We start from the raw sequence: 288,358 nt of genomic DNA, 5'->3' as shown, positions 1-288,358 counted from the left end.
AGAAAAGTTCTCATTTTCATTTATTTGAAGGGCTACTATTGATTCAGTTGTTTCCAAAATAGAAATGAAACAATAAGTGGAAAATTTCTCACATCGTCTTTCAATCCGTCAGTATTTTTTCCAAGAATGCTTTATTTTAATGCTGCTCTTCTGCTCAATCTCAGGGTTGTATGTGGTGACATGCATGTACTCTGAAAATAAATTTTACAATGACTTTGAGTTTGAAATACTGAGGGAGCAACATCAGGTACAGGAGCTTGCTGGTCAATGATATGATACATGGTACACCTGGTAATGTCTGAATCATGTTAGCAAAAATAATAGCTTGTTAGATTCTAACATTTATCACAGATATCTCTGCAATCTTGTAGTTCACCTCAAATTTGCAATTACAAATCTCAAATAAAATATTAACATTTTCATGGTAATGACCTAGATCAGATTTCTGCAGGAAGAGCAGATTTGTTACACCAATATCTTGTGAAATTAATAATTAAGTAGTACAATTTTCATTTATTGACAGTCCAATAAATTCAAAGGAAATAGTATCGAGGGATTTTTGTGTTTCTAGGAAGAAAATTCCTTTGGCAAATTTTTAACCTTGCTATTTTGTATTTGGTTAAGATGGGATTTTGTTTCAATGTTTATACTACAGTTTTTTTGGAAATTGCTTCCTAGAAGGATATACGTATATAGAACTTAGAAGAAAAAGTTGTTTCCTGCGTCTGTTTTTATTTGATATTTTTTCAAGGTCTGGGCATCGATGGAAGGGTACTTCCTGAATGCCTTTGAACTGAATGACTTGATGGGTCTTCAGCATTATTCACATAGGTGAGTCTGAAGCCACATATAAGAAAACAGACCTCTTTCCCACAAACAAGATGACCTTTTTACTACATCATTTGTTTTCATCATTACTAATCACTAGTTTTTTTTATTTTAATTATGCATTTGAACTGAATGTAAATTCCTTTAGCGCAGGTCTTAGGAATACTGTACTAGAGTTCCAATTCAACTTCCATACCCCATTCCTCCTTACATCTTTACCAACACCGCAAGTATCAATAATTAAGTAAAATTGTGCACTAAAGTAAAAAGTTGTTTCCAGTTTTTGTCTGAATTTTGCAGAATACATGATAAACTACAGATGATTATGAATTGCGTGTAATCAGTCAGTTTGAAGTCATTTCTAAAAGGTTAATATAAACACACTCACAGTGGAAACCTATTCGTCTCATTACATCCCACAATGATCAAGGAGTTCTTGAAAGTGATGATGACTTGCGTGAATAATACATCCTCTCAGTTTTAAAACCATTATATTGTCTAAATTGTAATTACTGCTCCTGTAATTCTCTCATTTGTTAGATACAATTTCAAACTTAAAGAAGTAAAGATATAAAAGTTAGTTAAGCAAAAGTCTAGTGTGCAATGTGTGCATTTAGATATATCTCATGTTTGTCCTTTTCTGTGTTCAAATTCAGAATAGGTTACAGAAGAGTGTTCCATTATATGAAGAATAGACCTGTGAGTCTGACTGGCCTCATGATAATAAAAATATAAAAATATCCCATATACTGCTCCCGTTGGTCTTATTCCTATGAAAGTAGATGAGATCTGAATCACAAGGGATCAACATTATAGTCTCTCCCAAATGAAAAGCAGCTTTTGCAGTATTAAAAATAATTGCTATAAAAAATTGCTCATATTTTTCCTTTGTCTGTAGATTGCAAACATAATGTAACTTGGTTTAGGAAATCCATGATAATATATTTCTGGGCTACACCCTCAGGAATCAGTCCTATGATTTCAAAGTTAGGCACCTGACTTTACTTACTTATAATGCATCAGTTGACATATCCCTAATGAATTAGATACTAATAAGTCTTCATATTATGCAGTAATTGAATCTAAATTACAGCTGCAGGAACATTCAATATACCGTGCTTGGCTTTCAGCAAATGCAAGCAGGAAATGCAGCTCTATATGCATCATTGTGGGCTGAAGGGCCTGTACTGTGCTGTAACTACGATGGCCTGCTGTTGTCCTGCAGTGGACATAATTAGCTATGTGAGTTCTTTTGCACTGAAGTACATTTATTTACATCTGGTACAATTAGAGTTTCACATGCTGATCTGAGAAGCACCATGTCTGGTGTCTGAGACAGCAGGTGAAATGGACACCACTGTCATGTACTCTGTAAGGTACAGGTATATGGTGAGGCACTGACAACCCAACTTGCATTACAGCCTGTGCCGACTTCCGGCCTTCCAGGGTGGTCTCATTAAAGAGAGGTATAAGAAAGATGTTGCAGCACCTTTCAAGACTTCATTGTGCCCCAAGGAAACTCACAGCCAAAAGAGCACTTCAGTCACTTCAACCTGTTGAAAATGCTTTTGTCTAATGCTAAGCAGTAAAGCCCCACAAGCAATTTTGCTCCATTGTTTTTGGATGAGATTGAAATGCAAAGCTGGTATGGAGAATTTCCTGCTCCATTTCAAATGGTCTGCCTGCTATATGAATGTGGAGCAATTTTATTTTAATGACTCATCTAGCATATTGCAGATGTTTCAGTCTAGATAAGCGAATCTGACTCATTCCACTATCATTAGCATGTAATGGCCAATGGCCACTGGTTATCCCACAAATAACCTGCTGGGCGAACTTAGCGGGTCAATAAGAATCTGTGAGTGGGGGCAGGGAGGAATTGTTGGTGTTTTGGGTTATAACCCTGCATCAGCACTGCAGGTACATTGACAATTCCTTTCCCACACTCAGATCGTGTTCAACCCACTGAGTTCCTCCAGCATATTGTGTGTAATCCAAATTGCAGTATCTGCTGTGTCTTGCTTGGTTACTGATGGATTTTGGAAGGTGGAAGGTGGAAGGAGGTCGTACCTTTTCTGCTAGAGATGTCACTTCACAACTCAGTGCATTCATGCCCTTGTACATAAATGCAATGGTTGGAATGGTTGGCTGGAAAGGAGTTAAGTTAAATGAATCAGAATTGCAATTTATGTCCCATTCATGCACTCCACTCTGCCATCAATCATTAACCCATTGGAGGTTCCGTTGCTTGGAAACAGTTGAATAGGAATTCTTGTACAATCCAAGACTGGGTCTCTATTCAGTTTACATAGGCTGAGACTTTAATTAATATGCATCATTTTTTCCTCTGGATTAAACACATTTTCTGATTGTACAACTGTTGATAGAAGGTGCAGAAAAGAAAGATAATCATGACTCAATCAGTGCAATCTCACTTCTGAAGAAGTCTCTTACAAATGGGGCTAAACAGAAAGCAACGATGTGAGTCTGCAGTAATGACAAGTGTTTTCAGGCATCAGGAACCAGCTTATTTTTTAACCTCCTGCAGTAAGTGTTGTCATATTGGAAGGTGGAAATTCCACCCGGCAGCATCCATCTTAGAAACTGTTTATAGCATCAACTTAGAGATGTGCCACAAATTCACTCTTGAGGTATGTACTGTGCTGGATGATTGTACTGGTGAGAGTATTAGCATGTCTGCCCTCACTGCCTACCAAAAGAGCAAAGACCTATCAAATAATGATGTTAATTAGAAGAGACCATTCCAGTTACTGCCATTTTTAATGTCATACGACAAAATACATGTTAAGCAGTTGGGAGAACTCTCCCAACATTATCTAAAGGGATCTTGCCTCTCCCTGTGATAAGTTACTAGTTGATTCTTCAGACTGTTGCTACTATATTACAAGTACAGTATTTGATGCTTTCTATGGAATTTTTCCAGTTTCTGAAGCATGTTCTGCCTGTTAACGTTTCTGCACAAGCTAGCTGCTGGTTCTGAAATGGAAGTTCTTAGTACCACACCCTGGATTATGGCTGATTCCACAAGGGTTGCTGTATCCAGGGCTCCCAGATATTTCTTAGCATCACAAAGTGAACCAAATTCAAAGTCAAAGTTAGTGTATTATCAAAGTATACTACCCTCAGATTCATTTTCTTGTGAGCATTCACTGTAGATACAAAGAAACACAACAGAATAAACGGAAAGCTACACATAAAGATGGACAACCAATGAGCAAAAAATGACAAGCTGTGCAAATACAAAAATAAAAATGAATCACAATAAAATTAATAAGTAATATGTAATTAATAATAATAAACAAGTACATAATATTGTCTGAAGACTGCCTCCTGTGAGGGCGAGATCACTGGAGGACGTTGAAATAGATCATTCACTCAGCAATTCTGGTAGAACATGATTGTATATGCTTCAGCCTTGTCTTTAGCACTCACATGCTAATCACGGAGGATGGGAATGTACTGGGAACCTCATCCTCTCATTAAACTGGTTAATTTTCTAGCACCATTCAGTTGAGTATTTATCTGATTGTTGATTCGAGGGTTACTTAACTCTCTGTTTCACTGTGTCTGGACCTCATTTTTAGGTATCCCTATCCCTGATACTAATCCCAGCATGTTGTTTGGTACATCTCACTAAACCAAGGCTGTTCCATGAATGTAATGCTAGAGCGAGGAATGTGCTGTACTGAGACTTGAGAGTATATTGTGTATTGTCAGCACCTCATGGATCTAGAGTTATTAGGTCTGAATCTATCTCATTTAGTATGATTTTGCCTCTGCACATCACGGAGGGGTGTGTCCTTGAGATGAAGAAGGGACTTCATCTCCAAATGAACTTTACCAATGCACTCATGGATGGAAGTGACAGGTGGATTGATGAGAATGAGATCAGGTGGTGATCTATCTCCTTGGTGCTGCAGTCCTTTCAGGAAAAGAATACCCACAATGCTGTTGGATGGGAAGTTCCAGAATTCAGACACAACCGTGATCAAGGAACAGTAATATACAGTGGATTCTGGTGAATTGGTTCATTGGTGAATTGGAATAGCCACTTATTTAAGATAGCCCCTAAAGAACAAAAACTGATCAGGAAAATAGCTGTGATTCTCTTTGTTTATTTGGGACACTATGCCACTTAATTGGGACAGGAAACTGTCGCTGAACAGTTTCTAAATAGTGCCAGTCATGTGCACTTGCGTGGCTGTTAGGTACAACACTGTGCTTTGAGTTAACAGTTTTTAAATATCGTTAGTTGCATGACAACTATTGGCAGAATTTCATGTGGTGACAAGGTGTACAAGAGCAAAATGTATCAGCCGGTTGAGAGGTAGCGTAAGACCATAAGACCTAGGAGCAGAAGTAGGCCATCTGGCCCATCGAGTCTGTTCCGCCATTCAATCATGGCTGATCCTTTTTTTTCACCTCCTCAACCCTAGTTCCAGGCCTTCTCCCCGTAACCTTTGATGCCTTGTCCAATCAAGAACCTATCAATCTCTGCCTTAAATACACCCAAATGACCTGGCCTCCACAGCTGCATGTGGCAACAAATTCACCACCCTTTGGCTAAAGAAATTTCTCCACATCTCTGTTTTGAAAGGGTGCCCCTGTATCCTGAGGCTGTGCCCTCATGTCCTAGACTCTCCCACCATGGGAAACATCATTTCTACATCTACTCTGTCTGGGCCTTTCAACATTTGAAAAGTTTCAATGAGATCCCCTCTCATCCTTCTGAATTCCAGTGAGTACAGACCCAGAGCCATCAAACGTTCCTTTCCTTCCTAGAATCATTCTTGTGAACATCCTCTGGACCCTCTCCAATGCCAGCACATCTTTTCTACGATGAGGGGCCCAAAACTGTTCACAATACTCAAGGTGAGGCCTCACCATTGCCTTATAAAAACTCAGCATCACATCTTTGCTCTTGTATTCTAGACCTCTGGAAATGAATGCTAACATGGCATTTGCCTTCCTCACCACCGACTAAACCTGCAAGTTAACCTTTAGGGTGTTCTGCACAAGGACTCCCAAGTCCCTTTGCATCTCAGATTTTTGGATTTTCTCCCTGCTTAGAAAATAGTCCACACATTTATTTCTATTTCTCCCAATCTGTCTAAGTCCTTCTTCATCCCACCTGTTTCCTCAGCACTACCTGCCCCTCCACCAATCTTTGTATCATCTGCAAACTTGGCAACAAAGCCATCTATTCCATCATCTAAATCATTTATATACAGTATAAGAAGAAGTGGTCCCAACACTGACTCCGGCGGAACACCACTAGTCACTGGTAGCCAACCAGAAAAGGATCCTTTTATTCCCACTCACTGCCTCCTACCAATCAGCCAATGCTCTAACCATGTTAGTAACTCCATAGCAACAACCTTGCATTCATTATCAGTATGACCAAAGACCTGTTTGTGCAATTCAGAAAGGGTAAGAGGAGGGAAAACAACCAGTCCTCATGGAGGAATCAGAAGTGGAAAAGGTGAGCACTTACAAGTACTTGAGCGTCAACATCATTGAGGATCTATCCTGTGCCCAACATATCAATGTAGTTACAAAGAAGGCACAGCCATAGCTATATTTCATTAGGAGTTTGAGGGGTTCTGGTATGTCACCAAAGACACTTGCAAATTTCTACAGATGTATGGTGGAGACCATTCTAACTGTCTGCATCACTGTCTGGTATGGTGGAGGCCAATATACAGGATTGAAATAAGCTGCAGAAGTTCTGAACTCAGTCAGCTCCAACATGAGCACGAGCCTCCCCAGAATCCAGGACATCTTCAAGGAGCAATGTCTCAAAAAGGCGACATCCATCATTAAGGACCCTCTTCACCCAGGGCATGTTCTCTTTTCATTGCTATCATCAGGGAGGAGGTACAGGAGCTTGAAGGCACACACTCAGTGATTCAGGAAGAGCTTCTTCCCCTCTGATTTCTAAATGGACATTGAACCCATGAAGACTACCTCACTACTTTTTATTTCTGTTTTGGTTTACACTACTTCTTTTAACCTAACTATTTATTAGACATATATATAGTTACTGTATTTCAGATTTTTTCTCTATATTTATTTATCATATATTTCGTTGTACTACTGCCAAAAAGTTAACAAATTTCCTGACATATACAAGTGGTATTAAACCTGACTCTGATTCTGATAATAAGAAATAGGAGCAGGAGTTGGCCATCTGGCCCATCGAGCCTGCTCTGCCATTCAATAAGATCATGGCTAATCTGGCCATGGGCTCATCTCCATCTACCTGCCTTTTCCCTGTAGCCCTTAATTCCCCTAAGATGCAAAAATCTATCCAACCTTGTCTTAAGTGTATACACTGAGGTTTCCTCCACTGCGTCATCGGGCAGAGCATTCCAGAGATTCACCACTTTCTGGGAAAAGCAGTTCCTCTTCATTTCTGTCCTAGATCTACTCCCCTGAATTTTGAGGCTATATCCCTTAGTTCTAGTCTCATCTATCAGTGGAAACAACTTTCCTGCCTCTAACTTATTCATCCCTTTCATAATTTTATATGTTTCTATAAGATCTCCTCTCATTCTTTCGAATTCCAGCGAGTATAGTCCCAGGTTATCCAATTTCTCGTCATAGTCCAACCCCCTCATCTCTGGAATCAACCTGGTGAAACTCCTCTGCACCACCTCCAAAGCCAGTAAATCCTTCCTCAGGTAAGGAGACCAGTACTCCAGGTGCAGCATAACCTCCCTGCTCTTAAATTCAATCCCTCTAGCAATGAAGGCCAATATTTCATTTACCTTCTTGATAGCCTGCTGCACTTGCAAACAAACCTTCTGATTCATGCACAAGCACTCCCAAGTCCCTCTGCACAGCAGACATGCTGCAATTTTTTGCCATTTAAACAATAATATGATCTTCCATTTTTCCTTCCAAAGTGGATGACCTCGCATTTACCAACATTGTTCTCCATTTGCCAGACCCTTACCACACACTTAACCTAACTATATCTCTCTGCAGATTCTCTGTATCTTTTGCACAATTTGCTTTTCCACTCAATTTAGTGTCATCAGCAAAGTTAGATACACTGTACTCAGTCTCCTCTTCCAGATCGTTAATGTATATCATGAACAGTTGCGGACCCAGCACCGACTCCTGCTGCACTCCACTTACTACTGATTGCCAACCAGAGTAACACCCATGTATCCCAACTCTCTGCTTTCTATTAGTTAACCAATCCTCTATCCATGCTAATACATCACCCCCAACTCAATGCATCCTTATCTTATGGATAAGTCTTTTATTCAGCACTTATTGAATGCCTTTTGGAAATCCAAGTAAGTAACGTCCATCTGCACTTGTTATATCTTCAACAAACTCCAGTAAGTTTGTCAAACAGGACCTACCTTTGCTGAATCCATGCTGCATTTGCCTGGTGGATCCATTTCTTTCCAGATGCCTATTTCTTCTTTAAACTTCAAGCATTTTCCCAACTACAGATGTTAAACTAACTGGATTATAGTTACCTGCCTTTTGCCTACATTCTTTTTATTTTGAACAGTTGCGTGACATTTGCTATCTTTCAATCCGCCGGGACCTGCCCAGAGTCCAGAGAATTTTGGTAAATTATCACCAAATCCTCTACTATAACTTCTGCCATTTCTTTTAGTACCCTGGGATGCATTCCATCAGAACCAGGGGACTTAACTATCTTCAGGCACACAAGTTTGCTCAGCACTACCTCTTTAGTGATCTCTATTGTATTGAGGATCCATAACATCTCTCTTTGGCATGTTAGACATGTCCTCCATGGTGAAGACTGACACAGAATAGTCATTTAAAGACTCAGCCATTTCGAACCTTACCCAATATCAATACCCCCTTCTCATCGTTCAAGGAACCTTCGTTCACTTTAGCCACCCTTTTCAACTTCATATAATTATAAAAACTTTTTCTATCCGTTTTTATATTTTGTGCTAGTTTATTTTTATAAACTACCTTTACTTTCTTTATTGCTCGCTTCATTCTGATATAAAACCCGATTCTGAATCTTATGAATACACCCTTTTATAGTAGTGTAGTAGTATTGGTAGTGTTCTAATTTGTTCTGTGTTTTATTTAAGTATATAATTTGTTACTTAGTTTGTCTTTTTTATACCATTTTAGGTATTCCTATGAAACTTCAGCTGATTGGGGCAGCACTTAATTGGACCTAAATGTACTGGTCCCAATGTGTCCCAATTAACTGGAATCTACCCTATTCACTTTTGACATGGCATTGACCCAGTATGGCAGTCCTGTCCTTTAGGAGTTGACCCACATGGCCAGCACTGTTTCCTAGCCATATGTTAATACTTCAATATTGTACCAGAGAAGTCAGCTCTGCATTATGTACTAATTGACATTACAGTTTAATGTTACTTGGTCCTCAGCTCAGCAAGTAAATAAAGCACATGATTAAAAGTTATTTTATACAGGATGTTTGCAAGAAAGTAAATGCGACAGATTTTACTCCCCATAAAAGCCATGCACGACATGAATGAATTCCCATCCCACAATCATTAAACATTTCCCGCAGAGGTTGCTCATTAAGAAATAGCATCGGCATCATTAAATCAAAGAGCTTTTGCAGTGTCTGTAGTTGGTTCCCCTTTCATCTTGCATTATTCTAATAGTGCTTGTAATACTGGCTTTAAAATAAATCAAATGGCTGGGTGCAGAAATTGACACCCATAATAAATATGATACTCACTAATGAAATAAGTACAGGAAAACTGCAGAGTTTTATTTCACTGCTTCAGCCATTCCTGAGTCAGAAAGTCATGTGGCCAATTCCCAATCCAGACACTTGATCACTTGGTCCAGATTCCAAAGTGAGAGAATGCAGTATTGCTTCATTCTCTACCCTTTAGATGAGACAATAAGTCAGTGCCTGGGCTGCTGTCACAGATTTACGGATACATTTCAAGGAGAAACAATGATTTGTCCTGAATTTTTCACACAATTAAACACCAGCAAATGATCATTATCAACTTACTTTTATGTGTGAGCATGCTCTGCGGCTTTCTATTACCTCTCAACAGTGAGTACATTGAAAGAAGGCTGCATTCTCTACTCCCTATACACTCATGACCTAATGGCATAATCCCCCCCTCCCCTTCCTGTCTTCTCCTATCATTTTGGATCTACCTCCCCCTCCCACTTTCAAATCTTTTACTAGCTCTTCTTTCAGTTAGTCCTGAGGAAGGGTCTCGGCCTGAGACGTCAACTGTACCTCTTCCTGGTGATGCTGCCTGGACTGCTGCATTCACCAGCAACCTTTATGTGTGTTGCTTGAAATTCCAGCATCTGCAGATTTCCTCGTATCTGCCCTAATTCCATTTATGTTTGCAGTTGTACCACCAAAGTAGGCCATATCTCATAAAAACGAGTCAGAGTATAGGAAGGAGATAAAGAACCAGTGACATGGTAATATGACAGCAACTTTCTCTCTATATCAGCAAAGCAAAAGAGCTGGATCATTGACTTCAGGAAGCAAAGCGGTGCACATGTTCCTGTTTATATCAACAGTATTGAGGCTGAGAGGATTGAGAGTTTCAGATTCCTAGGAGTCACCATCACCAAAAGCCTGTCCCAGTCCAGCTATATTGCCACCACAATCAAGAAAGTTCACAGCACCTCTATGTACTTCCTCAGGAGGTGAAAGAAATTTGGCAATATGGTTCCCTTTGAACCTTATCTATTTTGATTGGTGTACTATAGAAAGTATCCTATTTGGATGCTTCATGGTATGGAAACTGCTCCGCCTATGACTGCAAAAAATTCCAGAGAGTTGTGGATGCAGCTTATCACAGAAGCCAACATCCCTTCCATGGACTCTGTCTACACTTCTTGCTGCTTCAGTAAAGCAATCAACAAAATCGAAGATCCTACCCACTGCAGACATTCTCTATTCTTTCCCTCCTCCCACTGGGCAGAAGATGCAAAAGCCCGCAACCATGTAGAACGAAAGTCAAGGACAACTTTTATGCTATTGTTATAAGACCATAGAACATGCTATGTTCATACCATACATGGTATGACAAAATGGACTTTTGATTTCACAATCTACGTCATTATGATTTTACAACTTATAAACTACCTTCAGTGCACTTTCTCTATACTGTTATCGCTTTGTCTTGTGCCACCTCAATGCACTGTTTCAATAAGTTCATCTGCAGGTATGTTTTGCAAGATAACTTTTTCCCCTCTGCCTCACTATATGTGACAATATGAACCAATTTACCAATTTATATATTTTCAGAGATGGAGACCAGTTCAGAGGATCCTCTGGCTGCCATTTCAGATGAGAGCTTTCCAATGCTACTCATCTTTCCTGAACATTGTTTGTAATTTCATCACCTGAGTTTTAAAATCCAATCCGGCTGTAATTTCATGGGTCCCAACAGTGATGAGCATCTCCAGGTGGTGAGCAGAGACTCGACAACTACCACATCTTGTTGAAATAGGTAAAGTCTTGTAAGTTGAATGTTCCTTCAACTTTGTCAAAAGTGATCAAGACCTATGATGTTATTTGTCATTAGCATAGGTTACATTTTTCATGAATATCAGTCATTATGATGAAAGCAAAATGGAGGACTATGTGGCAGGGTAGGGTTAGATTGATATTGGAGTAGGTTAAAATATCAGAACAACATTGTGGACTGAAAGGACTGTACAGTTCCATGTTCTATTTTCTATGGTTCAGTTTAATTTAATTACCAAACATGTATACAAATCACCCATTTTCTTTAGAAGAAATGACTGACGAAGGATGGAAACAGCAAGTCAGAACACAATAGCAAAACACATAGTGATATCTGGTGGAGAAGAGAGTATGGAGTTTCGACTGATCTGACTGAAATTAAGATCCCAATCTGGAACCTTAGTGAAAATGGGATAGCGTGAGGATTGGGAAAATGATATAAGCTATGTCATAGGTGAGGAATACATTAGAAGATAAATTGCAGTTACTAATACTGAAAAATACTACTTAAAGGTCTTGTGGTTGTCAGTTGTACCATAAAAGTCCAGAGTACTAAATTGAGCTGCATTATGTTTTTTTAAAATTATATTTTTCTCCTCCATGTACAGTATGTTTGTTTTGATAAAGTGCTAGGGCTGGGATTGAGTGGGGTATGCTCCTTATGATACAACCTGAAACCTCTGCCTGACAATCCTCCACAGAGTAACCCAGATGCCACTAAATCATCTATTATTGCAAATGAAATATCTCTTCCACTAATCACCTTCCTTCATCTGTTTTCCAGTGAACAACTTGTTACATAATCATCTATCTGATTGGTCGGCTGGTGGCGCAGTGAGATCAGCGCCGGGCTTGAGAACAGAGCTTCCCGAGTTCTATCCAGTGACAGACCGCCCCCATGCGCACTCTCTATCCGCGCCGGGTTGATGTCGAGCTCACAACTCGGCCTTGTAAAATAATACTGTGAAATGTCTATGCGAGAAGTGGCGCCCCACACAGCTTTTTGAACTGCACCTTGTAAGGCTTGAAAATGCCCGAGGCTGGCCTCTCAGGTCTGAGTTGATGTCATCATCATCGATGGGTGATATAATACAGTCACTGGGCATGTTAGGTACACATTTTCGATTAGTACACAGAATCATAGGATCATCAACAAAAGGCAATAAAACATAGTCTAAGTTTCTGCTTAATAGGATTGAATAAATCCCCATTTGCATTTCATTTTGGATGCTCCACCTCTCCCGTAGTCTCTTTGCAGCAGTTTAACCTCATGTTTTTGATACTGAGTATTTCAGTTAAAACTCATACATTTGCAAGCAACTGAATTTTTTTCCAATTTTGAAATCTGTGTTTCCCACAATCTTTGGCTACTGTACCCTCTTCCTTCTGCTCATTGCATCTTGTCAGAACCTTTCCCCATTTGTTGTCTCTGGCTCCCTCAAATGCGATTTTCTTTTGCCCGTCAAGATAAATGGAAGTCATCACTTTCGTATTAACCACCATCAATTGAGTGCTCTCAGTTGGCTGTGAGTTGGCGCAGATAAAGGAGAGGCTTGTGTTGAATTGCCCGAGCCTTTTGCAACAAAATAAGAGAAGTGCCTTATTTAGAAAAAATCAATAACATTTGTTTCATTGTAGTTTGTGTGTAGTGTTAATTGGAACATGAAACCTAGGTTTTATAGTGCTGCAGATCTTGCTCTTACTTAGTAGGGATAGAATTAATCTAATTTTAACTCCAAAACTAATTATCCATAATAAAGATGCACCTCCCAAACCATCACACTGAGCAGAATTTAAAGAACAAATTAAATATTCTGTCAATTCTCTACTTGTGTCAAGGTCAATTCCTGTTTACTTATCCATGCTTTGAGATTTTATTTCCCTAACAACCTAAGAAAGAGAACTCAGGGGCGTGGTTGGGGGTTGCAGAGGGTGAATCAGAATCGGGTTTATTATCACCGGCATATGTCGTGAAATTTGTTAACTTAGCAGCAGCAGTTCAATGCAATACATAATATAGAAGAAGAAATCAATTAATCAATCAATCAATCAGTTACAGTATATGTATATTGAATAGATTAAAAATCTTGCAAAAATAGAAATAATATATATGAAAAATTGAGGTAGTGTTCAGGGGTTCAATGTTCATTTTGGAATTGGGTGGCGAAGGGGAAGAAGCTGTTCCTGAATTGCTGAGTGTGCGCCTTCAGAATTCTGTACCTCCTCCCTGATGGTAACAGTGAGAAAAGGGCATGCCCTGGGTGCTGGAGGTCCTTAATAATGGATGCTGCCTTTCTGAGGCAACGCTCCTCGAAGGTGTCCTGGGTACTTAGTAGGTTAATACCCAAGATGGAGCCGACATGCTGGTAGGAGAGATCTAGCCCTTTGTGCCTCATCCTCTATTCAATACAATCACGGCTGTTCTTTTGCCTCAGTGCCACTGGCCTTATAGTTGATTCCGTTAATAACCATTAACCAATCATTCAATGTCCTCATTATACTCAGCAAGTAAATTCCCACAGCTTCTTCGGTCAAAGAATTCCAAAGACTCACCTAACACTGAGTGAATATACTTCATCTCCTGAATGGCCAAGCCCCTTACTTTAAGCCCTTTTTCCAGTTTTGCAAAGTTGCTTCCATTTTCCTTGCCATCTTATGAGCTGTTACACTTTTTATATTATTATTTCTTGCAAGTTTATCTTTTGTTCCCGTCTTCCTCCTGTTTCCCATTGCTTGCATCAATATACAAAATGTTCATTTCTCAATCCTCTTAGCTCAGAGTCTGTACTCTTCCATATGCAGGCTCATTCATAATTATATTATGATTTCCAGAGACATTCAGCCTTGGCATAAAGACTACACACCTCATTTCTCAATTTCCTTATCTCTGTAGAGTTACACAGTTTAGTTGCAGACTATTGTCATCTACATTATCCAAGATATTTTTCCTTCCTTATTGCATGGAGACATTCTGTGTTGTTTTTCTTAAAGGTCTAACAAATACTGAGCAAGTTTTGTGGAGTCTTGATTAGAAAGATTGCATACTCCAAACCAAATCCCAAAGGAGGAATCTTACGTTGATTCCCATGTCCATTTCTACTACTGCAGTCTCATATGGATCCCTGCTGAGTTTCACAAGGAAGGCAAGAAGTTGCTTTGTAGCAAAGATAATAATTGCGATTCAAGTTTAAATTAAAAGGTGTGGCAATTGAATGTGATCCCATGCAAGATATCATGAGTATAAATAGAATTAAGAATCCAATACAAAAAATAAACACACATACAAATATATTTTAATGGGTAAAACAAATAGAAAGAGGAACAGCTATGGCAAACAACAAATTAGGGATGAAGTAGTTTTTTTATACAAAAAGGCATTTTTTTGTATTAAAGATAATTCTAATTTAAGTTAGAAGTTAATGTGCTGATATGTTAATGATGCTATTCCCTGTTCTTCATGCTGTTGAACTTCAGAAGTCATTTGTTCAGAGCTTAGCTTGGTATGCCCACATTTAGTACCTTCATGCTCCATACCAATGTCTCCAACAAGCAGTGCCACTGCCACTCAAACCTATTAACAAACCCCCACTTTAGCTGAAGTGCACTGATAGAGTCTGTGAATTTTGACCACAAGGCGGTCAGTTCTATTGTCAGCAATACAAAAGTCTGTGGAAACATCTTCCACACATGAAGGTAAGCTAGCCAATAATATTAAAGAGGATACCAAAAGTTTCTTCAGATGAATAAAGTGCAAAAGAGAGGCGAGTGTAGGTATTGGACTACTGGAAAATGATTGCTGGATAGGTAGTAATCAGGGACCAGGAAATGGTGGACAAACTGAATATGTATTTTGCATCAGTCGTCACTGTGGAAGACACTAGAAGTATGCCAGAAGCTCAAGAGTGTCAGGGGGAAGAAGTGTGTGAAGTTGCCACTACTAGGGAGAAGGTGCTTGGGAAATTGGAAGTTCTGAAGGTAGATAAGTTACCTGAAAGAGATGGTATACACACCAGGATCCTGAAAGAGGTGGCTGAAGAGATTATGGAGGCATTAGTTATAATCTTTCAAGAATCAATCTATTCTGGCATGGTTCCGGAGGAGTAGAAAATTGCAAATGTCACTCCACTCTTCGAGAAGGTAGAAGGGCAGAAAAACAGAAATTAGTCTGGCCTCAGTGGTTGGGAATATGTGGGAGTCGATTGTTAAGAATGTGGTTTTGGGGTACTTGGAGCACATAATAAAATAAACCCTAGTCAGCATGGTTTCCTTAAGGGAAATTCTTACCTGACAAATATGTTAGAATTCTCTGAAGAAATAACAAGAAGAGTAGACAAAAAGAAAACTGTTGGATGTTGTGCACTTGGATTTTCAGAAGGCCTTTGACATGGCGCCACACATGAGGCTGTTTACAACTGTTTAACAGCCCATGGTGTTACAGGAAAGATACTAACATGGATAGAGCATTGGCTGATTGGTAGGTGGCAAAGAGTGGGCATAAAAGGAGCCTTTTCTGGTTGGCTGTCAGTGACCAGTGGAGCTCCACAGGGGTCTGTGTTGGGACCACTTATTTTATGTTATATGCCAATGATTTGGATGATGAAATTGATGGCTTTGTGGCCAAGCTTGCAGACGATGCCAAGATAGGTGGAGGGGCAGATAGTTTTGAGAAGTAGAGAGGCAACAGAAGTGTTTAGACAGATTAGAACAATGAACAAAGAAATGGCAGATGGAATACAGTGTCAGGAAGTGTATGGTCATACACTTCGGTAGAAGAAATAAAAGCATAGAATATTTTTGAAATGGAGAGAAAATTAAAAAATCTGAGGCGCAACGGGAATCGGGAATCTTCGTGCCGGATTCCCTCATGGTTATTTTGCAGGTTGAGTCAGTGGCAAGGAAGGCAAATGCAACGTTAACATTCATTTTGAGAGGACTAGAATATAAAAGCAAGGATGGAACACTGAGCCTTTATAATCCTTTGGCGAGGCCTCACAACATATTGTGAGCAGTTTTGGGCTCCTTATCTAAGAAAATATGTGCTGACATTGGAGGGGGTTCAAAGGAGATTCACGAAAATGATTCCAGGATTGAAAAGCTTGTCATATGAAGAACGTTTGATGGCTCTGGGCCTCTACTCACTGGAATTCAGATGGATGAGGGGCGATCGCGTTGAAACTTATTGAATGTTGAAAAGTCTTGATAAAGTGGATGTGGAAAGGAAGTTTTCTGTGGTGGGGTGTCCAAAAACAGAGGACACAGCCTCAGAATAGAGGGGCGACCTTTTAGAACAGAGATGAGAAGGTATTTTGTGACCCAGAGGGTGGTGAATCTGTGGAATTTGTTGCCACACACGGCTGTGGAGGCCAAGTCATTCAGTATATTTAAAGCAGAGGCTGATAGATTCTTGATTAGTCAAGGCATGAAGGATTATATGGAGAAGGTGTGAGACTGGAGCTGAGAGGGAAAAAGGACATGATGAAATGGCAGTGTGGACTTGATAGGCCAAGTGGCCAAATTCTGCCTCAATATCTTAGGGTTTCATGTATCTTCCCTATATAGATATCTTGATATTGGTTTTAAAGAATTATGACAAAAATCAAGGCTATTAACATATGCATGGATAAAATTGCATTATAGTTTCCATTAATGTTGAACAGAACTGTTTTTATTATGTTTCTCTTTAATTCTACCTCATGGAAAATAAAGTGTTCAGTAATTTTTCTGATGTGTATTCTTTATAGCTTCTGGTGTGAATGAACTTTACTGTTCAACACTGAAAGAAGTAGAAAGCAACTGGAAGCACAGACGATAATTATTTAATTTGGAGATACAGCATGGAACAGATCCTTCCGACCCAGTGAGCTGCACCACCCAGCATCCCACCTGTTTAACTCTAGCCTAATCACAGGACAATTTACAATGAGCAATTAAACTACTGACAGTACACCTTTGGAATGCGGGAGGAAACTGGAGCACCTGGAGGAAAACTATACACTCTCAGGAAAGACATACAAGCTTCATACAGACAACATCAGAATTGAGCTCCAAACTCCGATGGTCCGAGCTGTGATGGCGTCACGTTAACCACTGTGATACCATAGAGTCCCAACGTATGGTAGGTTGGTAGTAAGTATTTTAGGCAACACATAGAATTCAGAAATGTGTTAAATTTGTATGGCTACAGTTGGTTGCAGTATTTTACTGTGGCTTTGTGTGCTGGATTTGATGCATTCTCTGTAGGTCTGAAAGCAGCAGGAAATAATAAGCCACTAGTTTGCAACTTTTGTCAGAACAGATGAGAGAGCAGAGCATGATATTCCAAGTACTAGTGAAACCCTGGAATCAGACAGAATTTCAGAAAATCAGTCACCATAAACCAATCGTTCTAATTATAAATATATCAAATTGTGACATGATCTGATAAACACTGATTATTTCATCTAATAAAAACATAGTTTGACATATTCACCATAGGTGTGCAGCCAACTGTGGGTACAGCGTAAAAATACTCAGCTTCCAGAAGTATTGAAATTCAGGAAGGAATGCATAAAAGAAGGAAAGACCTATAATTATATAATCACCTTTTATAACTTCAATATATCCCTATGCACCTCGCAGCCAAGAGACTATTTTTAGAGTTGGAAATAAGGAAATTTCTACCCAATGATATCCTACAGACAACAAATATTAATAGCCAGTTGATTTGTTTCAGATATGTTGGTTGAGGGATGAACATTGGCTGAGATATTAGGGACCTTTTAATTCACTGAAAGGAAATAAAGGGCTTTATTTTAACATCCCTTATGAAAAGTGAACATCTCCAACAGTATAGCACCCCTTTGTCAGTCCACTGAAGCGACAACCTAGTCAAATCTCAGGAATAGGATTCACTTTCTTCTGACCTTGATGGAATAAACAATTGTTCTCCCAAGAGTTGATGCTATTGGTTCAGTAGATAATGGTTCGTGAATGCTCTGTTCACAGAGGTAGTGTGCCTTTACAGTTATGGCCACCTTGTCCATCACCTCGCGATACGCTCATTTTTAATGCAATACTTCTTTTTTGTTTGGAGCAAAGAGAAATTTCCCAGAAACTCCCTGATTCTTGAGACATAAATATGGGGAGTAATAAAGAGCAGAAGATAAGTTGATAGAGGATGAGAAGGAAACACGAGTATGGGAATGGCTCCACCTCTTACACCCTGCCTTAATTCAACACTTTAAAGGGAAAGAGAAAACTTGATGATGAAAGCCTCTTGGATATGGTCAACAAGGAGTAGTACTCAAAGTTCAAGTTCAAAATAAATTTATTATCAAAGTACATATACTACCTTGAAAATCATTTTCTTGTAGGAGTTTACAAGAAAATAAATAAATGCAATAGAATTTAAGAAAATAAACTATAAATAACAAAGATTGGCAAACCAATGTGCAAAAAAATCAGTTGTGCAAATAATTTTAAAATAAGTAATACTGAGATCATGAGTTGTAGAGTTCTTGAAAGAGAGTCTATGGGCTGTAGAATCAGTTCAGCATTAAGTTGAGTGAAGTTATTCATGCTCATTTAGGAGCCTGATGGTTGTAGGATAATAACTGTTCTTGAACTGGTGATGTGGGACCTAAGGCTTCTGTATTTCCTTTCCAATGGTAGTAGCGAGAAGAGGGTGTTGCCTGGATGATGGGGGTCCTTGATGATGGATGTTGCTTTCTTGTGGTAACACCCCTTGTAAGTGTTCTCAATGATGGGGATGGTTTTCCTGCAATAAACTGGGCTGTATTCACAACATTTTGCAGAATTTTCTGTTTCTGGGCGTTGGTATTGCCATACCAGGCTGTGATGCAACCAGGACTTCACCTCGTTCCCATGCTGTCGTTACTGCGTGTTCGGGAGTCTTCCGGCGGGGAGGCCTCAAAATCCCCAGCTTTGCCTGCTGTTGGCAACCGAGATTGAGGTTGAATCGTTCGGACAGAGATGGCGCTCAGTACTCAGTGTCGGAGAGCTGATTCGGAGGCTCGAAGTTTTCGGATGACTCAGAGACGGATTGTGGTCGGGCATGGCAAGGAGAGTTTTTCTTCCTTCTCCCGTCTGCGTGAGATGTGGGACATTTGAGAGACTTTGAACTTTTACTGTGCTCATGGACTTCCTCATCAAGTTATGGTATTGTTGCACTGTTGTAACTATATGTTATAATTATGCGGTTTTGTCAGTTTTTTCAGTCTTGGTCTGCCCTGTGTTTTGTGATATCACACTGGAGGAAATAATGTATCATTTCTTAATGCATGCATTACTGAATGACAATAAAAGAGGACTGCGTGTCTTCATACTCTAATCTAAAAAAAAATAATTAGACCACAATGGTGGACCTGGACAAGCTAAGTCCCATCTGCTAAACTTTCAAGAAAACCTTTTACGGATGGAAACACCACATCCCACAGCATTTTCATTTGCAAAGCCACCAGGTTTCTCTAAGCCTCAAGTGTCCCTTATTGTTACTTCTCTTTTTGGTCATCAGGAAGTAAATAAGCTCAAAGATCCTGTGTCAGGTCAGGCCTTGAACTGGGGATTCAAGACCCATAAAAATCATGAGGAAGTTTTGGACAAAGGATCAGGAGGCAAAAGGAAAGTTAAGTTACTTTTTTGACAAAGGATTTTGCTTTAGCCCAATGAGTATATTTATTCAACCAACACACACAAAATGCTGGTGGAACGCAGCAGGCCAGGCAGCATCTATTGGAAGAGGTACAGTTGACGTTTCGGGCCGAGTCCCTTCGTCAGGACTAACTGAAAGAAGAGATAGTAAGAGATTTGAAAGTGGGAGGGGGAAGGGGAGATCCAAAATGATAGGAGAAGACAGGAGGGGGAGGGATGAGCTAAGAGCTAGAACGTTGATTGGCAAAAGGGATACAAGGCTGGAGAAGGGAGAGGATCATGGGACGGGAAGCCTAGGGAGAAAGAAACGGAGAAGGGAGTCCAGAAGAAGATGGGGAGCAGGCAAGGAGTTATAGTAAGAGGGACAGAGGGAGAAAAAAGAGGGGAAAAAGGTGAAAATAAACAAACAAACAAACAAACAAACAAATAAATAAATAAAGGCTGGAGTAAGAAGGGGAGAAGGGGCATTAACGGAAGTTAGAGAAGTCAATGTTCATGCCATCAGGTTGGAGGCTACCCAGACGGACTATAAGGTGTTGTTCTTCCAACCTGAGTGTGGCTTCATCTTGACAGTAGAGGAGGCAGTGGATAGACATATCAGAATGGGAAAGAGAAGTGGAATTAGAATGTGTGGCCACTGGGAGATCTTGCTTCCTCTGGCAGACAGAGAAAGGTAGACAGAGGTAGGTGTTCAGCGAAACGGTCTCCCAGCCTGCGTCGAGTCTCGCCAATATATAGAAGGCCGCATCGGGAGCACTGGACGCAGTATATCACCCCAGCCGACTCACAGGTGAAGTGTCGCCTCACCTGGAAGGACTGTCTGGGGCCCTGAATGTTGGTGAGGGAGGAAGTGTAAGGGCATATGTAGCACTTGTTCCGCTTACAAGGATAAGTGCTGGGAGGGAGATCGGTGGGAAGGGATGGAGGGGGACGAATGGACAAGAGAGTCAAGTAGGGAGTGATCCCTGTGGAAAGCAGAAAGGCGGGGGAGAGAAAGATGTGCTTAGTGGTGGGATCCCGTTGGAGGTGGCGGAAGTTACGGAGAATAATATGTTGGACCTGGAGGCTGGTGGTGTGGTAGGTGAGGACAAGGGGAACCCTATTCCTAGTGGGGTGGCGGGAGGATGAGGTGAGAGCAGATGTGTGTGAATGTTTATTTATTTGTGTTTTAAAAATCCAATTAATATTTTAGTTTCAAAAAGCAATTTTCAATTATCTAAATTATTTAATTCAATATAAATGATTTTTAAAATAATTTTGAATATTGGAAGCATTCATAAATAATAAAATAACTGACTATTTATACAGTGACAGAGCTGGTACAGTGTTTTGCCAGCTGTGAAAGGCTATCTGGGGTATTAGAATTTGTTGTTTCCTTGGAATCGTTAAAAAGCAAATATCATAGGCAGAACTGCTGAAAATAAATCTCTTAATGAAAATGGTCAACTCAGCCTGCAGCAGTGGCAGCTACAACAATGAATCAAACATTATATTAAATGATTCATTAATTCTTAAAGTACGCTCACTCTCTTAAACACTGCAATTGTAAAACAAAATTTCAGGTGCTAGAGGCACACATCTAAAATAACATTTGCAAACACGGCAAATATTATCTTATCAACTGTTCATTTGAATCCATTTCATATGGGCAATATCAAATAATTAAAGGCTATGTGACCAAATGTATTATGATTTGAATAGAATTTTAACCCTGTTTTGGGGGGGGACTTGTACACACAACCTTCTGACCCAGAACAGGAGGCCTAATTACTACAAATGATTTAAAACCAATAGCAAATTGCTAAAAATGGGCACCAGAGATAAAAACCTTAATTACAATGCAAATTGAATAATTTGTAATGAAAATGAAGTTACATCTCAAAGGATGTGCCCCCATACTGGAGAAATGTCCCTCATTGGGTGGTCGGGTGTGTGTGAGATAGTCCAAGGGTAATTTAGCCCTGAAGGGAAGCCAGAATTTATTGAAGTAAATTGAAAAATTCCTGAGAGAGGGAAGGTTTCATCAGAGCTCTAGGGTACAATAATGGTATAATCCATTCATTAACAAGGAGCATGCATATTTCAGGGGCTGGTTTAATTGGAGTGTCTTAGAAGGCAAATATGTATTTTCCCAATGTTCTTTCATATAATTTCTATAAGCACCTCCAGGTTGTAAGTATCATATTCAGTTAATAAGCAAACAAAACAGTAAGATAAAAACTATCGGAAGAGACAGGTTCATATAGATACAGGTGGCATGGGATTCTATGAATGAGCTGCAGCTGATCTAGGACCCAGATAGGAATATCAAAATATCCCTAAAGTAGTCCTACACACTGTTGGGGGCTGAGTAATGATCATTTGACATTTGCTATGCATTTGTGCCCTACATTAATTGATCCATCGCTCAATAGATTATAACACGGTTATTTCCTATTTATTCCCAGCATATTTATAAATAAATTTATATTTTTACTACAGAGAATCAGCATAATCTTTCTCCATAGAGAGCTTTGGACCTGCATATTTGATCATGAGATATTAGCAGAAATACTAGTCCCATGAGATTAACCATTCCATTGCCTAACTGATGGATGTGGACATTTCATTATTGTTCAGGCTACAACACCTGCTCACTGCTCCCAGTTGCCCTTATGAATTGTGAGACTTCTCCCACACTACCGAGTAAAGCATCATTGGATTCTTTGCCCAGCAATGGAAAATGACTGTATGACGGCTATATAAAAATGCATGTTTTGAAAAAATATTGTGAAGGAACTGGTTTCATGTACGATCAGACTACACATCTGGGATTATAAATACTTGACAGTATATAAATAGAATGGGTCTGATGGTAGGATATTACATTTCCATGTAATTACAGGCTTTTTGTATCCTGAATGTCTCAAAAAGTGTTGTTACTCTTGACCGTTGAATGGTTAACTTTGGAATCTTTAAAGGTTTTCTCTTTAGTCTTCTACTCCTCACTTTTCTGCTGCCCTCTTATAAGAATATCCAAGCATATGGCATTTATACTCAGTGGCCACTTTATCACGTACAGGGGATACCTAATAAAGAGGCTACTTACTGTATTTCTGGATGTTCATGGTCTTCTGCTGTTGTAGCCTTTCTACTTCAGGGTTTTTGACGTGTTATGCATTCAAAGATGCTCTTCCGCCCACCACTATTGTAATGCATAGTTATTTGAGCTGCTGCTGCCTTCCTGTCAGCTTACACCAGTCTGCATTTATACATTGTGTTGCTGCCACATGATTGGCTGATTCGGATATTTGCATTAAGAAGAAGATGTATAAGAGTGGCTTCTGAGTGTACATATCCAAGCATATGTAACTTTACACTGAACCTGTCTGCCCCTTTTTGTTTGTTTTCATGCTGTCAACCTATTTATCTCATATTTAGAACTAGCTAATACTCCACTTCTTCCCATTAATTATTAAGATGACCAAAGCCAGCATTTTCAATCAAGCCATAAATTGTACCCCTCTCTCTGTCATTGTTGCGGTCTACAGTAAGTTGCTGTCAGCCTTGGTGGCATTGCAGTGGACCATGAATTGAGTTCTTTGCCCTGTATCCTTTCAAGCAGAAAGTCACTACTTCCAGTATGATAACATTGGTTATCTTAGCCCAACCTTCAGCTCTGTTGAATCACATCCAGAATTTTACCTTCTCCACACTTAAATATTCAAAACTTTTCTGGCAGTCCTCACATCTTCCGAATCCATCAGCTGACATTTATCCAAACCCCTGCAGAACAGGCATGGGCAGCTGAATAGTCTGCTCCTGCTTCTCTTGTTCATGTTTGGGTTTTAAACTTTTTCTGTGCTAGTCATATCTTCTGTACCAAGTAATGCCCGATCCTGTGCTCCCAAGGCTCCTGGTCTCTTGATAGCTTCAATTTAAAATTGTCACACTTCTGTTCTATCCACTTTACCGTCCCATCAAACCCCCTGTTCAGCAACTCTGGGAAGTCCTGAAGTCTTCAAAGTCTGGACCCTTTCTGTAGCATTGCCTGTACACCTCCAGACGTATGGATCCCATGCTCTGGATTCTCCTTTCTAAATCTATTTGTATCTCCTATTATCCTCTCTTTTGTTTCAGTGCCAATATTTGACTAATTATTTCTGAGAGGCATATTGGGATATTTTTCAACATTTATAGGGACAATCTAATTGAAATATATCTGATCGCTCTGTTGGTTTTGATGCAGATGAGTCAACTGCTTTTTTCTCTCCTGTTTTCTTTTGTCTTCTGTAAAGATTCAAAATCTGCAATTGTAAACATAGAATAAAAACTTCTTTTAATGCCATCATCTAAGTTACTGGACTACATGTGCAGATAAGTGCACATGAACAGGCATGACACAGAATACAGAAATATGTTTCAGTATAACAGGCTTGATGCAGATTACTTAGATTGAGTTAAAACAGTAACAATAAGAGAAAAGATAAATGCCCAGTGTAGTATAGATGCAGCTACCGTAGAACATAGAACAGTACAGCAAAGGACAGGCCCTTTTGTCTCATGATGTTGTGCCAAACTAATTAAACTGCTAGCTAACAACTAACTAAACGAATCCCTTCTTCCCATGCAATGTCCAGACTCTTCACTTTCTGTATACCCATGCTGGCATGGTAGCACAGTGGTTAGCACAATGTTTTACAGTACAGGCGATCCAGATTCAATTCCCGCCGCTGTTTGTACATTCTCCCCGTGACCGCGTGGGTTTCCTCCAGGTGCTCCGGTTTCCTCCCACACCAGTCCAAAGACCGACGACTGGTAGAGGTAGGTTAATTACCTGGTTAATATTAATTAATTAAGTTAATTAGTCATTGTACATTGTCCCATGATTAGGCTAGAATTAAATTGGGGGATTGCTGGTCAGGGTGACTTGAAGCACCTACTGAACAAAAAAAATAGGCCTATCTAAGAGCCTCTTAAACACCTCTGTCATATTTACCTCCACTCCACCCCTATCACTACATTCTAGGCACCCTGTTCTTTGTGTAAAAATACTTGCCCTGCCCCACACATCTCCTTTGAACTTATTCACCTTAAATGCATGCCCTCTAGTATTAAATGTTATGACTAATTAGAAGGTAAAAGCCGTCTACTACATCTATGCCTCTCATACTCTGATAAACTTTCCTCTGCGGAGCAAAGCTGCTGACTGTCACATTCCAGGTTGCAGGGGTATGTGCTCAGGTTCACACTGAAGCTTGGTGCAGCCTCTGCGAGGGCTTGGTGGCGAATGACCACAGCAGAGGGTTCTTCCATCACTGGAGAGAGAGGGGCTGGGTTGTGTGAGGAATTATCGTAGTGGGGTGTCACCCAAGGCAGCCACATGGGTGCAAACAGTCCTATTGGCTTTAAGAAATGTAATAATGTAATAAAACAGTACTAAAGGCATAGAACATAAATGTAAGAATGTAAAGGTATTTCTGTAATTATATTCATTATGAATAAAATTTATTTTGATGTAAAAATAAACTTCTGTCAGGTCTCTCTGTAACTGCTGCTTCAAAGAAAACAACCTAAGCTTGATCAACTTCTCACAGCACATGAACACTAATCAAGGCAGCATCCTGATAAAGCTTTTCTGCACCCTTTGTAAAGATTCTACAACCTCCCTGCACTGGGGCAACAGAACTGAATGCGGCCTAACCAAAGTTTTATAAAGAGCAGTTAAATCTTTAATTCTATTTAATTTATTGCATAAGGAAGAGGCACTTGGAACAAAATTTATTGCACATTCAAAACCAACACCTTAGCTTTGGAAATTATTGGTGTATATTTTGGAAAATGACATGAAGTTAAGGCAGGGTTGAATAATTAAATTACTTGACGTACATTGTATATTTTACAATCTTTGAGATGCAATATACCTCCATTATTAATTTTCTTTAAAGAAAAACGAGGTCAAATTTGAGAACTGTGATAGGTCTTTAGTTCGTTTATCTGATCATTCTGCTGCTTTGGACTTCTTCGTTACCATTATTAACATTTTACTGGGTAGATGTGTGAGGGTGAGGCAATAACGTCAACAGATTAACTTTAAGATCTCTGGAACAAAACATGAGCTCCTGTAATTTCTTTTCCCAGTAGATTTTCTTAAAACTGATTATAAACAACCATCTAACAATGCACAAAACAAGGCCAACTAATAAATAACCATCTGTCCCAAAGTGACTGGTAAGGAACAATTGGCACAGAATAGAAGGATCATGCTGAGATTCTGGAACATTAGCAAATATATAGCTGGTAATATTCTGAGGGCCATTGATGATTTTCATGCTTGCAGGATGTAGTGCAGAGTTTTACTGTACTTTGGATATTTCTGTATATTTCAAATTGCAAGCATTATCTATTCAACAGACTTTAAATAAAACAGATGTGGTATGAAACTGCATATTTTTAATATTTTGAGAAGGTGATCTGCCACCCTCAGCAAAGCATCTGTCATCTGATTTAGAATGTGATACTGTATATAATAGATTAGCTGAGCTTGGCAATATTATCTTCAGGGGTGTGAAATATGCTCGAAACTTGGAAGGCAGGAACAGCTGTTACATTTTCTAAAGTAAGGCAAGCTTCACTGGCTGCAGAATTAGTTTTGAAATCAGCTCCCAGTAGCTAACAGAGACCTTGAGAGAAGCTTTACTGTACACAACCTGTGCATTAAAATCCTCAACAAATTATTTATCAATCACCTTCTCACTTTGCTCCATCATATTTGATTTTATATCCTAAATACTGTATATATAAGCGTTGATAATTTGAGAGGTTTAATTTGATACATGCTTTATGGATGGTGATTCTAGGTCAATTTTATTTACTTCCTCTACAAACCTATCATTTCAGAAGAGATAAGCTCGGCACTTCTCTTTTACTGAAGCAATCTACATAGTGGATTAATCATGACCTATTTCAATGAAGTGAATATGTATTTATAAATGGCACATAAATCCGGACTGAAAATGTTAATCGAGATATGAAAGGCTTGCTAACACTTTAAATGATCACATTTTGGCCCTAAACTGCTGATTCACTCTATCCTTAAAATTGATCCTAAAACTAATTTTCTTTGATTCTGTGTTTCAATAACTATTGTAATATTATCTGATGAGATTTTGTGTCAAAATGTCTCTGATAACGTGCTTGTGACCTTGAGGGGTAATCATTTGTTAAGGTCACTATACGATTGTAAGATGCTGTAATTCTTCACTGGAAATGTAATGCTATTTTTTCAAGGATCAAGGATGAAGGATCAGCGTTATTCTGCATATTCATTTACATGTACTGGGAAGTGTTTTGTTAGTGCTTTTCCCTTTGTACTATCTCAAAGTCATTATATTTCTGAATGGAATTGACTTTATTACTTACATCCTTCATGTACCTGAGGAGTAAAAATCTTTACATTATGTCTCCATCTAAATGTGCAATGTGCAATTTATAGTAATTTGTAATAAATAGTATGTACAAAAGGACAGTCACTATAACCTGGAAATACAATTGTATCGGCATGAATTAATCAGTCTGATGGCCTGGTGGAAGAAGCTGTCCATGCTTTTATGCTGCGGTACCATTTCCCGAATGGTAGCAGCTGGAACAGTTTGTGGTTGGGGTGACTCAGATATCCATTGATCCTTCGGGCTGTTTTTACATACCTGTCACAGTAAATGTCCAGAACAGCGGGAAGTTCACATCTACAGATGCGCTGGGCTGTCCGCACCACTTTCTGCAGAGTCCTGCGACTGAGGGAAGTACAGTTCCCATACCAGGCAGTGATGCAGCCGGTCAGGATACTCTCAATTGTGCCCCTGTAGAAAATCCTTAGGAATTTGGGACTCATACCAAACTTCTTCAACCATCTGAGTTGAAAGAGGCATTGTTACCATTTTCCACCACATAGCCACAGCCAGTGTATAACGACCATGGGAGATCCTCAGTGATGTGGATGCCAAGGAAGTTAAAGCTGTTCACCCTCTCAACCCCAGATCCATTGATGTCAATAGGGGTTAGCCTGCCTCCATTTCATAAGACCATAAGATATAGGAGCAGAATTAGTCCATTTGGCCCATCGAGTCTGCTCTGCCATTCAATCATGGCTGATCCTTTTTCACTACTCCTCAAACCCAGTTCCCGGCCTTCTCCCCGTAATCTTTGATGCCATGTCCAATTAAGAAACTATCAATCTCTGCCTAAAATACACACAACGACCTGGACTCCACAGCTGCATATGGCAACAAATTCCACAAATTCGCTCTTTGGCTAAAGAAATTTCTCCACCTCTGTTTCGAAAGGGCGCCCCTCTATCCTGAGCTGTGCCCACTTGTCCTAGACTCTCCCACCATGGAAAACATCCTTACCACATCTACTCTGCCTAGGCCTTTCAGCATTCGAAAGCTTTTAAAGAAATCCCCCCTCATCCTTTCAAATTTCAGCAAGTGCAGACCCAGAGCTATCAAACATTCTTCGTATGATAACCCTTTCATTCCTAGAATCATCTTTTTGAACCTCCTCTGGACCCTCTCCAATGCCAGCACATCGTTTCTAAGATGAGAGACTCAAAAGTATTCACAGTACTCAATATGAGGTCTCACCAATGCCTCATAAAGCCTCAGCATCATATCCTTGCTCGTGGATTCTAGACCACTTGAAATGAATGCTAACATGGCATTTGCCTTCCTCATCACGGACTTGACCTGCAAGCCAAACTTTAGGGTGTTCTGCACAAGGACTCCCAAGTCCCTTTGCATCTCAGATTTTTGGGTTTTCTCCCTGTTTAGAAAATAGTCTGCACATTTATTTCTATTGTCAAAGTACATGACCATGCATTTTCCAACATTGAATTTCATTTGCCACTTTCTTGCTCATTCTCCTAATCTGTCTAAGTCCTTCTGCATCCTACCTGTTTCCTCAACACTACCTGCCCCTCCACCAGTCTTTGTATCGTCTGCAAACTTGGCAACAAAGCCATCTATTCCATCATCTAAATCGTTCACATGCAGCATAGGAAGAAGTGGTCCCAACACTGACCACTGCGGAACACCACTAGTCACTGGCAACCAACCAGAAAAGGATCCTATCATTCCCACATGCTGCCTCCTACCAATCAGTCAATGATCTAACCATGTTAGTAACTTTCCTGTAATACCATGGGCTCTTAACCTGGTAAGCAGCCTCAGGTGTGGCACCTTGTCAAAGGCCTTCTGAAAGTCCAAATATACAATATCTACTGCATCTCCTTTATCAATCCTACTTGTAATCTCCTCAAAGGATTCCAACAGGTTCATCAGGCAGGATTTTCCCTGAAGGAAACCATGCTGACTTTGTACTGTCTTCATTAGGAGTTATACTTCGTCAGGAGTTTGAGGAGATTTGGCATGTCAACAAATACATTCAAAAACTTCTATAGATATACCGTGGAGAGCATTCTGACAGGCTGCATCACTGTCTGGTATGGAGGGGCTACTGCACGGGACCGAAAGAAGCTGTAGAGGATTGTAAATCTAGTCAGCTCCATCTTGGGTACTAGCCTACTAAGTACCCAGGACATCTTCAGGGAGTGGTGTCTCAGAAAGACAGCGTCCATTATTAACGACCTCCAGCACCCAGTGCATGCTTTTTCCTCACTGTTATCATTAGGTAGGAGATATAGAAGCCTGAAGGCACACACTCAGCAGGAGATACAGGAATAGCTTCTTCCCCTCTGTCATTCGATTCCTAAATGGACATTGAACCCTTGGACATTACCTCACTTTTTTTAATATACAGTATTTCTGTTTTTTTGCACATTTTTAATCTATGCAATATACATATACTGTAATTGATTTACTTATTTATTATTATTATTTTTATTTTATTTATGTTTTCTCTTCTAAATTATGCATTGCATTGAACTGCTGCTGCTAAGTTAACAAATTTCACGTCACATGCTGGTGATAATAAACCTGATTCAGATTCTGATTCTTGTCCTGTGTCACCAAATACGCCATCACCTCACCCTTAACAACCGACTCCAGCATCTTCCCAACCACTGAGGTCAGGCTAACTGGTCTATAATTCGCTTTCTGCTGCCTTCCTCCTTTCCTAAAGAGTGGAGTGACACTTGCAATTTTTCAGTCCTCTGGAACCATGCCAGAGTCCAATGATTTTTGAAAGACCATTTCTAATGCCACCACAGTCTCTACCACTACCTCTTTCGGAACCCTAGGGTACAGTTCATCTGGTCTGGGATTACGTCTTTCAGCTTTTTGAGCTCCTTTTCTCTTCCAATAGTTACTGCACCAACTTCTCTTCCTTCACACACTTCCACAGTGAAGACGGATGCAAAATATTCATTTAATTTATCAGCTATCTCCTTGTCCCCTGTTACTATTTCTCCTGCCTCATTTCTCTCTCCACTCCGTTGCTGCTGTTGTGACTCCCGTCTCCCCTTCCCCCATCACCACTTTGCAACCCCGTCTCCCTCAGATCCCACCGTCAGCTCCTGGGCCCTCAGAGGCTCCATCTTCCTCACACCCCAACCCTCCCTTCTCCATTGACACCCCCAGCCTCCCCCTCCCCCCTCTGATCCCAGCTGTCATCCGTGCCAGGTCTTTACCATCCCCTCCGACCTTCAACTGTTGGAGGCGGAACGCTCTGTCCTCAGTAAGGGCCTCACCTTTGTCCCCCTTCGCCTACACCTCAGCGAGTTCCGTGTTCGCCATGATGCGGAACTGTTCTTCCGCCGTCTCCGTCTCTGAGCCTACTTCTTCGGCAAGGACTCTTCCACCCCCACCGATGACCCCTTCTCCCGTCTTCAACCCTCCTCTTCTTCATGGACACCCCGCTCTGGTCTTCTGCCTGCTCTGGATCTCTTTATTGCTAACTGCCAACAGGACATCATCCGTCTCGACTTCACTGCACCTTGTCCCCATTCCAACCGGAATGCTCTGCTCTCCACTCCCTCCGCACTAATCCTAACCTTATTATTAAACCCGCCGATAAGGGGGGTGCTGTTGTAGTCTGGCGTACTGACCTCTACCTTGCCGAGGCACAGCGACAACTCGCGGATACCTCCTCTTATTTACCCCTCGATCGTGACCCCACTAAGGAGCACCAGGCCATTGTCTCCCACACCATCACTGACTCTATCCGCTCAGGGGATCTCCCATCCACTGCTACCAACCTTATAGTTCCCACACCTCGCACTTCCCGTTTCTACCTCCTACCCAAGATCCACAAACCTGCCTGTCCTGGCTGACCTATTGTCTCAGCTTGCTCCTGCCCCACCGAACTCGTTTCTGCATACCTCGACACGGTTTTATCCCCCCTTGTTCAATCCCTTCCTACCTATGTTCATGACACTTCTCATGCTCTTAAACTTTTCGATGATTTTAAGTTCCCTGGCCCCCACCGCTTTATTTTCACCATGGATGTCCAGTCCCTATATACTTCCATCCCCCATCAGGAAGGTCTCAAAGCTCTATGCTTCTTTTTGGATCCCAGACCTAATCAGTTCCCTTCTACCACCACTCTGCTCCGTCTAGCAGAATTAGTCCTTACTCTTAATAATTTCTCCCTTGGCTCCTCCCACTTCCTCCAAACTAAAGGTGTAGCTATGGGCACCCGTATGGGTCCTAGCTATGCCTGCCTTTTTGTTAGCTTTGTGGAACAATCTATGTTCCGTGCCTATTCTGGTATCTGTCCCCCACTTTTCCTTCGCTACATCGGCGACTGCATTGGCGCTGCTTCCTGCACGCATGCTGAGCTCGTTGACTTTATTAACTTTGTCTCCAACTTTCACCCTGCCCTCAAGTTTACCTGGTCCATTTCTGACACCTCCCTCCCCTTTCTAGATCTTTCTGTCTCTGTCTCTGGAGACAGCTTATCCACTGATGTCTACTAGAAGCCTACTGACTCTCACAGCTATCTGGACTATTCCTCTTCTCACCCTGTCTCTTGCAAAAATGCCATCCCCTTCTCGCAATTCCTCCGTCTCCGCCGCATCTGCTCTCAGGATGAGGCTTTTCATTCTAAGACGAGGGAGATGTGTTCCTTTTTTAAAGAAAGGGGCTTCCCTTCCTCCACTATCAACTCTGCTCTCAAACGCATCTCCCCCATTTCACGTACATCTGCTCTCACTCCATCCTCCCGCCACCCCACTAGGAATAGGGTTCCCCGGTCCTCATCTACCACCTCACCAGCCTCCGGGTCCAACATATTATTCTCCGTAACTTCCGCCACCTCCAACTGGATCCCACCACTAAGCACATCTTTCCCTCCCCCACTCTCTCTGCATTCCGCAGGGATCGCTCCCTACGCAACTCCCTTGTCCATTCGTCCTCCCCATCCCTCCCGACTGATCTCCCTCCTGGCACTTATCCATGTAAGCGGAACAAGTGCTACACATGCCCTTACACTTCCTCCCTTACCACCATTCAGGGCCCCAAACAGTCCTTCCAGGTGAGGCAACACTTCACCTGTGAGTCGACTGGGGTGATATACTGCGTCCGGTGTTCCCGATGTGGCCTTTTATATATTGGCGAAACCCGACGCAGATTGGGAGACGGCTTTGCTGAACACCTACGCTCTGTCCGCCAGAGAAAGCAGGATCTCCCAGAGGCCACGCATTTTAATTCCACATCCCATTCCCATTCTGACATGTCTATCCATGGCCTTCTCTACTGTAAAGATGAAGCCACACTCAGGTTGGAGGAAAAACACCTTATATTCCGTCTGGGCAGCCTCCAACCTGATGGCATGAACATCAACTTCTCTAACTTCCGCTAATGCCCCACCTCCCCCTCGTACCCCATCTGTTACTTATTTTTATGCACACATTCTTTCTCTCACTCTCCTTTTTCTCCCTCTGTCCCTCTGAATATACCCCTTACCCATCCTCTGGGTCCCCCTCCCCCTCGTCTTTCTTCCCGGTCCTCCTGTCCCATGATCCTCTCATATCCCTTTTGCCAATCACCTGTCCAGCTCTTGGCTCCATCCCTCCCCCTCCTGTCTTCTCCTATCATTTTGGATCTCCCCCTCCCCCTCCAACTTTCAAATCCCTTACTCACTCTTCCTTCAGTTAGTCCTGACGAAGGGTCTCGGCCTGAAACGTCGACTGTACCTCTTCCTAGAGATGCTGCCTGGCCTGCTGCATTCACCAGCAACTTTTATGTGTGTTGCTTGAATTTCCAGCATCTACAGAATTCCTGTTGTTTGAGTCATTTCCACTCCCCTGCTTTCACCACATACCCTTTGATGCCCTGGCTAATCAAGAACCTATCTATTTCTGCCTTTAATACACCCAAATATTTGGTCTCCACAATCACTCGTGGCAACAAATTTCACAGATTTACCACCCTCTGTCTAAAGTAATTTCTCCACATCCCAGTTCAAAAAGTACGTCCTTCAATCCTGAAGTCATGCCCTCTTGTCCTAAAATTCCCTACCATGGGAAATAGCTTCGCCATATCTAATCTGTTCAGGCCTTTTAACATTCTGAATGTTTCTATGAGAGCCCCCTCATTCTCCTGAGCTCCAGGGAATACAGCCCAAGAACTGCCAGATGTTCCTCATACGGTAACCCTTTATCATTCCTGGAATCATTCACGTGAATCTTCTCTGAACCGTCTCCAATGCCAATATATTCTTTCTAAAATAAAGAGCCCAAAACTGCACACAACACTACAAGTGTGGTCTCACGAATGCCTTATAGAGCCTCAACATCACAACCCTGCTCTTATATTCTATACCTCTAGAAATGAATGCCAACATTGCATTCACCCTCTTCACAACCGGCTCAACCTGGAGGTTAACCTTTAGGGTATCTTGCACAAGGACTCCCAAGTCCCTTTGCACCTCCGCATTTTGAATTCTCTCCCCATCTAAATAATAGTCTATCCGTTTATTTCTTCCACCAAAGTGCATGACCATACACTTCCCAAAATTATGTTTCGTTTGCCACTTCTTTGCCTATTCCCCTAAGCTATCTACAGTGGCACGCAAAAGTTTGGGCACCCTTGGTCAAAATTTCTGTTACTGTAAATATCTAAGTGAGTAGAAGATGAACTGATCTCCAAAAGTCATAAAGTTAAAGATGAAAAACTCTTTTCAACATTTTCAGCAAGATTAGTGTATTACTTTTTGTTTTGTACAATTTTAGAGTGAAAAGAAGGAAAGGAGCACCATGCAAAAGTTTGGGTACCCCAAGAGATTTGAGCTCTCAGATAACTTTTACCAAGGTCTCAAACCTTAATTAGCTTGTTAGGGCTATGGCTTGTTCACAATCATCGTTAAGAAAGACCAAGTGATGCAAATTTCAAAGCTTTATAAATACCCTGACTCCTCAAACCTTGTCCCAACAATCAGCAGCCATGGGCTCCTCTAAGCAGCTGCCTAGCACTCTGAAAATTAAAATAAATGATGCCCACAAAGCAGGAGAAGGCTATAAGAAGATCGCAAAGCATTTTCAGGTAGCCATTTCCTCAGTTCATAACGTAATTAAGAAATGGCAGTTAACAGGAACGGTGTAGGTCAAGTTGAGGTCTGGAAGACCAAGAAAACTTTCCGAGAGAACTGCTTGTAGGATTGCTAGAAAGGCAAATCAAAACTCCCGTTTGACTGCAAAAGACCTTCAGGAAGATTTAGCAGACTCTGGAGTGGTGGTGCACTGTTCTACTATGCAGCGACACCTGCATAGATATGACCTTCAAGGAAGAGTCATCAGAAGAAAAGCTTTCCTGTGTCCTCACCACAAAATTCAGCATCAGAAGTTTGCAAAGGAACTTTAAACAAGCCTGATGAATTTTGGAAACAAGTCTTGTGGACTGATGAAGTTAAAATAGGACTTTTTGACCGCAATGAGCAAAGGTATGTTTGGAGAAAAAAGGGTGCAGAATTTCATGAAAAGAATACCTCTCCAACTGTTAAGCACGGGGGTGGATCGATCATGCTTTGGGTTTGTGTTGCAGCCAGTGGCATGGGGAACATTTCACTGGTAGATGGAAGAATGAATTCAATTAAATACCGGCAAATTCTGGAAACAAATATCACACTGTCTGTAAAACAGCTGAAGATGAAAAGAGGATGGCTTCTACAACAGGATAATGATCCTAAACACACCTCAAAATCCACAATGGACTACCTCAAAAGGTGCAAGCTGAAGGTTTTGCCATGGCCCTCACAGTCCCCCGACCCAAACTTTATTGAAAATCTGTGGATAGACCTCAAAAGAGCAGTGCATGCAAGATAGCCCAAGAACCTCACAGAACCAGAAGCCTCTTGCAAGGAAAAATGGGCTAGAATTCCTCAAACAAGAATTGAAAGACTCTTAGCTGGCTACAGAAAGCGTTTACAAGCTGTGATACTTGCCAAAGGGGGTGTTACTAAGTACTGACCATGCAGGGTGCCCAAACTTTTGCTTCAGGTCCTTTTCCTTTTTTGCTATTTTGAAACTGTAAAAGATGGAAATAAAAAAGTAATCTTGCTTAAAATATTAAAGAAATGTGTCTTCTTTAACTTTATGCCTTTTGGAAATCAGGTCATCTTTTGCTTGCTTAGCTATTCATAGTAACAGAAATTTTGACCAGGGGTGCCCAAACTTTTGCATGCTGCTGTAAGTCTCTTTGCAAGCTCTTTGTTTCCTCAATACTACCTGCAACTCTTTGTATCATCGACAAAATTAGCCACAAATCCATTAATACCGTAGTCCAAATCATTTACATACGTCATAAAAACAGCGGTCCCAACACCAACCTCTTTGGAACCCCACAGGTAACTGGCAGCCAGCCAGAATAGGATCCCTTTATTCCCATTCTCTGTTTTCTGCTGACCAGCCAATGCTCCACCCACGCTAGTAACTTCCCTGTAATTCCATGGGCTCTTATCTTGCTAAACAGCCTCATGTGCAGCACCTTGTCAAAGGTCTTCTGAAAATCCAAGTACACCATGTCTACTGCATTTTTGGAATACATATGTCCTGCACCTTTCTTAATTTTCCTAGAAACACATGACATTGCTGCTCTGCTGAGATCCCTGCCAGTGCCTCCTTCCAATTTACTTTGGCCAACTCCTCTCTCATACCACTATAATTTCCCTTTCTCTACTGAAATACTGCTACATCAGACTTCACTTTCTCCCTATCAAATTTCAAGTTGAACTCAATCATATTGGGACCACTGGTTCCTAAGGCTTCTTCTACCTTAAGCTCCCCAATTCCTCCCGCAGTCCACAACCAGCTCCTTTGTTTTTGTGACGTTGAGGGAGAGGTTGTTTCCCTGACACCACTGTGTCAGGGTGATGTCTTTTTCTCTGTCAGCTGCCTCGTTATTACAAATGTATTTGAGATTAGACAATGTAGTATTGTCAGCAAATTTAATTAAAATATAAAATGATCTGTTTGGAAGATTTGTGAAAGTCTTCTACTCCATCTCAGTAAATGTAACAACAATGAACCAATACCAAAAGTATATGGAAAATTTAAACACAAAGCATACCATCTATTAAGCGCATTGATGGTCAAAGGAGTATTAGAAAATGTCTTCAGGAACATTGTTTAACAACCAGTACTTTCCTATAGTGAGAGTCTTCAAGTGCGAGTTTAGTTCATGCAAATACAGCAGCTTCTGACCATGTGAAGCTACAGGAACTGATTGCATTTCTGATTAGTAAATAACACAAAAGACGTAGTTGTCACTTTGGGGCATGTAATTTCAATATTCAAGTTAATTATTTTCTGTACATTTTATAGGCAATGCATAGTAGAGTACCAGAGTTCTTTAAGGGTGTTTTGCTTCCTGACTACTGAACAGTTATAGATGATTGTCAGGCAAATATATTAATCTACAATAAATTTATTTAGACTCCATGTCTGACACATTCTCCATCAAAATAATGCATTTGACTGAAATGGTATGAACTAATCATACCCCACTTCTGTATCAGAAGACCTATTTGACAATAGGACCATAACCTATACGCTGTGTCATTATTGCAAAAACAATATCTGAAAATTTGAGAAATAAGCATTATTATTTTATGTTCTTGACACTCGGGCAATGCAGCTACCTTCCTAACTCAGAGCACAGAGTAGTTAAATTGGTATCCAGCAACCTGCTGGCTTGTAAATATGGACAATGAACCTGGCACTTTGCAAAATTCCATGTCAATCAATGACTTACAGTGTAAACTACTGAGATATCTCTCACTCCAGCAATCTAAGGTATTTACCTGCTACAGGCAGGCTTCAATTATATCTGTGCCTAAGAGGAACATGGTAGCCTGCCTCAAAGACAATCAACCAGTAGTACTTAACATCCAGTAGTCCTTAACGTCCACTGTGAGAGAGCGTTTTGACAGGTTGGTGATGAAACATGTCAACTTCTGTCTGAGAAGTGACTTGGATGTGCTCCACTTTGCCTACCGATGCAACAAGTCAACATCAGATGTCATTTCATTGGTTCTTCACTCAACCCTGGAACATCTGGACAGCAAAGATGTTCTCCATTCACTACGACTCAACACTCATTACAATCATCCCCTCAAAACTAATCAATAAGCTTAAAGATCAATACCATCTTGTGCAACTGGATCCCCGATTTCCTCACTTGCAGACCCTAGTCAGTTCGGATTGGCATCGATATCTCTATTACAATCTCCATCAGCACAGGTGCACCACAAGGCTATGTGCTTAGTCCCTTGCTCTACGCTCTTTACACTTATAACCGTGCTGCTAAGCACAACTCCAATGCTATATTCAAGTTTGCTGTCATCGACTGAATCAAAGTAGTGATGAATTGGCATATAGGAGGGAGAATGATAATCCAGCTGAGTAGTGCAACAACAGCCTCTCACTCAATGTCAGCAAGACCAAGGAGGTGGAAGCTGGAGGTCCATGAGCCAGTCTTCAGTGGGGAATCAGAGATGGAGAGGGTTACAAACTTAATATTCCCCAGTTCTAGCATTTCAGAGGATCTGTCCTGGGTCCAACATGTATGAAGAAAGCACGGCAGCACCTCTACTTTCTTAGAAAGTTATGAAGATTTGGCAAGTCATCTAAAACTCTGACAAATTTCTACAGATCTGTGGTGGAGAGTATATTGACTGGTTGCATCATGACCTGGTGTGGAAACGCCAATCCCCTCAAATGGAAAAGCCTACCAAAAATAGTGGATACAGCCCAATCCATCATCAGTAAAGCTTTCCCCATCATAGAGCACATCTGCATGGAGCACTGTCACAGGAAAGCAGCATCCATCATCAGGGAACCCCACCATCCAGGCCATGCTCCTTTCTCACTGATGCCATCAAGAAGAAGGTACAGAAGCTTCAGCACCCACACCATCAGATTCAGAAATTGTTATTGTCCCTTAAACATCAGGCTCGTGACCCTGTGGGCATAGCTTCACTCAACTTCATTTGCCCCATCACTGAACAGTTCCCACATCCCATGGACTCAATTTCAAGGACTCTTCATCTCATAGAAACCATAGAAACCATAGAAACTACAGCACAGAAACAGGCCTTTTGGCCCTTCTTGGCTGTGCTGAACCATTTTCTGCCTAGTCCCACTGACCTGCACACAGACCATATCCCTCCATACACCTCCCATCCACGTATCTGTCCAATTTATTCTTAAATGTTAAAAAAGAACCTGCATTTACCACCTCGTCTGGCAGCTCATTCCATACTCCCACCACTCTCTGTGTGAAGAAGCCCCCCCTAATGTTCCCTTTAAATTTTCCCCCCTCACCCTTAACCCATGTCCTCTGGTTTTTTTCTCCCCTTGCCTCAGTGGAAAAAGCCTGCTTGCATTCACTCTATCTATACCCATCATAATTTTATATACCTCTATCAAATCTCCCCTCATTCTTCTACGGTCCAGGGAATAAAGTCCCAACCTATTCAACCTTTCTCTGTAACTGAGTTTCTCAAGTCCCGGCAACATCCTTGTAAACCTTTTCTGCACTCTTTCAACCTTATTTATATCCTTCCTGTAATTTAGTGACCAAAACTGAACACAATACTCCAGATTCGGCCTCACCAATGCCTTATACAACCTCATCATAACATTCCAGCTCTTATACTCAGTAGTTTGATTAATAAAGGCCAATGTACCAAAAGCTCTCTTTATGACCCTATCTACCTGTGACGCCACTTTTAGAGAATTTTGTATCTGTATTCCCAGATCCCTCTGTTCCACTGCACTCCTCAGTGCCTTCCCATTAACCCTGTATGTTCTACGTTGGTTTGTCCTTTCAATGTGCAATACCTCACACTTGTCGGTATTAAACTCCATCTGCCATTTTTTAGCCCATTTTTCCAGCTGGTCCAAGTCCCTCTGCAGGCTCTGAAAACCTTCCTCACTGTCTACTACACCTCCAATCTTTGTATCATCAGCAAACTTGCTGATCCAATTTACCACATTATCATCCAGATCATTGATATAGATGACAAATAACAATGGACCCAGCACTGATCCCTGTGGCACACCACTAGTCACAGGCCTCCACTCAGATAAGCAATTCTCTACCACCACTCTTTGGCTTCTTCCATCGAGCCAATGTCTAATCCAATTTACCACCTCTCCATGTATACCTAGCGACTGAATTTTCCTAACTAACCTCCCATACGGGACCTTGTCAAAGGCCTTACTGAAGTCCATATAGACAATATCCACTGCCTTCCCTTCATCCACTTTCCTGGTAACCTCCTCGAAAAATTCCAATAGATTGGTCAAACATGACCTACCATGCACAAAGCCATGTTGACTCTCCCTAATAAGCCCCAGTCTTTCCAAATGTTTGTAGATTCTGTCTCTTAGTACTCCCTCCAATAACTTACCTACTACCGACGTTAAACTTACTGGCCTATAATTTCCCGGATTACTTTTCGATCCTTTTTTAAACAACGGAACAACATGAGCCACTCTCCAATCCTCCGGCACCTCACCTGTAGACAGTGACATTTTAAATATTTCAGCCAGGGCCCCTGCAATTTCAACACTAGTCTCCTTCAAGGTCCGAGGGAACACCCTGTCAGGTCCCGGGGATTTATCCACTTTAATTTTCCTCAAGACAGCAAGGACCTCCTCCTTTTCAATCTGTACAGTTGCCATGGTCTCACTACTTGTTTCCCTTAGACTTCATGCCAGTTTCCTTAGTAAACATAGACGCAAAAAACCTATTTAAGATCTCCCCCATTTCCTTTGGTTCCGCACATAGCCGACACTCTGATCTTCAAGAGGACCAATTTTATCCCTTACAATCCTTTTGCTCTTAATATACCTGTAAAAGCTCTTTGGATTATCCTTCACTTTGACTGCCAAGGCAACCTTATGTCTTCTTTTAGCCCTCCTGATTTCTTTCTTAAGTATTTTCTTGCACTTCTTATACTCCTCAAGCACCTTATTTACTCCCTGCTTCCTATACACGTCATACAACTCCTTCTTCTTCTTTATCAGAGTTGCAATATCCCTTGAGAACCAAGGTTCCTTATTCCTATTCACCTTGCCTTTAATCCTGACAGGAACATACAAATTCTGCACTCTCAAAATTTCTGCTTTGAAGGCTTCCCACCTACCAATCACATCCATGCCAGAGAACAACCTGTCCCAATCCATGCTTTTTAGATCCTTTCTCATTTCTTCAAATTTTGCCTTCTTCCAGTTAAGAACCTCAACCCTTGGACCAGATCTATCCTTGTCCATGATCAAGTTGAACCTAATGGTGTTATGATCACTGGAACCAAAGTGCTCCCCTACACAGACTTCCGTCACTTGTCCTAACTCGTTTCCTAACAGGAGATCCAATATTGCATCCCCTCTAGTTGGTCCCTCTATATATTGATTTAGAAAACTGTTTTCAATATTTATAGTTTTTCTTTCTTCTTGTATTTGCACAGTTTGTTGTCTGTCCTATTGGGTGGGGCCTTTCATTGATTCTATTGTGTTTTTTTTAAATTATCTGTGATTGTCCACATGAAAATGAATCACAGGGTTGTACGTGGTGACATATATGTACTTTGATTATAAATTTACTTTGAACTTTGAACAAGATATGGGAAGTAAAGTCAACCTTTCACAACACAAGCCATGGATAAAGTAGTTTGGCAGCTGAGAAAGTGATTCATGAAAGAAACTAGGGAACAGGTAGATAAGGGAAACTCTGTGGAAGAGAATTTACTTTCTCTCTCTTGAAATGCTGACACTGAAATGAAATTGAGAGAAAAAAGAAGACATTTGAAACTGAAAAGATAGTGATGGTATAATGATTAAATGAAACTGACAGAAATTTGGAGTATGGAATGGACAAAGATTTGCTCTGGGCACAATCAGTGATTTATATAAGTTGTCCTCAACGTAGTACTAATTTTGCAAAGGGTATTTACGAACCGCTCCATGTAAAATGGAGCAGTACGGGAATTCTTTTAATAAAATTACTCAGTCTGAGAAGCTGGTGTTGGGAGTTTGGGATGGGAGTGGTGGTTAGGCTTTTTAGCCATTTCTGAGGCTGCATCAACATCCCTCAAAATTCTTCTACATTAGATTGCAGAAACTTGATTCACACAAGATGTGACATTTACCTGAAATACATCTATGTTTGTATCAGTGTGCGGTAGATTTAGGAATTGGAAGCTTTTATCATTTATTTTAAAGTCACCTGCTCACTGATCCTGAAACATGTTAGACACTATTATAGAATGGCTTAAATAATCAACATATATATCTAAAATGTGCTATAAAAGGAACTGGTGAGCATAAATTGGTAAAACAAGCTGGTTAACTGGATTTCTATTCCACTAAGGGCAGAGTAATTACACTCTGTTGTTCAGACCGCAAGGTTGTGGAGAAATTGGGATTTAGATATTGATAATGGAAGTGGGAGACCCATGGAAAATTAATTGAGAATAGAAGTAATGGTGAAACTGAGGGAGGTGAAATGCAAAACAACATTTTTAACAGATGGCAGTGTTGTGTTGAGAGAGCAGCAGTTTGAGATTCTGTCACTGGATCAGTGGAGTAAATCTGGCAATGATCAATGTTACAAATCTGTCTTCAGCTTTGTTTAATCATGTATGCAGTTACTTCTCTCTCCATAGCATAAATGAAGAAACCTGTTTGCAATTTCCATTTTCTTTGTTGTCAAGTTCAACTTAGAGTTAAGAATCTTGTATACGTGCTACAAGATTCAAGATTGTTTAATGTCTTTTCCAGTACACAAGTGTAAAGAAGAGCTAAATAATGTTACTTCTAATCTAGTCCAGCACAAAAAAAGACAATAAGATAAAGAATGCAGTAACTAAAATTTACAAATATAACTACATAAGATGACATATACTTTCATTGTGTGTACATGAAGTGACACTAGGTACAGGAGTTTGTACATAAGGTGACTCTGACAGGAAGTGATAAAGTAGTAGTCGTGGGGGGATGGTTTGATGGGGTGGGTTAGTAGGTGGAGGTCTTGATCAGTCTTACTGCATGGGGAAAGTAACTGCTTTTGAGTCTGGTAGTCTTGGCATAGATGCTATGTAGCCTCCTCATTGATGGCAGTGGAACCAACAGTCCATGAGCAAGGTGAGTGGGATCATTCATGACATTGCTGGCCTTTTTCTGGACCTTTCTATATATTTGTCCTCACTGGTGTGTAGTCTGGTGCCAGTGATGCACTGGGCAGTTTTGACTACCCTTTGTGGAGCCAACCTTTCCATTGCAGTGCAGTTTCCGTACCATGCAGTGATGCAGCACGTTATGATACGCTCTACTGCACATCTGTAGAAGATTTTGAGTACTGATGTGGATAGTCCAGATCTCTTAAGCCTCCTCAGAAAGTAGAGGTGTTTTTCCAATATTTTAAGCAGTGGTTTGGAAATATTCTTTGGCCTTGAATGAGTCATAAGAAGGAAGCTAACGTTATTTTGGTTTGACTGAATGAGTGTTCGCCTCATATGTTTGACTGATGAAATATACATTGGCAAAAAGAGTCAGAGTACCATTTGTTTATATAGCACCATTCATGACCTTAGGACATTCCAAAGAACTTCACTTCCATTGAAGTGCTTTTATAGTGTAGCCACTGTTGAATTGAATTGACTTTATTTCTTACATCCTTCACATATATGAGGAGTAAAACTCTTTTCGTTCCATCTTTGTCTAAATGTGTAATGTGCAATCATAGTGATATATAATAATTTATAATAAATAGAACAGTTAATGTAACACAGAAATACACTCAAATCAGCGTGAGTTGATCAGTCTGATGGTTCGGTGGAAGAAGCTGTCCCGGAGGTCCTGGCTTTCATGGGAAGTTCACAACTACAGAGGTTAGCCTGTCTTCATTCCCCTGTAATCCACAACCAGCTCCTTTGTTTTTGTGACATTGAGGGAGGGGTTGTTTTCTTGACACCACAGTGTCAGAGAGATGACTTCTTCCCTGTAGGCCACCTTGTTATCGTTTGAGATTAGGTCAATCAATGTAGTGTCGTCATTGGAACTAATAAAAAAAGTAGCTAAAATTTTCACACAGCAAGATCTCACAAGGAGCAATGAACTAATGACAGATAACAGCAGCTTTTATTCAGAAAGAATTGCCACAGTGTAACATAGGTTTTGACTTAAAAGTTAATAGTAGCACAGTGCAGAATGTATTAGAAGCAGTTGGAAAGGCAAGTTGTATCAGGAAATATTTTCCAAAAATAGAAAAAAATCCCCTCTGGTAAGCAAAGGAATGAAGCCGACATTAAAAAAATAAAGCAATAGATATTCTAGATTTACATTTCTATGCGTTACCATGCTATTACATCCTGGTAAATATGCACACACAAATCACAGAAAAGAAAGGGCACAACACACATCAATAGCTTCCTTGGCAGAGCAGTTGGATTAGTCTTGTTCCTCATTTTGGCATTCTGGAGTCTGATTTGTATAGAAGCCAAGAAGCTACTGTCCTGGTTTCTTTCAGTTCTATTATTACAAGAAGAAAACTGAATATTTCTTTAATCCTTTGAGTTTTATTTTCTGAGGTATAGATGCTTGGAAGTTGGAGTTCTCCATTTTTGTTGCAAACTTTACATGGTTGTGTGATATAAATCTACCCCAAATTCCAACATCATGTCCAAGCAAACGTATTAAGGTTTCAATGCTGTTAAACCCAGACAACAATGTTCAGTTGTGACCGTCATGGTTCCCAGTTTATTACAGCACTCCCAATTTATTACAGCACTTCATTCATCAGCAAAGGATGTCAGTCTTTATAAGCACACTACCCATGGTGGCCGTACAGCAAAACATATACTATGTCTCTTATGGAGGAGAGAAAGCAGGGAGAAAGCACTGAGATTTTTAAAGCTAACCAACATAGAAGTGAACAATACTACAAAAAAGGACATCATTAGATATATCAAAGGGATCCAAAAGCTCTATAAATACTGCACTTCAATACATACACACCTCTATCCTGTCCCTCTTACATGCATACCTCCATCCTATCTCACACAGCCCAACACAGAAGTTCTCCCCTATACAATCCAACGCAAATATGCAGTTAATCAGTGGTTAATCAGTGAACAGGAGCTTAAGAAGTGGTGACTTCACACTGGTCCACGATTGAAGGTTAAAAAAGCAGAACTTTCTGGCAGTTTTTGGAGTTTGAACTGTGATCAATCAGTGAAAGGGATTCATTATCAAGGGTAAATAAAAATAAGACAGGGACATGTGGAGCGGACATTGTTGGAGTGGGCCAGTGTCAGAGTGGGGAGCTTTTGGCTTTAGTTCATCAGGCTTGGATGTGGTAAGTATCTGTAAGTTTCTACATATTCTTTATTTATCATTCTTTGTCAGTTAGGACAAAGTTAGAGCAGTGAGAATGACTCCAGGGCAGTGTTAAGCTGTTAGTGTAAATGTGAGAATTCTGGGAGGCCTACAGCCTCCCAGATAACCACATCTGCACTAGGTGCACCAAACTGTAGCTCCTCAGAGAAACTGTTAAGGAACTAGAGCTGAAGCTTGATGACACTCGGCTCTTACAGGAGACGAGGAAGTGATAGATAGGAGCTACAGGGAGGTAGTTGCCTCTAGGTTGCAGGAGCCAGGTAACTGGGTGACTGTCAGGAGAAGGAAGGGAAAGGGGCAGCCAGTACACATACCCTGTGGCCATTCTCCTCAATAATAAGTATAGTTTTTGGAAACTGTTGAGGGGGACAAAATAACAGTGGGAGCCACAGTGACCGGGTCTCTGCCCTGTGTTTCAGAAGAGAAGAGAGGTGAAGAGGATTACAGTAGTGATAGGAGATTCCATAGTTAGAGAAATAGAGACAAGAACCTGTGGGCATGATGGAGATCCAAGATGGTAGGTTGCCTCTGAAGTGCCAGGGTCTCGGATCGGGTCCACGGTATTCTAAAGGGGAATGGGGAGCAACCAGAAGTCTTGGTATATAGTGGCACCAATGACATAGGTAGGAAAGGTGAGGAGGTCTTGACGAGCAATTTTAGTGAGTTAGACAGAAAGCTGAAAAGCAGGATCACCAGGGTAGTAATCTTTGGATTGCTGCCTGTGCCAGGCACCAGTGAGAGAAAGAATAGGAGTATATGGCAGATAAACGTGTGGCTGAGGAACTGGTGCAGGGGGCAGGGTTTCATATTTCTGGATCATTGGGGTTTTGTTTGCGGAATGTATGACCTGTGTAAAAGCAATGGGGTACACCAGAACCTGAGGGCAATGAATATCCCTGTGGGCAGGTTTTCTAGAGCTGTTTGGGAGGGTTTAAACTAATTTGGCTGGGGGATGAGAACTGGAGTGATAGGGCTGATGATGGGGCAGTTGCAGTCGGCAGGATGAGTTGCAATGTAAAAGGGAGACAACACCGAAAATGGTAATGAATACAGGACTGAAGGTGTTATATTTGAAAGCACGCTGTATACAGAATAAGGTCGATGAACTTGTAGTACAGTTACAGATTAGCAGGTATGACAGTGTGGGCATCACCGAGTTGTGGCTGAGGGAAGATTACAGGTGAGTGCTTAACATTCAAGGATACACTTTGCATCAAAAGGACAAACAAGTAGGCAGAGGGGGTCGGGTTGCTCTATTAGTAAAAAAATGAAATCAAATCCTTAGAAGGAGGTGACATAGGATTGGAAGGTGTAGAACCCTTGTAGGTGGGTGGAAACTGTAAAGGAGAAAAGACCTAGATAGGAATTATATACAAGCCTCTGAAGAGTAGCAAAGACGTAGGCTACAAATTACAACAGGAGATTAAAAAAAGCATGTCAAAAGGGCAACACACATCAAAGTTGCTGGTGAACGCAGCAGGCCAAGCAGCATCTATAGGAAGAGGTGCAGTCGACGTTTCAGGCCGAGACCCTTCGTCAGGACTAACTGAAGGAAGAGTGAGTAAAGGATTCGAAAGTTGGAGGGCGAGGGGGAGATCCAAAATGATAGGAGAAGACAGGAGGGGGAGGGATAGAGCCAAGAGCTGGACAGGTGATTGGCAAAAGGGGATACGAGAGGATCATGGGACAGGAGGTCCGGGAAGAAAGACAAGGGGGGGGGGGACCCAGAGGACGAGCAAGAGGTATATTCAGAGGGACAGAGGGAGAAAAAGGAGAGTGAGAGAAAGAATGTGTGCATAAAAATAAGTAACAGATGGGGTACGAAGGGGAGGTGGGGCCTTAGCAGAAGTTAGAGAAGTCGATGTTCATGCCATCAGGTTGGAGGCTACCCAGACGGAATCTAGGGTGTTGTTCCTCCAACCTGAGTGTGGCTTCATCTTTACAGTAGAGGAGGCCATGGATAGACATGTCAGAATGGGAATGGGAATGGGATGTGGAATTAAAATGTGTAGCCACTGGGAGATCCTGCTTTCTCTGGCGTATACTCCATCCTCCCGCCACCCCACTAGGAATAGGGTTCCCCTGGTCCTCACCTACCACCCCACCAGCCCCCGGGTCCAACATATTATTCTCCGTAACTTCCGCCACCTCCAATGGGATCCCCCCACTAAGCACATCTTTCCCTCCCCCCCCCCCTGCATTCCGCAGGGATTGCTCCCTATGCAACTCCCTTGTCCATTCGTCCCCCCCATCCCTCCCCACTGATCTCCCTCCTGGCACTTATCCGTGTAAGCGGAACAAGTGCTACACATGCCCTTACACTTCCTCCCTTACCGCCATTCAGGGCCCCAAACAGTCCTTCCAGGTGAGGCAACGCCTCACCTGTGAGTCGACTGGGGTGATATACTGCGTCCGGTGCTCCCGATGTGGCCTTTTATATATTGGCGAGAGCCGACGCAGACTGGGAGACCGCTTTGCTGAACATCTACGCTCTATCCGCCAGAGAAAGCAGGATCTCCCAGTAGCCACACATTTTAATTCCACATCCCATTCCCATTCTGACATGTCTATCCACGGTCTCCTCTACTGTAAAGATGAAGCCACACCTCAGGTTGAAGGAACAACACCTTATATTCCGTCTGGGTAGCCTCCAACCTGATGGCATGAACATCGACTTCTCTAACTTCCGCTAGGCCCCACCTCCCCCCCGTACCCCATCTGTTACTTATTTTTATGCACACATTCTTTCTCTCACTCTCCTTTTTCTCCCTCTGTCCCTCTGAATATACCTCTTGCCCGTCCCCTGGGTCCCCCCTCTTGTCTTTCTTCCCGGACCTCCTGTCCCATGATCCTCTCGTATCCCCTTTTGCCTATCACCTGCCCAGCTCTTGGCTCTATCCCTCCCCCTCCTGTCTTCTCCTATCATTTTGGATCTCCCCCTCCCCCTCCAACTTTCAAATCCCTTACTCACTCTTCCTTCAGTTAGTCCTGACGAAGGGTCTCAGCCTGAAACGTCGACTGCACCTCTTCCTACAGATGCTGCTTGGCCTGCTGCGTTCACCAGCAACTTTGATGTGTGTTGCTTGAATTTCCAGCATCTGCAGAATTCCTGTTGTTTGATGTCAAAAGGGCAATGTTACGATAGTAATGGGGGATTTCAATGTGACGGTAGATTGAGAAAGTAGGTTGGTGCTGTATCCCAAGAGGGGAAATTTGTTGAATGCATAGAAGATGGCATTTTAGAGCAATTCATGGTTAAGCGCACTAGGGGATCAGCAATTCTGGATTGATTGTTGTGCAATGAACCAGAATGGATTAAAGATCTTAAAGTTAAGGGACATTTAGGGTTAGTGATCATAATATGATAGAGTTCACACTGCCATTTGAAAGGGAAAAATTAAAATCAGATGGATCAGTGTTATAGTGGAATAAAGGGAATTACAGGAGCATGAGGGAGGAGATGGCTCGGAAGTTGATTGGAAGGCGACACTAGCAGCATGATAACAGAGCAGCAATAGCTGGAATTTCTGGGAGCAATTTGGAGGCACAAAATAGATACATCCCAAGGAAGATGTATTCTAAAGGTACTATGTTGCAACTGTGGCTGACAAGGGAAGTCAAAGCCAACATAATGCATATAACAAAGCAAAAATTAGTGGAAAGTTAGCTTGGGAAGTGTTTAAAAACCAACAGAAGGCAAGTAAAAAAGTCATAAAGAGGGAAAAGATGGAATATAAAGGTAAGATAGTCAATAATACTAATGAGGATACCAAAAGTTTCTTCAGAAATATTATGAGTATAAGAGAGATGAGAGTAGATATCAGACTGCTAGAAAATAATGCTGGAGGGGTAGTAATGGTGTCAAGGAAATGGTGGATGAAATGAATAAGTATTTTACATCAGGTTTCATGGTGGAAGACACTAGCATAATTCTGGAATTTCAGAAGTCCTGGGGGTAGAAGTGAGTAAAGTTGCTATTAATAGGGAGAAGGTGCTTGGGAAAATGAATGGCCTGAAGGTAAATAAATCACCTGGACCAGATGGTGTACACCCCAGGGCTCTAAAAGAGGTGGCTGAAGAGACTGTGGAGACATTAGTAATGATCTTTCAAGAATTAATAGATTCTGACATAGTTTTGGAGGACTGGATCATGGAAAATTTCACCCCACTCTTCTAGCAGGGAGAGAGGCAGAAGAAAGGAAACCATAGGCCAGCTAGTCTGACCTCAGTAGTTGGGAAGATGTTGGAGTTGATTGCTAAGAATATGGTTTTGGGGTACTTGGTAGCACATGAAAAAATAGACCTTAGTCAGCATGGTTATCTCAAGGGAAAAGCTTGCCTGGCATATTTGTTGGAATTCTTTAAAGAAATATCAAGGATGATAGAAAGGGAGGAAGCAGTGGATGTTGTGTAATGGATTTTCAGGAGGCTTCTGATAAGATGCCACACATGAAGCTGTAAAACAAGTTAAGAGCCCATAGTATTAGAAAACAGATACTGGCATGGATAGAGCATTGGCTGATTGGCAGGAGGCAAAGAAAGAGAATAAATGGAGGCTTTTCTGGTTAGCTGTCAGAGACTAGTGGTGTTCCACAGGGATCTGTGTTCGAACTGCTTCCTTTTAAGATATATGTCAATGATTTGAATGACAGAATTGACAGCATTGTGGCCATGTTTGCAGACATTACAAAGATAGGTGCAGGTGTAGGTAACGTTGAGGTAGCAGGGAGGCTGCTGAATGACTTAGACAGATTAGGAGAATGGGCAAACCAGTGACAAATGGAATACAGTGCCTGGAAGTATATCGTCATGCACTGTTGTAGGAGAAATAAAAGCATAGGTTATTTTCTGAATGGAGAGAATATTTAAAAATCTGAGGTGCAAAAGGACTTGGGAGCCCACATACAAGATTTCTTAAAGGTTCATTTGCAGGTTGAGACAGTGATGAGGAAGGCAAATGCAAAGTTAACATTCATTTTGAGAAGACTAGAATATAAAAGCAAGGATGTAAAGTTGAGGTTTTATTGAGCACTGATGGGGACCTCACTTGGAGTATTGTGAGCTGTTTTGGACCTCTTTTCCGAGAAAGGAGAGGGTTCAGAGGAGGTTCATGGGAATGAATGGTTTGTCATATGAGAAGCCTTTGATGGCTCTGGGCCTCTACTCACTGGAATTCAGAAGAATGAGGAGGGTGGGTGGAGCTCATTGAGACCTGTTGAATGTTAAAAGGCCTTGCAAGAGTGGATGTGGAGAGTATATTTTCTATGGTGGGGCGGGGGGGGGGGGGCGTACTAGGACCAGAGGGCACAGCTTCAGAATAGAAATTCTAACAGAATTCAGAATGAAGATGAGGAGGAATTTCTTGAGCCTGAGAGTGGTGAATCTGTGGAATTTGTTCCCACAGGCAGCTGTTCAGGCCAGATCATTGGATATATTTAAGGCAGAGGTTGATAGGTTCTTGATTAGTCAGAGCATGAAGTGTTACGGGGAGAAGACCGGAGATTGGAGCGGAGAGGGGATTGAATCAGCCATGATGAAATAGCAGAGTAGACTCACAGGGCCAAGTAGCCAAATTCTGCTCCTATATCTTATGATTCTTATGGTAATATGGTCTCCCATGCTCTGAATCAAAAAATAAAAGAGAATCTACTCCAATGGGATTGAAATTGTCAGAAATAGGACGACAGCCATTTAGGGGCAGCATCTCACCATCTTAGGGGAGAGGATCTTTTAATGTGGCTATTAAAATGAGCTCTTTACTAGTTAACTTGTCCAAAGCACAGTCTTTGTTAGTTTGAGCAGTCTGCAGTGAGTTTTGGATTTGCTCCGTGAATTGTGAGGAGGCAGCCCTTTAGTAGGTAATGTTGAATTCATTTGGTTTAGTCATTTTTGTGTATCTGCTGTTACGTACCCCGTAACTGGGTTGCCAAACCAGCAGAAATGGATCACTCAGTTGGAGTCTGGATTACTAGAACTAAGAAGGTTTTATTAAAGAAACAAGCAACACAGTACTCTAATCAAAAGGATAATAAATGCAACAGTTCAGCAATGATAAACACACATGTACACAGAATTAAGATAACAGGATTAATCAAGCTCTATCATTGTCTAGGGGTAAATGACCAGTTTCAAAGTGATGCAAAGTTCAGTTCAATTTAGTTCAGTTCAGTTCGCAGTAATTGCTGCCGTGGCGATGGACAGTGGGGGAAGGAGAGAGAGAGCAAAACGAATGAATATTCAAGGCTTCCACACAGACCTTCGCAGTCAGCTTTCGGGCGAGTCCTTTGTGATGTCATCTGAGGTCACCAACCGTGACCCCTCCATTTCCAGATACGATCGTTTCCCTGCGGTGAACCTGGCACCCAGGCAAGGGTGGACACACACCAGGTTCCCGCCGATCGTGCCTTTCCACCCTGTGCGTCTATGGCCCGATACTTCCCACCGACCTCTGAGAGACGCATCGCTTCCAGGGTCTTGTTACCTCGGGTGTCGTGTGTGTCCTGCCTTAGCGAACCTGTCCCTTTTTATCCCCCTGCTGGGGTATCGCCTGTCCATCACTTCAAACAGTTCAGGGTTCAAAGGGGAAGCCGATCTTACCAGCTCTCCTTCCCCTTCATTAACATCTCCAAGTGCTGCTCCATTGTTTTCCTTATCTCTCTCCTGAAGACAGGTGGGTGGCAGACCAACTGCTGATCCCACTGGTGCCAGCACAGGACAGCTACATCTTAATCTATGTGTATTCTCGTCACACTGCCAAAATGATTGTAATTTTCTGGATACAGAAGCTCAAGTTAAGATCTCAGTATCACCTAGCTAACTAGTTTCAGTTCCTTCCTTGCCAGTATCACCTCCTGACCAATCCTCACCCAAGTATCCAGTACTTTTTTGTTCAACATTGAACACCCTTAACGTACCACTACCCCAGCCCAATGTTTCCCCTGCTAAAATGTAGGCTAATCTTCTCCTGGTTCACAATCCTTCTCAACTCTCTCGATACCATCAATATTCTTTATCAGCTGAAACACCCTAGCCCTCATCCAATCCTCTCTAAATCTATAAACCTGACCCTCTCAACCACAACCCCCTCTACCATTCAAACATTTCTCTTGATATAGCTCTTCAAACTGCTGCTCGCCTGATCTTCTCTGGTAATTCTCTACCATGGGAGCTTGTAGCAAGTGGACAAAACAAGTTCTATTCAACACTATTTTAGTGTTCCTCATAAATTCAAAGTGGACCCCCTTCACCTTGGTCTGCCATTTTTCAGGCTGAGAACTTTCTCTAGCCCAATGGTCCATCTTACAATGTCAGGATTAGATGAAGTAAAATAACTACCGATCTCCTTTCTTATTTCTATGTACCATGGGAGGGTATGAAGACTGAATGAAGTCACCGACAATCCAGATATGCCATAATATACCCTTCCACAATCCTGAAAACTGTTCAGTATGTTGTCAGCAGTGTTTATATGCATGCATCAAGAGTCATAATTAACATGGAATTACCTGCAGAAGAGGCAGGTTTTTTTGGATTAATACTTGGAGGTATCTGCTATTAGTTTCATGCAGATCATACTCAAGGAATTATGTACGTTTGGTCTGATTCTACATGAGAACTTGCAAGCCCAATTCTGAATCCTTCATGATATGGGTTACTAAGAACCCAAATGCAAAATGGAAATGGCACACTTGAATCTTCTCTCATTTTCTGAGTTTGTGGGTGTTATACCTAATGAATTGTTGTAACACTCCATTTTTATGAACAAAGCAATCAATATAGTCACATGGACTTATACTTGCTATATCTGATCTCATGCAAAGATCACGACAGGAGCGCTCAGATTGTTGCCTTATTATTTCCTTTTAACTCTAATTCTTCTGTCATTATTCAGTAGCAAGCCTGTAACATATGACCAAGCCTGAAAAGGTGTCTAAAGTCACACAGAAACTTCCTCATGACCATAGGTGTAGCCAATAGTACCATAGGTACAACCACCCAGAAGGCACAATTTGGACATCTTAACAAGTGTTGACATGGCCAATTAGATGACTAAGCAGCGTCCTGGATGTTCAGTGACAGAAAAAAAGACCACCTGGAAGATCCTTAACCTCCTCTGTATTTTCCACTGTGTTTGTAGTTTATACCATTAGACTCATAATTAATATGCTGTTCATGGACTCTGTAATTAATTGACTGCGATGGAAAGGGAAATTGAATGACCTTCAGAACCAACATGATGAAGTGGGCTGCACTATATCCCTGAAACCTGTGACGGCTGCAAAGGCAATCGTGTCAAAGGAAAGATCTGTGACTTTGGCAAGTGGATAGGGAAGAAAATAAGGAAGATAAATGGTCAGGGAGTAAAGTGAGGAAACTAAGTACATATTCCCCTTATTTTAAAATAAGCATTATCCTCCTGAAGCACAATGACTTTTACTTATCCCTCCAGCTGAGAAAATGCAAACCAGTTAATTTCCCAATGATTCCAACACCTGCAAAGCTGTGAGCTCATGAACTGGAATTGATCAGAGAGGATGACTGACAATTGAAACTCAATCATTCTGCATAATGTTTTAATTCTCAAAGCAAATGAACTTCCCTTTTATTCAATTGTGTCTTCCATAAGAATGCTGGGACCAAAAGATCAATGATTAACATTACTCTTGCAATTGTTTTTTGTGAGGGAAAAAGCATGTAGTAATCACCATTCTTGAGAGTTCTTGGAGGTACACATGCACTTCAAGACATAAACGATGTGTTCCCACTCTGTGCTGCTGCTTGTGGGATGTGTCATTTTTCAATTAGATTTATCTTTCTTTCCTGGGGAAGCCAGATCACCATATCAAATCCAGCTGCATACAAGGCACAAAACCCTTAAGGCAAATTGAATCAGTAAGACAGGTTGTAGCATTAGAACCACCTTGTCATAGTGGAAAGTCCTAGAGGTGGTCTTGTCTATGAACTTACTACATAGCTTATGCATACAAGGCGTCAACTGGCCTAGTTGGGTGGTCTTTCATTGATTATGTTATGGTTTTTATTCTATAGGTTTATTGAGTATGCCCCCAAGAAAATGAATCAGGGTTGCAGATGGTGTCATATATGTACTTTGATAATAAAATTTACTTTAAACTTTGAACTGCCATTGTGTTGATAGATTAAATGGTTACTGTAGTTGCCCTGTAGACAGGTAAAAGGAGAACAATGGAGAGCTGATGGTCATGTGGGAGAGGATTGTTTACAGGGACTGATGGGAATGTTCTGAGAGCTGGCCCTGGCTAAAAACGTCACATCAAAATTTATAATAATGCTAATGTCACTGTACAGATCGTGTGCATTGCCTCCGGACATCATGCATAAAACTGTCAGAGATTCTGCTTCAGCAAAGGTTGTCACAGCTTCCCTTCAGGCCAGCTTGGCCAGGTGTACTGTCAATTTCTTGATGGAGTACCCGACTCCAGAATCAATCCCTCAAACCTTTTGTTGTCAGCCATTTCAAACAGCACTTGTTCATGATTCATCACATAATATGAAGAATATGTATCCTGAAGTAGAAAAAAATGCTTACAGTTGCAATTAGCAATCAATGTTAATAAATTAACATCATTTGTAAATCAGCACTAATTACAGCATGACTTTTTGTTTTTTTTTCCAACTGTGAATTTGCTGCCAAAATATGATTATCCTCTTCTTACTTCCTCTTCATCATGACTGGCTTCCCTAACTCCTTTTTATTACCTTATCTCATTGAAAGTGATTATGCTGGCCATGGTTCAAAATTACCTCTTCTACTTTCAATTTATATAGCATCTGCTTCTGTATTCATCACTAAACTAAATACAATTATCAGAGAAAGTCAGCTATTTTATATGCATGCTGGCGTTTCATAGGCTGATTGGTATCAGTCAGTGATAAATTATTCCATACATATTTCATTTGAAAGCCCAAACAAGAAGGATTTTCACAGTCTCAAGTATAGAAAATCAGTTAATTGCAGAGAAAGGTGTCCTGTTCTTTCCTTTGGGGTTAGACTATGAAATCTATGACAACAAAATTGATTTTTAGATTCACAAGTCATATGTACATACAACTTCTTCCTGTTCTAAATCAGACCATTAGGTAGATGTATTATTACAATAACACAGTTAATCTGCTGCCCAGCTTTTGTTTAGAATTCTGATAATTTGGCACCCTCCTTAAATTCAATGGAGCCCTTTTCCCTTTGAACACACTGGGACTTCTTTCCTGTGCTCTCCTTCAATTCAGCAGTTCCTAAAACTTGTCAAGACTTGTTCCTGTGCTTAAAGTTCTCTGGTTCACTGGAGAGTTTATTATGCTACTCTACAATAACAAAAACACCTGAATTAAATGTGTGTTTGTATATCAATTGAAGTAACATATAATTGTCCCAAAAATCTGCAAGTCTGTTTCTACCAGAGGGTGTCATATTATCAAAGTTTTTCTGTATCATGTTTTATTCTGTTCTTTCCTGAGTGTGTTATATTAGATTTTTGTAGAACATTGGATGAATGTCTGGAAGGAAAAAAAATGATAATTTAGCTCTTTCTGATCTTCTTACATGTGGGATCTGTTAGTGGGTAATATTTGTTAAGTGTCTGTACAGAGTAAATATTGTAGGCCTGTTAATGTCTGTTTGTCATTTTGAGAAGTAGGTTGATGGATTCTTTCTTAGTGTCTGCTTATTGTTTCTTTTGAAACATCTGAGGAATATTGTGTCCAAAACATTGGGGTACTAATGGATGAGGAGTAATCATTACAATGTCTAATTGATTCATGAGGGTAATGCTGAATGCTGTATTAATTGACACTGAGTGTGTTTGGAAAAAAGACAGGCTGTGTTGAGACAAAAAAAATCAAAGTGTTTGTCCCCTTGTGAAATTCATATTTATGGGGTTCTCCTTTCACAGATTTGTATGACTTCAAACAAGGACCAGAAATTGCGATCAGTGCCTAGGACCTAATGGCGGTTTCTTGAGCAAATTGAAATTCAGAGTTCTCCCAGCAACAGCAACAATCAAGTGGTGACTATGAATTGAGAGCCCTGAAATATTTGTGCCTTGAAGAAACCTTTGTAGAGATCTTTGTGGCTTGCTGTGTGGTGTTTTGTATAGATTATTTGTGCTTTCTATTTTATGAAAATAAATTAGGCTTAAGTTAGATTGCTGTGCTTGTACCCTTATTACAACATTTCCTAGACACTCAAATCATTTGGAACAGATTTATCCAGCTCTGTTGCGCTGCGAGCAGGGTCCAGGAAAATATGGAGGTGGACAAGCAAGGGGAGTGATAACCTACCTGAGACTTATCATTTCTCCCGATGGACGGATAATTCTGGGGTTTTGGTTTGCCGGTTAATGCACTGAGTAAATGAGGTCCTCCCAATGTTGGGAGAAAGCATTTTATGTGTAGTATTGCAATGCATTAAGCACGTAGCTTTATAGCTTTTCCTTCTGAGAAGGATTCTCTGCCTCAAGTTAGGTGAATTTTTATGATTGCATTGTGATGGTTGAGGATCGAAGCAGCTGAGCTCTCTGAGGAAAACGAGCAGTGTGAGTTGGCCTCCTTGAGTTCTCAGAACATGCCACATGCGGGGTGGGAGCATGCTAAACGCTCAGAATCTAAACCCGACTGCTGTAGCTGATGGTGGTATCCAGTATGATGATGATGATTCAGATGGAGATGAAAACAATGTAATCAAGACTCGCCCCCTCTGTCACATAAAAGTTAAACAGGAACACAGCGCTGATGAACAAAATCAAGCTCCAGCAGCTGTCCCAACCACCATTGAGATCACTGTCTATAATTACACTACTACTAAGTTACAGGAGTTAGCCCAGCGACTGTGTCAGGAGCCAGGGTAAACCTGCCCAGCTGGTTCACCTGCTTATGGATTTAGGAGTCTCTCAACTGTTTTGAAATGTGCACATATTCATTCAGTTAGAGTAATTAATGATGGACCCATTGGTCCTGCTGGGATTGCAGGCTCATCAGACTGACGGAGCTGAACACTCGCTGTGGGCCGCGGCCGTATGAGCTGTAGGTGCTCGCTATCCTGCTCCTTTGGACTGGGATGCGTCCTTGTCTCCGGAAAACTCGTCTGGAGGCTATTTCACATCTTCCTGATACGGCAACACAATCTGCCCCGCGACAGTTGGAGTGGGTGTCCCTCATGGTGGAGAGGTGTCTTACTGGTTCTGTTAGGGCCAGCTGAGGATTGGGCTGTTGCAGAGACTATCAATATATAGGCCCAACTTGAAGGGTGAGATGTAGATCGGGAATGCGTATAGGTTAAGGCTGCTTTTGAATTACAGCAGCAACCGCGGCAATCTGAGCACATAATGAATGGAACTAGGAATGCCCTGGTTCACATCTTTACTGTGATGATGTAGGTGTTTCTTTTAGCAGCTCTGTAAGAGCTGCTGTCCTGCTTTCAGCCTGTTTGGGTTATTGTTGAAGATAAGGGATAATGTGGAATGTGTGTTATCCAATTAACCGGAGGTTTTCTTGGTGAGGGACAATAAGGTTGGGCTTGAGGTTTTCTTTTGTTTGAGTGGAGATGAAGAAAGAAGACACTGGGGAGAACCGGTCGTAGCATACGATCGGTGGGAGACCTGTTTGTTCAAGGTAAATTGCGAGTGACATTCGGAAGGTGGTGTGTGCTTTCACGTTGACCGAGGGCCCAGCGTGTGAGTGACAGAGAAGTTCGAGATGAGCTCCAACCTGTGCACATTTGACTGTTTAATTAGAATGGGCCCTTTTCTTTTTGTTATTCTTTGCTAACCCTTTAGTTAAGATTCATAAATATAATTCCTTTAATCAGATGCAGTGTTCTGTCTGTTATTTCATGGCATTAGTTTGTAACAGGGTAACAAATTACACAGCATCCACACAAACCAGGGTTTGAGGTGGGATCGAGCATGCCTGATTCTCATGAGTTTGGTGGGGCTGGAGGTTGTCTTCCCTCAATTCATGCAGCCGAGGAAACTGGGGCATTTTACTCGAAAGCAGCTGACGACTGCCTCCGCTGTTGGTATCAAAGAGCCCCTCTTCCCATCTTAGTAGAAAGGAAGTGTTTCTGTCCCTGCCAAAGGCAGGGATGGAAAAGGAAAAAAATGAGTGTGTACCTACTAGTGTTCTTCATGTATTACACCATCAGCATTGTGATCCTGGTGGGTTGCATTCTACAACCCAGTCTAATGGACTGGCCGCCCTTCCGGCCCCTGCATCAGAATGTAACATTAATCCCAAAAAGTAGGTTGTTCCCTGGTTATAAATGGACTTAGGTGGGCTTGTTCCTGGATGGCGGGTTACTCAAGCGTTGCCTAGGTGAACAGCCATAGCTCCAGTTTTCCACTGTTGCTATAAGAGTAATTCATATTCCTGGCATCCCAGAGGAAGATCTGAGGCCACGCGTATGTATTACCCTTTGGAGATTACATGGCATTAAGCAGTGGTGAATCGTCCTGGGGGACACTGTGGCTGAGGTCACCTTATTACATAGGAAGCCAGATCTATATACAAGGGAGCAAATGTGCATTCAGTGATATGGGGGTTCAGTTACTGATGCTGTATGAACAAAGCTCCATCCTGCTATTATCGAGAGAACCCCTCCCCCCTCATTGGTCTGTCCCCGTGGTCATTTCCCAGTCACCTGAAAACATTTTGGGAATTGATTTGATAATGGGAATAATGTGCACTCAATATTTCAGTAATATTTGAGTAATATTGCAAATATATAGTTTTATTAAGCATTCCTTGTTTGTTTAAAGAATTAATTACAGGTTGTATGTAAAAGATGTGAATGGCAAATCTCAATATGTCACCACATCATATGTGTGTGCCTCATTAAAGTAAAGCAAAACTAAGACATGCATCTCCCAGTTCTGTGCTTTTCTTTCAATTAGTTTTATGCTTTGGAGTTAACAAGAACCTCTATCACAGCACCCTTTGGCAAATTTGCTTTTGGTATTAGGCAGGTGACCATTCTGGTTGGAAAGACAAAAATGGGAACCTATCTTTATATCCTTGTCATCACAAAAGTAATTGCCAAGCAATATCATTCATATCCCAGGAGGGCATAGGAAATTAATGAAACATTTGAATCCATTTTAAGTCTGGGGGTGGGGGGGTTTCCTTTGTACCCCTATAACAGCCCTGCTTGGCTATTGTGACCAGTTCCTGGGACCCAGAGGTGTTCTCACAAGCGAGTCGGAATTTGGAATTGCCCTGCCAACAGCAACAATCAGGTGGTGACTAAGAACTGTGAGCTTTGAAATCTTTGTGCTTCGCAGAAATCTTTGTGACTTGCTACATAGTACTTTGTATGGTTTCTTTGTGTTTTCTATTCTATGGTAATAAATTAGGCTTAAGTTCCTTTGTTGTGCTTGTATGCTTATTGCCTCATTTCCTAGACAATTATTGGAACATTAGAACATTAGAAAGTTTTTGACAAGAACAGGCCATTCGGCCCAACAAAGCTTGCCAAATTCCTATTCACATAGTGTTGAAATAATTATCGAATTTAGATTTGAAAGTCTCTAAGGTAATACTCTCAGCTACTATTGGCTACACAACAGGTTGTTCTATGTGTCCACAACTCACTGTGTAAAGAAATGTTTCTTGGTGTTAGTTTGAAATCTCCCCTTAACCAATCTCCACCTGTGGCCCAGGTCCTTGATGATGCATTAATTTTGAAGTAGCAGTTGGCAACTACTTTACTTATACCCGAAGTGATTTTGAACAATTCTATTATGTCTTCTCTCATTCTACGTCTACTTAGACTAAAAAGATATTATTCTTTCAATCTTTCTTCATAGCTCATACCCTTCAGAACTGGAATGAGTTTAGTTACCCTTCTCTAGGCTCTCTCCAGTGCCTTCACATCCCTCACACAATATGGAGACCAGAATTGTACACATTATTCAAGGTGAGGCCTCACAAGTGCATTAAGGAGAATGTCTCTTTACTTGAACTCCACCGAGCACATTGTATAAACCAACATTCTATAAGCCTTCCTAATCACTTCTATGCATCATCTAAATGTTGATAGTGATGAGACTACTAGGATGCCCAAATCCTTCTCATACAGTGCACTATGTAACTCAAGATCCCTGACTGTATATCAAATATTTCCACTTCCTATATGTAATATTTTACATTTACTTACATTAAATTTCATTAGCTATTTATCTGTTCACATTTGGATTTTGTTTAGATCTAATTGTATTGATTCTGCTGCCTGAGTATTATCAGCCAGTCCTGCTAATTTTGTTTCATCTACAAACTTTACTTCTTTATTTCTTATGTGCTTATCCAAATCATTAGCCTAAATTAAAAACGGCAGCAGTTTCAAAACAGATTTCTGCAAAACCCCACTTTTAACATCTACTAGGTGTGAAAATGATCTTCTCACCATAACTCATTGTGTTCTGTATTTGAGTCAATTCTGCACCCATTAGCACAGTTTACCCTGAATCCCTACCTCCTGTAATTTGATTATTAACTTCCAATGGGATGCCTTGTCAAAAGCCTTCTGAAAGTCCAAGTAAATGATATCAACTGCTCTATTGTTGACATAAATTTTAATTGCCTAGAGCATAATAGTAAAACATGCTTTCCCCTTTCTGAACTCATGCTGGCTTTCTGCTAGCATACCTGTTCTTATCAGCTGCTTTTCCATTTCATTCTTTATTATTGTTTCCATTATCTTGCATGTTAGACTTACTGGTCTATAGTTACCAGGGTCAGTGCAGTAACCCTTCTTATATACTGGAACAATGTTAGCCCATTCACAGACCTCAGGGGTTTCAGCAGTCTTCAAATAACTTCTGAAAAATACATGTTAGGGGTTTTCAGCTGAAGCAAGACTTCACTTTCTAAGATCTTAAGTCACTTAAAACAACCTTATTTTTAATGTCTCAGCATATTGCTAACATTTTGTTAACAACTTGAATATTTTGAGACTGATAAAATCCAACTCATTACAGTGAGGCATATTGCTTCAAGCATTGTAACATAATAACCATTTCAATGAACTTTGATGTCAACCATATGGGATAGATCTTTTCTCATCAGCTGTTCTTTGTCATTGAAGCCTTTTTCACATTGAGAAAGAAAAAAGAACACACCCTTTTATGGTGCCTTTTATAACCAAAAGGGCTGTGACCATTGAAGTACTTTGAGGTATAGCATGATTGTTGCAGTCAGATAGGAAAATACATTAGCCAACTTACCCATGGCAAGGTCCCGTGGGGATGAGGATATCTGGATGGATAGTGAAGTTGGGGGGGTGGGTAGAGTAGAGCAAAGTCGTATCTATATGTTAAATTTAAAATGGCTTCTTTGTTATGTTATACTTGGGAATGCTTCTTTGTTATGTTAAATGCTGAGAAAGTCTCTAGCTAGACATTTGCTTGGGTTAATACAGACAGCAGGGTGCTATTAGCCAATGGCTATTCATGTTATGTGATAATGCTGTCTCATATGACTGGGAACGGGGGGTTTTTGGCGGGGAGTCGGAGGAGAGATGGGGAGGACGGTGGACGTGCGAAAGTCTCCGGTTGATCACTTCGGGTGGTCCCAAGCCATGAGTCGACAGGATCCGGGTGGTCGTCGGGAATTTATTGAGCTCCAACGGTTGTGCATGAAGAACTTAGACTTTGATAAGTCTGGCGCCTTTTTTTCCCATTACTTCCTTTTCTGTATCAAATTTATATTAATTTCATAGACTTAGTAATATCTATAAAGTGTGCTTGGTAAAACGTACTGAGTGTGCTGGCTGGTGATTGATGTTTGGGATTGATTCGGGTGGCAGTGATGCAGCGACCGATTCAGTGGAAAGCGTTCAGGCAGGTGCTGGGCGGAATTTCCCCTAGACATATACGAGCCAATGTAACTGAGCGTTACATATGATTATCCCTTGAGGTGATTGTCCTTGCTCCTATGCACCCAAGGCAGTGCAGGGCAGATCAGTGACCACACAGTCCCATCACTGGAATAGGGGGGTGAGGCTTCGGCCTCTGGCCTCCCTGACCTTCACAGGACAGGAAGAGGACAAGGGATGTGGGGAGCGGGAGTACAATAGGCCCCTCTGATACGATAGAGATCAGGAAGTTCTTCACTAAGGAACTGATGGGTTTGGGGGAGAGGTAGAGGCAGAAGCTAGGGGAACCTCTGGCCACATGGTTGTTGAGGATATGAGATAAGAGGGTACCAGAGTGAGCTTATCTAGTGAAGAGGTGGGTGTCCTGGGGGGACATCATCCCAACACATGGTCAATAATGCCTTGAGGATGCAACTCGCTCTCCATGAAGGCAATAAATCTTTATGGGATCAGGTAGCAGAGAGGGTCAAGGTCAGGTACCTTTTCCTTCTTGAGTGGGATTTAAACCCCGAGTGGAATGAAGCACAGTGGAGGAAGAGAGCAGAGCCCTTCTCCAGTGGGCTCCAATTACATGTTTATATGGTGAAAATGATAGCCCACTCGAGGATCCAGAACCAACACCTGCTATGATAGGGCATTTGGTTACGACAGCGACTCCCACATGAAAGGTGTGGCACTGCCTTGAATGGGATCAGCAATCGGGCGTACTGTAAATGCAGCCATTCATTTGCTGGAAGGATTGGAGTACGTTAGAGAAGGTATGCGTGGCCAGGTACAGAAGTTGGATAAGCAGACGGGGAATGGAGGATCCTGCGTGAACTGTAAGGGAATATTTTTGACGTTGTTCAGAGCCGGAGTCCCAAAGGAGCAAGTAAATGGGATGCCCACTCCCACTTCTGTGCCATGTGGTCACAGCACTCCCAGCGGAAGAGACGTCAAGAGGCCGTTTAGGGAGAAGGGTCCTTCTCCAAGCCCTCTCCTAATAAGGAAGGGAGCAGAGCCCTTCACCAGTGGCCACCATGTTTATATGGCCATAGTGATAGCCCGCCAGAGGTTCCTGTACTCACCCTTGCTAACTTCTGCACTCCGCAGGATTCCTCACATTCCACTCAGGGTTCCTTATATCCCTTGCTGGAGGCTCTGAAAAAGCGTTGGACCTTCCGAAGCTGGAGGAGAAATCAGGGAAGCTTTGGGTGCAGCAACCACAGGGGCTTCTGGAACAGGGGATGCGGGGAGATTGGAGCGCGCTGTGCAGGGAATATGTGGCGGGTAACGTAACCAGGGGATCTGGGAATGACACGTCTAAATGCCCATCAACTAACTAGGAGGGAGAGTGTTTGTGTCTCCCTACATTACAGATTGGTAACTGGTGGATACTGATGGCAGTGGTGATGACGGTGGCCGATCTGAGATCCTACAACATAACCTACAGGTGGCAAACCACACGAATGCTTGAGACTGCTGAGTCAGCACGAGGGCGCCACCCCACGATGCAGAAGGCATGCTGCTGATCCCCTTTAATGATGAAGAGCAAGGCTGTTGGGTTTTCTGTTTTGGGGGAAGCCTGGAGTGAAGAGCCCATTTCAGCCAGCTAATTGTTTAGGAATGGCCTCAGGGAATTCAAGTTTCAGTAACCTCAGTGGAGTAAGTGTTTTAAGGGCTGGTACATCCCCGCATATGATTTGTTTAATCCTAAAGTCCCGACTCAGAGAGTAGTCCTTCTGCCAACAGTGAAGTGGAGGGAGTGTTAGTGCAGGTGGTATGATGAACACAGGTCCAACTAGTCAGTGGGGCACGGTGAGTGTGAGCGGGAGCAGCACCTTGGGATGACTGTGTCAATCCAAATGGTGCCACGAAGGATGATGCAGCACCCGGGCCCACCCGTGGCTTCCTGTGAGATGGTACAGCTGCTGCTATCTGTGGTACGTGGTAGCGAACATACAACACCACAATAACCTGTATGACCTCCCCATCCATGAGGGTCAGCACTTTAGGAGGCATATCATCAAGGCAAAAAGGTTCTGGATGATAGCCTTTACCCTGTATGATATGGCCAGACTCGCCTGGCAACTGATACTACCTGCTCTTGGAGAAAGGTGGCATCTGTGCTGTGACTGGTCAGGAGTGCTACACCAACATCTCCGACGAGTCTGGGAGCATCACTCACCTGGCTGATCACATTCCACAGTCAGTGGATAAGATTAAAAAAGTGGGGGATCAATTCCATAGCTATCACACTCCAGGGGCGGGGGATGGGGGAAGCTGGTGGCTTTTTGGGGCACTTGGAGGCTGCTGGACTACTATACACACTGGGTAGTGACTAGTAGGTTGATAATTCTGGGTATTAACCATATAACCATATAACAATTACAGCACGGAAACAGGCTATCTCAGCCCTTCTAGTCTGTGCTGAACTCTTACTCTCACCTAATCCCACCGACTTGCACTCAGCCCATAACCCTCCATTCCTTTCCCGTCCATATAGCTACCCAATTTAACTTTAAATGACAACATCAAACCTGCCTCAACCACTTCTGCTGGAAGCTCGTTCCACACAGCTACCACTCTCTGAGTAAAGAAGTTCCCCCTCATGTTACCCCTAAACTTTTGCCCTTTAACTCTCAACTCATGTCCTCTTGTTTGAATCTTCCCCACTCTCAATGGAAAAAGCCTATCCATGTCAACTCTATCTATCCCCCTCATAATTTTAAATACCTCTATCAAATCCCCCCTCAACCTTCTACGCTCCAAAGAATAAAGACCCGACCTGTTCAACCTTTCTCTGTAATTTAGGAGATGAAAACCAGCTAACATTATGGTAAATCTTCTCTGTACTCTCTCAATTTTGTTGACATCTTTCCTAAAATTTGGTGACCAGAACTATACACAATACCCAAATTGTGAGTATTATTGTGATATGTTTTGTGTGTAGTATAGCAGGGTGTCTGTGGGGATTACACTAACCTGCATGTTGGGTGTTACAGTGTTGTGTCTTTTGAAGGGTTGGTTGTTGCAGTAACTGTACAGTCCTTCCCACTAACTTCTGTTTAGCTGATGATGTCACAGCATTGGTGGGGTTTAAAATCTAGTGCGTGGTAAACATGCGCTCGTCTTTTCCTCTTGAGTCGCCATGGAGCAGGTAGATGAGGGTGCTGCAGAAATGGTGAACAGTGGGGGTACGTTGTAGAGTGGAAGGCCTGGAAACACACTTCAGTTAAATATTTGTCATTGGGTTTATGTTCAGTGTCTGCTTTGTCCTGCCACTTTGGGTGCCCAGTTTGATTGAGTATCTCTAACCGAGTTTAGCTTGAAGAGTTATTGAATGTTTAGTGTCGTAGTCTTGCAACTTAAGGAGCTTATATAAGCACTTGTTTGACTTAAATGTTTGGTTGAGTGTTTTACTGTTTGTCTTTTAAGTAAATAGTGAACATCCAATTATTGAATCTGTGAAACTCCTTCCCAATAACACATGTCCATTGGACTTACTTATGTAACGTTCCATTATATTGGCTCGTGTATGTCTAGGGGAAATCCCGCCCAGCACCTGCTTCAACACTCCCCTCAGGGTTCAAGTATCCTCCTACCTCCGGCCCTCGGTCTCCCTTCCTCTTCCTCCCCACAGGTGGATAGCCACACAGCAGCTGGTTCAGTGGATGACTCACTTTAAAGTAAAACAAACTGCTAGCGCAAACTCTCTTCAACGTTTAACACAACAAAGCCGCATTCCCCAGATTAACATAACAAAGTCGCCATTTTAACTCTAACAAAAAGAAAGACCCCGTACACTTATATTAGTTTAATTTACACCCATTTGGTGTGTAACCTCCGATGCAAGAATTGCTTCAAAATGCACAGGGTCTTGAAGAGACTTTACAGTCAACTTGGTATTGAATGCTTTTTAGATAGATAGATAGATACTTTATTGATTCCAAAGGAAATTATAGTGTCACAGTAGCATTACAAGTGCACATATATAAATATTAGAAGAGAAGTGGAAAGAATAAAAAATAAGTTACCTCAAACGGTTTAACAGGTCATCACTTCCCTGGCTATAGTTGACTGATTATAGAGCCTAATGGCAGAGATTAGGAATGACCTCATATAGCACTCTTTGGAGCACTGTCATTTACGGCATACTTCAGGAAAGTGCAGCATGGATGATTTCCTCTGTGATGTATCTACAGTTGGATGCCAATGAACGTTCTGCACTGAGTCAATGTCAAACTGCTAGGAGTGCATTATTGTGAGCATGCACTCTAAGCTCATAATCATGGGATCTATTCAATCTCTTGATGACGATGAGGAATTTTGGAATGCACTATTTTAAAACTAATGTTTCTCTTCAGTTTTTACTATGGAGAAAGTTATGAAAGTGAAGAAGATGGGGAAAATTAGTGGTGTTGTTTTAGACCACATATGAATTAGCAGAGAGGTGATACTGGAGGCCTTAAAATACGTTAAGGTGGATAAATACCCAGGGCTTGACCTAAGAAGAACTTGCAGAGGCCCTTTGCAGAGATGTTTGTTTTGTCTCTGCTAACAAGTGAGGCTCTGGAGGACTGAACAGTGGCTAATGTTTAGAGGCTGTTGCTTAAAAAGGGTGGGAAATTCAAGTCTGGAAACTACAAGCTGGTGAGTGAGACATCATGGTGGTTAATTTACTAGAGGGGATTTTGAGGGACAGAATCTTCTAACATTTGGAGAGACAGGTAGAGCTGTGGATGTTGTCTGTATGGATTTTAGCAAAGTCTCTCATGGCAGGCTAGTCTGGAAAGTTAGATCACATGTGATCCAGGGAGATAGCGATTGGACTATCTACTGTATAACATCTCAGTTGGCATCTGTAAATTCGCCGATGACACCACTGTTGGCAAAATTTCAGATGGTGACAAAGAGGTGTATAGGAGTGAGATAGATCAGCTGGTTGAGGAGTGCCACAACAATAATCTTGCACTCAACATCATCGAGACCAAGGAATTAATATGGAGTTCAGGAAGGGGAAGTCGGAAGAACACACACCAATCCTCATTGAGGGATCAGCAGTGAAATGGGCCAACTTCAGCTTCCTGGATGTCAACATCTCAAAGGATCTATCTTGGACCCAACATATTGATGCAATCACAAAGAAGGCACAATGAATATACATAATTTGGAGTCTGAGGAGCTTTGGTATGTCACCGTAGACCCTTGTAAATTTGTACAGATGTAGAGAACATTCTGACTGGTTACATCACTGCCTGGTATAGAGTCTCCAAAACACTGGATTGAAAGAAGCTGCAGGAGGTTGTAGATTCCCCCAGCTTCATCACAGGCACAATCCGCCTCATCATTGAGGACATCTTCAAACAACTGTGCCTTGAGAAGGCAGCATCCATTTTTCAGGACCCTCACCATCCAAGACATGCCCTCTTCTCATTACTACCACCAGGAAGGAGGTACAAGGGCCTGAAGATCCATATATGCTCAATGTATTAGGTATAGCTTCTTTCATGAAACAGTCCATGAACCCATAAACAATACTTCGCAATTTCTCTTCTGCACTATTTATTTATTTATGTATTTATGTATTTATGTATTTATGTATGTATTTATTTATTTATTTATTTACTTACTTACTTACTTACTTATTCATTCATTTTTTAACTTACAGTAATTTTTAAGGTCTTACATTGTCCTGCTACCACAAAACAACACATTTTGTGACATATATCAGTGATAATAAATACAATTTTGATTTAGAATTGACTCAGTGCTAAGAAGCAGCAGATGATGGTGGACGGTTGTTCCTTACACTGAAGCTTGTATCTAATGGTGGACCTCCTTACACTGAAACTTGTATCTAGTGCTTGTGCTGGGACCTTTGTTATTTATATCTTATGTACACATTTTGGAAGTGAATATACAAGGCATGATTAGTAAGTTTGCAGATGATACTAAAATAGGTGTATTGTAGACAGGTGGATGGTTATGAAAAGTTACAGGATAGATCTTGATCAACTTGGAATGTAGGCTGAGGATTGGAAAATGGCTTTCAATCAGATAGCTGTGAGCTGTGAGATTTTTGGAGTTAAACCAGGATAGGGCCTGTACAGTAAATGATAGGGTCCTGGTTAATGCAAGTACATCATTCACTGAAAATGGTATTACATTGATATTCACTAAAAATGGTATTACAGCTGGATTTGGTGGCAAGGAAGGCATTTGGCACACTAGTGGTCATTGACCAAACAATTCAGTATGTGAGTTGGGAAGTTATGTTGCAGTTGTAGAAGACATTAATGAGGCTGCAGATGGAATACTGTGTACAATTTTGGTCACTCTGTTATGGGAAATAGGTTATTAAACTAGAAAGAGTGGAAAAATGATTTATTAGAATGTTGCCTGGACTTAGGGCCTGAGTTACAAGGAGAGATTGCAGAGGCCAGGACTGTATTCACAGGAATTTTGAACGTGGCCTGAAATAGGAAGGTATGGTCATGAGGACCACAGGCAGGGTGAAAGCCTATGGTCTTTTTCCCAAGAAGGCAGCGTTAAAGCAAGAGGGCATAGGTTTAAGATCAGAGGTGAGAGTTAAAACTTCAGTGGCGGCTTCTTCACACAATGGCTGTGCATACTTGGAATGAGATGCCAGAAGTAGTACAGAAGCAGACATAGTAACAATATTTAAAAGTACATAGATAAGTACAGTTACTGTGCAAAAGTCTCAGGCACATATAAAAATATTCTGAAAGTCAAAGATGCTTTCAAAAATAATGAAATGAAAATTTCTAAATATCAAAAAAAATTACTATTAAGAACAGTAAGCAGTAAGAAACTAAATCAAATAAATATTTGGCATGATCATCCTTTGCCTTTAAAATTGTAACAATTCTCTTAAGTACGCTGTCGTGCAGTTTTATAAGAAAATTGGCTAGTAGGCTGTTCCAAACATCTTGGAGAACTTGCCATAGTTCTTCTGCAGACTTTGGCTGTCTCGCTTGCTTCTATCTCTCCAATAATCATAGACAACCTCAGTGATGTTGAAATCAGGGCTCTGTGGAGGCCATACCATCTGTTGCAGAATTCCTTGCTGCACTTAGTTTCCACAGTCAACCTCTGCGTTTCTGGTCCTCAACCTTGCCTGTGTTTCTTTGTGCTTCTTCAGAAGAGTTTGGACAGTACACCTTGAAACTCCTGTATGCCACAAAATTTTTGCTTGGGAGAGACCTTGCTGATGCAGGATGACCACCTTGTGTTGTTGCTAAGCTCACTCTTGCCATGGTGTAAGAATTGATGATCTGAAGGTTAAACTGTTATATCTGCCATGCCCTTGTCTGTTAGCTTGGTTATCCTTCACCCAATTTGACTCCTCTTACACCAATTCCTGTTTCAGTTAATTAGTTCATTCAGCTTATTATGTCATTGATCATAAGACCTGTTGAAAAGTGGTCTATCACTTAATATGTTACTTTCAAAGGTTTCAAAGGTACATTTAACATCAGAGAAATGTATACAATATACATTCTCAACTGCTTTTTCTTTGCAACCAACCATAAAAAACAGAGGAGTGCCCCCAAAGAATGAATGACAGTTAAATGTTAGAATCCCAAAGTTCCCCCCACAGCTCCCCTACCCCCGCGCATAAGCGGCAGCAAGCAATGATTCCCCCCTCCCCCACTGGCAAAAAAATCATTGGCACCCGCCACCAAGCACTCAAGCCTGAGCAAGCAATAGCGAAGACACAGACTTGCAGTACTCCAAAAACGACTCGTTCACCCGGTATTTGACAAACCAAAGGCTCTCTCTCTCCCTGATAAGGGAGAAAGAGTTGTCTCTGTTTCACAGTAAGAAGGGAGATATGACAAACAACTCGCTAATTTACGAGGTCAAAAGTCCCTTGCGTCGCTTTTTCTGAGCTCTGTGCCCAAAGATCTTAGGTCTGTGGCACACAGCCTTAGATCGTCCATTTCCCAGGACACGCCAACCTCCTGCCCAGACACCGACCTGCCACAAAATCTCGGATCTCCGAAGGCGAGCAAAACTGTTAGGCCGCGCCCTTGGCATGCTGAATAACGGCCAGTCGTGAAACCCCAAGGGCACGTCTCATTCTCGCAAAGAACTGTAGTCAGCATGTAACTCAGGTCAAGGTCTTCAAAAGAAACTTGAAAGGGAAAAATAGAGATATTAAAGATGTAAATAGAGCTGTTTCCGAAGATGCAAACAAAGGAGTTGCCACTAGTTTGCCTGGACATTGTTTTGTATTGACAAAATATAAAAAAATTCTCTGCACTATTTTTTTTGGAAAATGAATGTTTGAAATCTAAAACTTGCTCTTTTCTACTGACATAATAATGCAGAAAACAAAAAAAAAAAATCAAAATTTATAAAAAAGACTAGGGTACCTAAGATTTCTGCACAGTACTGTACATGTTTAAGATAGGGTTAAAGGGCTAAGGGCCAAATGCAGGCAGATGGAATGAGCTTGATGGGCAACATGTTCAGCATGATTGAGTTGGGCTGTAGGGACTGTTTTCATGCTGTATAACTCCTTGATAAGTACAAGCAACGTTAGTCTAAATAGCAGGAACAGAACTTCATTTGAAAAGTTAATCATTTCATACTGGATGTTTTTGATGTCATCCTGGACCTTGAAGCTTTTATTACTGGAGCCCCTAACTACCACGGTTCCTCTCCATCTGCAATGACAGGATTCCTTCAGTCATTAGAACTTACCATGACTATCCCCGATGTGCAATCTGAGAGCAAGTATGTCCCAGAGTGCTCTGCTAATTGAAGCAGCAGTTGATTTTTTTGACCTACTGCTTTGTATAGTGGCATGAGGTAAACGACTGTTCAGGCCTCTTGCATGACTTCACTTCCAACAGTCCTTTTATGTGTGCTCACATGCAGAAGATCCAGTTTGTATGATCCTAACATGTGTATTGGGCACATTAAAATGTGCAGAAACATTTCTACAGTATGCTTTTTTTTATATAATGCCCAGACTTAATTGAAAAAAGAACTCTGCCTTTCAGAATTCTTTCTCATTAACTTTTAATAACTTTTTCTCCTTGAACTGTAATCACTAGATATTTCCATATAGTGCAGAAGTTGACAATTTTGTGAAAATTTGTCGGGGAGCAGCAGTAACTTTGACAAGATTGTTCTGCCTTTTAAATGAAGCTCCCTGAGCTTTGCAATATATGGTAATTCCCTTTATCTGTACCAGAAAGTTGCTGCAGTCATGTTATTGCAACTTCTTACATGAAGCCTCATGCTTGCTGTGAAGCGGGACAATACTTTGTACACAGGGGAGAAATACAGCACTTTACTAGGGCTAATACAGACTCCATTCTGATTTCTCAGTTCCTACAGGTACAGGGGATTTCACGAGGGCCTAATCCATTATTTTAAACTGACCATGAGCAGGGAAGCAACGATGGTTTCCACACCTATTGGATCAGCTGGACAAAGCAGACCAAGTTTCTGCATTTTTATTTCTTTAGCCATGGGCCAGTAGATCAGAAATGTGTTCCACTGAGTTCTCTAGGAAAAACTGGGGCTCCTTTACTCAAGGATCCCTTTCTGCTGTGATTTCACTGACAAACCCGATCATTCATTTGCTTATGTTACAGACATCCCACCTCTCCCAGAAGTTCTGGGAGTCTCTAGCATATCGATAGTGGCTCCCTGACACCTGGAAATTATATACAATATCCCTGAAATAGATTTTTTTTGAGAGGGAGAGGGGGAGGGAGAGCGAGCATCCTGATTGGTCTCTCTTCGTGCTAAGAATGGTCCCCATCCACCAGGCCGTGAGGAAACAATATTATTTGGTGATATGATTTGGCGATATGAGTCAGCTGCACATTTCCTCATTCCCTGTCATGCACTGTTGAATTTTAACGCACGCGAGGTCATCACTGACCCAAGACGTACAAAGGAAAGGGTCCGTGACCCATTTGTGAATGTCCCCGTTGAATCATCCATGTCAGCGTGGAAAAAAGATCAACTCCTTGAGCTTGCAAATGACTGTGGGCTAAAAAGTATGTTTGACATAACACCTTTGTTGGCATTCTGGATCAAAGTCAAGGCTGAATATCCTGAGATAGCCACGAAAGCAGTGAAAGCGTTCCTTCCATTTCCATCACCATATTCGGTGGGAGGAGAAGATGGCAGCGTGATGCAATGCGCGCGGCTCTCTGGTGAAATGATATCCTATCTGTTAAATAGGGGCCGTGGGCAATTCTGATTTGATGAAGACAGATGTGAGAAGAAGGGGAACATCTGGAGAAATTTCTGAAATGCCCGGTTCGCTGCCGCTGCTACTGTGTGATCGAGAATCTCCAGAGGGAAGGCCCCAAAATCCCCGGCTTAGCCTGCTGCTGGTGACCGAGGCTGAAGTCGAAGCGTTCAGTGGAGATGGTGCTCAGTACTCCGTGTTGGAGGGCTGATCAGAGCTCGAAGTTTTCGGACGACGCAGAGTCGGACTGTGGTCGGGCATGGCACGGAGAGTTTTCTTCCTTCTCCCGTCTGCGTGAGATGTGGGGTTTTCGAAAGACTTTGAACTTTTTTACTGTACCATGGCCTGTTCTTCATCAAATTATGGTATTGTTGCACTGTTGTAACTATATGATATAATTATGTGGTTTTTGTTAGTTTTTCAGTCTTGGTCTGTCCTGTGTTTCTGTGATATCGCACCGGAGGAATATTGTATCATTTCTTAATGCATGCATTACTAAATGGCAATAAAAGAGGACTGCGTGTCCTCATAATCTAATAATCTAATCTAAGTATCTCTGCGAAGCGGAGTTTTCTGCAACAAATGCAACGAAAACTAAATTGCGGAATAGACTGGACATAGGGAATCCCTTTTGAGTATCGCTGTCTTCCATCACCCCTCGATAGGACCATGTTGTTGCAGGAAAACAAGCCCAGGACTCCCACTGATTCAGCGATAATGGTGCGTTGCAATGATTTTATATGTTCATATGAGGAAAATATGCGCTGTGTGTTTAATGTCCAAACGTTACTTAAAATGTTATGATGCTATTGACTTATAATTCAGTGGTCCCCGACCTCCGGGCCACGAAGAATACAATGGTGGCTGGAACACACCCAGCACATCTTTAAGAAAAAAAGCCGAAATAAACAAGCTAATTAATTAGGTGCCACCCAACACGTAAATGTTGACCCAGATCAGAGGCGATTGCCTGCGTCGTCTCTGATTTGGGCCGACATTTACATGCTGGGCAGCACCTAATCAATTAGCTTGTTTATTTCAGCTTTTTTCTTAAAGATGTGCTGGGTGTGTTCTGGCTACCACTGCATTCCTCGCGGCCCGGAGGTTTGGGACCGCTGTTATAATTGGCTTATCACTACATTCATGTGAGGAAAATATGCGCTGTGTGTTTAATATTAAATTCGTTAGATAAACCCCTTTAGAAACAAAATTGAGTGTATTAGCCACTTAGAAGCGACTTATAGTTGACTTATTACCTATATTCTGGAGCCGTTTAACACCCCCCCCCCCACCCTCCAGGTCGGCCGGTCCAAAGAATATTGTCAATATTAAACCGGTCCGCGGTGCAAAAAAGGTCGGGGACCCCTGACTTAAACTAGTTGGCTAGCTGCCAATGAGCTACTCTATTGTTGTCCTACCTGTTGAGGCCAAACTCTCTGTAGACTTGCTTAAAGTTGTAATAGAATAAACATGATAATATAATATAAGTACATATTTTAATGTCACATTTGCTGCATATACCCAACTTGGTTTGCAGGTTAGACAAAACCACTAAACAAAGTATTATATGCACCCTTGGAGGTCGGGGTGGGGTGGTGGAATATGGGGTTGTGGAGGGGGGGTGCAGGGGTGCTACCTCCCTGAAATGGTGGTGCTACCTCCCTGAAATGAGTTTTTGCAGGGTGGGATCACTGATGTTGGAAATATGGCAGTTGACAGGTCAGACATTTTTTGATAAGGACATAAGAAATAGGAGCAGGAGCAGGCCTATTGGCCTATTGAGCCTGTTCCACCATTCAATAAGATCATGTCTGATCTGACTGTGGATTTAGGTCTACCTAGCTGCATTTTCCCCATCACCCTTAATTCCCCGGCTATCTACATAACCACATGTTAAATCTATTTAATGACGTAGCCTCCACAGTTTCCTTGGGCAGAAAATTAAATTTACTAGGAAAAGCAGTTTCTCCTCAACCCATTCTAAATCTATTCCCCCAAATCTTGAGGCTATGTCTCCTGATTCTGGTCTCACTTCCCATGAAATAACTCTCCTGATCCTATCTATTCCTTTCATAATTTTATTGGTTTCTATAAAGTCCCCTCTCATACAACTGAATTCCAACAAGTACAGCTCCATGCAGCTCAATCTCTCCTGGTAAGCTAACTCTCTCATCTCCAGATTCAACCTCGGGAGCCTCCTCTGCACTGCCTCCAAAGCCTGTATATCTAGCCGCAAGTAAGGAGACCAGAAATGCACATAGAATTCCAGTACCTGGAATAGTGGCAGCTTAATCTCCCTGCTCTTATATTCAATCCTTTTAGCAATGAACGTTCACATTCATATTTGCCTTCTTGATAACCTGTTGCACCTGCACGGTAACATGCTGTAATCTTTCACTATTTAAATAATAATCCTCTGGAGTCTGTGGAGGTTCAGCTTATCATCAAAAACTTTGGCAAACTTCTCTAGATGTGTGGTGGAAACTGTGATGGCTGGCTGCACTGCAAGCCTGGTATGGGGGCACGACAGCCTATGAGTGGAAAATCCTACAAAAGGTAGTGGATTCAGCCCCTCCCAACCATTGAGCACATCTACATGAAAAGTTTTGAATGAAAAGCAGCATCCACCATCAACGATCCTCACCCTCGAGGCCATGCTCTTTTCTCACTTTCAAGGACACTTCATCTCATGTTCTCGATATTTATTGCTTATTAATATATTATTATTCTTTCTTTCTTTGTATATTTGCACAGAGGCCGAATGCCCAAGTTGGTGCAGACTTTCACTGATTCTATTATGATTAATATTCTATTATTGATTTATTGAGAATGTCCACAAGAAAATGAATCTCAGGGTTCATATTTGTACTTGATAATAAATTTACTTTGAACTTCTTGAACTTTGAAAGACTGCCTTGATCAACTTGATTTGCCAAATATATATGCAAGTTAATGTCCGCCATGACAACTGCAATTCCATTTCTTATGCCTCAGAAATTGCTTGGGTTATTGCCTGTGCCACTGCAATATGATTATTCGGCGACCTGTAGACAACATCCAGTAGGTTATTTTTCTTCTTTACTATTTCTCTTTCCAATATTTTTATTAATTTATATACAAGAATACAGAGTACAGGAAAAAATATATATGTCAATACATTAAACTAAATCACATATAAAGACACCTTACCCTATATTCGTACAAATCAGTTAGTTTGTAACATTGAAAAATAATATTTTTTTAATATTAAAAAAACCTAACCCACTACCAAGACCGAAGCTGATTAATAGTAAAAAAGAAAAAAGATTGTTAGTCATCATCTGTCCTTTAACAGCAAATCAAAGGTTTTGAAGATAATTCAGAAAGGGTCCCCACAATGTTTGGAAGTCTTGATTAAATTCAAAGATTGAACATCGAATCTTCTCTAAATTTAAACATGACATCACATCACGTAGCCATTGGGTGTGAATAGGAGGGGCCACATCTTTCTATTTAGGCAAAAGCGTCCTTCTGGCCATAAGAGACATAAAAGCCAAAATGTGCAAATCAGATGGCTCCAAAATAATATCCTTTCCTCCAACAATACCAAATAAAGCAGTCAAAGGATTAGGCTTGAAATTTACTTTAAACGTATCAAAAAGGTTTGAAATACTTCTTCCCAATATTTTCCAAGACTCGGACATGTCCAAAACATATGAATGAGTGAAGCTTCTCCATTGTTACATTTATCACAACACGGAGATATATTTAAATAAAAATGAGACAACTTATCCTTAGTCATATGGGCCCTTTGGACCACTTTAAATTGAAGGAGAGAGTGACGGGCACATAACTATTTCTTATCTCTATCCAGATGGACTCAACTTTCTGTGCAATAGATCTTCTATCATCTTTCACTATCATCCTGATATCATACTTAATTAAGGGTGCTACCCCACCTCCCTTACCTTCCTGTTTATCCCTCCATATTAACTAATACCCTTGAGCATTTAAATCCCAATTATCTCCAGTCTGAAACCACATTTATATAATGGCTACTAAATCATACCCTTGTACTGATCAGTGCCACAAGAGCACATGCTTTGCTTCGAATACTATGGGCCTCCAGATAAAGTGCCCTTACACACATTGTCCTTTTAGAATCCAGTAACTTACTGTGTACCTTACTGTTCATCTCTGTTCATCATTCTGAGTTTTGTCTTTTCTTTCTCTTGCTTTGGTCTCTTCATTGTTTCTCTCTGTCTTTCTGCCTGAAATGCCACTCCCTGCAATATAGTTTAAACCCTCCCCAAAAGCATGAGCAAACAATGCCCCTAGGATATTGATCCCATTTGTACTGTCTGATTTGTACTGGTCTTACTTACCCCTGAGATCAAGTTCTAATGTCTCAGGAATCTGAAACCCTCTCTCCTGCACCACTGCTCAAGCTACATGTTCATCCTGAATATGTTTCTGTTCCTACTCTGACTATCACTGACCACAACAATCTTGACCCTTATTCTTACTTCCTAATTTATCTCCTACTGTAGCTCCCTAAATTCTTGTAGGACCTCCTTCCACTGTTTCTCCATCATTGATGCACCATGGCATCAGGTTGTTCAGTCATCCTTTCCAGAATGCCCAGAGACCACTCTAATTCAGCATGACCTGTGCACCTGGGAGGCAACACGTCAACCGGGAGTCCTGTTCTATCCCCCTTACCATGGAATCCCCTACCACAATACCTCTGTTACCTTTTTCCTGTCACTCACCCTCCCCCCACCCGTGTATTAGAGCCTCTCATGGTGCCATGATCCTGGCTACTGCTGCCTTCCCCTGATAAACCATCTTCATAAGACTTAGGAGCAGAATTAGGCCATTCAGCCCATCAGGTCTGCTCCACCATTCCATCATGGCTGTTTTATTATCCCTCCCCATAACCTTTGACACTCTTATTAATCAAGAACCTATCAACCTCCACCTAACTACACCCAATGAATTGCCTGCATAGCCATCTGTGGCAAAAAATTCCACAGATTCACCACCCTCTGGCTAAAAACGATTTACTTAGCTCTGTTGTAAATAGATATCCCTCAGTTTGGAGGCTGTGCCTTCAGTGTTGTGTATTTAATATTTTGGTAATATTAGAATAATATTGTAAATATATTGTTTGATTAAGCATATTCTGCTGTTTACATAATGCATTGTGGATTATTTGTAGAAGTATATAATGGCAAACATCATCACACCATCACATGGTACACGTGTGCCTAAAGTACACATGAAGTTAGACTCGCGTCTCTCGGCTCTTTTGTTTTTCTTTGAATTAATTTAATGTATTGGAGTTACAAAGTATGACAGTGGTGATGAGGTATTTTGAAAATGAATCTGAGATGAGTGCCTACCTGTGGAAGCACAGAGAGATGTTCAGAGTTAAAAATAGCAGTGTAACACATGTTCTTCAGAAGGGAAGACACAATAGAGTTTAAAAAAGGCAAAAAATAAATGCAGAATACAGTGAGTACTGGGTGATAATAATCATTAAATAAAGAGCAGAAAAGTCTGGTTATATCAGAAAGATTGATGTGTTCCATTACTCAACAGATAACTGGATATTGTATATGGAGCAAATTGAGAATTATTTTAAAGCAAACAGAATAGCCAATGAGAAAAAAAGTACCAGTTTTGCTGAGTGCATTGGATTTAAATGTGTACAGTTTGTTTAGGAGTTTGACTGCTCTAACCAAACCATCATAAATTAGCTTTGATGATATCATGAAAGTAATGCAAGAATACTTAGAAGCAAAACCATTGTTGATTACAGAACACTTTAGATTTCATAAGTGGAATCTAAAGGAAGAGGAATCCATTTCAGCATACATGGCTGAACTGAAGAGATTGTCTGAGCGGTAATGGCATTGAGAGATCACTTAGTTTGTGGAACCTTACAAGAAAGCATTCAAAATTGCTTCTAACTGAAGCACAACAGATATTAAAAGGAGCGGTTGAAATAGCTATGTCAATGGAAACAGCAGACAGAGATGCAATTAATTTGCAGTCTGGAATGAAAGTAAGCAGGAACAAAATTGCAATGACTAAACAGAACCCAGCCTGGCTGAGGAAATTGTGCTACTGTTGTGGCAGGGACTTACATACACCGGACCAATGCAGATTTAAAGGTGAAACTTACAGAAAATACAACAAAGTAGGACACAATCAAAGAACATGTTGGACAGAAAAAATAAACGGGTGCACAAGGAAGAGAAAAACCTAAAATGTCAAGTGGTAATTTTGAAAAGAACTTGGGATTCACAGTGTGAAAACTAACAACAGATAAGTAATGTAGCCTACACCAGGTGAACAGCAAATCAATAAAAATGGAATTTTATGTTGGTTCAGCTGTTTTGGTTGTTCCATAAAATGAGTTTGAATGGCATTTCAAAGATACTAAACTGAAGGCCACAGATATTCAACTAGGAACTTATACTGGAGACAAGATACCACCTGTGGGAATGACATTTGTAACAGTGAAATGCAACAACCAACTGCCACATTGGACTGATATGTGGCAAAAACAAGAGGGCCAACATTATGGGGTGAGAGTGGATGAGACAACTACAACTTGACTGGAGATCATTCCACATTCCCTATCATAGAGTCAACTGAAAGCGAATTAAGAGGTACTAGATGATGCCACAACTGTATCTATGCTGTACACCATGAAGCATTGCCCAACAGAGAGCAAACAGCTATTGGTAGCAACATCTAAGCCTCTGTTTGGAAAGAATATTGGACCAAGGAAGGACCATGTTGCTCAGAGGAATCATGATAGTGATTATGGCAGTTGTAGGTGCCATATCTGAGAAAGTTTCTGATATGCTAATCAGGCAGTTACTTGCAAAATTTAGCTTGGTTATAAGCTAGAAGAGAATTCAAGGAGCTCAGGAAAGTAGGAAGCATCCAGATTTTGTGAGTATTGACAACAAGGATTAAATCTGCACCTATTAAGCTTATTGCATGAACTTTAAGTGGGAGACAAAAAGTAGCTTGTTAAAGTAGATGCAAATTCTAAAGCCGAGCTGGATGAATGGAAAGACAAAAAGAAAGGAGTCAATGGAGATACAAAAACAGAGGGTTTGTCAGATGATGTTGTGAAGGAGGAAACCAATAGGAGAGTACAGATCATAGAGGGGGTCAAAGATGGATAAATAAGAGAATACTCCAGTGAGCTCCAAGATCAAGATGCACGTCCTAGACAGAAAAAAAAGTGAGGAAAAGAAAGACAAAAAGTTGAAAAGGAGAGAAGAGGGGAGAGAGAAAGAACATAAGCAAGAAAGAGAAAGGGGTGAAAGAGAACGAATGTGAGGAAGAAAAAGATTGGAATAAAAGAGAGAGAAAAAGGAGGCAGGATTGGTAGAGCAAGGATCGAAGTAGATCCAGAGAGAAAAGCCTAGAAAAGGAGAAGAAAGATGTCCAGAGCTGTCAGACCAATTCCTGCAGTTTCTGAGTCAATTCCTACAACCATCATGGAGGAAGCCCCCAAAACTTGAGATTATTTCACAGCCACAATCCTTACCTGCCAAGCAGAGTGATCTTCATTGTCAGGAAAGACATTATTCCACAACAGTAGGAAAGCCTCCGCGGCGATTAAATCATGAGCTGAATGGGATAATTTAAACTTCGCTGTGCTGTGGAAGTCTATATCGTTATTGTATAATATAACGTACTATATTATACAGAGCCATCAAACACTCCTAATATGTTAACCCTTTCATTCCTGGCATTGTGTCTTCTACAGTGAAAACTGTTGCAAAATACCTATTAAGTTCCTCTGCTATTTTTTTGTCCCCTATTAACACATCTCCAGCTTTATTTTCTAGCAGTCCAATATCCACTCTCGCCTTTCTTTTACTCTCTCTCTATTACATGCCATTGCTTTTGCTTTTATGCTGCATTTGACTCCCTTGTCAGCTACGATTGCCCTTTAGAATACATAGAATATTTAGAGTATTTAGAATACTAAAGGTTCATTTTATCAAAGTGCATATGCAGAATACAACTCTGAGATTTGTCTTCTCTAGGTAGCCATGAAATACAGAAAAAACATGGAAGTAATTGAAAGAAAAGATATCACCCCCCCAACACAAAAAAGATAAAGAGACAAAACTTGCAAACTCAAATCCGCCACCACCCTCCAAACTCTCCCTTGCACAAACACTAACAGATTGCCCACCCGGACATGGCAGCTAAAACATCAAACCCTTGACCCCAAAGCCCCTCCCAAGTAAAAAAATAACAATGATAACATCAAACTCCCAACCCAACCCTCACACAAAAACAGCAACATATCTCTCACCCACCAATTGGCAACAAAAAAGAAAACACAGAAATACTGCAGGAGACCAAAGCAAACTTTAGTCACCACCGATAATCGCATATATCTTGGAATTTCAAAAACATTCTCTGTCAATACTGAGGAGAAAAACAGCTCAAACTCAGTCAATCTGTGGGGCCTTCATCTGCCAAGACACAGTCTCCCAACCTCTGGCCTAATGCTGCCTCCCATAGGGAGTGACCTCTAGTCTGATGTGATCTTCTGACCTCCAGCCAACCTGTGAATAGCAATCCCCAACCCAACCTCCTCTGCATTCACCTGGATGTTTCAATCTTCTTCGACTCTTTGATTGGCAAGAAATGCAGTCGATCATGGTCTCTGATCTCCTGTTCGGGAGAGCTCATGTTTGTGGTTTTCTCCTGAAATTTTCTTGTGGACAACAATGTGCTAGATCACTCAATAGAAGTCTGAACTATAAGCCTCGATCTCCAACAATTTCTGGAACACAATGAAGGTAAAAAGAATAAGTAAAAGATAATAGAAAATGTGAAATAATTGACTAAGTGGAAGACATTGCCTAAGGAATCTGTGTTTGCTGACGCCATCTTGACTGGAAGAAGAGGTTATACTTATTTACCTTTGGGATGTATCTCTCCGTGTCTTCTGAATTGCTCTCAGAAACTCCAGCCATTGCTATTCTGTCAACATCCTTGCTAGTGTTCCCTTTCAATCAACTTTGCTCAGTTCCTTTCTCAAGCCTCTGTAATTACCTTTACTCCACTGTAACACTGATACATCTGGTTTTAGCTTCTCCTTCTCAAACAGCAAGGTAAATTCTATCATATTATGGTCACTGTCTCCTAAGAGTTCCTTTACTTAATCTTCCTAATCAAATCCAGTTTATTACACAACATCCAATCCAGAATTACCATCCCCTAATGGACTCACTCACAAGCTGCTCTCTCTAAAAAAGCATCTTAGGTATTCTACAAATTCCTTCTCTTGGGATGCAGCACCAACCTGATTTTCGCAATCTATCTGCATATTGAAAACTCCCATGACTATCCTAACATTGCCCTTATTACATGTCTTTTCTATGTCCCACTGTAACTTGTATCCTATATCCTGGCTACTGTTCGGAGGGTTGTATATAATTCCCATCAGGTTCTTTTTACCCTTGAGGTTTCTTAATTCTGCCCCAAAGATTCTACATCTTCTGATCCTATGTCACCTCTTTCTAAAGATTTGATTTCTTTTTACCCTCCAACAGAGCCACTCCACCCACTCTGCCTATCTGTCTGTCCTTTCAATGCGTTGTTTATCCTTCGATTTTAAGCTCCTAACCATAATCTTATTCCAGCCACTACTCAGCAATGTCCTTAACATACCTGCCAATCTCTAACTGCACGACAAAATCATCTACCTTATTCTGTATACTGCGTAAATTCAAATATAACACTTTCAATCCTGTATTCATCAGCCTTTTGATTTTGTCTACATGTTACACTGCAACTCATCTCACTGACTGCAATTTTGCTCCATCACCTGCCTGTCCTTCCTCACAGTCTCACTACCCACTGCATATACTTTTATACTGCTTTTCCTATCACTCCAGTTCCCACCACCTGCCAAATTAGCTTAAACCCTCCCCAACAGCTCAAACAAACCTGCCCACAAGGATAATGGTACCCCTTGGGTTCAGGTATAACCCATACCTTTTGTACAGGTCATACCTTCTCCAGAAGTGATCCCAATGATCTAGAAATCTGAAACCCTACTCCCTGCACCAATTCCTCAGCCATGAAATTCATCTGCCAAATCACCCTACTCTTGCCCTCACTGGCATATGGCACAGGCATGTCCAAAGATTACTATCCTGGAGGTCCTACCTTTCAGCTTTCTACTTAACTGCTCATATGGTCTCTTCAGGACCACCTCCCTTTTCCTACCTATGTTGCTGGTACCAAAATATACCATGAGTTCCAGCCATTCAATGCAGTGGACCCAATCTGAAACATCTTTGACCATGGGACCTAGAAGGTAACATTCCAAACTGGTGTCTCTTTCATGTCCACAGAATCTGCTTTCTGCTTCTCTAATTATGGAATCCTCCATCACTACTGCACCCCTCTTCCCTCCATTTCCCTTCTGAGCCACAGAGTCAGACTTAGTGCCAGAGACATGGTCACTGTGGCTTCCCCCGGCAGATCATTCCACCCCCCCCCCCCCCCGCAACAACAGTATCCAAAATGGTATACTTATTATTGAGGAGAACAGATAGAAGGGTAGTCAAGGGAATAGGCATTGGCTGCCTATTCCCTTTCCCTCTCCTGACTGTCACCCAGGGACCTGCCTCCTGCAACTCAGGGGCAACTACTCCCTGTAGCTCCCATATATCATCTTGTCATTCTTCCACATGAGCCAAAAATCAGCCAGCTGCAGCTCCAGCTCCTTAACATGGTCTTTAAAGAGCTGCAGCTCAATCCCCTTTGTGCAGGAGTAGTTATCAGGAGACCAGAGGTCTCCCAGATTTCTGACATCTCACACAAGGAACATACCACTACCTCCAGATCCATTTCCAGTGCACTAGCTATGTATTCACAGAGAAAAAAAACTTACTGGAAACTTTCTTATTTACTTACTTTGACCTTCCACGAGTGCTTGCCCAACCTTGGTCGTGCCTAAGCCTGTTGAGCCAAAGCTGGACCAATTTAACAATGGCCACTCCGGTTACACCTCCCTTCCTTTTATTGGCTCCACACTGATTGCCGCCCACCGAGAAAAAAAGGTGAAAAGCACTCGAATACTTTAGACCTCGCGCTGCATCTCCAATGAACAACCTCTCGTGCCTGAAACAGCACACTGAGAAAAATGCTGAAAAGCACCCGAGGTCTTTTTCAATGTCGCCAACGAATGACCTCCCCCAACTGTATCCAAAGTGGTATAGGTATTTTGGGACATGACCACAAGGCTCTTCTTGCTACTGCTCTGTCTGTTGGTCTCCCATTACCTATATTTCTCTAGGTCCTTAAACTATGGTGTGACCACATCACTAAATGATGGATTCTTGTTGATCTTTGTCGAGAAGTAAGTAAACAGTATGCTAATAAAGTGAAATATTAAAGTTAGGCTTTATAGCTTTCCTATATTCCTGGCCAGGAGCCGAAATTGAACCCATACAGTATGCCTGATAGATTTTCCAAATATAATCCTTACACCTGTGAATCAATTCAACTGTGATAGAGAAAGTGGTGCTCCATCTCCTTTGGGATAATCATCACCAATGATAGCAGTCATCTGCGATGTTGTCTTTGCCAGTCTTTTCAGACATGAATGAATCATTGGCTTTTGAAGCTGTACACCTGCCAGCAGTGTGGATTCCTTCCAGTACAGACAAACCAAGCAGCCGTGAGCATCACATGTTTGTAAGTGTTATTTAAGTGTGTCCACAAAGGGGAATAAGCAAGAATTTATCGTTAAATTTCATATTTAACTTCTGTGCATAAGGGAAATATATGGATGAGTTACCAAAGACAATACACCCAAGACTTCTTGCTTTATTATCTGTAATTTTGAAACAATGAATTTAGCATTAATATTTCAAAGCAATGAAGATCCACTTTCCATCAATATTTTTAAGCACCAGAGACTTGAGTGATAGGCAGCAAATGTTCTTTCCATTACTGATTCCACGTCAGTGAGGATTCTTTCTCTCCAGGACAAAGAGCTGACATTGTTTACAGAGCAACTAACTCATTATCAGAGTATTCCAGATGCAATCTGTGAGGTCACAGGGACATTGCCTCCCACAGAAAGAAGGACATGTAGCCTCATTAATTTGTTGGAGATGACATAACATTGAGTTTAGTGTAGTGCAGGGCAGCAGGGAGATGATTGAGGTAGCTTGTTGAAAAATGCATTTAAAAGCATGACATTTACTAGTGGGTGTTAACACAACTTCTTGTTAAAGTCCTTTCATGATACTGCAGTAATATTCCTAAAATAAAGGTCAGGCCATCTTTGAAACTGTGAATGATTGGTCCTACGTAATTGTCTTGTAATTCTACAGAATATACTGTATGTTGCAGGTTCTTCCTGATGACGATCCCCATGGATCCCCAAGATACAATGAATTGATGTCAGTGGATCGTTCTAATTATATGACAATGATCAAAAGAATCACTAGATTTGTTCTCCCAAATGCCAAGATATAACATGATTAAAATATCTCAGCATAACTCTCTCTCCTAACATGCCCTCTTCTCATCAAGGAGGAGCTACAGGAGCCTGAAGACACACACTCAGTGCTTTAGGAACAGCTTCTTCCCCTCCGCTATCAGATTTCTGAATGGTCAATGAGCCCATCTACACCAACTCAATATTGTTCTTGCTCTCTTTTTGCACTACTGAATTAATTTAAAATTTTTAAAGTTCAAAGTACATTTATTATTAAAGTACGTATACCAAATGTAACCTTGCGATTTGTTTTCTTCTAGGTAATCAAAAAACAAAAAAAAAGAATCAGAATCAGGTTTAATATCACTGGGTTACATTGTGGAATTTCTGAACTTTGTGGCAGCAGTACAATGAAATACATGATAATACAGAAAAAAAATCCTGTGAATTACAGTAACTATATAAAAGAGAGAGAGGGACCACTCAAATGCAGAAGCCTACCTGCTAACAACAATGAGCGATAGGACCCACAAACTCCTTCTCCAGCAGCAGAGAGATCTGTCCTAACAGCAATTCAAAAGGCGGGTATTTGACACTGATCCTTGCTCACCTTCCACATTTGTCTCTGTGTTTCAATCTTCTTTGACACTTTAATTGCTGATTAATGGACACTTTAATCAACAAAATGGAGTCGATGATCAGCTCACAACGCATCTCTAAGCTTCTTTGCCATGAGGCTGCTCGAGCTCGCCCTCACTTTCTGGAATCTTCTTGAAGACAGTGAAGTAATAGATCGTTCAGTCTGGCTTCAAGCTGCATATCACAGGCTCTGATAGTTCCAGAAACACAATTAGCATGAAAAAGAGACGTAAAAGAAGCAAAATAAACAGTTTTGTGGACTGTCTGGAGATGTTGACCGAGGGAGAGTTGTATGCTGGCACCATCTTGACTGGAATTCCGGTGATTGTAGTCCAGAAAATATACTGTAGTTCTGATTTCAGTCTGCAGGATGTCGCCATGTCTCACCAGCGCCATATTGGCCAAAATATATTTATTACTATAAATAAGAGTTTTTTATTATTATGTATTGCAATGTACTACTACTATAAAACAACAAATTTCATGATATATGCCAGTGATGTTAATCCTGATTCTATTTCTGATTCTGACACTGTTTCCTCTGTTCTTTGTATAAACCCAAAATTTTCATTTGCATATAAAACTTGAACATGGATGTTAATAATCAAAAGTTTGCAGGTTAAGGAGTGCATTTACTGTAAAAAATTAATAACAATAGCTGGACTGTTTAATGATATAGATGCATCATCATTATGAAGTTAAGTGTCAACTGTCATCAGTGATGGTTTCCTTATAAAAGAGTTACATTTGACATTTTGAGGAGCTTCAGATGTGAAGTTCACTTTAAATCAATTCTGACACCCAGATTAAGGCACAGAATATAGTGCAATACCCAAAGAGTTGCCTTATTGAAATTGTTTACCTCCATAAACTATCCTTCAAAACCACAAAGTGATGTATCATTGGGACATGTGCAATAATTTTCCTTATTAGAGGGATATTTAAAGACCAATGCATTTTACAGGTTTATTGTAACTTATGAACATTGGGTTTTGTATTATTTATATTATCTGCTCTGAGATCCCAGTTGGTTATTTCGCTAAATATTAATTAATATGGCAGCCATAACCTCTATTTGCAGCTGACAAGACAAATGAAAACAGATGAATTTGAAGATAATTTCAGCACTGACATCATCTATTTCTTTTGTTCCAGGCAGCTATTAATTTCAGCCCAAGGAGATAACACGAAAGGGATGCTTTCTTTTTAATTGTATCCAGTGTCTGAGCATTGGTTTGGCTGTGCTAAACAGCTGTAAAATCTATTGTTCAGTTGCTGTTTAAAGTGACAATGTTAGCTTTCACTCCTACTCACATCCCCCCCCCCCCGATGTTATCTCATCAACTGCCACAGAACAGATTACACTTCCCAGCAAACAATCCACCTTCCCATTTGCAGATTTTCTCTTGTTTGTGAAACAATCTAGTTTGCACAGAGTAGTGAATGATGCACAAAGTGGCTCCACTGATGATAAACTGATGGCAATTTATGCAAATACCAATATTTGATCACCTCAGCTGCAGGATAAACGCAGATTGAAGCAACAGCACAAACAGCTTCTTCTAAATTGCTGTATTAAACTTGTTCCCACATGAACAACTGATGTACATACAAAGTAAATTCTTACTTATCTTTTGTAGGACCCATTGCTCAGCAAGACTCAAGTTAAGGTATTAGATACACTAATAAAAAAATAACTTTGAAAGGTCAGTTCACTAAAATGTTTAAATCACAGTATAGGATACCTTCATTTAAGTGAAATATATTACATATTTAGTTCAATTTGTTTAGCATCCAAACATTCTTTCATAAACTTATCAACACTCTAAAATTATGTCTCTAAATAGGCAGAAATTGCAATAAGGTGTTTACCAAAGTGAAGATTTCATACAGAAACAACAGACCCACTGAAGTCAAAGACAATAGTTGCTGGGAATTATTTCCTGAAATATTGCCTTTAATTCTGCAGAGGGGGAGAAAGTATATATTATCAAAGGATACACTTTCTCTGTGGGTAACTCTTCGGTCTATTGTCTATGGCATTTAAACTAATGCTGGGAGGATTACATTGAAATCTAATGCATGTTCAGAGAAATCAGACTTGTATTTGTTAACCAAAGATAAAACGCTATGGGCCAAAAATGATTTGCTGCAGCACCTATTTTTCCTGTTTTTTTCAGAAACCACTTAACTGATTCACTGCGCTAATGTGTTTGCGTTCTGCGAACAGTGTATTTCACACTTAATGGAAAACACTTGCTGATCCTTCCGCTTGGGAGGCACTGCTAGTGCATGGAGTGCAAAGAGTCCACTTGGGTAACCTAAATCCCTCTTCAACCCTGCATTGTGGATTTCCTGGTGAAATTCTATCATGGCTATTTGATTCACACACATTTTGAAAAATACACAGGAAAGTGCTTTTTTCCCCTCCAGTAGGAACAAGGTTTGCCATGATATTTTTTTAGAGGATCATCAGACACTGGTAGATCTGCTGTGAAGTCAGTGAATTTGTGCAAGACACCAAGGAAAGGGTGTGATAGATACAGGTGATTGCCGAAGTATATGTGTGCTTAAAATGTTTTTTTTCTTGAACTGTAGAATGCCCAGGAGCAATAGGCAAAGTCTTCCTTGTTTTCAAAACAAGCAGCACACACAAAACACTAGAGGATCAGGCAGCGTCCGTGGAGGGAAATGAATGGTTGATGTTTTGGGGTGAAATCCTTCATCGAGACTAGAAAGAAACAGGGTAAAAAGGTAGGAAGAAGGGAAGGAGCACAAGCTAGTTGGTGATTGGTGAATCCAGGAGTGAGGGGGTAATTAGGAAGGTGGGAGATGGGGAATAATGTGGGAAGCTGAGAGGCGACAAGTGAAAGAGGCAAAGGGTTGACAAAGAAGGAATCTGATAGGCACAGACAGTAGACAATGGAATAAAGGGAAGGAGATAGGTAACCAGAAGGAGAACGATGCAACTGATGAGCAGGTCATGAGGATGGAGGAGAGGAAAGAGAAGGAATAAAGGAGCCTGAGGGATAAGGAAAAACAGAGGTGTGGCGAACAGAAGGAAATGGCTTCCATAAATTAGAGATATCAGTGTTGATGCCATCAGGTTGGAGATTACCAAGATGGCATATGAGGTGTTGCTCCTCCATTTTGTATCTGACAGCAACCGGTCAGTAGGAGGCCATGGACTGACAAGTCAGTGTGGGAAAGAGAAATAGAATTGAAATGAATAGCCACTGGGAGACTCTGTGGAACTATTTTTAGTTTACTAGTACTAGATTGCATTTGGTGCTGCAATAGAAACATAGAAAATAGGTGCAGGAGAAGGTCATTCAGCCCTTCGAGTCTGCACCACCTTTCAGTATGATCATGGCTGATCATCCAACTCAGAATTCTTTACCTGTCTTCTTTCCATATCCTCGATCCCTTTAGCCACAAGAGCCATATCTCATTCCCTCATAAATATAACCAATGAACTGTCCTCAACTGTTTTCTGTGACAGAGAGTTCCACAGATTCACCACTCTCTGTGTGAAGAAGATTTTCCTCATCTCAGTCCTACAAGGCTTCCCCTTTATCCTTAAACTGTGACCCCTTGTTCTGGACTTCCCCAACATCGGGAACAATCTTCCTGCATCTAGCCTGTCCAATCCATTTAAAATTTTGTATGTTTCAATAAGATCCCCCCTCAATCTTCTAAATTGCAGCAAGTATAAGCATAGTCGATCCTGTCTTTCATCATATGAAAGTCCTGCCATCCCAGGAATCAATCTGGTGAACCTTCTTTATACTCCCTCTATGGCAAGAATGTCTTTCCTCAGATTAGGGGACCAAAACTGCACGCAATACTCCAGGTCTGGTCTCACCAAGGCTTTGTACAACTGCAGTAGTACCTCTCTGCTCCTGTACTCGAATCCTCTTGCTATGAATACCAGCATACCAATCGCCTTTTGCACTGCCTGCTGTACCTGCATGCCCACTTTCAATGACTGGTGTACAATGACACCCAGGTCTCATTGCACCGCCCCTTTTCCTAATTGGCCACCATTTAGATAATAATCTGTTTTCCTGTTTTTGCCGCCAAAGTGGATAACCTCACATTTATCCACATTAAGTTGCATCTGCCACGAATTTGCCCACTCACTTAACCTATCCGAGTCACCCTGCATCCTCTTAGCATCCTCCTCACAGCTAACACTGCCATCCAGCTTTGTGTCATCTGCAAACTTGGAGATGCTGCATTTAATTCCCTCATCTAAGTCATTAATATATATTGTAAACAACTGGGGTCCCAACACTGAGCCTTGCGGTACTCCACTAGTCACTGCCTGCCATTCTGAAAAGGTCCCATTTATTCTCACTCTTTGCTTCCTGTCTGCCAACCAATTCTCTATCCACATCAATACCATGCCCCTAATACCGTGTGCTTTAAGTTTGCACACTAATTTCCTGTGGGGGACCTTGTCAAAAGCCTTTTGAAAATCCAAATATACCACATCCACTGGTTCTCCCCTATCCACTCTACTAGTTACATCCTCAAAAAATTCTATGAGATTCGTCAGACATGATTTTCCTTTCACAAATCCATGCTGACTTTGTCCGATGATTTCACCGCTTTCCAAATGTGCTATTATCTAAATGACTCTAGCATTTTCCCCACCACCGACGTTAGGCTAACCGGTCTATAATTCCCCGGTTTCTCTCTCCCTCCTTCTTTAAAAAGCGGGGTTACATTAGCCACCCTCCAATCCTCAGGAACTAGTCCAGAATCTAAAGAGTTTTGAAAAATTATCACTAATGCATCCACTATTTCTTGGGCTACTTCCTCAAGCACTCTGGGATGCAGACCATCTGGCCTTGGGGATTTATCTGCCTCTAATTCCTTCAACTTACCTAACACCACTTCCCTACTAAAGTGTATTTCCCTCAGTTCCTCCATCTCACTGGACCCTCTGTCCCCTACTATTTCCGGAAGATTATTTATGTCCTCCTTGGTGAAGATAGAACCAAAGTAGTTATTCAATTGGTCTGCCATGTCTTTGTTCCCCATGATCAATTCACCTGTTTCTGACTGTAAGGGACCTACATTTGTCTTAACCAATCTTTTTCTTTTCACATTTCTGTAAAAGCTTTTACAGTCAGTTTTTATGTTCCCTGCCAGCTTGCTCTCATAATCTTTTTTCCCTTTCCTAATTTAATGCATAGTTTGCATTTTGTTGTTTGATTGTTTGTGTTTTTTTTATTGCTATATTTATGCTGTATTCTTGGTTGGTGCGGCTATATCATAGAAACATAGAAAATAGGTGCAGGAGTAGGCCATTCGGCCCTTCGAGCCTGCACCGCCATTTATTATGATCAGGGCTGATCATCCAACTCAGAACACCGCCCCAGCCTTCCCTCCATACCCCCTGACTCCCGTAGCCACAAGGGCCATATCTAACTCAGATATCGAAACCCAATTTCCCTCGGGATCAATAAAGTATTTCTATCTATCTATCTAAGCCCTTTGCCGGACTCTGAATTTCTCCCAGTCCTCAGGTGTGCGGCTTTTTCTGGCTAATTCGTATGTTTCTTCTTTGGAATTGATACTATCCCTAATTTGCCTTGTCAGTCATGGGTGCACTACCTTCCCTGGTTTATTCTTTTGCCAAACTGGGTTGAACAATTGTTGTAGTTCATCCATGCGATCTTTAAATGCTTCCCGTTGCATATCCACCGTCAACCCTTTAAGTATCATTTTCTAGTCTATCTTAGCTAATTCACATCTCATACCTTCAAAGTTACCCTTCTTTAAGTTCAGAACCTTTGTTTCTGAATTAACTATGTCACTTTCCATCTTAATGAAGAATTCCACCACATTATGGTCATTCTTACCCAAGAGGCCTCGCACGACAAGATTGCTAACCAACCCTTCCTCATTGCTCAAAACCCAGTCTAGAATAGCCTGCTCTCTAGTTGGTTCCTCAACATGTTGGTTCAGAAAACCATCCCGCATACATTTCAAGAAATCCTCTTCCTCAGCACCCTTACCAATTTGGTTCACCCAATCTATATGTAGATTGAAGTCACCCATTATAACTGCTGTTCCTTTATTGCACGCATTTCTAATTTCCTGTTTAATGCCATCCCCAACCTCACTACTACTGTTAGGTGGCCTGTACACAAATCCCACCAGCGTTTTCTGCCACTTAGTGTTATGCATCTGTACCCATATCGATTCCACATCCTCCCGGCTAATGTCCTTCCTTTCTATTGCGTTAATCTCCTCTCTAACCAGCAATGCTACCCCACCTCCTTTTCTTTCATGTCTATCCCTCCTGAATAATGAATATCCCTGAATGTTGAGCTCCCATCCTTGGTCACCCTGGAGCCATATCTCTGTGATCCCAACTATATCCCAGTTTCCCAATACGGTGCTGTTTGCTCTCTGTTTCACTGCTTGCCCTGTTTACTGTGTCCGAGAGATGTCAGAACGGGTAAAAGGTTTATTAACAAGACTTCGTTAGTCTCAGTCTCAGTGGCAGGAGAGTTCATGTCCACAAGGCTCCTTCCTGCTTCCTCAGACTGAAACCTTGAGACTGGAAGGGACCTGTCTTGCTTAATGATTTAGGCAGCAATTGTTGACAACCTTCTCCTGGCTGAGAGATAGAAGAGCGGAACTGTTAGATATGATATGACTGAGTGAGCTGTCTGAATGAAAGTACAGGTATTGTCAGGGAGGGCTATACGGGGGAAATCCACTAACATTATGATATTTCAGGAAGGGCTTTGTGCAGGAAATCCACTAACTTTGACCAACTAAGTAGGATCATTGGCTTTCAGCACCGGGTTTAGTCCAATGTCACTTAATTCCTGACACTTATTTCTTTTACCACCTCTACCAATGATACTTAAGAAAACTGGCATAAAATACTCTTCATCAAACCCTCAATGAACCCCAGGGACCAATCCTTGTGGCAGCTCCCCTGAAGGCATTCTTGCGATCTGTCGTTACTGAGAAGGTTTCAAGCAGTGATCAGTGGTCAACTACTGTTGATGGTCATTTACTGCTGACTGGTATCCATGTGTGTACATGGCAGGCTGAAATGACAAACACTTAATGCACGTTAATAAGAAAATTAATGCAGGCATGCTTCAGTCATGCACATATTTGAGGAAGCAAACAGTGCTATTTCCATCTAACAACCAGTAGTCTTTAATTTATGTTATGAAAGGAGAAAAAAAATTCAGCTCTTTTTGTTTTTTTTTTGCAGTGCTTCTGTAGACCATGTGCTTGAATAAGACAATTTTAGGACAGTGAGTTATAGTTTCCTTCACTCTTTGATATCAATGGAAAGATTTCCTTACTAATCTTTGCCAAAGTACATAGAATGCTTTGGACCCTTCCTGCTTAATAATGGACATGATAGATTGAGGAGTTCCAAGCAAGGGCGGTAATGAAAAGTCATTACAAGCATTAGTTGCTGGCCCTGTATCTATTCTCTCATCTTTTTCTCATTAGCAACCTATACTAGTACTATCGCACACAGAAAACATGTAACCATGCTTTGTGACCTCGGGGCAGTTTGCAAGGTTGCTGATCTTTGTAAAGTGATAGTAGTTTGGCAGGAACTCAGAGGGTTTGGTGGTATATATGTAGAGAAATAAGCAGTCAACATTTTGGGTAGAGACCATTCATCAGGACTGGAAAGGAGTGGAGGAAAAGCCAGAATAAGAAGCTGGGGGAAGGGAAGGATGAAAATCTGACTGGTAGTAGGTGAAACCAGGTGAGGGGGAAGAAAGATTGGTGGAGGGGCCAAGAAGTAAGAAGCTAGAAGATGATAGGTGGAAGATTTAAAAGGCTGATGAAGAAAGAATCCGGTGGGAAAGGAGAGTGGACAATGGGAGAAAGGGAAGGAGAAGGAGTGAGGTAATAGGCAGTTGAAGAGAAGGGGAAATCAAATTAAAATGGATCATTAAGGACTGTGGGCTCCCAGCAGCAGGGGACCTGAATTCCATACAACACACAAAAATGCTGGAGAAACCTCGTGGCCTGTATGTCCCTCCCTCTTTTACTGTTATCAAGTCAGCAGTTCGATGAGTATAGAACAATATGATGAGGGCAGCATTGTGCAATTAAAAAATGAGGTGCCAATCAGCTACAACTCAGACATGGTAACTAATCAAAGAAACTTGCAACGAACAGGACTTTGTGACTCTGCAACCGACTAGCCAAAACAATACTCTGCATTCATGTAATATATTTAATCAGTGATGGTGGACAGTTAAGAAGCCAATGAAGGAAAAGGCTGCGTTAATATTCTCTCCTTGAAAGGTAGTAAAACCCCATACTTGAGTTCCAAAGGCATGGCTGAAGCACTCACCCATCAGATGTGCCAAATGAATGGTGCATGGTAGCCTTCTCCTTAGGTTCCTACCACTACAGGTATTAGCCCTCAGTCAAATTACTTTGTGTGATGTCAAGAAGGAACTGACTGGAGCGGATTCAATAAAGGTGCTCCAGAATAAATAATAATCTGAGTCGTGTTAACCTGGTGCAGCTACAGTGCCGGCATTGAACTGATAAACTGGAAAGTATTGTCAACAATGGTAGCAAAGGCACCTAGCAATAACCTGCTCATACATGCACCGTCTAGGTTCCTTTTGGATCCAGACCTTGTGAAACCCTTGGCCCAGAAGGAGCAGCTGAATTTAGAAGTGAGATGTCAGAAATAGCCAGCAAAATCAAGACTGCATTTCATGTGCCATCAGGAAGCCCTGGAATATTGGAACTAGAGGAATCAAAGGGAAGTCTTTCCTTTGGCTATAGTCATACCAAGCACAAAGCAAGATGGTTGTTTGATGGGGGCCAATCATCTTACGTTATCACCATCGCAGCTCCTTAGGACAAGGTTCTTGTTCCAACTATTTTTAAATGTTTTATCAATGACTGTCCCCCTAACCCTTCTCCCCCCACTCCCATAATCATGGGTGAGAAATGTGAATTCAGTGATAAGTACACGGTCTGCAGCTCCTTCTGAAACTCCTCAGGTCTTGAAGGAGTAGATGCCCATATGTTGTAGCGTGGATGAAATTACCGGAGAGACAGAGTCACTGGTAGATACAAAGCAGCTTCTTTATTCGACACAACAAGGTACAGCAGGCATCTTACGCATGGAGACGCTTTCCGCAGAAAGGTCTGCTAGCTAAATGTGTGCTCAATATCTATATGCTAAACACAAAGGCAATCGCTACTTAAAAAGTTATAGACAATGCTTCCTATTGAAGCTACATACAAAATCTCACACCATCCTTTCCTCCTGACGCCAACATGTCTGAGTTGGTATCTACAGCCTTTAGGAATGTAAGTTAAGTCTACAATACATTTATTTGGCATTTCCCGTGCTAACATAGAAGACAATTCATACAATTAATATTTATAATGTATAGGTGATACTGCCTTCAAAACTACAGCATCAGGCACCAGAAGCATCCGGTATTTACACCTTTTAGGAAGCCCATTGTGGTGTACTCAATCCACAATCCTTTGTCAAACAGTTGAAATAGAAGTCTGGTGGCCAAAGTCATTTAAATGTTAACAAATCATCTACCCCAAAAGAATCCACTCTAACAGTCCCTCCCCTTGGCCCTCCTGGACAAATTAAATTTGTATCAGGAAAGGCCAACCTAGGAGGATCTGCTCAAATAGGGCAGCAAAAATGCCCTGTCTCAAAAATCCCCCCCAAATTTTATGTACCTCGATATCTATCCTAGCATTACCTACCAAATGTTAAGCAGAGGGGCTGTTCCAAGTCTTTAGGAATGCAGCTCCTTTCGTGTGCCTGCAGGCTGACTGCATCTTAATCACATTCCTTTGTCTTCAGCCCTTTATCCTCTGGTCGCTGAAACTCTCCTTCCAGGAGCACCCATGGGCTCTCTCATCCATGTACAGGAAGGGGTTGGGATGGTCCCTATGTAAACGTCTGCAAGGACCTCTCCCCGGTGGTACCCCCTTCCGAACTGTTCCATTGATCACTGGTTCAACTGCCGAAAAGGGCTCAGCTCCTCAGACTCGGGGTGACTGCTTCCAGATGCCGTGTGCAGTCTGAAATGCTATTGAAGTGGTGGAACTTGCCATCTCTGCTTTAACTCAAAAATCCCCCCCATCTATTTCCCAAATAACTATGCTATAAAATTAATCATCTACCTTCAGCAACCAGCCTTCTTTACAGAGTACCATCGTCATCACACTTTAGCAGGCTATTCATGGTTTTCCAACACGTTCTCAGTGTCTTCTGCCACGCTCTCAGCGTTTTCTGCCTTTGCGTTTTCTCCGGGTATGTTTTCATCAGCTGTGGTCAGGTCTGTCATGGCCGGCTGGTGTTCCTCTCTTAGGTTCTCTGTAATTACATGGTTACTGGGTACATTTGGTTCCCCACTCTGTCTGTGGGAGCAACAAGAGGGTGAGTTGTATGCTTTAACCTGAGTCCAGTGTTTCCACTGGCTGCCTCGCCGAGTCTGTACACAGACGCACGTATCATTGGTTAAGAGTACCGTCTGTGGTCCTATTCACCTGGGGGCAAACCCTGGCCTTTTTGGCAGCACCCTCACCATAACTTGGTCGCCGGGCTGTGGAAGAACTATCCCCTTTCCCTCTGGCTCTTTCTGATCAGCGATTCGCTGCTGTTTCACTCAGTCCTTTAATACTTTAAGTTGACAGTAGCTTTTCCTGCTGCTTTTCGGCCGGGGCCCAGTGCAGACTATCTGGATGTTTTCCCAGGGTCCCCTCGGCCGAGGCTGATTCGCCAGCTGTACCTTTCTGCCCTTACCAGGGTTATGCTGGGCACAAGTGATACAACGGCGGCAGAATTTCTCAACATCCCCATGTGTCCAGCACCCATCTGGTCCCTTCTTTGCTCCTTTTCTCCTCCATTTTCCCTTCTCTTCTGCCTCTGCCTCTTCATATAATTTTACTAAGCTGGCTTCTGTCGTTTCCTCCTGCACACTGGCAATTTCAATTGCCTCTTGTTCCCCTGCTGTCTTATTCGCAGCAATGTCTGCTCTCGGAGGATCCGGGAAACTTTATGTTCTGGAGTGGCCGCAGTCTCTCTGAGTATCCCCTGGTGTTTTTGTTCCTTCGCTATATCCCGAACAGCAGTCAGTGTGTCAGTTTGTATAGGGTCTTGCTTAGGGGGTTTATACAGACCCTCCTCTATTTTAACTGGGTCTATCTCTACCCGCTCACAATCTTGCTTGTCTCTAGCCCACACAGCTGGAAACTGCTCACAAGGTAACCGATAGACACCATCCTGGCTGCAGTCTCGAATGATCGGGGCAGCTGCGCCTATGCTAGCCAGGCTGTGAATTCTGTTGGTCGTGCGCGTTCGCTGCCCCTGACTCGTCCATATTATTTCTCCTTTTCCTGAATCTATAACAGCTCCTGCTTCCCTTAGGATATCTATTCCAATGATCGTGCCTTCATTATTTGGACATACCCAGAAATACACTGGAAGCTGCACTCCTCCGATTTCTAGTATTTGCTTCTCGCTTCTTTCTGCTTTTACTGTTTTCCCTCCTACATCCCTGATATAACTGGCCTGTCCAGTTGTTGGTAAGGGCAAGTCTGTTATCGATACAGATGCCCCTGTGTCCACTAACATACTGCATTTCCGTCCCCCTAACGATGCCGTTATGTACATCTGTGAGTCATCAGAGCTGGCCGTGGAGCCCGCTGCCACATCCTTTTCTGCCTTAAGAGGCGCTGTCACTAACTCTTTGACCTGATCGACAGTCAGACTGGTTGCTAATGGGTTGAGTGGCTGGGTGTTTGTCGTGACCTTCACCTGGGTTTTTCCCCTCCCTTTTGGACACTGTCTCCGGCTATGTCCCGATAGGCCACAGCTGCAGCATATCAACTCCTTCACTGCCTTATACCTGGTCCGGCAGTCCTTTGCAAAGTGCCCTGGCTGCTGGCAAGCAAAGCAAGCCCTCCGGGACATCACAGCAGCTGCGTCCACTATACCCACTTTACGATTTCTCTTGCCTTTTCTTTGGTCTATCTCACTGGCCCACGAAACTATCTCAGAGTAGTTGGACCCTACCGTTATGCCTAAATCTAAAACTTCTTGGTGGGCTGAACTCAGGCCTTCCTTCAGCATTTTTAGGAAGACTGGGTCATCCCTTCCTGGGTTATCCAACCCGGAATACTCCTCATACGCTCGGTATTTACGTTCTGCGTAATCCATGGCTGTCTCATCAGCTTTTTGAATCACTGCCATTATCGTTCCCCAGCTACTCTCGCCTTCCCCCAGGCGCTGCCTCACTTCCCTTTTAAAGGAGCGATATCTTTCTTCAGTACTGGCGCTCCCGATAGTTGCCCATGTACCATCCCGCACCCCCTGGGCCATCCTGTCCCACATATTCCTCGGACACTTGGCTTTCATTAACACATGTATACCTTTAGGGTGCATCTGGTGAATTTCAACCATTCTCGATATTTATATGCTAAACACAACGGCAATCGCTGCTTAAAAAGTTACAGACAATGCATAGACAATGCTTCCTATTGAAGCTACATACAAAATCTCACACCATCCTTTCCTCCTGACGCCAACATGTCTGGGTTGGTATCTACAGCCTTTAGGAATGTAAGTTAAGTCTACAATACATTTATTTGGCATTTCCTGTGCTAACATAGAAGACAATTCATACAATTAATATTTTTAATGTATAGGTGATACTGCCTTTAAAACTACAGCGTCAGGCACCAGAAGCATCCAATATTTACACCTTTTAGGAAGCCCATTGTGGTGGACTCAATCCACAATCCTTTGTCAAACAGTTAAAATAGAAGTCTGGTGGCCAAAGTCATTTAAGTGTTAACAAATCATCTACCCCAAAAGAATCCACTCTAACACCATATACAGAAAGAAATGGTCAATGTTCATACATGGGCTGATCAAAAGCACATAGTGTTCACAGCAAGTAAGTCCCCGGACAGTGACCATCTGCATTAGAGAATTAGCACAAAGTACAGGTCAAGTCTGTCAGACAATACTCTCCACTTGTCTGGATGAGTGCAAATCTAAAAATGCTCAAGATATTCAACATCATCTATGATGAAAAGAGTGCCCTATATTGCACCTATCCTCTCCCCTTATCATTCAATCTATCCCAAAATCTCCCTGCACTGGATTTTGCATCATCTGTGAAATGTGTTATAACAACTTGCCAAAGCACCTTTGTCAGCAGCTCTCAGATATATGGCATTTAATACTAAAGGGTACACCAATTTCAACGCACACTCCACCCCACAAAATCATATATCATCTCTAACTGGAAAAAAAAGTCCCATTCATTCATTGCCACTGGGTCTTGGAGTACCTTTCCCAATAACACTGTGGAGGTACTGTCACCAAAAAGACTGCAGTAATTCCAAGTAACTCTTCCCTCCTCCAGCTGTATATCGCTCGGACTCACTCGGATCCCCTATTGCTTGCCAGCTCCCATCCTTTTGCCCCCTCTTCCTATTACAGTACCAACTACTTTCCCTTCACATTGTCAGTTCAAATAAAGGGTTTCAACCAAAAACTTAAACTGCCCATTTCCCTCCTGTGGCACTGAGATCCTCTAGCAGCTTGTATTTTACTCCAGATTTCTGCATATGTAGTCCTTTATATCTACAGTAAGTCTTGACCTTGCTTGCAACATTCACATCCTACATGGGAATGGAAATTAAGCACAATTAGAAACCTTTTATTCTGTTTTGAAGTTTATTCATGATCAGCAGAATGTACACCCTTTGACTTAACAAACATCTTTTGTCTGACTAGGTGAAAACTGCTTTTTGAAATTACCTTGATTTTTATCAACTTGTCAAATAGACCAGGTGATTTATCAATGTCAAAAGCACTGAGTAGTTTGTATATTACTAATTGAAATGGTGTTGATAAAATCTGATCTAATAACCAGCCAGCATTTCATTTACCAAGAGTCAAAGTGAAATTGTCAATTGCTGTTGCAGAACTTTGAGTCGTTCCAGTGTAATCAAGCCACTGTTCATTCAGCCATTCTCCATATGTGCTTTGTCTAATTTTCAGCTTTTAATGGAGATAACAATTAGAAAAGACGCAAAGCTTGTCATCCAATCACTCCACAAAATAACATGCAGAATACTTGAAATTAAAGCTGGAAATATTCAGCTGGTCGGACAATAGCTGCAGAGAAGGAAAGAAGAGTTAACATTTCAGGTTGATTAACCTATTGTCAGAATGATTTTTAAATGACTGGATCAGCTGATGTTGAAAATAAAGATCCTCAGGCAAGTCCATGGCAAACAATATGGGGAAAATTGAAGCCTTATATGCAAGCACATGAATTAATTGAGAACAGATGCTGGAGTAATTTTATGACTTGTCAATTGTTAGACTTCGTACATGAGAAAACTGATAACTTTAAAGTTGCTGAATTTTTAAAGGATGCCTCCAACAATCAAGTGTACAGCTTTCCAAATGTATGTATTCACTTTCCTGTTTCATCAGTGTGATGTGTTAAAAGACCTTGATTTTAAATGGGTTGAAAGGAGGTTTCAGGATTTCTTAAGACAATTTTGAATTGTTTTTTTTTATTTGTAACCCTATGAGACAGATGCTCAGCACACAACTCTGTCTGACTGCAACATAATGGGTAGAGATGGAAATTTGGAGCAGGTTTTGATGGAGTACATAATAATATAGCCATAGATCAATAAAGGCTTTTTGATCCTAGTCTCACTTGCATTTGAAATTTTCTAATCTTATCTCACCATGTACTGAAAACTGAATAGATACTGCATCATTGGTCTATAGAATAATGATGATCTGGAGAGGTGGGCAGGCTGGAACTCATTGAAACTTAAAACACGTTTGGATAAGGGTTTGTAAGCCACATGCTGGGAGGACGTTACTTACTCCTGGTGGAGGGTTCTAAGACTAGAGAGAACTGATTCAGAACAAGGGGTCATTTGGGAATAAGATAAAGAGCACAGAGGAAGTGAAGTTTTGGAACTCTCCACATGGAGCGATATGAAGATTCAATGATTATGTTCATTTGAAATAGAAATTGACAGATTTCTAGGCATTAAGTCAACCAAAGCATATACACTCAGTGACCACTTTATTAGGTACACCTGTACACCTGTTCGTTAATGCAAATAGCTAGTCAGCCAATAATGTGGCAGCATCTCAATGCATAAAAGCATAAGAGGTCCAGTTGTTCTTCAGACCAAATATCAGAATGTGGAAGAAAAGTAATCTAAGTAACTTTGATCATGGATCGATTGTTGGCCCCAGATGTGGTGAGTTGAGTATCACAGAAACTGCTGATCTCCTGGGATTCTCACACACAACAGTCTCTGGAGTCTAGAGTTTATGAAGAATGGTATGAAAAACAAAAAAGCATCCATTGAGCAGCAGTTCTCTGGGCATAAACACCTTGTTAATGAGACAGATCAAATGAAAATAACCTGAAGACCACAGGACATATGAGCAGAATTAAGCCATTCAACCCATCAAATCTGTTCCTCCATTCCATCATTCCATTATTAAACCTCTCAACTCTTTTCTCCTGCCTTCACTCTGTAACAGTTAACAACCTGAATAATCAAGAACCTATCAACCTCTGCCTTCAATATACCCAATAACTTGGTCTGCACAGCCATCAGTGGAAATGAATTCCACAGATTTCCCACCATCTGGCTAAATATAGTTTCCTCATCACTGTTCTAAATGGACATTCATCGGATCAGAGGCTGTGTCTTCTGGTCTTATACTCCCCCACTACTGGAAACATTCTCTCCACATCCAGTCTATTTAGGCCTTTCAGTATTCGGTAGGTTTCAAAGAGGTCCCCCCTCATTCTTCAAAACTCCAGTGAGTATACGCCCAGTGCGATCAAACACTCCTCATATGTTAACCCTTTCATTCTTGGGATCATTCTTGTGCACCTCCTCTGGATCCTCTCCAATGCTATCGTCGTCGTGGCTATCCCTCGAGGTCGAGAATGATGGTTTTCGTTCTGAAGTGACCCACAGAGTGAAGACGCCTGTGCATGTATTTGTTTAATGTGTACTTGATGTTGCACTCCAAGAAGCACATGATACTTCACAAAACAATCAACTGATTCCAATGGCATGGAAACCACGATGATTGGAGCTGATAGATTTGTTGTAGCAACACACATAAAAGTTGCTGGTGAACGCAGCAAGCCAGGCAGCATCCCTAGGAAGAGGTGCAGTCGACGTTTCAGGCCGAGACCCTTTGTCAGGACTAACTGAAGGAAGAGTGAGTAAGGGATTTGAAAGTGGGAGGGGGAGGGGGAGATCCAAAATGATAGGAGAAGACAGGAGGGGGAGGGATGGAGCCAAGAGCTGGACAGGTGATTGGCAAAAGAGGATATGAGAGGATCATGGGACAGGAGGTCTGGGAAGAAAGACGGGGGGGGGGGACCCAGAGGATGGGCAAGAGGTATATTCAGAGGGACAGAGGGAGAAAAAGGAGAGTGAGAGAAAGAATGTGTGTATAAAAATAAGTAACAGATGGGGTACGAGGGGGAGGTGGGGCATTAGCGGAAGTTAGAGAGGTCGATGTTCATGCCATCAGGTTGGAGGCTACCCAGACGGAATATAAGGTGTTGTTCTTCCAACCTGAGTGTGGCTTCATCTTTACAGTAAAGGAGGCTGTGGATAGACATATCAGAATGGGAATGGGACGTGAATTCTCTATCTTGGGATCCAACACCGTACGGATTTTCCCAAACTACCTGCATATGGAAATGCCACATGACTTCTGCAACATTGCCCTTTTTACCTGCCTTTTCTATCTCTCATTGTAATTTGTAGATCACATCCTAGATGTTGTTCAGAGGCCTGTCTATAATTCCCATTTGGATCTTTTTCATTTCTTAACTCAACACACAAGGATTCTGTAGCTTTTATCCCATGTCGCCTCATTCTAAGGGATTGATTTCATTTTTAACCAACAGAGCCACACCACCCTCTCTGCCTACCTGCATATAATTTCAATACAATCTGTATCCATGGATGTTAAGCTCCCAACTATGATCTTCTTTCAACCACGGCTCATTGATGCCTACATCATCATACCTGCCAATCTCTATCTACACTACAAGATCATCTACTTTATTCTGCATACTGTGTAATTCAAATATAATACCCTCAGTCCTGTATTCTTCAACTTTTTTTGATTTTAGCCCATTGTTATACTTTAATTCATCCCACTGACTACAATTTTTCCCTATCATCTGTCCTTCCTCATGCATTCACTACATACAGTTGGACAGCAACTGCCCTATACTCAGCCCTATCATTCTGGTTCCCATCCCCTTATCAAATTAGTTTAAACCTTCCTCAACATCTTTTGCAAGCCTACCTGCAAGGATATTGGTCCCCCACAGGTTCAGGTGTAACCCATCGTTTTTGCGCAGATCATAGCATCTCCAGAAGAGATCCCAATGAATCAGAAGTCTGGAACACTGCCACTGCACCAATTACTCATCCATGTATCCATCAACCAGATCATTCTATTCTTACCCTCTCTGGTGCTTGGCACAGACACCAATCCAGAGATTACTACCCTGGAAGTCCTGTTTTTCAGCTTTCTACTCCCTATTTTCTCTCTTCAGGACCTCCTCCCTATTTTTTTATGTTGTTAGTACTAATGTGTACCATGACTTGAAGCTGTTCTCCTTCTGTCGATGTGATCAAAGATATGCCTGACCCTAGCACTTGGGAGACAATATATCATCTGGGCATCTCTTTCATGTCTACAGAATCTCTTAACTACTCCTCTAGTTATTGAATCCCCTATCACTACTGCACTCCTCTTCTCCCCACTTCCTGTCTAAGCTACAGAGACAGACACAGTGCTGGAGATTAGATCACCCTGGCTTCCCCCGCTGAGTTGTTTCCCCCCAACACCCCCTCCAACAGTATCAAAAACAGTATAGTTATCATGGTGGGGAACTGCCACAGGGGTACTCTGCACTGGCTACCTACTCCTTTTCCACTCCTGCCAGTCACCCAGGTACCTGCTTAGAGGTGACTAACTCCCTGTAACTCATTTTCTCATTTTCCCATATGAGGCGAAGCTCTAGTTCCTTAATATGATCTCTATGGAACTGCAGCTTGGTGCACTTCATGCAGATGTAGTTATCAGGAAGGCCAGAGATGTCTCCATTAGGAAGTTCCTCCATCTCACACAAGGTACATATGGCTAACTCTGGGCTCGTTCTCAGTGCACTAGCTATTTACCAACAGAAAAACAAAACTTATGAAAAACTTAGTTTGAACCTCCACTTGTGTTTGCCTAAGCCTGTTGAGCCAAAGCCCAACCACTCTAAACTGTCCATTCTCACAGTGGCCTTTCACACAATGGCTGCTCTGCTTTCACCTCACTTCTTTCTATTGGCCTCTGCCAAGTGCCTACTAGATTGTTATGATTGCAACCCACTGAAAAGTCCTGAATGCACCCAAGTTCTTTTAAAACCTTGCATTGCATCATCAACGAACAAACTCTGGCACAGATTGCAGCCTGCTGGGAAGTCCTGAATGTAGCTGAGCTCTTTTAAAAGCCTTTTGCTGCATCATCAACAGATGATCTCTCATGCTGATTGCAGCCTGCCGAAAACCCATTCTCGTTCAAGCTGACAGGAAGGCAACAGTAACTCAAATGACCACATGTTAGTGGTGTGCTGAAGAGCTTCTCTGAACACACAACACATTGAACCTTGAAATGGATGGGCTACAGCAGCAGAAGATCATGAATATTCACTTGTGGTCACCTTATTAGTTACAGGAGGTAACTAATAATGTGGCTACCGAGTGTAGTTATAGTGCTGGATAGTTGTGCATGATAAAAGATCAGCCATGATCTTGATAAATCGTGGAGCATGCTCCAAAGATCAAATGATCTACTCTTCCTCTTTCTTATACTCCTATATTCTTATATCTAATGCAACACAGAACTATTGATCCCTAAAATTGAAAGAACAAGAGTCAAATCATTCAAATTGCTCACAGAAATGTTGTGTTGAGCCACAGGAAGTAATAATGACTTATTAATCAGTAAGTTCCTTTGATATATATACACCCAACAGATGGGTTTGAAACAAATGGGTTTCCATGACGAAGGCTTGGGGCCACGTAGAATATCAAGGAATTACAACACTAACATCTCCAAGCAGATGAAGTGATGATAAATTATTCATTGACAGACATACCCAATAGAACATTAGCATTGGATTACTTTCAAATATCAAAGCAATAAGTTGTAATCTGCCTCTGTCGTACTGGTGCTTCTTCAACTTTAGTTCTTTGATAACTGGAATTGACATTTGTGTCTTGGTACCTCATTCCCTATTAAATTTGCCTTCAGTGCCTATCAACGCTTATTATAGGAACTAGCTGAACCAACTAGGAAGATAATTTCGAAAGACATTCTCTTCTGTACTCATTGATATGCAATATCTCATAGCCCAGACATTATGAAATAAGGAGTCTGAATTTACATTACTGAAAATGCATATTTATTATAAGTCATGAATGTCGGCTAGTTTCCTTTGTTTCATTCTATTTTCAGCCACCATTTTTATTATTATAGATCTACATGAACCAAAGTCAAATACATTAAAATAAATCAAGAGATGCAATCAATATTGATGGACCTGATACTTTCCTAATGTAAAGCAAGCACCTCATCATGTCAGTAGTCCACATACAACAGTTCCCCAAACACAATAGCATATTAGAGATCTGATTCCACACAACATCTATCCTGGCCCAGTACCACTAGAACCATGAGGGGATCGTTTTCCATTGCTGGATTACAACATTTAAAGAGATACTCAATTGGTGTTGGAAGACCTGACTGGGCAACCTCAGAACTGACGGTAAATTTCACAAATGTTTTCCAAAGAGTGCAAGACAGCTAGTAGAGAACATTTATTCTTCAATACTTAGCTGCTGTTCTGCTTATTCCATGATAACCATTCAGTGGTGATACGCTGCAGTCGCCATTAGTTTAGTGTCAAAATACAAAGCTAAGGGCAGGGTCAAGACATACCCTATTTCCACAGAGTCTCCTGAAACACCGCATCTTATCTGGAGCTGCATGAGAAACAAAACACTCACGGACTCAGATCTGATCAAGCTGGCATCAGAGAGGTATACAACATTCTGGGGCATTACCTTCAGGTGCACAATTCTGCCTCACCTGCTCTTTCTGTGTAGGTGCAAATGATGGTAATTCTTCATTTCTATGAGGATCATAATAGAATAATCTAGTCAGCAATTGCAGGTTTTTCATTTGTTGCTCACACAGAGCAAGTGAGATATTTCTGGTACTTTCTTTGCAAAGGATTGGTTTCAACTTTTTTGGGAACTGGGATTCATGGGCATTGCAGCTTTCTCTCAAATATAGACAACTATAGATTCCATTTATTTATCCTTGGTTCCTATTAATAACCCTGGTCTTTCAGTCATAGAGTTAAGCAGCCCAGAAGCAGGCCCTGCAGCCCAACTCATCCATGAAGACCAAGCCATGTTCTCTTCTCACTGCTGCTGTCAGGAAGGAGGTACAGGAGCCCACACCACACAGGTATAGGTCCCACACAGCCAGGTTCAGGAACAGTTATTATCCTTCAACCATCAGGCTCCTGAACCAGAGTGGATAACTTCACTTACCTCAACACTCAACTGATTCCACAGCCTATGGACTGGCTTTCAAGCATTCAACACAACTCATGTTCTTTGTATTACTTACTTACTTATTCATTCATTTTTACTTTTTTTGTATTTGCAGTTTGCCTTCTTTTTGCCCATTAATTGCTTACATATTGTGTAGTCTTTCATTTATTCTAATGTATTTCTTTGTTCTACTGGGTATGCCTGCAAGAAAATGAATCCCAGTGAAGTACCGCATTTTGATAATAACCTCTCATATCCCCTTTGCCAATCACCTGCCCAGCTCTTGGCTCCATCCCTCCCCCTCCTGTCTTCTCCTATCATTTTGGATCTCCCCCTCCCCCTCACACTTTCAAATCTCTTACTAGCTCTTCCTTCAGTTAGTCCTGACGAAGGGTCTGAAATGTCGACTGCATCTCTTCCTAGAGATGCTGCCTGGCCTGCTGCGTTCACCAGCAACCTTGATGTGTGTTGCTTGAATTTCCAGCATCTGCAGCATTCCTGTTGTCTGATAATAACTTTGGTTTATTTTTGAAGATGTCTATGCAAGCTGGTCTCATTTGCCTAAATTTGGGTCATATCCTTCTAAACCTTTGCTTTCCTGTCCAAATATCATGTAAACATTCTGCTTACATACACCTTTACAGCAGCATGTGGCGGCTTGTTCCATGCATTCACCTCCCTCTGTGAAAAGGTTGCCCTTAGTCTCTTGTAGATCTTTCACCCCTCACCTTAAATCCATGTCCTCTAATTTGAGTTTGCTCTACTCTGAGAAGAATACCATGACCATCCACCTTATCTATGCCTTTCATGGTTTTATTTGTACCTTATATGTTATTGTTCAGCCTCCTACACTCCAAGAAAAAAGCCCCAGCCTATCCAATTCTTTCCTAGGAACAGAAGCCATTCTGACCTGGTAACGTCCTTGTAAATAGAAAAGTGTTTACCTTTGGGAAGTTTTCCAATTGTTAAATGTTGTGATGTGCAGCTGATCATTGAACATGAGTAGAAATCCTTGATGACTTAGACCATAATTCCTGCCAATACACATAACTCATCTGGAGAAGAGGGATGCTTATGTGAGAATGCTGTTCTTAGACTACTGTGCAATATTCAACACCATAATTCCATCCAGGCTCGACAGGAAGATCAAAGACCTCGGCCCTAACCCTGCCTTGTGCAGCTGGATCCTGGACTTCCAGGCAGATCGCCAGCAGGTGGTTAGAATGGGCTCCTTCACCTCCACCCCTCTGATTCTCAACATAGGAACTCCTCAGGGCTGTGTACTAAGTCCCCTCCTTTACCCCCTGTATACCCATGACTGTGTTACCAATCACAGCTGTAGGCTGGAAATTAAATTTGCCAATGGCACTACACATCTCTCTGACACAGTGGTGTCAAGAAAACAACCTCACCCTCAAAGTCGCAAAAACGAAGGAGCTGGTTATGGATTACAGGAGGAATGGAGACGGGCTAACTCCTATTGACATCAATGGATATGGGGCTGAGAGGGTAAACAGCTTTAAGTTCCTCAGCATCATAAATAGGGTCCATAAATAGGTACCTGGCATCCACATCACTGAGGACCTCACATGGTCTGTACACACCAGCTGTGTGGTGAAAAAGGTACAAAAGCATCTCTTTCACCTCAGATGGGTGAGGAAGTTTGGTATGGGTCCTCAAATCCTAAGAACTTCCTACAGCAGCACAATTGAGAGCATCCTGACTGGCAACAGCACTGGTATGGGAACCGTACCTCCCTTAATCGCAGGATTCTGCAGAGAGTGGTGCAGACAGCCTAGTGCATCTGCAGTTGTGAACTTCCCATAGTTCAGGACACTTACAAAGACAGGTGTGAAAAAAGGGCCCAAAGGATCATTGAGGACCTGAGTCACCCCAACCACAATCTATTCCATCTGTTACCATCTGGGAAATGGTACCGCAACTTAAAAGCCAGGAGCAACAGGCTCTGGGACAGCTTCTTCCACCAGGCCATCAGACTGATTAACTCACTCTGATCTGAGTGCATTTCTATGTTGCATTGACTGTCCTATTGTACATCCTATTTATTATAGATTACTATGATTGCACACGGCACATTTAGACGGAGATGTAACGTAAAGATTTTTACTCCTCGTGAAGGATGTAAGAAATAACGTCAATTCAATTCAATTCAACTTCTTAATTCTCAGCGATTCTACAATGTAAAATGGTTTCAGTGGTTGACATTCTCCAATATAGATCCTGGAGGATAAAGGCTAGCATTTACTCCCTGCTGCTTTGCCCCAATTCACTCTCCAACGACAGCAGTCGTGTCGAAGTGCCATGAGATCCATGGAAGTGCCTGGGTCATCATGGACAACGTCACCTTGAAGGTGAGGTTCTGATTGTCCTTAACCCAGAGGACAAACCATCCCAATGCCGAGAGCTCACGCTGTTATGACAACTGACACTCAGCTACGAGAAGTAGAGGAACAGTGAGGAAACCAGAATCATAAGACCACATTGCTCAGTGTAAAGAGTAGTAGGAGTTAGGGGAGCAGAGAATAAAGAAGAGGACTTGGAGGTAACCCATCTTAACATCAAAAGTCTTGTCTGCCAACTGAGGTAATAGAGGCAGAACCATCGACACAGGTTACAAGAGACTCCTTGATACAGAGACACTTTTCAGAAAGAGCATTTATGATGCTTCAGCCAATGAGGAGGAGGATGCTTTTCTGGAGAGGTTACTGCTCTTGCAAAGTTCTTCTGCTGCATAGACAGCAGTCTCACCATTCCCGTCCTCGCTATTTCTAGCCTAAATGGGGGAATGAAGGACACTGTGACTATTTCATTATCTTCCCTTTGAAGTCTTGAGATCTGTGAGAGATGCATGGAATGGATCAAAGCAAGCATGGAAGATGCAATGTAAGAGGATGGGCGTGGAGTCACAGTGTGTTTATGTGTGTCCATGTGTGTGAGTACATTTGAATGTGTGCCTGCTGTATGTCTGTGTGCATTTATGTGTATGTTTTTGTGTCTGTACTGTATGTGTGTGTGTGTGTGTGTATGTCTGAGAGATCAATACGTTTAATAGAGCACTGCTCATTTTGGCATTTCTTGTGAGATTGTGAGATTTCTTGCAATACCACCACACAGTGTGGGTATTCTCACTCTTGGAGGAAACAACTCAAATTACATCTTGCCAAGTCTCCTGGCCACTTTGGCACACAAAACTGCCCTGTTGGCATGCACCGACTGAAGAGCAGAAAATGGTCCAGAACTCTTTCCCTTCCCAACAGCCCGAGTACATTCAGCTGTAGTGTGGTTGCCATGGGAAGAATGGCTTTAAGTGACGATGTCCTTCTATGAATGGTGCAGAGTGATGTGTTGGCAGCTGCACTGAATTGAGCCTGGTTTCATTGAAAACCATACAGATCCTTTTTTAGCACTTGTTTCTGTGTGTAAGTAATCTTCACATGAATTTACAAACTCAGTTTTGATCGATATTTTAATGTTCTTCAGGGGGGCCCATGGAAGTATCAATAGTGTAGCAAAAATTGGTGAAATCCAGTTTCCAAATAATAACGTAAACTATCTATGACAGAAAAGAATACTAGTTCAAAGTTCAAAGTAAATTTATTATCAAAGTACCTGTACCATGTTAGTGTGCAAACTTAAAGCACACGGTATTGGGGGTAAGGTATTGGTGTGGGTGGAGAGTTGGTTAGCAGACAGGAAGCAAAGAGTGGGAATAAACGGGACCTTTTCAGAATGGCAGGCCGTGACTAGTGGGGTACCGCAAGGCTCAGTGCTGGGACCCTAGTTGTTTACAATATATATTAATAACTTGGATGAGGGAATTAAATGCAGCATCTCCAAGTTTGCGGATGACACGAAGCTGGGTGGCAGTGTTAGCTGTGAGGAGGCTGCTAAGAGGATGCAGGGTGACTTGGATAGGTTGGGTGAGTGGGCAAATTCATGTCAGATGCAATTTAATGTGGATAAATGTGAAGTTATCCATTTTGGTGGCATAAATAGGAAAACAGATTATTATCTGAATGGTGGCCGATTAGGAAAAGAGGAGGTGCAATGTGACCTGGGTGTCATTATACACCAGTCATTGAAAGTGGGCATGCAGGTACAGCAGGCGGTGAAAAAGGCGAATGGTATGCTGGCATTCATAGCGAGAGGATTTGAGTACAGGAGCAGGGAGTTACTACTGCAGTTGTACAAGGCCTTGGTGAGACCACACCTGGAGTATTGTGTGCAGTTTTGGTCCCCTAATCTGAGGAAAGACATCCTTGCCATAGAGGGAGTACAGAGAAGGCTCACCAGATTGATTCCTGGGATGGCAGGACTTTCATATGAAGAAAGATTGGATGAACTGGGCTTGTACTCATTGGAATTTAGAAGATTGAGGGGGAATCTGATTGAAACGTATAAAATCCTAAAGGGATTGGACAGGCTAGATGCAGGAAGATTGTTCCCGATGTTGGGGAAGTCCAGAACGAGGGGTCACAATTTGAGGATAGAGGGGAAGCCTTTTAGGACCGAGATTAGGAAAAACTTCTTCACACAGAGAGTGGTGAATCCGTGGAATTCTCTGCCACAGGAAACAGTTGAGCCCAGTTCATTGGCTATATTTAAGAGGGAGTTAGATATGGCCCTTGTGGCTACGGGGGTTAGGGGGTATGGAGGGAAGGCTGGGGCGGGGTTCTGAGTTGGATGATCAGCCATGAACATAATAAATGGCGGTGCAGGCTCGAAGGGCCGAATGACCTACTCCTGCACCTATTTTCTATGTTTCTATGTTTCTACATACGTCACCATATACTACCTGAGATTCATTTTCTTGCAGGCATTCACAGTAAGTCCAAAGAAACACAATAGAATCAATGAAAAAATGCACACAAAGACAATCAACATGCAAGAGAAAGCATATTGTGAAAATATAAAAAGAAAACTCAAAAACAAGCAGATAGATAGGTAGATAGATAGATGGAAAGATAGATGAATGAATAAATGAATGAGCTGTAAAGTTCTTGAAAGTAAGTCCATACGTTGTGGAATTAGTTCAGTGTTGGGGTGAGTGAAGTTATCCACTCTGGTTCAGGGGCCTGGTGATTGAGGGGTAATAGCTAATCCTGTAACTGGTGGTGTGGAATATCCTTCCTCACAGCAGCCTGATTCCAGCATGCCAGAAGAGTTTAGTGAAGTTGCTAAAGAATTACAGTGAAGTCTGCATAATGTAATTAAGAGGATACACCTCTGCAAAACAGCAATGAGAAGAGATGACTCAGACAAATACAACTTTGCAGATATTCAGCCCTTTGATCCCTTGCTAACCATAAAGCGCCTATTTTCACACCATACCATAATCCATTCTATTCACACCACATTTTCATCATCCTTTTGAATGCCGCACTTACTTACACACCAGGCAAAATTAGGTGTATGAAAATTAAGACACCAATATTTGGAATGGGGGAGGAAAATGAGAGCACCCAGAGGAAACCCACGCAGTCACAGGAAGAACTTATGAACTCCAGGCAAAGAGGGCTGGAAGTCAGCATTGAATCTGGGTGACTGAAGAGTGAGGCAGCAGCTCTACGATCTATGGCACTGCACTATCCAATTGTGCTGTTTGTCTAGGAGGGAAAAAGAGCAGAGGACATGATAAGGTTCTTGGCATTAACAGGTTATCATAATCTACTCACTATTAACAGGTATTTGGCATTAAACATATTCCATGGAGTAGCAGAAGAAACTCACTTTGATCTACATTGAGAAATAATGAGGATCAATATCACAAATGACTTGACCTGGTCCAACCAAGCAGAGTTCACTGCCAAAAAGGCCCACCAGCGCCTTTACTTCCTGAGAAAACTAAAGAAATTTGGCCTGTCCCCTAAAACCCTCACTAATTTTTATAAATGCACCATAGAAAGCATTCTTCTAGGGTGCATCACAACCTGGTATGGAAGTTGTCCTGTCCAAGACCTGAAGAAGCTGCAGAAGATCGTGAACACAGCGCAGCACATCACACAAACCAATCTTCCGTCCTTGGACTCACTCTACACCGCACGCTGTCGGAACAGTGCTGCCAAGATAATCAAGGACACGATCCACCCAGCCAACACACTTTTCGTCCCTCTTCCCTCTGGGAGAAGGCTCAGGAGCTTGAAGACTCGTATGGCTAGATTTGGGAACAGCTTCTTTCCAACTGTGATAAGACTGCTGAACGGAATCTGACCCAGATCGGGGCCATACCCTCCAAATATCCGGACCTGCCTTTCGGTTTTTTTGCACAACCTTACTTTCCATTTTTCTATTTTCTATTTATGATTTATAATTTAAATTTTTAATATTGACTATTGATTTGTAATCCAGGGAGCAGGAAGCACAAAATCAAATATCACTGCTAGTATCAATTGTTTGGCGACAATAAAATATGAAGCATAAAGGTATTTAGATGAGGGTGTGTAAACCGCATCTACATAATGCTATGCGGTAGGTTTACTGTAAAGCTGCCCTTCTGGTACAACGGAAGACCAATAGACCATAGCACCACAAGATATAGGAGCAGAAGTAGGCTCTTTGGCCTATTGAGTCTGCTCTAACATTCAACCATGACTGATCCTTTATTTTCCCCTCCTCAGCTCCACTCCCTGGCCTTCTCCCCGAAACCTTTGATGCCATGTCCAATCAAGAACCTATCAAGCTCTGCCTTAAATATACCCAATGATCTGGCCTCCACAGCTGCCTGCCCTCATTATTATTTCTCTGGCCTCATTTTCTAGTAGTCCTATATCTGCTCTCACCTGTCTTTTATTTTTTACATTCCTGAAGAAGCATTTACTATCCACTTAATTATTGCTTGTTCACTTGCTTTCATATTTCATCTTTTCTCGCCTAGTGACTCTCCTAGTTGCTCTCTTTAGGTTTTTAAAAGCGACCCAATCCTATGTCTTAATTTGGTACTCAAGAGGACCTGAGTAAGAAATTACGGAAATTGTATTGCTTGACAAATAGTTCAGTTCACAGAAGGGTTCCATTCTTTCACCACAGATACTTCTTGATCTGCAGAATCAGTTCCAGCAATTATCTTTTGTTTTTCTAGTCTGGAATAGTCATTAGCTCAAGGTGCAAACTTGAGTAATTATTGTAAGCTTGGGGTAGAATGTGGAGAAATGGTGAGCGGAGGTAAGGTTCTCATTGTCAATCCAGACAAAATCTCAATTCCTATCTCGACTAAACAACCAAACATTTCCCTTTGCAGGTCTTCACTTAAAATAACCACGAGGTCCAAATTTATTCATTGCAATCAGGTCCATGCATCAAGCAAAGAATCTATGTGGCTTCAGGTGCCATCCATTTTAGTTTCCAAGAATGACGCATGAACAAACATTACAAATCAATAGATGCACAGTATATTGACATAGCATGTTTGTATGTCTCATGCATATCTCAGAAATGAAACAATCTTGAAAGCTGAAATTTTGTATGTATGTTAAGTTTTGCATAAACATTGCAATTTTTTTTTCCAAAACCCACCAAGAAAGCCCTTTATAGCCCAAAGAGAGTCCAATTTAATTTTTCCAATTCAAAATTTAAGAGGTATTTTTCAGATATATCTCTGACCTACTAAACTTTTGGGTGGAGTTGACCCATCTGCTTTCGGTCCACCTTAACTACGAAGAGAAACTGAGAATCGGTGGACTGAGTCTTCGTGGGAGAACAGATATAATTTAAACTACATAGGCAATTATATCCACGAAAAGAAACTAAGTTTAGTGAACTACTGAGGAATTACATTAGATACTATTACAGTGCATGTTTATGATGACCAAAAAATCTTTTTTTGGATGATTCTAGAACAAAGAACATACAATAGTAAAGCACTGTTTGGGCCCTTCAGACCACGATATTATGCCAATCTATATAAAACTGTTCCATGATAAATCTAACCCCTCCCTCTGACATAGTCCATAAACCTCCATTTTTCCTTCATCCCTCAAAGAGTCTTTTAAATGTTGCTAATGTATCAGCCTCAACCACCACCCCACTTTCTGTGTAAAAAAATAATACCTCTAGCATCTCTCCTAAACTTTCATCCACCCACACTAAAAATGTCCTATGGTATTAGTCATCGCCACCCTAGGAAATGTCATTGGCTGTCCACTCCATCACTCATAAACTTATACACCACTTTCAACTTGCTTCTCATTCTCCTTCGCTCTAAAGAGGAAAGTCCTGGCTCACTCAAGCTTTCCTCACAAATGTTCTCTAATCCTGGTAGTATCCTGGTAAATCTCCTCTGCATCTTCCCTAAAGGTCCCGCATCCCTCCTGAAATAATATAACCAGAACTGAACACAATACTCCAAGTGTGGTCTAATCAGAGTTTGATAGGGCTGCAGTATAATCTCGTGGCTCTTGAACTCAATTCCCCAACTAATGAAGGCACCATTAAAAGAAAGTCCTTATTAATCTACTTTGACTAAAATTTGAAGACAAAGCATGATTGAATTGACCATGGCATATCAGGTGTGCTTCAGTACATTTGATACAGGGTTGGGGAATTGGGGAAATAACTGCCCCTTTAGTTTTTAAACTTCCTTTAGATTTGTCATATTTGGAGATCCAACATCTAACTTTGGTTGGTAACTGGAAAGGAAAAATACTAAAAAATTATGAACTTATGAACAATGGCTCGTAAAGCAGTAACTGAAGTGTTAACTCGAATCTTGCAAGAGTTCGGTGCAATAATATATTAATGGGAAGTATTAGTTTAGTACTATTTGAGGATGTTTTTGTCAAGTGCTGCCAGTATTCCATGAGGTATTCAAGCAGATGAATTGAAAGCCAATATTAAAGTATCAGATACTGTATTTGGAAATATGTTAAATGATTACATTTGAAAACCAATACATGAGTACATTTGACAGGCGATCCATCTTTGAGGGAAATACTTAAAATAGGAAATGGAGAAATGGGCTCAACAGGAATTATTTTGATAAGAAATCTGGACTGAACTGTTACATTCATGATTTCATGCAAGCTGTTTGCACAAGTGTCACTCAACAACATTTGAATTACCAGGGGCAGTCTGAAAGAATAATTTTAACACCAAAAAATGACACAGTGAGGCAATGAAGATTCCTGGTCCACCGTTCAATGTAAACCTATTAACAGTGTGACAGACTTTAATCAGGCTATATATGTTCCTGTTGAAGGTTTAAGTTCTCTGTCACCACCTAATGAGCCATCATCAAATTGTGAACTAAAAGAAGGAGCTCTTCTCATGCTACAAATCAATAGAACAAGACTATAAATTAAAAAAAAAATATTGTCACATGTAACTGGGGCTTTAATAATAATGATTGGTAATACTGATGGGGAAAATGTTATTATCCCTCAGAAAATGATTGTCCCATCTGATCTACCTACTCAATTCAAGTGAGTTCAGTTCCCTGTTCAATTTATTTTTCAATGAGAATTAACAAAGTGCAAGGGCCATCACTGAAAATCATTGGCCTCAAGTCTGAAACTCTGTGCTTTTCCCATGGTCAGCTCTATGCTGGTTGCTTCAGAGTTGGAGATAAAAATTATTCATACACTGTACTTTTCAGAAAAAATAAACATAGTATATTCTGAAGCATTGAAAACAATTAAGTTTATACATCATTTTATGGTATATTCAGGCACACCTGAAAAACTAATGATGGGTTGTAAATTAGGAGGACACTATCATAAAGTCACAAGAAGTTTATTTGAATTGCACAATACTTTAACTCAAGTTAATTCATCACGGTCTTTATTAAACACCAGCGGCCAACTCAAACACACCATCTCATGCAATTAACTTTAGACCCCTCCAACCCAATGAATGTCTTCTCACTCTCCACCGAAAAACCAGCTCACCCTGCTCATATTCCAGTACTCTACCCAGCATCACCCCTTCCTCCCAGCTCAGTAAACATTTTGCTGGTAAAATTATACATCAGCCTATCCCTTACAATCATTTTGAATTCAGATTTGCTGATTATATTAGTGCTTCTTTTTCCTGTGGATTTTCCACATTGATAACTCATAAGAAACCAAACAATTGGGGTTCAGAGAAATTCTCATTCAAGGTCAGTGGGCTGCTTAATTGTGTTCCACGTCAGAAGTTTCCGCAACTTCATGTTCCTGTACAAGTGAAACAAAATAAGCGGACGTGTAACTTTATCAGTGAAACCCAAGCTAAATAGGCTTAACCATTGCAAAAGATTAGGACTTTAAAGTATGACTTACACCTCAAAACAAATGTAATCATATCTTATGTAATTTTTGTTGTCTTCATTTGAGTTCCAACATACTGTATTTGGATTAGTACTTGCTGTGACTTCAGTTGAAGGTTGACTCAGATCACTCCATTCCTCAGACTTGCAGGCAGAAGCTAGGAAAGTGTATACAGTATAGCAAATTGAATTAACAAATGAACCAACAGTCAAAACACTGCAAATGCTGAAAATCTGCAATTCCAACAGAAAATACTGAAAATACTCAGCATGTGTGGAAAGAAGAAAAGTTAAAATTTCTGGTCAAAGACCCTTCATCAGAAATGAGTAATTAATTGAATTAAACTGTTAAGTGAATTTCAGTGATTTTTTTCAATCAGGGTTCAGTGTTTGTTTTGACGGCATAAAATAAGTTATGGTCTATTATACTAAAATAGAATATAGAGTAGTACCACAGAGGGACAAGCCCTTTGCATCATAATGTCCGTGGCAACATGATGCCAAACAAAACTTAATTTTATTTTTTCTGTGCATGATCCAGATCCCTTCATTCCATATCACCATAAAGCACAGGAACAGAATTAGGCCATTTGGCCTATTCAATCATGGTTTATTTATTTTCTCTCTCAAACCTATTTCCTACCTTGTCCCTGTATCCTTTGACACTCTTAATAATCAAGAACATATCAACCTCCGCTTTAACTATTATATACCCAATGACTTGGCCTCCACAGATATTTGTGGCAATGAATTCTACAGATTTGCCACCCTCTGGTTCAAGAAATTCCTCCTTATCTCTGTTCTAAGGGGATGTCCTTATATTCTGAGGCGTGCCCTCTGGTCCTGCGCTGTCTCAGCAAAAGAAGCATATTCTCCACATCCACTCTAGAATCTAGACCTTTCAATATCTGATCAGTTTTAATGACATTGTCACTCATTCTTCTAAAAACCACTGAATGCAGGCCAAGAGCCATCAAATGCTCCTCATATATTAACCCTTTCATTCCTGGGATTATACTCATGAACCTTCTCTGGACCCTCTCCAATGTCAACACATCATTTCTTAGATACTGTATGTGGCCTAAATCTGCTCACAATACTCCAAATGCAGTCTGACCAATGCCTTATAAATCCACAGCATTATATGTATGCTTTTATATTCTAGTTCTCTCAAAATGATTGTCAACAGTGCATTTGCCTTCTTTACTACTAACTCAACCTGTAAGTTATTCTTTGGGAAACTCTGCACTAGGATGCCAAGTCCTTTTGTACTTCTAAATTTATTTCTTGTACAGAAAATAGTCTATGCCTTTCTTCCTTCTGCCAAGTCGCATCAGCATACACTTCTCTACACTGTTTTCCATTTGCCACTTCTCTGCCCATTCTCCTAATCTGTTCGAGTTCTTCAGCAGACTCCCTGCTCCTTCAACACTACTTGCCCTCCTACCTATCTTTGTATCATCCACATACTTGGCCACAAAGCCATCAGTTTCTTTATCCAAAATTATTGACGTATAACCAGAAAAGCAGCAGACTCAACATTACAATAATACTAATCTCTGCAAAGCACCACTGTTCACTGGCAGCCAACACTTTATTCCCTGTTTTTGCCTTAGAATATGGCACCTTATCAAAGTCCTTCTGAAAATCCAAGTAAACCATGTCTACTGACTGGCCTTGTCTATTCTGCTTGCTATTTCCTCAAAGAATTCCAAAAGTTGTCAGGCAAAATTTTCTCTTAAGGAAAAAATGCTTACTTTGTTTCATTCCTGTTCACATGTCTGTTTAAACACATTTTAAAAGCCACTATTGTGTCTGCTTCTACCACCTCAGCTTGCAGTGCATTCCAGTCATCTACCACTCTCAGTTTACTAAACTTCTCCCTCTCGTCTTAAAGATATACAGGATCAGAATCAGAATCAGATTTATTATCACCAGCATGTGAGATGAAATTTGTTAACTTAGCAGCAGCAGTTCAATGCAATACACAATATAGAAGAGAAATGAAACAACAACAATAATAATAATAATAATATAAAAATAATAATAATAAATAAGTAAATCAATTATAGTGCATGTATATTGAATAGATTAGAAACATGCAAAAACAGAAATACTGTAAATTTAAAAAAAAGTGAGGTAGTGTCCAAGGGTTCAATGTCCATTTAGGAATCAGATGGCAGAGGGGTAGAAGCTGTTCCAGAATCGCTGAGTGTGTGCCTTCAGGCCTCTGTACCTCCTACCTGATGGTAACGGTGAGAAAAGGGCATGCCCTGGGTGATGAAGGTCCTTAAATTAGAAATGTGTGCAATAAAGGAACAGCAGTTATAATGGGTGACTCCAATCTACATGTAGATTGGGTGAACCAAATTGGTAAAGGTGCTGAGGAAGAGGATTTCTTGGAATGTGTGCGGGATGGTTTTTTGAACCAACATGTCGAGGAACCGACTAGAGAGCAGGCTATTCTGGACTGGGTTGTGAGCAATGAGGAAGGGTTAATTAGCAATCTTGTCGTGAGAGGCCCTTTGGGTAAGAGTGACCATAATATGGTGGAATTCTTCATTAAGATGGAGAGTGACATAGTTAATTCAGAAACAAAGGTTCTGAACTTAAAGAGGGGTAACTTTGAAGGTATGAGACGTGAATTAGCTAAGATAGACTGGCAAATGACACTTAAAGGATTGACGGTGGATATGCAATGGCAAGCATTTAAAGGTTGCATGGATGAACTACAACAATTGTTCATCCCAGTTTGGCAAAAGAATAAATCAAGGAAGGTAGTGCACCCGTGGCTGACAAGAGAAATTAGGGATAGTATTAATTCCAAAGAAGCAGCATACAAATTAGCCAGAGAAAGTGGCTCACCTGAGGACTGGGAGAAATTCAGAGTTCAGCAGAGGAGGACAAAGGGCTTAATTAGGAAGGGGAAAAAAGATTATGAGAGAAAACTGGCAGGGAACATAAAAACTGACTGTAAAAGCTTTTATAGGTATGTAAAAAGGAAACGACTGGTAAAGACAAATGTAGGTCCCCTACAGACAGAAACAGGTGAATTGATTATGGGGAGCAAGGACATGGTAGACCAATTGAATAATTACTTTGGTTCTGTCTTCACTAAGGAGGACATAAATAATCTTCCAGAAATAGTAGGGGACAGAGGGTCCAGTGAGATGGAGGAACTGAGCGAAATACTTGTTAGTAGGGAAGTTGTGTTAGGTAAATTGAAGGGATTGAAGGCAGATAAATCCCCAGGGCCAGATGGTCTGCATCCTAGAGTGCTTAAGGAAGTAGCCCAAGAAATAGTGGATGCATTAGTGATAATTTTTCAAAACTCGTTAGATTCTGGACTAGTTCCTGAGGATTGGAGGGTGGCTAATGTAACCTCACTTTTTAAAAAAGGAGGGAGAGAGAAACCGGGGAATTATAGACCGGTTAGCCTAACGTCGGTGGTGGGGAAACTACTGGAGTCAGTTATCAAAGATGTGATAACAGCACATTTGGAAAGCGGTGAAATCATCGGACAAAGTCAACATGGATTTGTGAAGGGAAAATCATGTCTGACGAATCTCATTGAATTTTTTGAGGATGTAACTAGTAGAGTGGATAGGGGGGAACCAGTGGATGTGGTATATTTGGATTTTCAAAAGGCTTTTGACAAGGTCCCACACAGGAGATTAGTGTGCAAACTTAAAGCACATGGTATTGGGGGTAAGGTATGATGTGGATGGAGAATTGGTTAGCAGACAGGAAGCAAAAAGTGGGAATAAACGGGACCTTTTCAGAATGGCAGGCGGTGACTAGTGGGGTACCGCAGGGCTCAGTGCTGGGACCCCGGTTGTTTACAATATATATTAATGACTTGGATGAGGGAATTAAATGCAGCATCTCCAAGTTTGCAGATGACACGAAGCTGGGCGGCAGTGTTGGCTGTGAGGAGGATGCTAAGAGGATGCAGAGTGACTTGGATAGGTTGGGAGAGTGGGCAAATTCATGGCAGATGCAATTTAATGTGGATAAGTGTGAAGTTATCCACTTTGGTAGCAAAAATAGGAAAAGAGATTATTATCTGAATGGTGGCCGATTAGGAAAAGGGGAGGTGCAACGAAACCTGGGTGTCATTATACACCAGTCATTGAAAGTGGGCATGCAGGTACAGCAGGCGGTGAAAAAGGCGAATGTTATGCTGGCTTTTGTAGCGAGGGGATTCGAGTACAGGAGCAGGGAGGTACTACTGCAGTTGTACAAGGCCTTGGTGAGACCACACCTGGAGTATTGTGTGCAGTTTTGGTCCCCTAATCTGAGGAAAGACATCCTTGCCATAGAGGGAGTACAAAGAAGGTTCACCAGATTGATTCCTGGGATGGCAGGACTTTCATATGAAGAAAGACAGAATGAACTGGTCTTGTACTTGTTGGAATTTAGAAGATTGAGGGGGGATCTGATTGAAACGTATAAAATCCTAAAGGGATTGGACAGGCTAGATGCAGGAAGATTGTTCCCGATGTTGGGGAAGTCCAGAACAAGGGGTCACAGTTTGAGGATAAAGGGGAAGCCTTTTAGGACCGAGATTAGGAAAAACTTCTTCACTCAGAGAGTGGTGAATCTGTGGAATTCTCTGCCACAGGAAGCAGTTGAGGCCAGTACATTGGCTATATTTAAGAGGGAGTTAGATATGGCCCTTGTGGCTACGGGGATCAGGGGGTATGGAGGGAAGGCTGGGGCGGGGTTCTGAGTTGGATGATCAGCCATGATCATAATAAATGGCGGTGCAAACTCGAAGGGCCGAATGGCCTACTCCTGCACCTATTTTCTATGTTTCTATGTTAACAATGGACGCTGCCTTTCTGAGACACCACTCCCTAAAGATGTCCTGGGTATCTTTGTAGGCTAGCACCCATGATGGAGCTGACTAGATTTACAATGCTCTGCAGCTTCGTTTGGTCTTGTGTAGTTGCTCCTCACCCTCATACCAGACAGTGATGCAGCCTGTCAGAATGCTCTCCATGGTACATCTATAGAAGTTCTAGAGTGTATTTGTTGACATGCCAAATCTTATCAAACTCCTAATGAAGTATAGCCACTGTCTTGCCTTCTTTATAACTACTTCAATATGTTGGGACCAGGATAGATCCTCAGAGATCTTGACACCTAGGAACTTGAGGCTGCTCACTTTCTTCACTTCTGATCCCTCTATGAGGATTAGTATGTGTTCCTTCGTCTTACCCTTCCTGAAGTGCACAATCAGTTCTTTCATCTTACTGATGTTGAGTGCCAGGTTGTTGCTGTGGCACCATTCCACTAGTTGGCACTTCTAACTCTTGTACGCTCTCTCGTCACCATCTGAGATTCTACAATAGTTGTATCATCAGTAAATTTATAGATGGTATTTGAACTATACCTAGCCACACAGTCATGTGTATATAGAGAGCAGAGCAGTGGGCTAAGAACATACCCCTGAGATGCACCAGTGTTGATCGTCAGCAAGGAGGAGATGTTATCACCAATCCGCACAGATTGTGATCTCCTGGCTAGGAAGTCAAAGATCCAATTGCAGAGGGAGGTACAGAGTCCCCAGGTTTTGTAAATTCTCAATCAGGATTGTGGGAATGATGGTATTAAATGCTGAGCTATTATCAATGAACAGCATCCTGACATAGATGTTTGTGTTGTCCAGGTGGTCTAAAGCCGTGTGGAGAACCATTAAGATTGCATCTGCCATTGACTTACTGTGGCGATAGGCAAAATGCAATGCTTCCAGATCCTTGCTGAGGCAGGAGCTCAGTCTAGTCAAGTACCTTCTAGTATTTAATATTTCTACCCTAAGAAAGAGATTCCGGCTCTCTTCCCTGTCTAAGTTCTCCATGAACTTTCATGAAGTCTCCCCAAACAGAAAACAATCCTAGTCTGTTCAACTCCCCATGCAAACTGAGGTAGTTTTAGCTGAGACTTTCTAGATTCAGCCAAAGTGGATGTTCTTATTGTTAGGATCATTTACTTGATCAGTAATAAGAATCTAAAATGTTAAGTTTGAGATTTAGTTAATAATGCATAAGATTATACTGTGTAACCATTAAACAACCATTAACTGCATTAGTGAACCCATTCCTTAAAATTGATTTGAATTCAGATTTGCTCATTATATTAGTATTTCTACCACTTCTAGCTTCTTCCCTGTTGATAGCTCATATCAGACCAAACAATCGGTTTGCAGGGCTATTCTCCTTCATGGTCAGTGAACTAATTAATTGTGTTCCACATGAGAAGTTTGCACAGGTTCACATTCCAGTATAAGTGAAACAAAATTAGCTGCTGTGCAGCTTTATCAGTAAAATTACTACTAGGGTAAGATGAGACAGTAATGCTGAACAGGGATTGGATGCAGAGTAGGATTGGGATGAGCTGCTGAGGGGAGAATGGGAGGTCAGCAGTTGGATTGGGTGGAGTGAGATGAATTGTGTGGTGTGTATGGCTGTCTGGTTGGACGGGCTATAGGATGGTCTGAATGCAGGTTGAGCTGGGGTTGGGGTAGGCTGTTGGATTTTGGGTAACAGGATGAGTTGGTCTCGGGTGGCTATTTGGTTGAGTACAGTTGTTGGGTGTGTTTGAATGGGTTGGGCTGTCGGGTAGGGAGTCGGGGGTTGGACTGGGCTTGGCATTTGGGTGGGGGAGATGTGTGAGTTCAGTTGAGGTGAGTTGCTTGGTTGGTGTTAGCTGAGTTAGGTAGAGGTACAATGGTGGGGAGAGATGACGGAATTGGTAAAAATGAGACAATGTGGGTAGGGAAACAATTTAGCTGTGACAGGCAGTCAAAAATAAAGCACATTATCGATCTGAATTCACAGTTGAATTCCTTGTAGATCTCAATATATTGATGAATAAATTGAATACAATTCCATATGACATTGAATTTGAACAAAATTCTCTGATATTGATATCATAAATCCAATATCATATTGTGCCACCCTCCCAGCTGGTGAGGACATACATAATTGCTAACATTTGCCCCTAAACAACTGAGAAACATGCTGCTTTTTGCTACAACCTTTGAAACAGGGCAGAAAAAAAAAGCTGCAGATTGTCGGAGGAATGTTTATATGAAAACTTTGAAACAAACATCAATTCATTGTCAAATGAAGCAACAGATACACAGAGTACATTTTGGCATCTTTTACCATCTGTTTTATTTAAAAATTCTGATATTTCAGTTCTGTGCTGTAATCTTATATTATTTGTTAATTTCACACCATCGGCTATGAAATAGCTTCTCCATTAATTTTCACAGTGAGCTAAAACAGTGACATATATATAAAAAAACCTGTCGAGGAGAAATTAAATAGATGTCTATGTATAGCACAATTTGGAGCCCAGTTATCGAATCAACAAACATAAAGGAAGTTTGCATCAAACCGGATATGAAAAATACAGCCATCAGTGAAGCCTAATGATCCAAGTACGATATTCACTCCTCCACTTTGTGCAAGGTTTCATTGGTTTCAAATTAAAGCTGCAATATTTTACAGTAGAAATTCTGTACTTCGTTTATTTTAAATTAGTTAGAAGGACGGAAGTAAAAGAAAAGCTGCATGATGTTAATTTTAAATATTTACCTGCATTTCAAATTACATCCTTGTTATTACTTTTGGGGCAGTGGGACACTTCAATACAGATTTTCATTAGATGTATCTCAATTGCTGTAAATGAAGGGTTTAATTTAGTAGTTGAAATATACAGAACATACAGTACAGAAAAAGGCCATATGGTGATACCAGACCATCACATGCCCATAATGGAGGCCTTTTGATCTTCACTCATTGAACTACTAGTGCATTGTGTTCCAGTTATGTGAAGCATCTCATGTTGTTATCCCTCAGTCTCCCATAGCGTATTTTTTCAGAATATTGGCATTGTTAGACCATAACACCACAGGACAAATGAGCAGAGATAGGTCTTTTAGGCCATAAAGTCTGCCCTGCCACTTCATCATGGGTGATCCAATTTCCTCTCAACCCTATTCTCCTACCTTCTCACCATAACCATTCACAAATGGACTAATCAAGAACATAGCAACCTCCGCCTTCAATACACCAAATGACCTGGCTTCCACAGCGGCCTGTGGAAACAAATTCTACAGATTCACCACCCTCTTCCTAAAGAAATTCCTCCTCATCCCTGATCTATTCTGAGGTTGTTCCCTCTGCTCCTACACTCATCCTTTCCACATCCACTCTATCTAGGCCTTTCAACATTTCATAAGTTTCAATGAAATTCCTCCCAATTCTTCTAAATTCCAGAGAATACAGGCCCAAAGCCATCAAATGTTCTTCTTAAGATAACCCTTTCATTGCCAGAATTATTTTTGTGAACCTGCTTTGAACCCTTTCCAATCTTTCTTAAATAAGGAGTCCAATACTCCAAATGAGGCCTCACCAGTGCCTTATAAAACCTCAGAATTACATCCTTGCTTTCATATTCAATCCTCTTGAAATGAATACTAGCATTGCATTTCCCTTTGCTCATCACCGACTCAAGCTGCAAGTTAACCCTTAGGGAATCCTGTACTAGGAATCTGAAGTCCCTTTACAACTCAGATTTTTGAATTTTCTCCCAGTCTAGAAAATTTTCTGTGTTTTCATTCCTTCTACCAAAGTGCATGATCATACATTTTCCTACACTGTATTCCATCTGCCACTTCTTTGCCCTGTCTAAGTCCCTCTGCAAGCTTCCTGCTTCCTCACCACCACCTGCCACTTCATCTATATTTGTATCATCCACAAACTTGGCCACAAAGTCATCAATTCCATCATCCTAACCATTGACATAAAACATAAAAAAATCGGTCCCAACACCAATCCCTGCAGAACACCACTAGTCACCAGCAGCCAACTAGAAAAGACTCCCTTTATTCCCACAGTTTGTCTCCTGCCAACCAACCAATGCTCTACCCATGCTAGTATCTTTCTTGTAATACCATGGATTCTTATTGAGCTAAGCAGTCTCATGCACAGCACCCTGTCAAAGTCTTTCAGAAAATCGATGTACGCAACATGCACCAATTCTGCTTTGTGAATTCTGCTTGATATTTCTTCAAAGAATTCCAATAGATTTTTTTGTCAGGCAAGATTTTCAAGATTAAGGAAACAATGCTAAATTTTGCCTTCATGTACTCCAAAACCTCATCCATAACAACCGATTCCAATATCTTCCCAACCACTGAAGTCAGGCTAACTGGCCTATAATTTCCTTTCTCCTGCCTCACTCCCTTGTTGTAGAGTGAGCTGACATTTTCAATATTCCACTGCTCCAGAACGGTGCCAGAACCTATTGATTCTTAAAAGATCTTTACTATTGCATCCATAATCTCTTTAGCTACCTTGTTCAGAACCCTGGAGTATAGTCCAACTGATCCGCGTGACTTATGTACATTCAGAGCTTTCAGCTGCCATTGTCCCTGCTCATGTCCCCTTCAATCAATTCTGACCATCCCTTCTCTCATGCCTCTGTAATTCCCTTTACTCCACTGTAATGCTGATACATCTGACTTTGGCTTCTCCCTCTCAAATTGCAGGGTGAGTTCTATCATACTGGCTAACTGACCCCTAAGGGTTCCTTTACCTTAAGCACCCAATCAAATATGTTTCATTACACAATACCCAATGCAGAATAGCAACCACATGCTGCTCAAAAAAGCCAACTTGTAGGCATTCTACAAATTCTTTATCTTGGGATCCAGCACCAACCTCATTTTCCCAATATACCTGCATATTGAAAACCCCCATGGCTATTGTCACATTATCCTTTTGACTTTTGCCTTTTTGCCTTTTCTATCTTCTGTTTAATTTGTAGCTCACCTCCTGGCTACTGCTCAGAGACCTGTATATAACTTTCATCAGGGTCTTTTTACCCTTGCAGTTTCTAAACTCTACCCACACAAATTCTACATCTTCTGATCCTATGTCAACTCTTTCTAAGGATTTGATTTTACCAACAGCTCCACACAACCCCCTTGGATGTTAAGCCCCCAACTATAATCTTCTTTCAGCTATGAGTCAGAGATGCACACAATGTCATACCTGCCAATCTCTAACTGTGCTACAAGATCATTTACCTTATTTTGTGTGCTGTGTGCATTCAAATATAACACCTTCAGTTCTGTATTTGTCACCCTTTTCAATTTTGTCCCCGTTACATTGCAATTCATCTCACTGTCAGCAATTGTCTGCTTCTGCTTGTATATCAACCACCCCATCCTCAGCCCTATCACTCAGTTCTCAAACCCCTGCCAAGTTAGTTTTAACCCTGCCCAGCAGTTCTGGAAAACCTGCCTGCAAGGATATTGATTCTCCTCTCAGGTTCAGGTGTAACCCATTCCTTTTGTACATTCATTCCTTGCTCAGAAGAGATCCCAGTGATACAGAAGTCAGAAGCCCTGCCCCCCTGCACCATATCCTCAGCCACACATTCATCTGGTAAATCACCTATCCTTACCCTCACTAGCATGTGGTACAGGCAGCCATCCAGAGATTACTATGCTGGAGGTCCTGCTTTTCAGCTTTCTACCTGGCTCCCTAAATTCTCTCTTCAGGATCTCCTCCCTTCTCCTACCAAAGTCATTTGTGCCAATATGTACCAAGACTTCCGACTGTTCAACCTCCCTCTATAGCAAACTATAGACTCGATGTGAGACATTCCTGACCCTGGCACCTGGGAGGCAATATATCATCCGGGAGTCTCCAATGTGTCCACAGAATCCTGTGTCTACTCCTCTAGCTATGGAATCCTCTGTTACTGCTGCAGTCTTCTTCTCCCCCTTTCCCTTCTGAGCCAGAATGCCAGACTCAGTACTAGCGACTCAGTCACTGCAACTCCCCCCCAGGTAGGTTATCCACCTAACAGTATCTAGAATTCTATACCGTATATTTCTAGATATGTTGTTGAAGGGAATAGCCACAGGGGTACTCTGCTGGTCGATGAGTTCTTTTCTCTCTCCTGAAGATTGCCCAGGTACCCGCCTCTTGCAACTTAGGGATGACTACCTCCCTATAGCTGCTACCTATCATCTCTCCATGTTTCTCATATGGCCTGAAGATCATCGAGCTGCAGCTCTCTTTCCTTAACACAATGTCTAATGAGCTGCAGCTTGATGCACCTGGTGAGATGTCATTATCCAGAAGGCTGGAGATCTTCCATAATTCCCATAGCTCACACAAAAAAACACAACACAGCCCCCCATGCCATTCTCACTGCACTAACTATGCAGTAACAGGCAAAGAATGAAGAATGAAGAAGAATAAACTTTCCAGATATTTACCTTGCCTAAGCCTATTCTCGCGAAAGCCCGATGAGCCAAAACCTCCCCACTCTAAACTGGTCCACTCACAAAATGGCCGCTCCACTTGTCCCTACCTTATTCTTATTTGCTCTTGCTAACTAATTACAATTTGATTGGGCTGTCAAAGAATGCTGAAAGCCTGTGAATGCTCCTTTTTAAATCTTGCCTCCTCTCTCATTCTCAATTTGATTGGGCCACCCAGAAAACAATGAAAGCTCACAAACGCTCCTTTTTAAATCTTATTCATGGACCTGTGAGTCGCTTCCCACTGCTGTGTTTCTCCATCAATCCCATATTCACCTTATTGTTTTTCTTAGTTTACCTTTATTCAGACAGTAAGTCAGCCACAATCTATGACATGGGTCAAATGTTTATCTTTGCACTCATCTATAGAATGTCGTCATTATCCTCTGATTTATTCTTTTTTTACAGGGAATATTATCCACATAGTCTCCATAGTATTCCTCTCATGGCTGTGGAATATTCCTGTGTGGAGGCTTTTGTTCTGTGCATCAGACAAAACAATTACTGCTTGTACTTTGTAAAGCTGTGAAATACAAGACTTCAAAAATAAATCCCTGAAGGAAAAGAAACAAATCCAATGTGTGCACAATAGCAAAAAAGAAATGATGTAATGCTGAATTTATTTGAAAAAGTAACATCTGAGGTTTGAAACAGATTTCTTTAGTTACAGGTCCTTCTGGCTGAGAGGCTTAATAATTTCCATAAATCAATTTCCCACATTTTCTCATTTGCGACCCTAGTTTAGTGAGCTTTCCTGAATCACCTTTCCTGAATCATTCTGTCTGTGGTTACTCAGCAGAACAGAATCACAAAATTTACAGCGTGTAAGGTTCTGTTCAGTACTCTAAGTCATCTCCAAAGTAAAAGCAATTCCATTAGTCTTATTCCAGTCCCTTTCACCATATCCCTTTGTAACAAGTACTTGCCCACATCTTCTGCAATACCACAAACACATCCGCTTCCACAACTCACCTTGCAACCACCTTCAGGATCCTAACTATCTCAGCATAAAATCATTTTGCCTCATGTAACATTTGTGGTTTTATTGTCATTGCTTTTCTCTTGGCTTATGATCTGTCTGTCATTGGGTACTGTTGATCTTTATTGACTTCGTGTCAGGAAATGTCAAGGAGGCTTGACCCAAAAGCAGAGCAGCTGTGATGATTCAGCAGCGAACATTAACTTTAACAATGGACCACAAAATAACTGGCTATGAGGGGCCACAGAACAAGAGAGAACAGACACTAAACACAACAGGCAACACAGTAAGCTGCAGGCAGAGAGAGTGAAAGCTTAAACCAGCTGGTTCAGTGAGTGAACAAGGACAGTGGATGGGAATTGGGGTTAAATAGGTTGCCGGTGATGAGACTGGAAGGACTGGCATGTGAACCCTATTAGCTGGGTGTAGACTGGGAGGTGCCTGTATGTGCAGACCTGATATGACACTCCCCCACCCCCCTTCACAATGGTCAGCCCCCAATGCCCAGGACAATCCAAATAGGTCCAGCAGAACTCATCGATGAGTAATGGATCCAAGATGTAACTATTGGGTATCCATGACCTCTCTTCTGGGCTATACCTTTCCCAGTCAACCAGATACTGCACACCCCGTCCACAGTGTCTTGAATCCATAATCTGCCAAACCGTGTACACTGGATCACCTTCCACCATCCTAGGTTCCAGAGGTGCAGGCTCAGATAAGTTGAGTGATCCATACATAATGTTCTTGAGGCAGAACATGTGGAAGGTGTGTGTGATTCTGAAGGACAGTAGCAGCTGAAGAAGGTAAGTGACTGGATTGATGCGGTGGGTGATCTTGAAGGGACCAATGAACTGGGGTGACAGCTTGTGGGAGTTGGTGCGCACAAGCAGATCTCGGGTAGACAGTCAGATATGTTCCCCGAACTAGGTTAGCATGGCTGGGCACTGATATCAATGGTCTGACATCAGTAGGTGCGATTGGCAGCTTGGGTGGGCCTCCTTGCCCTCCTCCAGGGCCTCTGGCAGTGAGAAACCAGCTCCATAGTGGACAGGACATCCACCAGGGGCTCTTCCAAAAGGAACAATGGGGTTTGGTAGTCATGATGGACTTCAAAGGGTGACATACATGACAGAGGATGTGTGTAGACTGTGGGGCAGCTTAGCCGACAGCAGATATGTCTTTCATGTGGAAGGTTTAGAAAAGGCAAAACATCGCAGAAACTTCTCCAGTTGCTCATTGTTTCTTTCTGACTGACCATTGGTCTGTGGCTGATAGCTAGAGGATAAACTCACTGATATGCAGAGGAGGGAGCAGAAGGCTCACCAGAGGTGGGAGATAAATTGTGGGCCCCACTTCAATGCAATGTCCTGAGTGAGGCCATGGAGTTGAATTACGTGTTGGAGAACCAGGTCTGCTGTCTCAACGGCTGCTGGAAGCTTGGGGAAGGCAATGAAGTGGGCTGCTTTGGAGAACAAGTCCTCCACAATCATGATCACCATCAGAAGAAAGTAAACCCCTGGTGAAATCCATGGTGATGTGGGACCACGAGCATTTAGTGACCCACAGAGGGCTGCTGGTTGGAGGAATTGGACCGGGCACGCTGAGGGTAGGCAGCAACGATCTGACGTACATTTAAGATCATGGTAGGCCACCAGAACCAGCAACACAGAAAATCCCGAGCCCATCATTCATTTGGATTCCAGAAAGGGGTGTGGAGTGACCACACTAGAATGCATCAGACCACACGGCTGGCGGCACACATATGCAGTTGTCAGATGTGTCAGATAGAGAAGTCTCGTGCTGTAGGATCTGGTTCCGAAGGTCCCAGATAATCGGGGTGACCATCTCAGAGGATGAAATGATGGGCGGAGAGTAGGCCTCTGTTTCAGCTGGGTCGAACTGTTGCAACTGGGTAGCTAGGAGTTGGTGAGGTTGAATTGTTCAAAGAAGAGGGCCGAACGAGCCTGACTTGGGTTGAATTGGCAGGTCTGTTGTATGGATATGAGGTTATGGTGGTCAGTCCAGATCAGGAAACCTCAGTATTTCTCATCAGTTAATGTCCTCATTCCTCCAAGGCCCAGTTAATAGTGAATAGCTCCCTGTCTCCAACTCCATAATGGCGCTGTGTAGGGCTGAACTTGTGCAAGAGGAAGGCACAAGGATATGTCCTCTCATCCACTGTTCACTGGGAGAGGATGGCCCCAGCGCCCACATTAGTTGCATCCGCCTCTGTCCGTAAAGGTCTGGAAGGAGTTGGATGACGGAAAATGGGAGTGGTGGTGAAGTGTCTCTTGAGCTCCTTGAAAGCCTGCTTTGTGGCAGCAAATGAGATTATCCATGAGGTAGGTGAGTGGAGTGGCAATTTGGTTGTATTTCCTGATGAAACAGCAGTAGACCTTGAAGAAGCCCAAGAAACACTATAGCTGTTTGAGGCTGCGCAATTGAGGCCATTCGAAAATGGAGTGCACTTTCTCTGGGTCCAAGGTTATGCTTTTGGGTAAAAGAATGTAACCCAGGAAGGGAATAATTGGGATGTAGAACTGGTATATTTCTAACCTTCAGTACAGTTGTTTTTTGAAGAGATGCTGAAGGACTGAATGGATGTGACAGATGTGGTCCCGAGGGGTCTTGGAGAAAATGAGGATGTCCTCAAGGTAGATGAACACATACCTGTGCAGAATGTTTCAGAGGATCTTATTAATGAAGTCTCAGAAAATGGGTGGACTGTTAGAAAATCTGAACTGCATCACCAAGTATTCATAGTGGCCAGTGGGTGTTATGAATGCCGTCTTCCTGTCATCCTCCTGGCGGATGTGGATCAGGTTGCATGCAGTCTGTAGATCCAGCTGGTGAATATCTGGGCCCCACGGAGTGTTTATTGAGTCCATGGTAATCAATTCAGGGACAAAGGCCCCTTTTTTTGATGAAGAAGAATTCTGCACCGGTTGAGGACATGGATGGATGAATGAAGCCATGGTGTGATTTGGCAATGTAGTCATTCATGACTTGTGTCTCAGGAGAGGAGAGGGAGAACAGATGGCCTCAGGGAGCATGGTGCCCAGGAGGAGGTCATTGTGTAGTCATGTGGTCAGCGAGGTGGCAGGGTGTTGTGTTCCCTTTTATTGAAGGTGGTATTTTTGTGGCATTTTGGTGAGGCCAAGGGTTTCCTCCATCTCCACGGATTTATAGGGTGAAGGCAAATGAGGTTGCATGCTGGTGGTCTGGCAGATGGGTTTCCAGCTCAGCAGTGCACTGGATGACCAGGCTAAGTGAGGGTCAAAGGTGGAGAGCCAGAGCTAACCCAGGATGAGATAAGTGTTGGGTGAGTCCATCAGGAGAAACTCCAACGTTCCTGGACACAGGCCAAGTGCATGTTCTGACTGGCCCAGACTCCAAGGGATATCTGTCAATCACCATCATGTTGAAGGGTGAGAAACAGGTTCAGTAGGTAGTCCCGTGTGTGGAGAGCTAACAGAGTGTAGAAGATGACAGAGAGAGTGAGACAGGTTATGGATGCTGGAACAATGGCCAGCGTGAGCTTGCCAGATAGGAGGCCCCCTCATCTCTACCTGGGGAGGTGTTCTTTTCCCAGATGCAGTGGGCATTTCATGCGTTGGTGGTTGGCTACTCCACAGAAGGTGCATAAGTTATTTCTCCACCGATGCTCATGCTTTCGGGGTTCCCCCAAACTGCTTGCATTGTGGAGGTATTGGTGCTGATCTGGAGGGTTGTTCCCTAAGATGCTTATCAATACGGAGAACCAGAATGATGGGGCTTTCAAGACTGGCGGGCATCTCCCAGCTAGATAGCTCTTCGTTCAAGCGCTCCAAGAGGCCAATTTTGTAGTAAGACAGCCACATTCCACTACAATTATCCTGAGTTCCACAGTGCAATACAGCACAGAGCATGAGCCTGGGTATAGGCAAAGTATATGATCCACTGCAATACACACAAAATGCTCGAGGAACTTAGCAAGCCACTATCTCCCTTCCATTTCCTAGACAGTTTAAAATCCGGTGCACCTCAGCAGTGAAATCCTCATATTTGTTACAAATGGTGGTTTTACTGTCCTAGTTAGAGGTGGTCTAGGTCAGATTTCATCCAGTAAAGCGATCTTGGCTCAGTCTGTAGAATGCAGAGATGGCTGGAGCTTGAAGTGTAAGACACAGTGGGACAGGAAGCATTCAGGCATTTGCACCTAGAGCTTAGAGGTAGGAGGTTGACTGACACAATGTTGCCGAGCCAAGGAGGTGAGTTGGATGAAAGTGGTGAAGAGATGCTCAGTGGTTTCCTGCAGCTTCTAGATCGTGTGCTCATGTTGGTGGATAACTTCCTTTATGTGAGCTTACTCTGCTGGGTCATTGCTTCACTCTTCCTGTCAGGAATGTAGAGAAGGGTTTACACAAAATCAGTACAGCAGAGACGATTCAGTGATAACTTTAATAATAGACCACAAAATAACAAGCCATGACGGGCCACAAAACAAAAGGGAACAGAAACTGAACACAACAGGCAACAAGGTAAACATTAGGCACGGAGAGTGAAGGCAACAAGTTGAGGCTGGCAGGTTTGATGAGTAAACAAGGACTGTGGAAGAGAACTGGGGTTAGATAGGCTGAAGGCGATGAGCTGGGAATGAGCGGCAGATCAATCCTGTTAGCTGGCTGGAGACTAGGAGGTACCTGCATGTTCAAGCCTGACACTTTGTCTGTGTCCCTCACAAATTTAAATACATCTTGTATCTCTTCTCATCTTCACTCTTCAAGCAGACTATTTGGCCAAAAGCAAGAAATGAAGATGATGTGCTTTTAACAGAGGATGGAAATGCTTTTCATGGATAATAATATTACCTACTCTAGGTGGAATAAAGTGCTGAGTAAAAGAATTAAGTAGAGCAGTACTTGAAGCCCTTTCTTCCTCACTGAAATTAGCACTGAATCATTATAGCATGTCTAGCAACTTAGTAATTCCTAGAAAGTTAATGACCAGACTGACCAAAATACATAACTTAAAGAGTTTTTAACTCACTTACTAACAGATAGATTTGTGTGTTGCTTAAGGGGTGAAAAATTCCAGTTTAAATTGTGGCATAAATGAAACCTTATATTTGATTGTGTTGTTGGACTTCCATAGAGCTGGACACCAGAAGTGTCAGGAAATTCTACTTTTCAATTGTCATAAATAAAGATTATCTGCCAAATTGTACTTGGAACCTATTGTACATTAAATTCTTCTTTTTTATTAGATATCTTTATTTTCCCAATCAATATTGTATGAATCCATCCTAATGAATTTGCATAACCCAATATGAATTGATGTTCCCTGTTAATCAAATGCCTGCAATCTGAAACATTATTAAGCTTGTTTGTTTCTTCTTCTACACCATCACTGTAATATTAGATAAATTGTTTTCTTTTGAGGAATCACCTGAATTCCTTGATTATCACACATCAATAAATTGATTTATCCTTTCTTTTCCTCTTCCAATGCAATGAAATGCAGTTTGATTAAACTTAAGTTCGTGCAAACTTAAATATAGCAGCTTTCCACTTGACATGCTACTCTGGTGATATTTATTCCCTGTTCCACAAATATAATTCTGATTTTGGTGTGCTACAATTTCTCTGCTCTCTCATTGCTTTTATTTGTTGAAACTTGGAGATTTATAGGTTTCTATTGACAGAAAATGAATTTCCAAATGCACAGCTGAAGTATTAGTTCTGTATAAAGAGATTCTTTCTTAATGGGATATTGGCATCTCTGGCAAAGCCAACATCTATTGCTCATCCCTAATCACCCTTGACAATGTGTCAGCATGATAAATCTAATCCCAACTAAAACCAGGATTTCGGCTCACAATAACAGGTGGCACAAAAGCACAGTGGTTAGTGTAATGCTATTACAGCTCCAGCAACGTGGGTTCAACTCCACAGTTGTCTCACAGGAGTTTGTATGTTCACCCCGTGACCACATGGGTTTCCCCCAAGTGCTCTGGTTTCCTTCCACATTCCAAAGACATACGGGTTTGTGGGTTAATAGGAAGGGTGGATTTGGGCACTGTGGAATCATTGGGCTGAAGGACTTGTTGCCATGCTGTATCTCTAAATAAAATAAAAATAAAAATAAATAATGAAGGAATGAGAAATTATCTCTGAGAAAGGACAATATTGCACTTGGAGGCAAAATGGAAAATGGTGGAGTTCCTATGCACGTGCCGTCCTTTGTCCATTCAGCTGCCAGTGTGGCTTTGGAATGTGTTGTGGAAAGAGTCTAGATGAGTAACAACAGTTGGTTGAAATTGCAAACAAATTGAAATTGCAAACATATTTCCCTGGCTGGCAGATGAAGTGAAAGCTAATGCAGAGAGACTTACTGATTTTAGTGAGAGGCAACACGATATATATTGCCAGCTTTTCTCCTGATTTGCTGCATTATGTACCTTTCTTCTAGTTTCTTTTGCCTCAGATCCCTGAGACCTTGAAATGTAGTGTTGAAGTCTCAATCAGTACTTCTCCAAACTTTTCCATCTCCCTGGGTGGGAATGTGGAAATTGCAGGTGAAGTGTTTGTTTAGACACTATGAATCAGAAAGGGGAGAAGACTGGAGAAAAGAAAAAGGTGGAGGAAACAGAAAAATCTTTGGTGGCAGAAGAAAAAGGGCTAGGAGTGAGAAGGGATGAAGGGACGCAAAAGTGGGAACATACAGAAAAGTTAGAATGGAAGGATTCAGAAGGAGTGCGAGCAAAGGAAGTGAGACAGACCAACTTTGACAGTGGTTGTACACACAAAATGCTGGAGGAACTCAGCAGGCCAGAGAGCATCGATGGAAAGGAATAAGCCGTCGACATTTCAGGCCGAGACCATTCATCAGGAGTGGAAAAAAGAGGAGAGGTCAGAGAAGGAAGGTGGGGGGATGGGAGGAAGACAGATAAAGTTGTAGGTGATAGGTGAAACTGGGAGAGGGCGAGGGAGGTGAAGTAAAGATCTGGGAAATTGATTAATAAAAGAAATAAAGGGCTGGAGGAGAGGCAATCTGATAGGAGGGGTAAAAGACCATGGAAGAAAGGAGGAGGAGCACTAGAGGGAGGTGGTGGGCAGGTAAGGAAACAAATGGGAAAGGGATACAGGAATGGGGAATTGTGAAGGAGATGGGCAATTACCAGATGTTTGAGAAATCGATGTTCATGCAATCTGGTTGGATGCTACTTTGACAGTGGATTGAGTGGTACAGATAAACTAAGCTCAGTGATAGAAAAGATCTGAAATTTCTCTTGGCATAATTTCACGAAAGGAATTTGGCAATTTTTAGGCAGGTACAGTGCCAATAAAAAAAGTATTCTCCCTCCCTTGGAGGTCTTCCTATTTTATTGTTTTATAACATTGAATCACAATGGATTTAATTTGGCTTTTTTGACATTGATCATTTTGGACTCTTTTGTGTCCAAGTGAAAACAAATTTCTACAAATTGGTCAAATTGATTACAATTATTGAACACAAAATAATTGATTGCATGATTACTCACCCTCTTCAAGTCAGTATTTAGTAGATGCGCCTTGGACAGCAATTACAGCCTTGTGTCTATGTGGATAGGTCTCTATCAGCTTTCCACATCTGGACACTACAATTTTTACCCGTTCTTCTTTACAAAAATGCTCAAGCTCTGTCAGACTGCATGGAGATTGTGAGTGAACAGCCCTTTTCAAGTCCAGCCACAAATTCTCATTTGGGTTGAGGTCTGGACTCTGACTTGGCCACTCCAGGATATAACATTGTTGTTTTTAAGCCCATTCCTGTGTAGCTTTGGCTTTATGCTTGGGGTCATTGTCTTGCTGGAAAACAAATCTCCCAATTTGTAGTTCTCTTGCAGAGTGCATTAGGTTTTCCTTCAGGATTTCCCTGTATTTTGTTGTATTCATTTTACCCTCTACCTTCGTAAGCCTTCCAGGGCTTGCTTCAATGAAGTATCCCCATAGCATGATGCAGCCACCACCATGTTTCAAGGTAGGGATGGTGTGGTTTTGATGATGTACAATGTTTAGCTAATGCCGAACATAGCATTTAGTCTGATGGCCAAAAAGCTCAATTTTGGTCTCATCAGACCATAGAACCTTCTTCCAGTTGACTTCAGAGTGTCCCACCTGCCTTCTGCCAAACTCTAGCTGAGAGTTCACGTGAATTTTCTTCAACAGTAGCTTTCTCTTTGCCACACTCTCAAAAAGCTATGATTGGTGAAGCACCCAGGCAACAGTTGTTGTATGCTGCCTCTCTCATCTCAGCCACTGAAACTCGTAACTCCTCCAGAGCTGTCATAGGTCTCTTGGCAGCCTCCCTCACTCCCTCTTGCACGGTTTTTGAGGACAGACTGCTCTAGGCAGGTTTACAATTGTTCCATATTCTTTCCATTTCTTGATGTTTGACTTAACTGTATTCCAAGGGATATTCAATGTCTTGGAAATTTTCTCCTGACTTGTGCTTTTCAATAACCTCTTCACTGAGTTGCTTGGAGTGTTCTTTTGTCTTCATGGTGTAGTTTCTAGCAGGATACTGGTTCACCAGCAGTTGAACTGACCAGATACAGGTGAATTTTTACTACAATCAATTGAAACACCTTGACTGCACAGGGATATCCAAAAACAGATCTCCATTCCACTGATTATGTGATTTCTAAAACCAGTTGGCTGCACAAGTGATGATTTAGTGAGCCCTATTAAATAGGGTGAATACTTATTTAATGGCCGGCTGATGGCACAGTGAGATCAGCGCTGGACTCTGCAGCGAAGGTTCCAGAGTTCGAATCCAGGTCGGGCCACCCCCGAGCATGCTTTCCATTGGTGCTGGGTTGAGTGTCGAGCTAGCCACTCAAATACAAGGGTCGAGTCAGGAACATTCGTAACGTGACCAGGTTAATCTAACACCACGTGCCAGACAAGAATAGAAACATAGAAACATAGAAAATAGGTGCAGGAGTAGGCTATTCGGCCCTTCGAGCCTGCACCGCCATTTATTATGATCATGGCTGATCATCCAACTCAGAACCCCGCCCCAGCCTTCCCTCCATACCCCCTGATCCCCATAGCCACAAGGGCCATATCTAACTCCCTCTTAAATATAGCCAATGTACTGGCCTCAACTGCTTCCTGTGGCAGAGAATTCCACAGATTCACCACTCTCTGAGTGAAGAAGTTTTTCCTAATCTCGGTCCTAAAAGGCTTCCCCTTTATCTTCAAACTGTGACCCCTTGTTCTGGACTTCCACAACATTGGGAACAATCTTCCTGCATCTAGCCTGTCCAATCCCTTTAGGATTTTATACGTTTCAATCAGATCCCCCCTCAATCTTCTAAATTCCAACGAGTACAAGCCCAGTTCATCCAGTCCTTCTTCATATGAAAGTCCTGCCATCCCAGGAATCAATCTGGTGAACCTTCTTTGTACTCCCTCTATGGCAAGGATGTCTTTCCTCAGATTAGGGGACCAAAACTGCACACAATACTCCAGGTGTGGTCTCACCAAGGCCTTGTACAACTGCATTAGTACCTCCCTGCTCCTGTACTCGAATCCTCTCGCTATAAATGCCAGCATACCATTCGCCTTTTTCACCGCCTGCTGTACCTGCATGCCCACTTTCAATGACTGGTGTATAATGACACCTAGGTCTCGTTGCACCTCCCCTTTTCCTAATCGGCCACCATTCAGATAATAACCTGTTTTCCTATTTTTGCCACCAAAGTGGATAACTTCACATTTATCCACATTAAATTGTATCTGCCATGAATTTGCCCACTCACCCAACCTATCCAAGTCACCCTGCATCCTCTTAGCATCCTCCTCACAGCTAACACTGCCATCTAGCTTCGTGTCATCCGCAAACTTGGAGATGCTGCATTTAATTCCCTCATCCAAGTCATTAATATATATTGTAAACAACCGGGGTCCCAGCACTGAGCCTTGCGGTACCCCACTAGTCACCGCCTGCCATTCTGAAAAGATCCCATTTATTCCCACTCTTTGCTTCCTGTCTGCTAACCAATTCTCCATCCACATCAATACCTTACCCCCAATACCATGTGCTTTAAGTTTGCACACTAATCTCCTGTGTGGGACCTTGTCAAAAGCCTTTTGAAAATCCAAATATACCACATCCACTGGTTCTCCCCTATCCACTCTACTAGTTACATCCTCAAAAAATTCAATGAGATTCGTCAGACATGATTTTCCCTTCACAAATCCATGCTGACTTTGTCCGATGATTTCACCGCTTTCCAAATGTGCTGTTATCACATCTTTGATAACTGACTCCAGCAGTTTCCCCACCACCGACGTTAGGCTAACCGGTCTATAATTCCCCGGTTTCTCTCTCCCTCCTTTTTTAAAAAGTGGGGTTACATTAGCCACCCTCCAATCCTCAGCAACTAGTCCAGAACCTAACGAGTTTTGAAAAATTATCACTAATACATCCACTATTTCTTGGACTACTTCCTTAAGCACTCTGGGATGCAGACCATCTGGCCCTGGGGATTTATCTGCCTTCAATCCCTTCAATTTACCTAACACAACTTCCCTACTAACAAGTATTTCGCTCAGTTCCTCCATCTCACTGGACCCTCTGTCCCCTACTATTTCTGGAAGATTATTTATGTCCTCCTTAGTGAAGACAGAACCAAAGTAATTATTCAATTGGTCTGCCATGTCCTTGGTCCCCATAATCAATTCACCTGTTTCTGTCTGTAGGGGACCTACATTTGTCTTTATCAGTCTTTTCCTTTTTACATACCTATAAAAGCTTTTACAGTCAGTTTTTATGTTCCCTGCCAGTTTTCTCTCATAATCTTTTTTCCCCTTCCTAATTAAGCCCTTTGTCCTCCTCTGCTGAACTCTGAATTTCTCCCAGTCCTCAGGTGAGCCACTTTCTCTGGCTAATTTGTATGCTGCTTCTTTGGAATTGATACTATCCCTAATTTCTCTTGTCAGCCACGGGTGCACTACCTTCCTTGATTTATTCTTTTGCCAAACTGGGATGAACAATTGTTGTAGTTCATCCATGCAACCTTTAAATGCTTGCCATTGCATATCCACCGTCAATCCTTTAAGTGTCATTTGCCAGTCTATCTTAGCTAATTCACGTCTCATACCTTCAAAGTTACCCCTCTTTAAGTTCAGAACCTTTGTTTCTGAATTAACTATGTCACTCTCCATCTTAATGAAGAATTCCACCATATTATGGTCACTGTTACCCAAAGGGCCTCTCACGACAAGATTGCTAATTAACCCTTCCTCATTGCTCAAAACCCAATCCAGAATAGCCTGCTCTCTAGTTGGTTCCTCGACATGTTGGTTCAAAAAACCATTCCGCATACATTCCAAGAAATCCTCTTCCTCAGCACCTTTACCAATTTGGTTCACCCAAACTACATGTAAATTGAAGTCACCCATTAAAACTGCTGTTCCTTTATTGCACACATTTCTAATTTCCTGTTTAATACCATCTCCGACCTCACTACTACTGTTAGGTGGCCTGTACACAACTCCCACCAGCGTCTTCTGCCCCTTAGTGTTACGCAGCTCTACCCATATCGATTCCACATCTTCCCGGCTTATGTCCTTCCTTCCTATTGCGTTAGTCTCTTCTTTAATCAGCAACGCCACCCCACCTCCCCTCCCTTCATGTCTATCCATCCTGAATATTGAATACCCCTGAACGTTGAACTCCCATCCTTGGTCACCCTGGAGCCATGTCTCTGTGATCCCAACTATATCATAATCATTAATAACAATCTGCACTTTCAATTCATCCACCTTATTACGAATGGCTGAATGTTTGGTATGACACACTTTAAAAATCTTATGCAATCAATTATTTTATGTTTTATGTTTATAATTAATTTAGATCACTTCGAAGAGATCTGTTTTCACTTTAACATGAACATATCTTTTTCTGTTGATCAGTGTCAAAAAAAGCCAAATTAAATCCACCGTGATTCAATGTTGTAAAACAATAAATCATTGAAACTTCCAAAGCAGAATACTCTTTATGGGCACAGTAATTTCTGCTGATATTTAATGCTGAATATGAACATGAAAATGCAAATTTCAACAACTAAATGTTCCTTCCCCCAGTATTGTGAAATTATTGCTACTAGCCTTTTGGGGCTCAAGGTCCCAAAAATACAAAATGTGAGTAAAAGAAGATTTGACTGCACTCTGAATGTATGGCATCTGGGAATGCAGGTCTGTGGACTCTGATAAGGCATAGTGTTCTTCAGTGGAATGGAACAAGAAGGCTGTGAGTGAAACGGCTAAGGTTTTCCAGAGCGAAGGCATTTTACTACTCAGGATAAAAGAGAGGCAAGACTGCGAAGGTGCGTGACGTCAGCCAGTACAACGGGAAAAGTTTAAAAAGAAGACCACCATATCCAGTGGGCAGCGGAGTGAGAGGTAGCAGAGTGATAGGGCTTTGGCTCAACGGGCTTAGGCAGTAACGAGGTGAGGTAGGTTTATTTGCGTTAATTGCAGAAAGGAAGTATGTGTGTGAGGCTGGTTTTCTGTGCTTGTTGTCGGATGTAAGAGGTCCTGGAGTCTCCCAGCCTCCCGGAATGCCATATCTGCACCCACTGTGTTGAGCTGCAGCTCCTAAGGTACTGCATTAGGGAACTGGAGATGCAGCTCGATGACCTTCGTCTGGTCAGGGAGAGTGAGGAGGTGATAGAAAGGAGTTATAGGCAGGTGGTCACACCAGGGCCACGGGAGACAGACAAGTGGGTAGCAGTCAGGAGATGCAAGGGGAAGAGTCAGGTACTAGAGAGCACCCCTGTGGCTGTACCCCTTGACAGTAAGTACTCCTGTTTGAGTACCGCTGGGGGGGGACAGCCTACCTGCGGGAAGCAACAGTGACTGTGCCTCTGGCACAGAGTCTGTCACTGTGGCTCAGAAGGGTAAGGAAAGAAAGAGGAAGGCAGTTGTGGTAGGAGACTCTATAGTTAAGGGGTCAGACAGGTGATTCTGTGGATGCAGGAAAGAAACTCAGATGGTAGTTTGCCTCCCAGGTGCCAGGGTCTGGGATATTTCAGATCACGTCCAAGATATCCTGCAGTGGGAGGGAGAACAGCCAGAGGTCATGGTACATATTGGTACCAATGACATAGGTAGGAAAAGGGAGGAGGTCCTGAAAAAAGACTACAGGGAGTTAGGAAGAAAGCTGAGAAGCAGGACTGCAAAGGTAGTAATCTCGGGATTTCTGCCTGTGCCACGTGACAGTGATATAGGATAGAATGAGGTGGAGGATAAATGTGTGGCTGAGGTATTGGAGCAGGGGGCAGGGATTCAGATTTCTGGATCATTGGGACCTCTTTTGGGGCAGGTGTGACCTGTACAAAAAGGATGGGTTGCACTTGAATCTCAGGGGGACGAATATCCTGGCGGGGAGATTTGCTAAGGCTACTGGTGAGAGTTTAAACTAGAATTGCTTGGGGAGTAAGAACCGAACTGAAGAGATTGGGGAAGAGGCGGTTGGCTCACAAATAGAGAAAGCTTGTAGACAGTGTGTGAGGGAGGATAGGCAGGTGATAGAGAAGGGATGCGCACAGCCGGACGGTTTGAGATGTATCTATTTTAACACAAGGAGTATTGTGAACAAAGTGGTTGAGCTTAGAGTTTGGATGAGTACTTGCATCTATGATGTGGTGGCCATTACAGAGACTTGGATGGCTCAGGGACAGGAATGATTATTTCAAGTGCCGTGCTTTAGGTGTTTCAGAAAGGACAGGGAGGGAGGCAAAAGAGGTGGGGGCGTAGCACTGTTGATCAGAGATAGTGTCACGTTTGCAGAAAAGGCGGACGTCATGGAGGATTGTCTACGGGGTCTCTGTGGGTGGAGATTAAGAACAGGAAGGGGTCAATAACTTTACTGGGTATTTTTTATAGGCCGCCCAATAGTAACAGGGATATCGAGGAGCAGATAGGGAAACAGATACTGGAAAGGTGTAATAATAACAGAGTTGTCGTGATGGGATGTTTTAATTTCCCAAATATCAATTGTCATCTCCCTAGAGCAAGGGGTTTAGATGGAATGGAGTTTGTTAGGTGTGTTCAGAAAGGTTTCTTGACACAATATGTAGATAAGCCTATGGGAGGAGAGACTGTACTTGATTTGGTATTGGGAAATGAACCTGTTCAGGTGTCAGATCTCTCAGTGGGAGAGCATTTTGGAGATGGTGATCATAATTCTATCTCCTTTACAATAGCATTGGAAAGAGATAGGAACAGACAAGTTAGAAAAGCGTTTAATTGGAGTAAGGGGAATTATGAGGCTATCAGGCAGGAAATTGGAAGCTTAATTTGGGAATAGATATTCTCAGGGAAAAGTATGGAAGAAATGTGGCAAATGTTCAGGGAATATTTGTGTGGAGTTCTGTATAGGTACATTCCAATGAGACAGGGAAGTTATGGTAGGGTACAGGAACCGTGTTGTACAAAGGCTGTAATGAATCTAGTCAAGAAGAAAAGAAAAGCTTACAAAAGGTTCAGAGAGCTAGGTAATGTTAGAGATCTAGAAGATTGTAAGGCTAATAGGAAAGAGTTTAAGAGGGAATATGGAGAGCCAGAAGGGGCCATGAGAATGCCTTGGCGGGCAGGATTATGGAAAACCCCAAGGCATTCTACAAGTATGTGAAGAACAAAAGGATAAGACGTGAAAGAATAGGACCTATCAAGTGTGATAGTGGCAAAGTGTGCATGGAACCGGAGGAAATAGCAGAGGTACCTAATGAATACTTTACTTCAGTATTCACGACAGAAAAGGATCTTGGTGATTGTAGTGCTGACTTGCAGCGGACTGAAAAGCTTGAGCATGTAGATATTAAGAAAGAGGATGTGCTGGAGCTTTTGGAAAGTATCAAATTGGATAAGTCACCGGGACCGGATGAGATGTATCCCAGGCTACTGTGGGAGACAAGGGAGGAGATTGCCGAGCCTCTGGCGATGATCTTTTAATCATCAATGAGAATGGGAGAGGTTCCAGAGGATTGGAGGGTTGCAGATGTTGTTCCTTTATTCAAGAAAGGGAGTAGAGATAGCCCAGGAAATTATAGACCAGTGAGTGGTTGGTAAGTTGATGGAGAACATCCTAAGAGGCAGGATTTCTGAACATTTGGAGAGGTATAATATGATTACGAATAGTCAGCATGGCTTTGTCAAGGGCAGGTCGTTCCTTACGAGCCTGATTGAATTTTTTGAGGGTGTGACTAAACACATTGATGAAGGAGGAGCAATAGATGTAGTGTATATGGATTTCAGCAAGGCATTCGATAAGGTACCCCATGCAAGTCTTATTGAGAAAGTAAGGAGGCATGGGATCCAAGGGGACATTGCTTTGTGGATCCAGAACTGGCTTGCCCACAGAAGGCAAAGAGTGGTTGTATATGGGTCATATTCTGCATGGAGGTCAGTGACCAGTGGTGTGCCTCAGGGATCTGTTCTGGGACCCCTACTCTTCGTAATTTTAATAAATGACCTGGATGAGGAAGTGGAGGGATGGGTTAGTAAGATTGCTGATGACACAAAGGTTGGAGGTGTTATGGATAGTGTGGAAGGCTGTCAGAGGTTACAGCGGGACATTGATAGGGTGCAAAACTGGGCTGAGAAGTGGCAGATGGAGTTCAACCCAGATAAGTATGAAGTGGTTCATTTTGTTAGGTTACATATCATGGCAGAATATAGAATTAATGGTAAGACTCTTGGCAGTGTGGAGGATCAGAAGGATCTTGGAGTCTGAGTCCATAGGACGCTCAAAACAGCTGCGCAGGTTGGCACTGTGGTTAAGAAGGCATGTGGTGTATTGGCCTTCATTAATCGTGGAACTGAATTTAGGATTGAGAGGTAATGTTGCAGCTATATAGGACCCTGGTCAGACCCCACTTGGAGTACTGTGCTCAGTTCTGGTCACCTCACTACTGGAAGGATGTGAAAACCCTTGAAAGGGTGCAGAGGAGATTTACAAGGATGTTGTCTGGACTGGGTAGCATGCCTTATGAGAATACGTCGAGTGAACTCGGCCTTTTCTCCTTGGAGCGATGGAGGATGAAAGGTGACCTGACAGAGTTGTATAAGATGATGAGAGGCATGGATCAGGCTTTTTCCCAGGGCTGAAATGGTTGTCACAAGAGAACACAAGTTTAAGGTGCTGGGGAGTAGGTACAGAGGAGGTGTCGGGGGTAAGTTTTTTACTCAGAGAGTGGTGAGTGTGTGGAATGGGCTGCCGGCAATGGTGGTGGAGGCAGATACGATAGGGTGTTTTTAGAGACTTTTGGATAGATACGTGGAGCTAAGAAAGATAGAGGGCTATGGGTAAGCCTAGTAATTTCTAAGGTAGGGACATGTTCGGCACAACTTTGTGGGCCGAAGGGTCTGTACTGTGCTGCAGGTTTTCTATGATTCTGTGATTCTTGGAACACCGACTGAATGAAATGTTCACAAACTGATTCTGCCCAAGTAAGGAAGTGGTTTCATTTAGAATATTTATTTGTTTAATTTAGCTTTATAATTAAATTTTATTAAGCTTGAAGTTTTTATTTGCCATGCTCAACAAGTATTCTATTGGTTGTCAGGTACCCTTTTAATTAGGAGAGCAGCTAAAATGCAATGTTCGCTTTCATTCCAAGAGGACTAGAAAGTAAAAGCAAGGATGAAGCCTTATGAGGCATTGGTCAGATGGCACTTGCAGTTTTGGGTCCCTTATCTGAGAAAGGATGTGCTAGCATTAGAGAAGGTCCCAAGGAAGTTCACAAGAATGATTCTGGGAATAAAAGGTTAACATATGAGAAGTGTTGGATGGTTCTGGACCTGTTTTAGAAGAATGTTGGGGGAAGTCCCATGAAACCCGGTGAATATTGAAAGGTCTGGATAGAGTGGATTTGGAGAGGATGTTCTATGCAGTTCGGGAGTCTAGGAAAACAGGGCACAGCCTTAGAACAGACGGACATCCAGTTTGAACAGACATGAGGAAGAATTTCCTTGGTCCGAGGGTGGTGAATCTGTGGAATTCATTGTCACAGATAACTGAGGAGTTTCATTTAAAGCTTGATAGGTTCTTGATTAGTAAGGGCATTGAAGTTTACAGGGAAAAGATAGGAAAATGCAATTAAGAGGAATAATAAATCAGCCATGATAGAATGGTGGAAGAGGCTTCAAAAGACCTGATTCTGCTCCCTTTTCTTATGGTCTTATGTGTAAAGCTGCTTAACTGCAGTCAAGTGGATCAGAGCTACCAGGACCTGGAAATAAAAGCATGAGCACTTTGCTAAGTGCAGTATAATTTAGCACTAAGTGCACTGCCAACTACATTTAATAACCACAGATTGAGCTCTGCAGCATGTTCAAGGAAGCTGTGAAACTTTATACTTAGTGATGCACTTCATGAATTATTTAATCACAGCAGAGAAGATGATGTGTTGCAGTTGTTGAATGTAGGAACTGATGAAAACTATTGCAATCTGTGGTGACCTCATCTAAAATATGTTTACAGCAGATGACCCTGAGCTCAGAAATGATGGGCTGGAGTCTGGGATCTTGACACAAGTACATTAGGGAGTGGAAATTGACCTGGGAACTTTTCTCATTTGGCTGTAGTTTGATCAGTAAAGTGGGACAGGAGAAAGTTACACAAAGTATAGTCTTCTTCGAGCATCTTAGAATCTCAAGCTTTATAGGTTTCCAACAGCATGCGGGCTATGTGGATGAGAACAGAGACTGCAGGGAGGATGGTCACAACACAGACCGATTATGTTTGGGGAGCGAAAGGGAATTAGTACTGATAGGAAACAGCATAGTTGGGGAACAGGTGTTGGTTCCTGCAGCATGAGGCTTTGTCTCAATTTGCCATGATTAAGGAGCATCCCCCAGGGCTAGAATGGAATGGGAAAGATCGCATTGCTGTGGTCCACTTGAGAACTAACAACACTGATGACATTGGCAAAAAAAAAGTGGAATATCACATTGAAATTTAAAAGAAAAGTACAAATAGTTTCTGAATTACTATCTGAGCCATAGGTATATTTGCCTTGAGGAATGAAGATCAGGGTGTGCTGTGAACAAAGTAGGGCTCAATTCCTTCAGCACTATGTGGGAAAGAGGAAGGTTTTCTATTGTATGAGCTGGGACTAATGTTCTACCAAATCAAATAACTAGGACTGCTGATACCATTTTAAACTAAACCAAAGGTGCATGGGTTCTTGACTAGAAGTCTGGAAAATCAAGCAGAGCAACAAAGTGTTAGTGTTTAGTATGAAAGGGTGATAACAACCAGAGTCTGTCAGGAAAGGATAGAGTGTAGAAATATAAAAGCACACCTCTATTTTGAGCTGGAACAGAGAAGAACGAAGTTAGATAACATTATTTGTGATGCTCATTGTGCAACAATAAGCCAGATGAATCATTGGAACATACAGAAATAAATGGGTATGATTCAATAATCATTGGAGGAACATGTGCAGAAAGTGACTGAAATTGATAATTGAGTATTCCTAGATACTTAATATTTAGAAAAAGGTGTGGAAAAGGTGAAATATACCTGAAAATAAAGAAATAGTTAAAGACAGCAGAGAGAACAAATCATACACTGAGTGGACACTTTATTAGGTTCCTGCTGTAAACCTTTACTATGTTTGTAGTCTTCTACTGCTGTAGCCCATTCACTTCAAGGTTCATTCAACAGGTGTGTTCAAGGATGCTCTTTTGTTGTAACGTGCGGTTATTTTGCTTACAGTTGCCTTCCTGTCAACTTGAACTAGTCTGACTATTCCCCACTGAGCTCTCTCATGAACAAAACATTTTAGCTCACCAAACTGTCATTCACTGGATGTTTTTGTTTTGTCTTTCACACCATCCTTCGTAGATCCAAGAGAACCACAACTTTGTCATGATTTGGAGGTCTGTGTATCTCAATGACCCAGAGAACTATGTTGGTTGGAGTCAGGGCTTTATGCTTTGGCTCTTGGTAGGGTCACCCGTGCCAAACAGGTCAAAGGGTAAAGGACAGACTGACAGTGGTCCACCGGTCCTCCATTTTTGGGGCTTCAGCTAACAACCCTAACTGGTAAAACAAAATTGTTACAGAAACAGCAATGAAGAATCCTTCTACATCTGAGTGCAACGGTATTCCTGAGTCTCCACCCGTGACTTGCATGACTGACAGTAGTGACAGTAGTGGAAACTGAGTGGAAGCTACTGACACAATAAAGGAAGCCCTAAACACAGCCAGAGATGGAGGACCTTCATTGCTGCCTTAAACACCAGTGACATGACAGGCAGTAAGTAAGCACCACCCTCTGTATCCTCTAGAGAATGTTGTGCATGAAAATCCCAGGAGATCAGTAACTTCTGCGAAATTTAAATCACCACATTTGATCAATCAATGGTCAAAGTCACTTAGATCACATTCCTTGATGTTTGGTCTGAACAACAAGTAGATCTCATGACCATGTCTGCATGCTTCAATGTATTGAGTTGCTGAAACATGATTGATTAGATATTTGCATTAACAAGCAGGTGTACTTAATAAATGAGTATAGTTTATCAAAAGGTAGAAAGAGTATAGATGGCGTTAAGCAATACCAAGGAACTGTAAATAGGTCACCAAAGAGCAATGGTAATGTAGGACATTGTATTAATTACAACATTGTAAATGCATTTTACAAGGAGAATGCAAAAATCATGAGGTACTTTAATCTATGTGTAGACTATAATTTGGAATTATAGTGTGGTGAATGAATTCATAAAGTGTATAAAGGATAGTTTTGCAGAGCAGTATGCTGAGGAACCAAGGAGGAAATAGTTTTTATTAAATATGAATTATATAATGAGAAATTATTAATTAATAACTTTGTAGTTAAGGTGTCTTTAATGAACAGCATTCATAAATATAAAAGAACATAAAGATTGAAAATGATTCAGTTCAATCAAGGTCTTAAATCTAAACAAAGTAAATAATAAAGGTCGAGAAATGACTTGACAAAAGAAGGTTACGGAACATCATTTGAAGATTTGACAGGAAAATGCAATGATTAACATTTAAAGTATTAATACATAATTTAAAACTAATATTTAGCTCTTTATGGAACAGAAACTCAATAGGAAAAGTAGTCCAGCTGTTGCCAGAAAGTGGTGTTTAAGACTGTATTTGCTCAAAGGCAAAGACATATAACATTGCCAAAAAAGTGTTAAGCTTAATGACTGGGAAAATTCCAGAATTTATCCATGGAGTAATAAAAAACTGCTAAGAGAAAGCTGAATAATGGAGGAATTTAGCAAAGGCATTAAGAATAAAAAGGAATGTTATTTGTCATATACATTAATGATCTGGATGATGGGGTGGTAAATTGAATGAGTAAATATGCAGATGATAGTAAGATGGGTGGAGTTGTGGATAATGAAGTAGGTTTTCAAGCTTGCAGAGAGATTTAGGCCAGTTAGAAGAGTGGGCTGAAAGATGGCAGATGGAGTTTAATGCTGATAAATGTGAGGTGCTTCACTTTGGTAGGACTAATCAAAATAGGACATACATGGTAAATGGTAGGGCAGTGAAGAATGCAGCAGCACAGAGGGATCTAGGAATAATGGTGCGTACTTCCCTGAAGATGGAATCTCATGCGGATAGGGTGGTGAAGAAAGCTTTTGGTATGCTGGCCTTTATAAATCAGAGCATTGAGTATAGGAGTTGGGATGTAATGTTGAAATTGTACAAGGCATTCGTGAGGCCAAATTTGGAGTATTGTGTACAGTTTTGGTCAACAAATTATAGGAAAGATGTCAACAAAATAGAGAATACAGAGAAGGTTTACTAGAATGTTACCTGGGTTTCATCACCTAAGTTACAGAGAAAGGTTGCACAAGTTGAGTCTTTATTCTTTTGAACATACAAGGTTGAGAGGGGACTTGATAGAGGTATTTAAAATTATGAGAGGGATAGATAGAGTTGACGTGGATAGGTTTTTTCCATTGAGAGTGGGGGAGATTCAAACAAGAGGACACGAGTTGAGAGTTAAAGGACAAAAGTTTAGGAGTAACATGAGGGGGAACTTCTTTACTCAGAGAGTGGTGGCTGTGTGGAACGAGCTTCCAGCAAAAGTGGTTGAGGCAAGTTCGATGTTGTCGTTTAAAGTTAAACTGGACAGCTATATGGACAGGAAAGGAATGGAGGGTTATGGGCTGAGTGCAGGTCAGTGAGACTAGGTGAGAGTAAGAGTTCGGCACAGACTAGAAAGGCGGAGATGGCCTGTTTCCGTGCTGTAATTGTTATATGGTTATATGGTTATATGAAATAAGATTACTCTCTAAGAGTTGTTAAATGGGGTGATAGAGTGGTAAAAAAGTCATATGGCGTGTTTGCATTTATTAGGTGAGGAAATGAGTTCAAGAGTCAGTTACGTTACAGCTTTATAAAATTTTAGTGCAACCTCATCTGGAGTATTGCGCTTGTAGGGTAATGTAATTGGTGAAAACGGATATAGTTCACAGTCACCAACATTGAGTTGGGGTTCGTTTTAAGAGGGTGATCTGATGTGATGACAAAATAACGTAAAGTAGCTTTATCACGCTTTGTGTTCAGTGTTTGGAGTACAATAAATGAGTTTTTACAATTTTTCTTAAATATAAAATGCCTCTGCTGTTTCTATTTGTGAAAACCTATACTGGTGACCCTAATACTCTGAGGATTCCAGAGTTATTGAATATTTCAGCCAATGGACATGCTTTGAAACTGCCAGAATTTTGGGAGCAAAATGCCAATGCTTGGTTCGTACAAGCCAAGGCCCAATTTGTGCTGCTAGATATTACCACTGACAACACCAAATGCTTCTACATGGTACTGCTGCTCAGCAACTCTACATCTGCGAGAGTGGTGAGTCTACCCACCTGAACACGATAAATGCGGATTGCTGAAAACTCACTTTTTCTAGACTTTTGGAGCACATCAGACAGTTTCTCTCTTGCCCAGCCTTGCTGATGCTAAGCCATCAGAGAAAATTGACCACATGCTGTCTTTCCTGGGCAATCACCATCCTTGTTTAGTTTTTATGAACTCAATACAGCAACTGCCTGATCAAGTTCACATAGACCTCGTCAATGCACCCGTGAAGGACTGTAAGAAGCTTGCTAAAATGGCAGCTAGCCTACAAACAACCAGTCAGAGGTGCATAACTCCTCCTTTCCCTACCCCAATAAACCTGTCAGCAAGACCCCAAACATAAGGATGCCTATGGATGCAAAAAAGATAATGCTGTGCCTATGGTTTTACCACAGGTGCTTTGGTACAAATGTTAGGAAGTTCTGACCACCTTGTAACTTTGACAGTGCCAGCGCATCAGGACATCAGGGGTCTGTGAACACGGTGGGTTTCAGCTACCGGTGATGTCTACTGTTCATTACAGATACCCTTTCAGGGCAATGCTTCCTGTGTGACACTGGTGCCAGCATCGTCTATTGATGAGAAGGGAACTGAGGATGAAACCTCGCTGGAGGCTATCAACGACAGCAGGATCCAGGCTTACGGGACACGGCGGGTGATGCTCTGCTTCAGTGGACAACATTACACATGGACGCTTGTCTTGGTTAAAGTGGCCAGACGTCTGTACAGTGCTTATTCCCTGTTTACCCAAGGACTCTTAGTTGATCTTAAGAACTGCTGGCTTCTGGATGTCAAGAAACCTGGATCACTACTCTGCTCCCCCAGTGCGTTTCCCACAACAACTCTGTTAAGCCGTGCACCACCGCATGTGAGTTTACTTGACTGCTAGGCGATTACCCAAACTTCACCAAGCCCAATTTCTCCACTACAGTCACAAAACATGGGATCGAGTGTCATATTTCTACAACTGGCCCACCAGTCCATGCCTGCATGTATAGACTGGACCCAGAAAAGCTTGCAGCTGTGAAGGCTGAGTTTGCCAACATGTAAAGACTTGGCATTGTATACCGGTTGAATAGCCTCTGGGCTTCACCCCTTCACATGGCCCCCAACTCTGATGGTGGTTGCCACCCAGCTGGACATAGAACATAGAGCATAGAAATCTACAGCACATTACAGGCCCTTTGGCCCACAATGTTGTGCCGACCACGTAACCTACTCTAGAAACTGCCTAGAATTTCCCTAGCCCATAGCCTTCTATCTTTCTAAGCTCCATGTACCTATCTAACAGGGTTTTAAAAGACCCTATTGTAGCCACTTCCACCACTGCCACCAGCAGTGCATTCCACACACCCACCACTCTCTGGGTGAAAAACTTACCCCTGACATCCCCTCAGTACCTACTTCCAAGCACCTTAAAACTATGTCCCCTCATGCTAGCCATTTCAGCCCTGGGAAAAAGTCACTGGCTGTCCACACGATCAATGCCCCTCATCATCTTATAGACCTCTATCAGGTTACCTCTCATCCTCCTTCGCTCCAAGGAGAAGAGGCCAAGTTCACTCAACCTATTCTCATAAGGTGCGCCCTCCAATCCAGGCAACATCCTCGTAAATCTCCTCTGCACTCTCTCTATAGTATCCACATCCTTCCTAAAGTGAGGTGACCAGAACTGAAGAGTGAGTGACAAAACCTCGCTGGAGGCCACCAATGGCAGCAGGATCCAGACTTGTGGTGATTACCGATGCCTTAACGAGGCCACCATCCCCAATTGTTACCCGTCCCACTTATCCAAGACTTTTCAGGACGTTTAGATGAAAAGTTAAGTTTTCGCAAAATCGATCTAGTTAGGAGCTACCATCAGGTGGCTCTGTGCTCAGGGGACATTCCCAAAACAACTCAGATAACCCATGTGGCCTCTTTGAGTTTCTGTGCATGTTGCTTGGGCTGAAAAATGCAGCACAGGCTTTCCAACGGCTGATGGACTGTGTATTAAGAGACTTAGATTTTCTTTTTGTTTATCTGGATGACATACTTGTCACCAGTGCATCCAAATCCGAACACATATCTCATTTCCACACACATTTTGAGAGCTTAAGCTCACAAGGGTTGATGATTAACTCTGCTAAATGCCAGTTTGGTTGTCAACCATTGACCTTCTCAGCCATCACTTCTTTGCAGAAGGTACGAAACCCCTTCCATCAAAAGTAGCCTCTATTATTATTTTACCCTCCACCAAGGACTACTAAAAAACTACAGAAGTTTTTAGGCATAGTAAATTTCTACTTCACTTTTGCTTCATTTGGTGACCTGCTGAACTCATGCTTTGCCTGTATAGCACACTTAAAGGCAATACCCCAATCACATGCTTGACTGGTCAGCAGACATGACCTGAGCATTTGATGAGCTCTTTCCAATGTGACCCTACTGGCACACCTACTCCCCAACTCACCTGTAGCCATTACTACGGACACTTCAAAATATGCTGTGGGTGCACGAACAGTTGGTCGGCTGTGCGTGGCAGCTGTTTGACTTCTTCAGCCAGAGGCTCCATCCCCCCCAAAAGCAAGTGCAGCTCATTATATGGCTGTCTACCATTTTTGTTTTCTTCTAGAAGATCGCCATTTCATAGTGTTCGTTGACCACAAGCCTCCTGGGCTCATGATGGCCAAAATACCAGACCCTTGGTCTGCACGGCAGCAACACCAACTGGCCTACATATCCGAGTTCACAACAGAATAACAAAATTTCAAAAAGAAAGGAAATGCCGTTGCTGATGCCTCTCATAGCCAGCCTTTGAAGCCGTACACATAGGGGTTGACTATGCCGGCAAGGCAGCTGACCAAGCTACAGGGGCCCGGGTTTACTGATCAGCAGCCAAGGGCCTGCAGTTGGCTGCAGCTTCTCTTCTGTGTGATGTCTCAAGCAGTCGCCCTCGCCGAATGGTGCCCACAATCTGGAGGCGGACTGTTTTTGACTCCGTACCTGGCCTTTTGCATCCGGGCTGGAAGGCTTCACAGAAACTGATTGCACTAAATTTCGTTTGGCATGGTCTCAGAAAGGACGTGCATGATTGGACTGCAGCCTGTGTGGAGTGCCAGCGGGAAAAAATTAACCATCAGATTCAGGTGCCATTCGCATCTTTTAAGATCCCTGAGCAATGGTTTGACCATGTCAGTATGGGCCTTGTTGGTCCTCTTCCCTCTTCCTACAGTTTCATACACTTCCATGATGGACCTTATCACTAGGTGGCGGAAGATCATCCCTCTAGCATCGATGAAGACTGCAGATCTGGCTCAGACATTCATCAGCACCTGGGGTACCTGGTTTGGCAACCCATCTGATACTTCCTCTGATGGCGGTCCGCAATTCAAATCAGTCCTCAGGGCTGTGACGCCCAGAACCTCAGCATTAGGCTACACCACACCACCGCTTATCACCCGCATTCCAATGGTCTATACAAGCAGCTCCACCGCTCCTTAAGGGCTACTCTGAGGGCTTCCTTGATGGAAGAGTATTGGCATGACTCGGAACAGTTCCAAAAGAGGACCTGCAGTCGTCCGCGGCTGAGTTCGTTTTCAGGTAGCCGGAACGATTGCCAAGTGATTTTATTCCTGATGCCACAAATGTCTGGTCAGCCTTTCAATAATGTTCCATCCTCCTCAGTAAATTCAATTCCTTTGTACTTATTCCTACCTCCCATCATGGTGCATATCATGCTTGTGTTCCTGTTGACTTACATTCCACCTTGTTTGTTTTTTGTCCACCATGATGTTAACCAACATCCCCTTAGGCCCCCTTACGATGGCCTGATCCATGTTTTGGAAGGGAGAAAAAAGTCTTTTATCATTGATAAGGGGGGATAAACCTGAATGTATTTTGTTAGATTATCTTAAACCAGCCAACCAAGGTTTGGAGGCTTCTGCTACCATGTCTGCCATCATAATATGACCATAAGACTAAGGAGTTGGTGGTAGACCTGAGGAGAACTAGTGACCCCTGTTTCCATCCAGGTGGTCAGTGTGGACATGGTGGAGGATTACAAATACCTGGGGATACGAATTGACAATAAACTGGACTGGTCAAAGAACACTGAGGCTGTCTACAAGAAGGGTCAGAGCCGTCTCTATTTCCTGAGGAGACTGAGGTCCTTTAACATCTGCCGGATGATGCTGAGGATATTCTATGAGTCTGTGGTGGCCAGTGCTATCATGTTTGCTGTTGTGTGCTGGGGCAGCAGGCTGAGGGTAGCAGACACCAACAGAATCAACAAACTCATTCGTAAGGCCAGTGATGTTGTGGGGATGGAACTGGACTCTCTGACGGTGGTATCTGAAAAGAGGATGCTGTCTAAGTTGCGTGCCATCTTGGACAATGTCCCCCATCCACTACATAATGGACTGGTTGGGTGCAGGAGTACATTCAGCCAGAGACTCATTCCACTGAGATGCAGCACTGAGCGTCATAGGAAGTCATTCCTGCCTGTGGCCATCAAAGTTTACAACTCCTCCCTTGTAGGGTCAGACACCCTGAGCCAATAGGCTGGTCCTGGACTTATTTCCTGGCATAATTTACATATTACTATTTAACTATTTATGGTTTTATTACTACTTAATTATTTATGGTGCAACTGTAACAAAAACCAATTTCCCTCTGGATCAATAAAGTATGACTATGACTATGACTATGTCAGCACACCTCTGGAAGAGCCAGAAGCCTCTGCTCTTCCTCCACCCATGGAACATAGGACCCAAGTCGAGCCGCTCATTTGGGCTTCAGACAGGCTCACAGTAAACTCTGGAGGGGCCTGTATAGGATCATGTAATTGGTGGAGATGCACATAATTCATAACTACCAACACTGAGTTGGGGTTCAGTTTAAGAGGGTGGTCTGATGTGATGACATAATTATGCAAAGCACCTTTACCATGCTCTGTGTTCCGTGTTCGGAGTACGATAAATTAATTGCTACGATTTCTCTTTAAACATAAAACGCCTCCACCGTTATTATTTGTGAAAACCTACACATTCAGATCTGGTCATCTTAATGGAGGAAGGATGTCGAAAGTTTGGAGAGGGTGCTGGAGAGGTTTTCCAGGATGCTTCCTGATTACAGGAGAAGTTGGACAAACCTAGGATATTTTCCCCGGAGTGCCGGAGCCTGAGGGGAAATCTGATAGAGATGTTATAGGGTTATGAGCAGTGGAACATTTATGATAGGCCAAGTGGTCTAATTCTGCTCCTGTTTCTTTTGATCTTATATCTTATAATTAGTGCAAATAGCCTATATCTTTTTTCCGAGGGTTGAAATGTCTATACCAGAGGGTACACTTTTAAGGTGAAAGAGGGTAAATTCAAAGGAGATGTGTGGAGCAACATTTAAAGAGAGAGCGTTGGGTACCTGGAATGTGCTTCCTGGAGTAACAGTTGAAGCAAGTACGACAGAGATATTCATCTGGCTCTTAGATAGACGCATGAACATGCAGTGAATGGAAGGATTTGGTTATTGCCCAGGTATAAGGGACAGAGTGTTGATGAAGACATTCTACATCTCTCTGGAACAATCCATTGCCGCCTTGGTTTTCAAGGCAGTAACCATCACTCCAGTGCCAAAGCAGGCCTAAGTGACGACCTTCCAGTGGCATTAACATCGACCATTATGAAATGCGTTGAGTGGCTGGTCATGGAACATGTTAGCACCTTTCTCCCGGCTACAATGGACCCTTTCCAGTTTGCTTATTGCTCAAATCGATCCACTGATGAAACAATAGCCTCTGCCCTCCAGTCTATCCTGTCCCACCTGGAAAATGGGCTCTCATATGCCAGACTGCTGTTTATAGACTTCAGTCAGCGTTCAACACCATCATAGCCCAGAAACAACTGGGGAAACTGTCCCTACTGTTTCTCAACACCTCCCTCTGCAATTGGATACTGGACTTATTAACGGTAATGCCGCAGTCAGTCTGTGTGGGCAGCAATGTCTCTCGTCCCATTCTGCTGAGCACTGGTGCTCCCCAGGGTTACATGCTCAGCCTGCTGCTTTTCACACTGCTGACGCAGAGCTGTGTTGCAGGATCCAGCTCAAACCGTGTCACCAAGTTTGCAGATGACACAACAGTGGTGGCCTTATCAAGAACGATGATGAGACAGAGATAGATCGATGTGAGCCTAAATGTGGAGAAGACAAAGAAAATCATTGTGGATTTCAGGAAGATGCAGAGCAGCCATTCCCCTCTGCCAATACAGGAGAGAGTTAAGTAGGTAGATTGAAGTTCTCCAAGTTCTTGGGAGTTCACATCATGAATGACCTCACCTGGTCCCTTAATATCACCTCCCTGAACAAGAAGGCACAGCAGTACTCCACTTCCTAAGAAGTTTGAGGCAAGCAAGGCTCCCAACCCCATCTTAACTGTGTTTTACAGGAGCACCACTGAGAGCATCCTGATAGGTTGCATCTCCATCTGGTACGGGAGCAGTCAAGCATCAGACCAGAAGTCCCTACAAGGGACTCTGAGAACTGCTGAGAGGATCATAGGGGCCACCCAGCCATACATCTGTGACATTTATCAGGAGCAATTTATCAGGCCCTTAGTATCATTAAGGATCCCACCCACCCATTCAGCATCCTTTTTGACTTTCTACCTTCAGGCAAGAGGCTATGATGCAGGAAAGCAAGGATGGTCAGGATGAGGAACAACTTCTTCCCCCAGGCCATTAGGCTTTGGAACTCCCTGCTATATAAAATGCGAAGTGTCACGGGATTATGTATTCTGTGCCTTACAATATTTAATATTAATGTACTTCAGTTTGTTATTTATGTGTGATTCATCTGTAGATTTTATCCTTACTTTCATAAGTTATCATGTGCTTTTTATTTTAAGTGTACTACTGTGTTTTACATCCTGGTTCGAAGAAATGTTGTCTTGTTTCTATGTACATTATATGTATGCAGTTAAATGACAATAAATTTCACTTGATTTGACTTGACTTATTAAAGAACTGATTTCAAAAGTTTCAACAGTTTCAAAGCAACATTTAATGTCAGAGAAATGTATCCAATATACATCCTGAAATGCTTTTTCTTCCCATCTATCCACGAAAATGGAGGAGTGCCCCAAAGAATGAACGACAATTAAATGTTAGAACCCCAGCTCCCCTCCCTCCCGCACGTAAGCAGCAGCAAGCAACAATCCCCCCTCCTCCCACCAGCAAAAAAAAGGCATCGATACCCGCCACCGAGCACTCAAACATAAGCAAAGCAACAGTAAAGGCACAGACTTGCATTTACCCCAAAGCCTACTTTGTTAACCCAGCATTCGACATACCACAGGCTCTCTCTCTCCCTAATTAAATTAGATTAGATTCAACTTTGTGCCGAGTACAGATACAAAGCCAATGAAGTGCAGTTAGCGTCTAACCAGAAATGCAAAAAAAGTGTTATTTACAAAATAACTGTGAATAAAAAGTAAGTGCTACAGCACACAAATATAAAACTACTGAGACAGTACAATATGGGTGCAATACTGCTTAGCGCTGTGATGTGAGGTTCAGCAGGGTCACAGCCTCAGGGAAGAAGCTCTTCTTGTGCCTGCTGGTGCGGGAGTGGAGGCTCCTGTAGCGCCTACCAGATGGGAGGAGAGTAAAAAGTTCATGGTTAGGATGAGATGCATCCTCAATAATGCTATTCGCCCTGCCCAGGCAGTTGTTTATGGTAGATGTTCTCAATAGTGGGAAATTGGGTGCTGATAATCCGCTGATAAGGGAGAAAGAAGTCTCCATTTTCACAGCGAACAGGGAGACATAACAAACAACTCACTGGTTTACGACGTTAAAAGTCTATTACGTAGCTTTTTTTGAGCCCTGTGCCCAAAGATCTCGAGTCTCTAGGCACACAGCCATAGATATTCCGACTCCCCCAACCACACACAGGTCTCCTGCCGTGACACCGACCTTTGATCCACCCGTTTCCAGAGCCCCGAGATCCTAGGCTTCCAAAGCTGAGCCAACTCTTAGGCCGAGCCCTTGGCGTAGGGAACAATGGCCAGTTATGAAACCCCGAGAGTGGGTCCTGTTCCCGCAAAGAACCATAGTCAGTGTGTAACTCCAGGTCAGGGTCTTCAATACAACACTGAAAGGGAAAAATAGAGATATTAAAGATGGAAACAGAGCTGTTTCCGAAGATGTGAGCAAAGGAGTCACCGTTTAGTGCCATCATTACTCCTCTCCACCTCCGTGAATAACAGGGTATTTAGAAAATAATAATAATGAATATGGTAGAGTCGTATGAATAAATGAAAGGGAAATCATCCTTGACAAACCCATTAGAGATTGTTGAAGTTGGAACTAGCAGACTAGAACAAGGGAAACCAATGGCTATGGTGCCTTTGGACTTTCAGAAGACATTCAACCAAATGCCACAGAGGATGTCATTAATCAAAATTACTACATGTGAGATTTGGGGGAATATAATGGTGTGTATTGAGGATCGGTTAATGGGCAGAGAGCAGCATGAAGGAATAAATGTGTCATCATCATGTTGGGAGGCCGTCCCCAGCAAGATACTGCAGGAATCAGTGGTTGGGTCCAGTTGCTCACAGACTGTACCAATGATTTGGATGAACGGCCCACATGTAATGTAGACAGGTGTGGTATTCAAAGAAAGCTGGGTGGCAGCTCAGACTGTGAGGAGGTAGCGGAAAGACAACAAGTGGATAAAATGGGCTGAATTAATGAGGACTTGAGAAATTGATGATACTGCAGAAATATGTGAAATCATCCACTTTTGTAGAAAACAAAATAGAAAAGTGGACATTTTTTAAAATGATAAGATTAAATGGTGTTGATTTTCAGCGAGCTGAATGTCCTTATACCATAATGACTGGAAATTGACATGCAAATATAGCAAACAATGGTGTGTTGATCTTTATTGAAAGAAGGTGAGCATGGATTTTCAGCACACCACCATCATTACTTATAATCTGCCTCTGGATGGCTTCAAGATTTAACACAGATTTCCAGGCTGAGCTTATCCAATGTGATTTCTTATTATCCACCTGAGCCGAAGGCTGAAGCTGCAACAGTTTTGATGTATTAGTAGAGGCAGCTGAAATAGGAGAGAGATAACAAGAAGGGTCAAGGGAGTGGGTCAGCAGAGAGGCATAAATAAATAAAATAGAAAAATGAAGGCAAGCTGAATATACAAAAGAAATTCAGAGTGGGAGGGGAGTGGCACTGGAAACAGCTTGTTAGCTCTTTTCTTCCGATAATGGATACCTTATACAGGGAGGGACTTTGCGATCATAAAGAATGCACATCAGTGACTTTGTGAGGAATTTGAGGAGGTTTGGCATGTTCCCAGAGACTTAGAAATTTCTTTCAATACACAGTGGAAGAATTCTGAATGTTGCACCACAGCCCTGTATGGAGGCTCCAATGCCCAGTAACGCAAGAGGCTGCAGAGACTTGCCAACTCAGCCAATTTTACCACAAGCATGCCCCTTGCCATCATCGAGGGCATCTTCAAGAGCTGGTTCCTCAGGAAAAGTGACATCCAAAACCAAGGACCCTCACCATTTGGACAGACACTCTCCTTGTTGTTATCATAAGGGAAGAGCTACAGGAGTATGAAGACCCATACTCAATGATTCAGAAAAAGCTTCTTCCCCCCCTCGATCAGATTTCTGCATGTTCCATAAACCCATGAACACTACTTCATTATTCCATTCCTTTACACTATTTATTGATTTTGTAATTTATAGTAACTCTATGTCTTTGCATTGTTCACAGGCATCCGTAAGTCTTGTGAGACCATGGATTTGTGCCTTGGAAGGTTTCCAAGGCACAGGCCTGGGCAAGGTTGTATGGACGACTGGCAGTTGCCCATGCTGCAAGTCTCTCCTCTCCATGCCACCGACGTTGTCCAAGGGAAGGGCACTAGGGCTGAAACAGCTTGGCAACGGTGTCGTCACAGAACAATGTGTGGTTAAGTGCCTTGCTCAAGGACACAACACACTGCCTCAGCTGAGGCTCGAACTAGCGACCTTCAGATTACTAGACCAACGCCTTAACCACTTGGCCACGTGCCAACACCCGTACATTGTACTGCTGCCACAAAACAACAAATTTCACATCATATTTCACATCAGTGATAATAAGCCAGATTCTGATTTTCACACTAATTGAACAATTGTTTTTAAAGACATTTCAAACATAGAATTTGACAGCTTTCTCTATCAGAGAACAATTTCTATTTTGCTTTTATGCGTCACTAAGTGTGGAGGTGAAAGTAGTTCCCTTTCCATAACTATTATAGATTTAAATGTGTAAATTTGTGCATTTTTACTTCAGTTCCCAGAGGCTGGGAAATTGCATAACAAAAATATATTTAAGTCCTTTTTTATTGGACAGACTCAGGTTGCAAATTGATATCTTGTCAATAGTACCATTATCTTGAATTTTGACTGTAATCCTCTGATTTTAGGGTACTAATAAATTGGGCCAGAATCCACTTTAACATAACAGTGAAGCCAACAGTGATCATTGGTTTGGGGCAAATTGTTCAGCAACTTTCCACAGCATAGACTCAAAGATTTATAGACATAAACAATATGGAAACACGCCCTTCAACCCAAGATGTTGACCAAGAAACCTAGCTATTCTAATCAGATTTGCCCACGATATCTCCCTCTCTCAATCTTTCTTACACTTCTTGTTTTGGAGTATGTCCTTCTTTCACATTTCTCAATCTTGAGTTGTAGAGATACACAATTGCTTTCCACATTCGCTCAGAGCCTACAAGCATATTGTGGATGGTAGCTCTATACCTCTAACTAATGGCAAATTCCAGTGAAAAAGACCACCAAACTTCAATGGGCAACACCCACATTCATCCTGGTGGATGCATCAGATGTCGGCACTGGAGTTGGACTCTCTCAGTGTTGTTCTGCGGATAGCTGGCTGCAACCCTATGCCTTTCTTTCCTATCACTTGACTCCAGTCGAGAGCAACAACGATGTCAGGAACTGAGAAACTTTGGTTGTCAAGGAGGCCCTGGAAGAATGGTGCTACTGACTGATGGGGCAGAGCATCCCTTTCTGGTTTGGACAGATCACAAGAACCTCTCCAACATTTAGAATGTTAACAGACACAACACCTGTCAAACCCATTGGGCTTTCTTCTTCACTCGGTTTAATTTCATCCTCACCTCCTGTCCTGGCAGCAAGAATACCAAGACCGATGCAGTTTGGCATGTCAGAGGACAACGCCAGTCCAGACTCCATCCTTCCTTGCTCATTCATTGCTGCTCTGGTAATTTGGGGAATAGGGGTAAAGGTGAGGGCTGCCCAACAGTCAGATCCAGGCCCAGGTGGGGGACCTCCCAACTGGCTGTTTATTCCTGCTGCAGTGCACTCCAAGGTATTATTATGTAGTCATTCGTCACCTCTGGTTTTCCATCTAGGAATCTGGGATTTTATTGAGATGATTTTGGTGGCCATCTATGTCCCAGAATTTCCATGACTTTGTCTCTGCCTGTCCATCTTGTGCTCAGAACAAGATATCACGCCAGCAGCCTCTCCACTACTGGTGCCCCATTGCCCAGTGCTATATTGGTCCCGCCTCTTGGTGGATTTCATCTCTGGTCTGCCCCCATCTAATGGAAACACTATTATTATGGTCTTATGGATCAATTCTCTCAGGCTGCCCACTTCACTGCTCTCCCTATGTTCCCACTCTCTTGGGAGAAATGGCGAGCCTGTCATCTGGTTTACATCCCTAATCTTAAAGACCAGATTGAGAGACTGAATCCGGAGTTGGAGACAACCCTTTGCTGCCTTGCGTCTTCCAATCCCACGTCCTGAAACGACCAGCTGGTTTGGGCAGAAGTTGCCCACAATAACCTCCAGTTCTCTTCCATGGACATGTCTCCCTTTAAGTGCCAGAAGGGATTCCAGCCACTACTCTTCCTTGATCAGGAGACTGATGAAGGAGTTCCTGCTGCTGAACAGTAAATCCAACACTACAGACACATGTGGAGACAAGCCAGGGCTTCTGTGCTGCGCACTCAGAAACAACACGCCCAGCAGGCTGACTGGCTCTGCCGACAGGTGAGGCCTCTCAAGCCCAGAGAGAAAGTCTGGCAGGCATCGAGGGATCTTACCCTGAAAGTTGAGATCCGCAAGTTGACCCCGCACTACGTGGGACCATTTGTAGTGAAAAAGGCTATCAACTAGGTCTCATATAGATTTCATCTACCATCATCAATGAAGGTCCACCTAGTGTTGTATGTTTCCCAGCTCATGCCGGTTACTAGCTCCCTGCTGGCTCTAGTCACCCCACCTCTCCCCTCCTTCCTGCTTGGTGGATGGTTCTCTGGTCTACACTGTGTGGTGTCTCCTGGCATCTTGCAGGGTGTGGGGCAAGGTCCAGTATCTCTTAGATTGGGAGGGGTATGGGTCCTGGCTGATGACATCCTGGACAAATCTCTCATCTGGGACTTCCAGAGGGAACCTATGTGTGGCTCCTCTAGATCTGTACCTAGTCACAACCTGTGCAGGTGGTCTGAATAATGGGTTCGACAATTGCGCTCATGAATATGCATATTCCAACTAATTAGTATTCCATTATGGTGGTATTTAACTCCTTTCTTTTTATTCTAGTCTTCATGAGACTTGACCAAAAGCACAGCAATATTTATGCTCCCTGCTTACCTCATCCTCCTCTGGAAAAGAAAACTACCATTTTGACTGGTGCTTTCAAGGAGCAGAATTCTTTTGGTATAAGTTATTGTTTTCTGGTTTTAGCTTTCAGTTTTAGAGTTTTAGTTAATGGCTCTGTTAGCCTAGCATTTATTGTTTCTTTTTTCATTTTCTTTAGCTACTTCAACAGTGAACTGTAGACCCACTTCAGCGTTTCTCTTTTCACACATGGGTCATATCCAAACATTTTGACATATCCATATATAAATTTAACTCTCAGTGCAAGATCACCATGAGTATTTACGTCACATGCCCAAGTCATAACAAAGCTCTCTCTTTCCAGCAAATCTTTACTTGTTTCAGATGGTTAGCAACAAGATCATTGATTAGATTATAACCAAGCTGTCAATGTTTATGAGGTTAGATTTCCTTGCCATATTCCTTATTCAATTAGTTAGTCTGGTGACATAAAGTAATAAACTTCTTTAATGAAGAATTTATAAAGAGGGCTGTGCACCTTTTGCACCCAGATCGGCAGGCAGCCTCTCTTTGGTGGGCAGATCTGCTAAATCTTTTCTCAAAAAATTCTTGCAATCAATACACACATTACAATTCTTTAAAGTATACAGACCCATATTACTTTGATCATATGTTAAGGTGATCCTGCATTCAAATCTTTTCTTGGGAGTCTCCTTCTCTGCAGGTATAAGAATTGATAATTGTGAATGCCCACCTCTGTTCTCTATCTTGGTCTGATAGTCTGTGCTTTCCTGTGAGGAAGGAAAGAAAAAAATCTCTGAAATTGAGTTGCAATGATGGAGATTATTGGTAAAAATGAGCTATGAGGGAGAAGCCTGACGTTGAATGTTTTTGATGACTGAATGTGTGGGTTAAGAAAAAATGCATAAGCAGGGAGATATGACAGGCATGTGTGGACTTCTAAGTGGTTTGAGCAGTGAAAGAAGGCAGAGGGAAGAAGGCGAGCTGGTGTGGTACTTTACTCAATTCTCCTGATCTAATGAGAACATTGAACACTTTTGATCTAAAATGTAAAATTGTAGCACTATATTCATGCTACAATACAGAGGATTGAAAAAGAATATGAGGAGCTTAAATTGTCAGAGTCATTTTCTTAAAATGTGGAAGTCCAAATAAAAGGCATAGGTTTAAAGGGAGAATGTAGAAATTTAAAGGAGATATGAGGGGCAAGACTTTCATATGGGTCGTGTCTGTACAGACAAAACTGCTAATGGCAGTGGCAGATAAGATTACAAACTTTAAAAAGGTATTTGAAAAAGTACTGGGATAGGAAAGAAACCATAGGATAATGGTAGCATAGATGAGCTGGGATATAAGGGTCTGTTTCTGCACTGTACAATTCTATGACTGATTACCACAGCAATCTAAAACTACTGTATTTCTTTTGTCTACCTAACACCCTCTTTCTTCTAGCAGCTTGGAAGATGCTGCTTTGTGCTCTCACAATCTTCGGTATAACTTTGAATGAGGAGTCCCTAAGGCCAATTCAATCTTTACTTACCCACTCTCACTTTCTCAGAGAATGTTTTCCATTCTGGCCATTAAATATTTTATCGTTATTGATAAATACACTCAGTGACCAACTTGCTAGGTGCAGGAGGTACCTAATAAAGTGGCTATGGGGTGTATTTCTGTATGTTTGTGGTCTCCTGCTGTTGTAGCCTATCCACTTCAAGGTTGCGCATTCAGAGATGCTCTCCTGCACACCACTGTTGTAACATGTGGCTATTTGAGTTACTGTTGCCTTCCTGTCAGGTTGAACCAGTCTGGCCTTCTCCTCTAATCTCTCTCATTAACAGAGCATTTTTGCCCATAGAGCTACCACCAACTGAATATTTTTTATGTGTCATTTTCATAAACTCTGGAGACTGTTGTGAATGAAAACACCAGAAGATCAGCAGTTCCTAAGATACTCAAACCACCCCATCTGGCACCAACAATCATTCCTCTTGACTATGTCTGCATGCTTTTATGTACTGAGTTGCTGCAATATGATTGGCTAGTTAGATATTTACATTATCAAGCAGGTGTACATAAAGTGCCACTAAGTGTAGATTGCTATTTTATCAGACTATTATTTTAACATTTAGTAAAACTGAAAGTGAGTATCTTTTCTTGTGATTCAGCTAAGTGCAAAATCAACCAGTACCTATGAATTTAGAGATGGATTTAGCCACTTAATTTCTTAGACTCACTCTCCCATTCAATAAGACCTTTGCTGATGTGATTGTACGATGAGCTTTGCGTTCCTGCCTACTCAGTATCTTTCAATTCTTTTGATTATCTGTTTCAGCCTCAGCAATATTCAAAGCTTCTGCTTCTTCTGTCCTTGAAGGAGCATTCCAAATTCTCACGGCCTGCTGAGAGAAAACAAATTACTTCATCACTGCTTTAAATGGATTGCCCCTGTATTAACAAGAGGTACTGCTTTTTCTAAAACAATTATTATTCTTATTTCTGCCACTTGAAGCAGAGCTGTCTGCCCAATGGGAGTCCTTGAAGAAAGTTGTACTAATTTAACATTTTTGGAGAGAACTGCTTCTCAAATAATTACATCATGATCTTATAAAGGCTACCCTATTGTGAATAGAAATCCATTTGGGAAATAAATTATCTTCTGGCATTCTTTTAAGAGAGAAATATCTCAAACTGTGCGAGCATGTGGGAAAAATATTCCACTACCCACTCGTGCTATGTGAAGCAACTCTGTGTGGGTGAGGATTTGAACAGTCAATTCCTAACATCTTTTATTTTGACTAACAAGTACTTTGGCAAAATATTCAGCGTTAAAAAAACACTTGCAAGCTGTGTATAGGTGTAGATATTGATCATATCCATGTGAAGCAGATCGATTGTTGGTCATACTCAATAAATACGAGTTCCTTCTACAGTTCCCTGAAAGGAGCACAGTATAAGAAATCGGGTTTTAGAATTCTTACCTGTTATTATCAAACAATATGATACCTGGGGAAGCGAAGCAAGCAAGCAATAGTCTGTGTTTTGTCTATACCTAAATACTGGGTATTATAGTAATCCACTAGGGTTTTTTAGTAATGATCACTACAAAGCAAGGTTCTGTATAAGTTATTCCGAGCATCATTATAAATTGAACTAGTCAGACAAGTCCTCTTTCACACACAATTATTGATAATTCCTTTAAGAAAGTCACTAATTCTTCAAGAAGGTTCACATTTTACTGAATATTAACTCAAGAATGAAAAAAAAAGACCAATAAATTCCTTGTTTACTGAAAACTCTTCACCCAATCATGGGTGTGACGGGAGCAGGAAGTGAGAGAGAGTGTAGGCAAAAGGACCAATGATTTTGGAGTGGAGACGGCAGAGGTAGATACAGAACATTCACACTAGATGTTAATGACTTCCTTAATGATCTCAACATCGAAATTCAAATCAATTCTCCATTTTCCTGAATTTTCCTGCTCACTACTTGACATTTTTGAAGTGGGGTGGGAAAAATTATTCGATATACATTTTTTAGCAACCATTTCCTATAGCAAATAAATTCACTTTAAATTATCTGCCAATGGAATTCCACTTAAGCAGCATTTATATGATGAAAGGAATTTATCAGGACCCAAAAGATTGCCTATTTCTTTCCTTGCACTAGTACTGCCTTAACCCATTGAAGTTCCCCCAGCTGATGGTTTGTTACTCCAGATTTCAGCATCTGCAGACTTGCGTCTCTGTCAAAAATAGAAAATGGGAACTTGCAAAGCCATACTGGCTGTCATATCTCATAATGCATTTCACAGCTGATCTGCCCATGGAATCCAGCAGCAGAAGCTATTCTCACCAAAATTCATGATGCAAAATCAAGCCTCATATCTTGTGCCATGTCTAATCTGATTTCAATAGTAAGTCTGTGGAAGTCATGAACATAAGCAGCATTTTCAAAAAATATATATATTTTCTTTAATGTTGTTAGTTAGCTAGTTTTATTTTTAAATTATTTTGTGAATTAAGTTAAAATATTTTTAAAAGTTTCTTATACTGTATTTTTCTAAGTGTTTCTGATTTTTATTTATTTATTCTTTATTTAGAGACAAAGGGTGGAATAGGCTTTTCCGACCCTTTAAGCTGCGCTGCCGACAACCCCGATTTTACCCTAGCCCAATCATGGGACAATTTACAATGACCAGAATCAGAATCAGGTTTAATATCTCTGGCATATGTTATGAAATTAGAGGCAGCAGTGTAGTGAAATACATGGTAATATAAAAAAAAGTAAATCAATTACAGTAGGTATATATATATTATGCACATTAAATAGTTTAATTAAAAATAGAGCAAAAACAGAAATAATAAGAAGAAAGTGAGTTCATGTTTATGGGTTTAATATCCATTTAGGAATCAGATGGCAGAGGGGAAGAAGCTGTTCCTGAATCGTTGAGTGTGTGCCTTCAGGCTTCTGTACCTCCTACCTGATGGTAACAATGAGAAGAGAGCATGTCCTGGGTGATGGGGGTCCTTAATAATGGATGCCATCTTTCTGAGACACCATTCCTTGAAGATGTCTTGGATACTACAGAGGTTAGTACCCAAGGTGGAGTAGACTAATTTTACAACTTGCTATAGCTTCTTTCGATCCTGTGCAGTAGCCCCTCCCAAGCCAGACAGTGATGCAGCCTGCTAGGATGCTCTCTATGGTATATCTGTAGAAGGTTCTGACAGTTTTAGGTGACAAACAAATCTCTCAAACTCCGAAAGAAATATAGCCTTTTTAAAACTGTATCAATATGTGGCACCAGGTTAGATCCTGAAATTTCTTGTCACCCAGGAACTTGAAATTGCTCACTCACTCCACTTCTGATCCCTGAGGATTGGTTCGTGTTCCCTTGTCCTTCCCTTTCTGAAGTCCACAATCAGCTCTTTGGTCTTACTGACTTTGACTGCAAGGTTGTTGCTACAACACCACTCAACTAGCTGGTATATCTAATTCTCATATGCCTTCACATCTCCGTCTGAGATTTTGCCAAAAATGGTTGTATCATCAGCAAATTTACAGATGACTTTCGGACTATACCTAGCCACGCCGTCCTGGGTATAGAGAGAGTAGAGCAGTGGGCTAAGCACACATCCCTAAGGTACACCAGTGTTGGTTGTCAGTGAGGAGGAGGTATTATTACCAATCTGCACAGATTATGGTCTCCCGGTTAGGAAGCCAAGAATCCAATTGCAGAGGGAAATACAGAGGCCTGGGCTCTGTAGCTCATCACTCATGACTATGGGAATGATGGTGTTAAATGATGAGCTATAGTTAATGAACAGAATCCTAACATAGGAGTTTATATTTTCCAGGTGATCTAAAGTCGTGTGAAAAGCAATTGAGATTGCATCTGTTGTAGACCTATTGTGATGATAGACAAATTGCAGTGAGTCCGGTTCCTTACTGAGGCAGGAGTTGATTCTAGCCATGACCAACCTCTCAAAGCATTTCATCGCCATAGATATGAGTGCCACTGGGTGATAGTCATTAAGGCAAAACACTCTACACTTCTTGGGCACTGGTATAATTGTTGTCCTTTTGAAGCAGGTGAGAACCTCCAAACATAGCAGTGAAAATGTCCTTGAACACACCCACCAGTTGGTTGGCACAAGTGTTCTGAGCCTTACCAGGTACTCCATTGGGGCTTGTCACATTGTGAGGGTTCACCCTCCTGAAAGACAGCATGACATCACCCTCTGAGACAGAGATCGCAGGGTCACTAGGTGCAGCAGGGATTTTCACAGCTAAAGGTTCTTGGCTCGAAAGGTTGACTGTACTCTTTTCCATAGGTGCTGCCTGACCTGCTGGGCATTTTGCATCAATTTAATTATTTATTTTTTTCACCTATGGGAGAAGACTGGTATTAATTTTTCATCACTAATTACCCTCGTGAAAAGGTGATGAGCCATCTGAACCCACAGGTCCTTCTGGTGGAGGTGCTCCCACAAAGTTGATGGACAGAGAGTTCCAGGATTTATACCTGAAAGCAACTAAAGACTGATGATATATTTCCATATCAGGATGAGGGAAACCTGCAGGTGATGGAAGTCAGAGGTTTAAGAAGTGTTTTGCAAGTAATTTAAGTATAAGTGATACACAATGCAGTGACGATGTATCATGCAGAGTCAGGATATACTTTCACTAGGTTGTGTATCATTTACACTTAAATTAGGCAATTTTGACTAAATTGAAGAGCTCTTCAATTTAGTCAAAATCATCCAAGGCCCCGAACCATTAGTGAAACCTAAGGTGAACAGAAGATCATGATAATGCAAATGCCATTATCTCAGATTATGTTGTGAAAAATATTGCCCATTTACTTTAGTTCCTGATATACAGTATATAATAGCATAAAATTGAAATCTCTGTGGCCCCTGAGGCAATGCATTTAATATCAGTGTTTATTACAATATTTTTGTAAAATGATAAAGAATTTCCAATCATATGAAAAATCTAAATGTGTTGTAAACATAGAAACACAGAAACATAGAAAACAGGTGCAGGAGTAGGCCATTCGGCCCTTCGAGCCTGCACCGCCATTTATTATGATCATGGCTGATCATCCAACTCAGAACCCTGTACCAGCCTTCCCTCCATACCCCCGATCCCCGTAGCCACAAGGGCCATATCTAACTCCCTCTTAAATATAGCCAATGAACTGGCCTCAACTGTTTCCTGTGGCAGAGAATTCCACTGATTCACCACTCTCTGTGTGAAGAAGTTTTTCCTAATCTCAGTCCTAAAAGGCTTCCCCATTATCCTCAAACTGTGACCCCTCGTTCTGGACTTCCCCAACATCGGGAACAATCTTCCTGCATCTAGCCTGTCCAATCCCTTTAGGATCTTATACGTTTCAATCAGATCCCCCCTCAATCTTCTAAATTCCAACGAGTACAAGCCTAGTTCATCCAGTCTTTCATCATATGAAAGTCCTGCCATCCCAGGAATCAATCTGGTGAACCTTCTTTGTACTCCCTCTATGGCAAGGATGTCTTTCCTCAGATTAGGGGACCAAAACTGCACACAATACTCCAGGTGTGGTCTCACTAAGGCCTTGTACACTACATTAGTACCTCCCTGCTCCTGTACTCGAATCCTCTCGCTATAAATGCCAGCATACCATTCGCCTTTTTCACCGCCTGCTGTACCTGCATGCCCACTTTCAATGACTGGTGTATAATGACACCCGGGTCTCGTTGCACCTCCCCTTTTCCTAATCGGCCACCATTCAGATAATAATCTGTTTTCCTATTTTTGCCACCGAAGTGGATAACTTCACATTTATCCACATTAAATTGCATCTGCCATGAATTTGCCCACTCACCCAACCTATCCAAGTCACCCTGCTTCCTCTTAGCATCCTCCTCACAGCTAACACTGCCGCCCAGCTTCGTGTCATCCGCAAACTTGGAGATGCTGCATTTAATTCCCTCATCCAAGTCATTAATATATATTGTAAACAACTGGGATCCCAGCACTGAGCCTTGCGGTACCCCACTAGTCACTGCCTGCCATTCTGAAAAGGTCCCATTTATTCCCACTCTTTGCTTCCTGTCCGCTAACCAATTCTCTATCCACATCAATACCTTACCCCCAAACCTTCAAAATGTTCTTGTTGAAAATGAACAACTTATTTTTATGGGCAATTGAAATAGGTAAAATAAATAAAAATGGAACATATTGGAGAGCAATACACACAGAACACGGGAGGAACTCAGCAGGCCAGACAGCATCTAGGAAAAGAGTATAGTCAACGCTTCGGGCTGAGACCCTTCAGCAGGACTGGAGAAAAAGCTGAGGAGTGGATTTAAAAGGTGGGGGTAGGGTAGAGAGAAACACAGGTGATGTGTGAAACCTGGAGGGGGAGGGGTGAAGAAAAGAGCTGGGAAGTTGATTGATGAAAGAGACGAAAGGCCATGGAAGAAGGGGGGAGGAGCAGCAGAGTGAGGCAATGGGTGGGCAAGGAGATAAGGTGAGAGAGGGAAAAAGGCATAGGAAATGGTGAAGAGGGGAGAGGGCATTACCAGAAGTTTGAGAAATTGATGTTCATGCCATCAGGTTGGAAGCTACCCAAATGCAATGTAAGTTGTTGTTCCTGCAGTCTAAGTGTGGCCTCATCACACCAGTGGAGGAGGCCATGGATAGATATTAAGAATGAGAATGGAAAGTGGATTTAAAATGTGTGGCCACTGGGAGAACTCGCTTTTTCTGGTGGACAGAGCGTAGCTGCTCGGTGAAGCGGTCTCCCAATCTACGTCGGGTCTCACCGATATAAGAGAACTGAAAGATCACCTGCAACTTCTGTCAGCAGAATATGGTCAGTTGAAGAATAATTCAGATGTATTGAAGAACTTGAAAAAAAAGCAACTATTGGGAACAGGAATTTAGTACCAAATCAGGGAGAGAAAGCAACAAAGACAAAGAAGCAAACATTTAGATTAGATACTGAAAGAGGTAATAGAGACAGAAAGTTAAAAACTATTTCTTAAAATCTGTAAGAATGAGCTTCTACACTTGTAAGGTTAATTTCCACTATCAGAGATAATGATTCAAATTAATTATGATTGTTCAAATATTACACACTTACTTACTTATTGGCCATTATGCCGCTGGCACTTAGGACAACACTGAAAGTTCTCCATCTAGATATAAAAGGATTCTTCATTGCTATTTCCATAACAGTTTTGTTTTATCCATCAGGGTTGCTAGACTTGAGCTGAACCCCAGATCCAGGAGGACCAATGAACCACTCTTAGTCTAACCTCTACCCTTTGACCTGTTTGGCATGGGTGACTGTATCAAGAGCCAAAAAATCAATATTACACAGTTCAAATTATCAAAATACATATACGTCTCCATATTCAACCCTGAGGTTCATCTTTTGCAGACATTCACAGTAAAGTAAAGAAAAAAAAACAAAGGAATAAAAATAAGTATATAAATATGTAATAAAGCTGGATATTTGTGTTGTTTGCTTCAGTGTCGATATTGTTCTCTGCAGATTTATTGCCAACATAATGGTAATTATTATACTATTAGTTCTCAATCCTTGAAATGTTTTAAGGTAACTTTTTTGGAAAATTAGGTTAAAAGAAAAGGGTGCTGAACTTAGATTTCCCCCATTGCTCAATGGTTAACTGCCTATTTGTCTGCCTTGTTTGGAAGGTATGGAGGAGAAAATAAAATAGAAATAAATAGATGGCCATTTTATGGGCTAACTCTTTCCTGAGGTCAATCTGTTTCGTTCAATACATTTCTCCTTTCCACCTCTACTAGTATATTGAATGACCCATTTTACACAGTTCCTTCTGTGATATTTACATATTATTTACATATACTGAACATTTACTATATATATACAAACAAGAATTCACAGCTGTCTGAGAAAGTTTTGTATGATGGGTTTTGAAGAGTTAACATAAAACATGAGGACAATTGCCGAGGCAGGTTGTTTACTGAACTATAAATTTATATAATTAATTTTCAAATTAGTTGATGTAAATTAATATATTTTATATTTTCTTACATGTTAATCCTTTTTTGACAGGACTCTGGTTTTGCTTACATGTTTGGAGACAACAACGCTAGCTTCAAGATTATTGATGGAATATGCCGTATTTTATAGAGATAGCAGCTAAAATATACATAATACCTCTTTCAGTAATCTTCTGTCCTTTATTGATTGGGCTTTTGCAATTGATGTTTATGACAATGTTTTTCTCATCCAGTTCAAATAGTCAAACAAAAGAGAAACTAGAAACAAAAGTAAACCACACTGCATGCTGAGCTATAAGATAATACTGGGACCTCATGGTTGACGGTCACGAAGCAGTCATTAATCTTTACTTGTCAATTCCTTCAGGCTATTATCTGCTCCAGCAAATGTTATAAAGTGAGCAAAATGATGAGGCCATATGTTGCTCTGCAGTAAAGGCTGTTGTGTAAAGAGTGGGATGGAGTGTTGGTGTGTCCGAGATACTATCTGCTTGTATTAATTGTTGTTTGCATGTTCCAGACAAAATTGCATGGCTCGTCTTCATAGGATGAACTTTGGCCTAATTGTGATTAACATCAGCCTGGAACAATAACGTCTGCAGAAAGTTAGCAGGAAACGTTTGGTCACCATCACCATAAAATACTTCAGTAAATCTCACTAAAACTAATCGAAAACCTAAAGCCAAAATCTGAAACAAAAAGAAAAATTGCTAGGAATGCTCGGAAGGTCAGGTGGAGAAAGAGAAAGAAACATAATTAAAGCTTCTGAACAATGAGCTTTCATCAGAACAGAAAAAAGATCTGGTCATATAATATTATTTGACCAAAATAAGATATCAATTTTTTCATTCTCTGTGACCTTCCACATTCCCCAGGCCTGTAATTTTAACAATGGAGAGTGCTTCTCTTCAGGAAGGATGAGTGGAGCTGGGGTTGTTCATTGTTACATAGGCCACCTAGAAATAAGCTCTCTGTATTTATACATGGATTTTGGCTCTAAGCATGTTAGCATTATTTTACCAATGATTTGGCATTGATTGAATGGAGGAGCTAATGATGAAGACTAACATGAGGTATTCTCAACCCCAAGAGTTGGAGGAGTCTGGAGTTCCAAGTAAAAGAGACAATTGACTCAAAACACTGAATTGGTCAACATAACTCAGTGACTCCTACTTCGATGGGGAAGCAGTGAGGATCTGGAAGAAGATAGTCCAACCCAGAAACAAAGCTGTCTCAATGAAGCTTCTATTTTCCCTGAAGGCCATCAGCACAGATATTTCGTCATTCTCTTAGATGCAGGGCAGAAAGTGACTCAGTAACAATGTATGTAGTTGCATATTCATCTGCCTCCTTCTGTGCACATCACCACATTCCCTCGAAGAGCATTCTCTCATATCCATTTTTCATACAACTATATCCCACTTTTCTTCCAATGCACAGCTTCATTCATCCATCCATCCAGCAATTCCACTTTTATGTAATTACCATAGGACATAGAAGGAGGCTATTTCAGGCATTGATTCTATATTAGCTAACCAAGCACCCTATTTCCCCACTAATTTTTCCTGTAACCTCATTTCCCCTTAGTAAACCACTTCCCTACACAGTAGAGGTATCTTAGTGTGGCCAATTAATCTATATGTGAGAGACGTGGGAGGAAGCCATGCAGTCACAGAGGGAATGTGCAAATTCCTTGCAGACAGCACTGGAGGTCAGAAGTGTATGTGAGTTACTGGAGTTGTGAAGGAGCGGCTGTAGTATGTGTGCCATTGTGTCTATGTTCAAATTGAAAGATACATAAAGGAGTATTTTCATGATTTTCCTCACATATCATCTGGCAGGATTGTGTTCTGCCTGGACTCGAACCTGCTTACTTTGCCCACAGACGCACTTACACTTGTGGTTCTGTGGGACAGAGCAAGATGAGGACCTGTCAGTCCCCCCGGCCCCCGACCCCATGATGACACAGCTCACGAATGGTCACCAGTCCTCAGCTGGTGGACGCTGAGGCCTTATCCCCAGGCCAGCCTGATGATTGCTTCTCTCAACGGACTTTGAACTTTTTAATTGCCTCAAATATTCAAAAACCATTTCAAAGTAGTTAAAATAATGTTAAATAATTTAATGAAACAAATAAAAGAGCAAATATTTAATTTATCTGAAAACAAACTAGCATGGCAGATATTGATGAAAACATATTCCTCACTCTAGCTTTACTTTCAAGCCAGGATCCACTCCCACGCACAAGGAAATGCAGGGATAAACAGTAATTAAAACGAAGTGGTGCCAGGCCAGTTATACAAGACCGCAAAAATCCTGCATTGTCAGAGTTTGGCAAACACACACGACCAACTGATCTGATCAAATACCAGTATTTCAACCACAATTTGTATTGAACAGCTTTGATTAATTAAACAGTTGACCATGGGAGAAAGGTCTGAAAGCATCCTTATCTGCAATATTAACAAAAAGCTGAACAATTTACAACAACATTCAGCCAGAAATATCAAATAAACGATCCATATCAGCTTTCTCCTGAGATCTCCACCTTCACAGAAGCCAGTGTCCAGTCAAGTCAGTATATCCCACATATTATAAAGCAACAGCCAAGAGCATTGGACATAGCAAGGTCTACAGAGACAGGGAGTAATTCAGCAGAGGCACTGAAAATTTATCCTCCAGAACTGGCTTCACCTCTTGCCACTATAAATAAAACACTGGCATCTACTCGAAGTCTGGAAATTTGCCCGATTATGTGCTGTTCATTAGACAGGACAACCCCAATCCATCTAATTGCCTTCCAATCGGTCTCCTCTCAATTATTAGCAAAGTTGGTAGATCAATCAAGCAGGCCTTATTCTTCTCTAACCTGCTCACCAATGCCCATACAGCTATCGACATCATCCTAACCTTTGGACAGAAAGCTGACTTCCGATGGTGATGTGAGAGTGAATGGCTTTGACACCTAAGCAACATTTGATCAATTGTGACAATAAGGCATTGATTTAACAAATTAAATCACTAGACCTCAAAGGAGTCTTACCTTAGGCAAAGGATGAAGGCGTGGTTGCTGGAAGTCAATCATTCCAACCACGGGACATAACAGCAGGAGTTCTTCACGGCAGAGTTAGGCCCAGCCATTTTCACCCTTTATGTCAAAGACTTCCTTCCAAAGTGGGGATGTTTACTGAAGATCCCACAATGTTCATTCCCATTCACAAATCTTCATTAGGTGAGGCTGACAATGCCTGCATGTACCAAGGCCCAAACTAACATTCATTCATGGCCTTATAAAGCCTCAGCTTTCATGCAATGTACATATCATGAACATGCTTGGAGACAGGCTGCTTCAATTGTTCTAAAACAAAATGTTAACACCATCCAGGACAATGTAGCCTGCATTATGGTGCTGGTGATGCTGATGGTGGGGAGAAACAACCTCCTCCGCCATCAGTGCACAATGGCATTGTATGGCATAAGGAATATGCACTTGCTGGGAGAAAGGTTTCGCAGCACAGAAACAAAAGAAGATTCTCTCCCCAAAATAATACCTCTCCCATTCATCAAGAGCTGCAAAATCCCATAGGATGCTCAGTGGCTTAAGATAAGCTATTCATTATTTAGTTATCAATTGAACAGGTCCGACTCATGGATGGTTGTGATCCATCACTGATTTAATGAAAACTGAATAACTACAAGGCTAATCCATCATCCATATCTATCTCTGACAATATCTTGGAAGGTGGTTTCTGTGTTTATAAATAAATCAATGCTGGAAAAGAAAATAACATTAATATACCACTTCAGGACATATTGCAGCTGGTGCACTGAAAATAGGGTCAAAAGTGGTCTAACTTTCTGACAAAAGGTCTTACCTTTGAACATTTTAGTTTACGCCATTCAGCTCCTCACGCTGCAGTTAGGCACATTGATGTGAGTGAGATCTGAGGTTCGTCCTCAGCAGGACAGTGAATGCTGTGATACAGGCAGATTTACGAAGCTTATCTTTTGAATCTTCACCGTAAAAAGGCATATGTCAGAGTGCTGTGCTGTCAATTTGGAATCAATATTTTGTGATCCACTATTTAACAGCGCTGAGCTCTTACTTCACAGCTTGGCCACTGGAAGCAAGGAGGCTGCCTGCATTGAAGGCTTGGCTGTAAAGCACAATTATTGTTCTTTGAAATAGATGCAAAACTTAAGGATGCAAGGCTCAGGTTACCATGGAAGAGAAATGTTTGTGTGGAGGGCTGTGAGAGAGAAGTCATCTCTAAGGACTGGGGCCTGTAGTCAGGGACAAAGATAAAGACCTTCTCATACAGCCAAGGTTGGGAAAGCAGTTCTTCATTGAGAATCAGTCAGAGAGAGGTAATGAAGAGTCCTTCACCTCAAAACAGTGTCTGGTATTGTGGGAATGTTCACCGGAATCAGAGAATGGGGTCCTGCAATGGGTTAGTGGGTTAGGGGATCCAAAAGTCTGGGCTGCAGAGGGGCCTCAGTTGCTCACATCTGAGGGACTGAAGTATTGGGGAAGTCAGAAGGGGGAGGGATTGCAGATATGAGGAGGTAGGTACACCCATGTGTGGGGCTGTAACCAATTGCATATATTCCCAGGTCAACCTGTACTTAATTCCTTAGCAGTTCCTCTAAAAACGGCCTTACCCTAATCACAACTAATAATTTTGTTTAATTTATATTTTCTTTTATACGTAGCGTATCTGATGCTATGGGTCTCTGATGCTGCTGCGAGTGATTTTAAAAAATTGAACCTGTGCATATGACAATAAACTTGGCTTTGACTTTGATTTTGACATGAAAGCCTTATCCATTGCTCTCAGGGGGCACTTTCTGGGAGGTGTTCGAGAGAGGCAGGAACCAAGAACAAATTGGCTCTTATTGCTTATTTTGTGCTAAGTTAAGTTTCATTTGCATCAGATGGAAAAAAAAACTGTTAGGTGATGGAGGTTCTTGTCTGTCTAAACAGGTGTATCATGTGAAGGTAGAGCAGTAGATGTAGTGCATGTGGATTTCAGCAAGGCATTTGACAAGGTACCCCATGCAAGGCTTATTAATAAATTGAAGAGGCATGGGATCCAAGGGGGAATTGCTTTGTGGATCCAGAACTGGTTTGCTCACAGAAGGCAGAAAGTGGTTGTAGACGGGTTATATTCTGCATGGAGGCTGGTGACCAGTGGTGTGCCTCAGGGATCCGTTCTGGGACCCCTACTCTTGGTGATTTTTATAAATGACCTAGATGAAGAAGTGGAGGGATTGGTTAGTAAATTTGCTGATGACACAAAGATTGGGGGTGTTGTGGATAGTATGGAGGGCTGTCAGAGGTTACAGCGGGACTTTGATAGGATGCAAATCTGGGCTGAGAAGTGGCAGATGGAGTTCAACCCAGATAAGTGTGAGGTGGTTCATTTTGGTAGGTCATATATGATGGCAGAATATAGTATTAATGGTACTTTTCTTGGCAGAGTGGAGGATCAGAGGGATCTTGGGTTCCAAGTCCATAGGACACTCAAAGTTGCTATGCAGGTTGACTCTGTGGTTAAGAAGGCATATGGCACATTGGCCTTCAGCAAGAGCCGAGAGGTAATGTTGCAGCTATATAGGACCCTGGTCAGACCCCACTTGGAGTATTGTGCTCTATTCTGGTCGCCTCACCACAGGAAGGACATGGAAACCATAGAAAGGGTGCAGAGGAGATTTACAAGGATGTTGCCTGGATTGGGGAGCATGCCCTTAGAGAATAGATTGAGTGAACTCGGCCTTTTCTCCTTGGAGTGATGGGGGACGAGAGGTGACCTGATAGAGGTGTACAAGATGTTGAGAGGGGGCATAGTTTTAAGGTGCTTAGAAACAAGTACAGGGGAGATGTCGGGGTAATTTCTTAATGCAGAGGGTGGTGAGTGCATGGAATGGGCTGCTGATGGTGGTGGTGGAGGGGAAAACAATAGGGTCTTTTAAGAGACTCCTGGATGGATACATGGTGCTTAGAAAAATAGAGGGTTATGGGTAAGCCTAGGTAGTTCTAAGGTAAGGACATGTTCAGCATAGCTTTGTGGGTTTAAGGGCCTGTATTGTTCTGTAGGTTTTCTATGTTCCTCTGTTTCTATACATTTCCCATGTACTGGATAATAAAACAAAACAAGAATAAAAAGTCAAGATGCATAAAATAGTTTGCAGGGAACTATGAATGATTTTGAAGTAAACACTATTGTGACTTAAAATTTATTCCTCGGAAGATCATTTAGAGCTCCTGAGGTATTGTCTTAATACCTGGTGTGGAGAGGTCAGCTGTGGTTAATGCTGAGATGTGTGTCACATGACATCTTACTGCAAAACGGCCTGTGCTCATATGCACCCAGCTGGACACCATTCATCCCTGATCCCAACACTGTTGGAGTGCTAACAGATTGTTCTTTACTTAACTAGGCTGTCCTTGACTCTCAAACAACCTGTTTTTTTCCAGTTTCAACTCTTATAATAAGAAAAGGTGAATGTCCAATGTTTTCTTTCTCCAACTCACTCCCCACCCTTTTTAGCTTACTACATAGTCTTTGGTCCCTGGAGAGTGCTGGGCATGTGCAGAAGGTTTGCCAACCCTCACTTACTGTTGGCTTCTCACATTCAGTAAGAGGCACTTTATAACTGAAAGATTGCCTTTGGTTTCGACAGAAGACCTGTGTGGAATATGAATACAAACACTTCGTCTTCATCTCTACAACATAATCTGACTTCAGGCAGTCAAACACTCCAGATTTTAGTGTTTTTGCCTTTTGCTGTTTTACTTTTATGTGTCGCTTTGTGAGAAATCTGATCACAAATATTGCTGTGAAACATGGCTCAGAAAATAGAATATACAAAGCTTTTCAAAGAGGATAACAGATAGATGTATATCACAAAGATTAAAGCAGTTGTATGCAACAATAATTAATATTTAATTATGCATATTTGTGCCTAAATTTCACTCCATTTGTTTACCCAAATTAGCCCACCCTAGCCATAATTTCAAGATGTAATATTGTATTTTCCCAAGAGAAATTGCACCAGGCTATAGGGGTTCTTCCACTCACCTACACTGCTAGCTTGTGAATGTACAAGGAATCAGGGGCACCCAGAGGAAGCCCACATGGTCACAGGGATAACATGCAATTTCCCTTTTTTGAAGGGAGGAGCTGCAAGGTAGCAACTCTACCTGATGCCTTGCCTTGCCTTGCCTTGCTTTGAACCCTAATCTCCTGGTGGAGTCGTCGGGGTGCCATCATGACAAGCTTTGCACCAGTCTGTTCCATCTGTTGTGGTTGTGTGCCAGAGCCTGGGTCACCGCACATGTTTTCCCTGTCCATTCTTCAATGTTGTCCATCCATCTTTTCCTCTGTGTACCTCTCCTTCTTTTCCCCTCCACAGTTCCTTGTAGAACGGTCTTTGCAAGGCCACTGGATCTTGTTACGTGGCCATACCATCTCAGCTTTCTTTTCTTCACCGTTGTGAGAAGGTCTTCAAGGGGGCCAATGGGATGCTGGATGGTCTTGCGGACCTGCTCGTTTGTGATGTGGTCTAAGCATGAGATGCCCAAGATGTTGCAATAGCATCTAATTCCTAATGCCTGTGTCTTCCTCTGTAGCTCTGTTGTGAAGGTCCATGTTTCACATGCGTACAGCAAGATGGAGAGTTCCAAAGCACACAGGAGTCTGATCTTGTACTTCATGGTGATGTTGCTGTCCCTCTATATTGTCTTGAGTTTGGATAGTGCAGTCATTGTCTGTGCGGTTCTTGCCAGGACTTCTGGTCTTGATCCTTCATCATTGATAATTGCCTCCAGGTATTTGAACTGCTGCACTGTCTCAAGTTTCTGACCATGAACTGAGATGTCTGTTGTGATGACACTGTTGGCATTTGCCATGAGCTTAGTTTTCTCGGCACTTACTTCCATTCCAAACTTTGTGGAGGCTCTGTCAATATGGCTGACCAGGTTGGCCAGTTCGTCCTCTTTTCTTGCAAGTCCATCAATGTCGTCAGAAAATCTTAGGTTTGTGATGTTCCTTCCTCCGATGCTGACTGTGCCCACATGATCTTCAAGGGCAACACTCATGATTCGTACCAGGAAGAAGCTGAAGAGAGTGGGGGAGAGGAGGCAGCTCTGACGGACCCCTACAGGGGTATGGAACCACTCCCTGATGGTGCCCTGAGCGAGCACTGCACTGGTTGCCTTGGTTTAAAGCTGATGGATTGTATGAATAAGCTTCTGCCCCATGTTGAATTTCTTCATGGCGGCCCATAAGGCATCGTGCCAGACTCTGTCAAACGCCTTCTTGAAGTCTATGAGGACGTGGTAAACTCTCTCTGGTGCTGAAGGTGTTTCTCACAGAGGGTGCGGAGGTTGAAAATCTGCTCAGTGGTGCTTCTGCCCTTATGGAAGCCTGCTTGCTCCTCGGCAATGATGTCTTCTGTCTGAGGTCTCAGTCTGTTCAAGTTGATTCTGAGCATTACCTTGCTTACATGGCTGATCAAACTGATGGTACGGTAATTCTGGCAAAGTTGGAGATTGCCTTTCTTGCGAAGCACAGTGATCAGCGACTGAGTCCTAAGTGTCGGCCATTCACCTGTCTGCCAGGTCTTATTGCAGTTGGTGGTAAGCATGTCTATCGTGGCCTCTCCTCCATGCTTCAGCAGTTCAGCAGGGATGTTGTCAACTCCTGCTGACTTCCCGCACTTCAGTGATCGTATTGCAGCTTCAACTTCTTCACGCATGATTGGATAGTCATCCTCGTTGGAAGATGCCTGCACATTCAGCACGCTTGGATCCTCTTTGCTCTGGTAGTTGTACAGTTCTGAACAGTACTCTGTCCATGTTTCCATTACTTCCTTTCCTTCTGTGAGACTTTTGCCATTTTTTTTCTTGGATGCCGTTCACTTTGGTTTGTTTTTCTTTGGTAAGATCTTCCACCAGTTGGAATGCCTTCTTTGTGTTGTTGTTGGAGAGGCTGTCTTCAATGTCTGCACATTGTTCGGCTAACCAGCTTTGCTTTGATTCCTTCATTTCCCTCTTGATTTCCTTATTGATTTTCCTGTATTCTGTTCTTCCCTCTGCTGTGTTTTTATCTTTCTTTAATTTCCTTCTTGTGTCACACATATCCAGTATCTTGTTAATGACCCATGGTTTAGACTTACGGTGGCTTTTCCCCAGAATCTTGCTTGCTGTTTCCATCATCGCTGTTTTAAAGTTATTTATGGTAGTCTCCAGGTCTTCATCAAGGAGGAGTATTGGTACAAACCACCCCCCTATTTCTCCCTGAAATTCTTCAGAGGTGGCGGGGTCTTTCAGTTTTTCAAGGTCGAATCTCAGCTGGCTGTTTTTTGACTTGTTGATTCTCCTCAAGCGGTCTCTGATGTTCATCTTGACAAGGTCATTGTCACTGCCCACGTCTGCTCCTGGGAATGTTCCGGTCTTCGGTCCATTCACACCAGATTTGTGCCATCTTTGCTGCAGGATGTAGTCAATCTGGTGGTGTTGAGCACTGGGAGCATGCCAGGTCCATCTTCGGAATGCTTTGTGCTCTCCAAGTGTGTTCGACAGCACCATGTTGTTATAACTGGCAAATTCCAGCAGGTGTAGTCCCCTCTCATTGGAGGTGTCATTGCATGAGGGGCCGATGAGATCCCCCCACTCATCTTGTGCGTCTCTGTCCACCTTGGCATTCCAGTCACCCTGAATGATCAAAATATCTTTTTTGTGCACCTTGTCGATGACATCTTGTCATTTCTTGTAGAATCCTTCAATGTGTTCATCGTCATAGTCTGTTGTTGGAGCGTAGACTTGTGCCACTGTGATGTTGAATGGCATTACTCGCAGGCAGATGGTCATGAGCCTGCTTGACATTGGTTGGTATTTTAGGACAGCATTCTTGATGGATTTGTTGACTAGGAACCCTACGCCATTTTCATGCCTGTTCTCTTCCCCGCTAGAATAGAGTACATGTCCGTCCTCAGTATGCACTTCTCCAGCGTTTTTCCATCTGGCTTCACAGAGCCCGAGGAGACGCCAGTTGTATCTTTCCATCTCATGCGTGAGTTTCTTGAGTTTCCCTGCTTGGTTCAGTGTTCTTGCATTCCATGTGGCGATTGTGATGTTCCCTCCGCCACGGATGTTCTGTGTCGAATCACCAGCAGCACATTTATCACGTCCGCCCTGGTGTGAGACGGATAGCGCTGTCATTGGTAACCCGGGCTGCGACTCATCTGGTATGAAGTTGGTTTTCGGTGTGTTCATCATACGGCGTGTCTTGGGCATCTGAAACCCGGCGGAGCCCATCACTCTCCAGGTTTGACCACAGCTGATTTCCTCCAACGAGGTGGCTCGCCTTGGTCGTGAACACGTGGCCGTTATAGTTCATCTGAGAATCTTTCCGTCCCGGCCGGTGACTTCATCATGGAAGTCATTCACCCAGTAGTGCTGTGTTAACACCACCCTCTCACGTGGTTTAGCCCACTAGCTGAAGCGGTTTACCGGGGTATGGCGCTTGGAGCCAACACATGAGAGATTTAGGAGATGGATGAGGACCAGTGATGCCCATCCACCCTGTCTGGTAGGGAGCAGCATGCCAGACATCAAAGGTACTACCTCTATCCAGACCCCCCGTACCCCCTCTACCTGATGCACCACCGTCTAAACTTTATTCTTTGACCACGTGAAATGTACCTCCGTGTTGCATGAACAAATGGGGTTTCTGACTCTTGGAGTATTCTGTTGGAGCCGCCTCCTGTCCGACTGTTTCTATAGTGGCCTTCTTGGGTCCCCTTTCCCTCTTGTGCACACAGAGCTACCCATCTGCCATTAACTTGACTGATGAGAATGTCCAGGTCTTTTGCAGTAAATCTTGGGACAGTCTCCCATCTCCTCCTCCACAGCAGCCAGGATGTGTGCTGTTGGTTGTCATGGGGAAAGCTCTTCACAGACCTGTTATCCATCTATGATTCTTGCACAGTGAAGTATCATCAGCCTATTTGAGCTTCTGGGTGTAAATCACTGTGATGCCTTTTCAAGGATCACCTCAAGACTTTTTTAGTTAAGAAACCAAATGAGTATTGTTTTCACACTTCAAAAGCTGGTGCAATTTGGTGCTTCATTATTGCTTGGAATAATGAAACACAACCACAAGAGAAGTAATAAGCATACTTAATGAAGGCTAATTGTAATTGTATGCTCATTCATTACGAAAGCTGACTCTACACAGACATACATATTACTGCAACAACATTTTGAGGCCTTTATAGCAAATTCTTACCACTTCAGATATTATAAGATATTTTTTTTTTGTTTGGTTGCCTGGAATTCAGAGGATAGTGGCAAGAAAGAAAACATTTATTAGGTCTACATGGAGTTTTTTTGCATAAAAGTGACTTGAATGAGAGTATGGGCCTGAAGACTGGAAGGAGTATTGAACTGACAGCAAATCAGCTGTCTTTTTTGTTTGTATGCAATTTTTATTTTGTTGGTGAACAGATGGCACTTTTCAACATTAATATTCATGAGTCGACTCCATTATGTCTGTCCCGCCAAGATCCTAACTTAGTTTCTATGAGTCTCCAAGGACATCAAATGAGCAATTGGATACCCACCACCAATGGAGGCGTTGCTGTAGGAATCAAAAGAAGGCAGATAAAAGAGACTGAACTCTCCCCTGCCCTTACTTCACACAACACATGGCATAGCATCGCATAGTTTTACACAGTTTAGAAAAAAAAATGTGCAGATCTGAAGGATGGAAACTGGAGTTAATTAAATTGCAGTGTAGATTTGATTGGGAGTTCAGCTTAGTATTGATTTAATATACAAGACTAAAACAGCTGTGCTGACCAGATGGGAAAAAGTGGCCTGTAACCCAATTCTGAGGAATATATTTGCTCATTTTATTCAAAACAACATGGGCGAGTCTTGAGACCTATTTGTGAGACAGATCTATTGACTGCCGTTTATGAGGATGCAATTTCATCAAACCGAGTAGATTGATTATATGATTGTTAGTGTATTGTCGCTGCCCAGGGACATCATAACTAATTGCAATAGAAGTAAACATAATGCATCTGGTTGCTGCTCACTTAACGTGCTGCAGAATACATTAAAATAAGCGGCATCATAATAAACAATGTTGTGCCACACTGTCTGGAGATTCATTTGTAAAGAATATTGCCCTGAGTTTTTATTGGAAGACTGAAATAAGAAGTCTTGAAGCACGCTAATATTACCATATAATTCTGCAGGCAGTATGGGTGGAAAGGTTAATCAGATTTATCTCTGCAAAATGCAAAATCAATTGTAAATATTTGGTAATGCTGTTATAATTATTACATTTTAAAACTGAAACATCCCAGTAGTACGCCAAATAAATGAATCTTGATAGTATGGATTACATTTTCCATGAGGTAAAGTTCACTACTGAACAATAATCCCAGGACACCCAATTAAATAATTGCAATGTAAGCCTGATAAAACACTGCAGTGTGCACACTAATCACATATCCATGGTAGGAATGCACAAGCTCCAACTGAAAACTGCTTAAAACCTCAGGAAAACTATTCCGTAGTTTACACTATATGATTTTAAATTTCCATTTTGTGAGTTTTGCTTCAGTGCACTTGGACAAACCGCAACAAAGTTCACAGAGTTTTAAGCATTAATGATACCTCTTTTAAATGGAATTTCTGTATCTACTTGTGCTGGTTTAAATTCACTTGTCCTCATAACCATACCTGCCCACAACAGTGGCCAAATCGTACCCCAATATTGAATCATCATAGCAAGATCTTGCAAGAATTTGTGGAAAATCTTATGCAGATAAGGTCGCTGCAGGTTTTCAACGTATATGTGTATATTTACTCGGAACCTAACTACCCTGTACCAATCTAGCAAATCAGTTTTTTTCATTTATATTACCAAAGAGGCATTGTAGTCTTGAGTACATAAAGGTGAATAAATCGCTGGTGCCTGGCCAAGTGTATTTTAGATCATTGTGTGATGCAAAGGATGAAATTAGAGTCATCCTGTCAGAGTCACAGAGCTCTACAGCACATAAGCAGGCTCATCGGCCCAGCTAGTCCATGCCAAGCTATTATTCTGCCTACTCCCGTTGGCCTACACCTGCATGCAAGTCCTCCATGTCCCTCCCATCCATATACCTAACTAAACCTCTCCTAAATGTTGAAATTGAACTTGCATTCACCACTTCTATTGGAAGTTCATTCCACACCCTCACCACCCACTGAGTGAACAAGTTCACCCTCATGTTCCCCTTAAACATTTCACCTTTCAGCCTTAACCTCCGACCTCTAGTTCTAGTCTCACCCAACCCTGGAAAAGGCCTGCTTGCATTTGCCCTATCTGTACCTCTCATAATTTTATATACCTCCATCAAATCTTCCCTCATTCTCTGATGCTCCAAGGAATGAAGTCTTTCCCTATATCTTAGGTCCTCAAGACCTGACAACATGCTTGTAAGTGTTCTCTGTACTTTTTCGACCTAACTGATGTTTTTCCTATGGGTAGGTGACCACTAATGTGTACGAAATTCAAAGTTAGGCCTCACCAACATTTTATACAATTTCAACCTAGTATCCCAACTCCTGCACTCAATACTTTGATTTATGGTGGCCAATGTGCCAAAGCTTTCTTTACGATCCTGTTTCTCTGTGATGCTATTGTCAAGCAATTAGTGATCTGTACTCCCAGATCCCTCTGTGCTACTACACTCCTCAGTGCCCTACCATTCACCGAGTAAGTTCTACCCTGGTTTGAACTCCTAAACAGTAACACCTCACATTTGCCTGTATGAAATCCCATCTGGCATTTTTCGGCCCGTTTTTCGAGCTGGTCCAGATCCTACCTTTGATAGATTTCTTCACAGAAACAAGCCCTTCGGATTAACCCATCCATTCTGAAGGTCATGTATGTCCTATGCTTGACCCATTGCCTGCATGTAGCACACCTCCCTCTATATTTTTCCAATCCATGTACCTGTCCAAAAGGCTGTTAAAAATTGTAACTGTGCCTGCCTCGTCACTTTTTTGGGATGAGACCCTTTACCAGTCCTGATCTTCTGATTTTCTCCAGCAGTCTGTGTGTGTTGAACCAGATGGTACTGCCTACGTTAAGGATGCAATAACACCTGACTGATATTTGAAACCCATAGTCTAACAAGATTGGAAATATAACCAATACAAATGTATTCTCAAAGTTTTCTCTTCCACAATATTACCAATCACCAGATGTCTTCAAGTGATTTCCAGCACACTCAGAACAGGAAAATTGAATTCTTATTTCATGGGAAGATAAGGTACTTTACTAATGCTTCTTTAAAATCTTGAGCAAATTTTGTTTTATCATCCACATCTACAGCAGAGAAAGCTTCATATTACAATATAATAAACAGAATATATTGTGTAAGTTTGTATATAAATTATACTGCAAGGTCTGACTAAAACTCCTGAAGTTAGTTCTATATAGTTTGTCTGTGAAATTAAAGTTTACTTTAGTCATTTTAGAGTCTCCTACTCACAGTAACTAAGTCATAATTTTTGTTTATAGTCTTATGTTGGAAATGTTTAACTTGCATGTATCCATCTGCCACAAAGCAATTTGAATTTGGAAGTTAAACAATTCCTTGCCTTTAACTCCCACCATGAACTTCATTCTAATGGGCAATCATAATCTCAGACCAGATCTGATAGGTCACAACTTCTCTGTTCTATTCAATCTGGAGCTCATTTTGTGACTGCCTGCCTTTTCTAACACAGGGAGTATCAACTTTTATGTCTGTAACAACTTCATCCCCTAGCTCAGCTTATGGGCCGCCTATATCCAGCCTAGACTCCTCTCCTTCGGTCTCTATCATTTCAGTCCACCCCAAATTAAGATAGCTTTCTTTGATTCTATACCATGTCTTTGATGTCTCCCACCTCAATCCTCGATGACTGATACTTCTTACCAACACCAAAGCCTTTAATGATGTGAGCACAAAGGATTTTTCTTGTAACTCCCCCCCCCCCAGATTGCAACCCAGACAGGCCCTAAGCTTTCCAATGCAACTGGCCTTCTGGGAACCCTTTTCCTTCAGAAGATGCAACCTCCCTGCTCATTATAGTTCAATTTGTCAAACAGCACTGAATCCATGACTGATCCCAATGAGCACCTGGGATAAAGATCGTGTATAAGTTTTCAGTGGGCTCAGTAGGAAAACTTATCCAAATCAGAGAGAGAGAATTATGCTGTTGTGCAACATCAATGAGAAGCCATCTACTACACCAACGTTAAATGATAGCAGCTGATTATTCTAACCAGATGCTCTGTTGTCATCATCATCTTCATATACCGTGCCGTATGATGTGGACGATCATGGTCTTCCTTCTCTATCCATGATTGTGATTCTTTTTGGCAAAGTTTTCTACAGAAGTGGTTTTCCATTGCCTTCTTCTGGGCAGTGTCTTTACAAGACGGGTGGCCCAAGCCATTATCAATACTCTTCAGAGATTGTCTACTTGGCATCAGTGGTCACATAACCAAGGCTTTTGATAAGCACCAGATGCTCCTATGACCATCCACCTCCTCTTCCCATGGCTTCACGTGACCCTGATCGAGGGGCTAAGCAGGTGCTACACCTTGCCCAAGGGTGACCGGTGGGCTAGCGGAGGTAAGCTATGCCTTACATCTCCTTTGATAGTGACGTATCTCCACCCTACCACTTTAGAATATTATTTATTCCCTTATCTATTACAACATATAAATTATTCCTTTATCTATTAAAATTCAAAATGTTTTAAGCTCTGGCCTTGAATCCTGTGTCATTAAGGCACAAATATCAGAAAGTATGTTGAAATATATATTTCTATCATTTGAAATTATTGGAGGAATCATTCTAAACCCAACAGTACATCTAGCAAAGGAACACCAAAAAATGATAACATTGTATTACCCATGAAAATCTAATGCTAAACTTTTACCCAATCTACATCAAACATAAATAAGAATTAGATGGCATGTACACCAATTTGTTCAATAACTCTGAATGCTCTTGTTTATTTATTTGTAGAAAGGAACCCTTTTTTTTGGAGAATTATTAGTTGGACTGACTAAAATCTCATCATGCAGACAACTAAATAATAGTCAGTTCCAGGTAGCACTTGGTTACTAGCTAGGATTCTCAATCTCAACTAATTAAATAGAAACCTTGAGTAGAGGTTAAGTGTGTCATAGGAGTGATGGAAAACTGGGAGGCATTTGTATGCATCATGAGAGGCTTTAAAGTGTCCCTGTCAAGCTGTGAGCTTCTTCTATTTCACCAATTCAGCAAAAAAAGATCTTTTAATTTTTTTATTTATTAAGATACAGCACAGAATGAGCCCTTCTGGCCATTCGAGCCAAGCCTCCCAGTAATATTCCAATTTATGGGTGGAGCTGAGAAACAGGAAAGGTATGGCCACATTAGTGGAATTGTATTACAGACCACCCAATAGTCAACGAGACTTGGAAGAGCAAATCTGCAGAGAGATAGCAGGCAACTGCAGGAAACATAAAGTTGTGGTGGTAGGGGATTTTAATTTTCCATACATTGATTGGGACTCCCATACTGTTAGGGGTCTAGATGGTTTAGAGTTTGTAAAATGTGTTCAGGAAAGTTTTCTAAATCAATATATAGAGGGACCAACTAGAGGGGATGCAATATTAGATCTCCTGTTAGGAAACAAATTAGGGCAAGTGACAGAAGTCTGTGTAGGGGAGCACTTTGGTTCCAGTGATCATAACACCATTAGTTTCAATTTGATCATGGACAAGGATAGATCTGGTCCTAGGGTTGAGGTTCTGAACTGGAAGAAGGCCAAATTTGAAGAAATGAGAAAGGATCTAAAAAGCGTGGATTGGGACAGGTTGTTCTCTGGCAAAGATGTGATTGGTAGGTGGGAAGCCTTCAAAGGGGAGATTTTGAGAGTGCAGAGTTTGTATGTTCCTGTCAAGATTAAAGGCAAATTGAATAGGAATAAGGAACCTTGGTTCTCAAGGGATATTGCAACTCTGATAAAGAAGAAGAGGGAGTTGTATGAAATGTATAGGAAACAGGGGGTAAATCAGGTGCTTGAGGAATATAAGAAGTGCAAGAAAATACTTAAGAAAGAAATCAGGAGGGCAAAAAGAAGACATGAGGTTGCCTTGGCAGTCAAAGTGAAGGATAATCTGAAGAGCTTTTACAAGTATATTAAGAGCAAAAGGATTGTAAGGGATAAAATTGGTCCTCTTGAAGATCAGAGTGGTTGGCTTTGTGCGGAACCAAAGGAAATGGGGGAGATTTTAAATAGGTTTTTTGCATCTGTATTTACTAAGGAAGCTGGCATGAAATCTATGGAGTTGAGGGAATCAAGTAGTGAGACCATGGAAACTGTACAGATTGAAAAGGAGGAGGTGCTTGCTGTCTTGAGGAAAATTAAAGTGGATAAATCCCCGGGAACTGACAGAGTGTTCCCTCGGACCTTGAAGGAGACCAGTGTTGAAATTGCGGGGGCCCTGGCAGAAATATTTAAAATGTCGCTGTCTATGGATGAAGTGCCAGAGGATTGGAGAGTGGCTCATGTTGTTCAGTTGTTTAAAAAAGGATCGAAAAGTAAGCCGGGAAATTATAGACCGGTGAGTTTAACGCCAGTAGTAGGTAAGTTATTGGAGGGAGTACTAAGAGACAGAATCTACAAACATTTGGATAGACAGGGGCTTATTAGGGAGAGTCAACATGGCTTTGTGCGTGGTAGGCTATGTTTGACCAATCTGTTGGAGTTTTTCGAGGAGGTTACCAGGAAAGTGGATGAAGGGAAGGCAGTGGGTATTGTCTACATGGACTTCAGTAAGGCCTTTGACAAGGTCCCGCATGGGAGGTTAGTTAGGAAAATTCAGTCGCTAGATATACATGGAGAGGTGGTAAATTGGATTAGTCATTGGCTCGATGGAAGAAGCCAGAGAGTGGTGGTAGAGAATTGCTTCTCTGAGTGGAGGCCTGTGACTAGTGGTGTGCCACAGGGATCAGTGCTGGGTCCATTGTTATTTGTCATCTATATCAATGATCTGGATGATAATGTGGTTAATTGGATCAGCAAGTTTGCTGATGATACAAAGATTGGAGGTGTAATAGACAGTGAGGAAGGTTTTCAGGGCCTGCAGAGGGACTTGGACCAGCTGGAAAAATGGGCTGAAAAATGGCAGATGGAGTTTAATACTGACAAGTGTGAGGTATTGCATGTTGGAAGGACAAACCAAGGTGGAACATACAGAGTTAATGGTAAGGCACTGAGGAGTGCAGTGGAACAGAGGGATCTGGAAATACAGATACAAAATTCCCTAAAAGTGTCGTCACAGGTAGATAGGGTCGTAAAGAGAGCTTTTGGTACATTGGCCTTTATTAATCGAAGTACTGAGTATAAGAGCTGGAATGTTATGATGAGGTTGTATAAGGCTTTGGTGAGGCCGAATCTGGAGTATTGTGTTCAGTTTGGTCACCAAATTACAGGAAGGATATAAATAAGGTTGAAAGAGTGCAGAGAAGGTTTACAAGGATGTTGCCGGGAATTAAGAAACTCAGTTACAGAGAAAGGTTGAATAGGTTAGGACTTTATTCCCTGGAGCGTAGAAGAATGAGGGGAGATTTGATAGAGGTATATAAAATTATGATGGGTATAGATAGAGTGAATGCAAGCAGGCTTTTTCCACTGAGGCAAGGGGGGAAAAAACCAGAGGACCTGGCTTAAGGGTGAGGGGGGAAAAGTTTAAAGGGAACATTAGCGGGGGCTTCTTCACACAGAGAGTGGTGGGAGTATGGAATGAGCTGCCAGACGAGGTGGTAAATGCGGGTTCTTTTTTAACATTTAAGAATAAATTGGACAGATACATGGATGGGAGGTGTATGGAGGGATATGGTCCGTGTGCAGGTCAGTGGGACTAGGCAGAAAATGGTTCGGCACAGCCAAGAAGGGCCAAAGGGCCTGTTTCTGTGCTGTAGTTTCTATGGTTCTATGGTCCTATGGTTCTATAGTCCTAGTCTAATCATGGGACAACTTACAATGACCAATTAACCTACCAAATGGTATGTCTTCGGAATGTGGGAAGAAACTAGAACACCCGGAGGAAACCCTGAATGAAGGTTCAGTGCTTCACTGTAGGTAAAGAGTAAGAATAGGTTAAAAGGTCATCACAAAATTGTGGAAAGAAGTGCCTGTATTGTGCTATGCTCTATGAAACTTATTAAGTAACTTTTATTTGATATATTATTTATAATGCACTACTAATATCAAAGCTTGTGTTTCAAGCCAATGTGGGCATGAAGGGATTAATTTAGAATATTGAACACAGTAACATAGCCTGTTATAAATGTCATTAAAGTTATGCAAAGAAAAAGATGTGAAAGAGAGGTTTGAATGTATAGAATAGTTTCTCATTCTTTTCTGAAAAGTGTAAAGGCGTTTTCCAACTGTTCTGAGCTGAGGGAAGGTGTGACAGATAGTTGATGTACAGCAAGAATACAGAGGGATTTACTCTGTTAGCTATTTTGTTCCTTCACTAATTTACTCACTGGTACATTATATTCTGTGTGAAGCGATCATATTTTTCCATTTATCAGAGTGATGACTTGAGACTGGAAAAATAAAATTCTGTCTGCACCACATGAGGGATTCTAATTTCTTTTAAAAAATGCAACAGATTAATTACAAGTTAGTCCTCTCCTTTTGACATCAGTAATGATGGTGGCAGGTAGGTCAAGAAAACTGTCTAGTTTCTCCCATCTGGACCCAAAGGGTCTTCAGTCTCTAAATGAACCAGCAAAAGGTTCCTTTGGTAATGGCAGATCGTTGGATGAAAGTCTAGAAATATCTAAGTATATTATTTTCTACAGGAAAATCTTCATTTATATGAAACTTCTTCTTAGTTAATGCTTCTTTCTATATCCTGGCCTTGAAAGTATATGTTAGAAAAATTACACTTTTTTGTCAAAGTCCCTAGAGATAGTGAAATTGTAATGCAAATCTTCCAAAGCAGTGTTCTATGTGAGCCTAGTAATACTGAATGGTATAGGCCTCTATGTGGATTATTCTGTTCCCAAAGTCCTTAGGATGCCAGTTTGGAATTTTATTGGAGATATGGAGATAATGGAGAAAGCTTGCTGTGAACCATTGGCAGAAAACCTAATTCTAGCTGCAGATTAATGTGGACCAGCTTGTCAACGAATACATTTTAAGTCTTGACCATTTAAAAAAGGAGTGATTATCCTCAGAATCAACAAAGCTGGTCACATTTCAAACAACTGAGGTTGGAATTTACACTAGAGGTATTCTGCTATTGCTGATATATTGTGGAGGAGCTTGTCCACATCTACAGCTGCACATTGCATTGCATTGGAGATCAAATGCCAGTGTGTTAAGCTTTCAGTTTCAGCACTAGTACTCATCATTGGGCCCCACTTTGAAGCTCAGTCATTGAAGATGAGGTCCAGATATATTTTGTATCCAATTCCTGAGTTTTATACTAGGAATAGCTGACCCTTTGATATTTGACCCCATTTGTTTGCATGAGACCTAGATTGAAAATTTAAGCTCATGTGAGAGCTTGATTTAATGCATAGTCTTGTAAATTAATTTTTTATTAAAACATATTTAAATAAATTAATTATTCTTTATTTAATATACAAACCCCATTTCCAGAAAAGTTGGGATATCTTCCAAAATGCAATAAAAACAAAAATCTGTGATATGTTAATTCGCGTGAACCTTTACTTAACTGACAAAAGTACAAAGAAAAGATTTTCAATAGTTTTACTGACCGACTTAATTTTATTTTGTAAATATACACAAATTTAGAAGTTGATGGCTACAACACACTCAACAAAAGTTGGGACAGAGTTAAAATAAGATTGAAAAGTGCACAGAACATTCAAGTAACACCGGTTTGGAAGACTCCACATTAAGCAGGCTAATTGGTAGCAGGTGAGGTATCATGACTGGGTATAAAAGTAGCGTCCATCAAAGGCTCAGTCTTTGCAAGCAAGGATGGGTCGTGGCTCACCCCTTTGTGCCAAAGTTCGTGAGAGAATTGTTAGTCAGTTCAAAAGGAACATTTCTCAACGCAAGATTGCAGAGAATTTAGGTCTTTCAACATCTACAGCACATAATATTGTGAAAAGATTCAGAGGTCAGAGACATCTCAGTGCGTAAAGGGCAAGGTCAGAACCCACTGTTCAATGCGCGTGATCTTCGAGCCCTCAGCTGGCACTGCCTAAGAAACCGTCATGCTACTGTGACAATTATAGCCACCTGGGATTGGGAGTACTTCGGAAAACCATTGTCACTCAACACAGTCCGTCGCTGCATCCAGAAATGCAACTTGAAACTGTTTTAGGCAAGAAGGAAGCCATACATCAACTCTATGCAGAAACGCCGGTGAGTTCTCTGGGCCTGAGCTCATCTCAGATGGATCGAAAGACTGTGGAACCGTGTGCTGTGGTCAGATGAGTCCACATTTCAGCTAGTTTTCAGAAAAAACGGGCGTTGAGTTCTCTGTGCCAAAGATGAAAACGACCATCCAGATTGTTATCAGCGAAAGGTGCAAAAGCCAGCATCTGTGATGATATGGGGGTGCATCAGTGCCCACGGCATGAGTGAGTTGCATGTATGTGAAGGTACCATTGACTCTGTGGTGTATATTAGGATTTTAGAGAGACATATGTTGCCATCAAGGCGACGTCTCTTCCCGGGACGTCCATGCTTATTTCAGCAGGACAATGCCAGACCACATTCTGCACGGGCTACCACAGCGTAGCTTTGTAGACACAGAGTGCGTGTGCTTGACTGGCCTGCTGCCAGTCCAGATCTATCTCCTATTGAAAATGTATGGCGCATCATGAAGAGGAGAATCAGACACCGGAGACCACGGACTGTTGAGCAGCTGAAGTCTTATATCAAGCAAGAATGGACAAAATTTCCAATTGCAAATCTACTACAATTAGTATCCTCAGTTCCAAAATAATTAAAAAGTGTTATTAAAAGGAAAGATGATGTAACACAATGGCAAACATGCCTCTGTCCCACCTTTTGTTGAGTGTGTTGCAGCCATCAAATTCTAAATTTGTGTATGCTTACAAAATACAATTAAGTTGGTCAGTAAAACTATTGAAAATCTTTTCTTTGTACTTTTGTGAGTTAAATAAAGGATCACGTGAATTAACATATCACAGATTTTTGTTTTTATTGCATTTTGGAAAATATCCCAACTTTTCTGGAAATGGGGTTTGTATAAATAGCAGTTTTAACTGTTCTTAAAAGACGTTTAGCCTCTGGCAGAATGAGCTGTCAAAGTGTAAGTGTCTTCAGGGTCTTCAAGGGTAGCTGAGCTGGCTCGATTTGCGTCCATGGGACCAAAAGCTGATTATGGCCATACCAGAAGAACCGTGTGGATTGGGGAGTGGCAGGTGAAGGAGTTAATATTAGTGAACTAAAGGTGCAATCATGTGTGACTTATCCTTTAGAGTACTCAGACTAAGGCCGTGTGTTGCTATGCACTGGATCAAGAAAACCTGCTGTATACTGTATGTGCACAACCAACATTTTCTACAGATTTAAGATGAATAAATAAGATATTTGCTTAAAGGGTTTCTAAAATATTATTTGCTCTCGAGATAATATTTTTATTCTCTCTATAAATAATAGTTCTGCTGTATCTATTGAAATATGGCCTCTTTTTCTTTGTCTTTGCCTCCATGTTCTAAATTAACAGAACAGTTGTCTGAAGTAATAACTTAATGTTTTTTTCCACTTTAGTGATATTACCACTGATGAACAGCTGACAGACTATTTTAAGCAAATGCATCTAACATAACACAATTCGCTAATTAATGCTTTCCCAGAAAACTGACCATGTCAGCACTTAGGAATAGATTAAACAGGTGATCGAAGAAAGTGGGACAAGTGAATGAAAAAAAAAACAAGATGGGCTTGTTGAATTAAGGCTGTGTTTTGTATAGAGAATAACCACTAATATACACTAATTTAAATCAATGTGTTGTTCCTGTACTGCAATTTCTGTATAATACTTTGACCCTTTTGAAATTAAAATCTAGTATAATTTAATTAAGAGAGAACTTCGTAAAAGGAAAATCACAAAACAAAATCGCTCATTATTCAAATTCACGTAACATTTTGAAAACAAATATTTCCCAGCTGTTTCATCATAACACCAATATTTTCATGAAGATCAAAGGCATTTTACTTAATTTTGCCACCATCAAATGACAACTTAGCTTCCTCCTTCATGTTCTATATTATTATGATTACACATCCTGCGGGAATCAACAATGACCAGAGACTCAACTGAAATAATTCCATATATCCTATCATTAAAACACATTTCTTCAATGGAGACTGGCCTACTCCCTGACTCATTAAAACCTAACCACCACCTACAGATTACAGGTCGAGGATACCCTCCGCTTGTCTTAAGTGCTACAAATTGGAGAAATGCTTAAGAATCTTGAAAGTATGCAGAAAGAAGCATTTGACTGGCGCAGTATGCACCAACCTAAATATTCCAGCGCTCCTACCCACAACCACACCTACACTGGTGGCAGCCTGTGGCTGCCATAAGTACTATCAGTTGGCTGTGTGGTACAGTCCTGCAAACACTTTGGTCTCAAAGTTCCCTCCCAAGTTCAAGCACAAATGTCACCTTCCTTCTCAGCACTGAATCAAAATTCTGGAGCTCTCTCTATTTTCATGAATCATCCTCAGAAGAGCTTGCATCAGCAGTTACTGGGCAAGTGAGGTTGGACAACAATAATGGCAGTTTTGGACTGTTAGTAGTAAACTATATAATGCAGGAAGGTATCAAAAGACTGGTCAAGCCTGTGGTGATAACTGATGGTAAGTGACAAGACAAATGGAATCAAGTCAGAAGAAAGTGTGAGGTAATGAACTCGTGAAAAGTAAACCAGGCAATGGGAATAAATGGGAAATGGTAGAGTATTGAAAACTGCACAGGGATGAAAGGAGCTTGGATCATGTGTCCAGTGACCTCTGAAGGAAGCAGAGGAGGTACACCAAGTTTACGGGATGGCACAGTAGCATAATGGTAAGCATAATGCTTTACAATGCCAGAGACACGGGTTCAATTCCTGCTGCTGTCTTTAAAAACTGTGTGTTCTCCTTGTGACCATATGGGTTTCATCCAGGTGCTCCTGTTTCCTCCCACGTCCTAAAGATTTACGGGTTAGTAGGTTAGTTAGTCACATGGGTGTAATTGGGTGGTGCAGTCTTGTTAGGCCAGAAGGCTCTGTTACAGTATTGATTCACAAAATAAATAAATAAACACTCACATCCACATTACACATCCTTGCTAGCCAAAGTGGAAAAAAAGGGGCTTGAATTGCAGTATGTAACTTACAATTTAAGCCATGGTTCAGATTAATTTGGGGAGTAAGGGTTAGGCTTGCACTCAGAATGTGTAGATTGAGATTTATGGAATGAGCGACAAGATATGAGGGAAGAGCCACTGTAAGAGGCAAGTTTGTTTTTTAACTGAAAATATATTTTGTTCATGAAATTTACAACTACACAATAAATGTTCCTTTGTTCACTATACCAAGAATTTCCTTACAGTATTTATATTAAGTCAACTTGACTCCATGTTTTTCCTTTTGCAAGTATTCCATAAGCAATGAAAATGATTGCAAGTTGTCTTTTGTTGTCATAGGCATAGTCATAGTCATACTTTATTGATCCCAGGGGAAATTGGTTTTCGTTACAGTTGCACCATAAATAATAAATAGTAATTAAACCATAAATAGTTAAATAGTAATATGTAAATTATGCCAGGAAATAAGTCCAGGACCAGCCTATTGGCTCAGGGTGTCTGACCCTCCAAGGGCATGAAGGCCCTGTACTGTGACCTTCGTACACAGGACCTTGGGGAAGGCTGGATCTCTGAACATGTAATCACGCACCTTGGAAGGTGCCAGTTGGCAACTCAGCCATGAGCAGCTCCCTGCACATAAACACCAACAAAGATTCAGTAGACCTAAGTGTCATTTTCACCAAGTAGATCAGCGGTCCCCAACCACCGGGCCACAAAGCATGTGCTACCGGGCCGTGAGGAAACGATATGAGTCAGCTGCACCTTTCCTCATTCCTTGTCACGCACTGCTGATCTTGAACATAGGGTTGCCAACTGTCCCGTATTTGCCGGGACATCCGGTATATTGGGCTAAATTGGTTTGTCCCGTATTTCCCCCGCTAAGGTAGAGCGTTCCTATGAAGCCTTTCGTGTCGAAATGGAGTGAAGCGAAGAAGCAATTACCATTAATATATATGGGAAAAAGTTTTGAGTGTTCCCAGACCCAGAAAATAACCTAATAAATCATACAAAATAACACCTAAAACTGAAAATAAATAACACTAACATATAGTAAAAGCAGAAATGATATGATAAATACACAGCCTATATAAGTAGAAATAATGTATTTACTGTATAGTCAGGAAGATGAAGGCAAACGGGAAAAAATCAGCACGTACGCACATGCGCACATCAGATGCGCACGTCACGCATGCGCACACAGGTGTCCACGCAAGGCTTCATGGTCATGGTAGTCTTTCCTGGGGTAAAGTGTCCTGGGATTTGACTGCTACTTTTGCCCCTTATTTCGGAGTAAGAAAGTTGGCAACCCTAACTGTAAAAGACATGTTGAGGTGAGTTTAACCCTACTTGAACACCACCCCCCCACCCCCCGGGTCGGCCGGTCCGCAAGAATATTGTCAATATTAAACCGGTCCGCGGTGCAGAAAAGGTTGGGGACCCCTGAAATAGATGATCAGCTAGTGCAGTCAATGTTTGTTTGGTATGTGGTAACACTTAACTTAAATACGATCTAGCAGAAGTGAGCTTCAAATACCAGGTTCAGCAGCAGAAAGAGAATCAGAGTCAGCTTTATTATCACTGACATATGCCAGGAAATTTGCTGTTTTGTGGCAGCAGTGCATTGCAAGACATATAAAATGACTATAATTTACAATAAATAAATAAATAGTGCAAAGGAGGAATGGCAAGGTAGTTTTCACGGGATCATAGACGGTTCAGAAATCTGATGAAGAGCGGAAGAAGCTGTTCCTAAAACACTGAGTGCGGGTCCGCTCATGAATTCTGCTCAGGCCGGACCCACTTAATCAGAGATAAAGCAGATCTCACAGCATTGCCAAGACTTGCTTCTGCCTAAGCAGCTTGCATTGACCACATGTGCACATTACGCCGCAAATTTGGCTGCCTCCGTGATTTGCATTTCAGAGGCTTGGCAGACTTTGAAGGAAAATTATAGAATTTGTTACCCCTGTGATAATTCCCTTATTTTCTTTAATGACCAGTATTTATCAAAATTATGTTATGTAGCACACACAAAGCATGTTCAACTTGATAGAATTTGACTCCCTTGGAAGAACGATATGAAAAGTAGCAATGTTATTGAACCTACCATACTACTTGAATAATGTTTCCTCCTCTTAATCTCCTTCCAGATGGCTGGACTCTTCATTCTCATCATCAGTACCAGAGAACCCTCCATGCCACCAATCCCATCGGAATCTTTTCAAAGTTCACAGTACTTACACCACACTGTACAAATGTCTTAGACACATAAGTATATATCACTAGGGTGCCTCTGACATTTGCCTATTATTGTATTTGTCAGCATGGAGTGGAGAGCTAGTTTGTAAATCTAGCAGGGCAGGTGGCATAGAAGGAGTGCCGGGGCAGGGGCTGGCATGGATACAGACACACCCAGTCCTGAGACTCCAGGCAAGGTCATTTGATTCCAAACAATTGGTTTATTGACCATCACGAAATCTCTTTATGGTGCTTCCCTCTCCCTCCCTTCTCTCTTCCCTTTTCCCAACCATGATTCCTCTCTTCCTGCCCCTTTCTCATTCTCAGTCCACTATAGAGACCCACATAAGAATCAGGTTTATCATCACTCACAAATGCCATAAATTCAATTTTTTGTGGCAGCCATACAGTGCAATACAAAAAATTGCTACTACTAAACGCTGACTCTCTCTCTCTCTCTCTTTACACACACACACACACACACACACACACACACACACACACACGGCAGGTGTGAGTGTGCCAACAAGTTTTTTTTCAGTTGTAAAATCCTTAGTCTCTAACTATCTTAACCAAGTTTTAGATAATTTGCCACATTACTCCTCAACTCGAGCGTATTCCTTCTATTATCTTATTGGTGACCTTAAAATATTTCCTATTCCATGTTTGGTCTTTGCTACATATGTTGTAGCAAGGTGAAAAGAAACCCTTCAGTCGTGATGTAGAATGTAGTTTGGTGCAAATTTCCCTCCACGACCTGATAATTCTGGCAGGACCTATCAGTTATCTCTATTAGCTTTTAATATATTTGATAATAGCCTCCACAGTGTTCTGGAGTGTAGAATCACAAAGGTTTAGGATCCTTTCAGAGAAGTATTTTGGTCTTAAATGGGAAAGTTCCTATATCAGAAACTATGCCTCCAGTTCCAGATTTACCCACAAAGATAAACATCTTCTCAGTATCTACCCTGTCAAACTCCCTCAGAAGACTGCTCAACCTTTCTTCACAGCCCCTTCATCCCAGGAATCGAAGTAGCGAACTTCCTTCAAACTACCTACAATGGCAAAAAAAAATCATCCTCAAATTAAGAAGCCAAGTCTGTATACAGTATTGTGGACTCTCCTATGTCCTGTACAGTTGAAGTGATTGGTGTACTGTGGAGGAATATAACATTCCCTCATAGTCTACTTCATCTCAGACAATCAGAATCACATATTCCTTTGTTCTTATGTATTTTGTCTAAATGCTGCTCTATTATTCAAAGGACATGCACCTATTAAGCTAGTTTGTAGTTTTATTTGTTTAGCTGATCTAAAAACATTGTGGGAAGAGAAGCAGACATTTCATCCCATTAAGCCTTTTCTAGCATTCAGTGATCACTTCGTATCACAACTCCATAACCTTGCTTTTGGTCTATTTTCCTTGATACACAAGTCAACATCCAAATTCATTCCTTGTACTGGATTTGTAGCAGATTATAAATGGATGCTAATGGATTATTATATGTTGAGTTATATCCAAACTCAAAATCTGATTACAGAGCATGGATGTACTCCAGCTTTGGCTGGGTATAAGGCTATGATGTAATACACAAGTCAATCAGGTAACTGCTGAAAAAAAAATGGAGTCTTCCGCACATATTCCACAAAATGTAAATACCTGTGCTGCAATGCAAGATTTTGAAAGAGAGTTTACGCAATAGATACAGCAGTTAAATTTAAGTTATAAGGAACATCTGGAAGTTGTAAATTGATATGATAGACAAAGTTACTTCTTGGACATTTATTGTAAGCTTGTTTTTTTTCTGGAGTGTTGTTAATTAAAGTGAGTTGTCTTCATTCTGGCAAGACAAATATGCTGTAGCTTCCCATCTGCTATCAGAAGTACTAAGGCAACAAAACAAACCTTTAAACACATTTGCAAAAGTTGGTGTTTATTTTACTATCTCTCCTTTTTAACGTTGTTGCTTAATCACTTAATTTTAATGAAAAGGGATTGCACTGATGCCTTCAAATGAAGGAATAAGGCAAGAAGCTTGTGAAATCAGCTTTGATTATGATGATCATAAAATCCAGTCTTTAGGTCAGTGAGAAACAATAAAAAAAATTTGGTATATTCGGATTACTCCAAGCATTTTTCATTTCTTCTCCTCAAGCAAATTGCTGAAGTATTCTATAATTAGTGTGTTAAAGGTTAAATATTCCTGTTTGTTTTCATTCTACTGCCTCAGTACTGCTGAGGTTCTGATTACCACTTGGGTCCTGGACCAAAACCTCCTCTTCTTCCTTGCTAAATTTTGGTCCCCGGAGTTGTTGCTCTGAGGTACACAATGTTTCTTCCTTTATATATTTGCAGTTCTTTTCCCAATTAGTTTTGCAGAAGTTTAGCTTCTGGACACATGACTGCAAGTATCATCTTACATTTAAAAGAATTACAGAAAATGCTGAAAACACTTAGCCAAGTCTTAAAGTATTTGTAGAAAAAGAGAGTTAATGCTTCAAGCAGAACTGAGAAAGAAAGATTCAAAAAGATAATTTTAAACAGCAGCGAAGGTGACAGGAAGGATCGATAGGGAAAGAGAAAGACTGGTTCTGGGACCTAGGCATGTTTCCAAAGTCCAGTTATTAGCAAAACATAACATACAAATACGTATGAACATAATCACTCTCTAATTTCACTTTTTATCCATTCAAGTTGGTTTCATACTGTCAGAGATATTACCTTTATCCTATCCATCCTTCCTTCCATTTTTACTGCAACTTAAGATTACCATATTTATCTTACATTTTTATTTTACTTTAGATAATGGGCCTGAAACATTAACTGTGTCTTTCTGTTATGTATGGATCCATTTCTTTTAGAGCAATGACCACCCCCCCCACCCCAGCACTACGTATTGATCTGTTGTCTATACATCAGCATTGTTCTCTCTCTCTCTCTCTCTCTCTTTCTCTCGCTGCAATGGAAATACACCAGTTAAAGCCATCTCCCTCATGCATGCTTTTATTTAATAAATATGTGGTTGTGCACAGATACAACAAATGGCCGTGAGTATGAACCTGAATGTTAGAAAATGTCATAAACTGCACTGACAGTTATGGTATGATTACAGGACGAAACAGCGTAGAGTTAAACAGTACAGAGAAGGCCGTCACAGATGCCAAGAAACGCGTGAGTAACAGTGAAAGACACGTTGGATTTAAAGTGAAAATAACGTGGCGATGGCTTCAGTGGGGAAAGCTGATGAATTTGATACTGTTAGTGAAGGCAAGGAGTTATATATTGAGAGGGTTGAACTATATTGTAACGCGAACGACGTGGAGGATTAAAGAAAGCCACTACACTTCTTAGCTTAATGGGCCCAAGAAAGTACAGTCTCTTCCACAACTTAGAAACCCCTGAAAAGTCAGCAAGCAAGACGGTCAACAAAATTGTCACATTTTTACAAAATCACTTGAGCCCTAAACTGCTGGTAATACCTGAGAGATTTAGATTTTTACAAAAGTCAAAAGATGAAGGCCTTCCTGAATACATTGCAGAAATATACAAACTTTCCCAGTACTGTGACTTTAGAGATGGAATCTCTGATGCATTAAGGGACAGGCTTGTATGTGCCATGCATAGTTAAAGCATTCAAAAGAGGCTACTGTCAGAAAGAGATCTAACCTCAGAACAGGCAGTGACCATTGCAATATCATTAGAGACTGTAGCAAAATATGCGGCAGAACGACAGAAAAAGAGGCTAGAATATGAAATGCACAGAATGTCCCTGAATGGTGCAAAAAGTCAAAAGTGTTATTGATGGGGCAAATCTTTCCATGATGCAGATGACTTTCAGTTCAAAGAAAAAGTTTGCAGAAAGTGCCACAGGCAAGGTCACATGGAGAGAACGTGCAAGGAAGACAAAAAGCACAACCGAGTTAAAAGTCTCAAACAGAAAACTAAGCAAATGCAGTGAAAGTTAGTGAATATAAAACAAAATCAGACGACAGAGAGTCTGACAAAGGTAAATTGTCATGCATCAAACTGTGTAGTATTACTGAAGCAGATCAAAAAATCATCTGGATCACAATAGATGTGCCCAGTGTCAAACTGAAAATGGAGCAGGATACAGGATCAGCTTTGTCCATAATTCCAGAGGCTGATAACACAGACTCTTTTCTAAGATTCCATTAGAGGAGACCTCAGTGATGCGAAAGACTTACACAGGTAAAAAGTGTATCCCAAAGGCAAACTGAAAGTAAGCATGATGTATGGAAGCCAGGCACAATACTTAGAGCTTTATGTGTTGAAAAGTGGAAGGCCAGCACTTTTTGGATGTGAATGGTTGAGAAATATCCAACTAGACTGGTACTTAATCAAAGCACAAAGTGTGACATCAACAGGAAACAGCAGTTCAAATGGTAGCACTAGCTAGTGACTGGCACAGCTGCTTAATGCTAATGAGAAGATGTTTGAGAAGGGGACTGGTAAACTCAAAGGCATGAAGGCCAGAATTGAATGATGAAACAGCAACTCCAAGATTTCATAAAGCACCTCCAGTATCGTACGCACTATATCCTAAAGTGGATGCTGAACTGCAGAGCTTGGAGGGATCTGAAATTCTCTCCAAGGTTGAGTGGAATGATTGGGCCATGTCCATTGACCCACTGATCAAGAAAGGAAAGGCTGGAGCCGTTTGCATATATGGGGATTTCAAGGTGAAGATCAACCCAGCGCCGTGTATTCTGCCATGTCCCCTGTCACGAATAGAAGATATTTTTGCATCTTTGGCAGGAGAGGAGAGGTTTTCAAAGATTGACTTGTCACAGGACTATCTGCAAATGGAGATTGAGAAGTCAAGCAGGAAGTTCCTCACAATCAACACTCACAAGGGACTGTTCCAGTACAATCATCTCATCTTTGGTGTCGCATCAGCTCCAGCAATTTGGCAAAAAGTATGGACCAAGTGCTCCAAGATATCCCAGGAACACAATTTTACTAATGATGTGGAAACTATAGAAAGGGTGCAAAAGAGATTTACAAGGATGTTACCTGCATTGGGGAGCATGCCTTATGAGAATAGGTTGAGTGAACTTGGCCTTTTCTTGTTGGAGCGGCGGAGAATGAGAGGTAACCTGATAGTATAAGGTGATGAGAGGCATTGATCATGTGGGTAGTCAGAGGCTTTTTCCCAGGACTGAAATGGATAACATGAGAGGGCACAGTTTTAAGCTGCTTGGAAGTAGGTACAAAGGAGATGTCAGGGGTAAGTTCTTTATGCAGAGAGTGGTGAGTGCATAGAATGGGCTGCCGGCGATGGTGGTGGAGGAGGATACGATAGAGTCTTTTAAGAGACTCCTGGAAAGGTACTTGGAGCTTATAAAAATAGAGGCGTTACTATAGCCCTCTATGGGTAACCTTAGGTAATTCCTAAGTAAGTACATGTTCGGCACAGCATTGTGGGCTGAAGGGCCTGTATTGTGCTGTGGGTTTTCTATGTTTCTACTGTGATAACATCATCATGACTAGCAAAAAGATGGACACATTACAGTCACTGGATTCACTTCTCAGTGACAATCATATCACTGACAGCAATGTGCCACCAGAAACCGAGACCGTTGTCTTAGACAAGACACCTATCAAACCTGATGCCACTCCACAGTTCCAGAGGTGCTATCCTGAAAAACAGAGCGCTACCCAAAAGACTGAACCTTTAAAACTGTGAAGTTAGTTATGGACTGTTATGGTGAAAGCATGTTCATTTGGAAAATGGGTTTATGAAATGTAAATTGAAAGTTTTGTACATGTACAGTTTTATGTTGAATTAATCTAAAGGGGGAGGAAGTGTAATGTATGGATCTATTTCTTTAAGAGCAATGACAGACCCCGCCCCCCCCCCTTAGCACTACATATTGATCTATTTGTCTCTGCATGCACATTGTTTTCTCTCTCTCTTGCTGCAATGTGAACACACCAGTTAAAGCAATCTCCCACATGCATGCTTTTATTTAATATGCGTAATTGTGCACAGACACAACACTTTCCACAGGTGCTCCCTGTTGTTCTCAGCTTTCCAAAATTCACTGTTTTTTATTTCAGAATTCCCTCCCCTGTAGCTTTTGGATTTTTAACTTCCTTTAAACATGGGTGAGATAAAGGATTAAAATGGCATTGAGGTATGTGGACATGAGTTCAGTGGTGCAGAAGCAGGCAGAAACAGTGGGCTTACCCAGACAGTCAGGTTTGGGGATGGATTGGAAGTCTGAATGATAGAGCAGGCTTTATGCTAGATACCTTCCAATTTCTTATGTTCTTGGTCTTTCTTACTACTTGTTTGTAAGTCCTGTAAGAATCTTTTTGATGTAACCCTCTCACCGTAGGCTCATAATGAGTTAGCTAATACTGTGAATTTAACCTCTGCAAGTGCTAACCAGTGAGACCTCTCTCGGAAAAGTATGCCCTCTGTTTCTCTTGGGGCAACCAACATCAAACTAGTTAATAGAAAAGACATCTTTGCCGTCCAACATCTTATCAGTTAGTCTCTTTCTTCATTCCCCTTGAAGGACTTTGACATCAACTTTCCTGATACAGGAGATTGTTTCTCTTCCTTTTTCTTCATCGGAAAATATAGAAACTACTGCCACAGGAAAAAGATGTGCAATCTGCATTCCACGTTCGAGGGTAACATCTCTTCCTGAGGTGTTCCTGACAATCACTGTTATCCTCTTAGAATAGACAGCCAAAGATTTCTGCAGTTCCGGTCTCATTAGCACTTCTGCAGGCAAGGGTGATTCTTCTTCCTGATCATCAGGAGCATCCTCAAGAATGGCTGGGCGCTCCTGAAAATTCAGCTGATATCATGGTTAAGTTCAGACAGACATTCCCAAAGGAAAGACAGAAACTCCCTGCTTACCTCCTCCAGCTGGATAAACTGCTGCATTGCTTGTGTCACAAAGTGGGCATTAAACTGCTTGAGAGTGGGGGAAATTGTGAAATGCGCACTGTCACAAGATATAGTGGCTCTACATATTTGAATGACCCACAAGATACATGATCCACCATTTTTGCTGAGTTACTAAGAGAAGTTAAAGAGGAAGAAAATATGACTGAGGAACAAAATGTTTCCAAAAAGCCAAGTAATGTCTTCAATTGTAGCCTCAATTGCTAAAGTGAACCCTGATGCTATAGAAGTAGAACTTTTGAGAAGTGAGGTGAAAAACATTCAAGCTGATATATCTTGATTGATGTCTGCTCATATTGCAGTTAAACATGACATGTCCACTGGAAAACCTGACCCACTTGTGAAAATCATAAAGCAGAGGAATGCTGCTGCCAAGGGTTTCTTGACTGAGGATAGGTCTGGTATCTTCTGTTATAAATATAGAGAAATGGACATTTCAAATGAGATTATGAAGGACAGGAAAATCTTCAAAATGCAAACCAACTGTTAATGAAAGAGAAAAAGAAGATGTTGAAACTTTAGGAAGTTGGAATTATCAGAGTGGAGGAGTCCCGGCGCATTGACTATAGTGGTTGTGAGGAGAAAGAATGGGAAACACAAATATGTGTTAATCGTAGAACACTGAACAGGCATACAATCCATCAACCTATTGTTCCATGGATCAAGGATGCTCTAGCCTGCTGAAGTGGAAGCAAATGGTTCAGTGTGTTGGATCTAAGAAGTGTGTACTGCCAAATACCAATGAGTGAATCAGATAAAGAAAAGACAGTATTCATATGTCCTCTTGGATTTTTTCAGTTTGAAAGGATGCCCTAGGGCATATCAGGAGTACTGGTTATCTTCCAACGTATCATGGAGCAGACAGTTGAAGACATGAACTTGCTTGAAATACTTGTGTAATTGGATGATCTCACAGTGTTTGGGTCAACACTAGAGAAGCATGAGACAAGACTGCTGAAGGTGTTAGACCGTCTAAAAGCTGAAGGTTTAAAACCATCACTGGACAAGTGCCAGTTCTGTAAAATATTAGTCAACTATGTACGTCTTTCATAATGCAGTGGCTACAGATCTTTCTAAGATAGAGGCCAAGTCACAGTACTATGAATGGTCTGCACTCATTCCTCGAACTCTTTGGATACTATTGGAGATTTGTGAAGAACTACTCCAGAGTGAGCCACCCTTTGAATCAACTCCGGTGTGGTTACTTTCCCTCTGCAAAGAAAGGGAGAAGAAGCCAAGGCTTATTTTAACCCTTCGGAGCCTTTTGGGGAAAGATGAATGCAAAGTGTGAAGAGGCATTTCAGATGCTTAAAAAGTTACTGACTAAAGCACATGTGCTTGCCCTTGTAAACCCTCAGTTGCTATTATGTATTGTACAGAGATGCTAGCCACAAAGGTTTAGGTAGCATTTTATATCAAGACCAAGGTAAAGGTGCTTTCATTAACCGGAATTTGTCTCCATTCAAGAAAATCTACCCTGCTCACTAACTGGAGTTTTTGACATTGAAATTAGATTGGATTAGATTATGAAGACACGTAGTCCTCTTTTATTGTCATTTAGTAATGCATGCATTAAGAAATGATACATAAGATATCACTAAGATATTTCCTCCGGTGTGATATCACAAACCACAGGACAGACCAAGACTGAAAAAACTAATAAAACCACATAATTATAACATATAGTTACAACAGTGCAACAATACCATAACTTGATGAAGAAGTCCATGAGCACAGTAAAAAGTTCAAAGTCTCTCAAATGTCCTACATCTCACGCAGACGGGAGAAGGAAGAAAAACTCTCCCTGCCATGCCCGACCACAGTCCGAATCTGAGTCATTCGAAAACTTCGAGCCTCCGATCAGCTCTCTGACACCGAGTACTGAGCTCCATCTCTGTCCGAATGATTCGACCTCCATCTCGGTCTCCAACAGCAGGCAAAGCCGGGGATTTTGAGGCCTTCCCTCTGGAGGATTCCCGACCACGCAGTAACAACAGCAGCAAACTGGCATTTCAAAAATTTCTCCAGATGTTCCTCTGTGCTTTCATGTCCGTCTCCATCAAATCAGAATTGTCCACAGCCCCTATTTAATGGATGCAATATCATTTTTCACTGGAGGGCTGCGCCTGAGCGGCGCGCTGCTCTCTCTCCTCCCCCCTGTTTTGGCCTGAAATGGGCAGTGGAAGACAAACTCAGTGACTATCTATCTGGTGCAAAGTTCGAAGTAAGAACCAACTGCAACCCATTAACATATATTTGGACTTCAGTAAGATTAGATGTCACAGGTCATCACTGGCTGGCGGCACTACCTGTCTATGAATTCAACATCATATATAGGCTGGGAAGTCAGAACATTATCACAACACTCTCTTGAAATACTGGTAACTGGCAAAGAGTAGGAGGACATTGCTGCCTCGGGTGATAAAGCAATGTGTCAGTTTTCCACAGTTTGCTAATCGGAGAAAAAGCTTTGTCCGTTAGAGCTGTTGATGATTTGGGTGCCTCTAGCCATACAATTCCCCAAGCATATTGCAACCTGACCATGCTGAATATGAAACAATTGCCTAACTTGAGCCCTGCTGAATTGTCAGTAGCACAGCAAGATGATCCTTGTACAGGTGAAATCTAATCAGCCGTTTTCAAGGGAGGTATTTCAAAGGCTGAGAAGCCATTATGAGCCTACGGTGAGAGGGTTACAAGGACTTGTGGCTACAGATGATTGTGATCAAAGAGATTCTCCTTCCAATATAAATCAATTTTAATCTATATTTGGCTTCAAAGGGGTTTTCTTGTTAGTTATATTCCCTTGGACTTTAGCAATGCTTTGACAAGATCTTGTGTGGAAATCTGGTCAAAAAAGGAAAAGACCATGTCATTCCTACAAATTACATCCCCAGTTGGGTTTGTGGTAGGAAGCAAAGAACATAATTAATGGATGTTTCCACGATAGTAAAGCCTTTACATTTCTTTTTCGTAAGTAAAATAAAATATTGTCATGCATAGGTAGAAAGCTTTAGCTTGCAGAAAATATAAAATTCTGGTAACTTGGGTAGAAGTGTCAAGTGGAATTCAATCCAGAGTACTATGAATCAGAATCAGAATCAGAATCAGGTTTATTACCACTGGCATATGTCATGAAATCTGTTAAGTTAGCAGCAGCAGTATAGTGCAATACCTCATAACATAAAAAGAAAAAAAAAACTGAATCACATACAGTAAGTATGTGTGTGTGTATATATATATATAAAATAGATTAAACAGTGCAAAAAGAGAATAATATATATTTTAAAATGTGAGGTAGTGTTAATGAGTTCAATGTCCATTTAGGAATCATACGGCAGAGGGAAAGAAGCTGTTCCTGAATCGCTGAGTGTGTGTCTTCAGGCTTATCTCCTTCCTGACAGTATCAATGAGAAAAGGGCATGCTTTGGGTGATGGACATCCTTAATAATGGACGTTGCCTTTCTGAGGCACCTCTCCTTGAAGATGTCTTGGATACTATGGAGGCTAGTACTCAAGATGGAGCCGAATAATTTTACAACTTTCTGTAGCTTCTTTTGGTCCTGTGCAGTAACTCCTCCATACCAGATTGTGATGTAGCCTGTCAGAATGCTCTCCACGGTACATCTGTAGAAGTTTTCAAATTTTTTAGGTAACAAACTAAATCTTTTTGAACTCCTAACAAACAAAACAAAATCTGCAGATATTGAAAATCCTAGCAACACACTCAAAATGCTGGAGGAACTCTGCCGGCCAGGCAGAATCTATGGAAAAAAGTACAGTCAACGTTTTGGGCCAAAACCCTTCTCCAATCCTGCCGAAGGGTTTCGGCCTGAAATGTTGACTGTGCTTTTTTTCCACAGATGCTGCCTGGCCTGCTGAGCTCCTCCAGCATGTTGTGTGTGTTGCTCTTCAAACCCCAAATGAAATATAGCCACTGCCTTGCCTCTTTATAGCTGCACTGATATGTTGGGACCAGATTAGATTCTCAGAAAGTTTGACACTCAAGGACTTGAAACTGCTCACTCTGCACTTCTAATCCCTCAATGAGGATTGGTATGTGTTCCTTCATCCTACCCTTCCTGAAGTCCACAATCCACTCTTTTGCCTTACTGACATTGAGTGCCAGGTTGTTGCTGCGACCCCACTCCACTAGTTGGCATATCTCGCTTCTGTACGCCCTCTCGTCTCCATCTGAGGTTCTCCCAGTGATGGTTGTATCATCAGCAAATTTACCGATGGCATTTGAGCTATACCTAACCACACAGTCATGGGTATAGAGGAAATAGAGCAGTGACCTAAGCACACACCCCTGAGGTGCGCCAGTGTTGATCGTCAGTGACAAGGAGATATTATCACCAATCCACACAGATTGTGGTCTTCCAGTTAGGAAATCAAGGATGCTATTGCAGAGCAATATATAGAGGCGTAGGTTCTGTAGCTTATTAATCAGGACTGTGGGAATGATGGTGTTAAACGCTGAGCATCCTGATTTAGGTGTTTGTATTGTCCAAGTGATCTGCAGCTGTGAGAAGAGCCATTGAGGTTGCATCTGCCATAGATCTATTGTGACAATAGACAAATTGTAGTGGGTCCAAGTCCTTGCTGAGACTAGAGTTTATTCCAGCCATGACCAACCACTCAAAGTATTTTATCACCGTAGATGTGAATGCTACTGGATTGTAGTTGTTAAGGCAGCTCACACTACTGTTCTTGGGCAGTGGCATAATTGTTGCCTTTTTGAAGCAGGTGTGAACTTCTGACCATAGCAGTGAGAGTTTAAAATTTGAGTTTGAATTCTCCCACCAGTTGGTTGACACAAGTTTTCAGAGGCTTAGCAGGCACTCTATAGGGGTTTACCACCTTGTTCACTGTCCTTAAAGACAGCCTGAAATCAGCCTCTGAAATAGAGATCACAGGGTCACTAGGTGCAGCAGATATCTTCACAGCTGTAGTTATGTTCCCCCTTTCCAAAGCTAGCGTAGAAGGCATTGAGCTCATCTGGTAGTGAAGCACTGCTGCCATTTGTCTATTGGGTTTCGCTTTGTAGGAAGTAATGCCCTACAAGCCCTGCCAGAGCTGACATGCATCCAATGTCGCCTCCAAACTCGCTCCTAATTGTTTCTTCACTCTTGAAATGGCCTTCTGTTTTCTTGTACAGACTTGGGTCAGCAGACTTAAACGCCACAGATCTAGCCCTCAGCAGAAGGTGAACCTCCTGGTTCATCCATGGCTTTTGGTTTGGGAATCTACAGCAAGTTTTCATAGGCACACACTCATTGACACAGGTTTTAATGAAGTTGGTAACAACTGCAGCATACTCATCCAATCCCTGTAATCCATGTAATCCCTGAATACAGTCCAGTCCACCAATTCAAAGCAGTCCTGTAGGCGCTCCTGTGCTTCCCTTGTCCATATCTTCTTGGTCCTCACTACTGGTGCTGCAGTCTTCAGTCTCTGCCTAAACTCAGGATTAGAAGTACAGCCAAGTAATTTGACTTTCTGAAGTGTGGCTGTAGGGTATCATAGTAGGCATTCTTGATGTTAATTATTTAGTGACTTTTTAAGTTGGCATGGTTAAAATCCCCCAAAATAATGGCGAAGGCATTCAGGGTGTGCTGTTTCGTGCATGTTGATCCCATTGCTCAGATCATCTAGAGCCTATTTGACATCGGCTTGAGGTGGAAGGTACACCACTACCAAAATGATTGCAGAAGTCTCCCGTGGCAGGTAAAATGGATGCCACTTAATTACGAGATATTCCAGGACTGGTGAACAGAATTGGGAAAACACTCATACATTTGTGCACCAGGAGAAGTTGATCATGAGGCATAGACCTCCAGCTCTGCTTTTGAGAGACTGAGCAGTCCTATCGTGACAGTGTATAGTGAACCCATCAATCTGAATCGCTGCGTCCGGTACGGAAGGGGTTAACCAGGATTCCATGAAACAAAGAACTCAAGTGGTCCTAGAGATCTTTGATTTTATTTACTAGTGACTACATGGTTGTCAGCAAGATAGTCGGTATTGGGGGTCGAAACCCTGTTTTCTTAAATGCACTTGTATCCTTCACCGGCAGCCAAATTTCCTATGAGGAAGTTTCTTCCAGCAAGAAGTAAGGCAGCAATCAGTTTTAAACAGCGCTAGTTCATTCAATTGCATCAAGACATTTTTATTAACTGTACAGACTTTGGAAACAGTTGTGATTCTCAGCTGTATCAGGCTGAAACTGGAATATTTGATCATAGCCATCGACTTGAGCAGCCCGAGATCACTGTCTTCAAGGCTCCCTGGAAGGTAATCACGAGGTTAACCAAGTGCATGACGTACTGCACTTACAGTCAAAGAGTCAATGAGCACTACAACACAGAAACAGGCCCTTCTGCCCAAGTAGTTCAAAATGATCTGTTTTTTTTTGCCCAGTGCCATCTGTCCACACCCAAACCATAGCCCTCCATACCCTTCTCACCCAGGTACCTACTTAAAATTCTATTAAGTGTTGCAGTTGAACCCACATTCACCATTCTGCTGACAGCTCATTCCACACTCACCTCACCCTCTGAGTGAAGAAGTTCCCTCTCAGGTTCCTCTTAAACGTCTTATCCTTAATCTTAAACCTATGAACTTTGGTTGTAGTCTCACCCAAACTCAGGGGAAAAAGCCTGCATCTATTTACCTATCTATACCCTTCATAATTTTGTATACCTCTATAAGATTTAGATGAAAAATTTCCTCAAAAAATCGAATAAGCCCTTGACCCCACTCCTGGACTCCTTGACTATACTCCTGGAAATAAAGTCCTAACTTGGAAAGGTACAGTAAGGCAAGACAAGAGATGTAGAGGGATAGGGAATGACAAAGGATATCTTTGAATTGCAGCAGGACTGGGTAATAGGTCAAAGGTCACAATGACCGCCTTCAATTAGCAGTTGGTGCATAGAATCATATGGCAGGAAGATTATACGAGAATAAAGAAAATAGTTCTGTTCACCACGGTACAGATGTGACAACAATGGAAAGGGTACAGAGGAGGTTTAGAAGATTAACTTGCATAAAATGCTGGAGGAATGATGCTGGGGCTGAAAAAATTTAGCCACAGGGAGAGTTTGGGCAGGCTAGGGTTTCTTCCTTTGGGACAGAGGAGGAAATTGAAGAATACAAAATTATGAAGGATCTTGATAGGAAAGAACTGTTTCTTGTAGTGTACAGTCAACAATCAAATGGTATAGTTTAATAAATGGTAGAAGGACTGGAAAAGAAAAAAAATGATGTAAAAGTAAATTTGTTATCTTATTATAGTCAAGACCTGTACCTCCCTGCTTGTAAGTATTCATTAAAATGCCCAAGTATCTATTTAATAAGCTATAAAAGGAAGGTGATGGGCTCATTCAGAATAGGGAATTCTTTTTCAGTTACTGGAACAATGGTGGGTAAAATGGCTTCCTTTTCTGTTGGAATTTCTCTCCTTTACTACTGGAATAATACTCCAATTTCACGGTTCTCTTGCCATTTTAATGTTCATTTCGGGCACTGGTCTGTTGAAAATTATTTCAGATAGAACTATATGACCTCTTGCAATGCTGCTTCAGCTATTTCAGATGTTTCAGCGAAGTAGCATGCCTGGGGATCAAGAGATCCGCATTTACCACATCGAAAAAGGACTGAGTCTGCACTGCATGCCCACTTCTAATTGGGGCGGGGGTGGGGACATGACAAGCTAAGAAGTAAAGAGCATGACAGCTCTGAGAGGTCAAGGTAAAATGGGACAGCACAATGAGACAATCCAGCGCAAAGCCTGGGGCGTTTCTGCACTAGAGATTAATTATTTGCTGCATGAAGGGTTTCGACTGAATTCCCATTTCTTTTCACCTAATAATGTTCACATCTTATGGTTCTACAGGGTTGATTTTAACTCCCCCACCTATCAAAAAGGACAGGGTGGGTGGGGGAAGGGAAATGAAGAGAGCAGAGTTAAAATCTTTCCATTACTGGCCTGTCTGTCTCTGCCTAGTGATCTGTTTGCCTGACCGAAGTGGGCAAATATAAACTGATAACTCCCTTTTAGATCATTTTTGATTTCAATAATAATTGGTGCTAATTCTTTCTCTGAGAGAAATTTTGTGAGATCACAGTGAGGCCCCCAAATCAGTATTTCCGCTCACCAGAAGGAAGACCTCGTAACCCCAGTATTCTGTTTAGCAGATGAAGTGTTCGGCCTCAAAGAGGCATGTTCAATTTACAAGTGGTGGAAGTTGAAGCATTTTAAAAGTGAAGACAAAAATAGGCAACACTTGCTGGGTGACTAATGCACAAAAAGACAAAAGATAACTTCGTTCTGAAAACTACAGGCCACCATTGGGGGATCAGTGATGGAGAAACGCAGTAGTTTTAAATTCCTGGGAATTAACATATCAGATGACCTGACTGGGCCCAGCACATAGATGTAATCTATGCTGTATTAGGAAATTAAGGAGCTTCAGTTTATCATCAAGCACTCTCACAAACTTCTACAATGTACTACAATGTACTGATTGTATCACAGCAATTCACATGTGCAGGAACATATGAAGCTGCAGAGAGTAATCGAGCTTGCCCAAAACATCATGGATACGTGCTTTCCCAGCATAGGATCTTCTGTATTATAGCAGGTGCTGCCTCAATAGGGGAACATCTATAAACAAAGAACCCCACCATCCAAGGTATACCATCTTCTTGCAGCTAATATCCTACCACACTACCAGGTTCAAGAACAGGTATAACTATTCAGTTCTTGAAACAATCAACAAAACCCTAATCACCATGGTTGCATTTGTTCATTATTTGCTGTGTCGTATGATGCAGGCGATCATGGTCTTTCCATGACCATGATTGTACTTGGCAATTTTCTTTTACAGAAGTAGTTTGCAAGTGCCTTCTTCTGGTCAGTGTCTTTACAAGACGGGTGACCCAGCCATTATCAGTACCCTTCTGAGGTTGCCTGGCGTCAGTGTGCGTGGAATGGGCTGCCGGCAACAGTGGTGGAGGCGGATACGATAGGGTCTTTTAAGAGACTTTTGGATAGGTACACGGAGCTTAGAAAAATAGAGGGCTATGGGTAAGCCTAGTAATTTCTAAGGTAGGGACATATTCGGCACAACTTTGTGGGCCGAAGGGCCTGTATTGTGCTGTAGGTTTTCTATGTTTCTATGTTTCATAATGGAGACTTGTGATATGCACCAGCTGCTCACACAACCATCCACCACCTGCTCCCATGTCTTCACGTGACCTTGATCGGGAGGGGGGTGTTGAGGCTAAGAAGGGTGACCTGCAGACTAGCAAAAGGAAGGAGCACCTTACACTTCCTTTGGTAGAGAAGTACCTCCACTCGTCCTCCCACACTGCTATTTATCAACGCTAGAAGCACTTTGACCACTTTACACTAAAATGGGATTTTTTTGTTCTAATTGTGCTTCATTGCAAAAAAAAAGTATAATTTGTTTTTGGTTTATATTTTCCTTGTGAGCGCCACGTATATGATGCTCTGTGTCTGTGATGCTTCTGCAGTAAGCTTCTCATTGCACCTGTGCATACTTGCATTTGTGTAGATGACAATAGACTCGACCTTGACTTCAATTTGCAGTGAGTTAGCCTGAAAATTGAATTATGGCCAAAAAAGCAGGCAAAGGAAAATAGAACTGAAAGTGTACAGATTTCAAATTTACTGTAAGATGTTGAAAACTCCAGCAATGACTCATCTTGTGAACCTATTCTGTTACATTAATGACACTGACTCTGCCATTCAACACCATCACTGGTTTACGGTGTTACAAATTCAGTGACTTACTATTTACCTTGAGTTTTTTTTTGTGTTAGTTCCATGTAAAAACAAATCTTTCTTCATGGTTAACTGATTAAGACAGTGACGAGCAGATTCACAAAGTTCTTGTTACGGAATAGAGGCACTGATATGGACAGAGGACATACAAAACTGTGTTGATGTAGTTTACATCTGCACACACTTTCTCTCTGGAATTAATGGGTGAAAAATAAGTTATGGGTCTGTATCATCAACAGGAAACAGTTGAGGCCAGTTCATTGGCTATATTTAAGAGGGAGTTAGATATGGCCCTTGTGGCTACAGGGGTCAGGGGTTATGGAGGGAAGGCTGGGGCGGTGTTCTGAGTTGGATGATCAGCCATGATCATAATAAATGGCGGTGCAGGCTCGAAGGGCCGAATGGCCTACTCCTGCACCTATTTTCTATGTTTCTATGCATCTGAGTTGTTTGACCCTGCTGACTGCAAAAGAGTGGCAAGAGCTTTTTCTTGTCAAAACACTGACCCAGCAGTGAGTGGCACTTGATTACACTTTTGATGGCTGAAACACAATCCCACATGTCTGGCCAAATCAGCATGTTACAGTAGCATAGGCCTCTTTTCATACACTCAATACATTTTATTTTCTTGTCCATAGCTCCATTTTAAAGCAAGACAAGAAAAAAGAAGAGTAAGAGGAGAAGGGGCAAATGTAAGGAGCAGAGGAAGTCACTTCACAATGAATTTCGCTTCATCTATGAAACCCGCTCTCCTTTGGCTGAAGTCAACAGCTAACTTTAGCAAGTGTGTAAGATACCAATGATCATTCCATTAATTTTAGCTGTCTCTCAGTCACTTTACTTATTCACAATGTTAATGTAGATAAAGATATTCTATAACTATATGATGGCTATTTTACAAATCCCTCATTGATAATCTATAATCTATGTAGATACCACATTAATAAGACTAACTCAGCCCTTGTGCATCCAAGATCTGTCCCATTCTATCTAGTTTCTCTGTTTTCTTTTCAAGTTTGAATAGCTTTGGCTCATTGGTTACTTCTTGGGAGCTGCTCTCTAATTCTTGCCTCTTCTCTGTGATTCAATGATTAAGAATGGATTTTAATCCACAGTTCACTTCATCACCATCTGAAATAGACGAGAATCATCGAGGTGTTCGGTTCTTTTACATCCTATTTCTTTTCCAACATAAACACAAGAGGTTCTGCAGATGTTGGAAGCACAGAACAACACACATAAAATGCTGGAGAAACTCAGGAGATCATGCAGCATCTACGGAAATAAATAAACGGTCAACGTTTCAGGCTGAGACCCTTCATTAGGACCGGAAGGGAAGGGGGATGATGCCAGAATAAGAAGGTGGGGGAGGGGATGGAGTGCAAGCTAGAAGGTGATAATGAAACCAGGTGGGTGGGGGAGGGGGGATGAAGAAAGAAGTTCGGAGGTGATAATATCTTTATGAAAAGGGGAGGTGCAACGAGACCTGGGTGTCATTGTACACTAGTCATTGAAAGTGGGCATGCAGGTACAGCAGGCGGTGAAAAAGGCGAATGGTATGCTGGCATTCATAGCAAGGGGATTCGAGTACAGGAGCAGGGAGGTACTACTGCAGTTGTACAAGGCCTTGGTGAGACCACACCTGGAGTATTGCGTGCAGTTTTGGTCCCCTAATCTGAGGAAAGACATCCTTGCCACAGAAGGGGTACAAAGAATGATCACCAGATTGATTCCTGGGATGGCAGGACTTTCATATGATGAAAGACTGGATCGACTAGGCTTATACTCTCTGGAATTTAGAAGATTGAGGGGGAATCTGATTGAAACGTTTAAAATTCTAAAGGGATTGGACAGGCTAGATACAGGAAGATTGTTCCCGATGTTGGGGAAGTCCAGAATGAGGGGTCACAGTTTGAGGATAAAGGGGAAGCCTTTTAGGACCGAGATGAGGAAGAACTTCTTCACACAGAGAGTGGTGAATCTGTGGAATTCTGTGCCACAGGAAACAGTTGAGGCCAGTTCATTGGCTGTATTTAAGAGGGAGTTAGATAAGGCCATTGTGGCTAAAGGGATCGGGGGTATGGAGGGAAGGCTGGTACAGGGTTCTGAGTTGGATGATCAGCCAAGATCGTACTGAATGGCGGTGCAGCCTCGAAGGGCCGAATGGCCTACTCCTGCACCTATTTTCTATGTTTCTATGTTTCTATGTTAATAATCCTACAGATTCCAATGGCTATTTTGACTATACCTCTTCCCAACCTGACTCCTGTACAAATGTTTTTCCCTTTTCTCACTTCCTTTGTCTGCGACTTACTTGTTTCTGGGATGAGGCATTCCATTCCAGGATTTCAAAGATGTCCTCCTTCAAAGAATGGGGTTTCCCTTCCTCTGCCATTGATGCTGCCTTCACTCCAATCTCTTTCACTCTTCAGACATCCATGCTCACCACATTGTCCTTCGCTTTAGCTGGGATAAAGTTCCTCTTTCCCTCACCTACCAGCCATGAGCCTCCAAAGCCAATAGATCATTCTCTGCAACTTCCACCATCTTCAAAGGGATCCTACCACCAAACACGTCTTTATCTCTCCCCCACACCCGAACCCTCTGCTTTCTACAGGAGTCGCTCTCTCCATGTTTTCCATGTCTATTCATCTCTCCCTATTAATCCCCCTCCTGGCACATATCACTGCAACCATCAGAAGATCTACCCTTTACCAGAAGAGCTTCACCTCCTCCCTCATCTCTATTCAGGGCCCCAAACTATCCTTCCAGGTGAGGCAACACTACTTCTGAATCTGTTTGGGCCATCTACTGTATCCAGTGCTCCTGATGCAGCTTCCTCTACAATGGTGAGATCCGTTGTAAAATGGGTACTGTTTTGTTGAGCACCTTTGCTCCATCGCAAAAAAACAGGAGTTCCCAGTGGCCAGCCTATTTCAATTCCAATCCCTCATTCCCTTTCTGACATGTTGGTCCATGGCCCCATCTCCTGCCACAATGAGTACACTTTCAGGTTGGAGAAGCATCACCTGATATTGGGTCTAGATAGCCTCCAACCTGATGGCATGAACATTGATTTTTCCAACTTCTGGTAACTTTTTTCCTCTTCCTCATTTCCCCACTCTAGCCCCCTCTTACCCCTTCTCACTTGCCTATCACTTACCCCTGGTGCCCCTCCTACTTCCCTTTCTCCCATGGTCCACTCTCCTTTCCTATCAGAGTCCTTCTACTCCAGTCCTTTACCTTTTTCACCTTTCACCTCCCAGCTTCTTTCTTCACATCCCCCTCCCCCACCCACATTATTTCACATTTTACCTTCTTTCCCTCCCCCCGCTTTTTTATTTGGCAGTCCGCCCCCCCCCCCTTTACTTTCCAGTTCTGATAAAGGGTCTTGGCCTGAAATGTCAACTGTTTATTTATTTCCACAGATGCTGCCTGATTTGCTGAGTTCCTCTAGCATTTTGTGTGCCTTGCTCTCGTTTTCCATCATCCTGGAATACACTGGAAGATGGGAAAAGTAGCTGCTGGTGGGCAATGGGAGAGCAACTAAAGGGCTTTCAAATTAGAGGCAATAATGGTATTTTGGGAAAATTGTGTGAGGGAATAAGTGTGGGAATGTATATCTATGAAGAAGGAAATTTTTCTTCTGTTACAATGACAATGAAAATCTAAACTTTATCTAAATCATAACATTTACATGTAAACAATGCCTTTAATGTTGCAGGACATTTCAAAGTAGTTGTAGAAGCAGTTCTCAAAGCAATATTTAACACTGAGAAAATGATATCACCTGCTACAAAGTAAAGCAAGTAACATAGCTGATGACAAGGTCTAGCTCCCAGATGAACTCAAAATCTTTTATGCTCACTTTGACCACAAAAGCATGGAGGCATCTTTACAAACTCCCACAGCCCTTGATAACCCTGTGATTTCCGTCTCAGAGGCTGCCATAAGAGCATCTCTCTGGAGGGTGTACCCACGGAAAACTTCTAGCCCAGATGGGATACTTGGCTGAGTACTGATCATCTGGTTGAAGTGTTTAGTAATATCTTTAACCTCTTGCTTCAGAAGTCTGAGGTACACTCCTGTTTCAAACAGGTTTCAGTTATACCGGTGCCAAAGAAGAAGGTGGTGCCCTACCTCAAAGACTATCATCCAGTAGCACTTACATCCACTGTGATGAAGTTCTTTGAGAGGTTGGTGATGAAACCTATCATTCCCTGCCTGAGGATCAACTTAGATCCACTCCAATTTGCCTAATGTCATAACAGATCAACAGCAGATGCCATTTTATTGGCTCTTCATTCAGCCCTGAAGCATCTGGACAATAAAAATAAAAATACATCAGGATGCTTTCATTGACTGCAACTTGGCATTCAATACTAGCATCCACTCAAAACTAATCAATAAGCTCCAGGACCTAGGCCCCAATACATCCTTGTGCAGTGGATCCTTGACTTCTTCACTTGCAGAACTAAGCCAATTGAGATTGGCAACAGCATTTCCTCCACAATCACCATCAGCAAGTTCAAGTTTAATTATCATTCAATATAGCCAAACAAAACTGTGTTCTCTGGAGCCAAGGTACAAAACACATTTCCAACAGCACACAACACACAGCACACTCCACATTACACATAGCACATAGCACAAATAGCACATATTGTCATGATTTCAGAAAAGAAGAAACAAAAACCTGTCTATGAGTGTCCATATTGTTCTTCCACCAAGCATGCTACAGAGAGCAGCACTGAATGCACACTGGAAAATTCAAAGTTCAAAGAATATTTTTCTTTATCGGAGTACATACATATCACCACATACAACCTGAGAATTCTTTTTCCTGGGGACATACATAGCAAATCTATAGAACAGTGACTGTAAACAGGATCAATGAACAACAAACTATACAAATGCAAGTAAAAGTAAATAGCAATAAATAATAAGAGCATGAGGTAACAAGGGAGTCCTTACAGTGAGACCATTGGTTGTGGGTACACCAGAAGTAGAGTGAGCGTACAAGAACCTGGTGGTTAAGGGGTAGTAACTGTTCTTGAACCTGGTGATGTGAGTCCTGAGGGAAAAGAGCATGTATTGAGTGATGAGGATCATTAGTGATGGATGCTTCTTTTCTACTCCAACATTTCATGTAAATGTGCTCAATGGTTGGGAGAGCTTTATCCATGAAGTACTGGGCCAAATCCACTACTTTTCGTAGGATTTTCCACTCAAAGCCATTGGTGTTCCCAACCACGCCATAATGCAGCCAGACCGTACGCTTTCCACCACACGTCTATAGAGGTTTGCCAAGGTTTTTGATGTCATGCTGAATCTCTGCAGACTTCTGAGGAAGTAGAGGCTCTATAGTGCTTTCTTTGCAATTATATTAATATGAGAGGCCCAGGACAGGTCCTCTGAGATAGTGACACACAGGAATTTAAAGTTTCTCACTGTTACCATCAGGTAGGAGGTGCAGAAGCCAGAAGGCACACACTTAGCGATTCAGGAACAGCTTCTTCCCCTCTGTCATCTGATTCCTAAATGGACATTGAACCCGTGACACTACCTCACTTTTTTAATATATATTATTTCTGGGTTTTTTTTGCATGATTTTTTATCTATTCAATATACGCATGCTGTAATTGATTTACTTATTTATTTATTATTATTTTTCCTCTTCTTCTATATTATGTATTGCATTGAACCACTGCTGCTAAGTTAACAAATTTCATGACACATGCCAGTGATAATAAACCTTATTCTGATCTCCACCTCTGATCCTTTGATGAATACTGGCTCATGGATCTGTAGTTTCCCTCTCCCGAAGTCATCAGAAAACTTGTACATGGTGTTGGAGCCGTGCTTAGCCACACAGTCATAGGTATAAAGAGAGTAGAGCAGCGGCCTAAGTACACATCCCTGTGGTGCTCCTGTGCAGATGGAGATTTTGGAGTTGTTTTTACCAGTCTGAACTGACTGGGGTCAGCAAGTGAGGAAATCCAGAATCCAGCTGCACAAAGGGGTATTGAGGCCCAGGTCTTGGAGTTGGAGGGCAGCACCGAGTGAACCGTGGGGAGCAGCACCAACGGAAAGGGCAAGTTCCAACTGACAATGGATCCAAGCACACCCACAGAGGCCTCTTCCATACTGCCTCAGCATCTCCTCCCCTGCACAACTGGGCCAGGTGACCACATGGTTCAAACCTAGTCCTCACCACATCTGAGGTGAGACGGCTCTCCCGCCATTTCTGTCACTAATGAACCAATGAATCGAACTCATAGTATTCACGTTACCAATGTCCAACAGGCTCTTGTCATCACAATAAAAATGTCCAAGCCAATCACTACAAGTCTGTGTGTTTAGCCCCCTGCTCTACTTACTTTATACTTCAGACTTTGAGGCTAAGCACAGCTGCACTGTTACACTTCAATCTGTTGATGACACCACTGTCATTGGCCAAATCAAATGTGATGATGAATCAACATATAGGAGAGAAACTGGAAATCTGGCTGACTGGTGCACACAATAACAACCTCTCGCTCAATGTCAGCAAGACCAAGGAGCTGATTATTGACTTCAGGAGGAAAAAAACTAAAGGTTCAGAGCCAGTCCTCATTGGGGGTTTAGTCAGCAACTTAAAATTCCTCATATTATTATTTCCAAGGATCTGCCCTGTGTCCTGCATGCACAGTATGAATGGTAGCACCTCTACTTTACTGGAAATCTGTGAAAATTCTGAATGTTGTCTAAAGTTCTGACAATCTTCTATAGATGTGTGGTGGAGAATATGTTGATCAGATGTATCATAACCTGGTATGAAAACACCAATACCCTTGAATGGAAAAGCCTACAAAAAGTAGTGGATACAGCGCAGTCCATCACATGTGGAGCCAATCCCACCACTGAGGATGATGGGAATATAAACATAAACATGGAGCACTGTTTCAGGAAAGCAGCATCCATCATCAGAGAACCCACCAACCAGACTGTGCATTCATCTTACTACTGCCATCAGGTAGGAGGTACAGGAGCCACCAGGTTCAGGAACAGTTATTATCACTCAATCATCTGGCTTTTGAAGCAGGGGAGATAACTCCAGTTAATTTCACTCATGCCAACACTGAACTGTTCCCACAACCTACAGACTCACTTTCAAAGACTCTTCATCTCATCTCATGTTCTTGATATTTATTGCGTATTTATGATTATTATTTTGCTTCTTTTTTGTTTCTTTCTTTGTAATTACCGCTGTGGACACCTGCAAGAAAATGAATCTCAGGGTTGTCTATGGTGAAATGGAGAAACTCGCAAAGGAGTTTTCAGTACTGGAATTTCTACAGGAAGAAATTCAGGAGAGGCCAAAATTGCATGAGCATGGATAGATACCTTGTGGGACTGCATAGATGAAGCATACTTCGAGTTCCAAAAGGCACTTGACAAGGTGCCACATAAGAAGCAGATACTGGCTGACCTGTTTAATTCTGCCATGTTGCTTTGCATTCATATACTATTTGCTCCCAAATTGTTTTGATGGATCTCTGGAATGAGTCAATTCTTTTATATTCTGAAATATTTTTAATATTAGCACCAGAAAGTAAAAAGCTTCTGGAATTTGGCCTGGACTAGTTATTCACTTATATCCAATTTTCTATCACAATATTACTCCTCGAGAAATTGCTCCTCTCCCCCTTGAGATATTTCCTACATGTTCTCACCAACAGCACCTCACCTCTCTGACCTGCTAACAATCACCGCTTCTTGTCTCTCAGTTGGGTACTTCAATTCAGTTCAAAGTTTGGTAATCCATTCACTTGTGTGTTGGGTTGACAACAACTCCTGAACGTTCCGTGGTTGCCTCCAATAATCTCACTCAGAACGATTTCACAGGTATGGAATGATGGAATTATATAGTGCTGAGGAAGGCTATAAAGCACACATTCTGGATTTGCAAGTGCCATTTGTATAGTTCGCACTCTCCTGCTTTTTCCTCATAACCCTATAACGATGTTTATCTTCACTGAATTCCCCAGTGACGTCTCTCTCTCCTCCTTTTTCTGCAATTGCACTATTCAAAACATGAATTTCGTTTCAAGGGAGAGTCAATCTATGGCTTTGAAATGTTGGGAAAGTAGGACTGAATTTAAATACTTTCATAAAGTAGGTCACGTTCATATCAGCACCAGAGGGAATTAATTTGTGAAGTTATTTTTACATTCCCTGTTATCATCTAGAATATACAGTAAAATATATTCAAGATAGTTTGTAGAAATTTTGCTTATTCTAGTAATTGCAGTTCCAAGTGTCAGCAAAATGTTTCATATATTTGGGTTTTCATCTAAGTTATATATTTTTTATTTATACAGAAGCTGTTCTGTTTCATTTCTCAATGCTACAAAAGTCTTTTACCACTCTGGGTTCTCAGAGCAATTTAACTTCAGATTAGGAGCATGAATTTAAAATATGCAACATAAAACATTCAGTACTTAGTGTGATGGAGTCCCACAGGTGACAATGGCCTTGCTCCTGCACTTTGCTTTCTAGATTTCCAATCACACTTGCCTTCCTCCTCTTTCTGACAATGTTTCCAGAAGAACCTAGCACAATCTGATACTCCATTCAAGTGGCTATCATCCTTAGAGAATTGATAATTGCTGTAAGAAAAAAGGCCCTAATTCCATCTACAGCTAAGTGTATTAAAAAAAGATACTGTCATGTCCCTAAGGAATAATTGGTTGATAGGTCCACTTAATTCAAAACAGATTGGAACTCAGAGAGAAAAAAATAAAGTGGGTAATATCAAAACTGTACCAATTATTGACTGGGTTACAATTAAAATAATTGGTTGGATTTTAATGTGCAGATGAGAGAGAGCCTCATAGCAAACAGATATCCCAGAATTTTGTCAATGTGAGGGGGCATAATTTTAAGCTGATTGGAGGAATGTATAGGGTTAATGTCACAGGTATGTTTTTACCTAAGTGGAACACCTTGGGGGGTGTTGTGGAAGCAGATACAATAGGGATATTTAAGAATCTCTTAGACAGGCACATGCTTTGTAGAAAAACGGAGGGTTATGTAGGAAGAAAGGACTAGATTGATCTTAGAGTAGTTTAAGAGGCTGGCACAATATTGAGGGGCAAAAAGCCTGTACAAAGTGGCAGTGTTCTATGTGTCTGGGAGACGAAGTCAGCTATTGGAATGATAAAACTACAGGACTGTACCACATAAGAGCAGAATTTGGCTACTCAGCCCATCGAGTCAGCTCCACCATTCTATCATGGCTGATCCCAGATCCCACTCAATCCCATACACTTGCCTTCTTGCCATAACCTTTGATGACCTGACAAATCAGGAAACTATCAATTTTTGCTTTAAATATACCCACAATCTTGACCTCCACAGCTGTCTGTGGCAGAGCATTCCACATATCCACTACTCTCTGGCTAAAAATATACCCTCTTTCCTCTGTTCTTAAGGGTCACCCCTCAATTCTGAGGCTGTGCCCTCTAGTTCTGGACACTCCCACCACAGGAAACATCCTCCCCACATCCACCCAATCTAGTCCTTTTAACATTTGATAAGTTTCAATGAGACCTCATTGGATTCTTCTAAATTCCAGTGAACACAGGCCCAAAGATTCCAAAATCTCCTCATATGTTAACCCCTTCATTCCCAGAATTATCCTTCGGAACCTCCTCTGGATTCTCTCCAATGACAACACATCTTTTTTCAGATATGGGGCCCATTACAGTTGACAATACTTTAAGTGAAGCTTGACTAGTGTCTTATAAAGCCTTAGCATTATCTCTTTGTTTTCATATTCTATTTCCCTTGAAATGAATGACAGCATTGCATTTGCTTTCTTTACCACAGACTCAACCTGTAAATTAACCTTCGAGAAGTCTTGCATGAGAACTCCCAAGTCCTTTACACCTTTGATGTTTGAATTTTCTCTCCATTTAGATTATAGTCTGCACTTCTGTTCCTTTCACTAAAATGCATTATCATATATTTCCCAACACGGTATTCCACCTGCCACTTATTTGCCCATTCTTCCAATTTGTCTAAGTCCTTCTGCAGTCATATTGATTCTTCTGCACTACCTACCCTCATCCTACTTTCATATCATTCGCAAACTTTGCCACAAAGTCGTCAATTCCATTATCTAAATCATTGACAAACAATGTGAAAAGTAGAGGTCCCAAAACTGACCCCTGAGGAACACCACTAGTCACTGGCAGCCGACCAGAAAAGGTCCCTTTATTCCCATTCACTGCCTCCTGCCTATCAGCTATTCCTTGTGAAGCAGCCTCATTTGTGGCACTTTATCAAATGCCTTCTAAAAATCCAAGTAAATGACATCCACTGCCTCTCCTTTGTCCACCCTGCTTGTTGCTTCCTCAAAGAACTGTAACAGATTCGTGAGGCAAGATTTCCCTCTATAGAAACCATGCTAACTTTGACTTATTTTATCATTAGAATTCAAGTACCCCGAAACCTCATCCTTAATAATGGACTCCAACACTTTCCCAACTATTGAGGTTAGGCTAGTTAACTGACCTATAATTTCCTTCATTTTTTTCTTCCACCCTTCTTAAAGAATGGAGTAACATTTCCAATTTTCCAGTCCTCCAGAACCATGCCAGAACAAAGCAGGTGTGGTAAACATGGCACTGTATTTTGCTCCGCAAATTCATGTAGCTCTCCAATGATGTCAGCAGATAGTTTATAGCTTTCTATGCCATATCATCCTCTGCATTTTACACTCATTCTTCTACTTTAGCCAATACTGCACTGCTCACATTATTTTAATTTGCAGATGCACTCATCCCTCTATGCATTCCTTACATTCTCATCTACCCATCCATTACCAGTAATTGTCCTCATTCCCGTGTAAAATCATGCCTACAATAAATATATGTTATAACAAATGCTATTAATCTCTCTGGATCTCTTCCTTTTTTGCAGGAGGGCAGGGTGTACAAAACTAGAGAGAGGCAAAAAGGAGAAGGTGCTGTAGATGGTGTGCCTAACTACTGATATTAGAGATTTCCCTGACATTAAACGTCAATAAGTCAAATATTACATAACTTTCAATCATATTGACATGAGAAAGGTGCCAAGATTGCTCCGGAACTGAGTCAGTTCCTGTGTAGCTGACGATGTGACAGCTTGAATACTGACACTTCGGTGGGGCCAGTTGGAGATGAGGCAAGGTTTTTGCATAGAATCTCATGTTTCACAAGAAAGCAGGAGCAATCATGCTTCTGAGAAGTCTGCGTCCATATGCAGAAACAGTCAGAGTGGTGGATTGCTGCAGAATGGAATTGTCCTGGAACTGCTGTGGAACTTGCTATTTCCTGGATGCAAAGCAGCTGCATGTTGATGGATTGGATGACAAATTCCCTTGGGGCTCTGCATCTGGTAGGTAGCCAGAGCCACAGACCTGAGCACCAGCTCATTCTAACGGGCACCATCACATGCAGCCTTTTCATACTGATGCATTAGTGTGCTGTCTACCATGAGATCCTTCAGATGTGGCCTGAAGGAACCAGATGCACAAAGTAGAGAAAGACATTTGCAATTCCAGCCACTGACAACGCTTAGCTACAAACTTTACTTGGCAACAGATTTCTTCCCCCCTGCTTGCTGTAACTGTTTGCAACCATATCATCTAATACCATAGATCTCCAGGCTTACTAGGTGGTATCCTAGAGCTTAATTACCACAATGAGACCTCTGCTCTCGTCTCTCCTGTGTACCATTTGACTTTGGTGAGTAGACTGGTTCTGGTGCTACTCTGGTTTGATGTATGGATCATACTGCTGTAAATGTACAATGTGCAAAGAAGCCACTTAGAACAAGTAATGTGATCAAATCCTCTCCCACAAGTGGGTAGGGAAATCTTCACTGGTACCTCGTGGTATATATCCCTGAAATAGATCAACCCTCCCTAAAATGTCAGTTTTTTTTGTTCTCATTGGAGTTTCCAGGATGACTGAGACACAGTGTCCTCAACATTATACAATGGTCTAAAATCCACAGCAATGGCTTTAGTTGAGGGATCAAAAGTCATAAAATGTTAACTCCTTTAACCTATTGTTCTGTAGTGAAACCCTGAGGTCGCTGAGTTGAAGCTGGCTTTCTAAATCACTGTCCATTCTGTTGGTAGTAACCTTCATCAGCCCCCAAACTCACATGTCACAAGTAGAGCCCAGCCCTCTGTATCCACTTTTCTTCCCATTCATTTTTGAGATATTTCTGACATCTAAATCATGTCACATTTAATTGTTAAGGAATGTTGTCACTTCATTTTCTGATTTCTAAGTTATTTCTGAATGCCAATTCACCATGAGCATCGCATAATTTTACTTTCTTGGTGCAGTTAGCCATAGAACAGGCATGCATTTCATTTCTAAAATGTTGCTCATTCCAACTACATAATTAATTGATGAGAAGGGAGATAGAAAATCTGATTGAGTGGTGCACAGCAACAAACTCTTTCTCAATATCAGTAAGACCAAGGACCTGATTATTGATTTCAGAAGGAGGAAACCAGAGGTCCATGAGTCTGTTCTTATCGGACAATCAGAGATGGTGACGGTCAGCAACTTTAAACTCCTCGGTGTTATCATTTTGAAGGACCTATCCTGAGCTCTGTAAGTGCAATTAAGAAAAAAGCACAACAGTGTCTCTACTTACTTAGGAGTTTGCGAAGATTTAGCATACTTTGACAATCATCTATAGATGTGCAGTAGAGAGTATATTGACCAGCTGCATCACAGCCTGATACCGAAACACCAATGTCATTGAATGGAAAATCTTACAAAAGTAGTGGATATGGTCCAGACCATCATAGGTAGAACACTCAGCATCCATCATCAGAGACACCCACAACCCAGGATGAAGGTACCCTCAGCAGAAAGGTACAAGACCCTCAGGACTCACCATCGCGTTCAGGAATAGTTATTACCCCAGGTTATGCACAAAGTTATCCCCATTAGGCTCTTGAACTTGAGGGGATAACTTCACTCAACTTCACTTGTTCCACCCTATGGACTCACTTTCAATAACTCTTCATCTCAAGTTCTCAGTATGTATTATTAACTAATTAATTAATTAATTATTATTTCTTTTTTTTGTATTTTCACAGTTTGTTGTCTTTTGCACACTGATTGAATGCCCAAGTTGGTGCAGTCCTTCATTGTTATTATTCTATTATAGATTTATTGTGTGTGCCCATAAGAAAATGAACCTCAGTGTTGTATATTGTGACATATATTTACTTTGATAATAAATATACCTTGAACTTTGAACTTTGAAAGTCTTATTTAAATAACCCATCATATATCGTCAAACAGTATATCCCTTCCATTCTTTTCATATGCTAGCCTGGCTTTCTGGTTTATATTGATGTTTACCTAGATTTTGTTACATTATATAGTGTTATGGTGATATTAAAAAAGAAAAAAAAACTTCATACCATCTTAAAAGTTTCTTCCCCCAGACGGATAATCGATCAACCATTCTAGTTAGCACCCCACCCCTCTCTATCTATTACCCCATTACGGCATTTCACTGTAGACACTTTAAGCCATTTTTAAATAATGTATATATTGTAAATACATGCTGATATTCATGCATATTGCAGTTATTCCATATGTGTACTTTAACCTCTAACTTTATTTTTACACAATTCTTTATTCTTTTTAATTGCTGAATGGTTTTTTTTGTGTCGTGTCTTGACCAACACACCACAGCAAATTTCTAATACATGTAAATATAGATGGTGAATAAAATTGATCCTCAAATATAGTTGATCCTTGATCTTTGATTATAGATTTTATGACCCATTTCCCATTTCTTCAAAGTAAATTTATTATCAAAGTATCAACGCCTTCAGGATTGATTTGTGGAAAAATCTGTTTTTCCAGCTGAGAATTTCTTCCATGTTTGTTTGTTTCTGACATAGAAGGAATGCATTCATACTATCGAGTCAATGCTAGCACATAGAGCAATCTCTACTGTCCCAGTTCTCCACTTATTTCCCAATAGCATGTTCTGTCTTGCATGTCCATCAACTCCACCCAGTTCTCCCTCCACCCAGCTGCACAATTACAGTTGCCAATTAATTTAACTACCAGCATGTCTTTGGGAGATGGGAAGAAAGTTGGCACCCAGGGGAACCCACACAGTCACAGAGAGAACATGCAAAGTTCACACAGATAGCGTTGTAGGTCAAGGTCAAATAGGAGTCATTGAGCTGTGTAGCAGCTGCACCAACTGCTGTGCCACTGAATAAATTAATCTATTTTAATTCAAACATACTTTGGGAATAGAGTACTGGAAAGATGCTTCCCAATTTAGCCTCAGGTTGTTGGTATATATAACAGTAATTTGCAGATGATTCACAGAGAGATAAGGGAGGAAAAATGGACTCTGAGCCGAAGAGACAGCAAATAATGACCAAGAAGTGATGCTGATAGATTTTCTATTGGAGCCAGCTGGGAACATCTTAAGGAAGCATTTAAAGCTGAAGTGACACATTCTTGAATTTAATATAATTTGAAGCACAAAAAGCTGAGTGAAGACTGGAAGAGGGCATCCTACCATAAAACCACTTGCTGCTATCTAGCAATCACACAACCAACCACCCGATTGATCCAGTTAATAAATAAAGCAACAGAACCAGCTCAGACCACATGTTAAATTTGTCTGACGAGAACTGTGAGGTCTTATTAGGGAGATGTTCCATTTGAGTGCTTGACATGTAGCTGTTCACTCAACATGAAGAGAGCTATATATTAAAATGCAAAAAAAAATATTAAAAATGAGTAACATGAGAAAGCCTGCAAATACTGGAAATCCAAAGCAACACATAACAGCTGCTGGAGGAACTCAGCAGATCAGGGAGCATCTCTGGAAAATGAATAGATAGTTGACACTTCAGCCCGAGACCCTTCTTCAGCTGATATAAGATGAGCAGTGACTTAACTTGATGGGAAGTATATATTTACATTTTTTAAAGTCATTTTTACAATCTTCTTCCAATTTTCACTCTTCAATCCACTCTCCTTCCCAAGCATGCACAATAGAATAGCAGTTAGTGTAACACTATTATAGTGCTAGCAATCTGAGATCAGAGCACAATTTCCACTAATGTCCGAAAGGAGTTTGTATATTCTGCCTCATGACCATGTGCTCTGGTTTCCAAAGGTGTACAGGTTGGGGTTAGGAAGTTGTCGGCATGCTATGTTGGCGATGGAAGCATGCCAACACTTGCAAGCTACCCCTCAGCATAGACTTGCAGCATATGTTTTGATGGTTCAATGTACATGTGACAAATAAAGCTAAACTTTTATAATCTCTATAAAAGTTATTGCTATGTTTTGTAACTCTATAAATTAATCACAAATAACACGTGCACCTGGGAATAACTCGTATAACTTTAAGTGATATGCGCACTTATGATACCATAATAACGTATGCCATTCACGTACTTCTGGATATTAAGGATAATGAATAATATAAGCAACAAAGAATGCTTAATCGAACAATATATTTACAATATTACTCAAATATTACTAAAATAATAAATAAACAACTCTCTCCCTGCTTAGCTGTAAACTAACTCAATATAAAATGCATCTCAACTTATATACATATACTGTATATAATTAGGTCATATATATATATATATATATAAAAAGACTGGATTTGAGGCGATCTAAATGTGAGCACAAGGAATGTGTAATGCTTGTGTATCAAAGGTGTGACCACAGGAAATGATGCTTGCTTTAAAGAATCACATTTGTTGGCGTTGTGCTCTGAGTTCATAACCTTCTCATCTTTTAACACTGTCTTGGGATTTTGGCAATGTTCCTTGTCATTTTCACCAGTAGCAACGATGTCATCTAGGTAAGACCTAGTGCCTGGTTAGCCTTGCAGCACCTGGGCCATAGCTTTCTGCCAGAGTGCAGCTGCAGATACTATTCCAAAAATAACCCTATTATATTGATAAAGCCATTTGTGAGCATTTAAGGTGAGAAGCACTTTGGACTCTTATTCCACCTCTATCAATAGGTAGGCCTCAGCTAAGTCCGCTTTACTGAAATGTTTCCCTCAAGAAAGATTTGCAAAGATATCCTTTATCCTGAGCAACGGTATTGATCAACATTCAGTACTGGGTTGATGGTGACTTTAAAATCACCACAGACCCATTCATCCAGGCTATTAGGACCACTGGCATTGCATGTGGGCTCCACTCAAACTTGGAGAAAGAATTCTTTCAGCCTCCACGTAATCTAGTTCATTGACTACTTTATTACCGATGGTATAAGGCAGTGGTCCCCAACCTCCGGGCCGCGGACCGATACATTGTCGTGAAGAATGCAGTGGTGCAGTGGTAGACAGAACACACCCAGCACATCTTTAAGAAAGAAAGCTGAAATAAACAAGCTAATTAATTAGGTGCCACCTGGCACGTAAATGTCGGCCCAGATCAGAGGCAATTGCCGATTGTGTCGCCTCTGATCTGTGCCGACATTTACGTGCTGGGTGGCACCTAATTAATTAGCTTGTTTATTTTGGCTTTTTTCTTAAAGGTGTGCTGGGTGCGTTCCGACTACCACTGCACCACTGCATTCTTCGCGGCAATGTATCTGTCTGCGGCCCGGATGTTGGGGACCGCTGGTATAAGGAACCGCTAGGACTTTGTAAAACTTGGTTATCGCATTTTTTTTGTGCTATTTTACCCTTGATATGTTCGAATTTTCCAGTGCCATCCTTCAACACTGCTGTGGCATCATACAGTAACTTTTTAATTTACTTTCAATTGACTCTATTGCAAGCCATGTGGAAAACTAATGGTGGATGGATCTTCAATCAAATTGTAGTTATCTCAATCAATCACAACCCCACAATGCTGGTCCACCTGTCTCTGCCACATACAAGGGCAACATCGCTTGTAGTTGTTGTATTTCACTGTTGCAGATGTCATTGCTACAGGAATTATGTTTTCTGCAGTATACGTTCTTAGTTGGATATCTGCAGGCTACAGTTCTTTGAAATGCCATTCAAACTCAGTTTGTGGAATAACTGAAACAGATGAACTAGTGTCCATTTAATTTGCCATTCACTTCTGGTGTAAGCCATATTGCTTGTCTCTTGTTAGTTTTCACAGCATAAATCTCAAAGCTACCTAGCCCTGTATCACAAACAGGAGAAAATTGGCAGATACTGGAAATCCAAGCAAAACACACAAAATGCTAGAGGAACTCAGTAGGGCAGGCAGCATCTATGGAAAAGAGTACAGTCAACATTTTGGGCCAGGACCCTTCAGCAGAACTGGAGAAAAATGGATCATGTGTCAGAGTCCTGTGTCACTTTCATCATAATCAGATGTTTCATCAACAGCATGCTCTTTTTGAAACTGCAACTTAATGATTTATCTTTTTCTCTTCCCTGTGCAGTCCATTTATTTTTGTCTGCTCAACATACACTGGGTATGTGTCCTACTTTGTTGCACTCTCTGCAAGTTTTGCCTTTAAACCTGCCTTTGTTGTAGCATGAACAAAGTCACTGGAGAGACTCAGCTGATAGTTTTAAAAGTAGTCTTTTAATCAACAAAATGAGACACTCTGTAGAAGAAGAGGCCTGTTCGACCCAATATTGCATCACATTCTATATGCTAAAGATCAAAGGGTAATTCTATAGTTACAATGTACCTACAATGCTTCCTTTGAATTACATATAATTTTCACACCTCCTTCCTCGCACTCACACCCCAAACATCCAAAATGAATGTTAATCAGCATTGTCTGGTTTTCATTTAACTGAGGTCCACAGCTCCATAAAACAATTGTCCAGGGTTGCATTTTAAATTTAATCTACAATCCACATTCAGGTCTAAAGATTGGTTGCTATAGAACATAGAACATAGAATAGTACAGCACAGTACAGGCCCTTCAGCCCACAATGTTGTGCTGACCCTCAAATCCTGCCTCCCATATAAGCCCCCACCTTAGATTCCTCCATATACCTGTCTAGTAGTCTCTTAAACTTCACTAGTGTATCTGCCTCCACCACTGACTCAGGCAGTGCATTCAACGCACCAACCACTCTCTGAGTAAAAAACCTTCCTCTAATATCACCCTTGAACTTCCCACCCCTTACCTTAAAGTCATGTCCTCTTGTATTGAGCAGTGGTGCTCTGGGGAAGAGGCGCTGGCTATCCACTCTATCTATTCCTCTTATTATCTTGTACACCTCTATCATGTCTCCTCTCATCCTTCTTCTCTCCAAAGAGTAAAGCCCTGGCTCCCTTAATCTCTGATCATAATCCATACTTTCTAAACCAGGCAGCATCCTGGTAAATCTCCTCTGTACCCTTTCCAATGCTTCCACATCCTTCCTATAGTGAGGTGACCAGAACTGTTCACAATACTCCAAGTGTGGCCTAACCAGAGTTTTATAGAGCTGCATCATTACATCGCGACTCTTAAACTCTATCCCTCGACTTATGAAAGCTAACACCCCATAAGCTTTCTTAACTACCCTATCCACCTGTGAGGCAACTTTCAGGGATCTGTGGACATGTACCCCGAGATCCCTCTGCTCCTCCACACTACCAAGTATCCTGCCATTTACTTTGTACTCTGCCTTAGAGTTTGTCCTTCCAAAGTGTACCACCTCACACTTCTCTGGGTTGAACTCCATCTGCCACTTCTCAGCACACTTCTGCATCCTGTCAATGTCTCTCTGCAATCTTTGACAATCCTCTACACTATCTACAACACCACCAACCTTTGTGTCGTCTGCAAACTTGCCAACCCACCCTTCTACCCCCACATCCAGGTCGTTAATAAAAATCACGAAAAGTAGAGGTCCCAGAACAGATCCTTGTGGGATACCACTAGTCACAATCCTCCAATCTGAATGTACTCCTTCCACCACCACCCTCTGCCTTCTGCAGGCAAACCAATTCTGAATCCACCTGGCCAAACTTCCCTGGATCCCATGCCTTCTAACTTTCTGAATAAGCCCACCGTGTGGAACCTTGTCAAATGCCTTACTAAAATCCATATAGATCACATCCACTGCACTACCCTCATCTATATGCCTGGTCACCTCCTCAAAGAACTCTATCAGGCTTGTTAGACACAATCTGCCCTTCATAAAGCCATGCTGACTGTCCCTGATCAGACCATGATTCTCTAAATGCCTATAGATCCTATCTCTAAGAATCTTTTCCAACAGCTTTCCCACAGCAGACGTAAGGCTCACTGGTCTATAATTATGTACCCTAATTCCAAAATATGCCCTAACATAAGTGAGCCCCTGCTACAACAGCAATACAATTTGTTCGGCCAGGTAGATTTACCTTTCCCCTTACTGGTTTTTCACCTGGCACCTACCAGCCTTTTCCTTCTCACCCTCCCCCCCACCTTCTTCATAGGGCCTCTGTCCCTTCCCTCCTCAGTGCTGACGAAGGGTTCTGGCCCAAAACATTGACTGTTCGTTTTCATAGATGCTGTCAGACCTGCTGAGTTCCTCCAGCATGTTGTGTGTGTATCCTTGCTTTTCCATTCTAGTTCTGTCAAAGTGAATGCTAACATTACATTTGCCTTCCTTACTACTGACTGAATCTATAAGTTGATCTTTAGGAAATCCTACACTACAATTCCCAAGTTGCTTTGCATCTCTGATTGCTGCATTCACTTCCTGTTTGGAAAATAGTCCATGCCTTTATTTATTTCACACGTGCAAAGCCATATAATTTCCTGCACTGTATTCCATCTGCCACTTAATTGCCCATTCACTTAAATTGTTCAAGCCCTTCTGCAGACTCCCTGCTCCCCCATCTATCCTTGACCACAAAGCCATTATTTCTATCATCCGGATCATTAACATATAAAAAGTTGTTGACTGAACACCAGCCGCTGTGGAACACCACTGGTCATAATCAGCCAAGCAGAAAGGGGACCCTTTATTGCAACTCTGCCTTCTACAAGTTAGCCAATCTTCAATCCATGTTAGCACCATTCCTGTAATCCCATGGGTTCCTATCTGGTATGGCAGCTTCATGGGTGTCAAAGGCTTTCTAATCAACCAAGTAAACAACATCCGCTAACTTTCTTTTGTCTGTCCTGCCTGTTACTTCCACAAGGAATTCCAAAAGATTTGTCAGACAGGATTTCCCTTAAGGAAACATGCTAACTTTGGCCTGTTTTATTGTGTGTCTCCAAGTACCCTGAAACCTCATCCTTAACAATGGACTTTAATATCTTACCAATCACTGAAATCTAGCTAGCTGTCCTATAATTTTCTGTCTCTTGCCCCCCTCCGTTTTTGGAGTGGAGTGACATTTGCGATCTTGTTAATTTAATCAGGGAAGTTTGGAAATAAACAATGAGTTGAGCACTAAAATGCAGATGAACATTGACTGGGTTGAAGAGCAATGGAGACTAGAGCTCTGCATTACTGAAGAATACAACCATAGGGATTAATGCTAATCAGAAATATTTACAAGTATGATAAGATTGGCTATCAAAATCTTTTGATATCTGGTTGTGGTCACTGGCCTGAATTAATTCCCTTTGTTTTGAACCCCACAGTTACTGCTTGCCTTGCTGAATGTTATTTTTTGTATTTTTAAACAGAGCATTTTTTCAGATATTTCCCCCATGGTTTCACACAAGTGGGATGGCAAGCGAAAATTTTTGGAGGAGGTGGTTTTGGCAACTCCTTTGTGAAGTGGGATTGAATAAATTTAGAGGGCCTTTTTGAACTTCAATGCAATCTCCATTTCCTGAATATTGTGAAATTTTTAAAATATTTAGATCTAAGCATCTAATATTCCATCAATCCTTGGAATATTAAGCAATTTAAACTGTACAGATGATCATTTCCTTGTGGTAAACAAGTGAAATGAATGTGAAATCTTGAAAGTGCTGTATAAGGTGAATAGATAGTAAATTGTTTTGCCAGCAAAGCATTCATCATCAATATCTTCACAGGAACACAAATTTCATGCTTATGTATGCTTTTGTTATGAGGGTTCAGTTCTGGATTCAATCTTGTCAGCAGTCCAGATGATAAAAACACAGAAGGGTTATTCTTTCCAAGTATAAATTTCACACAGGAAATTAATTATGTCCACGCTACTCATCTCAATCTATTTTTTGGCAATGTTAATAACATCAGTTTTTAGTCACCTGGATCTTTGAATGAATGTGAATGCATCATTTAGGTCTGGAAATTTAACTGAACTTTAAAGTTCTTTCAGTCCTGTATAAGTCATAAGCCACTTTGCAGTTGTGTAAGTTTTCCTTGCTTGGACAAGTGCTGTTCCAGTAAATGTTAAGTAGCTCAACATAGTCTAATACAAAATATCTTGTTTGATTAGCACAGTAACCACTCGTTCCCTCTGCCACAGGTTCAAAGTTCAAAGTAAATTTATTATTGAAGTCACCATTTACTGCCCTGAGATTCATTTTCTTGGAGGCATTCACAATAGGTACAGAGAAACACAATAGAATCAATGTAAAACTACAGACAAAGACGGACAAACAACAAATGTGCAAAAGACAACAAAATTTGCAAAAACAAAAATAGATAGATGGATAGATGTTTAACTTTGAGAACATCAGGTGTGGAGTCCTTGAAAGTGAGTGCATACATTGTGGAATCAGTGCTGCATTGGTGTGAGTGAAGTTATCCACTCTGATTCAGGATCCTGATGGTTGAGGGGTAATAAATGTTCCTGAAACGGTCAGTGTGGGTCTAACCTTACCAAAGGCTCCTGTATCTCGTTCCTGATGGCAGCTATGAGGGATGCTTGATGCTGGATGTTGCTTTCCTGTGACAGCGCTCTATACAGATGTTCTCTATGGCGGGGAGGACTTTACCTGTGATGGACTTAGCTGTACTGACTATCTATGTTGTTTTTTTCTTTTCCAAGACATTGGTGTTTCCATACCAGGCTGTGATGCAACCAGTCAGTATACTTTCCACCGCCATATATGTAAGTTTGTTAAGTTTTAGGTGACATACTGAATCTTTGTAAACTTCTAAGAAAGTAGAGGTGCTGCTGTGCCTTCTTTGTAATGGCACTTGCCAGAACAGATCTTCTGAAATGATAATGCTGAGGATTTTAAAGTTACAGACACTCTCCACCTCTGATCCCTAAATGAGAACCGGCTTATGAACCTCAGACTTCTTTCTCCTGTAATCAATAATCAGCCGCAATACTTGCTATTGATTACTGCAATCAGCTACAGCCAATAACAAGTGCACCATTCTGTACTTGGTATGATTGACAAGTGTAATGGGCTGGGTTGATTAGACCCAAACAATTCAAGGGTCCAGGTGATGTGGTAATAAGCGTACAAGCACAACAATGTAACTTAAACCCAATTTATTGTCATCAAATAGAAAGCACAAGTAAACTACACAAAACACTATGTTGTAAGTCAAAAAGATTTTCAGGGCTCACAATTCTTAGTCACCTCTTGATTATTGCTGTTGCCAGGGGAACTCTGAATTCTGAGTCACTAGTGAAACTTCCTCTGGGTTCCAGGCACTGATCGCAATTTCCAGTCTGGGAAAAATCCAACGAACCAGAGAAAGGCACCCCAAGTTTCACAAGTGCAGAGAGATGCATAGAAACACACAAACTCTTTGATCTGATGCTATTAACTCGCCATGGTTTATTTCATTGTAAAAACACCTGTGTTCATAACACAGTGTTCAGCATACCTTTATAAACCAATTAGACACTTTAATTGTCACCCCTCATCCATTAGTTCACCAAACTTTTGAATATAACAATAAGCAACTTAGATATTACATAAACACAAAAAAGGCCAAACCATGGAAAATGTGTTGATTTATTTGGAGAAACTGGTATTCCAGCATGGTCAGCTGTATGTGACTTTAAACCGGGGAAAAAGAAATGAAAATGTTAGTATATTCTTGAAGGGTGGCAGATCAACCAGAAATGTTGTCATCAAAAGTGTCCTTCGTTAAATGAGGAGGAGCTATATTTGTCTTGCTACGCGTCTTTCTTCTTTAATAAACTGAGTTTTTCTTCTTTAATTTCCGAAGCACATCACATCAGACTGCACTAACTTTCTCTCAAAGGGTGCCCCAACGGGTCACCTGGTTGTCTAGTTTGATCGAAAACTGTGGGAATAATACTAGCTTTGCCTGCAATTGCGATACAAGCTCCTGAAACCAATCAAGCAAAACTAAATTTATCCATTTTGTTTAATTGCACTGCAATTTCCTTGACCCCTTTCCACAAGGTGGAAAGGAAAAAACTGGCAATCATTTATCCCTAGGGCGTTCTTATACACTCACTCATAGAAAGACCACCTGGTCATTCTCGACTCTCTCTTGTATAATTAGTGCTGAGCCAAGCAATAATTTTGGGGGAGGACAATGTGTGAGATCACACAGATAAGGAAAAAAAATCAGTTCATAAAATACGACAACTATCAAGAAAAAACATGGAAACCAAGGAAGAAACTATTTCTGCTTCCAAATGGCAGACACAATAGGTCAGCAGCAGACACAATCTCCATGGCTCTTCACAAGGCTTTAGACCACCTAGACACCACAAACACCTACGTCAGGTTACTGTACATCAAATATAGCTCAGCATTTAATACCATCGTTCCCACAATCTTGATTGAGAAGTTGCAGAATCTGGGCCCCTTTACCTCCCTCTGTAATTGGATCCTCGAGTTCCCAACTGGAAGACCACAGTCTGTGCTGATTGGTGATAACATATGCTCCTCACTGACAATCAACACTGGCGCACCTCAGGTGTGTGTGCTTAGCCCACTGCTCTACTCTCTGTATACACATGACTGTGCGGCTAGGCATAGCTCAAATACCATCCACAGATTTGCTGATGATACAACCATTGTTGGTAGAATCTCAGGTGGTGACAAGAGCGCGTACAGGAGTGAGATATGCCAGCTAGTGGAGTGGTGCCGTAGCAACAACCTGGCACTCAACATCAGTAAGATGGAAGAGCTGATTGTGGACTTCAGGAAGGGTAAGACGAAGGAACACATACCAATCATTGTAGAGCGATCAGAAGTGGAGAGTTTCAAGGTCCTGGGTATTAAGATCTCTGAGGATCTAACCTGGTCCCAACATGTTGATGTAATTATAAAGACGGCAAGACAGTGGCTATACTTCATAAGGAGTTTGAAGAAATTTGAAATGTCAACAAATACATTCAAAAGCTTCTATAGTTGTACCGTGGAGAGCATTCTGACAGGCTGCATCACTGTCTGGTACGGAGGTGCTACTGCACAGGACCGAAAGAAGCTGCAGAGGGTTGTAAATCTAGTCAGCTCCATCTTGGGTACTAGCCCACAAAGTACCTAGGACATCTTTAGGGAGCAATGTCTCAGAAAGGCACCGTCCATTATTAAGGACCTCCAGCACCTAGGGTATGCACTTTTCTCACTGTTACCATCAGGTAGGAGATACAGAAGCCTGAAGGCACACACTCAGTGATTCAGGATCAGCTTCTTCCCCTCTGCCATCCGATTCCTAAATGGACATTGAATCTTTGGACACTATCTCAGTTTTTTTTAATATACAGTATTTCTGTTTTTGCACTTTTTAAAAATCTATTCAATATAAGTAATTGATTTACTTGGTTATTTATTATTTATTTTATTTTATTTTTTTCTCTCTCTGCTAGATTATGCATTGCATTGAACTGCTGCTGCTAAGTTAACAAATTTCATGTCACATGCCGGTGATAATAAACCTGATTCTGATTCGGATTCGGATTCTGATTCCATTGATCTTGGTGCTATCATCCTCCAGTTCTAGCCTGATTCTGGTCAGGGGTGGAATGTACATCACAACCAGCAGAACTGACATGGCAGATAAAACAGCTGTCACATGACTACCAGATGTTTCATGCAGAACTGAGACAGAGCCCCCACATCTATGTACCATGATGCACCAATCATAGAAAAATAGGTGCAGAAGTGGGTCATTCGGCCCTTCGAACCTGCACCACCATTCAGTATGATCATAGCTGATCATCCAACTCAGAACTCTGTACCAGCCTTCCCCCCATTCCCCCTGATCCCTTTAGCCACAAGGGCCATATCTAACTCCCTCTTAAGTATAGCCAATGAACTGGCCTCAACTGTTTCCTGTGGCAGAGAATTCCACAGATTCACCACTCTCTGTGTGAAGAAGTTTTTCCTAATCTCGGTCCGAAAAGGCTTCCCCTTTATCCTCAAACTGTGACCCCTCGTTCTGGACTTCCCCAACATCGGGAACAATCTTCCTGCATCTAGCCTGTCCAATCCCTTTAGGATTTTATATGTTTCAATAAGATCCCCCCTCAATCTTCTAAATTCCAATGAGTATAAGCCTAGTCGATCCAGTCTTTCATCATATGAAAGTCCTGCCATCCCAGGAATCAATCTGGTGAACCTTCTTTGTACTCCCTCTATGCCAAGGATGCCTTTCCTCAGATTAGGGGACCAAAACTGCACACAATATTCCAGGTGTGGTCTCACCAAGGCCTTGTACAACTGCAGTAGTACCTCCCTGCTCCTGTACTCCAATCCTCTTGCTATGAATGCCAGCATACCATTCGCCTTTTTCACTGCCTGCTGTACCTGCATGCCCACTTTCAATGACTGCTGTATAATGACACCCAGGTCTCGTTGCACCTCCCCTTTTCCTAATCGGCCTCCATTCAGATAATAATCTGTTTTCCTGTTTTTGCCACCAAAGTGGATAACTTCACATTTATCCACATTAAATTGCATCTGCCATGAATTTGCCCACTCACCTAACCTATCCAAGTCACCCTGCATCCTCTTAGCATTGTTCTCACAGCTAACACTGCCGCCCAGCTTCGTGTCATCCGCAAACTTGAAGATGCTGCATTTAATTCCCTCATCTAAGTCATTAATATATATTGTAAACAATTGGGGTCCCAGCACTGAGCCTTGCAGTACCCCACTAGTCACTGCCTGCCATTCTGAAAAGGTCCCGTTTATTCCCACTCTTTGTTTCCTGTCTGCCAACCAATTCTTTATCCACATCAATACCTTGCCCCCAATACCATGTGCTTTAAGTTTGCACACTAATCTCCTGTGTGGGACCTTGTCAAAAGCCTTTTGAAATTCCAAATATACCACATCCACTGGTTCTCCCCTATCCACTCTACTAGTTACATCCTCAAAAAATTCTATGAGATTCGTCAGGCATGACTTTCCTTTCACAAATCCATGCTGACTTTGTCCAATGATTTCACCGTTTTCCAAATGTGCTGTTATCACATCTTTGAAATCTGACTCTAGCATTTTGCCCACCACCGATGTTAGGCTAACTGGTCTATCATTCCCCGGTTTCTCTCTCCCTCCTTTTTTAAAAAATGGGGTTACATTAGCCACCCTCCAATCCTCAGGAACTAGTCCAGAATCTAAAGAGTTTTGAAAAATTATCACCAATACATCCATTATTTCTTGGGCTACTTCCTTAAGCACTCTGGGATGCAGACCATCTGGCCCTGGGGATTTATCTGTTTTAATCCCTTTAATTTACCTAACACCACTTCCCTACTAACATGTATCTCCCTCAGTTCCCCCAGCTCACTGGACCCTCTGTCCCCTACTATTTCCGGAAGATTATTTATGTCCTCCTTAGTGAAGACACCTCTGCCTTTATCTGACGCCGCTGTCCAGTCTGTGTGATGGAAGATGAAGCCCTGTGTCCTGAGTGTTGGGGATAAACCATCTCTCTGTGAAGCAAATAGTGCAGCAAATATTTTTTCTCTCTGCTAGATTATGTATTGTATTGAACTGCTGCTGCTAAGTTAACAAATTTTACGTCACATGCTGGTGATAATAAACCTGGATCTGATACTGAAAATGTCTGTGTGACATAATATTCCCCACATTTTATTTGATCTTACATTATTTTTTGCTTCAAATTTGCAAAATATTTTATTATTTAACAGATTTTGTGATCTGTTAATGTTGTTGGCAAAACCAGGGAAGGAATAACACAGGCTACAATGAATTACAAAGATATCTTGGTCAGTTAGGGAGATGGACTGAGGAGAGACAAATGAATTTTAACTGAGTTAAGTGTGAGCTGATCCATTTTGGACATTCAAACCAGATTTAGAATCATGATCATCATCATCATCAGGTGCCATGCCCAGTTTGAGCTTTGACTGCCATGGCCCACACACTCCTGTTTCGGGTCAGGTGGATCAATTCATTGGAATTCATTTCAAGTTCTCTGGCTGTTGCCTCCATTATCATTTGTCTTTGTCTTCCTCTTGCTTTCTTCCCTTCAATCTTTCCCATAATTACCATGCATTCTAACTCTTCTTTCCTAATCACATGTCCAATGAAGATATGTTGCCTTAGAATGGTAATGAAAAAAAGATAAATTTCAGAATACTCAACTAGTCAGTAAGTTGAGAAAAGATTTGACCTCTGTTGTTAGAATCAAGTGCTCATGGGTAAAGCAGCAATTGAGAAGTTGAAGGCCTTCAAGGCAGAGGAAGTTTAAATAAATACAAAACACTCTCACTGGGGGAAAGGAAGGCTCAACCTTTACCATATTGACTTGCACTTTTCTATCCAAAATGCACAGCGATCTCACCAGAACATCTGGCATTTGTGGATCAACTTACTGAAACCAATCAGATCTAACATGCACGAATGGGGCAACAGAATGTAATCAAGAAGTGTAAACTGGAATACTAAATTCAATATCAAAACAGATAGAGACATCAAATTAAAGAATAAAATAGATGAAATTAGGAGTTTAAGGGAGAAGAGTCAGAAAGAAATTATGAAATATTCTTTGTTTTAATTTATTTTGTAGAATTCAAGTCTGATGAAGTGGGACTCTACACTAATACAGGTTCCATTCAATATCAGTAAGGTTGTTGTCACTAACTAAGAAGTCGTGAAGAAATGTCTCAGTACGAAACGCGAAGTCTTGAAGAAAGAGCTTGGCCAGAAATGTCGATTATTTGCTTAATGCCATAGATACTACCTGATCTGCTGAGTTCCTCCATCATTTTGTGTATGTTGCTTTGGATTTCCAGCATCAGCAAAGTTTATTTACCTTACTTTACTTTATATTTTATTGTCACCAAACACATGATACTAGAACGTACAATCATCACAGTGATATTTGATTTTGCGCTTCCCGCTCCCTGGATTACAAATCAATAGTAAATATTAAAAATTTAAATTAAAAATCATAAATAGGAAATAGAAAAATGGAAAGTAAAGTAGTGCAAAAAAAAACGAGAGGCAGGTCTGGATATTTGGAGGGTACGGCCCAGATCCGGGTCAGGATCCGTTCAGCAGTCTTATCACAGTTGGAAAGAAGCTGTTCCCAAATCTAGCCTTATGAGTTTTCAAGCTCCTGAGCCTTCTCCTGGAGGAAAGAGGGATGAAAAGTGTGTTGGCTGGGTTTGTTGTGTCCTTGATTATCCTGACAGCACTGCTCCGACAGCGTGCGGTATAAAGTGAGTCCAAAGACGGAAGATTGGTTTGTGTGATGTGCTGCACTGTGTTCATGATCTTCTGCAGTTTCTTCCAGTCTTGGACAGGACAACTTCCATACCAGGTTGTGATGCACCCTAGAAGAATGCTTTCTACAGTGCATCTATAAAAATTAGTGAGGGTTTTAGGGGACAGGCCAAATTTCTTTAGTTTTCTCAGGAAGTGAAGGTGCTGGTGGGCCTTCTTGGCAGTGGACTCTGCTTGGTTGGACCAAGTCAGGTCATTTGTGATATTGACCCTGAGGAACTTAAAGCTTTTGACCTGTTCCAGTTGTGCACCACTGATGTAAATGGGATCGTGCGGTCCGCTACTCCTTCTGAAGTCAACAACCAATTCCTTCGTCTTGCTGACGTTGAGGGATAGGTTATTGTCTTCGCACCATGCCACCAGGTCCTTAATTTCCTCTCTGTACTCAAACTCATCATTACCCGAGATACGCCTACAATTGTTGTGTCATCAGCAAACTTACATATTGAGTTTGATGGAAACTTGGCTACACAATCATGGGTGTACAGTGAGTACAGCAGGGGGCTGAGTACACAGCCTCGTGGGGCACCGGTGCTCAGAGTGATTGTAGAGGAGAGCTTGTCCCCTATTTTTACAGCCTGGATCCTGTCTGTAAGGAAGCTGAAGATCCAGCTGCAGATCTGGGTGTTAAGGCCCAGGTTCCGGAGCTTAGAAATCAGTTTATTTGAAATGATGGTATTAAAGGCAGAGCTGTAGTCAATGAATAGGAGCCTTACGTATGCGTCTTTATTCTCCAGGTGTTCTAAGGAGGAATGTAGGGCCAGAGAGATGGCATCTGCCGTTGACCTGTTGCTCCAGTAGGCGAATTGCAAACATCGAGGTTGACCAGTAGGATGTGGTTGATGTGTGCCATAACCAATCGCTTGAAGCACTTCATAGCAATTGATGTCAGAGCCACAGGTCGATAGTCATTCAGGCATGCCACCTTGCTCTTCTTCGGCACCGGGATTATCGTTGCCTTCTTAAAACACGAGGGGATCTTAGACTGAAGCAAGGAGTAGTTGAAGATGTCAGCAAACACTCCAGCTAGCTCGCTTGCACAGGCCCGGAGAACCCGTCCCAGACACCATCTGGGCCCGTCACCTTCCTTAGATTTATATTCAGGAAGGCCCTTCTAACCTCCTCCTCAGTGATGATGAATGTCGATGCCGCCAGGTCCGGTTCATCCGGAGGGGGTGTGACGCTCCTCTTCTGTTCGAATCTTACATAGAATACGTGAAGTTCATCAGGAAGAGAAATACCATAGTTATTGATATTCCCAGCCTTTTCTTTACACCCAGTGATCTCATTTAGATCCTGCCGCAGTCTACTGGCATCCCTCTGGTTAGCCTGGGCTTCCAACTTGGCTTGATATTGCCTCTTGGCACCCTTAATGGCTTTCCGGAGTTCACGCCTGGTATCCCAGGACCAAAAAGCCACAGCTCTCGCCTTCAAAAGGGATTTGACCTCATAATTCATCAAACGTTTCCGGTTGGGGAATACCTGAATCGTCTTGCGAGACACACAGTCCTCCGTGCATTTCCAAATAAAGTCCATGACAGCTGAGGCATACTCATCAAGGTTAACTAACCAGTCCATCGATTCAAAGCAGTCATGGAGGACCTCAACCATTTCCTCTGTCCAACGCGACACTACTTTTAACACCGTGACCTCCCGCTTCAATTTCTGTTTGTAAGCCGGGAGGAGGAGTATGGCCGGATGGTCCGATTTTCCGACCGAACGATAGGCATCCTTGGCTGCTGTGTAGCAGTGGTCAAGTACATTCGTGCCACTAGTGGGGCAGGAGACATGTTGCTATAAATTTGGCAGCGCCTTTCTGAGGTTGGCCTGGTTAAAGTCCCCGGCTGTAATGAGCAAAGCCTCCGGATACCTGGTCTCAAGTTCACTGATGTTGGCATACAGTATGTTCAGAGCACACTGCACGTCAGCTTGGGGGGGAATGTAGACCGCTGTCAGTACGACCGAGGTGAATTCCCGTGGCAGATAGTAGGGACGACACTTCACCGACAGGTGTTCCAGGTCCGGGCTGCAGGAGCTTGTCAGTGCCACTGTGTCCGAGCACTACCCAGTGTTGATCGGTAGGCAGACACCACCTCCCCTCGTCTTGCCCAAAGACACCGTGCGGTCCATCCGATGGATCAAAAATCCCTCCGGTTGGATGGCACAGTTTATTGTTTTTTTAGGTTTTCTATGCCATTACAGCCTACCTTCACTGGAATTAAATAGTCATTCCATGTGTGTGAGATAATTAACAAACTCCACACTTTTCAATGTAGTTGAATGTGCAGCTGAAGTGCAGGGAGCTAAGTTTGCATCTTATCCAAGTTCTTCTCCAGAGATAAATTATTGTTATTTTTTTAAAGATAGGATAATAGAACCAAGGTTTGAAGTGCAATAATAATGTACTAATGGTATAAAATTTAAAAGTTTCCATAAAGCCCAGAGCGTTCTCCCATTTTTGTTTATTATATTCAAGCAAGATTCTAAGAAATATAAAAAATAAAGCAGGTATGTTGTGCATAAAGAATGTAATGTTGATATTAACTTTTTAAGAAATGTCTCTGGCATTGTGCCTTTCTAAAAATAATCTCAATAAAATGGAAAGAAAAAATGCCTGCAAATCCATTTTAACAGATTGTGTATCATTGTATGCATTGTATATTTTGTAACACAATTATATATTTTAAAAGACACCTGCAACTTTCAGATTAATTCAGATCAATATATACATTAGAAAATGGGTGTGGAATAGTAAACTAAAGTCCAAGTGGATAAGTTAGATGCACATAAGGACGGAAGGGAAACATCAAGGAGGAGATCCATAACACACTGACAATGAGAAAACTCGGGGCACCAAGATGTGTGACCTTGGCTGTTACTCATTGCCCATTACTCAGCAATGTCTCAAAGGGATTGCTGCTGGACTGACTGTAATAAGGATGATGTGAACACAATTCATCATTGGGAATGTGGATATGTGTCATGTTTCTAAAGATAGATGGGCTAGGTGTGGCTTAAAAAAACTTTTCAGGAAAATAAATATTACTAGGGGAAACAGACGAGGGAAAAAAAGGTCAGATTTTACAACGCTTACCATACTTTGGCCATCCTAAAGCAATCTGCAGCCAATTTAGTACCTTTGCAGTTCTGTACACAGAGAACAATGACACAAATTTTCACTTGCACATCTAGCATCGAGAAGACTGGAATGCTGTTCAAGAAATGGCTGCTGAAGTGCATAAGGAGATATTATGGTTCGTGAGTAAAAGCTTTTTGAAAGAGCCAGGTTTCAAGCAATGAGCCACAGGGGAATAGAGAGGCAGACTTTTGGAAGGGTATTTCAGGGTTGAAAATGCAACTCAGAGTATTAAAGGACTGAAGGAGAATATACATCCTGCATTAATCCCTTATGCAGAAGTACTTAGAATTTATAGCACGATGTAGAGCATTTTATTTATTTATTGGGATAAGCTGCTGAATGGGCCCTTCTGGCCATTAGAGACATGCTTCCCCTGCAATCCCCCGATCCAATCCTAGCCTATACAAAGGACAATTTACAATGTCTAATTAACCTATCAACCGGTATGTCTTTGGACTGTGAGAGGAAACCGGAGCACCCAGAGGAAACCCACATGATCACAGTGAGAACGTACAACCTTCTGACAGATAGTGGCAGGAATTGCTCCCGGGTTGTCTGGAGTATAAAGAGTTGTGCTAACCACTACACTATCATGCCAGCTCACTAGCTTACACCAGACTATATGTTTCCTTGGAGCCTCCTGAATTTCTGTATAATCTCAGCCAATCTGTATAGGTCATTATAAATGAAACAATATTACTGTATAAAGATGGAGAGGGGAGAAATAAAATATGTAACATTAGACTTCTGATGGCCACATAACTTCTGTATTATCATATTAGGATATTTTTAGATACTCAATGGGGATTGAGCATGATCTCTTTCTGTGGGTCCTAAGTGGCTGATGAATCTACAGTGTGACCTGTAGCCAGAGCTGGGACAGAAAAGCCTTGTAGGGCAGTTGAGTGAATAATTTAGGAAATGATGCACTCCCTTCCTCAGTTATGCTGGACTTCTGCGTGCTCCTGATAAAAGGATTTGAGATTCAGAATGCCATCATGAATACACCTTCTCAAAGCGGATAGTAGAAGGTTTTTTAAGTTTGTAAAAAATAAAAGAGAAATAAGACTGGATATAGGACTGCTAGAAAATGAGGCAGGAGAAATAATAATGGGTGACAAGGAGATGGCTGATGACCTAAATGAGTATTTTGCATTATTCTTCACTGCAGAAGACACCAGCAGTATGCCTGATGTTGTAGTGTGTGAAGGAAGAGAAGTAGGTTCAGGTACTATTACAAAGGGGAAGGTTCTCAAAAAGCTGAAAGACCTAAAGGTACATAAGTCACCCAAACCAACTGAACCGCACCTAGGGTTCTGAAAGAGGTAGCATTAGAGATTGTGGTGGCATTGGAAATGATCTTCCAAAATCATTGGACTCTGGCATGGTGCGAGAGGACAGGAAAAATGCAGATGTCACTCCACTCTTTAAGAAAGGAGGAAGGAAGCAGAAAGGAAATTGTAGACCAGTTAGCCTGACTTCAGTGGTTGGGAAGATGTTAGAGTCAATTGTGAAGGATAAGGTGATGGAGTACTTGGTGACACAGGACAAGATAGTACAAAATTAGCATGGTTTCCTTCAGGGAAAATCCTGCCTAATGAACCTGTTGGAATTCTTTGAGGAGATTACAAGTAGGATAGATAAAGGGGATGCAGTGAATGTTGTATTTTTTTGACTTTCAGAAGGTCTTTGACAAGGTGCCACACATGTGTCTGCCTACCAAGTTAAGACCCCATGGTATAACAGGAAAATTACGAACATAGTTAAAGCATTGGCTAATGGTAGGAGGCAGCAATTGGGAGGAAAAGGATCCTTTACTGGTTGGTTGCCAGTGACTAGTGGAGATCTGCAGGGTCAGTGTTGGGACCACTTCTTTTTATGCTGTATATAGATGACTTAGATGATGGAATAGATGGCTTTGTTGCCAAAGTTGAAGACGATACGAAGTTTAGTGGAGGGACAAGTAGTGTTGAGGAAACAGGTAGGATGCAGAAGGACTTCGACAGATGAGGAGAATGGGCAAGAAGGTGGCAAATGAAATACAATGTTGGAAAATGCATGGTCATGCACTTTGGTAGTAGAAATAAATGTGCTGACTATTTTCTAAATGGGGAGAAAATCCAAAAATCTGAGATGCAAAGGGACCTGGGAGTCCTTGTGCAGAACGCCCTAAAAGTTAACTTGCAGTTTGAATTGGTGGTGAGAAAGGCAAATGCTATGTTAGCATTCATTTCAAGAGGTCTAGAATACAAGAGCAAGGATGTGATGCTGAAGCATTATAAGACGCTGGTGAGGCCTCACCTTGAGTATTGTGAAGCGTTTTGGGTCCCTCATCTTAGAAAAGATGTGCTGGCATTGGAGAGGGTCCAGATGTGGTTCGCAAGGATGATTCCAAGAATGAAAGAGTTATCATACGAGGATCGTTTGATGGTTCTGGGTCTGTACTCGCTGGAATTCAGAAGGATGAGGTGCGATCTCATTGAAACCTTTCAAATGTTGAAAGACCTAGACAGAGTAGACGTGGAAAGGATGTTTCCCATGGTGGGAGAGTCTAGGACAAGAGGGCACAGCCTCAGGATAGAGGGGTGCCCTTTCAGAACAGAGATGTGGAGAAATTTCTTTAGCCAAAGAGTGGTGAATATGCAGAATTTGCTGTCACATGCAGCTGTGGAGGCCAGGTTGATGGGTGTATTTAAGGCAGAGATTGATAGGTTCTTGATTAGACATGGCTTCAGAGGTTACAGGGAGAAGGCCGGGAACTGTGGTTGAGGATGAGGGAAAAAAAGGATCAGTCGTAACTGAGTGGCGGAGCAGACTCAATGGGCCAGATAGCCTAATTCTACTCCTATGTCTTATGGTCTTATGCTCTTATGCTCTTATGATGTTGGTGGTGTCTCTCTGGTAGTGTTATAAGTAATCCATATTTCAGAGCACACAAGAGGGGAAGGACATCTGCTACCCCATAGACCATTAACATATTTGTAGCTCAATTTGAGATTTTAGGTTTATTCTCTCTTTTCTTCAGATGGCAAAAAGCTGTGCTAGTGCACTGGAAGGGATAGTGAATTTCAGCATCAATAGTTGGCTTTGTTGAGGAGATGGCTTCTTAACATGAGATTGCAGATGCTGCAATCAGGAGAAAGAAGAAAGTTTGTAATTCCAGATGAAGGGCCTCAGTTCAACACATTGACTGTCCATTTTTCTCTTCAGATGCTGCCTGGACTGTTGAGTTCTTTCAGCTGCTTGTTTTTTTCTCTCTCCTCAGATACAGTTTCCCAGGACTCACCATGAACCTTTAGCCCTGGAGGACAGTGTTGCACAGCTGGGGCAGGTTTATATCTACCAATTTGTCAATTGCGAGACCTGATTCAGTGAATGAATCAACAATGATATGAGCATATCCAAAGATCATCTGCCTATTGCAGTTCAGGGACCTTAGATCTGTAAGAAATGTAATGTTAGTTGAACAATTTTTAATTTACTCGATAGATTAATTCCATTGCACTGGGAGTTAACAGTTATTACAGAGCAAGAAAGTTTCATTGATGCTTTTCTCTGCTTGTGTCTTGAAGTTGATACTCAATGAAGATTACATTCACTTTGCACCTAGATGGAAGTTTCTACATCAGGGAGCAGCACTCCAGCCACAGGGAGGAAACAAGAGAGGGGATTAGCAATGAGAAAAGATCCAGTGCTTTCCCGGCGTATATGATTAATAAACTTTTCTTGGGCTTCCAGCCAGGTCAGGTATTGATTTTAACTAGCGTTTTGATGATAGACTCTACCATGTTCATCAGGGATGATGCCTGGGAATGTCTTGTCCAGCGGTAATTATACCTCTGCCATCCATCTCTCCTCATTGTTTAGACCTCATTCAATCAGGTTTCTGTTGTCCTACCTTGTTGACAATTGAATTCCAGTTCTTACTTAGAGCGAAATTTTTGTCTTTGTTAAAGTTCTTTTTCTTTAGTTTTATTTCAATGACTTCCTTCATCAGGCAGTCTCCAAACCCATTGGCACAGCACAGTAGTTTTGTGCCATCGAAGTCAATCCTATGAGTATTGCAAATGCAATATTTAGTAATAACTTTCCCTATGGCAGACATCAGTGAGATCCTCTGTAGTTAAGAAACAAAGATATGTCCCTTTTCTGGTAGATAGTCATGATTCGAATTACATTCATAGAACTTCGGCATCAGAGAACCAAAATCTATTACAACAAGGGATAGTGCTTCCTTGGAGCTGCCAAAGAATGAAAGGCAAATGTTAAATTTCACTCACTTTACACAAACAGTACAAGAGATGAGCATTGGCTGCTCATGACTTCCTTATCTATCTTGTCTTCATTTTTAAGCCTGCATTTCCAATATTCTCTGCGAGCTTTCTCCACAAAAGAACAATCAATTTAAGAAAATTGAAAAAAAAGTAAGCAAACTGATCCAATAGTTTGAAATTCAGCTTGTCTATTTTTTTGACATTCAACTTTATCACCTTTCAAATATTTCAAAATAAATCTCAATCAAAGGTGCACATATCAAGGGGATGAACTAATTATGCAACCTTTTTAAATTACACTGACAGAAAAAGGAATCACATCAAGCTACACACAAAAGGGAAATGAAAGCTTATCTCTGAAAACTGCCTCCCTTTTATCAAAAATATTTCGTCACAGGCAATGATAGTAAAGCTTTTATGTTTCACCCAACCTCTCCAGGAATAATTTGTTTATTACGGACCGAGGGAAGCAAATCTGCAATAAATTTCTTTTTTGTGGATTTTCAGAAATGGTGTAAACAGGATGTTAAAGATTTTGCACTCATACTCAAGCACACGCACACACACAAACACAAACACACACACACACAAATACACCTTAAATCTTTCATTTTAACTTTTGTACTCACAGCCATTAACATCCACTGAAAAGAAAAGCCTCATGGGATCTGCATCAGTTCTAACAAACTGAACGATCTGAAAGCCAATAACAGAGAGCAGCAGGGCTGTCCTGGGACATATTTTTACGTTAATGCACAGAATGTGAACTTGTCAGGCATTGTCAGTTGCACCTGAAATTGGAGGAAATTGAATTCATGCACTTTGGTTGGTCTGGAGTTACACATAGGCTGCAGCATGAGGAAGGCCAAGATTCCAACCTTGAAGGAGGTTAGTATTCCAGATGGGTTCTCAAAACAAATTGGTTAGCATTGCAGTTTTCTTAGATTGTCTACATGCTTAATGACAAATTTGGTGGTATGAATCAGCATATAGGAGGGAGATTGATAATCTAGCTGAGTGGTGCCATAACACCAACCTCTTACTCAATGTCAGCAAGACCAAGCAGCTGAATATTGACTTCAGGAGAAGAAAGGAAGAGGTCCATGAGCCAGTCCTCATCAGAGGATCAGAGGTGGAGAGAGTCAGCAACTTTAAATTCCTTGGATTTAATTTTGCAGAGGACCTGTCCTGGACCCTGCACGTAAGTGTGATTACGAAGAAAGCAGAGCAGCACTTCTACTTCCTTGGGAGTTCATGAAGATTTGGCATGACATCTGAAACTGTGATAAGCTTCTATAGATGTGTAGGGGAAGGTATATTGATTGGCTGCATCACAGCCTGTACGCAAACTCCAATGCGCTTGAATGGAAAATCGTACAAAAAGTAACTGATACAGCCCAGTTCATTGAAAGTAAAGCCCTCCCCACCATTGAGTACATCTACAGAAAACATTGTAGGAAAACAACATCCATTATCAAAGAAACCCACTACCCAAGACATGCTCTCTTCTCATGGCCTCCTTCTGGAAAAAGGTATAGGAGCACAGGATTCTGGAACTATTATGGATGAAATTATCCCCATCAGGCTCTTGAACCAAAGGGGTTAATTTCACTCAACTTCACTTGCCCGATAAATTGAAATGTTCTTACAACCTGTGGATTCACTTTCAAGGACTCTTTATCGCATGTTCCCAATAATTATTGCTTATTTATTATTATTATTATTACTTTTAGTTTGTATTTGCATAGTTTGTTGTCTTTTGCACACAGGTTGAACCCCAAGTTCATGCAGTCTTTTATTGATTCTGTTATGGTTATATGGATTCATTGAGTATGCCTGCAAGAAGATGAATCTCAGGATTGTATATGGTAACATATATGTACTTAGATAATAAATTTGCTTTGACCTTTTTAAGTTCTCCAGCTGCCAAGTGGTATTTCAGCTCACATCTTTGGATTGATGGTCTGAAATTCTGATAACTTAACTCAGTGTTAACATACACTGCATTTGAAAAATGGAAATATGACGATGTGACTCATCTTTAATAACTGTTAGAACATTATTTCATCAGAGATGAACAACCTCCAGAGGGTTCAGAGTGGTCTCATCTTCAACATACTATCTACCCTGCTATAATAGAAAGATTTAACTGTCTGCTGAAGACACAGGGACTTTCTGAGTTGATTCCAGGCTTGATCTCTCTGTCAGAATCATTGCCAGTGGCTAAGATCAACTCATACTTGAACAGGCCTTTGCCCTCCAATGTCAATTAAAGACTGATGACTCTGCTGAACAACCTATATCCACTGGAGTTCACAGTTATTTTACAGCCATACATTTTCATTTTAAAAGATTGGTAAATTGGTCAATTAATAAATTGGTAGATTGATTTATTGTTGTCCCATGTACTGAGGTACAATGAAAAACTTAAATAGTGTACTGTCCATACAGATCAATTCATTACAATTATGCATTGAAGTAATGCAAGATAAGATAATGACAGAGTACAGAATAAATTGTTATAGCACTGGGAAAGTGCAGTGTAGTTAGTTGCAGTGTCCCAGTGAGGTAGATCTGAGATCAATCTTATCATCCTTAGGAACCATGCAATAGTCTTATAACACTTGGATAGAGGCATTCCTGAAGCATGGAAGTACATGCTTTCATACATTTGTACCTCCTGCCCAATGGGAAGGAGGAGAAAAAATAAAGTCTTGGGGGAGCGGTGAGATCTTCCATTATGCTGTTTGCTTTACTGAGGCACTGAGAAGTGTAGGTGGAGTCCATGGAGGGGAATTTGAATTTGCTAATGTGCCAAGTGTGTCCACAACTCTCTTCAGCTTCTTGCAGTCACGGGCAGAGGTACTGCCATACCGAGCCATGATACATCCAGATAGGGTGCTTTCTATGGTGCATTGATAAAAATTGGTAAGGATCAAAGGGGACATGATAAATTTATTTCGCCTCCAAAGGAAGTAGAGGTGCTGGTGAGCTTTTTTTGGCTGTGGTGTCAATGTGATTGGACCAGGACAGGCTAATGATCATGTTCACTCCTAGGAACCTGGAACTCTCACCCCCCTTGACTTCAGCGCCATTGATATAAACAGGACAATGTGTCCCGCTCCCCTTTCTGAAGTCAATGACCAGCTCTTTTGTTCTGCTGACTTAGAGGGAAAGTTATTGTCATGACACCATGTCAATAGCCTCTCTGTCTTCTTCCTGTAATCTGACACATCATTATTTGAGACTCAGCCCACGATGGTGGTTTTGCATTGGTAAGTATACAGGGAGTAGAGTAGGGGATTTGAGGATGCAGCCTTGCGGGGTACCATTGCTGAAAGCAATCATGATGGAGTTGTTACTGCCTATCATTACTGATTGTAGTCTCTTGGTCTGGAAGTGGAGGATCCAGTTGCAAAAGGAGATGTTGATTTCCAGGTCAAACAGTTTGCCAATGAGTTTGCTTGGAATTATAGTATTAAAGCAGAACTGTAGTCAATAAATAATAAACTAACCTATGTGTTTTCACAGTTTAGATGCTCCAGAGAAATGTGAGGCCAAGGAGATGGCATAGTCTGTAGATTGATTACAGAGGTAGGCAAATTGTGGTGGGTTGAACTTCATGTTAAAGCATGCTATGACCAGCCTCTTGAAGCACTTCATGATGGTGGATTACAGAGCCACCAGACAGTAGTAATTAAGGCACATTACCTTTCTTTAATTTTTTTTTTTCAAACACCAGGATGATAGTGGTCCTCTTAAAACAGTTGGGAACTACAGATTGAAGCAGGAGGAGGATAAAAAATGCCTGCAAGTATCCCACTAGCTGATCTCCATATTATAAAAACATAATTAGGAGCAAGTGTAGTCAATCTGATCTTCCAAGCCTGCTCTGACTTACAAAACTATTTTCACCATTTTCTCCATATTCCTTGATTCCTAAGTCTCCAGAAATCTTTTGCTCTCTGCTTTAAACCAAGTTATCAAGTCCCCATAGCCCTCGAGAGGAATGAATTCCAAATTCTGGCTACTCAGTGAGTCCAAGAATAAACAAATAGCCATGTGGTTAGTTGTATATTTGTGGTGCCATTCCTCAACACTAACAAAATTGGTATATTTTGAGACATAGAAACATAGAAACATAGAAAATAAGTGCAGGAGTAGGCCATTCGGCCCTTCTAGCCTGCACCGCCATTTATTATGATCATGGCTGATCATCCAACTCAGAACTCTGCACCAGCCTTCCCTCCATACCACCTGATCCCCGTAGCAACAAGGACCATATCTAACTCCCTCTTATGTATAGCCAATGAACTGGCCTCAACTGTTTCCTGTGGCAGAGAATTCCACAGATTCACAACTCTCTGTGTGGAGAAGTTTTTCCTAATCTCAGTCCTAAAAGGCTTCCCTTTTATCCTCAAACTGTGCCCCACATTCTGGACTTCCCCAACATCGGGAACAATCTTCCTGCATCTAGCCTGTCCAATCCCTTTAGGATTTTATACGTTTCAATCAGATCCCCCCTCAATCTTCTAAATTCCAACGAGTACAAGCCCAGTTCATCCAGTCTTTCTTCATATGAAAGACCTGCCATCCCAGGAATCAATCTGGTGAACCTTCTTTGTACTCCCTAAATGGCAAGGATGTCTTTCCTCAGATTAGGGGACTAAAACTGCACACAATACTCCAGGTGTGGTCTCACCAAGGCCCTGTACAACTGCAGTAGTACCTCCCTGCTCCTGTACTCGAATCCTCTCACTATAAATGCCAGCATACCATTCACCTTTTTCACCGCCTGCTGTACCTGCATGCCCACTTTCAATGACTGGTGTATAATGACACCCAGGTCTCGTTGCACCTCCCCTTTTCCTAATCGGCCTCCATTCAGATAATAATCTGTTTTCTTATTTTTGCCACCAAAGTGAATAACTTCACATTTATCCACATTAAATTGCATCTGCCATGAATTTGCCCACTCACCCAACCTATCCAAGTCACCCTGCATCTTCGTAGCATCGTCCTCACAGCTAACACTGCCGCCCAGCTTCGTGTCATCTGCAAACTTGGAGATGCTGCATTTAATTCCCTCATCCAAGTCATTAATATATATTGTAAACAACTAGGGTCCCAGCACTGACCCTTGCGGTACCCCACTAGTCACTGCCTGCCATTCTGAAAAGGTCCCGTTTATTCCCACTCTTTGCTTCCTGTTTGCTAACCAATTCTCTATCCACATCAATACCTTACCCCCAATACAGTGTGCTTTAAGTTTGCACACTAATCTCCTGTGTGGGACCTTGTCAAAAGCCTTTTGAAAATCCAAATATGCCACATCCACTGGTTCTCCCCTATCCACTCTACTAGTTACATCCTCAAAAAATTCTATGAGATTCGTCAGACATGATTTTCCTTTCACAAATCCATGCTGACTTTGTCCGATGATTTCACCGCTTTCCAAATGTGCTGTTATCACATCTTTGATAACTGACTCCAGCAGTTTCCCCACCACCGACGTTAGGCTAACCAGTCTATAATTCCCCGGTTTCTCTCTCACTCCTTTTTTAAAAAGTGGGGTTACATTAGCCACCCTCCAATCCTCAGGAACTAGTCCAGAATCTAACGAGTTTTGAAAAATTATCACTAATGCATCCACTATTTCTTGGGCTACTTCCTTAAGCACTCTGGGATGCAGACCATCTGGCCCTGGGGATTTATCTGCCTTCAATCCCTTCAATTTATCTAACACCACTTCCCTACTAACATGTACTTCGCTCAGTTCCTCCATCTCACTGGACCCTCTGTCCCCTACTATTTCTGGAAGATTATTTATATCCTCCTTAGTGAAGACAGAACCAAAGTAATTATTCAATTGGTCTGCCATGTCCTTGCTCCCCATAATCAATTCACCTGTTTCTGTCTGTAGGGGACCTACATTTGTCTTTACCAGTCTTTTCCTTTTTACATATCTATAAAAGCTTTTACAGTCAGTTTTTATGTTCCCTGCCAGTTTTCTCTCATAATCTTTTTTCCCCTTCCTAATTAAGCCCTTTGTCCTCCTCTGCTGAACTCTGAATTTCTACCAGTCCTCAGGTGAGCCACTTTTTCTGGCTAATTTGTATGCTTCTTCTTTGGAATTGATACTATCCCTAATTTCTCTTGTCAGCCACGGGTGCACTACCTTCCTTGATTTATCCTTTTGCCAAACTGGGATGAACAATTGTTGTAGTTCATCCATGCAATCTTTAAATGCTTGCCATTGCATATCCGCCGTCAATCCTTTAAGTGTCATTTGCCAGTCTATCTTAGCTAATTCACGTCTCATACCTTCAAAGTTACCCCTCTTTAAGTTCAGAACCTTTGTTTCTGAATTAACTATGTCATTCTCCATCTTAGTGAAGAATTCCACCATATTATGGTCACTCTTACCCAAGGGGCCTCTCACGACAAGATTGCTAATTAACCCTTCCTCATTGCTCAAAACCCAGTCCAGAATAGCCTGCTCTCTAGTTGGTTCCTCGACATGTTGGTTCAAAAAACCATCCCGCATACATTCCAAGAAATCCTCTTCCTCAGCACCTTTACCAATTTGGTTCACCCAATCTACATGTAGATTGAAGTCACCCATTATAACTGCTGTTCCTTTATTGCACACATTTCTAATTTCCTGTTTAATACCATCTCCGACCTCACTACTACTGTTAGGTGGCCTGTACACAACTCCCACCAGCGTTTTCTGCCCCTTAGTGTTACGCAGCTCTACCCATATCGATTGGACATTTTCCCGGCTTATGTCCTTCCTTTCTATTGCATTAATCTCATCTTTAACCAGCAACGCAACCCCACCTCCTTTTCTTTCATGTCTATCCCTCCTGAATATTGAATATCCCTGAATGTTGAGCTCCCATCCTTGGTCACCCTGGAGCCATGTCTCTGTGATCCCAACTATATCATAATCATTAAGAACAATCTGCAATTTCAATTCATCCACCTTGTTACGAATGCTCCTTGCATTGACACACAAAGCCTTCAGGTGCTCTTTTACAACTCTCTTAGCCCTTATACAATTATGTTGAAAAGTGGCCCTTTTTGATGCTTGCCCTGGATTTGTCGGCCTGCCACTTTTACTTTTCTCCTTAGTACTTTTTGACAAGCATCAGTGTTGAATATTCAAAGGTGTTCTGATAGTTGTGATGTGCTGATGTTGTAAATATGTAATTCTTTAAACTTACTTAACTGTAGCCCAAATGTTAAATTAAATAGATGATTATAGCAATTGAAATTGTAGTTAATTGTTAATAGTTATCTTTGTTTTGACAAAGTATAAAAAAACATTGTGTGAGGAGAGTGAGATTCTCTTAGACCCTCCTGGACTCTTTATTTCCTGGAGGATGCTGTGTGAAGAAAGATTTTTATATTTCCTAGTTACAGCTTCCATGTGGCTGAGTTTTAGTTCAGTCGCCACAGGCAGTTCAATATGACAAGAAACACAATCATTATATCTGTAAATTTCATCTTGTACTTATCCTGCTGATAAGATACTTACAAAGAAGCAAGAACTAAAAGATATACCTTAAAGTATGCAAAAGAAAAATAAAATTCTTTCCTGTAACATCATTTGCACTTACTTAGAGTTAATTTAGTTGCAGAGTGATTTTTTTCAAGTAAAGACAATTTGCTTTAATAAAGACAGTTGGAGACTTCAATTGTCCAAAGCATGTAATATTTTGATGCTATATTGTCAGAAGCCCAGCAGCCATTCTGGACACATAAAGATGCTATACATGATAAGAGTCAGTCAATCTGTTTTAGTGATGCCATTTTTGAGTGGTATATGTCGGCCATTGATCTTCCGGCAACCGGTGCCATGGGAAGTTTTATCCCTCATATCACTATACAGCACCCTGTTTGTACTGCAGGGAGAACTGAGCTGAAATTTATCAGTGAAACAACAATACTAATGGTTCAGTAATGCACAATATTCTCAAAATTATTTTGAATTATTCTTTAACCATGAGTTACAAATCTTGAGTAGAGTACACTTTATGTGATTTAAAGAGCTGTTGGTGAAGTATCGATACTTGCAAGATAATCCTTGTCTTTCATTTCCTCTTTCTTCGGCTGGATGTAAAACTGCTGCATATTGGCAGCTGTGCCTTTTGGAATTATTCACTCAAATTAAGCTTCTAACCCTTGATTCCATTATCAAACCTGTGCAGGAACAGCTAAAGGCTCTTCAATTTGCAATGAATCTTTGTAAAATTCTCTAAGAATAATAAATGAAGGTGAATTTTAAAACTATGCATAAAGTAATTGGCCTTCTGGTGTTAAATTACAATAAGTGGAACTGCACAGAATGATCAAAAAAAGCCTTCCCTTGCCTAAAGCACTTTAGATGTTTTATGCCACATTAAAGGGAGAATATAATCTTTGTAAATCTTCAACTGCATGCTAATGTGACTCATATTTAAACTAAATTAGATTTGTTTAATTTTACAGTCTTCCAGAAATTAATGTTAGTCTGATGCATATATTATGTCTTTAGTTAGAAGTGAATTTTGTCCAGCCTCTTAAAGCATGGAATAGTCTCTTTGATGTATACATATGAAAATTATAGGCTTTTATAATGAAAGCCTACATTTTCTTCTGGATTATAAAGTATCACTGGTTTTAATTTTATGCTTCTCTTGGATGAGGTTCTGCAACAGTCTTCAGCAGAACAGATAAACATTCAGCAACTAAATTTCCAGAGTAAATTTATTGGAAAATTAATAAGTTCCACATCAAAACAAACTGCTTTGCATTTGTGAGATTCAACTACACAGGCAGAGCACAGTATTGCTTTCTACACTAGTCTTCAGGGCAAGATGATTTGCTTCAACTTCAGTTCTGTATGCTCTTTATTGTTACAATATATTTGTTAGCAGAATATGGAAACATCAAAATTTATTTTCCCACCCTATTTTCCCCCAACTTGATGATGCACTAACTGTACAGTCATCATTGAAACCTCAGGAAAGAACACAAGGTAAAGTTGATGGAAAAGCGGCTCACCTGAGGACTGGGAGAAATTCAGAGTCCAGCAGAGGAGGACAAAGGGTTTAATTAGGAAAGGGAAAAAAGATTATCTGAGAAAGCTGGCAGGGAACATAAAAACTGACTGTAAAAGGTTTTATAGATATGTGAAAAGAAAAAGATTGGTTAAGACAAATGTAGGTCCCTTACAGTCAAAAACAGGTAAATTGATCATGGGGAACAAGGACATAGCAGACTAATTGAATAACTACTTTGGTTCTGTCTTCACTAAGGAGAACGTAAATAATCTTCCAGAAATAGTAGGGGACAGAGGGTCCAGTGAGATGGAGGAACTGAGGGAAATATATGTTAGTAGGGAAGTGGTGTTAGGTAAATTGAAGGGATTAAAGGCAGATAATATCCCCAGGGCCAGATGGTCTGCATCCCAGAGTGCTTAAGAAAGTAACCCAAGAAATAGTGGATGCATTAGTGATAATTTTTCAAAACTCTTTGGATTCTGGATTAGTTCCTGAGGATTGGAGGGTGGCTAATGTAACCCCACTTTTTAAAAAAGGAGTGAGAGAGAAACCAGGGAATGATAGACCGGTTAGCCTGACATCAGTGGTGGGGAAAATGCTAGAGTCAGTTTTCAAAGATGTGATAACAGCACATTTGGAAAGCAGTGAAATCATTGGACAAAGTCAGCATGGATTTGTGAATGGAAAATTATGTCTGACGAATCTTATAGAATTTTTTGAGGATGTAACTAGTAGAGTGGATAGGGGAGAACCAGTGGATGTGGTATATTTGGATTTTCAAAAGGCTTTTGACAAGGTCCCACACAGGAGATTAGTGTGCAAACTTAAAGCACATGGTATTGGGGGTATGGTATTGATGTGGATAGAGAATTGGTTGGCAGACAGGAAGCAAAGAGTGGGAATAAACAGGATCTTTTCAGAACGGCAGGCAGTGACTAGTGGGGTACCCCAGTGCTGGGACCCCAGTTGTTTACAATATATATTCATGACTTAGACAAGGGAATTAGATGCAGCATCTCCAAGTTTGCAGATGACACGAAGCTGGGCGGCAGTGTTAGCTGTGAGGAGATGCTAAGAGGATGCAGGGTGACTTGTATAGGTTAGGCGAGTGGGCAAATTCATGGCAGATGCAATTTAATGTGGACAAGTGTGAGGTTATCCACTTTGGTGGCAAGAACAGGAAAACAGATTATTTTCTGAATGGTGGCTTATTAGGAAAAGGGGAGGTGCAACGAGACCTGGGTGTCATTGTATACCAGTCATTGAAAGTGGGCATGCAGGTACAGTAGGCAGTGAAAAAGGTGAATGGTATGCTGGCATTCATAGCAAGAGGATTCGAGTACAGGAGCAGGGAGGTTCTACTGCAGTTGTACAAGGCCTTGGTGAGACCACACCTGTATTGTGTGCAGTTTCGGTCCCCTAATCTGAGGTAAGACATTCTTTCCATAGAGGGAATACAAAGAAGGTTCACCAGATTGATTCCTGGGATGGCAGGACTTTCATATGAAGAAAGACTGGACCGACTAGGCTTATTCTTGCTGTAATTTAGAACATTGAGAGGGGATCTTATTGAAATGTATAATATTCTATAGGGATTGGACAGGCTAGATGCAGGAAGATTGTTCCCGATGTTGGGGAAGTCCAGAACGAGGGGTCACAGTTTAAGAATAAAAGGGAAGCCTTTTAGGACCGAGATGGGGAAAACCTTCTTCACACAGAAAGTGGTGAATCTGTGGAATTCTGTGCCATAGGAAACAGTTGAGGCCAGTTCAATGGTTATATTTAAGAGGGATTTAAATATAGCCATTGTGGATAAAGGGATCAGGGGGTATGGAGAGAAGGCAGGTACAGGGTTCTGAGTTGGATGATCAGCCATGATCGTACTGAATGGTGGTGCAGGCTCGAAGGGCTGAATGGCCTACTCCTGTACCTATTTTCTATGTTTCTATGTTTCTGTGATTTATGTATCTGAAGAACATTATTATTGTTTTTAATGTCAATCTGGTAGTTTATTGTTAAATTTACTATGACTAGATTTTCTTAATTAGTATTTTGGCCAAATTATTTGAATTTACTAACCATCCCACTACCCTCCTCCATTGCCATGTTTGAGCTCCTCCCTCCAGGTCAATGGCTCAGAACACTGGTCGCTGGTCCTGTAAGTTAACCATTATGTTACCATATTCACCATAAAGCCTTTATGGGGTCCACAGACTCTGGCTCAGGAGGCTCAGTTAGACCTTGCTGAGGAAGTTGGGTGATTTGTTTGGACCTTTGCATGCTCCTTCTACTTCTTTTCCAGAGGCTTCTGTCAGAGAAATTCAAAGTACCCTAGAGCTTCCTAAAGGTTTGCCCATCGCATTGAACAGTCTTAGGCCAGGAACTCTTCTGAACTGGTGATGGTACTATTTTTTACAATGAGGACATGAGGACTCCTTGAAGTGTCTTCTCTGCTCTCTAGATATCACGTACCAAGATGGAGCTGGGAATAACATGCTTCTTTCACATTTCTGGTGTCAGCAATGCAAACTACACAAACCACTCGTTGAAGATAGTATAACATGATCTTACATTGATAGGTAACACACTAGATACATCACCCTACATGTGGCATTAACTATTGCAACAAAGGCAAATGCAGTTCCTCAAGTTTGGCAGAATGGGCAGATAATTTGACCAGTACTTTAGAGGAAAATCTTTGACCTAACTAAATTTACCCATTAAAGAAAGGATCTATAATACCCCCTCAAAGTGCCGAGCTGATTTGATGAGATTGAGAATGGTTTTGAGCTGGCTAGCCCAAGCATATTGGGGTGTCTAAATCCTGGTCCTAGAACGTGGCACTTGGTGCTTGGACAATTTAAACGGCAACACACATAGACTGGAAGCCCGAGTGTCGGGTACGGAGGTGAGAGTCAGGCTGATATCTCCCATGTATGCTTATTCCTTTTCCGTGGCGCCGAAGCTGTGAACTGATCTGGCTGCTATGGGTTTCTGCCATGCTGGTGAGAAAACTGGGGGCCAAGGGTTGGGCCTACTCCGGCTGCTCTGGGAGCAGACTTGGGACTGAGGCTACGTCCACACTAGACCAGATAATTTTGAAAACCCCGGTTTCGAGTAAAAACGACAGGCGTCCACACTAGGCGTTTTTCAAAATATCTCTGTCCACATTAAATATTTGGGCGAAGCTACTCCTACTGGGCATGCGCAGGCACATCTACAGAAAACAAGCGAAGAGGAAACGGTATAATATTTACGTTTCCGCGGCGGCGTTATGCTATTTCCATTGGTCAAATACTAGAGTACCAACAGCGAAAGAAAATTTTCAACAATGTCTTCGAGGAATACAAAGAAAACCTCCACTGGAAAAAGCAGACCGGACTTCTTCGTTTAGACAGACAATGAAGTCGAGCTGTTTTTGCGAGTTACAGACAACTACAAAGACAGCAAAGCAGTGGAGAACGTGATGTTTAACTCCAAACAAGCTATTAATGTAGACAATAAAGTAAACAACTCACGCGTGAAGCCGTCCTCTACTCAAGATCAACAAGAGAGTGGAATCTTCTGCCGCCAGACTGGCGCAGTATTTCCGACATTAATATTTTTAAAGATAGACTCAGTCAAATCAGTTTTGGGGATCTAGTCAAAAAAGCTCACTTTACAATTTAACTCTCACGCCGTTCACACCGACTGCGCGTTATAACAGCCGTCTGGCAGTGCTTACGCAGTACCAAGCAGAAGCAGAAAAAGCACTGTTGTTGTGGTGTTGTCATGACAGCGTTTTAAAATATCTCCGTTTACTTCGTTCTCACTGCAACGTGCAACAATCGTTTTCAAATTTACACACTCTGGAGAGTGTTTTAGAAAAGCTCCATATTTGGGGGATGAAAACACCGTTTTAATGAGGACAGAGGGTCAAAACGAAGAGAAAAAGCTTCATTTTCAAAATTATCTAGCGTAGTGTGGACGTAGTCTCAGTCTGCTTCACTGGTTCGGGATGCAGTTGGCTTGCTTCTGTTGTTAGCACAATATGTATGTATGTGTGTGTTTTCTCTCTCTTTCTCTGCACAGTAGTTTTTAGTCTTTTGTTAATTGTGTTATTCGAGTTCCTTGCTTGGTAGCTGCCTTTAAGCAGACAAATTTCATGGTGTATAATTTATACATTCTTTGATAATAAATATACTTTGAATCTTGAATCTTTGAATCATATCCCATTACATTGTATAATAGTCTGGCAACTGGAGTCATTGCTTTTTCTACACTACTTGAAACCTACTTCATGCTTGAACCCCCATGGTGTGACTTCAAGCCACCTGATACATTCCGAAATTCAACTTTCACAGGTTTGATCACATATTCTCTCATTCTGTCATGGTTTAAGTTCCTCTCCTACTTCGCAGCCAGTAAGAGCAGCACTTAATATCTTTTGTGGTAATAAGAATCATCCTCAGAGACGTGCTTTTGCATTTATCAAGGTCATGATGGATTTAATCTTCACCTCAGCTCCAATTGCCCGCCTATATACCCTGTGATTGTTGATTTCTGCATACTCCAAAAATAGAAAATACAAGAGATTCTGTATTTGTTGGAAATCTTGAGGAACACACACACAAAGTGTTGGAGGAACTCAGCCATTCAGGCAGCATCTATAGAGAGGAATAAACAGTCAACATTTCAACCCAAAAACCTTCATCAGGAGAGGAGAAGGGAAGAAGCCAGAATATGGATGAGGTGGAAAGGGAAGGAGTACAAGATGGCAGGAGGTAAGTGAAACCAGGTGAGGGGGGAAGGTGGATGAGTGGGGGGAGGGGGGATAAAGTATAAAGTTGAGAGGTGATAGATGGAAGAGCTTAAGGGCTGGAGAAGAAGGAATCTGCTAGGGGAGGACTGAGGATCATGGGAGAAGGGAAAAGAGGAGGGGCACTAGAGGGAAGTGATGGGCAGGGGAAGAGAAGGGAAGGGGCAAATGGGAAGCAGAATGAAGAATGGAAAAAAAAGAAGGGGAGGTGGAGAAATTATTGGAAGTTAGAGAAATCAATTTTTATGCCATCAGGTTGGAAAATCTAATGTGAATGTACTTAATTGTACTCAGTGCCCAAATATCCAAAGCCAATGGCACTCTAAGTTCCCAAGAATTTGTAACCACACCTCCCCCTCACCCCACCAAAGGCAACAAATGCCTCTTTATCTCTGTATCAGGGGATATTATCCCCCACCTTGCATCTCTTAATTTGACAAGGCCACAGCTGGAAAAACATCCTCATATTTTTCAACCTGTCAAAGTCTCCTTCATATTTTCCATTCAGGTAGCCATTCATTTTATTGAACTCCAGAGATTTAAGCCCGTTTTGTTCAAAAGTCAGCAAACCCCCATCCGAAGAAACAATCAGGTGAGCATTTACTACATGGTCTTTAAGATAATGATATTATGTACAGAGGCATACAAATGTTTGGGCACCCCTGGTCAAAATTTCTGTTACTGTGAATGGCTAAGCGAGTAAAAGATAACTTGATTTCCAAAAGGCATAAAGTTAATGATGACACATTTTTTAACATTTTAAGCAAGATTTTTTTTTTATTTCCATCTTTTGCACTTCCAAAATAACAAGAGAGGAAAAGGGCCCGAAGCAAAAGTTTGGGTACCCTGCATGGTCAGTACTTAGTAACACCCCCTTTGGCAAGTATCACAGCTTGTTAATGCTTTCTGTAGCCAGCTAAGAGTCTTTCAATTCTTGTTTGGGGGATTTTTGCCAATTCTTCTTTGCAAAAGGCTTCTAGTTCTGTGAGATTTTTGGGAAGTCTTGCATGCACTACTATTTTGAGGTCTATTCACAGATTTTCAATGATATTTAGGTCATGTTGACAGTGAGGGCCATGACAAAACCTTCAGCTTGCGCCTCTTGTGGTAGTCCATTGTGGATCTTGAGGTGTATTTAGGATCATTATCCTGTTGTAGAAGCCATCCTCTTTTCATCTTCAGCTTTTTTACAGACAGTGTGATGTTTGCTTCCAGAATTTGCTGGTATTTAATTGAATTCATTTTTCCCTCTATGAGTGAAATGTTCCCCGTGCCACTGGCTGCAACACAAGACTAAAGCATGATCGATCCACCCCCGTGCTTAACAGTTGGAGAGGTGTTCTTTCCATGAAATTCTGCACCCTTTTTTCTCCAAATATACCTTTGCTCATTGCGACCAAAAAGTTCTATTTTAACTTCATCAATCCACAGGACTTGTTTCCAAAATGCATCAGGCTTGTTTAGATGTTCCTTTGCAAACTTCTGATGCTAAATTTTGTGGTGAGGATGCAGGAAAGGTTTTCTTCTGATGACTCTTCCATGAAGGTCATATTTGTGCGGGTGTTGCTGCACAGTAGAACAGTGCACCACCACTGCAGAGTCTGCTAAATCTTCCTGAAGGTCTTTTGCAGTCAAACGAGGTTTTTGATTTGTCTTTCTAGCAATCCTATGAGCAGTTCTCTTGGAAAGTTGACCTCCACTGTTCCTGTTAACTGCCATTTCTTAATTACGTTACGAACTGAGGAAACGGCTGCCTGAAATCTCTTTGCTATCTTCTTATAGCCTTCTCCTGCTTTGCGGGCATCATTTATTTTAATTTTCAGAGTGCTAGGCAGCTGCTTAGAGAAGCCCATGCCCACTGATTGTTGGGACAAAGTTTGAGGAGTCAGGGTATTTATAAAGCTTTGATCATCGAGCTTTTACTAACGATGATTGTGACCAGCCATAGCCCTAACAAGCTAATTAAGGTCTGAGACCTTGGTAAAAGTTATCTGAGAGCTCAAATCTCTTGGGGTGCCCAAACTTTTGCTTGACGCTCTTCTCCTTTTTTTCACTCTAAAACTGTACAAAACAAAAATAGTACACTAATCTTGCTTAAAATGTTGAAAAAAATGTTTCATCCTTAACTTTATGACTTTTGGAGATCAGTTCATCTTCTGCTCACTTAATTATTCACAGTAACAGAAATTTTGACCGGGGTGCCCAAACTTTTGCATGCCATCGTATATTATTCATTTCATTTTCCAAATGATATTTTAATCACATGAGATCATCGATTAAAATAAAATGTGTGTTTTATTCTCTTATCATTACTTACTTTGTCAGGATGGGAAAGATTCTCTGTGGCACCTCTCTCCAACTGCAACATAATCACAAGATCGATCCTAAGCCTGGGTTTTTCTGATGAACCTATTTACTTTTGATAATAACAAGTAGCCTGTGGAACCGTAGAATGCACATAAGTAAGTTTTTTGGTGACAAAAACTTGTCGCTAGTCCTAGAGAACTGACAAAATCTCGAATTCTAATTCAAATTCAATACAATATTCATCAGTTTGTGTTAGGTAACACAATTCAATGCTGTTTTCTGATTTGACTGGGACACGACAACAACTGGATATAGTAAGCACCAGAATTATTACAAACTATCTGCTATGTACATGATCATACAGAGTACAACAATCCTAGTGTAGAATTTTCCATTAACATGTTAGCAATACTCACACGGTCTTGGGCAAAGTGACGACTCCAGCGCGAAAGAGCTGAAAATTTCCAGTGTGAGTTATATACAAGTTGATTTACTTCTGTATTTCCACACCTATTATGCTGCTTTAAGAATTGATTCATCACATCAAGCCACATGATGTGATAATTGCCACTTTCCATTTATTTGACTGTTTCACACAGATACTGTCAGGCACATAGTAAGTGTTTATTTTAATAGGTAAGATAAAAGTAATTTATCAAGAAATGGACTGCAAACACAAGTGAATCTAATAACTGTTACAATATAGTTTTTTCAGACATTTTCAGTTATTTTAAAATCAAATTACTCTCAACTAGTGAGCTGGACATGCAATAGACTTATTTCTGCTAGATATACCTTTACAGCAGAATTAATAAACATTGGCAGGTTTTCATTCTTAAAAGCTGAATGATAATTTTAATGGAACAAAGCATTCAAAGTTCAAAGTTTAAAGTAAATTTATTGTCAAATTTTGTTTATGCCACCATATACAGCCTTGAGGTTCATTATATTGCAGGCTGCTCAATAAATTCAATAGCCATAATAGAATCAATGAAAGAATACACCAAAAGGATGGACAACCAATGTGCTAAAGACAACAAAATGTTCAAATACAATAATAAAGAAAAAAGTAATAATAAATAAATAAGCAATAAATATTGAGAACATGAGATGAAGAGTTCATTGGCTTTGGGAACACTTCAGTGTTGGGGCAAGTGAAGTTGAGTGAAGTTATCCCCTCTGGTTCAATAGCCTGATAGTTGAGGGGCAATAACTGTTCCTGAACCTGGTGATTTAAGTCCTGAGGTTCCTACACGTTCTTCCTGATGGTGGCAATGAGACGAGAACATTACCTGGGTGGTGGGGTTCCTGATGATGGATGCTGCTTTCTTGCAACAGCACTTTGTGTTGATGTGCTCAACAGTGGGGAAGCTACTAACCATGATGAACTGGGCCATATCTACTACTTATTGTAGGATTTCCATTCAAGGGCTTTGGTGTTCCCATACCGGTCTTTGATGCAGCCAGTCAGTATACTCTCCACCGCACATCTACAGAAGTTTGCTAAAGCTTTAGCAGTCACACTGAAGAGTAAAGTTATTCTGTTCCATTATTTTACCTTAATAGTTAATGGAAATTTTATTTCAATTAATTTTAGCAGACATCTATGAAGACCACCATCTTGCTGTGGGATTGGAGGCTTACATGTGTCAGTGACCTGGAGAGCTATGTTGGCTAGAGTCAGGGCCTTGTGCTTTGGCTCTTGGTAGGTTCACCCATTCCAAACAAGTCAAAGGGTAGAGGCCAGACTAAGGGTGGTCCACCAGTCCTCCGGGTTCGGGGTAGGGGTGGAGAGTGGTTTCAGCTCAGGGCTAATAACATTGACTGTTCAAAAAAAATTGTGATGGAAACAGCAATGAAGAATCCTTCTATATCTGTGTATGAAGGTATGGACAGACAGAGATGGAGGACTTTCACTGCTGCCCTAAACCCCATCAATGTAACAGGCAGTAAGCAAGTAAGTAATTTTAGCAGAAACTTGAGCAGTACAGTTTCATGTGCATTTTAGGCGGCAGTTCTTGATTACAGACAAAGTCAAAAGTTGGCCTACCAGCTTTGAGCTATTGTCTCCATCTATTTTGTTTCAATGGGCAAGTTCTGCAAATTTGTTCCAATCCAATAATTACTATGAAAGTATTGATATGCAGTGGCAAACTAAAATCTTTTCAGATGTGATTCTTGTGCCAATACTAGAGGAACTGCAAAATATCAAGCAATCAGTATTGTTTCTAATGTAGGAACTGTTGAATCCATCAGAACAAATGCCAAAAGAATTTCATTGTCAGCTATTGTTGTGTCTTCCATTGTCTGCTTCTCAACTGATTGCTTTAACATTTAGGTTTGTAATTAAAGAATTCACAAAGGTATGCCATGAAATTCAGATGAAAATTATCTGACATCATGCCATGACATCTTTCTGTTGTGCTAAATTTGTATTTATAATTGCAAACTATTTTGATGTTAACCAGAAAAATTAGCAGAGAACCCCATGAGTGAGCATTATACATGTAATGCTATACATTTACACACATTACCCTGAGAAGTGTCTGCATAGAAACTTAATTACATATCCATATGTTTTTAAGTGATATGCAGCTGAAAATCAGTTTTTTTTCTCTCAAAGGGAACTGAATAAGGATTAATTCACATTACTCAGGAGACTGTATGTATTTCCCGATGAAGAATTATCTTTGCAGTCATAATGTGGCTTCTGTACAGGAGTGCGGGAGAGGTCAAAGTTCAAAGTTCAAGGTCAATTCATTATATATATTACTATATACTACTTTGAGACTCATTTTCTTACAGGCATAGACATGAAAAAAGAAACATAATTGGATTTTATGAAACACTATACATAAACGAAGACTGACAAAATCAATGTGCAGAAAAACAACTATGCAATTAAAAATAATATTGAGAAATTAAGTTGTAAAGGATCCTTGAAAGTGAGCCTCTAGGACGTAAATCCTGTTTAGAGTCATAGTGAAGTTATCCTGCTGGTTCTGAAGCCTGATGATTCTGGGATAATATCTGTTCCTGAACCTGGTGATTCAGTAAATCCTGCCCAGTGGTAGTAGCAAGAAAAGAGCATGGTGCGGATTGTGGGTGGCTTTGATGATGGATGCTACCTTCTTGTGTCAGTGCTCCATGTAAGTATACTGAATGGTGGGGAGGGCTTTGCTTATGAAGGTCTAGACTACATCCAGACTTTCCATAGTCCTTTCCATTCCTGGGCATTGACATCTCCCTACCAGGCTGTGATTCAAAGTAAAATTTATTATCAGAGTACATACATGTCACCACATACAACCCTGAGATTTTTCTGCGCACATAATTAGCAAATCTATATATACCAGTAACCATAAATAAGATCAATAGACAACAAACTGTGCAAATGCAGATATAAATACATAGCAATAAATAATGAGCATGAAACAGCAAGATGAAAGATTTAAAAATTCCTCCCGGTTTCACCTATCACCTTGTGGTTCATCCTCCACTCTCCCCACTTTCTTACTCTGACTTTTATTCCAGTCCTGATGAAGGGTTTCGGCCTCAAATGTCGACCTTTTTTTTTCGTAGATGCTGCCTGGCCTGCAGAGTTCCTCCAGCATTTTGCTTGGATTTCCAGCACCTGCACATTTTCTCTTGTTTGTCCTTAAATGAGTGTAGTTATCCTCTCTTGTTCAAGAGCCTAATGACTGAGGGCATTGGTGTTTCTGCTCAAAGGCACTGGTGTTTCCGTACCAAGCCATTTTAGTAGCTACTTTCCACCACACATCTATTGAAGTTTGCCAAGGTTTTTGATGACATGCCAAATCTCTGCAGACTCCTGATGAAATAGAGCTGCTGTCGTGCTTTCTTTGCAATTATATTTACATGATGGGTCCAGGAAGGGTCTTCTGAGATAGTGACCCCCAGGAATTTAAATTTACTGACCCTCTCCACCTCTTATCCTCTGATGAGTACTGGTTCATGGACTTCTGGCTTCCCTTTTCTGAAGTCTACAATCAGTACCTTGGTCTTGAGCGAGAGGTTATTATTACACCACTCAGCCAAATTTCCAAATTCCCTCCTGAATGCTGATTCATCACCATCTTTGATCTAGCCCACATTGGTGGTGTCATTCAGTGAGTAGAGTGGTGCTCCTGTGCTGATGGAGATTGTGGAATGGCGATGTTTTTGTCAATTTGAACTGACTGAAGTCTACAACTGAGGAAATCCAGGAACCAATTGCACTAGGGGTCAGGTCAGTCAGTTAGGATACTCTCCACTGTGCATCCATAGAAGTATGTCAAGGGATTTGGCAACATGCAAACTTCTAAGGAAGTCAAAATGCAATCATGCCTTCTTTGTGTTGATGTGTGTATTCTCATTCCTGGACAGGTCTTTGATATGCTAACACCAAGAAGTTTAACATTACACCTCCTCTCCACCTCCATTCCCCAAAGGATGACTGGCACATGGACCTTCTCATTCTTTCTTCTGTAGTCGATAATCAGCACTTTGATTTTGCTGACGTTGAGTGAGAGTCTGTTTCTGTGGTGCCACTCCATCAGATTTTCCATCTCCTTCCAATATACCGCCTATGATTCAGCCAATAAAAGCAAACTTAAAATATAGCATTGGAGCTGTACTTACCCACAAAATCATAGGTATAATGTATGTAGAGCAGGGCGCTAAGCACATTGCCCTTTATCTATAAGACCAAAAGACTATAAAACAAAACCAGAGTTATGTCAACTGGTCTGCTGAATCTCCTCTACCATTCCATCATAGCTGATTTATCATCCTTCTCAACCCCATTCTCCTGCCTCCTGCCCATAACCATTGATGATCTTGCTCATCAAGAAACTATCAACCACTGCTTTAAATATACCCAATGATTTGTCCTCTGCAGCTGACTGTGGCAAAGAATTCTACAGATTCACAAACCTCTGGCTAAAGAAATTCCTGCTTATTTCTGTTCTAAAGGGACATCCTTGTATTCCGAGGATGTGCCTTCTGGTACTGGACTCCCCCACTATTGGAAACAACCTTTCCATGTCCACTCTATCTAAGCCTTTCAATATTCGTAAGGTTTCCATGAGATCCTCTATCATTCTTCTAAACTCTAGTGAGTACAGGCCCAGAGTCACCAAATGCTCTTGATACATTAACCCTTTCATTCCCAGAATCATTCTCGTGAACCTCCTCTGGAACCTCTCCAGTGCTAGCACATTCTTTCTTAGATGCGGGACGCAAATCTGTTCACAATATCCAAGTGAGGCCTCACCAGTGCCTTATAAACGTTAAGCATTACATACTTGCTTTTATATTCTTGTCCTCTTGAAATGAATGCTAACATTACATTTACCTCCCTTACCACTGACTCAACCTTCAAGTTAAACTTTAGGGAATACTGCATGAGGACTTCCAAGTTGCTTTGCACCTCTGATTTCTAAAATTGTTCCCCATTGAGAAAATAGTCTATGCCTTTATTCCTTCTGCAAAGTGCATGATCATACACTTCCCACACTGCATTCCATCTGCCACTTCTTTGCCCATACTCCTAATCTATCTAAAACCTTCAGCAGCCTCTCTGCTTCCTCAATACTACCTACCCTTCCATTTATTTCATCCACAAACCTGGTCAATCATTGACATATAACATGAAAACAAGCATTCTTAACATCGACTCCTGTGGGATACCATTAGTCACTAGCCCCCTTTATAACCTGCCATACAGCCAATCTTATTTCCATACCAGAATCTTTCCTGTAATACCGTGGGATCTAACCTTGCTTTGCACCTTGTGAAAGGCCATCTGAAAATCTAAGTAAGCAACATCCACTGACTCTCCTTGGTCTATTGGCCTTGCTACTTCCTCAAAAAATACCAACAGATTTGTCGGGCATGATTTCCCTTTAAGATACCCATGCTGACTTCAGCCTATTTTATTATGTGCCTCTAAATATCCCTAACCCCCAACCTCAATAATGGACTCCAACATCTTCCAACCACTAAAGTCAGACTAGCTAGCCTATAATTTCCTGAATTTTCTTCCCTCTCTTCTTCAAGAGTGGAGTTACATTTGCAATTTCCCAGTTCTCCAGAACCATTCCAAATTTCAGTGATTCTTGAAAGATCAGTACAGCTTGAATATCCCTTATCTAAAATTCCAATAGTCCACAACCTCTGAAATCCGAAATTTGCTGATATTAGATAAAAAATGGAAAATCCCACAAGGTGCTGGGAAGGTTCCTCGGCAATACACAGGTCCCTGCACAGAATAAACGGTTCTGGGAAGTGATCTCACATATGTAATGCACAGAAGTTAATAAAAAATAGAAAAACTCTGCCTAAAGTGAAAAATGAAAGCCTCAGTTGTGTATTGAAAGAGTAGATTTGTCAGCATCAGCGTGAACATAACCCACTTAACGGTACGCTGATCATGAAAAAAGCAATACTCTATCACGACAAACTAAAAATTGAAGGTAATTGTGAATATTCAGCAGGCTGGTAGCAGAAATTTAAGAAAAGGCACAATATTAATTTTTTTAAGATTTGTGATGTAACATATTTGCTGATCATGAAAAGAAGAGAAATTCATAGCTGAGTTTGCCAAGATTGTCACTGATGAAGATTTAACATGCTGAATGACTACATTACTTACATTGCTTACTGGTAGCACATAAATTCAGAGTCAGAAATGATAATGACCCCAATTTATCTCATTATATATTCCTTTCTTTCTTTCTTTTTAAATCTTTTTATTAATTTTTCAAAATTATAAACTCAATAACAAAGTTGGTACAAAGAGAATGGAAAAATGTTCAGCAGCATATATAAGTGACATAACTTATATTAAGTAACATAGATATAAAAAACTTCCAAACTCATAATGAAATTAAACATTAAAAAAGAAATAAAAAGAAAAAAATATATATAAGCAAAAAAAACCCCAAAAGAAAAAGAGAAAAAAAAACCCAAGAAAAAAAAAGCAAAACAGGGCTAGACCAACAACTTGTATCAGACACGTTCAATAATGTCGTTAACTCTGCTCCTCTCATCATATAATTTAAGCTTAGAAAAAAGATTCGGAAAGGTCAAATTACATCATATGAAAATGATGCATAAAAGGTTTCCAAGTTTCTTCAAATTTAACCGAAGGGTCAAAAATATCACTTCTAATTTTTTCCAAATTTAAACTTAATATGGTTTGAGAAAACCATTGGAATGTAGTTGGAGGATTATTTTCCTTCCATTTCAACAAAATAGATCTTCTCGCCATTAAAGTAACAAAAGCTATCATTCAACAGGCTGAAGAAGACAAAGATCTATGTTCTACCATTGGCAATCCAAAGATTGCTGTAATAGGATGGGGTTTTAAATCGAAGCATAGAGCTGTTGAAATAATATCAAAAATGTCTTTCCAATATTTTTCCAAAAGAGGACAGGACCAAAACATATGAATTAAAGAAGACACTTCAGAGTGACATCTATCACAAGTAGGGTTTATATGGGAATGAAAACGAGCTAGTTTATCTTTGGACATATGAGCTCTGTGTACTACTTTTAAATTGTATTAAAGTATGTTTAGCACATATAGAAGAAGTACTAACTAAATGAAAAATTTTATCCCATTTCTCTGTAGGTAGGGAAAGTTGAAGTTCCCTTTCCCATTCATTTTTAATTTTATCAGATATATCTGGCTGTAATTTCATAATTATATCATAAATTATTGCTATTAATCCCTTCTGCAAAGGATTAAAACCTAAAATTTTATCAAATATTCCAAAATTTTAAAAAAATGGAATTTGAAATACTTCCTGAGCATTTCGGGTAAGGGGTATTCAACCATATTAATACCTCCATAATCTCTTCAGCTACCTCTTTCAGAGCCCTGGGGTTTATTTCATCTGGTCCAAGTAACTTTCTACTTTTAGACCTTTCAGCTTCCCAGACACCTTCTCCTTGGTAACAGCGACTACACTCACTTCTGCCCCTTGATGCTCTTAAATTTCTGGCTTACTGCTGTTAGCTTCCATAGTGATGCAAAACCCCTACAAAGCTAGTGAGGAAATCAAGGATAAAGTTGCATACTGAAGCCCAAGTCCTGGAGGTTACTGATGAGCTTTGAGGGGATGACACTGTTGAATGTTGAGCTGAAGTCAATGAAAAGTATTCTGATGCATGCATCGTTATTGTTTAGGGTTTCCAGAGCTGCGTAAAGAGCCAATGAGATGCCATTAATTGTAATTGTAGGCAAATTTAAGCTGATCCAGTGCACTCCTCAGGCAAGAGTTGATGTGCTTCATGACCAACCTCTTGAAGCACTTCATCCATCATGGTGGTTGTTAGTGTTGAACAATAGTTATTCAGCTCAGTTACCCCATCCTTCTTGGGCACTGGTGTGATTGATGCCTGGTTGAAGTGCCTCAGTTTGCCAAAGTGAGAGGCTGAGGATGTCCATTAATACTCCAGCCATTGATGAGCAAAAGTCTTCAGTGCCGAGCTAAGTTTGCTGGCTGGGTGAGGTGCTTTCCTAGATTCACCCTCTTGAAAGCTGCTTTGATGTCGGTCTCAGAGACTCAGATTCAAGTGGCCGTTGGAAATTCATGAAGGTGCCTCTATGTTCATCAGTTAAAGTGAGTAAAAATGGTATTGATCTCATCTGGGAGCAATACTTCACTGTCATTTATTATGTTCTGATGAAGGGTATTTGTTGGCTGATGGTGTAGTGGCATCAGCACTGGACTTTGAGGCCAATGGTCCCGGGTTCGGATCTGCCTGGCACTTTGCATGCTTCCCATCTGTGCTGGGTTGAGCATTGAGCTAGCAACTTGGCCTTAAATATATTCAGTTCTATGGAAACAGCAAAAATGCCACCACACGTGCCAAAAGACATGAAAAGGGACAACAAGATGAAGGGCCTCAGCCTGAATCGTTGACTGCTTACTCACCTCCATAGATGCTGCCTGACTTTTTGTGCATGTGTTCCTCAAGATGTCCAGCATCTGTAGATCTCTTGTGTTTAAGTTTCTGTCATTTATGTTGCCTGGTTTTGCTTTGTAGGAGGTGATATCATTCAAGCTCTGCCACAGGTGTCAAACATCCTTCCATGAGTCAAGTTTAGTCTGGACTTGGCATATTGCACATGAGGTGGCTTTCCGGAGGTCATACCAGGACCTCTTGTACCTTCTCAGATCACCAGTCCTGAATGCTTCCGAAACAGCTCTCAACAGATTGAAAATCTCTTAGTTCTTCCAGGGCTTCTGGTTGGGGAAGACTGAATAATTTTGTGGAGACACATACTTGTCTACTTACCTTTATAAAGTGAGTGACAATTGTGGTGTATTCATTCAGTTCTGCTGATGAATCCTTGAACATGGCCCAGTCCACCAACATGGATTTCAGCAAGGCATTTGACAAGTTACCCCATGCGAGGCTTATTGAGAAAGTAAGGAGGCATGGGATCCAAGGGGACCTTGCTTTGAGGTTCCAGAACTGGCTTGCACACAGAAGGCAAAGAGTGGTTGTAGACGGGTCATATTCTGTATGGAGGTCACCAGTGGTGTGCCTCGGGGATCTGTTCTAGGACCCCTTCTCTTTGTGATTTTTATAAGTGACCTGGATGAGGAATTGGAGGGATGTGGAGTAAATTTGCTGATAACACAAAGGTTGGGGGTGTTGTGGAAAGTGTGGAGGGCTGTCAGAGGTTACAGCGGGACATTGATAGGATGCAAAACTGGGCTGAGAAGTGGCAGATGGAGTTCAACCCAGGTAAGTGTGAGGTGGTTTATTTTGGTAGGTCAAGTATGTTCGCAGAATATAGCATTAATGGTAAGACTCTTGGCAGCGTGGAGGATCAGAAGGATCTTGGTGTCCAAGTTGGCTCTGTGGTTAAGAAGGCATACAGTGCATTGGCCATCATCAACCGTGGGATTGAGTTTAAGAGCCGAGAGGAAATGTTGCACTATATAGGACCCTGGTCAGACCCCACTTGGAGTACTGTGCTTAATTCTGGTTGCCTCACTACAGGAAACCATTGAAAGGGTGCAAAGGAGATTTACAAGGATGTTGCCTGGATTAGGGAGCATGCCTTATGAGAATAGGTTGAGTGAACTTGGCCTTTTCTCCTTGGAGCAACGGACGACGAGAGGTGACCTGATTGAGGTGTACAAGATGATGAGAGGCATTGATCGTGTGGATAGTCAGAGGCTTTTTCCCAGGGCTGAAATGGCTAGCATGAGAGGGCACAGTTGTAAGGTGCTTGGAAGTAGTTACAGAGAACGTAAGTTTTTTACACAGAGAGTGGTGAGTACGTGGAATGGGCTGTTGGGAAAGGTGGTGAAGGCGGAAACGATAGGGTCTTCTAAGAGACTCCTGAAAAGGTACATGGAGCTTAGTAAAATAGAGGGCTATGGGTATCCCTAGGTAATTTCTAAGGTAAGGATATGTTCGGCACAGCATTGTGAGCCGTAGGGCCTGTATTGTGCTGCAGGTTTTCCATATTTCTATGTTTCAAACACTAAATTAATTTTTAGACACTGGGCTTCTCGAGACTTATCGAAATTGAATAACTATCTAATTTTATATCTATTGGGGAAATTGTAACAATTGCAGCTTGTTCTGGATTTGTCTGAATATATGAAGTTTAAAATTTACATATGATAACAAAGATACTTAGAGTGATGATGGATGGAAATACCATTTCCCCATATGTTTCCCTTGCAATGGCCCACCCCCACCACCACGCCTCAATCATTTGATCACAAGCAACACAGCAAACTTTTATTTGAGAAGAAATACACTCCAATTTCAATTGCAGATCAATGCTGAGTTAGTCATGTCGGATGGAACATAAAGATTTACCTAGAGATCTTTGCCTCTGACTGTTGACAAGGAAGAAGTCTCAGTTCCAAGTAGATTGGAACAGGAGTGGATTTTACTGAAATATTTATATTTTATAAGCGGCTTTACAGCAAATGCTGTAAATAGATGAACTAAACATTCTATCTTTTGGTTTTATTCTGTTATTGCTGCTTTATAAAAATATTTAGTTGATATTCTGCAATAGAATATGATGCTTTCTCACTGCAACATGCCATAAGCAGCTCTAGTAAATGTAAGGGGTTAAGGGCAATAGATTCAATCTTTCATCTTGCTGCTAAATTAAAGGTCAAGAAAAATCATAGCATGACAAAACATCAGTACTGAGCAACTCAATTCTTACGGATGATCTACAGGCTCTCCAAATCCTGTTATTATTTTCTGATTCTTTTGCCAGAGGCAAAAGGTATTTATCTATTTGCTTAAAGAAGGCTTTGATTAATTTATAATTTTACCAGAAAGTGCTATCTTACTCTTGCTTTACCTTTTACTTTACTTGTTCTTATACACAACAAGAGGGAAATAGTGACCAGGAAGTGGAGGATGTAGGTTCAATTGCAACACCTAAAAGGAGTTTGGATATGTACATGGATGGGAGGGATCAGAGAGATATGGTCCTGGTGTGGCTCGATGGAACCAGCCAGAAGAACAATTTGGCATGGATTAAATGGGAAGATGGACCTGTCTCTAGGCTGAGTGCACTATGACACAATGATTATAAAACTTCAACAGAATGCGAGTGGTGGGGTGTGAAAATGTATGCTAGGTGAGTACGGACTCACAATGTTCTGCATGGTGCCTGTTGTCAATCAAAGCCATCTAACTTGTTATAAATTATTTCCAGTTTCACTAAATTAGGCTGAACAGGTTTAATTTTATATCCCTGGGATTATAAAGCTCATTGGCTTTAGGATGTACCTGGAACCAACTGCATTGTGTACTCCATTGGTAAGAAAGGCATTTAGGCTAATGATGAAGGGTGCATGGGTCCCCATGGAAATACTATTCCCTTCTGATGGGAGGATAAGGCTTTCAGTAAACACTAGAAGATGGGTGTTGAAGTTGGTCAAAGAATGCAATCACCCTTTCCTGGACTCATTTGTCACCAGTGGTTTAATGATTTCTTTAGGTCATGAAAAGTGAAGGTAGGAACTTAGTCACTGAGGTTCATTGGTGCATTTTATCTTTCTTTTTTTCAGTAAGTTAAATTTTATTTTACTATATGAAAGCATATTTTAAACTGCTGAGTGGGGGACTTCCCAGTTATCTAGTGAGAGTAATCTTTCTGATCCAAACACATACACTGTCCTCACTGAAGTAGCCTTGTGTCCACTTCAACAATGAGCCAAAAAGATCATGTTCTCATGATTTCCAGGACACAGATTTGGATCATTTCCACCAAAGTCCCACTGATCTTGTACCTGCTCATTGGTACGATGGCTCTCCATCACCAGTCAAAATTGTGTTTCCCTTCCTTGAATCAGAGCCTTTCACTTCCTTGCTGTGCCTTAACTTCCCCCCTCATTAGGATGCTCAATTGCATACGAAGACAATGTGAAATCAGTAATAGGGTTTAGAGTCCAGTCGTAATTGAATCAGAAGTTAGTCATTCAATAACTCACCCTGAAGCTAGAGAGAGTTCTCTAAGAATATATGCTTCTTCCGGGCTCATTTTAAAACATGTATATTTTTGTCCTATTGGAAGCATGCAAAAATATAGAAAGCAGGAGGTGTTTCCTGCCCTTTCACTGTTTTTATTTAAGAGCCTGAAAAAAAAATAAACAATGCTCCTTTCTTGGGCATCCGGTCTTTTGATATTTCACATGAGCAAAGATCCATCTACGCTCTTCAATGGCATGCTCCATTGAGTGCGTGTATGTTGGTGTGTACATGGACATAGCTATTATCTCCTCAACATGTTTGCAGAAGGTCTCAGTGGAGGGTGAATGTGTTTCTAGTTGGCATGGAACCAGAAATTCAGTGGCACTAACCAATTGTAATCTATTCCTGCTGGTTTCCCACTGTAGTCTATTACAACTATTGGCTATCTGGCCATCATACCCTACACTGCATCCATACCAAAGCATGCAAAACCTGACCTGAAAAAGTCCTGTTACCATCCCTTATTAAAGGTAGCTGATTGAACTGCTTATCATTTGTATTCACATGTTAAGCAATGGGCAGCATGGTAGTAGTGATTAGGAGTGTGTACAATCTCCCCATGATCACCTGAGTTTCCTTCTGGGCTCCTGTTTCCTTCCACATTCCCACAATATGTACAGTTTGGGTTAGTGAGCAGGCTGCGCAACACAATCCTTGCTGATTTGATTTGATGCAAATTATGCATTTCACTGCATGTTTCAATGCATATATGACAAGTCAAGTTAACCTTTGATCTTTTCATCTTTACTCTCCCTAATAAATAATTATCCTTTTGCCCTGTAAATCTGTACCTCTTCTGAGTTTCTACTAATCAACACCATGACCTGAAAATCTTGTCATCTCACATTGCAAATATGTGTAACATACATACTATACCAAATGAATTCTATGTTATCTGCTGTGTTTTTAATATTTTATGTAATCCATTTTAGTGATTTCTTTTGAGCAATTGTTTCCTCCATCCTGATATTATTTGTCGTCTTGTGTTTTGTTTTGCAGGTTATAACTGTGTATTTACTTCTCTGATAGATGTAGTATTTAGATGCTGTAAATGGCCCGCCAAATGAAGAGTGACTGCCAGTACATCTATAACAGGGACGTGTCAGTTGCAGTCACATGATATTTTCAATGTTTCTGGACCAGACCTTCAGGGGTTGTAGATTACCATTACTTTTGCTTGGTTGTCATCTTTATGGAAGCTGAAGCCTCAGAATATCAAATATCAGAATATCAAGCCTAATAGAACCACTGAATCACTGTCACCACACACAAACATTTTTCCAAATAGATGAACTTGGGAATTTTTTAGTTCATTGAATGAACTAACAAATTTGTTACTACATCTGCATGCAAGTACTCCTCCAATCAACTAACTGCAAATTAGAAAACTGCAGCTTTTTTGCAGAGCGACAATGTTAGTGATTATGTGATGCACCTTGGAGCAAATTTTCCAAAGTAACGCAAGTACACATGAAAATAGGCACAATAGCCATCACCCTTTCTCAAGCCTGTGCTACCATTTAATGAGATCATGGTAGATCTCTGCTGGCATCAATGTTCCTTCTGCACCAGCTCCTCGTGATCTTTAAGTCCTCATTCTTTTCACGTGTTTCAATAGGTTTCAGTAGATACATTTAATGTCAGAGAAACGTGCACAATATACATCCTGAAATTCTTTTTCTTCGCAACATCCACGAAAACAGAGGAGTGCCCCAAAGAATGAATGACAGTTAAACATTAGAAGCTCAAAGCCCTCCCCAGCTCCCCCCCCCACACACAGCAGCAAGGCAACGACTGCCCCCACCCCCACCAGCAAAAAAGCACCAGTACCCTCTACCGAGCACTTAAGCGTACAGCAAAGCGTCAATAAAGACACAGACTTGTAGTACCCCAAAAGCTATACGTTCACCTGGTAATTCGACATACCACAGGCTCTCTCTCTCTCTCTCTCTCAATATGGGGAAAAGAGGTGTCCCTATTTCACAGTGAGAGGGGAGACATAACAAATAACTCACTGATTTACCATGTTAAAGTCTGTTGTGTCACCTCTTCTGAGCTCTGTGCCCAGAGAGTCGGCACCTGAAAGGCACAGCTCTCCAGATACACAACCCCGGTAGCTAACCTGCTGCTCTCCGTGTTCCGTGTTCTCTCGTGACGCTTCAGTCAAGGGCACCGGCCTCGAACCCGCACATCCCCAGAGCCATGAAATTCCGGAAGGTGCATGCGTCTTCCAGGCTGTGTCCTTGGGATATCAAACGGCCGTTCATGAGGCCCTGAGAGCGGGTCCCATTCCCACAAAGAACCGAAGTCAGAGTGTAACTCCAGGTCAGGGTCTTCAAAAGAAGCCCCCATATCCTGAAAAGGAAAGAAAGAGATATCAAAGGTAGAAATAGAGCTGTTTCCGAAGATAAAAGCAAAGGAGTTGCTGTTTAGCGCCATCTTGACTTCGTCCCAATTCCTGACAAACCTTATATACATCTAATGATTTACTCTCCACCATCCTCCGAGGCAGAGAATTCCAGAGATTCTTTACCTTCTGAGAGTAGATCAAGGCCTAGTATGTCAACACCAAGGCCCAGGAATGGAAAAGTCTACAGAACGGGGTGGATCACGTCCAGTCCGTCATTGCAATGCCTCCCCACCACTGAGCGCATTTACATGGAGTGCTGCCACAGGAAAGCAGCAACCCCCACCTTCCAGGCAATACCGTGTTCTCACCTTTACCAGCAGATAGGGGGTACACCAGAAAGGGCCCCACACACCAGGTTCAGGAACAGTTATCACCCTACAGCCATCAAGTCTTGAACTGGCATAGATAACTTCACTCACCACGACTCTATTCTACAGCCTACAGCTTCACCTTCAAGGACTCTTTAAAACTCATGTTCTTAGCATTATTAATTCTTATTTGTATAATTTGCCTTCTTTTGCATATGGGTTGTTTGTCAATCTTTGTTTATATATAGAGTTTTCTCATAAATTCTATTGTATTTCCTTATTTTTCTGTAAATGCCTACATGAAGCTGAATGTCAAGGTAGGATACGGTAACATATACATACCTTGATAATAAATTTGACTTTGTCTTTGAAGCAAGTTCTACCCATCTCTGCTTTAAATAACTATTCCCTTTTCCCTTCAACCGTGACTCTCCCACTATTGAAAACTTCACTGTTTCTACCACTCCTCGCAGCGTTGTTCAGTAAGTACATTTTCAGCACTGTCTTCAAGTTCAAAAATTTTACTGACTCCATCCACTCTATGTAGGATATTTGTTATACACCCGAGGCTGCCAACGAACTTGTATGTGCTGTAACCTGCTCTCTTTATTGTCTAAACAATGTCACAGCCCTCTTATCCATGTATACACTTTTTGCACAGCTTATTCCACTGTCATTGTTGTCCTAAATTTGCTTTAAAATTAATATCTAATATTAAGTGCTTCTATCCAGGAGACTAAACACAACTGTTTGCTTCCTCCCTCTCATTAACTGTAACAGTAATTGACCTGAACTGTTACCTTTTTTTTGCCTGTCTCAAATGCTACTTGACTTGCTGAGTATCCTCAGCATTTTCTATTTGTTATTTTTAATTTTAGATTTCTATTTTTATTTCTATACTTTTTGCTCTTCTAACATCAAATAGCTTGCTCAACATGATGCCTGAGATATTTATATAAAAGTTATAATGACTCTAGATCTGCTTACCATGTGATATTTATATAATTATATCCAATTACACCACATTTATGGTAATTGACCACTGGAAGGGTTTGGGTGATGGATGAGTCATGAGCTCATATAATTACGGCCTTTTTTTTATACACAGCATATCGGAAGTCATTTACAGTCATCGTGTCTTTTTGTTCTGTCTGGCCTTGTTGATGACAAAGTTGATTCAACTATCATTCCTTGCAAACAAACAATTTGTCACTTGCCAGGTACATTTGTGAGTGGCTGGCATTATTACTCCATATCTTAATCAGAGCATTGAAAATATCCCTTTTTTTATTTATTCATTTATGGGATGTGGGCATCGCCAGCTAAGCCAGCATTTATTGCCCATCCCCAGTTGCCCTTGAGAAGGTGGCCTTCTTAAACCCTCTGCAGTCCCTGGGGTCACAGACATCGAGAGTGATATTCAGTTTCACAGCCACTGCATCCTCCAGACCCTGTTGCGTGAGGATATTATTAAGATCTCCCATCACTTGCTGTGTTCTTCTGAAATGTCTCAGAGAGACCAAGGAACAAAAGCCTGTCTGTTGGATCCCCATCATGATTTCCCCTTGTTCCCGGCTGGAAGTAGACTGGTGCTGAAAGTTCCATCACTCACCAATGTGTCTCCTACAGTTTAGCTGCCTGAGCAGTGCCAATGGTGATATTTCCGTGGAGAGATGCAGAGTGCAATGAAAAAGGTAGGTCAAAGCACAGTAAGAAAACTGAAGAACAATGCATACAAAGTCTGTTGGCATTCCTGCACGATCTCTCTAAATTTCACAATGTAATTGTTAACAAATTTGTCTGGTGGAAAATCCTTCACAGAGAGCTGCGAGGAGACCCTATCAGTAGGTTCACAAACACAGGAAAATCTGCGGATACTGGAAATCCAAATAAACACACACAAAATGCTAGAGGAACTCAGCAGGTCATTCAGAAGAGCTTATGAAAGGTCTTGGCCCATAACGTTGACCGGACGTTGACTGTTTACACTTTTCAATAGATGCCCCCTGGCCTGCTGAATTCCTCCAGCATTTTGTGTGTGTTGCTTCCTTTTAGTAGTTTGCCTGTCAGCACTTCAGCTCTCATTCAAAGCTCTCACCTTGCAGTCTCGGATGAGCTTCTTGTGTAAAAGTTAGATTCCTAAACATTTCTTATAATGGACATTGAATGATTCTGAATGGCTCATAAACAGATTTCACAATACCCAGTCCCGAAGTTAAAGATTTGGCATTGGCTTCTGAAGACCATCATTGGTAAATTCAACTCACTTGCTAATGCAGTATCGAATTCCCCATTGTTTTGTTCTCAATAGGAAAATTGCTTGCTGACAAATTCAGTTTTTGTTACCATTTTGCATTTCCATGCCTTGGAGTGACAATTAATATGCATCGTGCTTTTATCAAAAGGTGCCAGCTGAAGATTTCATTCCTTGTGATATCTTGGAACATCCTGCCAATTCTCTGGGAGCTTTGGCGGAAAGGAAAGCTGCCTCTGATATCTAGCCTTTCATCAATTCTTTCAGGATTAAATTTAACAGCATGTGGAATGAAAATAGTGGATGCAAGTTCCTTTCATTTATTTCCAGGTTAATTTGCTCAACTGAGGAACAAACAGGAGGCAATCAGAGGGATCCAGAAAGGATGTGACGAGCAAAGATAAAAGCTGTGAGCTTGGATAAATGAGTCTCCTAATGTGCTTTAATCATAATTTCCTTTTACAGCCTTCCTGCACAGTCTACAAATAAAAATCTACATTCCATTTTGCAGATATCAGTTTTAAAACTGTAGAATCTATTAGTTTATTGCTTTAAGAAAACCATTTGAAAGCTGGCAAACAGAATATTTTATTTATCAACTTGGACTGCCAATTAATTCTGATTTAGAAGGAATCCCTCTGGCATTTCAGCATGAGTAAAATATTGGGGAGGATCCTATTCTGAATCCCAGGCCTACAGGAAAGCATTTTTATTAAGTAGTTGACAATATGAGGACGTAGAGTACATTCAGTGATAGCTTTAATAAGTTTCACCTTAAGCTAATAAAGTACCCACTGAGTGCATGATTGGAACTTCTGCCACTTAGCCCATCCAGTTCAAAGTTCAACATATTGTGCATTCAGAGATGCTCTTCTGCACGCCACTGTTGTATTTTGTGATTATTTGAGTTACTGTCTCCTTCTCAGCTTGAACCAGTCTGCCCATTCTCCTCTGACCTCTCATTAACAAGACGTTTTTGCCCACAGAACTACCACTCATTAGATTTTTTTTTTGTTTCTCGCACCATTCTTTGTAAACTCTAGAGATCATGCATGTGAAAGTCCCAGGAGATCGGCAGCTTCTGAGATACTCAAACCAGCCCATCTAGCACCAACAATCTTTCCACAGTCAGTCATTTAGATCACATTTCTTCCCCATTCTCATGTTTGATATGAGTAGCAACTGAACATTTATCAGAATCAGAATCAGAATTAGATTTATTATCACCGGCATGTAACGTGAAATTTGAAAACTTAGTAACGGCAGTTCAAAGGGATGCATAATCTAGCAGAGACAAAATATAATAAATAAAATAAAACATAAGATGTACCTAATAAAGTGGCCAATGAGTGTATACAATAAGATGGAAATATAATTCTGAACAGTGCATGAAAAATTATAGCGTTATCATTCAGCGGTTGTGCCAAAGAGAAAGGAATCCATTTCCTGAGTCATATAACTGTGCTGTTTTTGTGTTATGTTCACTTCCCTTCTGCAGGATATGGGGCAACGCAGCGGCAAACATCAAGTTGCTGTTCCACAGTTCCAATAACCCAAGCTCAAACCCACAGTGGGTGTTGCTTGAGTAGAATTTGCATGTTCTCCTTGTGACCACATGGGTTTCTTTCAAATGCTCCAGTTTCCTCTCGCATCATAACAATGTGTTGGTTAGTCAGCCACTGGTCACAATAAATAGCTGCCGGTGTGCAGATGAGATGACGAATTTGCAGGAGAGTGGGGCTAGGTGGTGATAGGAATGTAGGGAGAATTAATGTGTAAAGTGGATGCTGTCTGGCCATTGTGGGCTGAAAGGCTAGTATGTGGGCTGAAAGGCTATTATCTGGGCTGTAACTCTATGATCTATATTTGGTACATTGAATTAGAACCAGATAACTTAACCATACAAAAATTATAAAACCTCTCCAGCCATTTAGGACAGATTTTAGTCATTGTTAAAATTAGTGCATTTTATGATCAACAGATTATGAAGCAGTGCATCATCCACTTTTCCTTTTCCTCCCACCACTACAAATGTATGGGACCGTTCAAACACACATGCACCAGTAACATTGCAAACTGTGCGTAGGGTCTTATTGCTACACTAGAGACTGCTGCAGGATGTGACTTATTGCCTTCAGTATGGGATATTTAGTTTATAGCTCTCCCTTGGTCTAATGACCAATACTTGCAGCAGCATTAAATAAACCCACAGGATTGTCGGAGTTTGGGATGTTGCTGCTCAAGACAGTACATTGACTTAATGTGAGGGAAATGGAGAGCAAGATGCTCTAGAAGAGACATGATAATATGTAGTGTACTTCTTGTATACCCACAATGAACACAGAAGGCCATTCAGCCCTTTGGGGCTCTGACATCTGCCAGGAGAACAATCCCATTAGTCATGTTCCCCCCCTACTTATTTCTCTGTATTCGTGAATCTTACTCTCTCATACATGCTAATCAAATTTTTTTTTGCTATTAACTGACTTGAAGAGGTAATTTATAGTAGTGATTTAATCTATCAGCGCATCTTGTTATGTAGGAGGAACCAGAGAGAGAGAAATGCGAGCTCCATGCACAACATTCCAGATCAGGAATGAATCCTGCAAATTGCCAGAGAGCAGCATGAACTGTTACATCAAAGTGCGATTGTATGTCATTGGTGCTGAAAACAGCAGGAATTTCAGAATTATATGAGAGCCCTTGGTCAATTACTT

The sequence above is a fragment of the Mobula birostris genome, chromosome 16 (assembly GCF_030028105.1).
Source record: "Mobula birostris isolate sMobBir1 chromosome 16, sMobBir1.hap1, whole genome shotgun sequence".
NCBI classification, from domain to species: Eukaryota; Metazoa; Chordata; class Chondrichthyes; order Myliobatiformes; family Myliobatidae; genus Mobula; species Mobula birostris.
This window is presented reverse-complemented; position numbering follows the sequence as displayed.